Here is a 288358-nt window from a genome sequence, read left to right on the forward strand (position 1 = left end):
GCCATGTGCCACTTTCAGGTCTCCTCACACACTGCTGGTGTGTAGAATTTTTTGACATAGGGTGCTGGCAGATTACGGGCCTCCCATTGCTGCTGCCAGGCCCCTAATCTGCCATGGGCCCCTCTACCGCCTCCTCATGCTGCTGCCAAGTCCAGGGTCTCTCATGGGTCCCTGTACGGCCTCCCATTGCTGCTGTCTCCATCGCCACACTCTGCCATGTGCCACTTTCAGGTCTCCTCACACACTGCTGGTGTGTAGAATTTTTTGACATAGGGTGCTGGCAGATTACGGGCCTCCCATAGCTGCTGCCAGGCCCCTAATCTGCCATAGGCCCCTATATACCGCCTCCTCATGCTGCTGCCAGGTCCAGAGTCTCTCATGGGTTCCTGTACGGCCTCCCATTGCTGCTGTCTCCATCGCCACACTCTGCCATGTGCCACTTTCAGGTCTCCTCACACTGCTGGTGTGTAGAATTTTTTGACATAGGGTGCTGGCAGATTACGGGCCTCCTATAGCTGCTGCCAGGCCCCTAATCTGCCATAGGCCCCTATATACCGCCTCCTCATGCTGCTGCCAGGTCCAGAGTCTCTCATGGGTCCCTGTACGGCCTCCCATTGCTGCTGTCTCCATCGCCACACTCTGCCATGTGCCACTTTCAGGTCTCCTCACACACTGCTGGTGTGTAGAATTTTTTGACATAGGGTGCTGGCAGATTACGGGCCTCCCATTGCTGCTGCCAGGCCCCTAATCTGCCATCGGCCCCTATACCGCCTCCTCATGCTGCTGCCAAGTCCAGAGTCTCTCATGGGTCCCTGTACGGCCTCCCATTGCTGCTGTCTCCATCGCCACACTCTGCCATGTGCCACTTTCAGGTCTCCTCACACACTGCTGGTGTGTAGAATTTTTTGACATAGGGTGCTGGCAGATTACGGGCCTCCCATAGCTGCTGCCAGGCCCCTAATCTGCCATGGGCCCCTATATACCGCCTCCTCATGCTGCTGCCAGGTCCACAGTGTCTCATGCCATGTGCCACTCTCAGGTCTCCTCACACTGCTGGTGTGTTGATTTTTTTGACATAGGGTGCTGGCAGATTATGGGCCTCCTATAGCTGCTGCCAGGCCCCTAATCTGCCATAGGCCCCTATATACCGCCTCCTCATGCTGCTGCCAGGTCCAGAGTCTCTCATGGGTCCCTGTACGGCCTCCCATTGCTGCTGTCTCCATCGCCACACTCTGCCATGTGCCACTTTCAGGTCTCCTCACACTGCTGGTGTGTTGAATTTTTTGACATAGGGTGCTGGCAGATTACGGGCCTCCTATAGCTGCTGCCAGGCCCCTAATCTGCCATAGGCCCCTATATACCGCCTCCTCATGCTGCTGCCAGGTCCAGAGTCTCTCATGGGTCCCTGTACGGCCTCCCATTGCTGCTGTCTCCATCGCCACACTCTGCCATGTGCCACTTTCAGGTCTCCTCACACACTGCTGGTGTGTAGAATTTTTTGACATAGGGTGCTGGCAGATTACGGGCCTCCCATTGCTGCTGCCAGGCCCCTAATCTGCCATGGGCCCCTATACCGCCTCCTCATGCTGCTGCCAAGTCCAGGGTCTCTCATGGGTCCCTGTACGGCCTCCCATTGCTGCTGTCTCTATCGCCACACTCTGCCATGTGCCACTTTCAGGTCTCCTCACACACTGCTGGTGTGTAGAATTTTTTGACATAGGGTGCTGGCAGATTACGGGCCTCCCATAGCTGCTGCCAGGCCTCTAATCTGCCATGGGCCCCTATATACCGCCTCCTCATGCTGCTGCCAGGTCCACAGTGTCTCATGCCATGTGCCACTTTCAGGTCTCCTCACACTGCTGGTGTGTTGAATTTTTTGACATAGGGTGCTGGCAGATTATGGGCCTCCTATAGCTGCTGCCAGGCCCCTAATCTGCCATAGGCCCCTATATACCGCCTCCTCATGCTGCTGCCAGGTCCAGAGTCTCTCATGGGTCCCTGTACGGCCTCCCATTGCTGCTGTCTCCATCGCCACACTCTGCCATGTGCCACTTTCAGGTCTCCTCACACTGCTGGTGGGTTCCATTTTTTGTCATAGGGTGCTGGCAGATTACGGGCCTCCCATTGCTGCTGCCAGGCACGTAATCTGCCATGGGCCCCCGTACCGACTCCTCATGCTGTGACGTTGCAACAAGGTGGAATTCAACCCTACATATGTTAGACCGCCTTTACGAACAGCGAAAGGCCATCACAGATTTCCTGATGTTACAAGCGGATAAAGGTACTCCCTGTGTAACTTAGATGTCAGCCATTGGCAGCTCATGCGTGACACCTGCGCTTGCTCAGGCCCTTTGAGGAGGCCACGCTATTCGTGAGTCGGCAGGACTATGGGATGAACGACGTCATTCCTCTGTTGCACGTCCTGGAACAAATGCTGTTAACAATGGCTGGTCAGGGTGCGGTAGACGTGGCGCACAGATCTCAACGCCACATGACCCCTGTGGGGGCAGGACAGGAAGAAGAGGAGGAGGTAGAGGAGGACATTGGTGCTCAGGAATTATTGAGTGAAATGGGTGGTTTTTCCACTCAGCGGACAGGAGTGGAGGAGCAGGAGCATCTGGTAGAGGAGGAGGAGGAGGAGGAGACAGAGGACCCAGACGCACCGTGGCAGTATGCTGTGGAGATGGAGGCAGGGAGTCCCTCGCATTCCTTGGCACAAATGGCCCATAGCATGCTCGGTTGCTTGCGTAGCGACAGCCGAATAATAACCATCAGACAGAGGGATGACTTTTGGCTGTCCACCTTGTTGGACCCTCGCTACCGTTCAAAAATGGTGGCCTTTTTCACACCTGCTGAGAGGGAGGCCAAAATAACGTACTATAAAAACCACCTATGTAGTCAGCTGGTCTCTGCCTGTCTGCGCCAACGTCCATCCTCAGACACTGTGGGCCCTGTGCGCTCACGTTCCGCTGCCATGGCAGCAGGGGAGGGGTGGGGTGGTAGGAGCAGTGGCAGCTCCACCAGCAGCGGCTGCCTCAGTCTGCAGTCGATGATGAGTAGCTTTCTTCACCAGCGCAGTGAGGAAACTACTAACCAGCCGCAGCAGCAGCAGCAGCATCAGGTGGACCTGGAGCAGGACCTCAAACAACAGGCTTAGGCCTACTTGGACAGCACCCTGCCAACCGAGGTAGACAATCCCCTTGACTACTGGGCAACGAAACTTGACCTTTGGCCCCAACTAGCTGAATTTGCCCTTGAAAGGCTGTCATGCCCGGCCAGTAGCGTGGCATCGGAGCGCGTGTTTAGTGCGGCAGGAGGTATTGCAACTCCGCGGAGGACACGACTGTCCACCCAAAGTGTGGAGAGACTGACGTTTGTGAAAATGAATCAGGCGTGGATTAGTCTGGATTTCAAACCACCAGTTCCTGACACAACTGACTAAATCCGCCATGAATCATGCCCCAAACATGTGCCACTTTCAGGTCTCCTCACACTGCTGGTGTGTTACATGTTTTGTCATAGGGTGCTGGCAGATTACGGGCCTCCCATAGCTGCTGCCAGGCCCCTAATCTGCCATGGGCCCCTATACCGCCTCCTCATGCTGCTGCCAAGTCCAGAGTCTCTCATGGGTCCCTGTACGGCCTCCAATTGCTGCTGTCTCCATCGCCACACTCTGCCATGTGCCACTTTCAGGTCTCCTCACACTGCTGGTGTATTCCATTTTTTGTCATAGGGTGCTGGCAGATTACGGGCCTCCCATAGCTGCTGCCAGGCCCCTAATCTGCCATGGGCCCCTATACCGCCACCTCATGCTGCTGCCAGGTCCAGAGTCTCTCATGGGTCCCTGTACGGCCTCCCATTGCTGCTGTCTCCATCGCCACACTCTGCCATGTGGCACTTTCAGGTCTCCTCACACTGCTGGTGGGTTCCATTTTTTGTCATAGGGTGCTGGCAGATTACGGGCCTCCCATAGCTGCTGCCAGGCCCCTAATCTGCCATGGGCCCCCGTACCGACTCCTCATGCTGCTGCCAGGCCCGTAATCTGTCATGGGCCCCTGTTGTCGCTTGTTGGCATATTCCGCTCGTTCAGATGCTCCTTCTCCTGCTACTCCTCTTCACGGATTCTGTCAGCAGTCTTTCTTGGAATCCGTTTCCAAGAGACAACAGTTTGCGAGCACGCACCAGACGGTGCAGAAGCTGAACGTCCTCCTGTCCAAGTTGCTGCTGCCAGGCTCGTAATCTGTCATGCGCCCCTGTACCGCCTCCTCATGCTGCTGCCAGGTCCAGAGTGTGTCATGGGCCCCCGTACCGACTCCTCATGCTGCTGCCAGGCCCGTAATCTGTCATGGGCCCCTGTACCGCCTCCCCATGCTGCTGCCAGGTCCAGAGTGTGTCATGGGTCCCTGTACGGCCTCCCATTGCTGCTGCCAGGCCCGTAATCTGCCATGGGCCCCCGTACCGACTCCTCATGCTGCTGCCAGGCCCGTAATCTGCCATGGGCCCCTGTACCGCCTCCTCATGCTGCTGCCAGGTCCAGAGTGTGTCATGGGTCCCTGTACGGCCTCCCATTGCTGCTGTCTCTATCGCCACACTCTGCCATGTGCCACTTTCAGGTCTCCTCACACTGCTGGTGGTTTCCATTTTTGTCATAGGGTGCTGTATGGCCTCCCATTGCTGCTGCCTCCACCGCCACACTGTGGCTCCACACTCTGGTTTTGGCCCCGTGACTGCCCAAATGAGTGAAGTGTGCGGTGATTCTAAGATCGACGGCACTCATCTGCATGTCATACTGACTGACAGTATTATTTCTCTTCCCCAGCAGACTCCAAGGGCATTTAAATTAAAGGTACAGTGTTCAGCACTAATATTAAGTCTCTCTGAAGCCTAGAAACACCCTTTTTTAAGTTAAATTCACAGCGAATATATTCGACTCGAATCGAAATTTTTCCACGAATTCGCCGAATCAGTCGAATCGAATTTTTGAATACTTCGCTCATCTCTAATTATAGATATCAAATAGTGATTTAAAAATGTGTAATTCCTGTGATTAATCGCGGCATTATATGTCATTATATTACCCTGAGGTTTTATATGTAGGTATGTTGTTTGCTGAACACTAAGTTTGGACTAGCAGCTGGAAGGTTGCTGTATTTGAATGTCAGCTGCATGGGGACATTGCCTTTACTCTCTGTGACTGGGTTTCGGTCTCCTCTTTCTATCTATCTCTATCACTATCTCTTCATTTGGAACATCCAGTTTATTATTACATTTATGCTTTTTATCTTAGAAGTATCTATTACTAATATTGTTATTCTTATTATTATTCAGGGATTATATAGTGCCAACAATTTGCACAGCACTTTACAACATAAAGGGAGACAGTGGAATTACAATGCAGTTCGGTACAGAAGGATCAGGAGGGCCTTGCTCATGGAGCTTACAATCTAAAGGGAGGGGGAGCTGGTACAAAAGGCAATAGCTGTGGGGGATGATCTGATTAAAGTGGCCTAAGTACAGCTTTAAGTTGGAGGTTGGGTAGGCTTCAAAGAATAAATGAGTTTTCAGGAAAAGCCTAAATGTGAACAGGATATGAAATAACTGAACATACTAGTGTAGGGAGTTCCAGAGGATTGGAGAGGTTCTGAGACGTCCTGGAGGTGAGCATGCATAGAGGTAACGAAGGAGAGAGAGCAAGCAATATGCCGAGATGAGGTTGGTGATGTAGCTGGGAGCAGTGTTGTGGAAGGCTTTGAATGCTGTGGTTAGTATTTTGAATTTTACAAGTTGGGCTAGTGGAAGCCAGTGAAGAGATTGACAGAGAGGGGCAGCAGTCACGGATCAGTTAGTAAGGTGTACAAGTCAAGCAGCAGTATTCATGGGTGAATAGATTGACCTGTGTAAAGCTGGCCAGTGAGACAGAAGTTGCAGTAGTCAAGGCGGGAGATAACCAGGAAGTTTTTTCTGGCTTTGTTAGTTAAGAAAGGGTGAATTCTGGAAATGGTACAGAGGTTATAAGGGTCTCTCCACTTTTGTGGGAAAAAAGCACATTAAAAAAATATATAGCATACACATTTCCTTTTCAATCTGCAGTGCTGTAAGTCTATGTAAAAGGCAATGCAATATGTCAACCTGGTCTACAGAATGCATACCAGAAATGTCATTTCCTGCTCCTGTTATAGGCTTTCTGATTTCCCAGAAGTCTGCACTGCAAGATACAAGTAAGATTTTGGGCATCCCCTGCAACAAAAATTGTGAGATACTGCCAAAGGAATTCACATCTAAAGGGATGCAGACCATGCCACTTTGCTCATTAGATCCCTGCAGGTTCAGCAGCTGATTGATAATTATAAAATCACTCCCATACAGACACACATGGACACAGACAAACCAACAGCTATTTCTTCAGAATAACAAAATTCTTTAAGTGTGCAAGATTTAGCCAGTGATTTGATGTGCCACACAAAGGAGAGTTCAGAGTCTAGCATTATACCTAGCACCCTGGCATGCGTGGGGGACCAGTAATTGTTCTATTGATCTCAATGGTAAAGTCAAGAGGAGGGGAACAGGGAGGAGGAAATATTACAAGCTCAGTTTTAGACAGATTGAGTTTGAAGAAGTGCTGTGACATCCATACTGGTATGTTGCTCAGTAAATTTGTGATTTGTGCAGAGATTAACAGGGTAACCTAGGGAGTAGAGGGATAGATCTGGGTGTCATCGGCACAGAGGAGGTATTGGAAGCTGTGGGAGGTTATTAAGTGGTCCAGGGAAAATGTGTAGAGAGAGAGAAAAGACGCAGGTTGTTGTAGGTGACACTGAATGTACAATGAGATAAGTAAGAGGAGAACCAGGAAAGAGCAGAGTCATAGAGGTCAATGTAGTTGAGTTTATTGAGTGGGTGGTTGAATGTATCAAAGGCATTGGAAAGGTTTATGAGTATGAGGATGGAGTAATGAACATTAGTTTTGGCACTTAGTAAGTCTTAGTAGAGCAGGTCAGTGAAATGTTATTGGCAGAGGCTAGACTGTAGGGGTCAAGAAGGTTGTCATCAGTGAGGTAGCAACTCATACAGTTGTGGACAAGGTGTTCAAGAAGCTTGGAGAGATGTGTTTTAAGTTGCTCAAACGGGTCCACTGAGTGTTTATTAAGTATGGGGTAACCAGTGCATGTTTGGGAGGAGAGAAAAAGGTGTCATTGGAAAGGGAGTGATTGAAGGTGTGAGTTAGAGAGAATAGGATAGAGCAGCAAGGGGGCTGTAGTGAATGTGTGGAGTCAGGGTCCAGGGACAGATGGTAAGGTGGGTCTCAGAAAGGAGTTTGGCAACTTCCTCTGTGGTAAAAGGGTCAAAGGAGGAAAGTATTGTAAATACTTTTTATATTGTAAATGCATTATAAATAAAATATTGATCTCTGCTTTATTTTTTATGTACTATTCTTAACAAAAAATTAGGCTAATATAGTTAGTGGCACCTGTGGGGTGCCTGTATTAATGAGTGAAAGCCAAGATTTTACACTTTACAATGTTCCTTGAGCTACATTCCACACATATTTCTGTTTCATAAAAAATATCCAAGGTCTCTGTGTTTAGCATAGTCATAGAACCTGCCAACCTTCCTCTTTGTGTCGCGTGATTCTGTATGAAAGCAATGATTAAAAATGGTTTCTGGAGGCAGAAAAGATCTTGGAAGGTGAACTAACCTTTGTTAGCCTTTAGACAAAACAGACAATTGCTTAACCTTTTCCAAGGGAAAAATGATTCTTTCTTTCTGCAAAGAATATAAAAAGCATCCTTTTTAGAAATGTACAGTATGTATAGGAAGATACTCTATACTCCTTCCCTTCTGATGCTTTGTTTGAAAGTAAGTGATTGCCCCTGTGGGGGCAATAGCAGAACTTTAGAAGTCACATTTTGCACTCTCCATAGACCATATTAATGGGGGTCTGGAGATCCCCTCCCTCCACAGTGATCTAATTTAAAATATAAGTAGATTTGCACTGGAGAGTTGGAACTCTTGGCCAAGGGTATCTTTGGGAGTCCCAGAAAACATTTGCCAAGAGAGAACCGCACACCGATTAATTCAATCCAGTTTACCTTGACATCATTTTAAAAACCCCATACTGGACTGAATTAAAGCAGAGCTAAATCCATTGATTTAATGGTTTGTACTCCATGTTAAACCATCAAATGACTGGTGTGACAACTGATCACATGTGCAGCATCGTGGCAGTTGCAGATCAAACAGAGGCTAAGATGGTAGCTTCCTTGGCTGTAAAGAATAGGAGGGTTAAGTTCTGCTGTATTTGGTGTGCATTCTTCCAATAGGCACCTGCTTAAAAAGGCACTGGCCTCCCTTAAAAAATAAACTAAAGTGGGGGTACTATGGAGGAAAAGTAGCACTTTCAGTTTTTAGTGAAGATTCACATTTAAATAGGATGTCAACCCAAAATCTGTTTTTTTCAGTTTGTTAGGACCCATACCCCATTGAATACAATTTTCGTAAGCAATTTTTTTGTGAATCTTTTGCAAAGTTCCTTGCAAAGATCCTGTCAATAACAGCATTTTCGGTTGCAGGTTGACAACACTAAGGCTACAATCTGCTGCCCTTTAACAGATGCGTGGTTGTTTCATTAATTTATTTTTCTAATATGTGCCTGGCAAAATGCACGGTAACAAAAAAACATGTAATTTTTAAAAGAGACTTTTTTGCACACTTCTTGTGCATAGGGCAGCCCATGGAAATGAATTGGTTGCTGTAAACATGACTTTTTAAAATGGTTGTAAATGTACATAACGCTCTTTTGCACTTGCATGATGTGAATTGAGTGAATGGAACTTAATCCACTGACAGAAATGTCAGCCTACCATGTACCCTCCTTCAGTTAGTTATTGGGCTGCCTACCTGATAAAAGTAGTAGTGACATGTCACTGTGCTGTACAAAGCTTATGATCCAGAGGAAGCAAAAAAAACCAGCAAAGCATGATCCAATTTGCTCCTGCTGGGAAAAAAAATCCTTCCTGTTCCCCCAAGAGGCAATCGGATATTCCCTGGATCAACTTTACCTATAAATATTAGTATCCATTTATATTCTGTGTATCTATGAAAGAATCCAGGCCTTTTTTGAAGCAATCCACTGAGCTGGCCAGAACCAACTCTTGAGGGAGTCTATTCCACATTTTCACAGCTCTTACTGTGAATAAACTTTTCCGTGTTTGAAGTTACACCTCATCTTTACAGGCATGGTGTGTTGATTCAGTATCTACAAGTCACATGACAAATGACAAAATTTCTTTATTCACCTTGACCAGAATAAAACATAAAAAATCACCACAGCTAATAGGGCAAATAATGGAATCAGAAGGAATAGGAGACCATTTTCTTTACTGTGCTACTTCCCAGAGTGTCACCAGAAAGTTCCCTGTGAGAAATGTCCTGTATGCCCCTGCTCTTGAAACTAATCTTTTTTCAGTGAAGAAGCACACAAAACAAGACAATGTAGTGACCGAAAGGTGACAGTTGTGCCATCACATTCAAACTGCATTCACACATGGCACAGACAACTTGGGCACAGAAGTCCTGACATAATAAATACATTCACTAAGAATGATTATGCAAGTGGAATAAAAATGAGTCCATGTGATCAAACAATGAAATGCACCAGCTGTATAAAAGGAAAAGTGACAAGAAAATCCTTTCAAAAGCAGAGTAACAGCAGAGCTAAAAAACCATCTGGACTTAATTCATTCAGATCTTTCAGGTCCACTGGAAAAATTGACTCCAGGAAAGAGGTATTTTATCACTTTTATAGATTATTAGTCCAGGTGTACTATACTATATCTGTTACACAACAAAAGTGAAGTACTAGAGAAACTTGAACAGTATTTGGCTCAAGTAGGTAACATACTTGACAAAATTCCGAGTGTATTGGGCACAGACAATGGAAATTAATATACAGTGAGGAACAGAAGTATTTGAACACCCTGCAATTTTGCAAGTTCTCCCACTTAGAAATCATGGAGGGGTCTGAAATTCACATTGTAGGTGCATTCCCACTCTGAGAGACAGAATTTTAAAAAAGAATTCAGGAAATCACATTGTATGATTTTTAAAGAATTTATTTGTCTTCCACTGCTGAACATAAGTATTTGAACACCTGAGAAAATCAGTGTTAATATTTGGTACAGAAACCTTTGTTTGCAATTACAGAGGTCAAACGTTTCCTGTAGTTCTTGATCAGGTTTGCACACACTGCAGCAGGGATTTTGGCCCACTCCTCCACACAGATCTCCTCTAGATCTGTCAGGTTTCGGGGCTGTCGCTGAGCAACACGGAGTTTCAGCTCCCTCCAAAGATGTTCTATTGGATTTAGGTCTGGAGACTGGCTAGGCCACTCCAGAACCTTCATATGCTTCTTACAGAGCCACTCCTTGGTTATCCTGGCTGTGTGCTTCGGGTCGTTGTCATGTTGGAAGACCCAGCCACGAGCCATCTTCAATGCTCTGACTGAGGGAAGGAGGTTGTTGCTCAAAATCTCACAATAAATGGCCCCATTCATCCTCTCCTTAATACAGTGCAGTCGTCCTGTCCCCTTCGCAGAAAAGCACCCCCAAAGCATGATGTTACCACCCCCATGCTTCACAGTAGGGATGGTGTTCTTGGGATGCAACTCATCCTTCTTTTCCCTCCAAACACGACAAGGGAAGTTTAGACCAAAAAGTTCTACTTTGGTCTCATCTGACCACATGACTTTCTCCCATGCCTTCTCTGGATCATCCAGATGATCATTGGCAAACTTCAGACGAGCCTGGACATGTGATGACTTGAGCAGGGGAACCTTCCGTGCAATGCATGATTTGAAACCATGACGGCGTAGTGTTCTACCGACAGTGACCTTTGAAACTGTGGTCCCAGCTCTCTTCATGTCATTGACCAGCTCCTCCGTTGTAGTTCCGGGCTGATTCCTCACCTTTCTTATCATCAGTGATACCCCACGAGGTGAGATCTTGCATGGAGCCCCAGTCTGAGGGAGACTGACAGTCGTCTTTAGCCTCTTCCATTTTTTAACAATTGCTCCAACAGTTGATCTATTTTCACCAGGCTGCTTGGCAATTGCCTCGTAGCCCTTTCCAGCCTTGTGGGGGTCCACAATTTTGTCTCTGGTGTCTTTTGACAGCTCTTTGGTCTTGTCCATGGTAGTAGTTGGCATCTCACTGGCTGTGGGGTGGACAGGTGTCTTTCAAGAGCTCAGACAGGTGCTACTAAGTTAGATTAATAAGTGGAGTAGAGGTGGACTTTTTAAAGGCACAGTAACAGGTCTTTGAGAGCCAGAATTCTTGCTGTTTCTTAGGTGTTCAAATACTTATGTTCAGCAGTGCAAGACAAATAAATTCTTTAAAAATCATACAATGTGATTTCCTGAATTTGTTTTTTTAAATTCTGTCTCTCAGAGTGGGAATGCACCTACAATGTGAATTTCAGACCCCTCCATGATTTCTAAGTGGGAGAACTTGCAAAATCGCAGGGTATTCAAATACTTCTGTTCCTCACTGTACAGGTTATAACGCACAGGCAATTCTTAGAAAGCATGGCATAATATTTCAGGCTATTGTACAATAAAACCCAGAACAAAATGGGGTTGCAGAAAGAATGACCTGTACTCTATGTGAAAGTGGAAGAACCATGCTGTTTGATACACATACTGGGGGAAGGCAATTATGCCTGCATGCTATTTCTGGGATCGACTACCAGGAAAATCAACTGAGAACACTCCATATGAACTGAGAGATGGAAAGGTCCCAAATCTGAACCATCTAATATTATTTGGAAGCAAAGACTATCTGCACATTCCAAAAGAAAAATTTATAGAATGGGATGCTTGCGCAAAGGAAGATGTACTTGTGGGGTACAGTGAATCTCTTTCATGGACTAACAGAAAAATTGCACATCAGTATCACATAAGCAACAAAGTGACACAGAAATAGAAATGAATACAGACAACCAAAATATTGTAAAAGAAGAAACCAGGCTACAAGAAGCTTCAGTCAACAAATCCACCAGAAGCAATAAAGGCATCTCAGCCAAACATCTATCCTATGTTTCTTCCGTAGCATTAAAACCAGAGCCAGATTCATGGGATGAGATGCAAAGACTTCCAACCCATGAGAAACAAAAGCGGATCAATGCTGCTGATGAAGAGATGACATCTCTTAGTGAAATGAAACAGATTTATAGCACTTGGAAATGGAACTAATGTAAGGAGTAGTTGTTGAGTAGGGGTGTTGGAATACAGTGTTCATGTATTTCGTGCAACAACTACATCAGTATTCAGTAGAGTTATATTATCCAACCAGTAGATGGCAGTGTTTATAAGTTTATAGCTGCAGATTTGGTTAAACTCTATGTCTTTTCTCTAAACTCTCTGAATTTCCTGTTTCCTTTTTGCAGTGAAGCAGAAAAGCACATGTGGACTGTCTTTTCTGTAGGGTTATATATAGAATTTCCAACAAGAACACACATTCCTTTTGTATTATGCTTTTGCTTATCCTGGAGTTCAGTTTTAATTCAACCTTGACACTTCAATCTAACATTTAACTAAGGTTCCTACAAATTCTGTGATCTGTTAACCTTTTCACTGTCAGAACCTTTTTTTTTGTCTTTTGTACATGTGTTTAAAAATCATTTTAGGTCTGGATATTACCTAAAACCCCCAAAAACATGATATATTTTCTAAAAGCAGAGACCTTGGAGAATAAAATGGTGATAGTTCCAATGTTATGTTACACAATATTAGAGCAATGGATTATCAAGAAGAAAAAACAATCAACATTTTAATATGTAGGAATCCCCAACACCTTTGTTTACTTGGTATTTGTGGATTAATCTTTAGGGGTGGTGAGTTTTAAGTGCTTTACAGTGCCACAGTGACTGGAAAGGGTCACAGCCACACCTGAAAGTGATGTAATTTCTACTGGTTTCTTACTAAGTAGGGGAAATCAGCGAACAGACGTTTGCTGGTCTCCCCCCATCTACCAGGTGATACGTACCATGACAATCCTCAGGTGGGACAGCAGAGCCAGGAACACATAGCAGGGGGCCCGCATAGGTAGGGAGGCGAATATACTGGGGGTGCTGGAAGCAATCACATGGCTGTACAGCCACCTGATCGCTTGACAGCCTATAATCAGCTTTTCAGATACTTCCCCTGTAGTAACACATAATAGCCCCACAGATGCTTATCAGAACTTTAGCTATGAGAAAATAATCAGTATACAATTTATGAATCTGGATCTGGAATTAAGGAGATTTCCTACTAATTTTCATAAATCAGCTGATAATCTGAGTTCTTTATTTGTGTTAATTTGAAGACGAAATAAAAAGCAATAATGTGCAAAAATATATATTTATTAATAATAAAAATCAGTGCCAAATGATAATGAAATATAAGAGGTGATGATAAATAATAAACAATTCAAAATAACAGTACACTGATCTAACCCAAAATAATGGTTAGAAATTCAAACCAGCAATTACTTTCAAATATTAATAAATTAGAACCAACTGTCTGGAAATGCAGTGGAAGAAACTATCAGTAACTCAGCAACATGTGACAACAGCTATGCAAATTGACCACGTGATCTCTCTACAACCAGATATTTAAAGCTCAACAAGTACCTTGGCATGAATTGATTAAAAATACCATACACAGGCCAATCCAATCAGCTTAGAATATAGCTGAGGTCAAGATCAGTTATAACATTAAGTTGCCTACCTTGTCATATATATATATCCAGCCAAGCCATTGGCTAGAAGCTGAAATTAGCTTCAGGGATATTTAAAATAGAATTTCCCCCAGAGAATTGAAATGAATATAATTTATACTGCAGTTAAAATTACTTCACATCAACTCTTGTGCTGACTATAACCGTTATTGGACTAAACAATTTAGCTAGAGGTATAAGGCTAGTACAAGTTAACTGAAGAAAATGGGGGCGTAATACCTGCGTTGACATGCCAAGAGTGGGGAGGAGCTCCGAGGACAAGCCGCTCCTGCAAACTGGACTGGACTTCTCTGTAGAGCAGGCTGAGGGTTCAGAGAGGGCAGCGCACTGCACGGTAGGATAAGGAGCTTCGGAGAGAGTCTGGGTACAGGCCTGCACACTGCAGTGGGATGGGACAGCCAGCGGCGAGAGGGGGCTCCACTTAAGAGCTGTCCTCTGGCTCTAAACCCTAACACGGTGGTGGCGACGGGGGGAGGCGTGGTCAATATTTGCTCCATAAGACGCACAGACATTTTCCCCCATTTTTTTGGGGGGAAAAAAGTGCATCTTATGGAGCGAAAAATACGGTAATATAGATGATACATATATTTATATGTATATGGAAATTGAATATAGTAATATAAAACCTGAACTACTTAAGCAAGCAAGCATTCACTTCATGCAATACTAATAATAATACAACTAACATCTTTGGTTAAAATATTCCTGTTAATTAATAATAACACCATATACAATGTAAAGTTTAATTTGCACACCTCTTCCAGAGGTTCATGGAAAAAAAAATCATTGTGAACAGTTATTTTGTCCTTTGGTCAGTCCAGACCTGGACTCATCCATTTATCTTACAACCTGGTATCATGTCTAGTCTTTACCATGTGGCTGTCTGATACCACCATACCCCTCCCCCCCCCCCCAAATGTATAACCTGGGAATGTTTGCTCTTAAGGTCTGTTTTCAAAAACCATTAAAATAGAATATACAGAACAAAATGGCTTTCAGCATACTCATGTAGAAGTGATAAGTTCAGGCCTTCTTATCTCATTCTGTGAGCTCAGAACAGTTCCGACATGCTGGCATATGTTATATTTGTTGAAAGAAAAAGGGTTAAACAAATCTGTCCTCTCCACATTCAGGGCTATGCAACAGGTTTGATTTAAACCACCAAACGCCTGCATATACTTACTTTTCATTTGCTCTGTTAAGAGTCGAGATCCAAAGGAAATATCTGCTACTTCTGCTTATAGTGGACTATGAGCCTCAGTCCGTGTGGCAGCGCTGGGCCAATCAGCAGTGTCACACAATGGGGTGCAGAGATCTGTGGAAGCTATGACTTCAGCAATATGTATTTTCCACAGGACTTTCGCTCAGTGTGGCTGAAAGGACCAAGGGGGAAGCAATATGAAGGAATATATAAATTGCTGGGGAGGGCTAAGTTAAAGTGAGTCCAATGCTTTGCCCTGCATGAAACTAGCCATTGTTATGTATATTTTTTTAAATATACTGTATTAGACTGGATTTATACCACGTCCATTGCATTGAGTTGACTTGTGTTGACATTGTTTTTTTGTTTTTTTAACACATTGCATTGCCTATGATATATACTTTTTAAATTGCAGTGATTTGAAGTTTTTTGAACTTTGCTGTGCTGTCTTCTCCTGTTTAGTGCACACAGATTCTGGACTTGCAGCCTGCTATTTCAGGTGACAAGGAAAGTAGAAACTGTCAGTTTGTGTGGTGAATGGCTGCAGCTAGGGAATGATCTTTCTCAAAAATACAAGCTGACAATGTCACAAGCCAGGTACTAAACTAGATTGTCTCAGACAAGTATAATGGCAGGTGTGTGCTGTTGTCAGCTTGTGTTTTTGTGAATGAAAGCCATTGTTTGTGGCTGCAATCATTCCGAACAGAAGCTGACAATTTCCACTCTCTGTGCCCAGTATAACAAGCTGCAGATCTGAATTCTTTGTGTACTAAACAAGAGAGATGAGGAGACATAGCACTACAGAATAGAAAGGTGATGGGGGTCAATGCTGGCTGTAATTCCCCCCTATGGGAGCATTCATATTTTTAGGCTTCAGGGGCAATGACAGAAAGGAAATATTTTTTTTATTTAACTTCCACTGCTCAGATATTATTGGGAACAAGTGCTTTGTGCACAGGAAGCCTTGGGAGAATTAAGAATTTTTTTCTTCTAGTGATTGATCTTCTTTAACCACTTATGCTCAGGAAGATTTTACCCCCTTCATGACCAGGCCATTTTTTTGCTATTCAGAACTGCACTACTTTACCTAGCAATTGTGCGGTCATGCAACACTGTACACAAATTAAATTTATATCTTTTTTTTTCACACAAATAGAGCATTCTTCGGTGGTATTTGATTACCGCTGTTTTTTATATTTTTTATTATATAAATAAAAAAGGGCAAAAAATTTGAAAAGAAAACAATATTTTCTTTTTTCTGTTATAAAACATATCCCAAAAAAAATCATGATACATTTAGGCCAAAATGTATTCGGCTATATGTCGTTGGTAAAAAATCCCAATAAGTGTATATTTGGTTTGTGTGAAAGGCATAACATCTACAAACTGTAGTATATACAGTATATTTGAAAATTGATCAGTTCTGATGTACTGATGGCCGATCTCATGTCTTGAAACCCTTAAAATGCCAAGAAAGTACAAATACCCCCAAAGTGACCTCTCTTTTTGAAAGTAGACAGCCTGAGGTATTTAGTAAGAGGCATGGTGAATTTTGTGAAGTTGCAATTTTTTTGTTACAATTTTTTGGAAAATTAGGAAATGAAATAAAACTTGTTTCTTACAATTTTGATTTATGTACAAACTGTCACCTACACAGTACAGCATCATCATATGACTGGTGTGGCGGTTATCAGAGATACTGACTGGTGACAGTATGAAAAAAAAATGTAAAAAGAATTTTAAAATATTTTTTACTCAGTTTTTTAAATATTTTAAAAAACATTTTCATTCATGACAGCTGTCATTACTACTGATCTGTGATTAGCTACAGCTAATCACACTATACAGGGTGCTCTGATTGGCCTTGGTACCATGTGATAGCTGTGGGACAATCACAGCTCACTAGTATAGGAAGTAGAGCTGTTATAAATGAGATTCGTTCATAACAGCTTTGTTGACAATGGGATCATGTGATAGCATAGTGATCACATGATCCCCAGGCCACTCAAAGTGGCCTGGTACCTGGAGCCGCATGGGGTGGGGAAGCGCACAATGCTCTCCTAAGCCCATGCAAGCACAATTGCATATATGTACCTGATTGTGGCTTTACATGCCCCCTGACTACAGTAAATGTACTGTGGGCAGTCAGCAAGTGGTTAACTAATATTCCAGTTGAGGACATACACAGCTTCTTGTTTTTAGACCCTATTGATGTAAGCTCCAGGTCTTGCAGTGCTTTCAGGAACCTATTGGCATAGTCCTTGATTGTTCTGCCTCCAGAAGGGAAATTCAGACTGCAATAATAAATTTGGCCACTAGTCTGAGCTTGGAATAAATTTACTGTTTTGTAGAAGCAAAAGACTGTTCAGCTTTAATGAAGGCTCCCATCATCCTTCAGTCTAGGAAAAGGAGATAGATGCAACCTGGGAGCTCAGACACCATCTTAATAACTGAGAGAAAGGAACCAGCCATAATTCTCTGCAGCATGTGTCATGGACTAAACTTACATTCCTTACAGGAAGCATTGCTGGTGAGCATGGACTGATTGCCATCTACAGCCTAATCATTTAATTGTGTTTGTATACTTTATATATTGATTATATGTACATCCTATTTGTTTTTTCAATAGTTTTACTCACCCTGTTTTGTTAATAAAGCTTTAAGATTACATTCAGTCTGGTTTATTGCAGAATAGGAGAGTTTAGCTGCATGTCGAGATACACAGAAGGAAAAATGTATCAAGGACATGCAGGCTGTAGGCCCATTCACAAATAAATCTTCAACCTGGAAATGCTTCTGCTTCTGCAGCCTACAGATGTTTAATACTGCCATTGTCAGATTCAATTACATCATTTAAAAAATGTAATTGCAACTGCAGTTAAATCATAAAATATCCTACAATGCTGGAAAGTTGTTGTGAATCAAGAACAGGTCTACAAGAAGAAGAAAAGAGAGTGAGTAGCCCAGAATGTAGAATGGCATGACAATATATAACAGTTAAAACCTACGTTTGCAATTTAATTGTCTTAAACTGTATTCTGTTTAGACTTAAAGCCCAGCTTCATCCAAAATGTATTGGGGATTACAAACTCTGTTGGTTTTTCATTGTTCTCTGTGTCCCTACTGGGGAGATTTACTGCCACATTTTGTCCCGACGGGGCAAATGATTGGAGTTGAGTCTTATGCAGCAGTCATATGTTCATTTTAGAAAATATCAGAATATACAGTAAGTCTTAAACATTTCCCTGTGCTGATTAAGAATATGCATTGAATAATCTAAAACTGAATTTTGCAGTGCTAACTGTGTAACTTCCGAAACTTGTTTAAAAGTTCGGTTTTCTCAAATCCAGTATTTCATTTTAGTGCAGACAAGCAAATAGGTAGTTAGATCCCAGCATCATTTACTGTAGGTTGGAGTTGTACAAAAAGAGGAGAGACACCTTTATAAGGGTAGAAGAAGACAAATATGTGTGCATGTAATTAATGCTTACTCTGGGGACTGGTTACTAGAAATTTACTGCAAATAGAGTTCAAATTGGGAACCAAGAGCATAACACATATACATTACAGAGTAATCGCTGAGGGGTTAATATTCATACTCTGGAAACTGGTTAAGGGGTTTATGCACAGACAATAGAGCAGCCTTTTTCAACCAAGGTGCCCAGGCATCCTGGGGTGCCTTGAGGTTTCTTTAGTGGTGCCTAAGAATTGCCCAAATATTGGGTACAAGCCAGAGGTGGATCAAGCCTGGCTTTTAGTTACACAAAGCCACAGGTCTTCATTGTGCACCATTATGACTCTCTAGCCACCGGCATTCCAACAACCAATGACATCATCAGTTGATAAGGAGGATGTTGGTTGTCTGCACAGCATCTTTGTTTGACCCTCACACCCCCCGCCCCTCTCCATCACTGCTGGGGTCACGTTATTTGAGTGAGGGAGAGAAACTGAGGGAGAAGAGAAACATTGGAATACTAGTCAGTACCCGTGTGCAAAATTGTATTTGATTTGGAAGAATGAATCACCTCTAACATTGGGTGTCCTACATGTGTGTATGTTTACACATTATGTAACACTATTAGAATAGTTGTTTACATTTTAGAATGGGGTGCCTCGGGACTCTCCACAATTTTAAAGGGTGCCTTGACTGAAAAAAGGTTGAGAAACACTGCAATAGAGAATGGTCACTAAAGTATTAATTCAGATTTACTAGAGAGTGAACACTGAGGGGTTAATGCACATACTCTGGAAACTGATTACAAAAGGGTTACTGTACATATGGTGGAGAGTGGTTACTATTACTCTAGAGCCCTGGTGCTCAACAAGTGGCCTGCCAGCTCCCAGTGTGAAGCCCTCTGAGTTTTGGCCCCTAGGTAAACAATGGCTCCCATAGCAATGTAAGCAAAAACTGCCAGTGTGCAGACTGCCAATCCTTGCCTGTACATAAGGGACACTTCTCATCTTTGCAGTATGTTGCGGCGTGCACATTAAGGAGCGGTAAAATGCATGCCGTTAGGGCAGCCTATTTGTTCTGAATGGGTTGGCAATGCACCTTAATGCACTAACAATCTCCCATGATTTGTTAAATGTAACACATGTAATGTATGTGTGATGTGGTGTGCCGCAGAGCAGGTACATTGTCCAGTACAGTAACAGTGCATTGCAGTGTCATTTAGAATCAATGCACCACAATGCAAGAACGGCATTACATGCATTACTGTGTATTCGGGTAATGGAAAGTAAAACATGCATTTTACCGTACATTTTTTTTAATACTAAGTTATTGTGCATCCTTCTGTATATGTCAGGGGCCACACTTTATTCCCCTCTATTTATTAAGTTGATCACTGCTGCTCTAGAGACTGGTCTCTGGAGGGTATATGCAACCCAAGAACAAGTTCACATCTTTACTCATTTTTTTGTTGAGTCGTCTATCCAAAGTGATGCCTTCTGTGATTCTCTGATATTGCTTGTGGCAGCAAGGTCTCTATTTTAGAGCATCTGTCTTGTCTACCTGTCATCATTAAATGATACTGTAATGTCAAAAACAAGCAAATGGCGCAAGACAGGCGCTTCCTACTCATCAACGGGTGACCAAGGAAAAAGGGGGGAAGACAGAGACACTCCACAAGCTATAAATGAATGTGTAAATATGTTGTATACAGGCGAGCACTAGTGATGATTATAAAGCAGCTAGCATGCAAGGTATAGGTAACAATCCCCACAAGTATATGTATAAAAAGGTGCAGCGCTAAAAACACAAAATAAATGTATCAAGTGGAAAAATAAAGTTAAATACATAAATATATATAAAATGTCATGTTTCACATGACTGTCATATGCCTTTAAGTGTTTTCTATATTTTGTCTGCTCCTCCCTTTCCTTTGGTTTAGTTAATGCTGTATAGATAGCCCTCCCCCTTTTCCCAGAAATGCATTTCTGCAAGCCTCATGTCTCATGAAGCAGAGCACATTATGATCTTTTGATCTTTTGAACATCTTTCAGATGTTCATTGTTGTAAGATTCTCTCAGTTTATGGAATAAACTTCACAAGATCTAGAAGATATCATCTCGATTGAGTCACTGACTGTGGTATCCAACTGAGATTGGAGTTATCGCTATCTCATCACAACTGTAATGCAGGCCATAGACGGGCCGTTTATTGGCCAAATTGTCGGCCGATAAACGAAAAATCGGTCAGTGCCGTTTCCGAAGCTGCCACCAATGTCCATGAAAAACTGACGTTTTTTGTAGATTTTCCAGCATGACCGATAAAAATAAATTAGAAGATCCACGCAAAACGGCTGATGGGCTGGCCCCACTAACGGCGTGAATATCGGCCGATTTTTCATGCGGATTAAAATTTGGCCGATAAATGACTCGTCTATGGCCTGCATAAGTTACAGAGATCACACTTTCTATGCTTGGATTGGAGAGACAGAACATAAAACTTGTGAATATATAAAAAACAGGAAATCAGCAAACTATAGGAAAATAATGTCCATGAGTAAATGTGATAATAAATGCACTAAAGTGCAATAAAATTAATCAATAGTATTATTAATGATATTCACGGTTGCACTAAATTAATTTCTGCAATAATAGAATCATAGCTCCATCCAACAACTGCGTTCAAATAATGTCCTTATATTCATAAAGTGCAATATGGCAAAGTGCAGGATGTGAACGTGAGATCAATCACACAGGGGAATCCTCCATCTCAGACGGATGTACACTCACCAAGATTCCTTGTTAATCCAAAAAAAGGTCCATGAGTCCATAAAGTCTCTATCCTGCTCCACACAACACCAACGGCTGCTCCTCACTAGGCTGCTTTCACTTTCCATAGCAAAAACATGCCAAAAATGCATATGTATTTTTTTCCATGTTATTGCTGCATTTGTAGTGCACGTTTTGAAGCACATGACTCAAAAACTGCACCAAAAATGCAACACGGGTGAATATTCACTACGTTTTCCATTGACTTCAATGGGGAAGTGCATTTTTGATGCATTTTTTTACTGCACTAAACCTGCACCAAAAATGCAGCAAGCGGGATTTTAGAAACGCACCGAACCCACAACTGATCAGTATGAAGCGTTCCATAGGAATTCATAGCCACATGTTTTTCTTCTGCTTTTTTTTTTTAATGCAAATGGATCAGTGTGAAAGCAGTCAAAGAGTGAAGTGACGTCTGAGAAAATAAAATGGAACAGCAGAGAGTGCCAGATTACATGCAGTAGTATGAGCACACTTTTATTAAAAGACTCACTTTTTGATGTAAAAATAAAGCAGCATCCTGACCGTCCACCTAGCGGACCCATGGAAAGCAGTGATTTATATCATGGAGTAAGTCAAAGAGTCAAGCGCAAGAAGAATCCATCATATGAGGTTACTAATCACTGCCGCTGCATGAGCACTAAATTAGTGAAGAATTAGGAAAAAACAGCGCTGTGAGGGTATAGTAAATAATATTCACCTCCCAAGGAGGTATACCTTTAACCACTTGCCCTCCTGAGGATTTACCCCCCTTAATGACCAGGCCTCTTTTTGCTACTCGGCGCTGCACTAATTCAACTGATAATTGCGCGGTCATGCAATGCTGCACCCAAACGAAATTTATGTCCTTTTTTTCACACAAATAGAGCTTTCTTTTGGTGGTATTTGATCACCTGTGTACTTTTTATTTTTCACGCTATAAACAAAAAAAGACCAAACATTTTGAAGAAAAATGATATTTTTTACTTTCAGCTATAAAAAATATATAGTAAACTCAAAGTTGGTTTTAAATTTAGGCCAAAATGTATTCTGCTACAAGTTTTTGGTAAAAAAAATCCCAATAAGTGTATATTGATTGCTTTGTGTGAAAGTTATAGCGTCTACAAACTATGGTATATATACTGCAATTTACGCCATTTTTTTGCTATACAGCGCTGCGCTAGTTTAACGGACAATTGCGCGGTCATGCAATATGGTACATAAATTTCTTTTGGTGGTATTTGATCGCCTGTGCGTTTTTATTTTTTGCGCTATAAAAAAAAAAGGCTGACAATTTTGAGAAAAAAAAACAATATTTTGGACTTTTTGCTGTAAAATATGTCCAGTAAAAAAAATTTAAAAATCAAATTTCATCATAAATTTCGGCCAAAATGCATTCTGCGACATGTCTTTGCTAAAAAAAAACCCAATACGTGTAAATTAATTGGTTTACGTGAAAGTTATAGCATTTACAAATGGCGGGAAAGATACTCGGATTTAAAAATGTTTTTATACTAATAATGGTGGCGATCAGCGACTTATGGTGGCCATCAGTGACTTATGGCGGCAATCAGCAACCTATGGCAGGACTACGGGACTGCGGCGGACATTCTGACACTGGGGGGAACTGACTTGGGGTCACTGACATCCCCAGTGACACCAATACAGTGATCAGTGCAAAAAAAACCCCACTGACACTGTACTAATGGCACTGGGGAGGAAAGGGTTAACTTTTTTATTCACTGAAAGGGTTAACTGTGTGAGGGGAGTGTTTTACTAGGGGGCGGGGGTGTGTACTGCACGGGACACGCTGAATAAACTCTTCTCTCCCGATCGGCCTGTCAGGAGCTGTCAGGGAACTGACAGAAAGCAGAGCTACTGCAGCCCTGCTCTCTGTCAGTGATTGCCGCTAATTGGCGGGACACAGCCGGTAATGACCGGTCGTGACCCGGCGACTGACACCCGCGGCCGGGATCGGCGTTGCAGGTTGGGTGGCGACGCGCCTCATGCGCGACCCCTACCTATTTTGCAAAAGTGCATTTAAAACGTGCTTTTGCCCAGCCGTGCCACCCTGCCACCGTATTTCTACAGTGGCTTGGCGGAAAGTGGTTAATAGAAGCAATATGTCATGATAAGTACATCAAAGAGTGTGGTAGCCAGGACAAGGTAGGAGAACTGTCCACTCCTCAGGGAACAAGTAGACTTGATAAGGCGCATGCTCGCAAAATGCGTTGTCAAGGGTACCAGCTCGGCTTGTGTTCCAAGGCCAGGATCCGCTTTCCACCCTTTCCGAGGTCACGGTGACGTCACCTCTGGAACACCGCTGTAATCCCCAGCGATTCCAGCCACCTATTACAACAGGGTTTTCTCCAGGCTTGTGTTCCCTGAGGAGCGGACGGTTCTCCTACCTTGTCCTGGCTATCACACTCTGATGTACTTATAATGACATATTGCTTCTATTAAAAGTATAGCTCCTTGGGAGGTAAAAATGATTTACTATACTCTCACAGCGCCTTTTTTTCCTGGACCTAATTTAAATCATGGAGACCTTCTTTGTTTTTACATCAAAAAGTGAGTTGCCAATTGTTTTTTTAAAAACTTTGCACATTATACTGCACTTAGTTCGGCGCCCTCTGGCATTCCATTTTATATACTGTAACGCCGCTGTTTAAAAATTTTGTCCAGCAGGACTTATCTGGGTCCCCCAATCTACACTAAGCCATGATATGGACATATGATTTGGCTGGTTGGACCTCCTAGTATTGTTCTCCTAATGATAAATTAGAGCCATTCTCCATACAACTCACTTGTAAATTTGCTAACATTTTTGCCAGAGCTTGCCCAACAGTCAGTTAGTGCCTGCAGAAATGATTTACTGCTCTGTGATAGCTTTATTAACGCTCATCTTTCCTGCGTACATTTTAATATTATATGGGACAGCCTTGAGCTGGATATTGGAGAAAGTACTGAAAATAATTGCTCCCCATAGATACTGTTACCTGCAATTCATAAGTAAAATCATGACATCTAGTGGTGTTGGTGGAAATTTTAGCATAATGGATTTGGTTAGTTCAATATGTTTAGAAGGCGAATAATGAAGGGAAGAAATGTGAAGAAAAGTGGCAGAAATTTCAGGGAAAAAAAAACATATTTACCAGGTGTTTTAGAGAAATTATGCTTAGCTGTAGATTCATTTTTCAGATGTTTTCTAGTCCATCATTATGAAGCAGTATGCAGTTTAATATTTGTTTTTTAATGTGTGAATTGTTTGAGAACTTTGTAGTTTAAAATACATAAATGAATTCACTAAAAAATGGATAATGTTAGGGACTGCTGCAATCACATTTCTTGAATGAGCTATTAAGATCCATTAGCAAAGTGCAGTAGGCACTGCCAATTTAAAGTGGAACTAAAGACAAAACTTTTTTTTGTTTCATTTTGAATAGTGTATAAGAGCGTTATAACCCGTTAGTTTTATTTTTCCACCTGTGCCCTGGTGGGGATATTTTCATTCACTTCTGGTTCCATTCTCATTGGAAGATTTCCCCTCTATTCTTTTTTTAGTGTCAGCCCAAAGTTTGGGATTTTCTCTTACTTTAACTCTCAATGATAACTGTAAACAGGACAGATAGAGAAGGTAAATATCCCCAATGAGGGCATAGAGAGTAATAAAAACCTGACAAGATTTCTAATCTTCCTCCACTCTATCCGAAACTAAATCTGTTTTTGAATATCAGCCCATCCCAAGGGTTTTTTTGTTCAATGTTAACTTGATACACTACTGGCATTTTTATTTTGTGGTTCCTTCCAAATATTTGGAAATTGGATGCTACAGAGCACTCCAAAATGTCCAATTATTGCTTGTGTCATGTATAGTTGTTCCATGTGTGATCTGGGGGATTGTCATCTCATGCCGTAGATGCATTTTTAGTAAGTTTTGTGTCCGTCCAAACTGTTTTTAAGGGCATGGCAGTTTACTTTTATTGAAAACAAAGTCCAGAAACATAGATTTCCACACAAGGGTTCTTTAACATTTAACATTCATTTGAATGGACTCGTGTGCCCGTGACACGCAGGGAAGAAGTCCTTGCACTTCTTTTGAAAACACAGCCTGCACGGGAACCTCGGTTCCCGGTATGGTTGTGTTTTCCAGTGCAGAACTAATGGTACCCACCCGCGGGTCCGCATTTCTCTGTGCGGATGGTGTGGCTGCACAGATTTTCATGTGGATCCGCAGTGGCACCACCCGCACATATGTGAACCTAGGGTTATGGTTAGCATAGATCTTAGTATCTGAATGACAGATAAAAGTGAAAGCAGATGTCCAGATGAGAACTTTCTAGCACAGCAATTTCCAGTACTGATTATAAAGTACCCAGGTAATTGAAAGGTTCAGAGCCTGCTTCTTCTCTCCATAAGTCCTCTAAAGTGCCCATTTTCTACTGCTGATATATTTAAATCATATTGTTTTGATTATATAAATGGGGGACAGCACCAACAGTTCCTATACAGCAGTACTGCAGAGGCTTCCATTCTCAGGACCACAGAGATTACTAGCTACTTCTACCAAGCTGACATCCACAGTTCTATGGCTAGATGTTGGGCAATCTCTTTTGTGGAGAATGGTCATGATTTGTTTTGCCCCCTCCCCCAGCCCAAAACTTATGAATGGTTATTATTTCAAGTAACATACAGTAAGTAATGTAACTAAAATGATCATATTTGATTTTTTTCAATGGCCTTCCTTACAGTATAAAGTTTGCCACAAGCGGTAAAAAATATAGAAGGCGTACACATGTAGACACAGCTCACAATGAAAAGTTGAAATCATTTTTATTGTAAGTGAATATATTTTTTGAGCACATGATGTACAGCTGGTTAAGTGGAGTTTACTACCAGAAGTTTCTGCATGTATGAGTTGAGCCACTTCTGTCTCTCCATTGCAGTGAGCATTTTGCTCTTCTCTCTGAAAGCAGCATCGTCAGCCACCACAATGCTCCTTTTATCCAGCTCTTCATTTGCAGGCCATGGAGGAAGCCACCTCTGATCAGACATTTCACCGTTGAGCTCAGCGTCATCTGGCATTACCTTTTTGGTTATCTCATTAGAGCCAAACAGTATCTGCCTTGCGATGGGCTGCAGGAGTAACTTTCTGGCTCTCTCATCGGTGGGTTCATTGGGGAGAACATTTGATGTTAACATTTTAAGACTCCAGTTGTGCAATGATATAGAAGGGAGCTGCTGTTTCCAGGAGTCTGGCTCAGACATAAAGGGATTTATCTGTTTATTACTAATCGACTGGTCAGAAAGATCTCTTCTCCAAAGTCTAGAAGAACAGAATAATAAAATGCATTATTCATATTTGTGGTTAACATGCAACAATAATGTACAGTATCTCACAGAAGTGAGTACACCCCTCTCATTTTTGTAAATATTTTATTATAACTTTTCATGTGACAACACTGAAGAAATGACACTTTGCTACAATGCATAGTAGTCAGTGTACAGCTGGTATAACAGTGTACATTTGCTGTCCCCTCAATATAACTCAACACTGCCATTAATGTCTAAACCGCTGGCAACAAAAGTGAGTACACCCCTAAGTAACAATGTCCAAATTGGGCCCAATTAGCCATTTCTCCTCCACAGTTTGCTGAAGACAAGCAGACTAAGGACGTGGATTACAGGAACCATGTCCTGTGGTCTGATGAGACCAAGATAAACTTATTTGGCTCAGATGGTGTCAACCGTGTGTGGCGGCAACTAGGTGAGGAGTACAAAGACAAGTGTGTCTTGCCTTCAGTCAAGCATGATGGTGGGAGTGTCATGGTCTGGGGCTGCACGAGTGCTTCCGGCACTGGGGAGGTACAGTTCATTGAGGGAACCATGAATGCCAACATATACTGTGACATACTGAAGCAGAGCATGAGTCTCTAACATCCACCAGCTCCGTGATGTCGAGGAGTGGAAGAGGACTCCAGTGGCAACCTGTGAAGCTCTGGTGAACTCCCTGCCCAAGAGGGTTAAGGCAGTGCTGGAAAATAATGGTGGCCACACAAAATATTGACACTTTGGGCCCAATTTTGAAATTTTCACTTAGGGGTGTACTCACTTTTGTTGCCAGCGGTTTAGACAGTAATGGCTGTGTGTTGAGTTATTTTGAGGGGACAGCAAATTTACATGTTATACAAGCTGTACACTCACTACTTTACATCGTAGCAAAGTGTCATTTCTTCAGTGTTGTCACATGAAAACATATAATAAAATATTTACAAAAATGGGTGTACTCACTTCTGTGAGATACTGTATGTATGTAAGGTATATTAGATGATATGTCTCCATGTTTTAGATCAATATACCGTTTGCACTTAACTAAACAACACGTAGTCTCAATGTTAAAGGGAATGTATTGTGGTTTTGCACATTTATTTTTTTTTATTCTGGACAATGCTAAAATACTTTAGGCACCGCTGGACAACCACAGAGTAAGCCCCACTGCTGACCATGCTGAGCATGCTAATCACACTGAATGTTACAGTAGCATTGATCAATGCTGCTTCTATACATGTTTGTCAATGCATCTATGTTTTACAAAAAAGAACACAAGGAACAATTACAGTTCACAAGACAAACCAATCAACAAAAAAATCAATGTTTATTTTAATGTAAGAAATTTGTAGATTTTTATTGCATGAGGTTGTTGAACTGCGCTCCTTCTTTTTTTTCTAGTATAAGTATGAAAGATTGCATATTAATATTTTCCATTTTCTTTTGTAGGTTGAATTTTTGGCTCTATTTTACATTTTTATCTCTATTTCCTTACTTGCTTACAGTAATCTTTAGGCATTTAAGTAAACCTTTTTTTGGTTTGGAAAGAGTAGGGAAAAATTAGAACCCCTGTCAATTTTCTGTGGCTTGTTTATTAAACAAATACAAAAAGGTTTAGAGAGTCAAACCTCCAATAAACATATGTAGCACCCTCCTAGGTAGCTAGAGGGAGGTAGATGATTATTTTTAGTTAGAGGCTGAACAGCAGCCCGGTGGTATAGTTAGAGGGAGTCAGATTTCGATTAAGGTTGAGATGCTCTGCAGACCAGCTCTCTGGAACTTAACCCTGATCTAGAGACTTGGAGGAGTCTCTAGAATTCAGTGGAAAGGGGTGAGGAGTGGCTGGTCTGCACTCTCAAGGGATCCTGGCCAATCCCCAAGCAGGAGGCATGGCATGGGGTCAGGACAGCCCTTAAGAGTCACCAAGCATGCTCAGCAGCAGGAGAGTTCAGGTGGAAGATAGAGTGAGCAGGATGGAGAAAGCAGCTTTGGAGGGGGACAAGGAGAGGGGGACTATCTACAGGCAGAGGAGCTAGAAGGGAGGATATCTCAGCCTCACCAACCCCTGAGACAGGACAGCCTGGGAAGCAGGGAAGGAGCAGGCCCAGCTTAAGGCCTGAAAGCAGCCACCAACCCACAAGCTTGCAAGAGAGACTCAGTGAGTAACCCCACACACTCTGGGCCGGATAAGGGGAAAGGGCATTTAGGTGGGAAACCTGACTAGCCCCCATCTGGGACTGCTTTCATTTAATTTGGTGGCTTCTGGGACATCTTGGCCAGGGATTCCCTCAGGCAGCTGGGTGAAGAAGAGATTTATCTGGGGTCTGAAGAGGGACACAAGGAGAGGCTGGCTAGCTCTCCAAGAAAAGAAGAGAAAATACTTCTGACTACTTGTACATAGATCCAGGAAGTTGTCCTCAATTTTACAGTTCCTTGAGCATCCCATGTATCCTTTATCCCCATCCAAGTTATCATCCCCTCCCTAATAAAATTGAAAAAACAAAGTTCAAGGACTGTTTACTGTCTCTGGAATGCAAGCCTGGAAGGAAATGTGTGTTGCCAGGCTGTGCAGGACTATAGGGGGACCCAAATCTTCAGCAATTCCTAAGGGGGTTAATGCTACACATATATAAAAAGTGATAAACTTTTTAGGATCAGCAATAATATCACCGATAGTGCACAATATTCAAGCCCACAATAACCTTTTAAATAGAAGACTCTATTTTAAAACCTTTCACTGGCCCATCAATATAAAAATATATGCTGTATACTGATCACCATGTAGTTGTCTGCATGTGAACTGCAATAAAGAATCATGTGGTTGCTATAAATCTAAAATCCACATTAGAGTAGCAGAAGAGCAAGACAATTGCTTTTATTTCTCTCAATGCTTGCTGAGTTATTAATAACAGCATAAACCAATTGTCCAACAACTATTTTTTGCCACATTCACTAAACTAAAGGAAAATTCCCTTGCAAAGTGAAAAATTCCCCTGCAAAGACAACAGTCTATTTAACTTTAGTAAATCAACCCCACTGTATATTAGTCACCTAGTCTTGTAAACATCAATTTCTTAGGAAGCACCTGCTTACTCTCATGTTGGTCAGTGTTCAATATCCAAAGATTGTGTTGAAATCCTTTAGGTAAGTGTGTGCACTTTTCAACTGTCTGCCTGATGAAATAGTAGTTAAAGCAGTTATAATACCATAGCAAACATGTATTAATATTGCAGTTTACCAGTTCTTAGATGTAGTGGCTGCATTAGTTTTCTTTTTTATTTTCTTTCTTTTATTTTCTTCTGGTGATCCTGCCAGTAAGTCTGTTGTTTTTTAACAGAACAATCTGACCTGTGGATGTACCAGTGAGAAGGTTGAGACAGATCATTTACCACTGACAGAGTTGTGTTTAATGATTAGCTGTTATCTATTTATGTAAAACCTTTATTCCAAAAGGAACAAAACTGTTGCTCTAACTACTTATAAAGTGTTAGCTGGAGTTTAGCGTCAATTTATTTAGTGTATCTAAATCTGCTAGTACATCTAACACTCCCCTCTTCCCAGACTGGCAATACTTCTTTCCAAAGGTGTTTCTGTTGCTCCTTCATACAGAGTGTAAGAACTCTTATACAGGAGGTATGTTACTGGCCAGCTCACCAAATGGAAGGAAAAAAAATCTTAAAATGTCATTAAACCCACATTATTAAAAACTATCAATAAATGCTTTATTATATGTTGTTCATACTCACTCAGATTTGTTTTCTACATTCTGCAAAAAAACTGGTTAAAATTGCTGTTCTCTGTCTCCCTCTTCTGTCCTTGTCCCCACTGCAATTGGGGATTTTACAGAGCAGTTTTGGCAGCTAGTGTATATGCTCAGGTTTCAGTGTATTTTCTTCCCTGAGCATTCCCTCCCACATCTTACTTACTCCCTCCTTCCTCTTCCATGCCCTCTAACCAGCTAAACACAATGGGGGATGGGATATTATATCTTCATTGATGGAGGCTTCACCTCCCTGTTAATCTAAGACACAGGGTGGAAGGATCTGACTTAGCCTGTGACTGACAGAAATTCACCCGCACCATGTTATTGCCAAAAATTAACAAAGATTTTATTTCAAATAGATACTTGTATGTCAATTTAAAACAGTTTATTGATAGTATTTTTGCTCTGTATTCCAAAGGCTTTTTTTCATTTTAAACATGTGACCAGCAGCAGAGGAGTAGAATCTCCTCCTGCCACTTTTTCCCTGCAGACAGATTGGGAAAGAGCTGGGTCATGTGACAGCTGTGTATCAATTAGGAAAATGGTAGTTAGATTTTTTAAATTAAAATCCAGTGCCATCATCCACATAGAGAAAGAGAAGAGTAATTAAAGAAGAGAAGAGGATGTAACTGTAAATTAGTTTCTTAATAAGATTTATTTTTTGAATATTAATTAATTATCTCTTTATTTCTAAAATATGATTTAAGTATATATTGTTAGCAGTAAATTAAATATCTATAAGGTTGTCATTAAGCTTGACAGAGAAGGCTGACTATCAAAAGATGAAAAGTTTTGTAGATAATCTTTGAGTAGTAAAAATTCTAATGCAACTTCTACCTATCAAACCATAAAAGAAACCACAAATATATAATTAGTAATAGCATGGAGAATGGATGGATAATGAAAAAGAAACCAATAGTAAACAGCAATATTAATTAATTTGGGGTATATGTACTGTACATTGATATAATTATGATCTGTGGCTATCATGTCATCATCAGCTCCTTGTGTCCAAAAAAATAATTTCAAATGTTTGTAATGCAGTGGATACCTTTAATGTATATTTTTTAGGTTATGTGTTGCAGGTATGACTTCTAACATTAAATTGTTTCCATTAAAGTGGAAGAAAGGGCTATGCAATAATCCATCTTTTAAATATTGCCTCCACAATGCTTTTATATTAGCTGCATACATGTTGTAATAAATCTGTTATTATCTTTTTTAAATCTTTTTTCAAAGTTCCAGGAAGAGTCTGTCTGTGCAGGGCCAATAATGCAGCTGAATCCTTAAAGTAGTGTCTTCATTTCACCAACATCCATAGCTCTGCCAGTGATTTGCAGTCACGTGACTGCTGTTGCAAAGTCTTTCCTTTCCTTCCTTCTATAGATGTCATCAGGCAGATGAAGCCATACTTTTACAATATCTGTGGTCTCCTCCTGACTCTTAGTCCTTAGGACCACTACACTGCCTCAGCTTGGTGGGTATGTCAACCTCTTAGGATTTGAAAAAACCAGCAGGGTTGGAATTCTCGTTGACTATAGCAGTAGCAAGGTAGTGGTGGGGGTAAGGATTTCAGGTATGGTGTCTCAGAATGATTCATAGTACTAGACCCCATACAGAGCTGAACTGATATCAGTTTTGTGAGGTCTGATCAGCAATACCATGTGTGTCCCCTTCCCTTATTTTCTTCTGCTTCAATGCCTATATAATAACATCTGAACAGGAGCTCAATACAAGTTTTTTCTTGTTGGATCCCACTTTTACTCAGCTTCCTTAATATGAAGTGGAAACCTTATCTACCCAAATTGTAGGAAAAAAGCAATAATTTGCCCGTTACCTGTTTGGATTCCGAATGGTGGTGATTATGGCTGGAGAAGACAACACAATGCAGTACCCCAGAAGGACTGTGATCCGAAAGAAACTTCGCCCAGCAGTTGTTTTTTCCATGCCCTGTGCAATGTCACTACAAAGCATTAAATATTTTCATGTTATATCATGTTATAATGTGATACATATTATACACTGATCTCTGTGTATATTATATGGACATAAGTATCACTCAACCCCCAGAGGAACTCTGCCCAATTATGCACTGTGCTTGAGTGTTTTCTTCTGATGTCTCTTTAATGTGGAATCTGTAAGATAATTATATTTTCTAACTTTTCCTCACAAGTATTACACAGATATAATACTGCATTTAGATGGGGGTGCAGTATATAATAAGTGGTACCTGTATTTTAGGGCTAAATTGACTTTAAAGCAGAACTGCTGTTATGTGTACTTGCCCCAAATGCTGTCTGAATTCAGTAACTCCCAAGAACTTACCTGTGAGCTAAAGAACTCTCTTCCAAAAAGCATAATGATTGCTCCCTCTGGCCTAAAATGCAGCTAAGGAACTGGACATGTGTAAGAGGCATTGATTGGCTGCTCAGGATCCATTGGCATCAATACTTTTTATGTAACTGACCCTGTACAGGAATGCACACCAGCAGCTCCGACTTTGCTTTGACTATATAATATGCCTCCTTGTTCTAGGCAACCTGCATTTTCAAAGAATGACAGCCCACCATTCTTAGCATGGTACAGGTTTAAAATAGTATTGCATTTGTTACATACAACAAAAATCTTAATCTCATTTCTTTTGGAAAAATAAAGTGTTAGCAGTTTGAAGTGTCCACCACTTTACACTTGTAAATTAGACTTGTATTGTCTATGCAATATGAAGTACAGCAAGATAATAGTGTGCAAAGTACATTATCTCATAGCACCAAATCACATAATATTGAATTAATTTAGAGCACAAACAATGAAAGATGCTTACTGATTCGTTGCTGTGGAATAACACACGTCTACAATGCTCCTCAAAAGTAATTTTTTTTTAACCTTAGAACTTTACTTCTTTAGTATGTTTTGTACACCTTTTAGCAGCCAACAATATTTCATGTGAACCACTTTTAAATGTCTAAATTTGCAAAACTGTACATTAATATATTTGCCAAACCTGATAATTATTCTATTATTAAAGAGTCAAAACAATCAAATCTATCAATTAAATTTTTTAGAGCTATTCACCCTGAGGTCATCAAAAAGGACAAGGGGGCACCCTTTACGTCTGGAGGAAAAAAAATTTAATCTCCAAACACGGAAAGGTTTCTTCACAGTGAGAGGTGTGAAAATGTGGAATAGACTCCCTCAAGAGTTGGTTCTGGCCAGCTCAGTGGATTGCTTCAAAAAAGTCCTGGATTCTTTCCTAGATACACAGAATATAACTGGATACTAACATTTATAGGTAAAGTTGATCCAGGGAATATCCGATTGCCTCTCGGGGGATCAGGAAGGAATTTGTTTCCCAGCAGGAGCAAATTGGATCATGCTTTGCAGGGTTTTTATTTGCCTTCCTCTGGATCAACTGTGGGTATAGGATTATAACTTTTTTTTCTATGGTTGAACTGGATGGACTTTTGTCTTTTTTCAGCCAGACTAACTATATGTACATGGTAATGAGTTGAGTCACCCAGCAACAACATTTTATCTTGGATGCTCAAAATGTTCCCACCAAAGTTCTTTGTTCTTCCCTGCCTTGTATTTGTACCTTTTCTGCTGATTTTCCACCTTTTCTAATGGGAGATTCACCCCTCCTCCAAAAACAAATCAAACCCAGTTGAGAGACTGAATCCCATTTGGATCTCAGTCTCCATTTAGAGGATCTTGAAATGCTGAGATATTGTCAATTTAATATCTGAATGATGTTAGGTATTTTGGATAGACTGACGCTTCAACTTTTATTTGTAAAATTAAAATATTTAGAAGGTTTTAAAAGGTTTCAATAACTCATAAGAAGTTTGTCAGTAGTTATTATAAAGGCAAAGAAATACATGGAAATTATTCATTAATTTACACAGCACAGGTTGTCTACTACTGAGTATATAAGCAAACAGGCTTGCTATGGTTGTTTTATAATGTAATACACTTCTATGGGTATGAAAAGGGAGCAGTCAGCATGATGCTATAACTTGTCAGATAAAATTTATATTTACAGTATATTATAGTGTATATACAGTATATATATGTGTGCTGTATATTATAGTATATATCAATATATCACAGCTATTTTCACACAGAATCCTAAACAGATTACAGCAGGTATCTTTTAGGCAATTTTGGCATGAATAATATGGAATGCACACAACATTATAAGCAGCCCAAATATTTGTAATTATGTTAAAATAGACAACTTGTGATTTTTACATTTTATAAAGAGTGAGACCACCTAAAAGTAATATTTTTATTATAAAAAGTTTAGACTGATAGGCTTAACCAATCTCTAGCTTTTTATATGCCTTTTAATACTTTACTTGGGAGATCTCCCTGTCATTGTTCCTGGCTCTGTTCATGTTCACCTGTAGGTTCAAGGTGCTGCCCCCCCCCCCCACTGTTGGTTGTTCCATCATCTGCTGGTGCATTCTCCATATTACAAAACAAGTGGAAAACCCAACAGGGAGAGTGGGAACCTTCCCAATGACCACAGGCATCTACAGAGCCTGAAACTCTTAGCAGAGAGATCCTGCCAATAGAATCCCCAAGGGATATAATATTAAAAAGGATACAAGTCAGTATCTTTGTTCTCCAGTATCTACCAAACACTAACATTTTTAGCAGGTTTATTTTATCATCTGAAAAGCAAATATTCATTAAATAACTTTCAAATGTTTAGCTTCATAACATTAGCATCAGTGTACCATTTTCTTGCAAGAAATTTTAATTGATGTTACATGTACATTTTTTGCACAAGTTTTAATAATAAATGTTGTACCTTTCCTTCTAAGTAATAGAAACATATAAAATTATGTAGTACAAATATACAATAGTATTAAGTATTATTACTTTCGTATTGAAAAATCTGGGTTTACCTGAATAGTCTATCTTTATCTTCTTCACTTTTTGTCTTGAGGAGCCTCTAAGAAGTGCAATGATTTTTTTTCTAACTACACCAGCTCCTGTTTTCATTTATATACACGCAAATATGATGCCGAAATGACGCAAATTTCTTTTTTGTTTCCTTATGTGAAAAATTGACTATGTCACCTCTGCCCATAAAACTCACGGGTCTCTTCGATAGCTCTTCAACATCTATTAGTCTGAGGCCTCGTGTCGAGACATAAAGGAGGAGGCAAGAGGAAGTGGATATAGTTACTTTATTGGTTGCCTTTATATCTTTAGCACAGCATATACTGTAAAATGGTTAAACTGGACACTTTAATGAATTGAATAATGACATGCAAAAATTAGGTGAGTCTTCTCTGCAAAGCCTCAGGATCGAGACTGGTGTCAGGACTGCAAGTGAAGAATCCAATATTGTTGGTTTTAATTCAAAGTCAGCAGAAACAATGGACCTCTTGCTTAACCCACCTCCTCCTTATTCTCTTCCTGTTGTCTTATATTTAATTCTACAATATCAAATGTCCAGGAAACTCTATGACCTGATGTGTTGGGGTTAAGGGTGACCTTGTTAAAAATGTAGCGCCGATGGTCTAATTGTTTATGGAACAAGAGCCATCGTTAGCTTGTTAGCTGCTTGGAGCCTAGACATGAGTCACCAGCCTTTCTGACAGATGATGTGACAACAAGACGTAAAATAATGGCTGCCCTTGTTCTTGAATTTTCCTATCATTAGAGAAGCAAATTTTAAGAATAACGAAGTTTATTTGCATGGCAAAAAGTTTTTCTTATCTACTTGAACATGACTTTGCTCTGAAAGAGAAATTTGGTGCTCATAAACAATTTTGTTAGGATTTATGAAACTTGGGGTAGTTATGTGATAGCTGCAAACCCAGAAAACACCTATAGCAAAGTTTTGTTGAAGAGAGGCTGTCAATTGAGTTTTGTTTTTGTATACTGGCTATTGTTCTCAATATATAATAATATAATACTGTGTCCAATTCTGGAGACCTCACTTACAAAAAGATAGAACGAGTCTAGAGATGGGTAACAAAAATGGTGAAAGGTCTAGGGGCTAAAACTTATCAAGAGCGACTTCAGGAACCTGATATGTACAGTCTGTAGCTAAGAAGGGAAAGGGGAGACATGACTGAAACTTTTAAATACATCAAGGGGGTGAATAAGATTCAGGAGGGCAGTATTTTCAACAAACAAAAATAAAAAACTCGGGGACATGACCTTAAACTAACTGGAGGAAAGTTCAAACCTAATCTCAGAAAGTATTGTTTTACTGAAAGAGTAGTTGATGCTTGGAATAAACTTCTGGCAGAGGTACTGAGCCATTGAACAGTAAATAGATTCAAACATGCCTGGGACATGCATAGATCTATACTCAGACAAAAAAGCTAACAAAAAAAAAACAAAAACAAAAAAATGGGTGGACTCGAAGGACCATTCGGTATTTTTCTGCTGTCACTTTTCTATGTTTCTATAACAGCAGCAGTCAGAGTATTTATAACTGACAGAAATATATATGGACACACAGTTTACATTATTATTTGAAGGGAATCTTCTGCATTTTGAATTATTGTTTCATTATAGCCATTTGATCTTGGTGATTATATATAGACTGCATATGGCCCCACTGGAAAAAAATGTCTTAGACTAGACTACAAAATTCATGTATATTTTACTTAAAGCTGAACAACCTAATACACAGATAAAATACATACAGTGAAGCTATTTTTATCAGCTAAAAGATTTGAATTTCTGTCCATTCAGTCCTGAAACTAAAGCTGGCCATACACAGATCAAAATTCGACTGGTCCAGCAAGAGAATTTTGATCAGTGTTTTAGCTCCCCTGCTCGATGGAAATCAAAAGGACATGTTGGTAAATTTTCCTTTGATCAGCTGCTGTAGCCATTCAGCTGCAGATTAGTATATACAATTTCCTGGCAGAGGGGATTCCTCGATCCATCTTGTTTGTGTGTATGGTCAGTTTTACCCAGCCCTGTCACACAATATCCCCAAGTGAATGACAACACTTTACCTGTTACTATTATAAACTGTATATGGGATCCAGCGATGTCCTCTTTCCACCCCTAGCCTGCTGACTGGACAGCCTAAAAATGATAAGGTATCCTCTTTGCACATTTTCATGCTGCTCAACTAATTGGCTCCCAGTGGTTCCTCTCTCGCTCACAGTCTGAGTAATGAGAAGTTGATATTAAGACAAATTCAGGCACTAAGGCAGGCCATAGATGTTGCAAATTTCTTTCCTTCAACCACAGACAGTGTTGACAGGGGAATCCCTCCTGGTGAGCCATTGTGTTTTCCCACCCTGAGAAGACAGTAATTATTGCTAGTCCTTATAACAGCCGCTAGTGATAATCATATGTAGAAATCTGCAGGCTGTTAGTGCCCAAGTTAATTGATTGGTCAACTTGAGTACATTCAGCCCACTCACACATGGTTTGAATCTCGGCCAGCTCCTGCTGAACACTAGTTGCAAAAAAAAAGATTTATTATTGCCTACAGAGCTGCATGGAGTTTATATCTGAATATAGTTCAGTTTTAAAGCTACTCCTGCACACTGTGGTTCTTTCTGCTGGCCCTATTTGTTACTACTGGACATAATAATGACATTGGGATGAGAGTAAGGCATCACAAGGCCCAGCAGGGAACCAATCATCTGACACCCCTGGAATGTGAAGTTTCTTCAGGTGGCCATGAATTGTGAACAGAGCAAAGACCAGAGGGGTGGGTGAAGGGACGTGTGCGTACAAAATCTCTTCTTTGCTGGTAGTACTTATATAAAAGTATGTATTCTGATAACTGCATGTTGTTACGTGTAAAGGTCATGTGCCAAAAAATATAAAAAAGCATGAAAAATAAGGAAGGAATTTATTGTCCCTGGGCCTTCACAATGAAAATGCTCCCATCATCAGCAGAATGCCCCTGAATGTGCAAAAATACATAGTGAAGAATCATTCCCACTACATCACACACAAGTGCAAATAATATATCAACCAATATTTAAAATAAATACAGTTTATATTACTCACATAGAGCCCATCCAAGAGTACTTGAATACAGTAAGTGCCAGGTGGTCATATGCCAAAAAAGTGCTCTAGTGCTTGTGTGTGTTTCACCAGAAAACATGAGCCTTTTACCAGACCAAAATGATCTCATATCAGAGATCAATAGTGATTAGGATGGCTCAAGAGTTAGTGCTCACAGCCCCTGCGCTTCCTGTCCTCGAGTGACTCCCTTGGCCAGATACAGCAACTATGTCACCTTCACAGGACTATGTGCTCCACTCTGGGCACTCATCGGCAAAGGTGTGTATTAAGTGCAAAGAAGTCTCATAGCGCAATATGTACAGACTTAAGGATTTATTAAAAGGTATTTACACTATTTACAAACATTAGGTATTTTAACAACCATAGAGCGGCCGCGGGACATGCCATCTTTCCTGTACATGCTGATGTCACTGCCTCAACTGTGTTAAGGCAGTGACATCAGCACATAAGGCGTGTACAGATTACTGAAAGAGATGGTAGCAGATTTGTAGCCAAGGTCACAGTGGTCAGCAGGGTTAGGAAGGTACTGTGGGTAGGTCTAGGCTTTGAGAGAGAGTCCCTGTCTCAATCCTCACTGGGAGCCTGCCAACAGTAACGGGGTTAGGTGTTCAGGCCTAACTCAGGCCATATGGTCAATCCACAGCTCCCTGAACTCTCTTCTCATCTTTAATATACTTACATGTATGGAGTGCCTCAGACAAGTTGTGAATGTTATTCACCACTTTCATGCTCTCACTATACTCCAGGTCCTCCTTGGTAATCACACCACTGAAACCGGGAACACTTACTGCACCAGTCCCAATGACTTAAGCATTGTTACAGGGCAGACTTCGTATTTCCCTGTCCACCATCATCCTCTAGCCTGACCAGGTTTGCATACAGTTGGGTACACTGGGTTCCCTCTCCACCAATGGGTGCTTCATCAGGTCAGAGCCATCATCAGGGGGAAACAGCCGAAACACACTTGGAGGGCCTGGTTGTCACAAGGGGCCTAGCTGCATAGCAGTGCCAGGAGAAGGCAAGGGCAGAAGGAGCGTGACTGCATGTCTTTCTCTATGCATTCACTAGTACCACACAAGAGTTGGCAGCTGCTCTGTGCCATTGAGCTCACATCAGCTAATTACTGCCACCTGTGGCTGCTTCCAGCATGTACACTCCTCATGTGTGCTGCCTGTACTGGCTCCACTCTGTGCCTCGGTGACCTGTCAGTTTTGTGGAAACAAAAGCTGGGACTAGGAAGATCTCCTTTACAAGTAGGGGCTGTGTGAGTGCAAGTGAAGGAAGGGGGCTGTTTGTGCATTGGGGGGGCAGAGCTGTGTGTGTGTGTTTGGGGGGGACTGAGTGTGTACAGGTGTGAGGGGAGGGGGTGCTGAGTGTGTACAGATGTGAGGGGGGCTGAGTGTGCAGGTGTGAGGAGGAGCTGCGTGCTTATAGGTGTGGGGGGGGCTGAGTGCTTACAAGTGTGGGGGGGCTGAGTGCATACAGGTGTGGGGGGGCTGAGTGCATACTGGTGTGGGGGGGCTGAATGCGTACAGGTGTGGTGGGGCTGAGTGCGTACAAGTGTGGGGGGGCTGAATGCATACAGGTGTGGTGGGGCTGAGTGCGTACAAGTGTGGGGGGGCTGAATGCGTACAGGTGTGGGGGGGCTGAGTGCGTACAGGTGTGGGGGGGCTGCATGCATGCAGGTGTGAGGAGGAGCTGCGTGCTTATAGGTGTGGTGGGGCTGAGTGCGTACAGGTGTGGTGCGGCTGAGTGCGTACAAGTGTGGGGGGGCTGAGTGCGTACAGGTGTGGGGGGGCTGAGTGCGTACGGGTGTGGGGGGGCTGCATGCATGTAGGTGTGAGGAGGAGCTGCGTGCTTATAGGTGTGGTGGGGCTGAGTGCGTACAGGTGTGGGGGGGCTGAGTGCGAACAGGTATGAGGAAGACTGAGTGCATACAGGTGTGGGGGGGCTGAGTGCATACAGGTGTGAGGAAGGCTGAGTGCGTACAGGTGTGGGGGGGCTGAGTGCGTACAGGTGTGGGGGGGCTGAGTGCATACAGGTGTGGGGGGCTGAGTGCATACAGGTGTGGGGGGGCTGAGTGCATACAGGTGTGGGGGGCTGAGTGCGTACAGGTGTGGGGGGGCTGAGTGCGTACAGGTGTGGGGGGGCTGAGTGCGAACAGGTATGAGGAAGGCTGAGTGCATACAGGCGTGGGGGGGCTGAGTGCATACAGGTGTGAGGAAGGCTGAGTGTGTACAGGTGTGGGGGGGCTGAGTGCGTACAGGTGTGGGGGGGCTGAGTGCGTACAGGTGTGAGGAAGGCTGAGTGTGTACAGGTGTGGGGGGGCTGAGTGTGTACAGGTGTGAGGAAGGCTGAGTGCGTACAGGTGTGGGGGGGGCTGAGTGCGTACAGGTGTGGGGGGGCTGAGTGCGTACAGGTGTGGGGGGGCTGAGTGCATACAGGTGTGGGGGGGCTGCATGCATGCAGGTGTGAGGAGGAGCTGCGTGCTTATAGGTGTGGGGGGGGCTGAGTGCGTACAGGTGTGGGGGGGCTGAGTGCGAACAGGTATGAGGAAGGCTGAGTGCATACAGTTGTGGGGGGGCTGAGTGCATACAGGTGTGAGGAAGGCTGAGTGCATACAGGTGTGGGGGGGCTGAGTGCGTACAGGTGTGGGGGGGCTTAGTGCATACAGGTGTGAGGAAGGCTGAGTGCATACAGGTGTGGGGGGGCTGAGTGCGTACAGGTGTGGGGGGGCTGAGTGCATACAGGTGTGGGGGGGCTGAGTGCGTACAGGTGTGAGGGGGGACTAGTGCATACAGGTGTGAGGGGGCTGCCTGCCAGACTGCTCAGTTCTCACTGTGGATTGGTCTGGAGACAAGTTGCTAGACATCACAATGGTAAATTGATTGACAATGTTGCTGGATGTGAGCCTGTGCTGTGACTGTCTCTTTCTGGGATTGGGCTGTCTCTTTGCTATATCAGGAGTCTCTTTGCTATATGGGGATGTCTCTTTGCTGGATTGGGCTGTCTCTTTTCTGAATATATAGGGATGTCTCTGCTGAATTTGGCTATCTCTTTGCTGTGATTGGCATGTCTTTGCTGAATATATGGGGATGTGTCTTTGCTGCATTGGGCCATCTGTTTGCTGGATTGCGATGTCTCTTTGCTAGATATATGGGGCTTTCTCTTTGCTGGGTTGGGATGTCTTTTGCTGAATATACAGAGGCTATCTCTTTGCTGAATATATGAGGATGTCTCTTTGGTAAATATATGGGGATGTCTCTTTGCTGAATATATTTGCTTTTTCTTTTTGCTTTGGAGTTGTTTTTTTTAGATCTTCTAGGGGAGAATAGACTGGGGGGCATTGAAAAGGTAGCACAGTTAGTGTTAGTGAAGGGTCCTGCTCAAAACAGTCTTCCTCGTCATGGTGGCAGGCTTCATCCCACACCCTTTTCCCATCCCACACCCTTTAATCTAATATACCTCTCTTCCCCCCTCCCCTTCCATTTTTTTTTTTTTCTCTTTCTCTCCTAATCCCCTTGTTCTGCCATTCTTTCTCTTCCTTTTCAATTTATTGATATCTCCATATATAATCAGCAGACATGAAAGACTCGTTTGACTTTTTCCCTGACCATCTACCACTTTATAACCTTGAGTCGGGTACTTCCCCTTGCTTATGACCTAGCAAATACTAGCAATCCATAACGCAACATTAACTTCTCTAATAACTTACTACTCCAGGTTAGGAGTTTGCATTTTTTCATAGGTACCTCTGACATATCAATTTGGTTGGTAAACTGCTCTCCACCGTATCCTATATCTTATGGGAAATGTTTGATGCCATTTGACTGATTGTACACTGATTAAGTCATTGTTTGCTGACTTCCATTTATGTATCCTTTCAAAATTTTAATACATTTCTTGAAAATAAAATATAATTCCTTACCATTAAATCTTGAAAGCATTGATGACTTGTAATACACTTTTAATTTTTCTATATTAAGTTGTAAGAGTGTTAAAATAAAAGTGGGTGCAGTAAAGAACTTGGTGGTATGGTCGGTGGGTGGATTTGGTGGAACAGCCAGTGGGTGGGCCCTAGGAAATGTTGGTGGTCAGGCCCGGGGGGGCCCAGGTCTAAAGCTGTGTAAGGGGCCCCAAATGTTCTGAAGGCTGCCCTGCATGAGGTGCACTTCATAACAGCAAGGTTACTAAGGTTCCACCTCTTCAGACACAAGAAGCAGCAATAGGCTTCGTCCGACTCTCTTTTATTGGCACAGTTCTTAACATAAGTCCATTGATGGCATCCCCCCCATTGTAATAATCACTTCTCAGTTTTTCAGTCAATCAACAGTTCTCTCTCTTATAGTCTGATAGTGGTGTACCTTATTGTGCCCAATAGCAGGGATACCCATTGCTGGGTTAATGGAGAAAAGAAAGTCTCTTAAGACATCCTTCTCCTGTAGCTCTTCTCTTCCCACTAGCTAGACTGGAATGGCCAGAACTACGCTCTACCCAGGGTATATATATGATCCTGCCAGGAGGAAATGAGCTCATTCTCTATCCAGGAAGAATTTTATAGGAGCAACAATTCTAAATGGGCAACAAAGTAATCCCTGCTTACAATACTGCTAAAAGAAAGGCAGAGCATGTTGTTGGCCAAATTGCAATCTACTGTATACACAGCAGAGTAAAGAGCCCATAGGGGAGAAGCAATTGGTGCAGGGGTTGCAGGCATTATCACACATGTGTAAGGGGCCATGGAATGACAGTGATTTTTTTAAGCCAGTTCTCTAATGGCCTTGGCTGGTGCTTTCAGGATCAGTGAGCTAGTGGCCCACACCAGAGAGGGAGGCTTCAGTTTGCAGGTTCTGCGGGATTGTGAGCTCCAAGACCAACCACAAGGACAAAGTGGAATGGGTAGTATTGAGAAGCAGAGACAATGCCTTCTGCCCAGTCAAAGTAATAGAGCAATACTGGTACACTGAAGGCAGAGGGGGTTTTCAGCTTCTGAGGCATAGGGATGGTACTGCCTTATCAGTTTATCAATTCACAGTCATGCTCAGATGCTTAGATTTTGCCTAGAGCCTTCAGGTTGTAAGGTTGCCTTCCCGAGGAAGTCCTAGAGATGAAATGTGTTAATGGCAGGATGTGACATCAGATTCTGTGGGGAACCTGGAATTTCCAGGATTTACTGTATTTGGGGCCTGTTCCAGGCTATTGTATGCCAATAATGATTTTAATATTTATATGAAGGTTGTTTTGCTGCACAATGGCAATCGTTTTCCTATATTTCTCATGATGAGTGAAGAGCTGGATGAGCAAGGAGAACCACTGGAGAGGGAAGGATTGCAATGGAGATCTGGAGGCTTTGTACAGTAAACCTGCCATTATAAGGTATTATATGACCCAAGAGATCATTTGTATCTGGTGAGAAAGCTATTACTAGTAGATGTGGTCCACAGAGGAAAAGGACTGAATAATAAGTAATATTTGGTACGTGGTGGATGTATTCACAGAGAAATTGACTATGAGCGGATATTCACTGTTTATACACTGAGTGTTGGTGTATCACTTAAATTATATGTGCAGTATTTTTAAAAGTATGTTCATTGTTCTTTTATGCATGATGTGACACTTACACACACACAGTATATTATTTACACCGCTTGTTTATTGATACATTTTCACTCACTATTTAATAAGGGGATATATTTAATTTATTAAATAAAAATGTTTGGGTGATTAGGGAATAAAGCACAGGGTTGTGTGGTATTTAAAGGTTGGTGAGGGGGATTAAAGCCGTCATTAGAGGAAGGTCAGGATCATACAAACATACAAACATACAGGCGAATGTGGATGGAGTGATGGACTGCATATTGGATTAAGGGTAGTCCATCAGGGATGACCAAGGAGATTGTTCTGTGAGGCTGGATTTTTAACCATTCTCTCATTTTAGATCCAAAAGGATGCATTTGGATTCTGGGTCACTCATTCGTTCACTGTGCATACCAGAGGGCTAAGGCAAGAAATTACAGAAATCATTTTGGAAACGAGCCCATGCGGGCCAGGAATACATTTTGGAGACACTAGAGCCTAGTGAATAGTGGAGTATGAGAGGACTTAACTGAGTGCGTCCTTAGTTTTCACTGGACTCAAAAGTGTCACAAAATACAACATCTGGGTGATGGGTAGTAGGGTTCAGTATTGTTTATAAATGTGCATTTGTTTAATAAATCTGTGTTTCCCCAAATGTATTCCATAAAGTTGTTATTCTGTCTAATAATAATTTAGGAAAAGGAGAGGAGTGTGCCATCCAGACCTTAAAGGAATCCGTGAACCCATGGCAGGATAAGAGCAGTAAGTGATCATAGCTGTGACAATCTGCGGTCTGCTAATGAGAAGATGACTTAATATGCCCTGAGCCACAAGTCTCAGACATAGTTTTGTAAAGATCTACAGTGTAAGCACATATCAGATATTGTATACGTTTGTAAAGACTTGTCAGAGGCAGCCAAATCATCTTGCTGAGTACATTTAATGTTATACTTTAATCAGTCTTTCCTTCTGGTATACTAAACTGCAATTCAATATGTTTTGTTGGAAGTATTTTGGAAGTATGTTTGTGTTTTTTTAAACGTGCCAAGCCATGACTATCGGCCAAGAACAATATATAGTGGTTGTCTAAATGTAAATATAGTAATGACCTTTGGCAAAACATGCAAGTAATTTTATTCTCTTACATGGTGTGTCATACGTGGTATACCAAATATAGTGTTGTAGTTTTGCATGATGCAACAAGTGTTTTGTCAATTTATGACCACGATTACCAGTGTATTGTACAAATACTATCATGACTGTGTATTGCTACTTTATGCCCTTGTCTAGTACTAAGGTCAGTCTTGTGTGACTGTGGTAACAAGTTACTTCCCTAAAAAACATATATTCTGTTGACACTTATAAATCAACAGTGGTTGTAATGTGAATTAGCAGACACCAACCATGCCATCAAAATAGAGGAGAGCAAGTGCTGCTAATTGGACAGCTGTAGGCTTGGCTCAGGGGGCATATTGGAGCACTGGAGAGAGCTCCTTTTGAGAAGAGTACGCTGTGTACAGAGTGCAAGCTTTAGGAGTGCACTGTGTACTGAGTGCAAGGTTGAGGAGTGCGCTGTGTACAGAGTGCAGGGTTGAGGAGTGCGCTGTGTACAGAATGCAGGGTTGGGGAGTGCGCTGTGTACAAAGCACAGGGTTGAGGAATGCACTGTGTACAGAATGCAAGGTTAAGGAGTGCATTGCGTACAGAATGCAGGGTTGAGGAGTGTGCTGTATACAGAGTGCAGGGTTTAGGAGTGCCCTGCATACAGAATGCAGGGTTGAGGAGTGCGCTGTGTACAGAGTGCAGGGTTGAGGAGTGCACTGTGTACAGAGTGCAGGGTTGAGGAGTGTGCTGTGTACAGAGTGCAGGGTTTAGGAGTGCCCTGCATACAGAATGCAGGGTTGAGGAGTGTGCTGTGTACAGAGTGCAGGGTTGAGGAGTGCATTGTGTACACAGTGCAGGGTTGAGGAGTATGCTGTGTACAGAGTGCAGGGTTTAGGAGTGCCCTGCATACAGAATGCAGGGTTGAGGAGTGCGCTGTGTACAGAGTGCAAGGTTGAGGAGTGCGCTGTGTACAGAGTGCAGGGTTGAGGAGTGTGCTGTGTACAGAGTGCAGGGTTGAGGAGTGCATTGTGTACACAGTGCAGGGTTGAGGTGTGCGCTGTGTACAGAGTGCAAGGTTGAGGAGTGCACTGTGTACAGAGTGCAGAGTTGAGGAGTGTGCTGTGTACAGAGTGCAGGGTTGAGGAGTGCATTGTGTACACAGTGCAGGGTTGAGGTGTGCGCTGTGTACAGAGTGCAAGGTTGAGGAGTGCGCTGTGTACAGAGTGCAATGTTGAGGAGTGCACTGTGTACAGATTGCAGGGTTGAGGAGTGCGCTTGGTACACAGTGCAGGGTTGAGGATTGCACTACGTACGGAATACAGGGTTGAGGAGTGCCCTACATAGAGAATGCAGGGTTGAGGGATGTGCTCTGTAGAGAGTGCAGGGTTGAGGAATGTGTTGTGTACAGAGTGCAGGATTGAGGGCTGTGCTGTGTACCGAGTGCAGGGTTGAGGAGTGTGCTGTGTACATCCCACACCCCCTCCCTGCCCTGTTATCATATAGAGAGTTGCAGTGCAGGGAGATTGTGTGCAGTCATCGGGAAAGCAGCGCTGTCACTTGTAAATATAATTTTTTTTTAGGTATCCAAATGAGTCAAGTTGGTAACTGACACAAGCAGACACTGCTAAATTTGGCCTGGCCATTTAGGTATCAATGACATCTGGCTGCCAAAGGGTTAAAAGACATTTAGAATTCAGTCTTAAAGGCCAGAGAAGAGAGAAATAGTTGCGTGGTAAGTTTTGAAAACCAAAGTAATTTCAAAGCCTGCGATTTGACATCAGAGGGCTTGGCATTTTAGTTCTTGAGGTGTACTACAAATTGACAATAATATTCCAAGCGATTCACTATGGCCCACTGCTTTCTTTATTAGGACAACGTACAAACTCACATTTCATACTATAATATCCATTGGGGTATTTATGGCATGTTATTTATAGCATTGCAGATTAGCAGTGCTGAAAATAGACTAGACATGCAGGATAATCTTTCATGATCTTTCCCCTGTCCTTGATCAGCTGGTCTTGGTACATGACATATTTTGTAACATAGAGGACATTGCTGGGACATTTCATGATGCATTTGGATTAAATAAATGTTAAGAAAAACCTTGCTAAATATTTTTGAAAGCCTTTTCCCTTTATTCATTTTTATATTTCATAAACACACATTTCATCAATAAATAAAGTTTAAGCAAAACTGCTTTGGAATTCTTCACAGATTTGTACTTCCAATTAAAGGCATCAACAGCAATTTTATTTACTGCATTCACACTTAGCATTTCTTGAACATAATAACAAAATTGTGCAATTTCATGGGTGTTTACAAAACGTGAAAAAAAAATGTTTGTTGTACCTGCATTGCCATTCACTGTTAATGAAGCACAGCAAAAAAAAAAAAAGTGCGTTTTTTGCATGACAAAGAGTGCATAAAATGTAGCAAAACGTCTAAAGCTTGACACTAAAAATGATTGATGTATGAGCTACGTTGCTGTGTTTTTGCACATAGGACAGCCCATTGAAAGGAATGAACTTCTCTATGCGGGAGGTGCTAAAATGTGGAAAAAAATGCACATATGCATGGCATGAGTTTGCAAAATGTTAACATTCACAAAATGCTAAAAGTGAATGCAGGTTCAGAGATTTATAATCCCTAAAATAGGGTTAGAATCACTTTCAGGTTTCTTTTTCAGACCATGTCCCCACTGAGGAAATTTCCTGTCCCTGTCTTCAAAGAACATATGATCAACAACAAAAATCTTTCAAAAAATCTTTTTTTCTTATCACGGGCAAAAAGTTAACACTTTAGCTGGGATTTTATAGTCGCTGGATAAGGGAATCTGAGGCTGCAAACATTCCAGGTTAACCACTTGCCTACCCAGGCCAATTTTTAGCTTTCAGTGTTGTCGCACTTTGAATGACAATTGTGCGGTCATGCAACACTGTACCCAAACAAAATTTGTAGCATTGTTTTGAGACAGATAGAGCTTTCTGTGGTGGTATTCATCACGTTTTTGTTTTTTTTGCTAAACAAAGTAAAAAAGTTCTTTGTTTCTTTTATAAAATTTTGCAAACAGGTAATTTTTCTTCTTCACTGATGTGATCTGATGAGGCTGCACTCATGGGCACTGATATGCAACACTGATGGGGCTGCCACATCTTAACCCATCTGGGAGTAGATACTTTGTAGTAGTCTATAATTAATGTTCACCGTGGCCAAAGAGAAAATGACCTGTTTTCTAGAATAGTCATTGAAGAATGTTATATTACAACGATTTTATTTGGAGATCTGCACGACTCATTTCAGTCACTCGTGTGTGTTATTAAAGGTCATTTTGATACAAGAGACTAAACTCTATACATGTTGTGTGCACAGCAGAGGCCATTTTGTTAGAGCCTAATGCAAATTCTTAATGAACTTCACAGTGTGTAACGAGCTTCGCCTGCAGTGCAGACCTACCTCTTTAGCAGCACTTCTCCCTAACAACTATAGTGGGCCATTCATAAATTGAAGCAGCCACTTTAAACCTACACAGCCCTGTGGAGGTGGACTTGTTTAAGCTGATGTCCTGAAGAAATGGCACAGCAGTTATTTTGGATCAGTTTACTCTTCATTTCATGTGCCGAATGTCAGGTTAAACTTCAGCCTCTTCTTTTGGATAGTAAGTCATCTTTTCATTGGTCTCTTTTGTAAATTTGGTGTTGGCCATGGAAGCATTTTTAATGGTCCATTCATGCTCCTTTCTTTTTTTCATTGTGTATTTTATTTGAAGCTGCATGTTTTTTTGTATGAGATCCACATGGTATTGTTGCATAAAGGATTGGCCTAAGTTCACATGGCCACCCGCTGTTTTAAACACCACCTGCATACATTGTATGCGAGTGGCAGCAGCTGTCAGATTTGTACTCTACAAATAAAAGGCTGCCACCACCACTGTTCACATGTAACCGCTCATCGGCGTGGTTATATGTGAATCCAACTGACCACGTGTGTGCAAAGCAGGGTGCTTCCAGGATTTTAGCGTTTCTGCTGAGTTTCTTGTTGCATACAAACTTACTGCAGCTAATCGGCCAGTTTGTATGGGGCCATAGCTCAGAGGGTTGCTGCATCCAGGTGCGGTCTAGCTGACTCTGAACACAGCAAATGATCTGCCCCTGCCCACCTGTGTGAATGTAAACGAAGACTGGCCATACATTATACAATTTGCTTGAGATTTTTGGTTTATATTTACCAAAAACCATATAATAGGAGGTCAAACCTAACAACACTTTCAATTGTATCCAATTAAGCAGGCTCTTGTACTACATAGTGAAAGGTAAATTTAAAGGAAATTGGGCAGAAAATTGTATAGTGTATGGTCGGCCTAAGCCCCTGGTCAGATCAGCTGCAATTTGCATGATAGGCAACTTGAAAATCGTATGCCAGGTTGCATCCTATTGTCCACTATTAGACTTGGTCGAAGCCACACCGATTTCTAAAGTAGTGCGTGGACTACTTTTGTTGCGATTTGCATAGACATCTGTGTCAGATGTCTTGGAAATCGTCAGGTCACCCGATTTTGATGTGACCGGGGTTTGGTGTTTGGAGAAATGGGTAAATGGAACATTTTTAGAGGTAAAATATTAAAGGGCATTTAGGGTTTGGTAGGGGGTTAAGTGAGAAGTAAAGCTAAATGCACATCCTTCAGGGGGTCGTGTTGAGTAGCAGGTTAAATGGCTTTTTGTTGGTTAGTGTATTGGGCTAGGGTGTTCGGTAATATAGCATTTAGTGCGTAAAGCAAATGTTTTATAAAGCATTCATAAACCTTTGGAGACTAAAGTCCTTTATAGGCTTCAACTTGAATAAGAGCAGCTCTTCTAGCAAGCATTTTCAGACCATTTATAAAACTTTCAGTCAACTTTAAGTATAACTTTAATTTATTTGGAGCCTATAGAGCAGCTTTTTAGCTTTAGTTTGTGGGTGTTCAAAAGAGTGCTGACCCATTTTTAAATATGTAGCTAGCAGGCGTTCAGTTTGAAATAGAATGAAGCTTACTGAAAGACTGCTAAAGCCTTTTAGTTTGCACTCTTATGACATGTTTTACCCCCCCCCCCCCATACTTGAACTGATGGGTGCCTTCAAGACTTCATAAAAGCTGTTTGCAGACTGAGGCTTCATGCACACTGGCTTAAAAGCACCAGTGCTCTTGGCAGAAAAAAAAAAGCTGATTTTTGAGCTCACATGAACGCAAAACAGAAGGGTTTTTTTTCTCTGCCTCTAAATGCTGAGCGTTAAACATGCCTCTAGACTGCCTAATGTGCATGGACACATAGGGGTTGATTTACTAAAGGTAAACAGGCTGTGCACTTTGAAGTGCAGTACAAATGCACTGGCAGTGCAATTGCTTTAGATCTGAAGTGAACACGCAAGGAAAATTAAAAAAAAAAAAAAAATTCCTTTTTTCTTGCACATGATTGGATTAAAAAAATCAGCAGAGCTTCACCTCATATCAGAGCTTCCCCTTGGATCTAAAGCAGGGGTCTCCAAACTATGGCCCTCCAGCTGTTGAATTACTACAAGTCTCATCATGCCTCTGCATCTGGGAGTCTTGCCTGTAGCTGTACTCATGGGACTTGCAGTTCCTCAACACCTGGAGGGTCATAGTCTGGAGACCCCTGATCTAAAGCACTTGCATGTAGGACTTATAGTGCACAGCCTATTTGCCTTTTAGTAAAACAACCCCATAAGATAACAGTTGCTTCTACAGGCAGAAGGCTAAAGTCCTCCAGGAGCAGCGTTTTTAGCCAGCATGCATGGAACCTAAAAGCTTTGCAAATGCCCTGTAAAAGCTTGCTGTACATCCTGTTCTTCTACAAGCTGAAACCCATACAAGGCCCTAGGAAGTGCTTTAGTTTAGGTGTCTGTGAATGCGAGAGGGAGATGTGAGTAGATTGCACCTCACCCCTTAGGAGATTTTATTTTGTACTGTTGAAGCTTGTTCACACAGGAAGCAGGCAGTTATTTTCCATTCCCCCAGACACCCACCTAAACACAAATGAAGCCACTCAAGACTGTACTCATGCTGAATGCTTTGTGGCTGTGACAAAAATGAAATAGCATGTTGCGTTCATTGGGTGATACCACCCGCAAACCAAACCCATTCAAATGATTAGGGTGGCACTGCAACCTCATGCATTGCAAGTGGTTGTGATGCAGCGGGTCAGAAATTTGAAGTGTAAAACAGGAGGTGAGGAAGTGACCTCTATCTTTCTCACCACCTATAAACATAGTGGATTGTTGATCTGAGGGGCAGAAACAATGGAAAATCCCAAAACAAAAAATAGGTGAAGGACACACATGATGAGATGAACAGGAGAGACCAGGAGACATAGGGTTAACATCTAGGGGATGGATTGAATGTTAGTAAAGAGGTTACTCGCCATGATTAGGGGGGGGGGGGGGATCGAATCCTAGGAGGCGATCCAAAGGGGGGGCCCAGGTGGGTTGGAGAGGAGTTTGAGCAGTTGGAAGATAATGGACGGACTTCCCTCCCTTCAGGGACTCTTCAGGGGCTGTAGTGGCCAGGCGGTTGTGATCTTTGGAGGTGGTCTACATTTTTAGTAATATCACATACTAGGGACCCATCTAATGTATGGTGTCCTCTGGAGAAGTTAAAGTTAACTGTTGGTTAAAGTCAAAGTTTGATCATGGAGGTATCTGCAGAGCATTGGGATTGTCCCCAAGCTGGCTTCTTGCAGCTGGAGACCTTTTAGGTGGTTCTGCAGATACAAAACGAAGATTCTTTTGGTGCCTTCAAAGATTGGCAACTGTGGTTATCGTTAATGCCAGTATGTTTCTCTAGCCTTTTCACTTCTTCTCAGTACTAGGTGCACTGCATCCAAAGAAACGTTTAATGGTTTACACGCAACAGTACCATGTTTTTCATGCATCTGTTTGTTTATACTTGTTTTTCACTTCCTGCATTTTCGCTTGCAAATTCATACACATCTCACTCTCATATACAGTAGTGTATTTTCCATAGGCTTTAACATCCCTCTGGAAAACTCTCACTTTCTGTAAACTGCAGCTAATCAGAAGCAGACTTTTTTTTTTTAAATCTTTTTATCAGCATGTTAAAACACTTTTTCAAGAATTCTACAACTGACAACTGTATGACAGAATGGCTGGTTAGCTGCGGGTTGCTTGTAGTCTTAAATTACGCAAAACAAGAGGGTCTGAATGGGCTCTAGCTGTATTTTTTTTATTTAATAAAAGGGGTAGAGTATTTTTTCTTTGGAGGATTTATGTCTAGGGCCCATTTACACTTCCATGTCATTGTAATCTGCTACAATGCACATTACATGTGTTGCGGTGCCATTAATTTTAAATGACACCCTAGTGTATTGTGGCAACACAATGCCCTACTGTTAACAAAGGGACACATCTTATTTTTGGCATGTCGGTATGCATTAGAAGTTCACTTATTCCAATAGACTCATTTAACGCAACATGCAGCAAAAATCTAAATTGGCACCTAGATTTGAACCTCCTCTTGCCATTCCATAGAGTGTCCAGGAGAAGAAATTTAGTGGAAATCTTGTCAGTGAGAAATAGAAGGAAAAAATTAAACTGTAGGGACTTTAACCATCCACTACTAGTAAAAAAAAAAAAAACACCTCATTTCAACCCTGCTGTTAATGAGGGTGGACAAAATTTAAAAAAGCAAAAAAAAGTCTCAAATCATCAGCAGTTACTGTACATAAGAACAACCGTCCTGAGATCTGGTCACAGAAATACATACAGGTTGCTACTAAGTAAAAATTGTGGGTATAGGTGAGGCACAAACTCCTGAGTTCTGACAGATTCAGTCACAAGTCTTTACTCTCCAGTGGATTACATGCTAGGTAAGTGCATAGTTTTTTTTATCACCAGTGCAATATGTAATTTTGTAGTACAATGTTACTTTAAACGTTTGTCCAGAAAGTCTTCTAACTGCCATATTTTAGGTGAGTAACTCAAAGTATTTGTTTCGTCAGAATTCGTAATCTCCCTGTTTTCTGAGGAAGGGATTTTATCTAGTGTCCTCTGGCTGCAGCCTGCCTCCTGCCTGTATGAGCAATGGATGATGCAAACTCTAGATCCATCTGTGGCCACAAGGAGCACTTCCTTAATACAGGTTGAAGTCCAGATTCCAGGTAAATAATTTTAGGTTGTGTTATACCTGTACCGGTAGGTAAGTATGAATTACTGAAGACATTACTACTTTCACCAATGTTTATGGTTGGTTTTACCCTGCTTATACCTGGAAACACAATAGATCTAGGGTATGACACTGTCTACAGGAAAACTGCGTTGTCCATAGCAAATAATGAGATGTTGTTTTTGTTTAATTTCTGACCCATACTTGAAATTGACAGCTGGGATATGGTTATCTGCACGTGTATATATGGGAAAATAAAGTTCCTGGATTTTTCTACCCATGAGGGACACTACAAATGTGAAGTTTGTACAATGTCTTTGTAAATTTCAGCAAAGAGGGCCTGCTTTTCTTTCAAAATGCAAAAATGGCTCTATAGTGTCTCTGTGTCTAGGGGTATTACACTGTAGCTTCATAAAAGGAAAATCAAGCTGTAGCTATGAGCAATGCAAATCCTGTGTATTCTCTCAACATGACCAAAAGTGTGAAGAAGCCAAATGTATTTGTTTACCCCCAGTCGGACAAGATGGATACTATGAGCAGTTTTCAAATATTTTATTTTACAAAAAGTATGTACAGTACTTTAATGCTGAAATCTGTTTGCTAGGTTTCTTATTGGGCCCTTGACCAGACTGTCATTATATTGTGACTCCTTATGGAAACGTATAACTGCAGATGAACACAGCAGTAGTATGTGCAGAGTTGGAACAGAATGTGAACCTGTAAAAGGGGATAAAAATAATAGTAAGTGGCAAGGGCCAACTGCAGTATGGTATTTACAAGGTGTATATACAGTATTGGCTAGTAAGATTGCCCTAAACTTTCCCTTTGTATGGATTGGATCCTCTGTAAATCCTTTTGCGTTTTGTGAAGCAGATTGGATCATGTGGTGCCTATGTAGCCAGGTGCAGTCCCAGTTCTCCACTGTAGGTGGAGCTCAGCTAGAACAGTACTGCAGCTGGAGAGTCAGTGGAGAGAATTTTGCGTGCATTCTTGCTAGTGGATAGTGTATGGACAGTTCAGTCTGTCAGGGAGAGAGAACAGTGGTAGGGAAAGATTCTGGACGAGTAGGATATGCCACCCTTCATTGGGCTCAGACTGGCCAGGCCACATTCCACCCTTGGAGCCACACTGTCAGTGCATCAGAACCTGCTTCAATCAACAGGTTTGCACAGAACTGAGTGTTACCGGGGGGGTGCTTTCCCATTGGGCTGTTTGTATCTTTGGTCCATTCTTGCAATAAGCTTTGTTAATTGCAACTGCACTCTGTCTACTGCCGCTGCACCCACCCACGTTGGCACTGTCAATATTGGGGTTGTGTTGGTGGCAGCTAGAAAAATGGTGCTTACAGATACAGTAACGCCATCCTGCTATGTTTTTAGAAGTCCACAAACTTTCTGTAATACTCCCACCACTGTGCCTACTAGTCTTGGTGCCTTTCACACACTGTGCCTGCTGTTTTAGAATAATTGTGAATGAAAACATGGTTCATAATGTCTCTCCACCTGTTCCAATCCAAGAATTTACTGTTTATCCTTTTACATCTAAGTCCAGTTGTGCCTTGTTTTGTAACGAGCGCCTGTCACAATACTGGTGCCAAATGAGCTATTTAAACAGGGCTGCAGTACTGGCACATTGCTGTTTGGTCTACAGTGTTCTGTACCTGACTTCTAATCCTGACCTGGCTTGCCATTAACCACGCTTGTACACTACCTGCCCTGACCCCGGCTTGTTCCTGGAATCTGCTCTTGCCTCCTGCTTTTGACTGATCTGCTTCACCATTGCTGACCTTGGTCTGTGACCTTACTATTCTTCTACCTGCCATTTATGCCTGATCTGTCTGTTAACAACCCGGCATGTCTGACCCTGCATCCTACTTGTGCAGTCTGCTACAGCACTTACAGTTCAGGACTTTCTCTCTTGTCTGGTCTCTGTGTGCTTGACAAGCATCTGCAGCCTGTCAACAGCCAGCCAAGCATTTGCCAGTCTGCTACCAGCCAGCCCTGTGCCCGCTGCAGCTGTCTATCAGCTACCTTGGTCTCCTGGCTCCTTCCTGGGGAAGCATCAGCTACTACCTGCACAGACTACTGGACTTATTACAGGCACTCGTACCTTGCCATGCTCTAGCAGCCAATGTTCCACTCCCAGAGGTTCCTGAGCCAGAGCTGTAAAACAGGCCTACACGTCAGGCTCAATAACCAGGTACTCGACAATATCTGTTTTTTCCTTTAAAGTTTTGGAGCACATGCTCACTGTATCCTTTGGTATCTGTTAAAATCCAACAATAAAGCTGAGATCTGTAACTCTAATGCACATGTGCAGGAATTGCATCATCTTTGGGTGCCCAGTGGTTTAAGAAAGATGCTGGCTGTGAAGAAGATGCCTCCTACAGCAACTATGAATTGGTAATCGCTGGTGCTCGGGTGATGAGGTGCAAATTTATCATAAAATGCAAGTATGCTTTGCATATTTTATTTTTACATGGTGTTTCTCAATGCTACCAAAGTACCTAGGCAAACTTTTATTCTTGAAGCATAAAAAAAAAATGAATTTGTGTTTTTATGTTTGGCAGTTGTAGCCGAGCAGAGCTGCTCCAAATAATTTTTACACTAAAGAGAGCTATTTGAGTCATTATGGAACAGGAGTGATAATTTTTGGAGCAGCCCAGTAGCCAGAACTGGGAGTCCTGAAGCTGCTATGGAGCTGTCACTGAGGTCTCTAAAGTAGGAGCTGGAGGATCGTTTTTGGCTCCAGAGCTGCGTGTCACTGCCTAAGCCACTCCAGAGTCAGAGCTGACAAAGCATGGAGTTCTTTTAATCCTAGTTACAATGAGTACTCACGACCACTGCCAACCACGAGCACATGACCTGCAAGCAAGGCTCTATGAATACCCTCACTATGCTGATAGTTAGTTAATGTGTAACATTGTCAAACTGATTATGGTGCATCTTGGAAATGTTTAACCACTTGCCCATTGGGCACTTTATCCCCCTTCCTGCCCAGGCCAACTTTCAGTGCTCTTGCATTCTGACAATTGCGCGGTCATGCAACACTGTACCCATATGACATTTTTTTCACACAAATAGATATTTCTTTTGGCATTTAATTGCCACTGGGGTTTTTTTTTTATTTTTTGCACTATGAGCAAAAAATGTGAAGGGGGGGGGGGAAGCTTTTCTTTCTATTATAAAATTTGTCAAACGGTAATTTTTCTCCTTTTATTGATGAGCCGGCACTGATGATGCAATGATGGGCACTGACTGGCAGCACTGCTGGGGGGCACTGATTAGTGCCATGATTATCAGTGCAGATCTCCTCTGTCCAATTTGCTGGTTATCAGCAGTACTTTCCTCGTGCTGTGATGACGTGAGGAGAGTGCAGCCAATAACCGGCAACTGTATTTTACTTTTTTGATCTGCTCCGTCATTGGACACAGCTGATCCCTGGTAAAAGGCTGCTGTGATTGGCCTTTTACCTTGTCATGTGATCAGCTGTGTCCATATGACCGCGTCACGTGCATGGCGCTTTCTGGGAGGACATCCATGGATGCCCTCTCCGTCTTTCTGCTACAACGTGGTTGGCAAGCAGTTAATGCTTATGTTTTAATGCTGGGGGGGGGGGGGGTGTAGAGACCTAATTCATGTAAACATGAATGGGGATGACCATGAAATGCTGCAGCTGGTACTGCATAGGTGCAGCGATCAGCTGGGTTGAGATCCATAGGCAAGAAGTGCCATTGATCAGGACTGGAGAACATTATGCATTCTACACTGTTACTGACGTACTCCTAGAACTGTTTTATTGAATTGCGTGGGTTTTTTTTTTTGTTATTTGTTCCCCCAACGCTATCCTACTGTCTGTGCAAAAGTAAAAATAGCCTATGTCATGTTTTATAAACTTGGCAAATTCACCGGCTAATAGGGGCTGCACAGTGTTCATGCCTTAGAATGGTATGTGCTGGTTTTGGGGTGAGCTTAAATGTTGGCCATAAGAGCAATTGGTTCTTGTCAGAAGCTGAACAACCTTATAGAAGTTTTGTTCCGAGGCCCAATAAGATGGACATCATTGAGAGAACCAGCTTCATACTGAGCACTTGATTCAGAGACCTCTCTAATCTGATCCGGTTGGTACACTCCAAAGCATGGGAGGTACCAACATTCCTTTCCTTCATTGAGAGGTGGCGCAGACTCGACATGATCCCTCCAGACCTCTTTCTGCATAAAGTCAACTGTGTTTCTTCACCTCAGGTTTTCTGTTAAGGGTGTGTTGTAGAGAAGTATGTCATGCTGAACATGATTTGGCAGATTTTCAAAATGCCCAAAATGGTAGTGGTGCCACCCAGCTGTCAGAATTGTCCTAAAAATAGAACTCCTTACTCATAGATTTAGCAACTCCTTTTCTTCCATGGCTTCCAGCTTATTTTAGATGTTGCATCAAACACTGCAGTGTTGACATTATCGTCCAAGAAATAAAGGGCCTTGTTTGATGAAATGTTGCTTGCCTTTACTGTTAAGTCTTTCTTTAACATAGTAGTGATGTGGGCCCAAACAGATGTTATGTATAATGACCCAGCTTAGGTCCAGGCATTGGGCATATACAGTGGGGCAAAAAAGTATTTAGTCAGCCAACAATTGTGCAAGTTCTCCCACTTAAAAAGATGAGAGAGGCCTGTAATTGGCATCATAGGTAGACCTCAACTATGAGAGACAAAATCAGAAAAAAAATCCAGACCATCACATTGGCTGATTTGGAAAGAATTTATTTGCAAATTATGGTGGAAAATAAGTATTTTGGTCACCTACAAACAAGCAAGATTTCTGGCTCTCACAGACCTGTACCTTCTTCTTTAAGAGGCTCCTCTGTCCTGCACTCATTACCTGTATTAATGGCACCTGTTTGAACTTGTTATCAGTATAAAAGACACCTGTCCACAACCTCAAACAGTCACACTCCAAACTCCACTATGGTGAAGACCGAAGAGCTGTCAAAGGACACCAGAAACAAAATTGTAGACCTGCACCAGGCTGGTAAGACTGAATCTGCAATAGGTAAGCAGCTTGGTGTGAACAAATCAACTGTGGGAGCAATAATTAGAAAATGGAAGACATACAAGAGATGAGATTTTTTTTTTTTTCTCATTTTGTCTCTCATAGTTGAGGTCTACCTATGATGCCAATTACAGGCCTCTCTCATCTTTTTAAGTGGGAGAACTTGCACAATTGGTGGCTGACTAAATACTTTTTTGCCCCACTGTAGTGTGTAATGTGACCTGCTGACTTGTCGGTGAGCCTTGTGTATCCTTGGTGTCTGTCTTTGTCAACAAGCAGGAGAATATTGGCATTTCTGTCTAGAGCTGGTAAGTTGTCAGCTCTGCCCCTCAAATGAGAGTGATGAAAGGCAGCTCCAGGAGTGGGGTTCTCTTCTCTGTTAAACGGAATCTGGTTGCACTTGATATGAGTGGGCAATGGTATTTATATGCTGCTATTTAGGGGAAACTTCTGTCGGATGCCAGCACAGATACCCAAGGTGTATGGTAAGACCTATCCTGCTTTAATTTTGCAAGAGACCTGTTGTTATGAGACCTGATCTTCTAGAATAGTCTTACACTTTTTTTTTTTTTTTTTTTTTCCTTCAGATTGACACTTGTAGTATATACAAATTAAGCATATTTGGGCACAGGATTTGTCAGTCTTTCTCCGCAAACATCAGTCCATGTGGAAAAAACTGTATGAAGCATTATTTGTGTGCTCTCCCCGCCATGCTTTGCCTCGAGAGAATTACTCGTGGAGTGGGTTTGTCCTAAAATGGATGAAGCTCTCGCACCTGATTATCACTGTCACATTCTATGCACTTTAAAATTAGCCCTACAATCTTAAGCATAGTGTTCTATGAAAACACAGAATTGAAAGCAAACCCTGTATTTCTTTAAAATCTCTCTGCATTCTTGCAAGGGTATCTCTTGGAAGCAGATACACTTAATTTTCTTGTTCTGATCAGTCTTTTCATGGACTGGAGTAAAATATTGGTCCTGTTCAGACCCTGGACCTGTGCAGTTTCTATGTGGAATGCATAAGTCTGCAGGCCTTGGAGAAGGTGGACTGAGAGGGTTTTACTCTCCAAAGGATAAACATGAATCATTCTTCATATCTGCAATTCTAATGAACTCCCAAAAGGAGGAAAGGAAGTTCAATTTTCTTCATTGTGTCTTGATTCAAAGTGATGCCCATTTTTCCTTTATGCCATAAGTTAACTTGAAGACTGTTGGGTTAAACCAGTAGTTTCACAGTAAGCTGTGAAATGTGGAATAGACTCCCTCCAGAGCTGGTTAACAAAGGCCTGGATTCTTTACCTATGAAATATTTTGTGCATTTAGGAAAGTGTATGCTTGGGAATATCTGCCTCTTGGAGGACTGGAAGTGTGTGTGTGTGTGTGTGTGTGTGTGTTAGATTACCCCACAAGTGATATCTAAGTAACTGAGGCCTGGTAGGTGGATATCAGCTTTAGTGAGTTGAAGCTAAAGAGAAGGCCACTGAGCTCCTGAATTTTTAGAATGTGTCCCTGCTAGATGTTTATTGGGAAGGTTTGCAACCTTTTAATTAAAGCATCCCCAATGGCTTCTGGGCAGCTGAAGCTACAGTCAAGTTTGTTCCAAGAAGCGTGAAGGCCTGTGGTGTGGTTGAGTCTTGAAAATGGTCAGCAGATTGAAGAACTAGCCACCTGGTAAGCACATCTAGTTCACTGATGGTGGATTTCCAGTTTCTGTAGTTTTCAGGTTTGTTGACAAACTTGGTGAGACCTGTCTTGATTAACTCTGTGAAGCATGTATTTGGTGAACTGTGACAATGTTTTGTAGGCTTTGAATGCACCGCCTCCTGTGGAACCAAGGCAGTTACATTGGCTGGTGTGCTGAGATTTAGCAAATTTGGGAGGAATGGTGGTGCAAAGGTGTTCATACCTGACACTGGTTTAGAGTTGATTGACATGTTGGGTTGCTGCTATAAAGCAGTATACTTAAAAGGCGGTAATTGACTAGCTTCATAGTAAGATACCTGCATACCAATGTTTAGAGTCTGCTGTGATGCATAGGCCTGATGTACTGAGGGATGAGTAGACAGATTGTCTTGAGAGGTGGTAGGTGTAGTGTATGGGTCTAGGTTGAGAGATGTAGCTGGGAGATGTTTCCTCTTCTGCTAGCAGCTTGCTCTAAAACCATTAACCTTGTTATGGCTGCAGTGTGCACACATTGTTTGTTTCTCCAAAACTTCAATCTCTGCTTTCTTCAGTGCTGTTTCTGCTGCCACCTCTGCTTTCTTTTGGGCAAAGAATGCCTGCCTGGATTTTGGAAGCTCATCACAGGCTTTAATAAGTTTTGGCTGAGAATCTTCTTTGTAGAGACTTGGCGGATCTGTGGAAGTGTCTCGTAGATGTTGAATGATGTGATTTAGATTCATAAAGTTGTGTGATTCTCACCTCTCTGCCTTTTGTAGTACTAAGCCTCCAATTTTAAGCCCCTCAAGTCCCTTGAATTCTTCTTGTGACTCTTCAATGTTGTACCACTTTTTTTAAGAGGTTGGTATATTTAAGGCACCGTCTTTGATAACTCTCTCTCATACGTAGCAATGAATTGTTTGGGAGCTCCGCATCTCATGAAAAGGTTGATACATGCAAGCAATAGGGTTAAACCATAACTGACAATAACCAGCAGTTCATCTTCAACAGAATTATGAAGCCGTTAAACCCTCCAAGTTGGTTTACCAAGAGTTGAGCTTGTCTGCCTACTTCCTGATCTGGAAAATTCTGTCTCTTGCTGTGTTGCAGCCTCCATAGAAAGTGTAATGTATTGCTATGATACTTATGTTGACAATGAAAGGTAAATGGAAGTCTCTGAGAAATGTGTCAGTATTCTGTCCCACTTGTTTTAAAGTGGTTCTAAAGTCATAAGGTTTTGCTGTCAATCACATGCTGAGACAGAGGGGCAGGGCCAAACAACCTGGTCTGTCAATAGATGCAGACAGGGCTCCTCCAGGAGCGAGCCTACATGGGGCAGGGCACTTTCCAAAGAGGAGGGGACTGGAAGGCCGGCAGGAGACCCCAGAAGAGGAGGCTTGGGGTTGCTCTGTACAAAACCATTGCAAACAGAAGATAAGTATAATCTGTCTCTTTCATTGAAAAAAGTGAAGGTTTAAGATATTATAAGCAGAAATCAGAATGGCTTGTAGCAGGGCAGGCAGCTTCTACTTAATACATGTGCAGTATAATGCACCCCTTGACAAAACTGTCCCATTGCAGACATATATAGGCTTGTAGGACAATGGCTGCAATGCCTTAAGGGGCTGTATATCCAGGGCGATGTCACATTTTACAGTGTGTTCCATAGTAGTAATGGGCTGAACACAATGGTGTTCGGTTCGTGGTCGAACATTCGAACCTAATGAATATTCGACCGAACTTTGATCTCCATGCAAGTCCTTGGGACTCAAACTTGTAAATTCAAAAGTGCCTATTTTGAAGGTTTTATATGCAAATTTATTGGCCTTAAAAGGGGTATGGGGACTTGAGTATTGTCCTGAGGATCGTGGAAAAAAAATTCAAAAAGTACAGTTTGTTTTTTTTTGTTTTTTTTTCCTTTAAGTGGTAGTGGGGGTCTATGGGCAGGGGGGCTCTTTAGCATCAGGGTTCCCCTTTAAATGCTGCCCCCCTTGTGAATGAGTAAGGGGTACTTGGACCCCTAACCATTCACTAAATGATTCAAATCAAAATCAAGTAGATTTCAGACTTTTTGAAAAAGATCCTTTATTGAACCAAAAACAAAACCAAGTTTTTGACCAGCCCTTTTATTAAAAAAAAAAAAAAATCAATCAAGCGTTGTCATGACAATGCCAACTTGCTGAAATTAAAAGACGCCCGCCGACCCGTCTGCACTCACAGTAATCTGGCATTTGCCGGTCAGATGTAAACAATTGGGTGGAGGTTTGACCAATCATGGCTCTCACAATGCACTGTGAGAGCGCAGTGCATTGTGGGGTCCAGTGGGTGAATAGCCTGCTGAACGTGCTTATTGTTCAACTTACATTTGACTCGAACATCAAGCCCATCCCTATTCCATAGCTATAGATGGTGTGTGTTTTTGTTTGGTGTGTGGTGTGTTTTTCATATGGTTTTTGTATACTAATTATTTTATCTATTTTCCCTTTTAGAACACAACGAAACATATATTGTCCCAAATATGTTTAGCATACCACAGTGCAGAACTGTGTTCGGTGAGCCACCTCCCAAAGAACCATATGTGTTTCAAGTTGGACCAAACCTCAGTGATAAAAACAACACCGAGATTATACGAATTTTGCCTGGAGCTGCCTATAAGTAAGGAAGTTAATAAAATCCAAAAGGGGGGGGGGGGGTACATCAATGTTGTTGTAATTGGAAAGAGGTATTTTAATACTGCAACTTCCACTTGTTTACCCAATTAGTATAGTTGTACACCTGCATTGTGTCTCTTGCTGAACTGTGAGAGGAAGTGACTGAAAACATGGAGGAGCATCACTGAGAGGACATATGACTAAAACTATATATATATATATATATTCTCTAATATTTATTTATAATTTTTTTTTTTTTTTTAGGATACATTTGTTTAACAAATTAAAACGTGTTAGGATTAAAGTGTAACCACTGATTAATTTTTTTTTTTTTTTTTTTTTTTTTCCCCCCCACTATGTAGCACTCCTTTGGGGAGGGGTGGGGGGGGGAGATACATGAGAAAAAGCTCTCCTCAAACTGGAGGAGAGCTAAATGGAAGTATGGCTTTGATAATAACATTGGCAGTTCCTCCAGGACAGGGTATCTGAACAGAGGAGATTCCCTTCCTGGGAAATTAACCAGTAGTCAAATCAAAGTAGTTGGAAGGAGAGGAACTACTGCAGCTAACGTATAACATTAACCATAAGTATATAGATGTACACTAGCAAATGCATTCAAAGTACAAATGAGGGAGGGGGCGAGAAAGATCGATCTATTTCTTAATAAAGATACCTCCAGATGAATGTTGCAGGGGCCAATCACGATACAGCTTTCGTCTTGTTGTCAGAGACATGAAAACCAGATCAGCAATTAATGGAGAGAGAGCAATACATCATAGTGTTGAGCTGCTTTAAATTAAAAAAAACGGTGCTAATAAAAACAAAATCACATCAATAATAAAACCAAAGAAATTTATATCATGAATATAATGTCATAGTTGTCAAAGTCCCTAAAAATTTTACGGAATTGTTGATGTTTTGTGTTGTGTTTTTTTTTTTTTTTTTTTTATGTCCAGAAAGGTGGTGTGGGCAGAGTATCATTTTCATTGAGGCGGTGCATTCAATTGTGGGTTTTGGCTCAACATTAATTTTGAAAAATGTGTTGTGTGATGATGGCGTCAGCAATCACTGACTGTAAGAAATTGGGTTTAAAACTACAGTTTAATTTCTCACAGTCAGAACAATGCTACATGACAACAGAGATATCATCTTTGTCAGCAAACAGCACTTTTATTCTAAAAGTTTTAGCTAGAAGTATAAAATATCTCCCTTTTTTTTCATGTAGCACTGTCCCGACAGTGAGAAATTGGACAGTGAAATTTTAAACCCAATTTCTCAGTCACTTCTAGTGCTACAAGAAAAAAGGAGAGATATGCTCATTGCAGACTTTTTTCCACTTCTATAATAGCACAGCAGTTTTGGAAATCTCTAGCACCATCAGAGAGCTTGCCTCCACTGCTGACACTTCACTAGTAGAATGAATGGGGGCTGAGGCTGGCTGCACCCCCTCCCTCCAACTCACACTGCCTCGGGGATGCTAGGGATCCTGGAGTCCTCGCTGTCTTTGCGTGGACTGAGCTGCTGGAGGAGGGAGGTAGGGGGAGGGATGGGTCTCCAACACTGTTCTGTGTTGCTTCCTGCCTGGCCCTTTAGGCAATCCAGTGACAGGTGTCCGAGCCTCTTCTACATTGCTCCAGCAGAGTGATACAAAAGTTGCCAGGAGTTTACTTTGATAAGAAACGGCGGCATTGCAGGTTACTCCTCAGCACCCGAAAATGGAAAAATTGTCCCCAGTGTGCCACGTAGAGGGCAGTGTTTATAAGTTTGTAGCTGCATCAGTAGTGTGTATGGTCCCCACATGCTTATATGCATGCCTGACATCGTCTGGGCATGCTCCTAATGAGATGATGGATGGTGTCCTGCCAATTCTGGTGTTTAATGGCAAATATCAAACTCTATGGTGCCAGGTGGTGGGCACTCAGGCCACCCTTCTCTGTTTCTGATTGTTTAGTCAGAGACATTCACATCAGTGACCTGCTGGAGGTAATTTTGTAGGGCTCTGGCAATGCTCATCCTGTTCCTGCTTGCACAAAGGAGCAGATACAGGTTCTGCTGATGGGTTAAGGACCTGTGCAGCTCTCCTAGAGTAACTGCCTGTCTCCTGGAATCTCCTCCATTCTCTTGAGACTGTGCTGGGAGACACGGCAAACCTTCCGGCAATGGCACGTATTGATGTGCCATTCTGGAGGAGTTGGACAGTCTGTCCACCCTCTGCAGGGTCCAGGTATCTCCTCGTGCTACCAGTAGTGACACTGACCCTAGCCAAATGCAGAACTAGTGAAAAAAACAGAAAAGATGAGTAGGGAGAAAACCTTTGTGGCCTCCACCTGTAAAACCGTTCCTGTTTTAGGGGTTGTCTCAGTGTTGCCCATCTAGTGCATCTGTTGAAACTGATTAACAACCCCCTCTGCTACTTAACTGACCAGATCAATATCCCAGGAGTTTAATTGACTTGATGCTATACTCTGATTAAAAGGTGTTTTTTTTATATATATATATATATATATATATATATATATAATATATATTTTTTTTTTTATATTTTTTTTCTTCCTTCTTAAACTGACTTCATAATGTCTGTGATTGTGTTTAAGAATGTAATCCTTAAAACAAACAATCTGCAACTACGGAGGTCTTCCATGAGAAGATAATATATTTGAGTATAATTTTTTTTTGTCACTTTGGGTTGGGGGTATGGAAGGGTACTTTGGATGTAAGTGAAGCCTTGCATCTCTGTCCAGGGCAAACCAAACACATTGAAACACAAGCAGACCAATATTTATGCAAGCTCAGTCTATTTTTGGGAAAGAAAATGTGAACACATAGCTGGCAGTAAACATGTAAAACTTGCATCAATATAAAGTCAAGAAACCTTTCTAACACGTATAATGAGGCCTAAAAAAAAGCAGGATATAATTTAATAAGGCTAACATTTTTATGTCTGCGTGGGATTTTTTTTTTTTTTTGTAAATTTTAATAACTCCAGAAAATGCTAAATTGATTTGTTTCTAGATGTACTGTTGAAACTTTATGATAACCTAGCTTGTCAATTGATTGGTTCATCTTGATACTTTAACCCTCACTCTCTGCTTATTATAGATTGCTCTTCCAATTAGTATGCTGGAGAGTCTCTCTGATCACAAAACTTTCTGCACTTTGTATTCACTTGTTTTACTGAACTGCTTAACTTCCTTTCTAAAAGTATGTGATTTGAGCTACCATTTTGATCTGGTTCATTGCAGAGTACGCTATATATTGTATAACAATGCAACAAAACTCGCTTACACCCAGTGGTCACAGCCATTCAAGACACGTGGTGAGTATTGTAGAGCTTTTATTACATTCAGATTCACTTCTATGTGTCACAATCGCTTTTGATCTCTATGGGATCAAGAGTTGAATTTTTTAAATGTATCCATTAGAGGCCTTCTCATCTGGCATATGGGCATTTTCATGACCATTTTGCTGCATTTCTACAGTGGGTTTAAATGATGCCCATTTACCCAACAACGTCAGTTCTACCCTCCTAGCTTCCACTGATGCAGGATAAAGTATAGCAAAAGGAAGCATTGGATAGAATAGAGCGGGATTAGAACATCTGGTGGGTTTTTATTGCTGTTTGTGCACCTGTTATGGAGATTTACCACCTCTACTTGTTCTGTTTCCAAATTCTGGGTTGTCCCCAGAACAGTAATACAGGGAAGATCTTCCAGTGGGACACTAGTTCTGGTGACAGCTAGGGATTCTCACTTTGGAGAAATTTCTTCTCCCTTCATGTTTTGGCTATAGGTCTGGAAGTAAAGGGGGGGGGGGAACTGACAGGAGTTATAACCCTCTGTTACTCTTACAATAAACCATGCAACCCAGCCTTTTTGTATATTATAAAATGTAAATTTATTATTAAATCAGCCCTGGCATATAAATCCTGATAGCCAGTATGTATGTAAATCTTAATCCAATGGGCTGAAAATATTTGTGTTCGAAGTCATGGCTGCTAATGCTGTTATTGTGGTACCCAGTTGTAGAGGGTTTAGCCATTGAACACAGAATAGCCCTCTGGAATTAAGCCAACTCTTAGGTGTTCTTATATAGGCAAGCATTTCAGGCAAATGCAGAATTGCTAGATTGGCAGTCCAGGGTTTCCCTAACCACGTAAACCAAAAGAGCGTTCTCCCTGATCATACAGATGTGATGTTCGTTCTAATAGTTTAAAAAGGTATAAAAAAAAATGTGTGCGCGCTAAAAGGGAGCCGCTATACACAAAAGGTAACCAAAATAAAACCTCAATAAAATGGTAAATAATGGAGCAGCGCTAAAAAACGGAAATAAATAATCTTCTATGGAAGCAACGTATCAAATGCAATGAATGAAGTTCATGAATAAACAATTGATAAAAAAAGTTGGCTGACTATAATGCTCTGAAGGTGCCTGCTTCAATAGTAATCCGATGCTTGTGCAAATGGTTGTAGAAAAATTGCGCACTCGCCAGATGTGCAATTCAAATGCGCATGTAAATATATATCCAGATGGACCAGGTGGTGGGTTATCCTCTCTGAAGGGCAGGTGGCACATCCGATAATTCCAGTGCTTAATGATGATCCAAATCAGCCAGAGGTCCCCTTAAGGGTTGGGTGGGTGTTGCTTCCGGATATACAGGAGATTCCCTCTCTGGGTACTGGGATGGATCTGTGTTCTTGAGTGGGCATCTGAAAATCAATACTCCACCAGGGAGTTAACCAAGGAGATGCCCATAGTGTAGTAATGTATGAAGTAATTTATTAAGGGATATTATCCCGCAGTATAAAACCGATGCATCAGAAACAGCATAAATGATAGGATAGGACTAACCGTCCACATTCAAAAATGGCCGCCGGACCTCCACGAGGCTCCGGCGGTGTGATGTCACGGCATAACTGGATTTAAAGTGACAGTCTCTCCAAGTACTGAGGTAGCCACTGTATGTCTCATACAGTCTCTCTTGATATCTTACTTGACTGTGATATCTATCTAGACCCCTCTTCCTTATGTCATGCCAGTACTTCAGTAACTTGTGCTGCCAAATTCAGCCCCACTTGCAGGGGTAGGCGGATTGGGACTTTACATACATTCAACATGTACAGGTCTAGTGTATCCACCCACATTTACTACAATTCCCTGTGCTTGATTGGAATTGTTTCCTTTTTACTGCAAAGAGAGGATATGATGTAATCCCTGCTGTTATACCTCCTCCTTGGCAGAGCAGATGCTGTTCTCTTTTGAATGACAGAGATGAAGTCATGAAAATTCTATTTAACTTTTCTCCTAAAATGGTATTAATAGTTTAGTGCTTTGTGTAGGGGTTGTACTAATGGGTGATTTTTTTTATCTATTTTGCTTATCCCAGGGTTCTTCTTTTAAATAATAAATTAGGTTTATGCATACCAATTTAAAGTTAAATGGGTTGGGAACCCTGCCAGAGTTTGTCTGCTTTTTAAAGCCTCTCATCAAAAAAGAAAAAATAAGCAAGCCGACGTATGTTGTATTGTAGTTCAGTAATCTGGGGGCCTCTTTTTCGTAGTCCATCCTAATATACCAGATATTTCAAAGATGCATAAAAAATTGCTCAACTACCCCAGGCTGACCTATTATAGCTTCAATGGACAGTCTTTCTAAAGGACTTTCTCAATGTGTTTTGTTTTTTTTCTTTTTTTTTTTTCCTGGGTTTCACTGAGATGCATGCCAGTCTGGGCATCCTCCCAGGCTCCTGCACTCCAGCCGCACTTCATTTTCCACTCGAACTCTCCTCCAACTCCCCCTTACTGAGCAGGCTTGGTTACCCTTAAAGTCTGTCCTGGGCCCTTGCCAAGCCTCCTCTTGGGGATTGGTCAGGATCCTTTGAGTACAGACTAGCCTCTCTTTAACTCCACCCACTGCTTTTAGAACTTTCTCCAAAGTTCTAGCGCAGGGGACGTTTCAGAGAGCTAGTCTGCAGAGCCTTTCAGCCCCTGGCCTAAATTTTTTATTTTTTTTTTTATTTTTTTATTTTTACACCCAGACTGCTATTCAGCCCTCCTGACTGAAATTTAGAACTAGAGCTCCCCCTAGATGACTAGGAGGGTGATACAGGTAGATTAAAAACTTACTGGATTTTTAAGTTTAAACCCCAACTCTGTGAACTAACTTCTTTTGCAGTGGGGCTGTGAACTAACTTCTTTTGCAGTGGGGTTGTGCTTGCACTGAAAAAGTTAATTGCTTGTTTTTGGTCTTGGAATACAAAAAAGTACTTGCCTGATCCTCCACTGTTCCCTGCTATAATACACCTATTCCCTTTTTAAATGAAGAATTAGAAGTTCATACTGTTCTATAGATACAGATATAGATGTTCCTATTTTGCATAATACATTATGTCCTTTTTAGTTTTGATTTTCGCATTCTGAATGAAAAATTTTTAAAGCTTTCTGTTGACCATTTTTTTCTGCCTAATTAGGGCTGTATTTTTTCTCGGTTTACTAATCTTATGATAGAACAAGGACTGTTCTTTGCTTTATTTGGCTGTACTTCTATAGATTACAGGACTGCAGGTAGTTCTGCACTCCTGTGCCCCATTTTCAGCTGATAGTGGGCTGAAGCCTGCTGTCAGCTGACTTCACTCAGCTGGTCCTTTTATCTGAAAAGATCCCGACCATATGGCTGTTTCATCAGGGATCGGTCATAATTTGATCAGTGTGTGACTGTTTCTGCTTACCAGAAGTTGATAGTTTGTGTATTTGCTAATTAGGATGCTATGGGATACTCTGTAATCTGCATAGAATTGAAATAACATGATACCCAATGGTATAACACAGTTTTCTATTTCTCTGCCTCCCTCCCCCTTTCCCAGTATGAAGGGGAAGAGGGGGGAGAATAGATCTGGTGCTGTTCATGGCTGCATCTCTTCTCCCCTCTCTTCCCCTTAACACGACACTTGGGCAGAAGACCTTGACTTCTGCTGCTGTCAATCAATGCAGTGAGGGGTGGGCTAAGTCCCATTATGTAAGTCTATGGAGCGCGGCTTCATGGATACACAGCTCGGGAGCACAAAGACACACTGTGCCTCCACAGCAAGTGGTTTGCTTTGGGGACACACGCAGAAGAGGAGGAGCCTGGATCACTGCCAGTGGACCAATGAAAATGAGGGTCGGGGCCATTCTGTGCAATACCACTGCACAGAGGAGGTGAGCATAACATGTATGTTCTTTTAATAACAAAAAATATGACTTTAGTAACAATTTTTAAGTTGCTATTTTAGAATGTACAGTAGCTCCTGGCAAACCGCTAGATAGTTGCCATACATATCTGCACAGTTTTTACTTGGCAATGGATTTTTTTTTTCTTTTATACACACATCTGCTATGATGCCGACCCAGGCAGATGACAACTAAGGTTTAGCAATCTAGTTTTCTCTCAGTTTCCAGCCTTCTTATTGGGCAAATATTTGACATGCCTGTTCACAGTAAGGAGTAGATCCAGGTAGAAGTAATGCTAAATTAGAAAGTAGCAGAGTGATCATCCTAAGCAGCAAAAGTATGTATGTATGTATATAAATGACAGTCCAAGACTACAGATCCTTTGGGAAAAATATAAACACAAAACTTGTAGTATTTTAACGGTTTCCCTAAAGTTACATTTTAAAACTGTGCGTGCCTGCAGGTTTGCTTTGAAATGTGTGGGTTTACCAGTTCTTCTTCCTTCTTTTTCTTTTTTTCTTTTCAGTGTTTGTCACAATTTATTTTTATTTATTTTTTTTAGTGTGTATGTGTCTGTATATAAATATTTTTATTTAATTTTTTTGTTCAGATCTACCTCAAAGCCCAAGGGAAATGTATGTTTCTCTGCAAGGACGCTCGGGAGGAATGGTAGTCATCACTGTGATTCTCAGTATCTCCATGTTCATGCTCTTGGTTGGCCTTGCAGTCACATTTGCAACACATAAGTGAGGGTCCTTGTGTTGGAAAGGCCAGGAATATCTATAATGGGAGAAACAAATCTCAAGCAACCATTTAAAAAAAAAAAAAAAAAAAAAAAAAAAAATTGCATTACAAATATTGTATTACGTTTTTTTTATATTTTGAGTAGGTTAATAAAGTCTGATCTGAAACATTGTTTTACATTTTGTGGGTTTATATGTTCTAGAATATATAGAAATAAAGTTTTTTGTATCAAGATTATTGAAATGGTGCTTTTTTTTTTTTTTTTTATTTTTTTTTAATACATTTCATGCAAATAAGTTATATAAATACAGCGCTCAGCCAAACTGCAAAAAAATCCAGCAAATTGAGAGAAAAAAAAAAATATTATTATAGAGTGGTAATTATGTGCTCAATACTATATTCAAAAATGCCCTTCAGTTATACATAAAATCATATGATTACATATGAAACCTCAAATCCATACAAAAAAAATAAAAATGTGAAAGTGCCTTAAGGTCCCATGTGCTTTACAGCCACTCTTGTACTGTTCAATTTGAGCCTTCAATCACCGTGTGCAACCTCCACATTCACAAACCACGCAACAGCTATATAGAGCTACTACTCTTTGGGGTCAAAACACGCTTATGATCACAGAGGGTCCCACCACTCCTCCACCTCACTTATTCAACAGCAACACCTCAATCCTCTTGCTTTGCAGGGTCTGCACCGGTTTTGTCTCTCAAGGGGTTCCACCAATATTACTCTTCTTTACTTCTCAGCCAGACCAGGCCTCCAATACATGAACTGTCTTTGGCCATGTGTTCATGATTTCCATGACCAACATTGTGGCAATGGTGTGTTTGCGATTACAGCTTTGTGCATAAAAGTTCTCTTTCCCTTCTTGAAAAGCTGTGAAGTATTTATCTTGTGGATAGGTGTGATCCTGCATGGCATCGGCACCCTTCTTGGTATTTTACTGCTGCAGTAACACACGGTTTACCACAATGTGAAGTGATCTGCCTACCCCTTTTTATGTCCATACGATTTTAAACACCCTCATAGCAAACAAGCTTTAAGTTCTTCCTAAACGTATAAGCACGGCGAAGCTCACACCTTTCTGTAAAAAGAGGGGAGAGGCTGGAAGTCCTTTTTCTAAGGTTGGCTTATCAAGGAGGTTTTAAGAGATTGTAACAAACTTGCTAACCTTTCTATTTCCCCCAACACAGCTGTAGCCAGTCTCGCCTGCAGGTATCAACTAACTGAGCCTACTTCCAAAATCGTTCAGATTCGATCACTTTCCTGTCAATGGGTACTTTTGACAAGCTCATCTCAAGGGTCCCTCTAGTGAGCTGTTTATGTTGGTGCCCCCTCAGTCACCCGATCCATGTGAGTGCATACAGTTTGTAATGTTTACATCATGACTTTGATAAAACATACTACACGGAGCATTTTCTATTGGGCTTCTCTCTGAGATTTGCTTGATATTGGAGATGGTTTTCTAGTGAGTATTTGAGAGATCATTCTTCTGGGATTCTGCATAAAAAAGTGAACATCCAATTTTGGCCATACACAGGATCTGTTATCGAATGCCTGCTGGCCATATCGGTGGCTGAGGGGATCTAGTGAACAGGGGCGAACTGACAACTCATGGGGCCCCCGGGCAATAGGGGATCATGGGGCCCCTGTGTCCTTGCCCACACCCAAAAAAAAACTATAAAAGGTACCATGGGCATTTCATGGGGCACCCTATTGACCTCAGGCAGTGCTCAAATGGTCAGTCTGCCCCTGCTAGTGAGTGTGCAGTTCATCTGGATAGATTAGCTGAACGCTGTCGAATATAATAAGAATTGATCACCTTTTTTACATCAACAAGAATATAGTGTGGGGACTTTCCTATTAGCATTTGGACTTTTTAACTATTATATACCATTTTGTTTTTGTTCATGGTTTTGCTTTATTGCTGTTAGAGGGAGTGTTGTATATGTGAAGGGCTCACGCCTACTTTTATTAATTGGTTCAGTTGCATGTATCAGTCCAACAAGCCACCAGGAGCAAGTCCATCCACCAGGACACTTGCCTGTGCAGGGGTTAGGGATTGCTGTAGGCGGTAGCAGGTTTAGGAGTACATGACACAATAAGGCAGGGATCAGGTGTACAAAATAAAAAGCGGGCAGGAGTGTGTAATGTACAGTAACAATTCCCTCCCCCCAAAAAAAATAAAATCTAGCACTAATCAGAATGCTTACCCTCCCCAATAACTCATCCCAGCACACCTTCCCCATCCTGACACAAATTCCCTCACCACACAAAATCTTGGCACCAAACTGCCAGTAGCAAGTCCTTTTCAAGTGCTGTAAGTTGCAAGGTGGGGCCTTCATGGATTGGACTTTTGAGTTTTTCAAGCACATCTAACAGATGCACGATGGATTGAGATCTGGAGAATTTGGAGGCCACACGTTGTGTTTCTTAGTGTGACAGTGTGCATTATTCTGCTGAGAGGCCACTGACATCAGGAATACAGTTTCCATGTAAGGGTGTACTTGGTCAGCAACAATGTTTAGGGAGGTGATGTGTCAAGCAACATCCAAATAAATGGCAGGATCCAAGATTTCCCAGCAGAACATTGCCCAAATCATCACACTGCCTCCCTTGGCTTGTCCTCTTCACATACTGCATCCTGGTGCTGTCTCTTTCCCAGGTCAATGATGCGCATGCACCCAGCCATCCACATTATGTAAAAGAAAATATGATTCAAGAGACCAGGCCACCTTCCTCCATTGTTCTGTGGTTAATTTCTGATGCTCATGTGCCTATTGCAAGCAGGCGCTTTTGGATGTGGATAGGAGTCTGCATGGGCACCTTCACCAGTCTTACACAACAAACTGTGATTCTCATTTTTCCTGCTTCCAACACATCAACTTCAGGGACAACATGTGTACTTGCTGCCTAAAATATCGCAGCAACTTTCAGGTGCCATTGTAACAAGATTATTAATGTTACTTACTGGTTAGTGGTCAAGAGATTATGGCTGATCAGTGTCAGCATATTAATGTCCACATTAATCACTTCAATACCAGGCACTTTTACCCCCTTCCTGCCCAGGCCATTTTTCTGATTTCAGCGCTCTCCCACTTTGACGATTGCGCAATCATGCAATGCTGTACCCAAACTAAATTATCATTTTGTTCACACAAATAGAGCTTTCTTTTGGTGGTGTTTAATCACTACTGGGTTTTTTTAATTTTGCTAAATAAACAAAGCCTGAAAAGTTTAAAAAAAACAAAAACATGTTTTTCTTTGTTTCTGCTATAAAATTTTGTAAATAAATAATTGTTCTTCATAAATTTTAAGTCAAAATGTATTCTGGTACATTTTGTTTAAATGAAAATACCCCAAATCAGTGTTTATTATTTAGTCTGTAGGACTATCGCATATATCAAACTATTGCATATATCTGAAAATCGATAAATCCTGTATAGCCAATCTAATTTCTTGAGACCCAAAAATGTCAGCACAGTACAGATCCCCCAAATGACCCCTTTTTGCAAAGTAGACAGTCGAGGGTACTAAGAGGCATGGCAAGTTTTTTTTAAGTTGTAATTTTTTTGGGAAAATGAAATTAAAACATATTTTCATGATTTTTTTTTTTCTCTTTTTGTACATACTGTTACCAGTGCAGGATAGCATCATCATGTAACTGGTGTGGTGGCGATCAGAGACACTGACTGGTGACAGTACAAAAAAAAAAAAAAGTAAAATGTTATTTTTTGAAATTACATCTTATTTCTTTTAATATTTTTTTTTTAATAACACGCTGTGACTAGAGTAGTATAATGTTACCATAGTCACATTGTGCTACTCTGGGGAAGTTATTTTATTTTTTTACACATTGATTGCTTATAGCAAAGAATTTCATTGCTATAAGCAAGTATTTAAATGAATGAAATTGATTAATTACATTTTTTTGTTGTGATTAGCTGTTATTGGCCACAGCTAATCACATGACAGAGATGGGCTGTGATTGGCCCATTCTGTACATGTGATCATTGTGACCATAGCAACACAATTGTGTACAATGGATGGCACGAAAGGCAACCATCCATTGTTTACAATTGTCATGTGACCTGCTCAGCTTGGTCACATGGTACTGACAACGGGCCAATACACAGATCTGTCATTGGCTGTGTCCAATGGTGGCAGATCTTGCCGTGGCGTGATCCCGGAGGACATCATATGATGCCCACCCAGATCACCGAAAGTCCCACTCATCTGTCAATTTGCTATTGGCCAGATGGAAACTAGTTCAGTTCAGGTTTTTTTTACCTTTATGCATTCTATGCATTAAAGTGGAGCTCCAGAGTCCCCCCACATAACTATCTGCTGACTTTTAATATTCTTCAATCGGCTTCAGGTGCAGGTGCCAGTATCTTAGAGTTACTAAATCCAGGACCCTGCATTCACCATATTTGGTTTCCCACAGTACACAGAACATGGAAATGCAATTATTTTAGTAAATATAAACTGCTAAATACCTTTCTCATCAGCAGTTAGAGCAGTCTTGTGACTTCTATCAGTGTTCAGCAGAGCACTGGTTAAAGCTTGTAGGAGGAATTTTCTTTTTGCTCTAGGAGGATGCAGAACCACTGACCTTTGTCTAGACAGTGCTGATTGGCCCTGTGCTGATTACATGCACTCTCCCAGAAAAAAAAAACAACTCTCCAGCAATACCCCTTAGCTGTCACAGTGAGTATAACACGCATGCTTTACCGCATATACAGACTGATTTTACTGTTGTGGATTTAGTAACAGTTTAACCACTTGCCTACTGGGCATGCAACACTGTACCTAAAACAAAATTTGTATTCTTTTTTTTGAGACAGCTTTCTTTTGCTGGTATTTAAACCCCCTGGCGGTATTCCCGAGAGTAGCTCGGGGTTAACTTTCAGTACCAAAAACGGTAATCCCGAGCTACACTCAGGATTATGCTGCAGCATTGCTAAGGGAGTCCCGCACTCCTGCGATGTGTCCCCTGCAGCATCCCCGGCCATCTCCTCCGGCCGATGCCGGCATCTGGGTTCCGTTCCCTGCGAGCGTCGGGATGTTCACTCAATACACTAAAATCTCATAGTATAACATTACTGTATCAAAGCATTTTACATACATTTTGTCCCTAGTGCTTTGTCCTGTGCCCTGCCTGCATTTTTACTGTTCTTTCTATCTGGAAATCGAGAAATGTCCATGGCGTCTAAAACCGATTTGGACCTAAAGGGACGCTTTTTGGACTAGAGAACAACGATAGTAAATTAGAACTACTTGCAGAATTGAGTGATAATGATTTGTGGAGAAATTCGTCATCAGACACTGAAAACGATTTTGCGACTTTGCTCAGCGATGTGCAAACTTGGCGCTATATTTCAAATTTCAGTGTTTTTGGTTTGATTATATTTAGAGATGAGCGAATCGAAGTATCCGAAGTGGAATTCGAGTCGAATATCGGAAAAATTTCGATTCGTGCCGAATCCGAAAAATAGCCCAATTCGGACGCGCGAATCGAAATTTTTCAGAAAATGGCGGCTGACATGTGCGGCGACGGAGCGGGGATGTCTGGGAAGGCGCGCAGACAAGGCGCGCTGACCCATAATGCATTCCTCAACTACATGTGATCGCATCAGCCAATCAGCAGCCAGCCAGCACTGTGTAATGGTCGAGCTATAAATAGCGGCCATTTTGGAATTCTTCATTTGCCTGCAGTTATTGAACAGAGGCAGACCGCTCTGTACTAGGGACAGGGACAGAGTTAGGGCCACAGAAACGATAATTGGGGACAGAGAAAAGTTACTTAGGGACAGAGAACTATTACTCAGGGACACAGACTTGTTAATGAGGGCCACAGAATCATTATTTAGGGACAAAGAAACGCTAGTTAGGGCCACAGAATTCATACTCAGGGACAGACAGAATTGTTACTCAGTGCCAGAGAATTGTTACTTAGGGCCACAGAATTTTTACTCAGGGACAGACAGAATTGTTACTGAGTGCCAGAGAATTGTTACTCAGGGACAGACAGAATTGTTACTGAGTGCCAGAGAATTGTTACTTAGGGCCACAGAAACTTTACTTAGGGCCACAGAATTTTTACTCAGGGACAGACAGAATTGTTACTGAGTGCCAGAGAATTGTTACTCAGGGACAGACAGAATTGTTACTGAGTGCCAGAGAATTGTTACTCAGGGCCCCAGAAACTTTACTTAGGGCCACAGAATTTTTACTCAGGGACAGACAGAATTGTTACTGAGTGCCAGAGAATTGTTACTCAGGGACAGACAGAATTGTTACTGAGTGCCAGAGAATTGTTACTCAGGGACAGACAGAATTGTTACTGAGTGCCAGAGAATTGTTACTTAGGGCCACAGAAACTTTACTTAGGGCCACAGAATTGTTACTCGCACAGACACAGAATTGTTACTGAAGGCCACAGAACTGTTACTTAGGGCCACAGAATTGTTACTCGCACAGACACAGAATTGTTACTCGCACAGACACAGAACTGTTACTGAGGGCCACAGAACTGTTACTTAGGGCCACAGAATTGTTACTCGCACAGACACAGAATTGTTACTCAGGGCCACAGAACTGTTACTTAGGGACAAAGAAACGCTAGTTAGGGCCACAGAATTCATACTCAGGGACAGACAGAATTGTTACTGAGTGCCAGAGAATTGTTACTCAGGGCCACAGAAACTTTACTTAGGGCCACAGAATTTTTACTCAGGGACAGACAGAATTGTTACTGAGTGCCAGAGAATTGTTACTCAGGGACAGACAGAATTGTTACGGAGTGCCAGAGAATTGTTACTCAGGGCCACAGAAACTTTACTTAGGGCCACAGAATTTTTACTCAGGGACAGACAGAATTGTTACTGAGTGCCAGAGAATTGTTACTTAGGGCCACAGAAACTTTACTTAGGGCCACAGAATTGTTACTCGCACAGACACAGAATTGTTACTCGCACAGACACAGAACTGTTACTGAGGGCCACAGAAACTTTACTTAGGGCCACAGAATTGTTACTCGCACAGACACAGAATTGTTACTGAGGGCCACAGAACTGTTACTTAGGGCCACAGAATTGTTACTCGCACAGACACAGAATTGTTACTCAGGGCCACAGAACTGTTACTTAGGGACAAAGAAACGCTAGTTAGGGCCACAGAATTCATACTCAGGGACAGACAGAATTGTTACGGAGTGCCAGAGAATTGTTACTCAGGGCCACAGAAACTTTACTTAGGGCCACAGAATTTTTACTCAGGGACAGACAGAATTGTTACTGAGTGCCAGAGAATTGTTACTCAGGGCCACAGAAACTTTACTTAGGGCCACAGAATTTTTACTCAGGGACAGACAGAATTGTTACTGAGTGCCAGAGAATTGTTACTCAGGGACAGACAGAATTGTTACGGAGTGCCAGAGAATTGTTACTCAGGGACAGACAGAATTGTTACTGAGTGCCAGAGAATTGTTACTTAGGGCCACAGAAACTTTAATTAGGGCCACAGAATTTTTACTCAGGGACAGACAGAATTGTTACTGAGTGCCAGAGAATTGTTACTCAGGGACAGACAGAATTGTTACGGAGTGCCAGAGAATTGTTACTCAGGGCCACAGAAACTTTACTTAGGGCCACAGAATTTTTACTCAGGGACAGACAGAATTGTTACTGAGTGCCAGAGAATTGTTACTCAGGGACAGACAGAATTGTTACTGAGTGCCAGAGAATTGTTACTTAGGGCCACAGAAACTTTACTTAGGGCCACAGAATTGTTACTCGCACAGACACAGAATTGTTACTCGCACAGACACAGAATTGTTACTGAAGGCCACAGAACTGTTACTTAGGGCCACAGAATTGTTACTCGCACAGACACAGAATTGTTACTCGCACAGACACAGAACTGTTACTGAGGGCCACAGAACTGTTACTTAGGGCCACAGAATTGTTACTCGCACAGACACAGAATTGTTACTCAGGGCCACAGAACTGTTACTTAGGGACAAAGAAACGCTAGTTAGGGCCACAGAATTCATACTCAGGGACAGACAGAATTGTTACGGAGTGCCAGAGAATTGTTACTCAGGGCCACAGAAACTTTACTTAGGGCCACAGAATTGTTACTCGCACAGACACAGAATTGTTACTGAAGGCCACAGAACTTTTACTTAGGGCCACAGAATTGTTACTCGCACAGACACAGAATTGTTACTCGCACAGACACAGAACTGTTACTGAGGGCCACAGAACTGTTACTTAGGGCCACAGAATTTTTACTCAGGGACAGACAGAATTGTTACGGAGTGCCAGAGAATTGTTACTCAGGGCCACAGAAACTTTAATTAGGGCCACAGAATTTTTACTCAGGGACAGACAGAATTGTTACTGAGTGCCAGAGAATTGTTACTCAGGGACACATAATCGTTGAATTAAAGAGTATGTCAGACAACATGCAGAGGAGTGGCAGAGGAGGCAATTTTTTAGGAGTGAGCAGACGTGGCAGCAGAGGAAGGGGTCGAGGCAGCACTATTCGCAGCCAGAGGCCAGTGCTCCCGGTGTCATCCAGCGGTCGTGTCTCCACCGACAACCCTGCCGTCATTGATTGGTTGGCTCGGTCGTCTTCCTCTTCCCAGGTCACCTCTGACACCTACAGCCAACGGTCGGTGGGTACGTCAGACACAACCGTTAGTTGGCATGGCCCGGGAGCAAGCCCACTGAAATCACATGTCCTCTACCTGCCCCTGTCCTTTGCTGTTCCCTCACCAAGCGAAGTATCGCATGCTGTGGGCTCAGCTCCACTGTACAGTGAGGAAGAGCTAACAGAGGGCGGTCAGGAACGGGGGGAGACATCGGCCTTTTCAGCAGCCAGGCGAAGAAGTACTGGCGAGGAGAGTGACATAGGGTGCTGGCAGATTACGGGCCTCCCATAGCTGCTGCCAGGCCCCTAATCTGCCATGGGCCCCTATATACCGCCTCCTCATGCTGCTGCCAAGTCCAGAGTCTCTCATGGGTCCCTGTACAGCCTCCCATTGCTGCTGTCTCCATCGCCACACTCTGCCATGTGCCACTTTCAGGTCTCCTCACACACTGCTGTTGTGTTGAATTTTTTGACATAGGGTGCTGGCAGATTACGGGCCTCCCATAGCTGCTGCCAGGCCCCTAATCTGCCATGGGCCCCTATATACCGCCTCCTCATGCTGCTGCCAAGTCCAGAGTCTCTCATGGGTCCCTGTACGGCCTCCCATTGCTGCTGTCTCCATCGCCACACTCTGCCATGTGCCACTTTCAGGTCTCCTCACACACTGCTGTTGTGTTGAATTTTTTGACATAGGGTGCTGGCAGATTACGGGCCTCCCATAGCTGCTGCCAGGCCCCTAATCTGCCATGGGCCCCTATATACCGCCTCCTCATGCTTCTGCCAGTTCCAGAGTCTCTCATGGGTCCCTGTACGGCCTCCCATTGCTGCTGTCTCCATCGCCACACTCTGCCATGTGCCACTTTCAGGTCTCCTCACACACTGCTGTTGTGTTCAATTTTTTGACATAGGGTGCTGGCAGATTACGGGCCTCCCATAGCTGCTGCCAGGCCCCTAATCTGCCATGGGCCCCTATATACCGCCTCCTCATGCTGCTGCCAGTTCCAGAGTCTCTCATGGGTCCCTGTATGGCCTCCCATTACTGCTGTCTCCATCGCCACACTCTGCCATGTGCCACTTTCAGGTCTCCTCACACACTGCTGTTGTGTTGAATTTTTTGACATAGGGTGCTGGCAGATTACGGGCCTCCCATAGCTGCTGCCAGGCCCCTAATCTGCCATGGGCCCCTATATACCGCCTCCTCATGCTGCTGCCAAGTCCAGAGTCTCTCATGGGTCCCTGTACAGCCTCCCATTGCTGCTGTCTCCATCGCCACACTCTGCCATGTGCCACTTTCAGGTCTCCTCACACACTGCTGTTGTGTTGAATTTTTTGACATAGGGTGCTGGCAGATTACGGGCCTCCCATAGCTGCTGCCAGGCCCCTAATCTGCCATGGGCCCCTATATACCGCCTCCTCATGCTGCTGCCAAGTCCAGAGTCTCTCATGGGTCCCTGTACGGCCTCCCATTGCTGCTGTCTCCATCGCCACACTCTGCCATGTGCCACTTTCAGGTCTCCTCACACACTGCTGTTGTGTTGAATTTTTTGACATAGGGTGCTGGCAGATTACGGGCCTCCCATAGCTGCTGCCAGGCCCCTAATCTGCCATGGGCCCCTATATACCGCCTCCTCATGCTTCTGCCAGTTCCAGAGTCTCTCATGGGTCCCTGTACGGCCTCCCATTGCTGCTGTCTCCATCGCCACACTCTGCCATGTGCCACTTTCAGGTCTCCTCACACACTGCTGTTGTGTTCAATTTTTTGACATAGGGTGCTGGCAGATTACGGGCCTCCCATAGCTGCTGCCAGGCCCCTAATCTGCCATGGGCCCCTATATACCGCCTCCTCATGCTGCTGCCAGTTCCAGAGTCTCTCATGGGTCCCTGTATGGCCTCCCATTACTGCTGTCTCCATCGCCACACTCTGCCATGTGCCACTTTCAGGTCTCCTCACACTGCTGGTGTGTTCAATTTTTTGACATAGGGTGCTGCCAGATTACGGGCCTCCCATTGCTGCTGCCAGGCACGTAATCTGCCATGGGCCCCCGTACCGACTCCTCATGCTGTGATGTTGCAACAAGGTGGAATTCAACCCTACATATGTTAGACCGCCTTTACGAACAACGAAAGGCCATCACAGATTTCCTGATGTTAAAAGCGGATAAAGGTACTCCCTGTGTAACTTAGATGTCAGCCATTGGCAGCTCATGCGTGACACCTGCCGCTTGCTCAGGCCCTTTGAGGAGGCCACGCTATTCGTGAGTCGGCAGGACTATGGGATGAACGACGTCATTCCTCTGTTGCACGTCCTGGAACAAATGCTGTTAACAATGGCTGGTCAGGGTGCGGTAGACGTGGCGCACAGATCTCAACGCCACATGACCCCTGTGGGGGCAGGACAGGAAGAAGAGGAGGAGGTAGAGGAGGACATTGGTGCTCAGGAATTATTGAGTGAAATGGGTGGTTTTTCCACTCAGCGGACAGGAGTGGAGGAGCAGGAGCATCTGGTAGAGGAGGAGGAGACAGAGGACCCAGACGCACCGTGGCAGTATGCTGTGGAGATGGAGGCAGGGAGTCCCTCGCATTCCTTGGCACAAATGGCCCATAGCATGCTCGCTTGCTTGCGTAGCGACAGCCGAATAATAACCATCAGACAGAGGGATGACTTTTGGCTGTCCACCTTGTTGGACCCTCGCTACCGGTCCAAAATGGTGGCCTTTTTCACACCTGCTGAGAGGGAGGCCAAAATTACGTACTATAAAAACCACCTATGTAGTCAGTTGGTCTCTGCCTTTGTGCGCCAACGTCCATCCTCAGACACTGTGGGCCCTGTGCGCTCGCGTTCCGCTGGCATGGCAGCAGGGGAGGGGTGGGCTGGTAGGAGCAGTGGCAGCTCCACCAGCAGCGGCTGCCTCAGTCTGCAGTCGATGATGAGTAGCTTTCTTCACCAGCGCAGTGAGGAAACTACTAACCAGCCGCAGCAGCAGCAGCAGCATCAGGTGGACCTGGAGCAGGAGCTCAAACAACAGGCTTGGGCCTACTTGGACAGCACCCTGCCAACCGAGGTAGACAATCCCCTTGACTACTGGGCAACGAAACTTGACCTTTGGCCCCAACTAGCTGAATTTGCCCTTGAAAGGCTGTCATGCCCGGCCAGTAGCGTGGCATCGGAGCGCGTGTTTAGTGCGGCAGGAGGTATTGCAACTCCGCGGAGGACACGACTGTCCACCCAAAGTGTGGAGAGACTCACGTTTGTGAAAATGAATCAGGCGTGGATTAGTCTGGATTTCAAACCACCAGTTCCTGACACAACTGACTAAATCCGCCATGAATCATGCCTCAAACATGTGCCACTTTCAGGTCTCCTCACACCCTGCTGGTGTGTTGAATTTTTTGACATAGGGTGCTGGCAGATTACGGGCCTCCTATAGCTGCTGCCAGGCCCCTAATCTGCCATAGGCCCCTATATACCGCCTCCTCATGCTGCTGCTAGGTCCAGAGTCTCTCATGGGTCCCTGTACGGCCTCCCATTGCTGCTGTTTCCATCGCCACACTCTGCCATGTGCCACATTCAGGTCTCTTCACACTGCTGGTGTGTAGAATTTTTTGACATAGGGTGCTGGCAGATTACGGGCCTCCTATAGCTGCTGCCAGGCCCCTAATCTGCCATAGGCCCCTATATACCGCCTCCTCATGCTGCTGCCAAGTCCAGAGTCTCTCATGGGTCCCTGTACAGCCTCCCATTGCTGCTGTCTCCATCGCCACACTCTGCCATGTGCCACATTCAGGTCTCTTCACACTGCTTGTGTTTTCAATTTTTTGACATAGGGTGCTGGCAGATTACAGGCCTCCCATAGCTGCTGCCAGGCCCCTAATCTGCCATGGGCCCCTATATACCGCCTCCTCATGCTGCTGCCAAGTCCAGAGTCTCTCATGGGTCCCTGTACGGCCTCCCATTGCTGCTGTCTCCATCGCCACACTCTGCCATGTGCCACTTTCAGGTCTCCTCACACACTGCTGGTGTGTAGAATTTTTTGACATAGGGTGCTGGCAGATTACGGGCCCCCTATAGCTGCTGCCAGGCCCCTAATCTGCCATGGGCCCCTATATACCGCCTCCTCATGCTGCTGCCAGTTCCAGAGTCTCTCATGGGTCCCTGTACGGCCTCCCATTGCTGCTGTCTCCATCGCCACACTCTGCCATGTGCCACTTTCAGGTCTCCTCACACACTGCTGGTGTGTTGAATTTTTTGACATAGGGTGCTGGCAGATTACGGGCCTCCTATAGCTGCTGCCAGGCCCCTAATCTGCCATGGGCCCCTATATACCGCCTCCTCATGCTGCTGCCAAGTCCAGAGTCTCTCATGGGTCCCTATACGGCCTCCCATTGCTGCTGTCTCCATCGCCACACTCTGCCATGTGCCACTTTCAGGTCTCCTCACACACTGCTGTTGTGTTGAATTTTTTGACATAGGGTGCTGGCAGATTACGGGCCTCCCATAGCTGCTGCCAGGCCCCTAATCTGCCATGGGCCCCTATATACCGCCTCCTCATGCTGCTGCCAAGTCCAGAGTCTCTCATGGGTCCCTGTACAGCCTCCCATTGCTGCTGTCTCCATCGCCACACTCTGCCATGTGCCACATTCAGGTCTCTTCACACTGCTTGTGTTTTCAATTTTTTGACATAGGGTGCTGGCAGATTACGGGCCTCCCATAGCTGCTGCCAGGCCCCTAATCTGCCATGGGCCCCTATATACCGCCTCCTCATGCTGCTGCCAAGTCCAGAGTCTCTCATGGGTCCCTGTACGGCCTCCCATTGCTGCTGTCTCCATCGCCACACTCTGCCATGTGCCACTTTCAGGTCTCCTCACACACTGCTGTTGTGTTGAATTTTTTGACATAGGGTGCTGGCAGATTACGGGCCTCCTATAGCTGCTGCCAGGCCCCTAATCTGCCATGGGCCCCTATATACCGCCTCCTCATGCTGCTGCCAAGTCCAGAGTCTCTCATGGGTCCCTATACGGCCTCCCATTGCTGCTGTCTCCATCGCCACACTCTGCCATGTGCCACTTTCAGGTCTCCTCACACACTGCTGTTGTGTTGAATTTTTTGACATAGGGTGCTGGCAGATTACGGGCCTCCCATAGCTGCTGCCAGGCCCCTAATCTGCCATGGGCCCCTATATACCGCCTCCTCATGCTGCTGCCAAGTCCAGAGTCTCTCATGGGTCCCTGTACAGCCTCCCATTGCTGCTGTCTCCATCGCCACACTCTGCCATGTGCCACATTCAGGTCTCTTCACACTGCTTGTGTTTTCAATTTTTTGACATAGGGTGCTGGCAGATTACGGGCCTCCCATAGCTGCTGCCAGGCCCCTAATCTGCCATGGGCCCCTATATACCGCCTCCTCATGCTGCTGCCAAGTCCAGAGTCTCTCATGGGTCCCAGTACGGCCTCCCATTGCTGCTGTCTCCATCGCCACACTCTGCCATGTGCCACTTTCAGGTCTCCTCACACATTGCTGTTGTGTTGAATTTTTTGACATAGGGTGCTGGCAGATTACGGGCCTCCCATAGCTGCTGCCAGGCCCCTAATCTGCCATGGGCCCCTATATACCGCCTCCTCATGCTGCTGCCAAGTCCAGAGTCTCTCATGGGTCCCTGTACGGCCTCCCATTGCTGCTGTCTCCATCGCCACACTCTGCCATGTGCCACTTTCAGGTCTCCTCACACACTGCTGGTGTGTTGAATTTTTTGACATAGGGTGCTGGCAGATTACGGGCCTCCCATAGCTGCTGCCAGGCCCCTAATCTGCCATGGGCCCCTATATACCGCCTCCTCATGCTGCTGCCAAGTCCAGAGTCTCTCATGGGTCCCTGTACGGCCTCCCATTGCTGCTGTCTCCATCGCCACACTCTGCCATGTGCCACATTCAGGTCTCTTCACACTGCTTGTGTTTTCAATTTTTTGACATAGGGTGCTGGCAGATTACGGGCCTCCCATAGCTGCTGCCAGGCCCCTAATCTGCCATGGGCCCCTATATACCGCCTCCTCATGCTGCTGCCAAGTCCAGAGTCTCTCATGGGTCCCTGTACGGCCTCCCATTGCTGCTGTCTCCATCGCCACACTCTGCCATGTGCCACTTTCAGGTCTCCTCACACACTGCTGTTGTGTTGAATTTTTTGACATAGGGTGCTGGCAGATTACGGGCCTCCCATAGCTGCTGCCAGGCCCCTAATCTGCCATGGGCCCCTATATACCGCCTCCTCATGCTGCTGCCAAGTCCAGAGTCTCTCATGGGTCCCTGTACAGCCTCCCATTGCTGCTGTCTCCATCGCCACACTCTGCCATGTGCCACATTCAGGTCTCTTCACACTGCTTGTGTTTTCAATTTTTTGACATAGGGTGCTGGCAGATTACGGGCCTCCCATAGCTGCTGCCAGGCCTCTAATCTGCCATGGGCCCCTATATACCGCCTCCTCATGCTGCTGCCAAGTCCAGAGTCTCTCATGGGTCCCTGTACGGCCTCCCATTGCTGCTGTCTCCATCGCCACACTCTGCCATGTGCCACTTTCAGGTCTCCTCACACACTGCTGTTGTGTTGAATTTTTTGACATAGGGTGCTGGCAGATTACGGGCCTCCCATAGCTGCTGCCAGGCCCCTAATCTGCCATGGGCCCCTATATACCGCCTCCTCATGCTGCTGCCAAGTCCAGAGTCTCTCATGGGTCCCTGTACGGCCTCCCATTGCTGCTGTCTCCATCGCCACACTCTGCCATGTGCCACTTTCAGGTCTCCTCACACACTGCTGGTGTGTTGAATTTTTTGACATAGGGTGCTGGCAGATTACGGGCCTCCCATAGCTGCTGCCAGGCCCCTAATCTGCCATGGGCCCCTATATACCGCCTCCTCATGCTGCTGCCAAGTCCAGAGTCTCTCATGGGTCCCTGTACGGCCTCCCATTGCTGCTGTTTCCATCGCCACACTCTGCCATGTGCCACATTCAGGTCTCTTCACACTGCTGGTGTGTTGAATTTTTTGACATAGGGTGCTGGCAGATTACGGGCCTCCCATAGCTGCTGCCAGGCCCCTAAACTGCCATGGGCCCCTATATACCGCCTCCTCATGCTGCTGCCAAGTCCAAAGTCTCTCATGGGTCCCTGTACGGCCTCCCATTGCTGCTGTCTCCATCGCCACACTCTGCCATGTGCCACTTTCAGGTCTCCTCACACACTGCTGTTGTGTTGAATTTTTTGACATAGGGTGCTGGCAGATTACGGGCCTCCCATAGCTGCTGCCAGGCCCCTAATCTGCCATGGGCCCCTATATACCGCCTCCTCATGCTGCTGCCAAGTCCAGAGTCTCTCATGGGTCCCTGTACGGCCTCCCATTGCTGCTGTTTCCATCGCCACACTCTGCCATGTGCCACATTCAGGTCTCTTCACACTGCTGGTGTGTTGAATTTTTTGACATAGGGTGCTGGCAGATTACGGGCCTCCCATAGCTGCTGCCAGGCCCCTAATCTGCCATGGGCCCCTATATACCGCCTCCTCATGCTGCTGCCAAGTCCAGAGTCTCTCATGGGTCCCTGTACGGCCTCCCATTGCTGCTGCCAGGAGGCAGCAGGGTCGCAGCAGTGTCAGTGGAGGCAAACGGCCACGGAGTAGAGCACCAGCTCCACTGCAGCCTACCACCACGGCCAGTAGTGGTGCCGGTGTGCACGGAGGAAGTAGCAGTCAGCCAGTGAGGAGTAGCGGAGGCAAAGTTTCCTACTCTGCGGTGTGGCAATTTTTCGTCAAGCCGCCCGAGGAAGTAAACGTAGCCGTATGTCGACTATGTGGCCAGAAAGTCAAGCGTGGCCAGGGGGCCCATGTTGGGACTACAGCGTTGCGTCAGCATATGCAGCGTCGCCATTCGGTGGCCTGGGAAAACCGTGATAAAGATACGGCGGTTCTGCCTGCCCCAGCCCAGGGTTCCATTTTGTCATAGGGTGCTGGCAGATTACAGGCCTCCCATAGGTGCTGCCAGGCCCCAAATCTGCCATGGGCCCCCGTACCGCCTGGTCACGCTGCTGCTGGGCCCACAGTGTGACCTGGGTCCCTGTACCGCCTCCCATTGCTCCCACTCTGCCATGTGCCACTTTCAGGTCTCCTCACACTCCTGCTGGTTTCCATTTTGTCATAGGTTGCTGTATGGCCTCCCATTGCTGCTGCCTCCACCGCCACACTGTGGCTCCAAACACTGGTTTTGGCCCCGTGACTGGCCAAATGAGTGAAGTGTGCGGTGATTCTAAGATCGACGGCACTCATCTGCATGTCATACTGAGTGACAGTATTATTTCTCTTTCCCAGCAGACTCCAAGGGCATTTAAATTAAAGGTACAGTGTTCTGCACTAATATTAAGTCTCTCTGAAGCCTAGAAACACCCTTTTTTAAGTTAAATTCACAGCGAATTTATTCGACTCGAATCGAATATTGTACACGAATTCGCCGAATCAGTCGAATCGAATTTTTCATTTCTTCGCTCATCTCTAATTATATTATTGAATTAAATTTAATATATTATTATTTTTTATGATTATTATAATTTATGATTTTGTGTTTCAAGTTTTATCATACCCGGGATGTTTACTAGACTCTTGTTCAGACAGATTTCAGTGAGTTATTCCTAAGAATTACAGGCCTACAATAAAAAAACAACATATTTCCATGCAAAACAATTTACTGCTTTGAGCACAGAAATAGTGACATAATCAGACCGCTAGGGAGGTTAATCACTTATGGGTTTTTTAGTTTAAGCTAAACAAACTAAAAAAGACTGAAAATGAAAAAAAAAAAGTTTTGTTTCTTTCTGTTATAAAATTTTGTAAATAAGTAATTGTTTTCCTTTACTGATGTGCACTAATGAGGCTGCAGTGATGGGCACTGATAGGCAGCACTGGTGGGCATTGAAAGGAAGCAACCATCTATAGCACTGATGGGCACTGATAGGCGACACTGACTGGAACTGATAGCAGTGTCCATCAGAGCTGCCTTTCAGTGCCATGTGGCATTGATGGGCACTGAAAGGCAGCACTGATGGGGCTACACTCATAATCAGGACACTGATGATCAGTGTAGATGTCCTTCTGAGGAATGCCACTTACCCGCTCTCCTCTCGCCATGTGCTGTCAGCGTGAGGAGAGAACTGCAGATAACCGACATTTCCTATTTACATGCAATCAGCTGTGATTGGACACAGCTGATCACATGATAGAGCCTGTGTCATCGGCTCTTTACTGCAATTGGTGATCCGCTGTGTCACAGGGATCCTCCACATTATATAAAAAGAATGTTTGATCCTCTCTTTTCTGATCCTCCCCTTCTAATGTCTCCCAAAAATCTCCTGATAGAACAGAGGCTAGGGACAAGCTGAACATGTTCAGTTTGGTGTGTATTGCTAGAGAGTTTTTTTTTTCTTGGGAGAGTGCATATGATCAGCACAGGGCCAATCAGCACTCTCAAGACAGAGGTCAGAGGTCCTGCATCCTGATACAGGAGAATGAAAAATCCTACAAGTTGTAACTGGTGCTCTGCTCTGCTGGAAACTGATAGAAGTCACAAGACTGTTCTAACTGCTGATGAGAAAAGGTATTTAGCAGTTTATATTTACTAAAATAATTGCATTTCCATGTTCTGTGTACTGTGGGAGACCAGATCTAGTGAATGCAGGGTCCTGGGTTTAGTAACACTTTAAGTGCTCCTAGCTGACCTACTTCCGAAGTGGTGATTTCTTAAACTGGTCTTCATGCCATAGTTAGGATCCACTTTAAATAAACAATCAGTGTGATCAAATTTCATAGAAATCCAGGCTAGGTTCATACACTATGAGCGTCAGATTGATCCTGAGGAGCCTGAGGTCTGCGAGACCAGAGATGAGAGCAATTGTGCTGCTGAAGCATGAGCCAGGTGCCTTAGCACCTTCAGCTGTTTTACTGGGTGAAGCTGATACCCCCGTGTGGGCAACTGTGTTTGTGAAGCTTTAATTTAGTTGTTTTAGTAAAAGTGGGCTGGAAAGCTCTTAAAGATCATGTAAACCCAACAGTTCATATTCCTGATATGTGCCTCCTGTAACGTGTATGATAAATATCCTGTTCTCTTTGTATTGCTTCCTTTGTGTGAAATTCCTTTTGTTCCTGTCAGTCCTGCTTTCCTACTAAAAACTAATCACATAAGGCACGAGAGCACACAGTGGTCAGTTATGTTGGGAATTTCATGTGCTCTCTTCCAATGATCAGATTATCAGACTTGACCTGACCCCTCCACCCCCTGCACAGTCTTTCACTGGGAAGATTAGTGTACTGCTGTTTCTTCCCCCACCCCAGCTCTTATACAGCTGAGAACACAGGGTATTTTATCACTTATAAAAAAGGAAAAAAAGGTATTTATATATGAGTGTGTGTATGTATATGTATGTATATATATCTATATCTATATATATATATACACACAAACAAATATATTGTTTTTCATTAATATTTTAGACTGAGTGGGTTGTTTTACAAGGTGAGGGTTTACAAATACTTTAACCGCAGTTCAGATTTGCATGACCCACTGGAATACCGTGGGGCTGAAAATCCTATATATATATATATATATATATATATATATATATATATATATATATATGACACACACACTTCTACAACCTTGCCTTATATCATATGTTCAACTCACAGTAGTAAACTTGCATGTTTCTAAAATGGCTGAGAGACTCTGCTGTCCTCCTTGGTAACCGTGCGTTTCCCGCAGTGGGCTCTGGAGATTCTGACTCTCGGATGTTCAGTATCCATAGCAGGTGAAAATCACCTGGGAGCTTCTTTTGACATATTTCTTTCTGTATAGAAAAAGACACATGGGAAAGGTTCTTGGTAACATTAGCTTTTGTACCTTCACTTCACAGCAACCTGTATACCACCTAGGATCTGTTAGTGGGAAGCAACATTGTGTGCATTGGCCTTGGTAAGTCTAAAATGGATCCCTGTGTCTGTTTTATGTTTTTTTTTTAGGAAGCTGTAAGTCAGTGTTGCTGTTTTTTTTTTCTTTGTAACAATTGATAAATCTGTTATCAGTTTTGTGTTAATATTGCTGTCATAGGTAAATGCATTGTATATTGCAGCTAAATGAACCTTTTAAGTTGTTAAGACATGATATTTTTTTAGGAGTATTTATTACAAATAGTATATATTTTTAATTTTTGCAGTGATAACCTATTGTGTTGTATTAAGGTGGCCCATTCATATGAGTTAGTTTTCTAATGCAGAAAAAAGGTGTATGCACTATTTTTTAGCAACACAGTGCATCACAATGCATTATCATACATTGTGGTGTGCTGCAATGAACACGCAAATTTCTATAACGTGCACTTCTGTAAGACATTGGTATAAATCTAGCCTAAAAGCTAAACTGTTGGCAATATGAGAGCTCCTGTTGTCAACTTGTTTTTGAAGGCTCAAGTACTGAGACTATCGTCCTGAAAAGAAAATGATAAATAGTGAAATTCACACAGGTCAGTGCCAACATCCCTAACAAAAAAACAATTAAATTACTGTGGGACTGTTTAGGCAGGATACAGTATGTTACAATGTTGTCATAAAATAATTTCTCTTTATTTATACTGATTAAAACACATAAAAAGGTATAATGGCTGCTACATAAAAAATGATGCTACGTTCCACATAAATACCAATATATACCCAACTGAGGAAAGCAATTATATCATCAGAATATGTAGCTTTATACAGTAAATCCTCAATACTGGTAAACATCCAATGTGTTTTAATTTTGCTGTTCTTCAGGTGTTGGTGGGTAGATCATATAATATATATTATAAACTATGCAAAAGGATAGGCTGAATAGTAAATAACAAAGTTCAATAGGTCCCCTCATTTTCCACAGCCAGCTGGCTAAAGAGACCCATCCAGCAGGAGAGGCACACAAAACTACACTGACCTAACATCATTGCTGTGAAGATGGTTACATTGATAGATATCTAGTACAAGCTGGGGATATCTTGCTCCTTTGGACTCAGTGCTGTGATGATCAGGGCAAGGGCCTCTTCCCCACAACCCTAGCTCTGGCCTGGTGGTTGTGAGAGTGCGGGGGGTGACTTATCGGAATCTAAGAGCCCCTAGATTCCCCCCATGTGAATGAGTATGGGGTACGTAGTTCTCCTACTCATTCACCAAAAAAATTACAAGTGTAAATGAAAACACATAGTTTTTGACAAGTCCTTTTTTTAAAAAAAAAATTAAAAATGTCTCCCGGTGTACATCCACCGTCAATCACGATGAACGCTGTTAGTTCATACGATCGTTCCGTCGCTTGGCTCCCTCCAACTGACACACCTCTTTCCCCCACCACTACAATAAATGAAGGAGTGGGGTCACCCAGTGACATCATTAACCATACATGGCCATTGCTATGTATGGTCAATGATGTCATAAGGGGTGGGGTTACCCTATGACATAATTCGGCGACCGCAATGCTCTTATGATTTCATTGACCAAATATGGATGTGTTCATGTACGGTCAATGATGTCACTGGATAACCCTGTCCCTTATTTATTTTAGCAGTGGGTGAAGGTGGGAGCAAAGCGACTTTTTTTGTGGGATGCGTCCATTGTGATTGATGATGGATGTACATCTGGGGACATTTTCAATTTATTTAAAATAAAGGTTTCAGTGTGTTTATTTCTAGGGTACATTGTATTCATTTTTTTGGTGAATTAGTAAGGGTAATATGTACCCCTTACTCAGTAACATTGGGGAGGGGGGCAGGATAAGGGGGAAAAGTGCTCGCACATGTTGAGGACATGTGGCCTGGTGTAGTTCAGGAGCCTACCTATCAGGTACATGGTAGCAGAGCCTGATATGATGAAGGCCTCTCTGACACCTCTGATTTAAGGCTCCTGGTAGAGTAGACAGAAGGCCCAGGAGTGCAGAGTGGCACATGCGCCTATAAGTCTTGCTAGCAGCAGAGCCGGTGTCCACACTGGGCAGTCATCAGGGGTCTTCAGTAAGGCAGCCAGCTGGGCAGCAGACTGGTACTGGTGACAGCAGGCAGATGAGACAGTGGCACAGTGGCTGTAGCAGAATGTAGATTGGCAGGAACAGAAGAGTGGTAGGCAAGTACCAGTGGCAGCAGGCAAGTAGCAGAGTCACCTCTAACCATGAACACCTGCGATAAAACCAGTTCCCCACATTACAGCAGCTGTATTTCACACAACCATGTGCTTATATCAATATTACTGAGTAAAATAAGTAGCAGAGTCATATACAGGCATTACAGATCAGGTACAGGGCACAGACAGAACGTGGTCTAGGTATGGTCTGGGTCTGGGTACGAGCTCCAATGTGCGTGCGCGCATATTCGAATGCGTACAATTTCTGTGAGCACAAGAGGGAACATGTATTAGCCTGTGCACAGAAGTCCGTCCAGAAGAGCCATCTTGTCTATTGGCATGCCCTTCCTTACACTGCCAGGCTGCATGCTCGGGTCTGGTATAGATTTTGGGGAGGGACCTCACACTTTTTTTTTTTTTTTTTTGGCATGAGGTACCCACCAAAATTCATTCCAGACCCGAAGGGCCTTGTTTGGACTGTGAGGAGAACCGCACGCCTTTTTAAAAAATATTTGCTCTCAGATCTTTTCTTTTACGTTCTGCTGTCAGTGAGGAATCACTGGTTAAGGACACTGCAGGTGCTGATCCTTAACAAGCAGCTATTCACTGGTTGCTAATTACTTCAATACCAGACACTTTCACCCCTTTCCTGCCCAGGCTAATTTTGTTAGACAGACAGAGCTTTCTTTTGGTGGTATTTATTCACCACTGCGTTTTTTTATTTTTTTGCTATATAAATGAAAAAAGACATAACATTTTGAAAAAAAATGTTTTTCTTTGTTTCTGTTATAAAATTTTGAAAATAAATAATCTTTTTGTATAAATTTAGGGTAAAATGTATTCTGCTACATTTCTTTGGTAAAAATAACCCAAATCAGTGACGCTGTACTGGCTTTGTTCTCTTCTGTGGTGTTTGCCCTGAGAGAGATTTGGTTTACTTCAGATTGGAATCAGGAGAAGTGCTGTACACAAAGCGGACCAATTGATGATTTGCATGCAGTTTGATAATTTTGTGTGGATTTACACCCTTCCAAATCCACTATTGGTGGGCTTTTTTGTTTACATTTTTATGCTTAACATGTTAGCGCTGCATTATTAAGTAAATACCAAGTGACACTGTACTGCTCTGGGGAGTTGATCAGCATTTTTTTTTTCACCATGGTTGCTTATTACATGCTATCGCATGGTACAGGTCTGCTGTGACTGGCCACTGTACCTTATGATCACTACCCACATACTCAAAGTTGCTGTTAAATGCATTTGCACACAAGTGGAGGCAAGTGGGCCACGCTCTGAGCTGCCAAGTGAAAGCAGCGGGCTTGTATATAAAAGAGGAACCTTAGAGGGCTCAGCCTGGGCCTAGCCTGGGGTGGGCAGGCCCTCTGACTTCTAGATTCACATACAAGCCCCCCACTTTCACCTTGCAGCTCAGAATGTGGTCTGGCTGCCCCCACCTTGTGTGCACATTCATGGTTGAGCAGGGCAGGAAAGGGCTGGATAGTGGGGCTGAGCAAAGAGTGAGCCACTGGGGGAAAGGGCTTGCCCTATCACCCTATGTAGGTTACACCAAGATAAGAGGGGTTAAAGTGTCACTGACCACTAATTATGGTGAGATTTTTCTTTTTATGGAATCTATACGGAATCTATAGTGAATGTACTCCATCAGTCACTGACATATCCAAGTAGATGATTGAAGCACTGCCTCCACCCTGCTCTGCACAGTTACAATGCTACAACCTGTGGACTGGGTGATGCAGCCACAGGGGCACACATAGAACAGGATAACCAGCTGTGTCCTCAGATCAGCCCCACTTTCTGTACCTTCACACCTCAGATCAGCCCAATTTCTGTACCTTCACACCTAAAATCAGCTCAAAATCCTGCACCTTCACACCTCAGATCACCCCAATTTATGCACCTTCTGACCTCATATTAGCCCCAATTTCTGCATCATCACATTTCAAATCAGTCCAAATTCCTGTACCTGCAAATTATTAGTTAGCAGGCAGCTCGGGGCGTCTGACTCAACACCAGGACCAGATCTAGCCTGTTTGAAATGAGGGTGCAGTACAGATTATCAGGGGGGCAGAGGAAGGGAAGTCATCAGGGTACAAAAAAGGGTGGAGAACATGGGTCAGCAGGGCAGTCAACAGGGGTTACCAGGGCAGAGTACAGGGGTCAGTAGAGCAGAGGACAGGGGGGATCTGGGTGGAAGACGGGTTAGCAGGGCAGAAAATGGGGTCAGCAGAACATAGGACAGTGGTCAGAAGAGTGGAAGATGGGTTAGCAGGGCATAGGACGAGGTCAGCAAGGCATAGGATGGGTCAATCGGGCAGAGGACAGGGACAGCAGGGTAAAGGATGGGGTCAGTAGGGCAGAGAGTGGGGTAGAATGATATAGGACAATGGCAGTAGGGCAGGTTTTAGGGCAAAGGTTGGGGTCAGCAGGGCATATGACAGAGGTAAGTAGGGCAGAGCATGGGGTCAGTAGGGCAAGCGATGGAGTCATCAGGGCATAGGATGGGGTCAACAAGACAGAAAATGGGGTCAGCAGGACAGAGAATGGGGTCATCAGGTTATATGTCAGGGGTCACTAGGGCGGAGCATGGAGTCAGCAGGGCAGAGGATAGGGGCACTGCTGGTAGGACTCTCAGCAGAGCTGCTCCTTCCTACACTGCACACAGCTTAGGATAGATTCTGGGAAATTATCAAAACTGCAAAGGAAGCACACAGGTGGTACAAACACCTAGCGCATTATCCAAGGTTTATTATAAAAGAAAAAGGCAAAAAAACATCCTCACAAAATGAAGAGAATGTAAAAGCCTAAATGCCACAATGATGGCCTACAATGATGGCAGAGTGTCGGACTGGTGATACGGTCGGCCTGCTGACACGTTTCGGGGACGTGTCCCTTTCCTCAGAGCTGAAGTCGACAAGTGAAGTTGCCCTAATATATATATATATATATATATATACACAACAAGTGCATTCCTAGATTGTAAGCTCAAAAGAGCAGGGCCCTCAATCCCCTCATGTTTTGCATTGTATTGGTATTGTTCTGTCACATGTTCTGTCCCCCTTTGTAATGTACAGCGCTGAGCGAACTATTGGCACTTTATAAATACTGTATAATAATAATAACAATAACTGCCTAAAGCAAAAACCCCTCCCTTCCAGGCCAGAGTGGGAGGAGACGATAAGAATGAATGCGAAAAATAAATAACTTGATAGGTAAATAAATATATACATTGATGACCCCATGCAATGATAAAATAATGAAAACATGATTACACATTAATAAAATGTAATAATAATAAAAAAAAAAACACCAGTCGGACACTCTGCCATCGTTGTAGGCCACCATTGTGGCGTTTAGGCTTTTACAGTCTCTTCATTTTGTGAGTATGTTTTTTGTCCCTTTTAATAAAACTTATATATAATAAACTATGGATAATGCGCTAGGTGTTTGACCACCTGTGTGCTTCCTTTCCAGTTTTGATAATTTCCCAGTCTGAGGAGGCCTGCACCACCAAGAATTTATCCATAGGCTATCAACTCATTGAACTCCCTGGCCTCTTCCTGGCATTCACCCCCCCCCCCGCTTTGAGAAGCTGGAGAGATAGTGCTTTTCATCCAGTTTGGTTTTTCTTTGGGGTCTCCAGCTGCTCAAGGGAACACCATCCATCGGTTGAGCCAACATCATTATTATTATTATTATTATTACTACGAGTTTATATAGCGCCAAAGGGTTTGCTCAGCGCTGTACAATAGGGGGGACAATACATGGCACAGTACAACAACAACAAACAACGTACGAGGGGTAAGAGGGCCCTACTCTTACGAGCTTACAATCTAGGAGGGAGGGGGTAAAGGTACAGTAGGAAGTGGCTGAGGGGGATGAAGTGGTGGGAGGAATGAGGGAGGATGGCCGTTAGGTGAGGGTGGGGTAGGCTTCCCTGAAGAGATGGGTTTTGAGGGAGCGCCTGAATGTGAATAGAGAAGGCGACAGTCTGATGGATTGGGGCAGTGAGTTCCAGAGGATGGGGGAGGACCTGGAGAAGTCCTGTAGTCGTGCATGGGAGGAGGAGACCAGGGAGCAGGATAGAAGGAGGTCCTGTGAGGAGCGAAGGGTACGGGTAGGGTGGTACTTGGTGATCAGGTTGGTGAGGTAGTCAGGGGCAGTGTTGTGAACGGCTTTGTAGGTCAGGGTTAGGAGTTTAAATTTGATGCGTTGGGCAATCGGGAGCCAGTGGAGGGAGAGGCAGAGGGGGGTGGCAGAGGTGGAGCGGGTGGTGAGGTGGATGAGTCTGGCAGCTGAGTTCAGGATGGTCTGGAGCGGGGAGAGCCTGCACTTGGGAAGGCCAGTGAGGAGGGAGTTGCAGTAGTCAAGGCGTGAGATGATGAGGGAGTGTACTAGAAGTTTGGTGGTGTCTGGGGTGAGGAAGGAGCGTATCTTGGCAATGTTGCGAAGATGGAGCCTGCATGTGTTTGTGAGTGATTTGACATGCGGTTGGAGGGAGAGGTTCGCGTCAAGAATGACGCCAAGGACTTTGGCTTGCGGGGCGGGAGTGATAGTGGAGTTGTTAGTGATGATGGATAGGATGGGGGGGGGGGTGTTGGCAGGGGGAAAGATGAGGAGCTCGGTTTTGGAGAGGTTGAGCTTGAGGAAATGTAGCGACATCCAGTCTGAGATGTCATTTAGGAGGTGAGTGATGCGGGCGGAGATAGTGGGGGTGAGGTGAGGGGTGGAGAGGTAGATTTGGGTGTCGTCAGCATAGAGGTGATAATTGAAGCCGTGAGATTGTATGAGTTTGCCCAGGGAGGAGGTGTAGATGGAGAAGAGAAGGGGTCCAAGGACAGAGCCTTGGGGGACCCCAACAGAGAGGGGGAGGTGGCACCATTGTAGGTGACACTGAAGGAGCGTCGGGATAGGTAGGATGAGAACCAAGAGAGAGCAGTATCTCCGATGCCAAGGGAGAGTAGTTTATTAAGGAGGAGGGGGTGGTCAACTGTGTCGAAGGCCGCAGAGAGGTCCAGGAGAAGGAGGACAGAGTAGTCGCCCTTGGCTTTGGCGTTGAGTAGGTCTTTAGTGATTTTGAGGAGGGCAGTTTCAGTGGAGTGTAGGGGACGGAAGCCGGACTGTAGAGGGTCAAGGAGGTTATTGTCTGTAAGGTGGGCGCTTAGGCGATCGTAGACTATGCGTTCAAGGAGCTTGGAGGTGAGTGGCAGCAGAGAGATGGGTCTGAGGTTGTTGGGGTCCGCGGGATCCAGGGAGGGCTTTTTGAGGATTGGGGTGATATGCGCGTGCTTTAGGGGGGAGGGGAATACGCCAGTAGAGAGGGAGAGATTGAAGATGTGGGTGAGGGAGCGGATGAGGGAAGAGGGGGGTGACCGGAGGAGTTGAGAGGGGATAGGGTCCAGGGGGCAGGTAGTGAGGCGGGCTTTTGAGAGGACTTTGGCGACTTCCTCAGTAGTGACAGGGCTGAGGGAGTGCAGTGCGGGGGGGGTTATGGTGGGCGGGGCAGTGCGGTTGTGAGGGCAGAGGAGGGGGGAGATGAAGGGGTGACGGGGGCGAGGAGGCTAGGTGGGGAGGTAGATTGCAAGTTGACGATGTCCTTACGGATAGCGTCAATCTTGTTGTGGAAATGGGTGGCAATCTCGTGGGCGGTGAGAGAGGTACTGAGTGGAGGAGGGGGGGGGAGAGCAGGGAGTTGAAGGTGGAGAAGAGTCGGCGGGGGCAGGAGGAGAGGGTGTTTATTAGGTTAACAAAGTAGGCCTGCTTGGCGGCGTGGAGGGAGGAGGTGTAGATAAGAAATGCAGATTTGTAGAGGGAGAAAGTATGAGGGGACCTGGTTTTGCGCCACAGTCTCTCTAGTGCGCGACTGCGACGTTTGAGGCGTTTAGTGCTGTCGGTCTGCCAGGGTTGGAGCGGTCTAGGTTTGATGATGCGTGTGGTTAGGGGTGCCAGAGAGTCTAGGGCAGCTGACAGCGAGTCATTGTACAAGGTGGTGGCTATGTCAGGACATGACAGTGGGAGGATGCTGTCGTGTAGGCAGTCGGCGGCAGAGTGGAGGGGGGCCGGGTTCAGGTTGCGGAGGTTGCGGCTGGTGATGGTTTGGCATTTTTGAGGGGGGGAGTTGGGGGAAGGGGAGATGGAGAAGGTGAGGAGGTGGTGGTCGGAGAGAGAGAAGGGGGTGTTCGAGAACTGGTTGAGGGTACAGAGGTGGGAGAAGACAAGGTCCAGGGTGTTCCCTCCGAAGTGGGTGGAGGATTGAGTGTGCTGTGTGAGCGAGAAGGAGGAGGTTAGGTGGAGGAATTGGGAAGTAGCCGGGGTGTTGTCGTTAATGGGGATGTTGAAGTCCCCGAGGATGATGGTCGGTAGCTCAGAGGAGAGGAAGAAGGGGAGCCAGGCGGCGAAGTTGTCCAGGAAGTGGGGTATGGACCCAGGAGGCCTGTAGATCACTGCGATCCTTAGGGGGGTGGGTGAGAAGAGTCGGATGCAGTGCGCCTCAAAGGAGGGGAAGGAAAGAGAGGGTGGGTTAGGGAGGACCTGGAAGGTGCTAAGCGGTGATAGGAGCAAGCCGACACCACCACCTCTGCGATCGCTCAGTCTTGGTGAATGGGTCCAGATGAGACCTCCATGGGTGAGTGCCGCAGGGGAAGTGGAGTCAGTGGCCTGTACCCAGGTTTCGGTGACTGCTAGGAGGTTGAGGGAGCGGAAGATGAAGAGGTCATGGATGGCGGTAAGCTTATTGCAAACCGAACGGGCATTCAGGAGTGCAACCGAGAGAGGGGGGATAGATATGGGGAGGAGGGGTACATGTATGAGGTTGAGGGGGTCGCGTCGGCTGGCGTGAGCAGGGGGGGCACTAGGGGGGGTGTGAGGTGGTGAGGGGCCAGGGTTTGGGGAGATGTCCCCAGCTGATATGAGAAGGAGGAGGGTGAGGAAGGTGGCGTGGGAACGGGAGGTGTAGGAGCGCTTGGGTCTGAAAGTGGTGGCAAGTGGGTCAGCGGGGAAGTGGAGTAGCAGGAGGAGGTGGTGCGTGCCATAGTGGGGAGAGGGGAGAAGTGAAGGGGCGATATAGAGCTGCTTAGCGGGGGTGGGTGGGTAGAGGAAGGCGGTTTTAGGGATGGAGGAGAGGAGGACAAGGAGGAGGAGCGCGGGCGGCATGTTGGGGTGAGCGGGGTGCAGGAAGGGGCGGGGTGCTGGTCAGGGATGGCGAAGCAGTGTCCGAAACGCAGTGGGAGGTGGCTGGTAGTCCCAGGTGGGGTGGAGGGCAGGGGATGCCTGGTGGGATGGTGGCCGTGCTATCCCTGGTGGGTTAGTAGCGATCCCTGGAGGGATAGTGGTTAAGGGTCCCTGGAGGGATAGTGGTTAAGGGTCCCTGGTGGTTAGGGTTTCTGGTGGGTGGTGGGATCATGGTCCATTGACAAGAGACTTATGAGAAGGATCTCTTTGGCAAAAGGGTTTAACAACTCTGTAGACTCATTTGAGAGACTTGGTGAGGGTAAATACAATGACAGCACGGATTCTTCACAGTCACTCACCATTCTTGATAAGACTGTAGAACAAGAGAAATGTATGATTTCCAAGGTTTATATGTTGAAACATCTTTTAGAAAATGAGATGGTCCAATGGTGGGATGTAGTGTCTTTGAAAAAATATTTGGAGGTGAATAGAGCACTGAGGGGGCTAAGAATTACAACAAAATGTAACTTTTAAGATGAGAATCTTATGAAAGGTTGGTATGATAGCTCCAGGGAATGTAGTAAAAGATGGACGAATATCATCATTCAACAACGTGAGAGATTGACAATGTTCGTACACGTATTAAACAAATAGAGGAGGAACTGAGGGGTAACACACACATGTGCCCAGCTTCTCCCATTGGGACACCAATATTAATGACTTGACAGTTGAATTTGAAGCCAATCTCATCAGCTCCAAATCCAACAAAAATTTGAGAGAGACAGGGAAAATTTCCTACAAGGTCATGAACATGGGTGGTAAAAATCCAGATCAGCCAAAGATGACAGATCTCATACTTCCCCAAGGGTTGTCAATCACAATCAGAACATTAGCGGTTGAGGAAGACTCGATCGTAGTTGATTACATCTACAGTCAAGTCACAGCTGAATAGGGTCCAGACTACACAACCCAGACGAGATGCTGTTGCACAGTATCATAACCACATCAATAATAACAGAAATCGGACCACCCAAAATTACCATAATAGGGCCACACATGGGATACAATACAGAAATAGAAACTTCTATAATAAATTCAAAAATCCCACAAACATTGGTCCCAGAGGTGACAATGATACTAGTCATGTGGCTGGATCCCATTCCTTGCCACCTACACATAAGTCAGTTTCTAATAACCATATTCGTTCTGACAAGTTGCCTCCTACAGGAGAGAAGAGTTCAGCTCCTGCTGCAGTCCACCCAACATTGGCATCTATACCCCATGGAAACACAACATCTTCATCTCCCTCCCCTTCCATGTCTGTTCCTTTTTTAGAGGAAGCAACAGTCACAGGAGCGTCCAACAGGAGAAAAAGAATTTAAAAACCAGAAGAGGAAAATGAGGAGGAAAGAAACACAAAAAGAGGCAAAGTTTTGATGGACACTGTGATATCATCAAAATTTTCAATCTTACCCAATTAACATTTAGTGAGTTGGAATTATCCCTCCTGAGAAGAGAACTGAATTTTGCTTCACCAGACCCCCCAAACCTGTTTGATATCTTTGTTGACCTTCACAAATTCACACACCATCTCACTCTCAGGAGATATTTTTCTATGAGAGAGAATCCCACCAATACAGATCAGGACAGCATGGATGGAGACTCAGTCACTCGATACTGACACTGCCATTTTACATACATTGGAAGATTTGTGGGAGGACGGCGTCTGTGATCATGAAAACCCCACTCCGATACTCCATGAACACACCCTCGCATATGTCAGCATGGCTGACATTACTCACACCCATTTCAAACCTATATCCATTTTTTTTCCCCATTGGGCCAAGGGTTATTTCATATCTTCTTTCTATGAAGTTGTGTACACAGAACTCAGTAAGTTGTGTATCAATACTAGACAGGATCATACATCAAAAATATTGTGACTTGAAAAAGAAACACTAGAGGGTCTTAAGAACAATCAGATTGTGATCAAACAAGCAGATAAAAGAGGAGGTCTGGTCATTCAGAGCAGACAAGACAATCTCACAGAAGCTTTTAGACTATTGGGAGATTGCGACACCTACGAGAAACTCCCAGGGGATCCCACTGGGTAATACAAATCCACTCTTAAGACCATATTAGAGGAAGCTTTGAGGAAGGGGATGTTGAACAAACAATAATGGCAATTCTTGTTCAAACCATTCCCTGTAACCCCCCATTTTTTTCATATTCCTAAAATACGCAAAGACCCAGTTCATCCCCCAGGAAGACCCATCATATCTGGGATTGATAGTGTCACTAGAAATGTGGGAAATTATATTGATCATTTTTTACAGCAATACGTCACAACACTCCCCTCTTACGTCCGGGATTCAGGTCACATGCTTGACATCCTATCTGATTACCGTTGGCAACCAGGGTATAGTGAGCTTCACTTGATGTGGCCTCCTTATACACCTCCATAGCAAACACATTTGGATTGCAAGTGGTTCAATACTTCCTCACTTTGGATAACTCTTTACATCCTGCTTAGGCGAATGTCATCATTCATTGTATTGAATATTCCCTCACCCACAACTATTTTGTGTTCAAAGACACATTTTTCAGACAAATCAAAAGGTACAGCTACAGGGGGCCAGGTTCGCCCCTAGCTAATCTATTTATGGGTTATTGGGAAAAATTCCATATTTGGAGCTATACCCTTTTGGGGCGAACCTGGTCCTGTTTCGCAAGATACATTGACGACATCCTGATAATTTGGGATGGCACAGATTGTGAGTTGGAGAAATTCTTCTCTCATTGCCAGAACAATCCTTCCAATATTAAATTTACACATGTGGTGGATGATAATAAACTTGTATTTCTTTATTTAGAACTCATGTTTGATAATGATTTTAACATCATTTCCGAAACACATTTTAAACCTTTAGCAGGTAATTCGTATCTGCACGCCACCAGTATCTGAGATGGATCCAAAATGTTCCTTTAGGACAATTTTGCCAGCTAAAAAGAACTTGCACACGCCTTGAGGATTATGATGCACAAAGCACTATTCTTAAAAAGAAGTTCATAGAAAAAGGATATGCGACAGTCGTCATTGATCAAGCATATGAAAAGTACAGGGGCAGTTACCTCACGAGTACTCAATCAGAAACCACCACTGCACTGCATAACAAGAGAGTGCAACAATCAAAACAAGCTTCATTCTGCACGCAGTACAATCCAAAAGCTTTCCACATCAAAAAGATCCTCCAAAAGTATTGTGGCATTTTACTTCAGGGCCCTCACCTTACCAATGTCATCCCTGAAAACCCAGAGGTCATCTTTAAGAAACCCAAAGATTATAGGAGCTTTATAGCCCCTAACAGAATAAAGTGTGCACAAACGAGCCCTGCTCCTGTTTGGAGTTCGTTATTTGATCAAAAGGCAACTACAGATGTGGCATAGGAAACTGTGGTTGTTGCCATTGCATGTAGCATAAGAAAAAAGAAGTAATGTGGAATGATGGCATCACATAAAAGTTTAACAGTTCATCAATTGTGGTTCACAATATGTAGTATATTGTGTCATCTGCCCTTGTGGCCTTCTTTACGTGGGCCGCAGGTCTCACACATTGCGTATTAGATTTGGAGAGCACAAAAGAAATATCAAACATGGGCGTGAGGGACACTCCATCCCCAATCACTTCCAACAGAAACACGACAAGAACCCAACAGGTCTCAGAGTTTTTTGGGTTAGAAAGCATCCCCAGTGACATGACACTGGCAGATGGTTTTGTAAATTATGCCAGAGGGAGACCTTATGGATTCATCGCTTGGACACTCTGTCACCTAGAGGGCTCAATGAACGGTTAGACATCAATATCCTGATATATTGATTTTACATCAGTCCATCATTTTTCATACATGTGTGGTCCCCACCATTATTTATTTGTTCATCCTACCTTTTATTCATCCTATATTATTATTATTATTATTACTACGAGTTTATATAGCGCCAAAGGGTTTGCTCAGCGCTGTACAATAGGGGGGGACAATACATGGCACAGTACAACAAAGACAGACAGCGTACGAGGGGTAAGAGGGCCCTACTCTTACGAGCTTACAATCTAGGAGGGAGGGGGTAAAGGTACAGTAGGAAGTGGCTGGGGGGGATGAAGTGGTAGGAGGAATGAGGGAGGATGGCCGTTAGGTGAGGGTGGGGTAGGCTTCCCTGAAGAGATGGGTTTTGAGGGAGCGCCTGAATGTGAATAGAGAAGGCGACAGTCTGATGGATTGGGGCAGTGAGTTCCAGAGGATGGGGGAGGACCTGGAGAAGTCCTGTAGTCGTGCATGGGAGGAGGAGACCAGGGAGCAGGATAGAAGGAGGTCCTGTGAGGAGCGAAGGGTACGGGTAGGGTGGTACCTGGTGATCAGATTGGTGAGGTAGTCAGGGGCAGTGTTGTGAACGGCTTTGTAGGTCAAGGTAAGGAGTTTAAATTTGATGCGTTGGGCAATCGGGAGCCAGTGGAGGGAGAGGCAGAGGGGGGTGGCAGAGGTGGAGCGGGTGGTAAGGTGGATGAGTCTGGCAGCTGAGTTCAGGATGGTCTGGAGCGGGGAGAGCCTGCACTTGGGTAGGCCAGTGAGGAGGGAGTTGCAGTAGTCAAGGCGTGAGATGATGAGGGAGTGTACTAGAAGTTTGGTGGTGTCTGGGGTGAGGAAGGAGCGGATCTTGGCAATGTTGCGAAGATGGAGCCTGCATGTGTTTGTGAGTGATTTGACATGCGGTTGGAGGGAGAGGTTCGCGTCAAGAATGACGCCAAGGACTTTGGCTTGCGGGGCGGAAGTGATAGTGGAGTTGTTGGTGATGATGGATAGGATGGGGGGGGGGGGTGTGGGCAGGGGGAAAGACGAGAAGCTCGGTTTTGGAGAGGTTAATCTTGAGGAAATGTAGCGACATCCAGTCTGAGATGTCATTTAGGAGGTGAGTGATGCGGGCGGAGATAGTGGGGGTGAGGTGAGGGGTGGAGAGGTAGATTTGGGTGTCGTCAGCATAGAGGTGATAGTTGAAGCCGTGAGATTGTATAAGTTTGCCCAGGGAGGAGGTGTAGATGGAGAAGAGAAGGGGTCCAAGGACAGAGCCTTGGGGGACCCCAACAGAGAGGGGGAGGGAGGGGGAGGTGGCACCATTGTAGGTGACACTGAAGGAGCGTCGGGATAGGTAGGATGAGAACCAAGAGAGAGCAGCATCTCCGATGCCAAGGGAGAGTAGTTTATTAAGAAGGAGGGGGTGGTCAACTGTGTCGAAGGCCGCAGAGAGGTCCAGGAGAAGGAGGACAGAGTAGTCGCCCTTGGCTTTGGCGTTGAGTAGGTCGTTAGTGATTTTGAGGAGGGCAGTTTCAGTGGAGTGTAGGGGACGGAAGCCGGACTGTAGAGGGTCAAGGAGGTTATTGTCAGTAAGGTGGGAGCTTAGGCGATCGTAGACTAAGCGTTCAAGGAGCTTGGAGGTGAGTGGCAGCAGGGAGATGGGTCTGAGGTTGTTGGGGTCCGCGAGATCCAGGGAGGGCTTTTTGAGGATGGGGGTGATATGCGCGTGCTTTAAGGGGGAGGGGAATACGCCAGTAGAGAGGGAGAGATTGAAGATGTGGGTGAGGGAGCTGATGAGGGAAGAGGGGGGTGACCGGAGGAGTTGAGAGGGGATAGGGTCCAGGGGGCAGGTAGTGAGGCGGGCTTTTGAGAGGACTTTGGCGACTTCCTCAGTAGTGACAGGGCTGAGGGAGTGCAGTGCGGGGGGGGTTATGGTGGGCGGGGCATTGGGAGAGGAGGGGGGCAGTGCGGTTGTGAGGGCAGAGGAGGGGGGAGATGAAGGGGTGACGGGAGCGAGGAGGCTAGGTGGGGAGGTAGATTGCAAGTTGACGATGTCCTTACGGATAGCGTCAATCTTGTTGTGGAAATGGGTGGCAATTTCGTGGGCGGTGAGAGAGGTACTGAGTGGAGGAGGGGGGGGGGAGAGCAGGGAGTTGAAGGTGGAGAAGAGTCGGCGGGGGCAGGAGGAGAGGGTGTTTATTAGGTTAACAAAGTAGGCCTGCTTGGCGGCGTGGAGGGAGGAGGTGTAGATAAGAAATGCAGATTTGTAGAGGGAGAAAGTATGAGGGGACCTGGTTTTGCGCCACAGTCTCTCCAGTGCGCGACTGCGACGTTTGAGGCGTTTAGTGCTGTCGGTCTGCCAGGGTTGAAGCGGTCTGGGTTTGATGATGCGTGTGGTAAGGGGTGCCAGAGAGTCTAGGGCAGCTGACAGTGAGTCATTGTACAAGGTGGTGGCTATGTCAGGACATGACAGTGAGAGGATGCTGTCGTGTAGGCAGTCGGCGGCAGAGTGGAGGGGGGCCGGGTTCAGGTTGCGGAGGTTGCGGCTGGTGATGGTTTGGCGTTTTTGAGGGGGGGAGTTGGGGGAAGGGGAGATGGAGAAGGTGATGAGGTGGTGGTCGGAGAGAGGGAAGGGGGTGTTCGCGAACTGGTTGAGGGTACAGAGGTGGGAAAAGACGAGGTCCAGGGTGTTCCCTCCGAGGTGGGTGGAGGATTGAGTGTGCTGTGTGAGCGCGAAAGAGGAGGTTAGGTGGAGGAATTGGGAAGTAGCCGGGGTGTTGTCGTTGATGGGGATGTTGAAGTCCCCGAGGATGATGGTGGGGAGCTCAGAGGAGAGGAAGAAGGGGAGCCAGGCGGCGAAGTCATCCAGGAAGCGGGCTATGGGTCCGGGAGGCCTGTAGATCACTGCGATCCTTAGGGGGGTGGGTGAGAAGAGTCGGATGCAGTGCGCCTCAAAGGAGGGGAAGGAAAGAGAGGGTGGGTTAGGGAGGACCTGGAAGGTGCTAAGCGGAGACAGGAGCAAGCCGACACCACCACCTCTGCGATCGCTCAGTCTTGGTGACTATATATTTTATTACACCTTTTTCCCCCCCTTGTTTTTTTTGTGTTCTCTGGACACCTCCTTATATAATATATTTTATCAGCATCAACTTGTTCATAAATTTTAATACTTAAAAAAATATATCTTTTAAAACACAAATAAAAATAAATAAATTACTATATATTATATTAATTCTCTAATATACACTCATACACCTATTGACATTAAATTGTGAGTTGCCCATTGCATGTTCACACACCAAAACACAAGTGAATTATTAAGCCATATCATCTATACTTAAATATGTATTATATGTGAATTTTTTTATATACGCATGTAGACATCTCATATAATTTATTTTTACTTCTATTTTTATTTTTTCAGTGATTATCTACTCACTTGGCCCTTTTCCCCTTTCAGCCCCCCATCCCCCTTCCTATTTTTCATCAGCATTTGCATTTCCATTATGCAGCATTATGGTTTATCAATTTATTCATCCACTCAATCATCATCACTTTTCACTAGTTTTTCTTTAGTCTCCATTTGTCAGGCTGTGGTTAATTGATAGAAAACTGCCAGGTGCTGCTCTCCCTGGTTATCGGTGCGCTCCAGCGGCCTTCTTCCAATCACACTGGATGTGACTTCACGATGACACCATTTCAGTGAGTCATTTGCGGCCTATGGAGAGTACGACTGACTCAGCGTGCGCTCCAGTGGCCATTTGGCCATCCACAGTCCGGCTCTCCACTACACCCAGGTACAGTTGAGCCATCGCCCTGTATGGCGCGATTCCTTTTCCACATCAAGGTCCTGCACAAGCATGCAATTCTTTAAGACCAGTCACAGTACCATATTGACTCACTAACATCTAATTACTAATCTGTTGGAACTGCTCATTTGCTGCCATCACAAGGGGCCAGGTAGAATCGAATATTAACTATTCCTTATCTTTTATTAATGTGTTATCATGTTTTCATAATTTTATCATTGCATGGGATCATCAGTGTAGATATTTATTTACTTATCAAGTTATTTATATATTTTTCGCATTCATTATTATGGTCCCATCCCACTCTGGCCTGGAGGGGAGGGGAGGGGTTTTCGCTTGAGGCGGTTCTTGTTATGCACTTGTCATACACATATATCTATAACAGGGCAACTTTACTTGTCGACTTCAGCTCTGAGGAAATGCATCAGCAGGCAGACCGTACCACCAACCGAACACTCTTCCATCATTGTAGGCCATCATTGTGGCGTTTAGGCTTTTACATCCTCTTCATTTTGTGAGTACGTTTTTTGTCTTATCTTTCATAATAAACGTTGGATAATGCGCTAGGTGTTTGCGCCACTTGTGTGCTTCCTTTCCTATTCTGACAGGCTGGCTGCTTTCTCTTGGAGAATCACCACCTGATACATAAGGACTGTGGGACTGTTGTTCTTTTTTATGGACATTATGGGTATATGACCCTCTAGCTTTATTCCCTTTATTAGTCTGACTCCCTGAGCGCCACTGTTAATTATTTTACTATAATACAATATAACTTCCTAATAACATAATTATCTTCCTTCATTACAGTATCTGTTTTACACATTTATATCTGGCTCAAACAATCTAGTTATATATTTTAGCAAGTGTTTAACCTCCAGTAATCTAGCTGAGACACGTGTTTCTCTCACGATAGTCCCCATCTTCTTCAGGTTTGTACCTCCTTAACATAACTTATTTTACCAACTCATTTTGTATTTTTGCACACAGTGTACAGCCCCTTTGATGGATGTGGTCATTTTTTAAATTTAAATAGCACCAATTTCATGCGTGATTGGATATTTCTTGCTGTCAGAACTCATAAATAGTGATGTTAAGGTGGACATAGACCTAATGCTCTGCTATACGAAAACACTTGCTGTCAGAAACATGGGGGGGGGGGGCTGTTTTTGCATTTTACAAATGCTAGTTGCTATTCTTGGCATCATTGTTGCTTCTTCTTTTCTATTCTATTTTTTTCCTTTTCTGTGTTACCCCTTATTCAATTCCTATTCAGTCATCAACACAATCCTATTATGTATACTAAACTGCTCATCTTTGAAACCGTGAGAGATGATTAACATATCACCAATTATCCTATTCTTTATTAGGGTAGGAGGATGAAAATTGATAATAGTTTTCTTCTGTACTAACCTTTCTATTTGAGCTGCAAGTGTAATCTACAATGTCTGCGTTATTTTAATAGGTAACTCCTGAATTGTCCCTCTGTACCCAATCGCCGTACATGCTAAGATGATAAGGATGTCGATGATCTGATCTATGATGATATAAATACAGAATTACAAAAAAAAAAAGCTGTCAAGCATGACTCTCCTGCTTACTGGCAGATAATGCAGATGATGACTGACTCTTCTTTGACTTTACTGATCTTACATTACTTGTTCCAGTTCACTGATCCAGATTATGCTGAAACCAGAGGTTCAGTATAACAGTGAGGAAACATGCATTTGCAAAATGAGAAGCTCATAATGGCACCCTTCATTTAGTTAACACCTTTATACTAAGTGTTGGTTCACACTACTGCGACCTGAAAGTCGTACGACTTATGGTGCAACTTTGCCAGGTGACTTCCTGGCAATTTGCTGGTGACTTGATGCAACTTGAGTACTATTTTGATGCGACTTTGAAGCAACGTTCATGCCATGCAACTTTGCCTGTGGCCAATGAGAACATCAGTTGTAATGTTGGATCCAAATCACATCAATATAGAGGAGGATCCAACTTGAAGGTAACTTCCATTAAAGTCTATGGGCACAAGTCGGATAGAAGAGACCTTGAAGTAGTATATTAACCTTTTCTAAAGCCAGTCAATGAGAGCTGTCTGAATTAGCAATACTGAATTTGCTCTAACTGGATTTCACATGTCATGTCATGTCACAAGTTGGATCCCAAGCTGCGTCTGTGTGAACCGAGCCTTAAAGGAAAAAAATGTTTTTGTAGCTGCTTAAAAAATGTCAGCTAGAGTTAGGCTTTTATTATTTAATTAGTCAGATATGTAAAGCCCATCTAGAGTTACCCTTTGCTGCTGTCCAAGGGTGTGTCCATTGCTCCTCAATGCATAGAGGAGACACCCTAAGATGGGAAATGTTAATCACCAGACAACCAGGTGAAAGAAAAAGGACAAAAACTAATGCAGCTACAGAATCTAAGGATTAGTAAGCTATAATATATATATTTTTGTTTTTGTTTTGATATACCTTAAGATATGAATGGATGATACAGGACTTTTTTCTTAACCAGTTGCCACCCGGTCAACAGCACAAAGGCGGCCAGGCGAGCAGCTCGTCCCACCTGGTGGACGCCATATGGCGTCCTTTTAGGCACGCGCACTGCGCCTGCCCACAGAGCCATGCAGCGGTGCGATTTGTCACCGGCCATGTACCTTGGACATGGCTGATGACAGATCTGTGTACCAGCCCCATTGCCAGTACCATGTGACCTGCTGTGACCAATCATAGCAGGTCACATGACAGTTGTATACAATGGATGGCTTCCTTTCATGCCATCCATTGTATACAAGTGTGTCTAGCTGTAAATGGTCACAGCGATCACATGCACAAGCTGGGCCAATCACAGCTTAGCTCTGTCATGTGATTAGCTGTGGCCAAATCACAGTTAAGCACAAAAAAAACCTTGAATGAATCGATTTCATTCAGGTATATGCTTGATTATAGCAAAGAAATTCTTTGCTATAAGAAAATTGTGTAAAATAAAAAAAAAAATACTGATCACTTCCCCAAAGTAGTACAATGTTACTATGGTAACATTATACTATTTTATCATAGTGAAATATGAAAGAAAATCTTAAAAAAAGAGAAAACAATGTAATAAAAATTAAAAATAATAAAAAAATTTAAAAAAATGATAATTTTTTTTTTTCGTACTGTCACCAGTCAGTGTCCCTGATCACCGCCATGCCAGTTAGATGATGACGCTGTACTGCACTGGTGACAGTATGTAAAAAAAAAAATAGTGAAAATCATTTTTTTAATTTCATTTCCGAAAAATTATGACAAAAAAATTACAACTTCAAAAAACTCGCCATGCCTGTTATGAAATACGTCGGACTGTCAACTTTGCAAAAAGGGGTCATTTGGGGGATATCTGTACTGTTCTGACATTCTTGGACCTCAAGAAATTAGATTGGCCGTCAGTACTTCAGGAATGATCAATTTTCAGATACAGTATATCCCATGGTTTGTGAACTCTATAACTTTCCTACAGACTAAATAATACATCCTAATTTGGGTTATTTTCACCAAAGACATGTAGCAGAATACATTTTGGCCTAAATTTATGAAGAACAATTATTTATTTGCAAACTTTTAGAACAGAAACAAAGAAAAACTTTTTTTTTTCACAATTTTTGGTCTTTTTTTTGTTAATTTAGCAAAAATTAAAAACCCAAGTGTTGCTTAAATACCACCAAAAGAAAGCTCTAGTTGTGTGAAGAAAATGATAAAATTTTAGTTTGGGTACAATGTTGTATGACTACGCAATTGTCATTCAAAGTGTGAAAGCACTGAAGCCTGAAAATTGGCCTGGGCAGGAAGGGGGTAAAAGTGCCCAGTATGGAAGCGGTTTTAAAGGATGTGTACATGGGCTTTTGTTTGCATCAGATCTATCTCTATCACCATGCCATCATCAGAAAAACATAAGCCACAAAAGGTTGGTTGATGCAGTTTAGGAGGTCAAATGCAGTCAGAAAGAGGTCAGCTGAGGGTGGAATGCACCTGTGAATAAATACCACATAATTGTAGATTATCTCAAACTGATGTGAGATGCAAGCTACATTTGCCCATTCACACAAGGGCTGCAATGGTGCTTCTAACAAATGTTGCAGCTGTTGCCAGGTCAGACGCCAATCTTGTCAAATTCTCAAGTTTGAGAAAATTGACGTATCAATTATTTTTACTTTTTGTGGATTAAAAGTCTAAGATTTTAAAAAAAATTTATTTTTTGACCTAGGTGGATGCAGCATCGGCTGAGTGATCAGACACCACTGATCGCTCAGTTCTCCCTGCCTCCGCTGTCTTCTCTGTCCCCCCAGTGCTCACTGGAGCACTGGGCTGTGGAAGGGGCGGGCGTGGCTAGCTCAGGCTCTCAGCAGATTGCTGAGAGGCTAAGCCAGGTGCCGGCCCAAGCTCCTGGGTGGATCCCGACCATATGATTGCAATCTTTCCCCAGCTTGGACCAGCTGAGTGACTTTAGCCCACTGCCAGATAAAAACGAATCACAGGAGTTCAGAACGAACTTCAGGCCTGTAACCTACAAGAGAAGTACAGCCAAATGACCTTTGGCTATTCTTCTCCTTTAAGATAATCAACCTTTACAATTAGAATATTTAATTTGTCAACTAAAATATTTGACTTTTATTTCCTCACTTTTTCTCCGTTAACCTCTTGCCGACCGCGCATAGCCGAATGACGGCTTCACCGTGGCCGGCCAGTTCTGAGTGGACGTCATATGACGTCCTCCCAGAACGCGCTCTCCTGCGCGCCCCAGGGGGCGCGCACCCGGCGATCTCCGTGATCGCTGTGTCCTACGGACACAGCTGATCATGTGATGTGGTGAAAGGCCGATCCCACCGGCCTTTTACCACGTGATCAGCGGTGTCCAATGACACGCTGATCACAGGGAAATGCAAGTGCCGGTTCTCGGCTGCACTTTCCTCACGCTGTCAGATCGTGAGGAAAGTACTGCCGAGAACCGGCAGTTGTCAGAGCGGGGATCAGCACCGATCATCAGGGCACTGATGATCAGTGCCCTGATGATCGGTGCCCAGCAGTGACACCCGCAAGTTCCGCCCAGCAGTGCGCCCACTAGCCCCGCCCACCCGTTCCCAGCAGTGCCCCCACCTGTGCCCAGCAGTGCCCCCACCTGTGCCACTCTGCAGTGCCACCTACCTGTGCCCAGAAGTGCCACCTACATGTGCCCAGCAGTGCCACCCACCTGTGCCCACCCACCTGTGCCCACCAGTGCCACCCACCTGTGCCCACCAGTGCCACCCACCTGTGCCCACCCACCAGTGCTGCCCACCAGTGCCACCCACCAGTGCAGCCCAGCAGTGCTGCCAGTCAGTGCCACCAGTCAGTGCCCAGGGGTTGTGCCAGTCAGTGCCGCCAGTCAGTGCCCAGAAGTGATGCCAGTCAGTGCCGTCTATCAGTGCCCATCATCAGTGTCACCTATCAGTGCTGCATATCAGTGCCGCCTATCCGTGACCCCTAATTAGTGCTGTCTATCAGTGCCACCTATCCGTGCCACCTCATTAGTACTGCCTATCAGTGCCCTTTAGTGCTGCCTATCAGTGCCCATCAGTGCCGCCTATCAGTGCCCATCAGTGCCGCCTCATCAATGCAAATCAGTGAAGGAGAAAAAATACCTGTTTGAAAAATTTTATTAAAAAAACAAATAAACTTTTTTTTTTTTTTTCAAATTTTTGCACTTTTTTAATTTATAGCGCAAAAAGTAAAGCGCCCAGTGGCGATTAAATACCACCAAAAGAAAGCTCTATTTGTGAGAAAAAAATGATCAAAATTTCATATGGGTACAATGTTGCATGAATGCGCAATTGTCAATCAAAGTGCGGCAGCGCTGAAAGCTGAAAATTGGCCTGGTAAGGAAGGGGGTATAAGTGCCTGGTAGGCAAGTGGTTAAATATACGGCTGAAAATGTCTTGTTATATCTGTTCACAGAACGTGACCATGTGAGAAATTCAGAGGTGTTCTAGGCACATTTCCTGTGTTATCGCAAGGAGTTTCAATAATCCTCTAAATTCCAATCTGCCTCCACAGAACAATTGAGCATCTATGTTATAGAGATGAGGAAAGTGGGAGGTTTTAAGATCTGAGAGTAAGAGTGGAGGAGTAGTTCAGTAAAAAAACAACTGGGAAGGGCTGACACTACTGTGACAGACCCAACGACGACAGGGGCTTTTGGAGGGGACTAGGGGCTAGCCTTCTACCCACTGATATGACCCATGGAGAGAGTAGATCATTCTCAAATTAAAGACAACTTTATGAACGCTGAGAGCAGGGCTTGTATTAATTCTCTGAATAAAGACAATACAGCTTCCCTTCTGGAGTGGATGGAAAGGTGTAATATTAATCTTGCACAGGTTAATGGTCAGAGGAAATATGGGACCCTGTTGCAGACTGGGTTAGAAAAACTCAACTTGGGACAGAAATATTTATCAACAATCTCCCTCAAGAAATCTATGAAGATAAATTAATGCCACTTTTTCAGACTGTTGGAATATTGCATGAGTTTTGTCTTATGATGGAAAGACTATACAAGTGAAAGAAAACACCTGAAAGACAGCATGTGTATTGTACTTTGCTTATTCAGGGTTGGAGGTGCCAGGCTGTCTGGGGTGGGGCCCTGGCTTGTCTGTTGATTAGCTTACTGTTAGATAGATCACTGTTAGCTGTACTGTTTACCATTTGCACTGTTTAGGATAATGTGATCAATCTCTTACCTAATCAGTGTGGAATGTTTACCACAATGTGTAATATTTGTTTTTATTGTTCATGTGGGGACTGCCCCCATTTCTGAAGGGTATAAAAATGTGTATTTCTGTTCAATAAAGAGTTCCAGTTTTTGCACCTAAGCTAGTGCCTCCTAGTCTTGGGTGTGATGCCCAGCTATAATACACTATATTGCCAAAAGTATTGAGACGCCTCCCTTTACACGCACATGAACTTTAATGGCATCCCAGTCTTAGTCCGTAGGGTTCAATATTGAGTTGGCACACCCTTTCTAATTATAACAGTTTCAACTCTTCTGGGAAGGCTGTCCACAAGGTTTAGGGATGTGTCTACGGGAATGTTTGTTCATTCTTCCCAAAGTGAGTTTGTGGAGCCAGGTACTGATGTCAGACGAGAAGGTCTGGCTCGCACTCTTCACTCAAATTCATGCCAAAGGTGTTCTATCGGGTTGTGTTAAGAACTTCCCACAAAGTTGGGAGCATGAAATTGTCCAAAATGTCTTGGTATGCTGACGCCTTAAGAGTTCCCTTCATTGGAACTAACGGGCCAAGCCCAACCCTTGAAAAACAACCCCACACCATAAGCCCCTCATCCACAAAACTTTACACTTGGCACAATGCAGTCAGGCAAGTACCATTCTCTTGGCAACTGCCAAACCCAAACACATCCATTGGATTGCCAGACAGAGAAGTGTGATAAATCACTCCAGAGAACATGTCTCCACTGCTCTAGAGTCCAGTGGCAGCGTGCTTTACACAACTGCATCCAACGCTTTGCATTGCACTGGAAACCCATTCCATGAAGATCTCTATGCATTGTTGTTGACTTTTGCGGACTGTGCGCTTCAGCATGCACTGACCCTGCGCTATCATTTTATGTCACCTACTACTTTGTGGCTGAGTTGCTGTTGTTCCCTGTTGCTTCCACTTTGTTATAATACCATTAACAGTTGACCGTGGAATATTTAGTAGCAAGGAAATTTCATGGATGGACTTGAATTCACTGAGCTCCTTAGAGCAACCGATTCTATCACAAATGTTTGTAGAAGCAGTCTGCATGCCTAGGTGCTTGATTTTATACACCTGTGGCCATGGAGGTGATTGGAATACCTGAATCCAATATAGTGTACCTTGGTCCTGTGTCCCAGCAGCGTGGAAGCAGTTCTTTGATGGAATCACCCAATTGGCATGACAGAAGGTCCATCACAACCACTTATGCAGGCCATAGACGGGTCGAAAATAAAATCGGCCGTTTTTCAGATCGTTAGTGGGCGATTTGGTCAGCCGTTTTTCGGTATTTTGGCCGTTTTTGTTTTTCGGTAAAGTTGGAAAAAAATCGGCCGATTTTGCCGATCGGCCGATTTTCGTGGCAATTAGTGGGCAAATCGGCCGATTTTTTACCGATAAAAAATCTGCGCATGAGCAGTGACCTGCAAGAGGAAGACAAAAAGAAGAAAAAGAAGAAGAGGATGAAGAAGAGGATGAGGAAGAAGAAGAAGAGGATGAGGAAGAAGAAGAAGAGGATGAAGAAGAGGAAGAAGAGGATGAGGAAGAAGAAGAAGAGGATGAGGATGAAGAGGATGAGGATGAAGAAGAAGAGGATGAGGATGAAGAAGAGGATGAGGATGAAGAAGAGGATGAAGAAGAAGAAGATGAGGATGAAGAAGAAGAAGAAGAGGAGGATGAGGATGAAGAAGAGGATGAGGATGAAGAAGAGGATGAGGATGAAGAAGAAGAAGAGGATGAGGATGAAGAAGAAGAAGATGAGGATGAAGAAGAAGAAAAAGAAGTAGGATGAAAATAAGAAGAATTCCAGTCCAGCAAAAAGTGTCTCTGCAGAGAGCTCCGCTATTTCTGACAGTTCTCTGACAGTTCCTTGACATTTACAGCGGTTGAAACATTGTATCTATTTGTTTCCGAATAAAAACATCTGTATCCTAAATGGAAACAAATAGATACATTGTTGCAACTTTTATAAATGTCAAGGAACTGTCAGAGAACTGTCAAAGAAATAGCAGAGCTCTCTGCAGGGACACTTTTTGCCGGCTCTAGACGGGTAGAAAATCGGCCGATTTTTTTTACCATTGATGGTAACGTCGGCCACTTGAACAACCGATTTTTCGTTTTTTAAAAGAAAAATCTGCAGTTTTTCTCCCCATCTATGGCCTGCATTAGTGGGCAAATCGGCCGATTTTTTACCGATAAAAAATCTGCGCATGAGCAGTGACCTGCAAGAGGAAGACAAAAAGAAGAAAAAGAAGAAGAGGAAGAGGATGAAGAAGAGGATGAAGAAGAAGAAGAAGAAGAAGAAGAAGATGAGGATGAGGATGAAGAAGAAGAAGAGGATGAGGATGATGAAGAAGAAGAGGATGAGGAGGATGAAGAAGAAGAGGATGAGGAAGAAGAAGAGGATGAGGATGAAGAAGAGGATGATGAAGAAGAGGATGATGAAGAAGAAGAAGAGGATGAGGATGATGAAGAAGAAGAAGAGGATGAGGATGATGAAGAAGAAGAGGATGATGATGAAGAAGAAGAGGATGAGGAGGATGAAGAAGAAGAGGATGAGGAAGAAGAAGAGGATGAGGATGAAGAAGAGGATGATGAAGAAGAGGATGATGAAGAAGAAGAGGATGAGGATGATGAAGAAGAAGAAGAGGAGGAGGATGATGAAGAAGAAGAGGATGAGGATGAAGAAGAGGAGGAAGAAGAAGAGGATGAGGATGAAGAAGAAGAGGATGAGGATGAAGAAGAAGAGGATGAGGATGAAGAAGAAGAGGATGAGGATGAAGAAGAAGAAGAAGAAGAAGAAGAAGAAGAAGAAGAAGAGGAGGAGGAGGAGGATGAAGAAGAAGAAGAAGAAGAGGAGGAGGAGGAGGAGGAGGAGGATGAAGAAGAAGAAGAGGAGGATGAGGATGAAGAAGAAGAAGAGGATGAGGATGAAGAAGAGGAAGAAGAAGAAGAGGATGAAGAAGAAGAAGAGGATGAGGATGAAGAAGAAGAAGAGGATGAAGAAGAAGAAGAAGAAGAGGATGAGGATGAAGAAGAAGAAGAAGAAGAAGAAGAAGTAGGATGAAAATAAGAAGAATTCCAGTCCAGCAAAAAGTGTCTCTGCAGAGAGCTCCGCTATTTCTGACAGTTCTCTGACAGTTCCTTGACATTTACAGCGGTTGAAACATTGTATCTATTTGTTTCCGAATAAAAACATCTGTATCCTAAATGGAAACAAATAGATACAATGTTGCAACTTCTATAAATGTCAAGGAACTGTCAGAGAACTGTCAAAGAAATAGCAGAGCTCTCTGCAGGGACACTTTTTGCCGGCTCTAGACGGGTAGAAAATCGGCCGATTTTTTTTTACCATTGATGGTAACGTCGGCCACTTGAACAACCGATTTTTCGTTTTTTAAAAGAAAAATCTGCAGTTTTTCTCCCCATCTATGGCCTGCATAAATCCACAAAAATGCTGCGTTTTCAGCCCACAACAGAATGTAAGAGCTGAGTGAATTTCCTGCAGATCAACTGGTATTTTTTGTGCTAGCAGGGCATTAGAGTGCCATAAGGGAACTGAACCCTTAGGAATACCATACAATGGGCTAGATTCACAAAGCGGTATCTTACCATATCTCAGTATGCAGTAAGATACCGCACAGCATTTTTCAAATTCACTAAAAAAAACTAACTACAACACCACATAATTTATTTTATGAAGTCATGCAGTATTTTAGTATTGAACACATGCAGTAAGTTAATTTTATTTATTTATAATAGTAAGTACCGCATTATTAAGGAGTGGGACAGTAACTGTCATGGTTGTTAAGGAGCGGAATTCCCTGCTGACAGCTGAATGTAAACAAAACAATTTCCGACAATTACAAATTAGAAAAAAAAACCAGCGTCCACACCAAAAAAAAATGGTGTAGGTTGGTATGAATTTTGGGTCTCCCGCAAAATCGATATAAGACCCTCATCTGAACATTCAGCCCAGCAGGTCAGAGAAGGGGGGAATGAGCACCCCCCCCCATTCCTGACCTGCATGCTTGGATAAGGGTCTGGTATAGATTTTGGTTGAATTTTTTTTTGTTCAGCATACGGTTCCCCTTAACATCCGAGGGCTTGATTGGGGGGGACCCCCTAGCTGTTTTTCTAATTTTCAATTGCCAAAAATTGTTTTGTTTACATTCAGCTGGCAGCGGGGAACCCCGCTCCTTAACAACCATGACAGTTACTGGTTGTTAAGGAGATCGGCGGCTGCCTGCTCCTTAACAATGCGGAACCCCACTCATCATTTATTAAGGATGCGGCTGCCCGCTGCTTAAAAATCATGTTGTTTACTGGTTTTTGAAGATGCCGATGTGTGCTGGCTCCTTCGCTATCTTGTGCTGGGACCACTACTTATTTACCACAAGCATTTATTCATTTATTTCTTCTTGTGAATTGACTTTAACTCCCGTTTTAGGCAGTATTTACTGAGCGCTTTTTTCGTAATGTAGTAAATGCATAAAACAATAGTGAATTGACAGGGAAACCACCTAAATACAGCATGCAATCTGCTTTTGTGAATGGAACCCATGGTGGGGAAGTGATCTGATTGGACACTGAATTCTTGAGAGACTTCAGCAACCATCTTCGGTGAGGAACCTTTAAAAAAAGGAATCTATGCCATTTTGACACGTTTCTGACAGGTGTACGGCAAGGGACAGGAACCCACTTATGAGGGATAGTACAAGGTGTAGGGAAAGGTTCCTGTGGAGAAGGGACAGCTCAGGTCAGGCTCCTTGGTCACTGTTGACACTCCGGTGCTATTATTGGAGATATGGAGCAGGTGTGCAGTGCTAATTTCCCTCATATACACCTCCAAAAGGACCACTACTGCTAATGGAAGCCATCATATGCTGCACAGTTGCAAGGACTCATATAAAGGACACACAGAGTATGTGAGTGGTTACTCCTAAATAGAGATACCTCACTTAGGCGACACCTACAAACACTTTAACCACTTGTCCTCTGGAAGGTTTTACCCCCTTCATGATCAGGGCATATTTTGCTACTCAGCACTATGCTACTTTAACTGGCAATTGCTCGGTCATGCAACACTGTATCCAAATTAAATTGATATATTTTTTTCCCACAAATAGAGTTTTCTTTTGGGGGTATTTAATCACCACTGTTTTGGGATTTTTTTTTGCTATATAAATGAAAAAATACACAAAATTAAAAGAGAACAGGTTTTTTTTCTTATTTCTGTTTAAAAATTTTGCAAATAAATGATCTTTCTTCTTAAATTTGGGCCAAAATTTATTTTACTACATTTCTTGGTAAAAATGAACCCGAATCGGTATATATTACTTAGTCTGTGTGAACGTTATAGAGTCTACAGTCTCTGAGATATACAGTTAGGTCCATATATATTTGGACACTGGCACCATTTTAGATTTTTTCAGGTCTTTACCAAAACATATTCAAGCTATAGTTATATAATGGATATGAGCTGAAAGTGCACACTCTCAGGTTTAATTTGAGGGTATGTACATCCAAATTGGAGGAAGGGTTTAGGAATTACAGCTCTTAAGAATAGCCATTCCCCCTTTTTCAAGGGACCAAACGTAACTGGACAATTGAATCAAAAGCTGGTTTATGGCCAGGTGTGGGCTACTCCTTCGTTATTTCTTCATCAATTAAGCAGGTAAAAGGTTTGGAGTTGATTCTATGTGTGGTATTTGCATTTGGAATCTATTGCTGTAAACCTACATCATGCATTCAAAAGAGCTGTCCATGCAAGTAAAACAGGCCACTGTAAAGCTTCAAAAATGAAACAAATCCATCAGAGAGATAGCAGCAACATTAGGAGTGGCCAAATCAGCAGTTTGGTACATTCTGAGGAAAGAACGCGCTGCTGAGCTCAGCAACATAAAAAGGCATGGACGTCCACGGAAGACAACAGTGGTGGATGATCACAGGATCCTCTCTATGGTAAAGAAAAACACATTCACAGCATCCAGACAAGTGAAGGACATTCTCCGGGAGGTGGGCATATCATTGTCAAAGTCTACAATCAAGAGAAGACTTCACAAGAGCAAATACAGAGGGTTCACCACAAGGTGCAAACCATTCATAAGCTTGAAGAATAGAAAAGCCAGATTAGACTTTGCCAAAAACCTCTAAAAAAGCCAGACCAGTTCTGGAAAAGCATTCTTTGGACAGATGAAACTAAGATTAATCTGTACTAGAATGACGGGAAGACAAAATTGTGAAGAAGGCTTGGAACAGCTCATGATCCAAAGCACACAACGTCATCTGTAGAACATGGTGCAGGCAGTGTGATGGCATGAGCATGCATGGCTTCCAGTACCACTGAGTCACTGGTGTTTATTGATGATGTGACAGAAGACAGAAGCAGCCGGATGAATTCTGCAGTGTTTAGAGATATATTGTCGAGTCAGTCAAATGCAACAAAGTTGATTGGACAGCACTTCACAGTACAGATGGACAATGATCCAAAACACACTGCAAAAGCAACCCAGGAGCTTTTGAAGGAAAAGAAGTGGAATATTCGGCAATAGCCAAGTCAATCACCTGATCTCAACCCAATCGAGCATCTATTTCACTTGCTGAAGGCAAAACTAAAGGCAGAAGACCCACAAAGAACAAATAAAGACAGCTACAGTTAGAGCTTGGCAAAGCATCAGAAAGGAGGAAACCCCGTCTTTGGTAATGTCCATGGGTTCCAGACTTCAGGCAGTCATTGCCAGTAAAGGATGCTCAACAAAATATTAAAAATGAACATTTTGTTTATGATTATATTAATTTGTCCAATTACATTTGAGCCCCTGAAAATGGAGGGACTTTGAATAAAAATGGTTGCAGTTCCTAAAATTTTTACTTGATATTTATGTTCAATCCCTTGAAGTAAAGCTGAAAGTCTACACTTCAAATTCATTTGGATTGTTTCCTTTTAATTTATTCTGGTGGCATACAGAGCCAAAAGTATGAAAATTGTGCCTGTGTCCAAATATATATGGACCTAACTGTATCTTTGAAAACCAAACAGTCCTGATGTACGGATGGCCTATCTCATTTCTTGAGGCCCTTAAAATACCAGGACAGTACAAATAAACACCAAATAACCCCTTTTTGGAAAGTAGGCAGTCCAAGGTATTGGTGAGTTTTTTAAAGTTGTCATTTTTTGTTACATTTTTTTAAAAAGAAAAAATTAAATAAAATTAGTTTTTTGTTCACAATTTTTTTACATACTGTTGCCAGTGCAGTACAGCATCATCATATGACTGGTCTGGCAGCGATCAGGGATACAGCTAATCACATGTACAGGTGGCAGGTACCATGTGATAGCTGTGGGCCAATCACAGCTTCACAACAGTAAGCAAGTAGTCATAATAGAAACCTTTGTTTACATTGTAATCATGTGATTGCCATGATTGGTCATAGAGATCATATGATGCCCCAGTCACTCATGGCTAGTGTGCATGTGCCAGGTGACATACCAGTACATTGCTATGTCTGGCTGTGCCACCTTCTTGCAGTAAAAGTATTGCGGGTGAAGACAAGTAGTTAATTCTGCCATTATATAACTTCCTTGTTGATACACAAATGGATACATAACAGAGGTTTTCTTAACCACTTGCCCTCCTGAGGATTTACCCCCCTTAATAACCAGGCCTCTTTTTGCTACTCGGCGCTGCACTAATTCAACTGATGATTGAAAATGTATTCTGCTACATGTTTTTGGTAAAAAAAAAATCCCAATAAGTGTATATTGATTGCTTTGTGTGAAAGTTATAGCGTCTACAAACTATGGTATAGATACTGCAATTTACGCCATTTTTCTGCTATACAGCACTGCGCTAGTTTAACGAACAATTGCGCGGTCATGCAATACGGTACATAAATAAAGTTTATGTCCTTTATTTCACACAGAGCTTTCTTTCGGTGTTATTTGATCGCCTGTGCGTTTTTTATTTTTTGCGCTATAAAAAAAAATCTGACAATTTTGAGAAAAAAAACAATATTTTGGACTTTTTGCTATAAAACATGTCCAGTAAAAAAAATTTAAAAATCAAATTTCGTCATAAATTTTGGCCAAAATACATTCTGCAACATGTCTTTGCTAAAAAAAAAAAAACCCCAATATGTGTAAATTAATTGGTTTACGTGAAAGTTATAGCGTTTACAAATGGCGGTAAAGATACTGGGATTTTTATTTTTTTTTATACTAATAATGGCGGCGATCAGCGACTTAAGGTGGCGATCAGTGACTTATGGCGGCGATCAGCGACTTATGGCAGGACTGCGGCGGACATTCTGACACTGGGAGGGAACTGACTTGGGGTCACTGACATCCCCAGTGACACCAATACAGTGATCAGTGCAAAAAAAACACTGACACTGTACTAATGGCACTGGGGAGGAAGGGGTTAACTTTTTTATTCACTGAAAGGGTTAACTATGTGAGGGGAGTATTTTACTAGGGGGCGGGGGTGTGTGCTGCACTGGGACATGCTGATCCGGAGAGATAAACTCTTCTCTCCAGCTCAGCATGTCAGGAGCTGACAGAAAGCAGAGCTACTGCAGCCCTGCTCTCTGTCAGTGATTGCCGCTAATCAGTGGGACACGGCGACTCACACCTGCGGCCACAGATGGCGGTGCCTTGCGCGCGCCCTCTACCTGTTTTGCAAAAGCACGTTTTAAAACGTGGTTTTGCGCAGCCGTGCCTCCCTGCCACCACATTTCTACATTGACTGGGCGGCAAGTGCTTAATGGTTAAAAGAAATGCCTGAGAGAAAACAGACGAGAACAACAAGGAAATTGTCAGGGGAGATGGCACAGCTGCTGATTTAACTCCTGCACCACTGTACTCATTTTATTATTGCTTTGAACAGGAAGAATACAAAAATTGGATACCTGTTTGTTTATTGGATACCTGTTTGTTTATTGGATACCTGTTCGTTCTTTTATAGCTAGATATGATTAAATGTGTAACCTTGTGCATAATATATTCCATGCAATTTTTCTTGACGTTGTAATGCTGAGTTAACACAGCAGCAACAAAGGAAGAAGTTCCACAACAATTATCAGGTACAGTCCAGGTTACACTGACATTTATGCCTTTAGATCAGAGGTCTCCCCAAATTTTTCAGTATGAGGCCCACATGGTATTTTTTTACAAATACTTGAGGGATGAAAAAAGGCTGGGGGCTATGTGATTGGTTGTGTGGGTGCCACAGTCCTGGCAACCATTGATGGTACAATGACAGCACTGACTGGGGAACCTGCTTCTGAAGACTAGAAGGGTGGTGGGATTGAGGAAGCTGGGGAAAAATATGGACCATACGCTGACCTGAAGACCTCTGCGAGAGGCCACTCGCACTAGCTGTGGGCTATATTTTGCCACTGGGCCATAATTTGGAGACTCCTGCTTTAGACCATCATTCAAGAAATATATATTTTTGATTGATCATTGAAAAGAGATGCATGTGACCCTTTTTCCCATCAACCTCTACACAGGCTGCAGCTAAAAACTGAACCTTTGAGGATGTGTGATCTGCCATTGCTCACCTATTATAAATGTAGATTCTGGGGCTCATCCTAAAATAGATTTCTATGGTTGTTCTGATCTTCATTATGTAATAAGTAACTGAAGTGGGACAAGAATGAAGGAAAGTGATTCAGATTTTTCAAGCAAGCTCACTCTGGGTCACTTAGACCAGTTAGGCTCCATTCACACTTCACAAAGATTTGTAGCTCCAAGATCAAAGCTCCAAAACACTTGAGAAAAAAAATCAGTTGTTCTCAATGGAGATTCACATCTCTGCTTCAAGTCGACTAAAGCCAAACTCCTGAAGCTCAAACAAGGAGCATTTTTTTTGTCACTCAAATTGGGCAGATTTGTGCGTTTTTGAGCTGTTTTATCTCCATAGAAATGAGTAAAAACATGTGATTTGTGCATTCTTGCACATATTTCCTTGTTTTTACATGTGTTTTTGTGCATTTTCTATTCAAATGAAAAAAAAAAGTAATAATACAGTATATGAATGACTAAATTTAAAATAAATACACAAAAAAACTAAAATAATCATAAATAAATAATAAAATAAACTAATATGTAATAATACATAAATATATAAATTATGAAGAATAATAATAAATAGCTTAACACAGAATACATAATATTAATACTATTATTAATAATAATAAAAATACTCTACCACAAAATAAATTATAATTATAATAAAAAATGAATAACAATAAAAATAAAAGCTGATGTAAAGGCTAAAAAAGCTGAAAAACAAATCTAGCTGATATGTTGGCCCATTCCTCCATGCAGATCTCCTCTAGAGCAGTGATGTTTCAGAGCTGTCGCTGGGCAACACGGACTTTCAACTCCCTCCAAACGTTTTCTATGGGGTTGAGATCTGGAGACTGGCTAGGCCACTCCAGGACCTTGAAATGCTTCTTACGAAGCCACTCCTTCGTTGCCCGGGCGGTATGTTTGGGATCATTGTCATGTTGGAAGACTCACCCACATTTCATCTTCAATGCCCTTTCTGATGGAAGGAGGTTTGCACTCAAAATCTCATGATACATGGCCCCATACATGGCGGGGTACCTGATGCAGAGAGAATGGCACACACACAGAAACCAAAGAAAGTTAACAGTCCTTGTATTTGAGAAAGTAGTATGGCAGAAGAGTTACAAGAGTACACAGTTGGTATTAGCACTGGCAGTAACAGGTGCAGTAATACACGCAGTGACAGGTGCAGTAATACATGCATTAACAGGTGCAGTAATACACGCATTAACAGGTGCAGTAATACCCGCAGTGACAGGTGCAGTAATACCCGCAGTGACAGGTGCAGTAATACCCGCAGTGACAGGTGCAGTAATACATGCATTAACAGGTGCAGTAATACCCGCAGTGACAGGTGCAGTAATACCCGCAGTGACAGGTGCAGTAATACCCGCAGTGACAGGTGCAGTAATACCCGCAGTGACAGGTGCAGTAATACCTGCATTAACAGGTGCAGTAATACCCGCAGTGACAGGTGCAGTGTCAGGGATGTGGGTGTGACCAGAAGTGTGTGGACTGACACAGGGAAACGCAAGCTTCAGATATGGTATAAACAAGACAATTTATTAAGACTAACAATACAAACATAAACGCAGTGCACCAAACCCCAAGCTAACACAAATACATACAACAAGGTGAAACAAACCCAAACCTAAACTGGTATAGGTACACAGGTACATACACATATAGAGCACAACGTAATCAGGCAGGCCGGGTCGATAACTATCGGGCAGCTAGGTACAGGAGGAGCAGGCGGAGAGAATGGTCAGGGTCACAAGCCAGGGATCAAAACAGGAGAAGTCAGCAGAGGTCAGGATCAGGCAGGGTCGGCAACAAGTCAAGCAGAACCAGGAACAGGAATGCAGGTTACAAGTTACAGGGGCCAATGGAAAAACACACACCAAGGCACAGACTGCAGGTCTGGCCATCCCTAAATACACCTGCAATCAGCCCCAGGTGATGGCTAATTGCCGAAGTGAACCTCTGGTTGTTGAGAGCACCCGCTGGCCAGCCCTGGTACTGCAGCCCACAAGGCAGGTGAGTCCCACCACTATTGGCAAGTCCATTCCTGACATGCAGTAATACACGCAGTGACAGGTGCAGTAATACACGCAGTGACAGGTGCAGTAATACACACAGTGACAGGTGCAGTAATACACGCAGTGAGAAGTGCAGTAATACACGCAGTGACAGGTGCAGTAATACATGCAGTGAGAAGTGCAGTAATACACGCAGTGACAGGTGCAGTAACAGGTGCAGTAATACATGCAGTAACAGGTGCAGTAATACATGCAGCAACAGGTGCAGTAACAGGTGCAGTAATACACGCAGTGACAGGTGCAGTAATACATGCAGTGAGAAGTGCAGAAATACACGCAGTGACAGGTGCAGTAATACATGCAGTAACAGGTGCAGTAATACACGCAGTGACAGGCGCGGTAATACACGCAGTGACAGGCGCGGTAATACATGCAGTGACAGGCGCGGTAATACACGCAGTGACAGGTGCAGTAATACACGCAGTGACAGGTGCAGTAATACACGCAGTGACAGGTGGACTAATACACACAGTAACAGGTGCAGTAACACTTGCTGTAATCAGTAATATAAATGCTTCCCTTAGCCACAGAACAATCCCCATCAGTGTGCAGGCACTAGTGGTACCGAGGTAGTATAGACAGTAGTGATTTATCGGTAATCTCACATTATCAGCATGGCCTACTTAAATGGGACAGAATCTGAAGAAGGGATGACTGGCAGGGCCCTCTTCATATCGGAACCTTTCTCTGACACTAAATCTCTGTCCCTAACAAGCGTTTCTGTCCCTACTCTATCCACTCCAAAATGAGCACCAAAACCAAGCAGGGTCCCTTATTTATAAGGGCTGTCCCATCCAAGGTTCTTGTGAAAGGTTACTGGGGACTGCAGCATCTATTTGGACAGCTATTGCCCCTGTGATGCCCATGGGGGCTGCAGAAGAACATCACTGCTCTAAGTCTTCATTCCATCTAAACAGCAGACAGACGCCACCTATTGAATAGAATGAGCACTACATGTGCCTACAATCATGTATATTCTGTACAAAGCAATGTCCAGGGTCACTGCTGTTTGCATGTAACCACTCATCTGACTGACCCTGGACACAAACAGTATGCGTCACACAGGCTAATAGTCCAGTTTATATGTAGTTATAGCATAGAATGTTCGCCTTTGAATGCAGCAAACTATCCATCCCTTCCTGCCCATGTCACTGTAGTCTAACTCACTAGGTAATGAAGCTAGAACCAAGATCACAGTACTAGAGCATGTCTATCTAAATTACATTTAGCAATGGCACCTCAGAAATCTCTATTCTCACAGGCTTAACTCAGGAATCTGTTAAAGGTGCTTGAACTGCTTATACCTTCATTTTATCTCACCTGCTACCTGGATAAATCATTAATCTGTCAGACTGGACCGCCTGTCAGGCTTGGATCTAAGGAGGACTGCTCCTGGTCCCTACAACCAATGCATCTGCTAAGCCATGACCTGGTCCTCAATCCCTAGCCTAGCCTTGTTGTTAGAACCACCTGTGGCCCGTGATATAACATGCTTTCTTCACCCCTAACATATACAGGAGGATGGATTTGGAACTTCCTCCATCCAGACCTGTAGCCTGCGCTGCTTCTCAGCTCCACGCATCTAAAAGGTACAGGGGCACTTTGATGGGGATACCTGATGTAAGGAGGGCATTCTGTTGGTGACACTACTCTGATGGGAACATTTCATGTAACAGGGCACTGTGATGGAACAATTGATGCACAGGGGCACTCTATGAGATGAATGTTATTATTCTGGCCAATGAAATGAATTCACGCCAAAGTGCCTAACACCGGTAAATGCATTGGACACTTTTACAAGTGGCAGGTGTTTAATCTGCCAAGAGGAGGAGCGTTTTTAAAATGTCCTGTGTGCACGAGGCCTTATTATTGACTCTTCTCTATCACCTACATAAGATTTAAATCTGACCATTTTCTCTGCTGACGTGTGAATTTTGGAGAAATTATGTTGGCACTGTGTTCAGCATGACTTACCTATTCTCCACAGTTTGGGATTCATCAGACCTCATTATAGACTTGATTTACTAAGCTTTAATGATTGTCATTTGCAGCAATGAGAGCTAAAAATATCTACTGCTATGCCAAATAGTATACACATTATAGCTTAGAAAATAGAACCTTCTGCTAATTTCATATGTGCAATTTTGTTTACACATTAATGTTTATAAGCTTAAAGAACTTCAGGATAGGCAAAAAAAATCACCCATTAGTACACCCCCCTATACAAAACACTAGAGTTCATACATTTGTGAAAATCCTTACCATGGAAGAGAAAAGTCTAACTGGGTTTTGAGCAAGTCATTTCTGTAATTCAAAGGATAACAGCATCCGCACTGCCAAGGAGGAGGTGTAAAAGCAGGGTTTACATCATATCCTCTCCGCTCTCTCTTCAGTGAAAGGAAACTGCAGTTCCCATCAACCTCTGGGAATTGCATTGAATGTGGGCAGGTACACTAGGCCTGTACATGTTGAATGTGTCTCGTTCCGCCCACCACTGCAAGTGGGGCTGAATTACATCTCTGCTTCCTGGAGATAGAACTACAGAAGGGATGTGCCAAGAGCAGTAGCTGTGGGAATAGGAGGTATAGCAGTCATTGGTCTTACAAACAGGAAAATAAAGAGAATTACCGGTTTGATTTGAATATGAATAGGCTTTTTCAGCCCAGCTACTGAGTGAACCAAAAGATGGATAACATATTTAGTGAAGGTAGGTGTGACAGACCGCCTGGCACCCCACCTGGGTGCCTCCATCAGAGAACTGCTTCCTAACCACTAGAACACAGGAACAAGGTATTATAGCTGGACATTGCACCCAAGGATTAGACAACACTAGCTTAGGTGCAACTGGAACTTCATTGTATTGAACAGAAATACAGGTTTTTATACACTACAGAAATAGAGGCAGTCCCCACATGAACAATAAAAACAAATATTACACATCAGGATAAATATCCCACACTGATTAGATAATGAGGACAAGTTGACACCAAACTAATCCCATCATGTGGGAACCTCCAAGGAGGACTAGTCAACAGACAATAGGTGACTCAAAAAACGGGACACATACACAATGGTAAACACATCACACCTGAATACACAGATTACAGCAAGAGACCTCAGTATCAGGTTGTTTTGAGCTGATTAGATTAACATTTGCTTAGAGTCTCTGATTCTAGAAGGGGGTTGAAGCAGTCAATGCTGGATTGGGCACAGAGACCCCAAATCTGTATGTTTTGGGGACACACGGACATGAATCCAAAGTAAAAGGCACCCCCCAGCACACACCTCCCAAAGAAAAAAGACCCTTCAGATGCCAGGGCCTATGGTCAGTAGGTAAGAGGCTAGCCTGCAGTCCCCTCCAAAAGTCCCTGCCTCAGTAGGAAATCAGTGACAAGAATGTGTAAAGAAGTTTGTGCCTGGAGTTCTGCTTTAAAACTATTAAAACATTGTTGCTCAGTGGTTAGCACCACTGCTTTGCAGATTTGAAGCCTAGGTTAAACCATTGTGTTTGTGTTTATTTTTGGATTCTTCAGCTTCCTCGCAAAAAAACAAAAATGGAAATGGAAGGGACTCTTTTAGGTACATTGTATTCTTCACTGGGGCAGTGATTCTTTTAATGGCTCTGTGTAATTTGCTGTGTTGTGGATTAATTTAGCATCACATAGGTAAATGCGGTGTACAGTATAAGTATATAACTGATTTTCTCTTTTTATTATAGAAAATGAAACAGCGATACAAAATGACATCTGGGCTGTCACTTTGTGTAGTATATATTCTCTTACTGTCCTGCTTCACAGAGAAGAACAATGCATTTGACTTTCTACAGCTTTTAAAACTGTCAAAGCATACTGATACAAACAGCATCAGCAAGCCAGAAGGATTTAAATCCCCTCCCGTGTTACGTCTTCTCTGCAATTCAAATCTAAAAGCCAATAAAAACTCTTCTTTACAGTCATCAGTTCAGCAGAACAGTACAGACCAACCTTGCTGCTTTAATTTGGATGCTTCTCAAAAACCGGCCAATGATTGTCTCAACATAACTCAAGACGTCGGTTCAAACCAGACAATACAAGCTGACATTCTAGATGACTATGATGAGGCAACAAACATGACATCTTTTTCTAACCTGACCTCTAGTATGGACATGGACAATGCAACTCACTACATAATATGGAAGCATTTCATCAACTTCACAAACTTTGTTGTTTATCATAATTATATGGAAGAAGATGGTCAGCAAAAAGGTTGGTTATACATTTTTGTGGCAGACCTAGAATGATCAATAACACGCTGAGTGTACTTATGGAGCTATGCACATTGTGATATAATTACACTGACATAGAAACGTTACACTTGCAAAGATGATGTCAAGATGGAGTTATTTTGGAATTGAAACACTTTCGTGTATTTCAAGTTTAAACTAAAACTAAAGACAAAACTTTTTTTTTCATCTTGGATAAAGAAAGGGAGGGTTATAACCCCTGTCAGGTTTTTTTTGCCATCTGTGTCCCATGGAGGAGATTTCACTTCACTTCCTGTCTCATAGCCAAAACAGGAAGTGAGAAAAAATCCCTGATTGTCACAAGAGTCCCCTGAACTAGTGTACCTATTGGAAGATTTCCCCTCTCTCACTGTTTTGCAGACAGCCCAAAATTTGAAGTTTTGTTTACTTTCACTTTCAGTGATAATGGTAAAAAGGGCAAATAGTACAGCGAATCTCCATAACAGGGACACAGGTGACTATAAAAACCTAATAGGTATTCTAATTCTTCTCCATGCTATCCAAAACTAAAAAAAAAGTTTTGCTTCTAATTATATTTTAAAATGAAACTTAATTATGGTGGATAGTCCCTTAGCACATTGTCCAGCATTGGTATGCAGAGGAGCCAAAAAACCTCACAGTGTCTAGTTCTGGAGGCTATAGCCTGGACCCCCTCCAGCTTTGATCCTGGGTATAGCTGTATCCTCCTGGATTTATATTATCAACACAAAATTTACTAGCAGTCAAAAAAATCCGTATCATAATCAGTACTACTATTTTAAAGACAATCGTATGACATAAGCCCTGTAAATGTTTTAAAAAATCCCATTGTGAAAGGTTTACATACACTGTTCCTTACATGTTGCAGCATATGTGGTAATGCATGTGGGTAGGTGCGAATGTACCTCTTATACTAAACTACTAAACTGCACACACAGATGTGAACTAGACACACAGGAAAGACTGTGGTTCTACTTGGAACATTTCTGCAGTAAACTGCTGACAACAGATAAGTGTGAATAGGGCTTTTTATCGGGGCTCTCAAAGTTACAACCAGGGGCGAACTGACAACTCATGGGGCCCTCGGGCAATAAGGGATCATGGGGCCCCTGTGTCCTTGCCTCCAGAATCTTACACCTTGTGGTATATGTCATTTTATCTGCTTAGGCTAAGAGGTGCTGCACTCCTGTTGGGGCATGGCATACCCCTCCCCCCCCTTGGACACAGCGGAGTGCAGATCCAAGGTACTTGGGGCCCAGTGGTCATGGGATCGCTATACGATTTAATTTATTTCATTTTTTTATTTTTAAACAGTCCCTTTAATTTTTTTTTTGTTATCACATTTATTGCTGCTGCACAGAATGTAAACATCCCTTGTGACAACAATACAGCATGACAGGTCCTCTTTATGGAGAGATCTGGGGTTTATAAGACTATAAGACTCTATTCTACCTTTAAAAGCAAGTGATCAAAAATTTTTTTTTTATATTTTGTTTAAACAAAATGGCCTTGTTGAAATTCATCTGGAACTGGAAGTGACGCCATGATGTCGCTCTGCTCCTCCTAGCCCCAGAAATGAGTGGAGGACATCTTTTCTTCACTTATCTCTATACGCTGCTGCTACCAGTGCCGGATCTGTTCCAGGGCCCGGGGGGGGGGGGGGGGAGACCCCTTCCACTGCTTCTAAAAAGAAAGCCAGCAGTGAATCCACTGTTCAGATTACTTTTATCAGAAAGACCAGTGGATAAGGGAAAAATTAATACCAGGGTTATGCCATCTAGCTGCAGCCATAACACTGGTATTAAATGTAAAAAAATGATGTATTTTCCCAGTTAGGCAGTCAGCAAGTACCGGCAGGTAAATGCTATATAGCATAATTTGTAGACGCTGTAATTTCCGCACAAACCAATTAAAATATACTTATTGGGAGTTTTTGTTTTTTTACCACACACTCGTAGCAGAACGCAATTTGGCCTAAATTTATGACAACATTTTATTTTATTGGATATGTTTTATGACAAAGTAGAAAATATTTTTTTTTTTCAAAATTTTTGTTTACATAGCAAAAAATGGGCAACCCCGTGGTGATCAAATACCACCAAAAGAAAGCTCTATTTGTGTGAAAAAATTGTTTAAAATGCTATTTGTGTACAGTATTGCATGACTGCATAATTGCCAGTTAAAGTAGTGCAGTGCGGAATAGCAAATAAATGCCCTGGTCCTGAAGGGGGTAAAGTCTTCTGGAGCCCCAGTGATTAAAAAAAGGAAAATCTTCCATCAGATGTGCTTTTGTCCAGACAGAATATGGAGAGCCAACGGTTTGTTGATCCTACCTAAAAGAACTTTTTTAAATTAGTTGGGAAATACTTTGCAACCAGGAAACTGTTAAGATGATAAGCCCTGGCTGACCGTTCAAATCGCATAACAAATCGCATCCAGTGATCAGCAATTGAACTGTTCTAATCAGTGCGACTCAGTGCGTTGGAATCACAATGGTTAGGAAAGTAGTTCCTGCACTACTTTTGCCGATTTAGGGTGCCACTTGCATAGATATCTGTGCATGAAGTTGCACAGATGTCTATGAAGTCGCACTGCCATCTGACTTTGAAATTGTGTGACTTCAAGTGATGTTGCACAATTTCAAAGTTGGATCTAGTGTGAACCGGGGCTGAACCTCTTGCTAGGAAATACTGTAAGTAACGAGCAACAAAGAGGATAAATTGCAGCAGTCAGGACTGTAACAAACAACACAGTGTAAACAATGCAGTGATCAGTACTACCTAATGTACAACATAGTGTATATAATGCAACTGTCAGAACAATGTAAAGTACAAAATATCATATATGGTGCAGTGGTCAGGACTACATAATGTACAATAGACATACGGAGTAGAGCAGTCAGGATTATGTTATCAGTGTACTCATTGTGTAACATACAACATAGCATGTAGAATGATGAAGTCAGGACTGTGTAGTGTATAGATTGCGGGCATCAGGACAGTATACAATATTAGATGCCCAGTGTGTCCCCTTACATTGGTGGTCAGTTCTTCCTCTTCCATTGGTAGTCAGTGCTCACTTTAACCATGTATATTGGTGGTCAGTACTTAGTGTGCCCCTTTACATTGGTGGTCAGTGCTCAGTGTAACCATGTGCATTGGTGGTCAGTACTTAGTGTGCCCCTTTACATTGGTGGTCAGTGCTCAGTGTAACCATGTGCATTGGTGGTCAGTACCTAGTGTTCCCCTTTACATTGGTGGTCAGTGCTCAGTGTAACCATGTACATTGGTGGTCAGTGCTCAGTGTAACCATGTGCATTGGTGGTCAGTGCTCAGTGTAACCATGTGCATTGGTGGTCAGTACCTAGTGTTCCCCTTTACATTGGTGGTCAGTGCTCAGTGCAACCATATACATTGGTGGTCTTTACTTAGTGCGCCCCTTTACATATCTGGTCAATGCTCCCTCTTATATTGGTGGTCAGTGTGCCCTCTTGGGGCTCACTCACATGGGTAGCCAGGGGACAGGGAAAGCATGCGGTTGATCCATGGTTTTACTGCCCCCTGACTGCCAACCTGAACAAGCAGATAAAGCCACTCTGGGCTGCATACATGCTGCGGCTGCAATCTTTATTTCTCAGCTGTGGCAAAAGTTAAATGGCATGTTGCATTCAGTGGTGGTACTGCAACTGAACGCAACCCATTTAAGTGAAGGGAGCCATACTGCAATCACTTTTCAATTGCCTGCATTCACAGTTTTGGTACAATGGGTGAGCATTGTGCCCCTACCCCCCTTATATTGGTGGCTGAAATGTCCTTTTTTATCTATGGGCAATTTGCTCCGCAAACAAAAAGAAAAGACAGTAGAATGCTCCACCACAAATGTTACAGTATACTCCACCACAAATATTACAGTATGTTACCCTCTGCACAATCCACAGCATACTTACATTGTAATTTGAGTGAACATGTGTACACATAGGGGCAGGCATGAGGGCGAGAGTACAACTCACATCAGGAGCTGGGTCTACCTGCAGTTATCATGGCAGGAAATCCAGGCCACAAAGTGTGAACCTCTTCCCTGGTGCACTCAGGGTGGCTGCTGATAGGCACATTTTTGGGGGTGCTAAAACACACCGAAGCAACCCCTTGGCACCACCCCTGATATTGTCTGAGAGGAGATGTTTCAGGAATCATAGTCAGTACAGAAAAAAACTGTTTGGAGGCAGCGAGGTCCTGTCAGATATCTAGTCCTTAGAAATCTAACGTGAACCAAAGGAATGAGCAGAAGCCGAAAAGCGTACGGGGAATCCAGGACATTGTGGGTGGAAAGAGATGGCCAGCAGAAAGGCAGCAATCACGAAAGAAGATATTTCAAGTACGCCCATAATGGGTTGTCGAAGAACAATTATTGCTATAACAATGCTGGTATTAAAAAGTAAAAGTGTGTGTTGTAACTGTAGATCTCAGTTAAAACGGAAGCTCTGAAGTCACCCAACTCTGTTCCCTCAGCAGCTCAGCTCACCCTACTTACCCCACCCAGAGCAACTGCTCTGTATTTACATTACAGAATAGATGGCTGGAGGGCTAACATTTCAGTGCTGGGAAGGGGTAGTAGTGTGTGAGCTGAGCTGCTTGAGGAGTACTTCACTGTGTTTTCTGAGACAACACATAGGGCTGCAACTAACAATTACTTTCATGATTAGTTGGCCAATTATAGTTTTGAATAATTAATTAATTGGATAAAAACCTCAAAACAAGTTTGGTGTATAATTTAGTAGTTATGTAGTTTAAAAAAAGACAAATTATTCTTGAATATCTATATGCAGTGATAAATAAAAAATAAACAGCTATATGGTTAGGGAGGAAAATATCTAATCCACTCTGAGAATAACAGAGAGGTGAGATTTACTGTATAAACCATTAGGAGGTTAAAACTGCTACATACTGTATCATCAGACTCAGGGATCTAAATAAATAAATAGAATAAAAAAAATAAAAACACTGTTTTGCAGATTTTCAGACAGGATTGTGATATAATATTATGCTTTATACAAGCTACCTGTGCTTGTTGTCAAAATGTTTTGTTTTATGAACGTTCCTTCACTTTTCTAATTATTAGTGGGGTCAAGTCCACATTTGTTTTCGACCACAGTGATGGGAGAATTCGAATTTGGAGAATAGAAAACTTTTCTTGGTCAAACAAATTTTCGGATAGTATATGTGGTTTTTGTTCAGAAATTACATTCATTTTAAAATTGAATGTTAAATGCAAGTGAAATTTTCAAACATTTGTCCATTAATTGAATGTACTAAGAATTTTCATTATGAATATTTGTGCAACTATGGCCAGCATAACACATTGTCATATTTGTGCAAATTTGTATGCCTAGCATAAGACATTTAGTAGCAGCATGATTTCTTTTTTTATCACCTATCATGATGTGATTAAAAAACAAAAATTAGCCCTTTATAATACAAAAACAGCAGATAATCACTACTATAATATATACTGTATATACACATGAAGCTATATGGGTGGGGGGGGACTATAAATCTTTTATGTTAAAGTAGTACTAAGGGCTGAGGCTCCATTAACATCTAAGCATTTTGTATCACAGGCAGAATCCTCATGATTCTGCCTGCAAAATGGACAAATTGCACCACGCTTGTTTTGGTGCCATTCAATTTCAATGGCACCTAAAACGCAGTGCGATTCCACCGTGATTATTGGGCGATGAATAGTGCTGCAATCGTGAAAAGCTCCTTGTTCCGAAAGAAGCTCCTGCTCTTTTTTGGGCAACAAGCTTCGCACAATGCGGTGTGCCACAATTTATCGCAGGACAATTGCTCCAGAATTGCACCAGCATTTTGGTGCCATTGAAAATAAATGGAACCAGAGCAGTTTGTCAGTGTTTTGGAATCGAAGGGCAGAATCGCAGTGATTCTGCCCGCATTACAAAGAGCCTAGCTTTGCAGAGCCTGAGACTTTTTTGCATGGATAGAATCATTTTAAATATAATGCACAATACTGGTAAACTTTTACTTTAAAGTTAATTGTAATGGCTTATATCACCTCCAGTCTGAAACTACTAAGCAACTTATTCACTCCCTGGTTATCTCTCGCCTTGACTATTGTAACTCCCTCCTCATTGGCCTTTTTCATCGCAGGCTATACTCTCTTCAGTCTATCATGAATGCTGCTGCCAGACTCATCCACCTTACTAACCGTTCCATATCTGCCATCCTTCTCTGCCAATCCCTCCACTGGCATCCCATTGTCCACCAAATAAAATTCAGAACATTAACAATAACATATAAAGCCATGTATAACTCTGCCCCAAATTACATCACCAATCTTGTCTCCAAATATCACCCAAATTGTCCTCTCGCTGCTCCCACGACCTCCTTCTCTCTAGCTCCCTTGTCTCCTCCTCCCATGCTCATCTCCAGGACTTCTCCAGAGCCTCCCCCATCCTCTGGAACTCTCTACCCCAATCTATCCGACTATCGCCTACTTTGCCCAGTTTTAAGCGATCTCTGAAAATCTCTTCAGGGAAGCCTATCCTGCCTGCAGCTAATAACGGAATCTTCTGTTCCTCCTATCAGTTCATCCCCCACAGCTATTACCTTTTGTACCACCAGCCCCATTGTAAGCTCCAAGGAGCAGGGCCCTCCTAACCCTCTTGTATTGAACTGTATTGTTGCTGTATTGTCTCCCGTTATATTGTAAAGCATTGAGCAAACTGTTGGTGCTATATAAATCCTGTATAATAATAATAGAACATATGCTCATATTCAATTGCCTTTTTGTCCATTTGTAATTTTCTTCTGATTTGGACATAATTGTCTGGACTGTAAAACACATGAGACATTCTGTTCATCAATATAATTTGAAAGGCATGAGTACATCCACAATATATATCATCTACTAACTTTACACAAAAGTCTTAATATTTTCTATTCCATGTATAGTACAAAAGAGTATTCTAAACACTAGACTCCAAAGGTCAGATGAAACTTCATAAAGTGTCATAATAAACAAAGGAAAGAATAGACTTTCAGTATTCATATAAGAGCAGGCCAAGGCTACTGGACAATGTCCTCTGCTCTCTTATATCACTCTAAAGGTAAGGCAGTCACAGCACCTGAAAATTCAGTAGAGGTTACAACCAAGTGCACAGGATATTGCCAGCAGAAAGTACAGTATGTCAAAAGGGAAAGGGTGTTGGGCTACTATTGTATGCAGGGTGTAAGTTTTCCTCCACTGGCAACACCTGTGCTGTGAATGAAAAATTATTCTGAGCATTCTCATAAGTAATGGGATCTAAGAGAAAAACTGGGAATGGGGGGGGGGGTGGTAAATGCTCCATTTATCTATTTATAATTCCCCTTTGTTGTACAATCATCCTCCTTGTCTCCCAGATATGATCTACCATCTTGATCACTGCTAAATCTTCAGATTTCCCATCATCCACACCATCAGCAGACATTTAGTGGGATGTCTAATTAAGGGCTCGTTCACACTTGGCTGTTTTGCCAACGCTTGCCAAACGCCCCTATAGCATTTGGCAAGCGTTGGTCCGGCGTTTGCTGAGCGTTTTTAACGCTCGGCAAACGCTCCGCAAACGCCGCATGCGCGGTTTAGCGGCGGTTGCTAGGCGTTTGCCGAGCGTTAATAACGCCCCACAAACGCCTATAATGCAGTTTGAGTGGTGTTACCGCTCGGCAAACGCCCCGCAACCGCGTCGCAACCGCACCGCAAACGCCGGCCGGGCGTTTGCGGAGCGGCACCATAGACGAGAATAGGAGGCTTCAAAGCCTCCTGACTCGTCCAGAGGCGTCCGTTTTGCCGCGACGCGACGCAAACGCTCCCGTTAGAACAGCACCATGTGCTGTAATGTGCAGAGTTGGCAGAGGCGTTTGGGAAGCGGTAAAAACGCTTCCCAAACGCCTCTCTGCCGCCTGCACACAAGGCTAGTGTGAACGTAGCCTAAGGAGCATGCCCTATCTTAGCCATGTGCAGATGCAGATGAAGACAGTCTAACAGTGTTGTCCCAGTTGTCCAGAGCTGTAACGGCAAGCAATAAATACAACCTGTCCATAATGTCAGACTGCAGTTCAAGGGCAATAAGCCTGTGCTTCATTAAGTCAACGCAGCCGTCTACCAGGAGATTTTGGAGCACTTCATGCTTCCTTCCGCAGACGAGCTTTATGGGGATGCTGACTTCATTTTCCAACAGGACTTGGCACCTGCCCACACTGCCAAAAGCACCAAAACCTGATTCAATGAACGTGGGATTACTGTGCTTGATTGGCCAGCAAACTCGCCTGACCTGGACCCCATAGAGAATCTAACGGGCATTGCCAGGAGAAAGATGAGAGACATGAGACCGAACAATGCAGAAGAGCTGAAGGCCGCTATTGAAGCATCCTGGTTTTCCATAACACCTCAGCAGTGCCACAGGCTGATAGCTTCCATGCCACGCCTCATTGAGGCAGTAATTGCTGCAAAAGGGGCCCAAATCAAGTACTGAGTACATATGCATGCTTATACTTTTCAGAGGTCCGATATTGTTCTATGTACAATCCTTGTTTTATTGATTGCATGTAATATTCTAATTTTCTGAGATTGTGGATTTGGGGTTTTCATGAGCTGTAAGCCATAATCATCCCAATTATGACAAATCACGGCTTGAACTATCTTGCTTTGCATGTAATGAGTCTATCCCATATATTAGTTTCACCTTTTAAGCTGCATTACTGAAATAAATGAACTTTTGCATGATATTCTAATATTTTGAGTTTCACCTGTATACATTTAATTTCATGCTTTTTTTGGGGGGGGGGGGATAACACAACATACGATATATACACACTGTGTAAAGGTGTTGTACACTAAAAAGGGGTTTTCAGAAAACTGTTTTCTTTTCCATATTGTCAAGGTATACATGACATACTGGGAAAGACAGTAAAGTGTTAAACGTATCCCTGGTGTTTTTTGCAGTAGAGCAAACCCTTTATTGAACAGAACAATTAAAAAATGAAAAAAAAAGATGGTCAGCTTTGCTGGCAGATATGAAATATGCATACAGATTCTGGGTCATTATTGTGAGTCTCAGAAACTGGTGTTTTTTTCTCGGTAGGTTTTAACCTGTACTGCCCCCTTTGTGAGCAGAAATCTTAGTCTCAGATACTGATGCAGATAGCTGAATGCCTTACAGGAGAAGTAGAAATATTAACAGCAGCATCAATCTTTCTCCAAATCTCATGAGGAAATCTCACAGAAAATTCAGCACTTTCTCAATAAGCCTTACATGGAGAAACATTGATCTTTTAAGGCATGTAAACAGGAGAAAAGCTTTGAATACCAGAATGTTGTTCTAGCGGCTGGTGTGAACTTTGCTACCTATCTATAATGTTGCTATCAAGAACACTCTGCTGGGATACCGCTGGGGAATAAGGAGCCTAGTCCCCAGAAATGCATTAGTTGTTTTTTGATAAAGGTTCAAAGACTTATTATCAGGCTCCTGTTTCTGACTTTCAGGCAACCATGTGCAATTAGCTACCCTGAAGTGTGCATTTCAATAATTTTCTTTCTATCCATCAACTTAAATTGAGGGTATCTAATACAGACCATCAAAAATTGAAAATAGCAGCTTGGCTATAACTGAGCTAAGCTCCCTAAGGACTAGTCGATGTAAGCCATCTTCTAAGTTTTATAAACCCCCCCCCCTTTTACCTATAGCCTGCAGCCATTCATATTTAGTCTACAGCTAGCAATAATGCCTTAAGAAGGTTGTATTTTTCCTACACACCAAAAAATGAAAAAACTACTGTTATGGCTATGGTGGCCTTAAATCACTTAAGGTCCGACCTATAGCAGTTTTACTGCTACAAGACGGCTCTCCTGTGCAAAATCACGTATATAATCGAAGGGGGGAGTGAAGGATTGTGTGTCCCTGCAAAGCTGGGAACATGATTCTTTACTTTCCCTAGTAAAAGCACCACCTAATGTACACCAAGCACATAGCTATGCACACAGTTAACCCTTTGATCACCCTAGATGTTCAACCCGTACCCAGCCAGTGTCATTAGTAAGGAGTCAGTGCATATTTTTTGCACTGATCAATGTATTAGTGTCACTGGTCCCCAAATAGTGTCAGTTAGTATAATAATGTCTGCCGCAATATCACAGTCCGACTATAAGTTGCAGATTGCCGCCATTACTAGTATTAAAAAAATAAACAAAAATTCCAGCATATGTCCCATAGTAAACGCTATAACTTTTGCTCAAACTAATCAACTTACGCTTATTGGATCTTTTTTACTAAACATATGTAGCAGAATACATTTTGTTCTAAATTTATGAAGAAAATTTTTATTGGATAAGTTCTACAACAGAAAACAAAAAATATTGTTTTTTTTTTCAAAATTGTCAGGTTTTTTTGTTTATAACGCAAAAAGTAAAAAATGCAGAGGTGATCAAATACCATCAAAAGAAAGCTATATTTGTGGCAAAAAAAAATCATAAATTTAATTTATGTACAGCATGGCATGTCCGCGCAATTGTCTGTTAAAGTAACGCAGTGCCATATCGCTAAAAATGGCTTGGTCGGGGGGGGGGGGGGGGTAAATCTTCTGGAAGTCAAGTGGTTAACAAAGTGCCTTGAGAGGTTCTAAGGGATCACTTATTTTTTCAAAGTTCTGGAATAATCTTTTCCTGATTTGGAGTCAATTAAAGTACATCAAAAACCATTATTTTTAGTTTTGAAAAGAGTGGTGAAGGGCTAGAAACCCTTTCAAGTTTCTATTGCTGTCTGTTTTCTCTGAAATGTATGCTGTTTACCCTGGTGGCAAATATCATCAGGAAAATTATGAGTTGTCACCAGAACAGGAAACACAAAGGTCAAATATTTTTCAATTTCTCAATTCAACTGCCTGGGAGGACATTTCCTGCACTTTGGAAAGTTTTGCTCTCATTTTGTGTTTAGGGTACAGGACAGGAAGTGAAAGGAATTCTCCCCAGTTGGACACAAACGACAAGACAACAATTGACAAAGATTTTAACTATTTCCTATTCTAGGCAAAATGAAAAAATGTTGGCTTTAGATATACTTTGTGTTTGGAGATATTACTAAAGGTGATACTAGTGGATCAACTAGAAAGCAGCCCAAGTATTTTTCACATACTGTGTTCTGTCCTCACTATACGTGAGCTCCCAAGATGCACCTGCCTCTTTTTCTCAGAATGATGGGAATTTTTATTAACTCTTAGCTCTAGTTTCTGTAAAACAGTAATTTTATTCTCCATCTAGTAGCCAAATTTAATTTTTTAATTTTTTAGGGAGGAATGATCAATGTCCCTGCTGCAGGCAGAACATACTGTTATAATAATAATGTTAGATCCTTATGTTTATGGACACATTTGTTGACTCCTGTTTATAATGAGAGGCCACCTCAGAAAGAAAAACAGGTAATAGATGCCTCTAATTGTTACTATTCATTTTATGGGTTTAAATACAGTAATATTCACATTGGTTCAGTTACCACTCACTCTCAGTATTTTGTTTAACCGCTTACCCTCCAGAGGATTTCACCCTTTTCATGACCAGGCCATTTTTTATGCTATTTGGCACTGCTTTACTTTAACTGACAAGTGCATGGTCATGCAATGCTGTACCCAAATTAAATGTATTTTAATTTTTTTCACACAAATAGAGATTTCTTTTGGTGGTATTCGATCACCACTGGGGTTTTTATTATATAACAAAAAACTACCAACAATTTAGAAAAAATATTTTTTACTTTCTGCTATAAAACATATCCAATAAAATAATTGAAAAAAATCAAATTTCTTCATAAATTCAATAAGTGTATATTATTTAGTTTTCGCTATAGTTACAGCATCTACAAACTATGGTATATACATTGGAATCTTTATCTATTTATTTTTTTATACTAGTTATGTCGGTGATCAATGACTTATAGAGCGACTGTGATAGTATGCAATCTGACGCTGACACTTTATGGGAACCAATGACACTAATACAATGATCAGTGCTAACAATATACACTGACACTGTACTAATGACAGTAGCTGGGAAGGGGTTAACATCTAGGGACAAACAAAGGGTTAACTGTGTGCTGTTGTCACCAAGGGATGTGCCAGTTTTTATCCCTTGCTTTTCTCTGTCCTGCCTTCCTCTTCGCCAATCAGCGGGTCCCTGCTGGCAATCATTGATTATTCACAGCACAGCCAGGAAGGTGGGCGCCCCCTACACGGAAGAGCTGGATCTCGCGATCCAGCGCAAGAGAGCCGCTCTGCTGCATTACTCTAACGTGAGGTGGTAGGCAAGTGGTTAATTTAGTTTATATACTGTAGTTGGCAATAATCAAGACAATTCTCTTAGTTGAAGTGATTAGTGTTTTTTAAACATATTTATGCCTCAGTGATATATACTTAATCTAACTCCTTCTTTTGTTTGCTAGTTTCTAGAATTAAAAAGTATCTTGGTGCTCACAAACTTCTTGCGTTGTTTCTTGGCATGGCTGGTGTTCTAGCTTGTCTACTTATTATCATCTATTGTATCTACATTCGACAACATAAAGAAGACATGTTTTCTCACCACAGACTCTATGGAGAAGGATTTGAGGATCCAGGTATGCCAACTGATTTTGTGCTGCATGAACTATTTCTGCTTAATCATCCCCTGTGTATCTTTTATTTTATTTTTGACAAACTATACTAGACACATCTCTGAGCACAGAGTAGCTAATGATTTCTTTGTTCAGCTGTTGAGCTAGCCATAGCCATTAAATGGCAGCATGGCATAAAACACAATCCAATAGATCTTTTGTTTGAATATAGAATTGTTACACATCCTGTCCTTGCAACAGCATATATCTTAGTTTATTGGAAATGATGGAGCAGTAATTCCCAGAGTCAGCCTCATCCCTAGGCAGGGCTGCTGATAAGAGCATAGCATCAGCTCTCCTGTATTGGGCCCAGACCCCATCAGTTTAACAGGGGGGCTTAGGCAGCTTTGTGGTGCGGGCAGTTACAAAAGCTGCTGAACACAGCTCAGCGTCTCCTCCCCCTCCACACACAATGCAGCCAACCTCTACTGCTCTCCCTTCCACCAGCTGTCAACTACTGCAGGAGGAGCCACAGGGGGATCAGTTTTAGCCATTGCCCCACCACCACTTCAATCACCCCTCTTCACTGTCCTCCCCCCACAGCGCTTCCGACTTCTCCCTCCCCCTGGCTGTCAGCTGCTGCGGGCACACAAGGGATTTGGTTTCAGGATGGAGAATGTGGGAATGGTAAAGATGTCATGTTTACTGGTCCATTCCTCTCCTGAATGAACACAGTGAGTGCTCAATACTTATAACTCCTGTGTTCATTCATAGCAGAAGCATAGAAAACTGTGTTTACTATGCTTTAGTTTGTGAATGAACAGGAAGCCTCTGTATGGAGCACTTCATGTTTATTCATTCTTCATTGAAGCTGAGGCTGTAGAGAAAGGATTGGGGAATATGTGTCCCCAATCTCTTTGTCTCAAAAGCGAGACATCAGGGTTCTATTTAAACTCCTGATATTTCAACAAGATGTAAAAAAAAACCATAAACAAAATAAATAAATAATTAAGGGTTCATTTACAAGTACTCTAAATGAGTGGCTTGTTCATGTGGTTGGAGCTGTATTCAAAGGTCATACTCCCACACCAAGGCACCCACTCATGCTGGGGGAGGGTGTTTGTCAGATAGATTGTAAGGGGCCTCATGATTTCTAACAGCAGCCCTATCTCTGGGTATCAACAGTGATCAGCTGGGTGCTCAGTTAATCAGTTGGGTGATACAACATTTTCCTAAAAGTGATTAGCTGGGGTTACTAGCAGTATAATGGCTCTCTTTTGTTTTCTTGTGTCCTGTGTCTTCAAAGTTCAGCCTGGAGAATAATGCACTCACACAGACAGCAATATTTTTTTGCAATAATGAATCACTACTTATTTCATAACTGTTCTGGCTTACACAGAGACCAAACAAGCACTGATTGAAGCACAAATATCCCTTTTCTTCATTCAGCTTCACAACAGTGAGAACAATAGGCCACTTGGAGGACCATTGTTCACTGTTCGAATTTGTTGTGTGTAAAGGCTCTAACCCATTTCTCTCATATTTTTTCACATAAATGTGTGTGTGATTTCTATTCTCTAATAATTACTACAGCCCTGTATATTCTTCTTCCTGAGGAAGACATTTAAAAGTTTTTTTTTAAAAGTTAATCATTCTCTCAGCTAGAACCACTTCCTGAGAGAAGGAGTTTCACATTTTTACTGCTCCAACAGTAGAAAACCCTATCTGCGAAAAAAGAATGTATGCTTCTTTTAATACATTACAGTATTTTGTCAGTTTTGTTAGCTGCAGCTTGGCATTGTATGCTATTGACAAGTCTGCAAGCACCCCCATATAATTTTCTATCACCAATTCTCCCACGGGAGCCCCTGCTAATTTGTAATTTGCATGTGTATTTTTGGCATCCAACTGCATAACAATATGGAACCCCATCTGCCAAGTAGCTGCCCAACTCCCTGTTTTATGAATGTCTTCTTGTAATGATGCTACATTCTGTGCCAAATGTTTTTACCTGTATGATTTGGTATCATCAGCAAACAATAAAATTGAGCTTTTAGTTCCAACCTCTATATCATTCCTAACAATTGACAGATTTTGGCCCCAAGGCAGAGTCCTGGGTCACACCACTCACAACTTTGGACCATTCCATGAATGAGTCATTTGTTAGTACTCCCTGGACCCATTCATGTAACCAGTTTCCTATCCATAAACATACAACTTCAACAGATGTTATATTATAGATGAAACATTCATGAGGTACAGTATCGCATGGCTTAGCAAAATCTAGATAAACTACATCCATTGGACTTCCAACATTCAACTTCTCACTTTCTTCCTCATTGAATAATGGGTTGGTCTTACAAGAACAGTCTTTCATAAATCCATGCTGGTTGTCACCTATGAGTCCCTTGTCATTCCCTCAAATACCTCACATACTATTGATGTTATGTTGACTGGCCTGTGGTTTCCTGGAAGACATCTCGATCCTTTTTTGCAAATTGGTACCACATTTGCTCTATGCTAATACGTTGGTACCATTCCAGTCAGTTAGGTCTCCCATATGTTTATGATGAAACAGAACAAGTTGTTTGAGAAACAATTTAAAGCTACCACTATTCCTCTACAACTGATCCCATTAATAATGCTACAGTCTAGAAGACCAAGCTATGAGGCCATGTCGGACAGCTTTTATTCCATAGAAAAACTACAGATGCACTACTGGGCCCTGGATGGATGGACAGATAGGAAGGACTTTGCAGTGATGATAACCCCACTTACAAGCCACCCCCCCCCCACAAACCTCAGATCCTATAGGAGTGGCATAACTTACTTTGGCAGTAGTTCCACCATTGTGTCCGGCAAACTCAAACTCTCACCTTGCAGTTTTTGTTCAAAAGAAAGCAAAACAACCCACTGGACAACCACCGGTGATTTTGCCACACAGGAGAAAAATACTCCCTGAATCAAAATATTACTATAGTGAAATTTTATTAATTATACCTTTGGTGCTTATAACTGGGAAGACATTGTTTCCTACAGGTTAACCCACATTGACAAAATGCAAAAAATATATTAAATAAAAACTACATACAGGTTCAGAGAAAATCCTTTTAAAAATTACAGGTTATAAGAACAATAAATAGTAACACAAGTTGTGCTCAAAAGTTTACATAACCTGGCAGAAATCATGAAAATTTTGACATGGCTATTGAAAATATGAATGATCACGCCAAAAAACTGTCTATAATTTAAGGATAGTGATCCTATGTGGCCATTTATTATTTCATAGTTGTTTGGCACCTTTTTAAATCATAATGATAATAGAAATGGCTCTGTTTAAAAGTTTACAAACCCTGGAATGCTTGGCTTTGGCACAGACACACAAGGTGACACACACAGGTTAAAATGGCAATTAAAAGTTAATATCCTAGATCTGTAGCTTTTTAAATTGAAGTTAGTGTCTGTGTATAAATAGTCTATGAGTTTGTTAGCTCTCACAAGGATGCACTGAGCGAGCTAGATAGTGAGCCATGGGGAGCAGAAAAGGACATGTCAAAAGACCTGCGTAACAAGGTAATGAAAAAGATGAAAAGATATTATCTTTGTTGATGATGAAAGTACACAAATATGCAGCCTCTCGGCGGCTGGGCCTTGACGCCAAGTGGCCACATATTTGTGTACCAAAAGTAAACAAACATGTGCCAAGAGAGCGCACTCTGTGGTGACCCTAAAACCCACCTTCCCAGCATCACAAACCCCTTAAAGGGTGACGGCGCCAAGGGGTTAAAAGATATCTAAAGCCTGGAATATGCTGTCAGTACTGTTCAGTCACTTATTAAGAAGCGGAAAATTCAGGGATCTCTTGATACTGAGCTAAGGTCAGGTAAACCAATGAAGATTGCAGCCACAACTGCCGTAAGAAATGTTCGGTAACAATAGTGGCTACTCTGGGAAAAAGACGGTGTGGTTGTTTCAAGGAGCACAGTATGACAATACTGGAACAAAAATGAGCTACGTGTCTGAGTTGCCAGAAAGAAACAAATCCCAGTTACAATATGCCCGAAAACACCTTAACACGTTTCACAGCTTCTGGCACACTGTAAATTGAAGAGACAAAATCAAAGTGGAGCTTTATGGTCATAACCATAAGTGCTCTGTTTGGAGAGGGGTCAACAGTGACAAGAATACCATCCCCACTGTGAAGCATGGTGGTGGCTCACTGATGATTTGGTTTGGTGGGAGCTCTACAGAACAGGGAATATTGTGAAAATTGATACAAAGATGAATGCAGTATATTATCAGAAAATACTGGCAGACAATTTGCATTCTTCTGCAAGAAAGCTGTGCATGGGATGCTCCTGGACTTTCCAGCACAACAATAACCCTAAGGCCAAGTTGACCCTCAAGTAGTTACAGCAGAAAAAGCTGAAGGTTGCAGTGGCAATCACAGTCTCCTGATCTTAATATCTTTAGGCCACTTTGGGGAGATCAAACATGCAGTTCATGCAAGACAACCAAAGATTTTGTATGATCTGGAGGCAGTTTGCCAAAACAAATGGGCAGCTATACCACCTGCAAAAATTTGGGGCCTCATAGACAACTATTTCAAAAGACTGCATGCTGCCATTGATGCTAAAGGGAGCAATACTCTAAGAGTATGCAGACTTTTGAACAGTGGTCATTTCATTTGTTTACTTGTTGCCATGTTTTGTTTTATGATTGTGCCATTCTGTTACAGTTGCAAGAAAAAGTATGTGAACCCCTTGGGATTACGTGGAGTTTTGCATGAATTGGGCATAAAATGTGCTCTGAACGTCATCTAAGTCACAACAATAGAAGAACACAGTCTGCTGAACATAATACTACACAAACATTAGATGTTGCCATGGTTTAATTGCACATAACATGTAAACATTTACAGTGCAGGGAGGAAAAAGTATGTGAACCTTTGGACTTAATAACTGGTTGACCCTCCTTTGGCAGCAATAACCTCAACCAAACGTTTCCTGTAGTTGCAGATCAGACCTGCACAATGATCTGGAGTAATTTTGGACCACTCCTCTTCACAAAACTGTTTCAGTGTAGCAGTGTAGCAGTATTCTTGGGATGTCTGGTGTGAATCGCTCTCTTAAGGTCATGCCACAGCATTTCAATCAATCAATGAGGTCAGGACTCTGACTGGGCCACTCCAGAAGGCGTATTCTGTGCTGTTGCAGCCATTGTTTTGTTGAATTACTTGTATGCTTTGGGTCATTGTCCTGTTGCATCACCCATCCTCTGCGGAGCTTCAGTTGGCGGACAGATGGTCGTACGTTTTCCTGCAAAATGTCTTGATAAACTCTGGAATTTATTCTCCCATCAATGACAACAATCCGTCCAGGCCCTGAGGCAGCAAAGCAGCCCCAAACCATGATGCTCCCTCCGCCATGTTTTACAGTGGGGATGAGGTTTTGATGTTGGTGTACTGTGCTTTTTTTCTCCACACATAGTGTTGTGTGTTCTTCCCAAACAACTCAGTCTTGGTTTCATCTGTCCACAGTATATTTTGCCAGTAGTGCTGTAGAACATCCAGGTGCTCTTTTGCAAACTTCAAACGTGCTGCAATATTCTTTTTGGACAGCAATGGCTTCCTCCGTGGTGTCCTCCCATGTACTCCATTCTTGTTTAATGTTTTCCTTATTGTAGATGTGTCAACAAAAATGTTAGCATGTGCCAGAGATTTCTGTAGGTCTTTATCTGACACTCTGGGATTCTTCTTTACCTCATGCAGCATTCTGCGCTAGGCTCTTGCAGTCATTTTTACAGGACGACCTCGCCTAGGGAGAGTAGCAACAGTGCTAAACTTTCCCCATTTGTAGACAGTCTGTCTTACCATGGACACATGAACATCAAGGCTTTTGGAGATACTTTTGTAACCCTTTCCAGCTTCATGCAAGTCAACAATTCTTGATCGTAGGTCTTCTGAGAGCTCTTTTCTGAGAGGCATGGTTCACATCAGACAGTGCTTCTTGAAACCAGTAAACCCAAAACAGGTGTGTGTTTTTTAGGGGCAGGACAGCTGTCAGCAACACATCCAATATCATCACACTGATTGGAGTCAAGGTTGGCTCACTCCTGGCTCCAATTAGCTCTGGGAGAAGTCATTAAGCTAGGGCCTCACATACTTTTTCCTCCCTGCGCTGTAAATGTTTACATGTTATGTGCAATTAAACCATGGCAACATCTAATGTTTGTGTAGTATTATGTTCAGCAAACTGTGTTCTTCTATTGTTGTGACTTAGATGACGTTCAGAGCACATTTTATGCCCAATTCATGCAAAACTCCACATAATCCTAGGGGGTTCACATACTTTTTCTTGCAACTGTATGTCCTACAGTTGAATATGAATCCCATGAGAAATTAAAGAAATGTGTTTTGTCTGCTCACTCGTATTTTTTTTTTAAAATGGTACCTTACATTACAAGGGTACGCAAACTTTTCAGCACAACTGTATGTAGTGTATGTTCAGCAGGATTTTCAGATAGTTGTCCGGTCATTAAAAAGCAATGTTATTGTTGATGCCAAAACACATATTACAACACTAGACACGGGAAAAACAGCTCTAAGAATAGACATTCCTATTTAATAATGGTGAAAAACACTAACCTAAACCTATGCCAAGATCAAAGGTACTCGAATGGCCAACAGACCAAAATAGCAGGCTTTTAATGGGTTTAACAACAATTGGATTCCTGTTGTTCGGATTACTAATTATCACCCTCAAGCAAACATTAAATAAAGGCAACCACAAGGTACCTCCTGCCCTTTAACTCTCTCTAATAAAAACACTGAACTTTAGCCTTTTAAGGATTTAATAAGCTCCACTTAGTACAGTGTGCTGTATTTGCTGGGAGACATATAAGGATAGAGGAGAACATTGTGTTTACAGGATCATATAAAATAATGAATAATTATCAAAAGCACTGTATAGCATGTGCCCTGAGCACTTTAACAGTTTAGTATTATTGAAGCAAACCCCCACCTCAAATAGGCATAACATATTTTTTTTAGTCCTCATGCACACTAGACGTTTTTACAGCTGCTGTTTTTGGCTTTTGACATTTTTTTCTACAGCTAGTAAACTCCCCATCATGTTATCCTATGTGCCCATACACACATAGACTGTAATCAACGCTTTTTGTCAGGGATGTTTTTTGGCTGGAAAAAAAACCCAGAACTTTTTTAGCTGTAAAAATGCTGCGAAACGCAGTAAACCATGATAAATCGCAGCAAACCAGAGTTTTTGGACTTTTTTGGACCAAAACAATTTTGGGAGGGTAAAAAAAAACCTGTAAAAATGCAAATACGAAAAAACTCCGCTAAACTCTAATATAGAAACACTAAATAATGCTAAAAACACACGTTTTTAATGTGACTTTACACAGCTAACGTTACCAGCGTTATTAAAACACCCAGTGAGCATGGAGCCTTAACATAGTGAAGAGTAACTTTTTTTTTAGAAAAAAAAAACCCTTCTGGGTGCAAGGATTTTCACACACTTTGTTGCAGATTCCTACCTTTTGTTATACTGAAGACAAAACTGTTTCTTTGTGTTCAATCCTGTGAATCTGTATGGGAGTGATTCTGTAATTAACAGTCAGCTGCTGCACCTGCAGGGCTCTAATGAGGAAATTGGCAAGGCCTGAATTCCTGTAGACATGATTTCCCTTTGGGAATATCTCTACAAAAATTAAAATTTTTGTTGCAGGGGATGCCAAAAATCTTACTTGTATCTTTGTGCAGACTTCTGGGAAAATCAATAAGCCAATCACACAATCAGGAAATTACATTTTTCAGGAGGTGTTCTGTACACCATCTGTGAACAGAACGCATCCAGGTTACCATATTGCATTGCATTATGTAGAAAATTACAGCACTGCAGATTGAAAAGGAAAGGCAATATTTAATAACATTAATTTACAATATTACTTTAGTCACAATTGTATATATTACATTATTTTTTTTACTTGCTAATTTTTTTTACCACGAAAATGGAGTTACCCTTTAACTGTCTTTTTTTCCCAGTGTTACATCTGGACACACCAGTAGACCATCTTGACTTCTTCTCCTTCAGAGATACGGAGATAACCCCATATCCCACCCCTCAGAACAAATGCCAGAAAACAGAAACAACTGAATCCAAAGGAGACTACATCATAGAAACCTCAAAGAACACTTCACCCAATGACCACCTCCACCACGTCATACAGATGGGGACTATGAAATACCCATAGAAGTCTGTCTTATTTTTGGAAGATGTTTTAGAAACTGTCTTTTTTGAGGAAAGCAATAAGGAGAACTGGACTTACAGAGTCATGAGTGGAATAAAAAGATGGTATTAGACTCAAACTACAAAATGGCAGCCACATTTTGTTCCCAGAATCTGCAGAATCTATTGAATTTACACATATTCTAATTTGTTAGTTAAGTGTTTCACAAGGTTTGGTCAGTCATGTTCTGCTATATGTTTAGTCAGTCATATATCACAATAATTGTAGTATCTGCATGTCTATCACTCAGTTACAATACATCCTACAACACTGATTTAGCTGTAACTAGAGGGTAGGATGGGTTGTTTGCAAAATTAAAGCCTTACAAAGCCTGTATCTTTTTTGTTTAAAAAATTCTAGACAATTTTGTAAACCCAGCAACAGAGCTGAAATCACGCAGGGTATCGAATGAATGCCAAAACCTTGTGAGCTGCTATGTGCAAAAAAAAAACATTAAAATTAAAACATCATTGAATTGCACACAGTAATCATACTCTCATATCCAGTATGTGATGTATCCAAAATTATTTTATGCAGTGCTGTGCTTGTTTTTCCTATTCACTATTATATAAAAATACACAATTGCAAAGAATAAGATACTCCAAAAGTGTAAACAATAAACAGAAATGTTCACTTTCAGTCTTCTTTATGCAAGAAAATCAGTATCCACTTTGCATTATACTTCTGGATGCCACCACCTGTAGAGTGCCATGTATTATCATGTGTTTAAAATGACCTCCACTGGATGTGCTCTCACCTGAAATATATGACTGAACCGCTAAGTAAGGTCATATAAAACTTGTGTGGCTCATATAGGGCTCCTCACACATAGATATGGAAAGAGAAAACACCAAACATAGTGCTTGGTGTTTTCTCTTTCAATAGCTACATTTGAGGAGGATCGCTGAGTGGAGGAATAACGCAGGAGAACGCTACAGATTTTTAATAAGATTTGCATCCATCCATGTGGGATTATCATCTTGAACCTTATATGAGGCACGCAAGCGTTATATGACCTTAACAGTTCGGTCATATATTCCAGGTGAGAGCACATCCGATGGAGGGAGCAAACACATGATTAAACATGGCATTACAGAGGTGGTGGCATCCAGAAGTATAATGTGAAGTGGATACTGATTTTCTTGCATTAAGATTGAAAGTGGGCATTTCTGTTTATTTCACTTTTGGACCATATTCTTTTCAATTTTAAAAGTGAATTGCAACACATGGTGTAGAAGTTACTTATAGAAGGCACTATATTTAGCAACATAGAGCTTCTACCTTTTTCTCTACATCTCGACAGTCAGATATGGGATCCCTATATTTGTACAGCAAATAGCATCCTTGGATAAAAAAACTCTAGTTTTAGGTTCTAAGATTGTGACTATAAATCATGTAATTTGGTTGGTGACAGTGAGAATGGAACATCTATGAAAGGGTACTGCATAGGAGAGCATACAGTCTAAATATGGCTGTCTACGGGCTGGCACTGTATAGTCTTGAAAAACATTCTATTATTACCAATGTGCTAAACCAGTTGGAACCACTGCTTCCTACAACTAATATTCCAGTGCTAATGATAATAGATATTTTCTTTCTCCAGATGCTGTATTTATTTGTCAGATATTCTCATTGATGGGCCACTCTTAATTCACAGCTGTGATTATAACCTCAAAACAATAAACATGTGCATGCTATTCCAATTTGTGATTTACAGATCTGACAGCAGGGTTTCTGTTAGAAATCAAGGGGCCCCATACAGCCAACCTGAAAGCCCCCCCCCCAAAAAATAAATAAATAAATAAAAAAATTATGAATGAACACAGTGAGTGATTGGTACTGATCACTCGTGTTCATTCAGGAAAGGAAGGATCTGGTAAATGTGACATATTTACCAGACCTTTCCCCCACTCTCCATCCTGATTGATCTTATTGTGTGCCTGCAGTCGCCGGTGGGAAGGAGAGGAGGAAAGGTGGCAGTACTGTACGGGTGGGGGCACATGGGGCCTAGGCAGTAGGGGAAATGTATGGTGCACAGGGAGGGTAATATGTGTAGTAGGAGGGGCAATTACTGGGACCAATCCCTTGTCTGACTCTCTCTGCTTCAGCTGAAAGTCAGTATGGGGGAGAGAAGAAGCCAACTTTCAGCTGCAGCAGAGAGAGCCATACAGGGAATCTGTTCCAGTAATTTCTCCCCCTAGACATGGGTGGAACATGTAAAATTCCCAAAAGTGAACTTAGCCTTTAAATTGACTTTTGTTGAACTGGGTGTGCTTGCAGGGTCACCCATGGCTCAAATTTTGACCAATAGCTTAGGAATTGCTCAAAGCTGTCAACAAACAATACCAATTAGTAACTGTAAAATATACTGAACACTTTAAACGAGAAATTGATTTGTGTAATTGATATAAGGATAGTGTAGCGAGAGCAGTCTGCAATGCAAACTGTGATTCTGTAAAGGTTCTGATCAGCACTGAGAGAGAACAGCCAGCTTCAGTATTGTGTTTCTGTAGGGCCTTTATGTGTCGTGTCTAATGAGTGGCTGTTGAATGGAAAGTCCTACAAGACACTGGGAACTTGTTAGAAGGCACTAAAATTGAGAAAAACCAAGAACAAACTTGTAATCCAGAGCTAAACTTTTTCCCGATATTTGTTTTGCTCACCCCTAGTAGTCACCAGCCATTGTGACAGTTACTTTTTAAGATTTATGTGCCCATGTAACCAATAGACAGTGATATAAACAGATTATATAGGTGTTTTTTGTTTGTTTTTTGCTTTACAGATGACTATCTTAACAAATATAAAATATGTGCAGAGTTTTATAAATAATTTAGGGATATAAGCAGTGAAAAATTCATAGCTGTTACCTATAGTATAAATACCAAATATGTTGCGTTGTATATCTTTATGAAATAATAACTATAAATAAATGTATCTGTAATGTCTGCCTTAATTTTGTAAAATTCTGGTCAAACTGCTGGCTCGATGTAAATCCTGTATTATAATAACAATTCAGACAAAAGTTCATGAAATCCAAACAAATATTTCTCATTGAATATGAGTGTCCTCAACCCATCCAGTGAAAATGTGAATCCACCACCACAAAACACAGCCTCTTAGCAGATATACAGACCCCAAATTATAGATGGTCTGATGAAGAGATGAAGAGCATGAAGCTGTGTAAATCATGGCCCATATCATTCACTACAGAAGTATTCCCAGTACTGCAATCTCCTCCTCCTAGCCTTTTACAAGGACTCGGGTATAGAGGAAAACAAATCACCAATAGTGAAGTACCACAGATAAAATGTATTTATTAAAAGCCAAAAAACTATTTACAAAATACTGTATCCTATACAAATGTTGTGTGTAGTATCAAACGCCGCTGGAGACAGGTAAAGCAGGCGAGGGTGACGTCAGCATGGACCTCTCCTCCTCGACGTATGTTTTCTCTTAATAGATGTGGTCAAGGGAACCAGTCTGTCGTGCTGACGTAGTTCTGCATTATATATAGAAGCTCTGCGCTAATGGGAACTAGTTTTCTATCCATGAACACTCCAAATCATTTCAATTACCACCACAATACTCCAATCAATTTTGTACATACATATCCCCCACATATTTCCAATTACCTATAAAAATCGTTCAGGTATATAGAAATTTGAAGATTCCAATTGACATCTCTATCGGAGGTTAGAGCCCCAGAAGCTCCTCTTTTATCTACAAGCTGTCACATCTAGGGATTGGCTGATCCTGCAGGCTTTGGAGCACGGCGCAACACCTTGGCTTCTCTCCATACTGAGGTCGATAGGCATTGATAACTCTTTTATCCTGAAAGTGTTTTTAACTGTAGCTTAATAAACTTCAATTGGATACTGCACTTAGAGGCGCCTTTTCCCTTTTCCTTTTTTTCTTTTTAAAAATAAAATTAGAATTAAGAATATATATATATATATATATATATATATATATATATATATAAAAAAAAGGAAGAAAAAAGAAAATAACATAAAACCCAAAATTATTTATACTTATTTATCCTATTATCCTAATTATTGCTAATTAAGCTATTCACGTCCCATTCCCCATGGTCATAGCGTGGAGTGGGACTTGAATAGCTTCATTAGCAATAATTAGGATAATTTTTTCATGTTATTTTCTTTTTTCCTCCTTTTTATATATATTTTTATATATTTTTTTTTCTTAATTCTTATTTTATTTTCTTCATATTCGTACATGTTTAGAGTTTTTATTAGTATGTATTTAAGTGGGTAAAAGTCTGCTCTCCTGAGATCTGTGTGTTTATTGGTTAAAAAAATAACACATACTGATGGATCTGATCTCCGATAACAAAAAAGCGCAATACATGCAATATACACTAAGAGGCTCTAACCTCCAATTGGAATTTTTAAATTTCTATATATCTGAATGATTTCTATAGTTAATTGTAAATATGTGGGAGATATGTATGTATAAAATGGATTAGAGTATTATGAAGGTAATTGAAATGATTTGGAGTGATCTTGGAGAGAAAACTAGCTCCTATCAGCACAGAGCTTCTATTAATAATGCAGAAGTACATCAGCACGTTAGACTGGTCCCCTTGACAACGTCTGTTACGACGAAACATACGTCGAGGAGGAGGAGTCCGTGCTGACATCACCCTTGCCTGCTGGAGCCGGAACTAGAGGCGTTTGATACTACATGGGACATTTGTATGGGATTGTTTGTAAATAGTTTTTTGGCTTTTAATAAATATACTTTATCTGCGGTACTTCACTATTAGAGATTCATTTTCCTCTATACCCGAGTCCTTGTATAAGGCTAGGAGGAGGAGATCGCAATACTGGGCATACTTCTCTGGTGGGTGATCCGTCATCATTTACACAGCTTCATGCCCTATCAGACCACCTATATTTGGGGTCTGTATATCTGGTAAGAGCATGTGCTTTGTGGTGGGGGATTCACATTTTAACTGAATGCAATAGATTGACAGACACACGTATTCACAGAAGAATTATCTGATTGGATTCTATGGACTTTTAATGCCACATTTATTTATATTTATTGTTTCACAAAGATACACAGCGCAACTTATTTCATTTTAGCCTGTGTTCACACTGATGCGGTGCAGAATTCACACCGGTTTCTGTATGATTTCTGTACTGCATCATAATCGCACCCCATTCATATGAACCACTGCAGGTGTGTATTTTTAGTTAATGACTCCCTGAAATCAGTTCACAAAATGTGGTGTGATGTGCAGAATCGGATCGAATGGGTGTGAACACCTATGTGATCCAATTCTGTTGTGGACTAAAAAAGGGTCCTGCACTTTTCTGGTGCAGATGCGGTGCGATTTGAGCCATACAAAATGTAAGGCTCAAATTACACCGCACAGAAATCGCATGTGATTTGCACAGGAATGTGGGGCAGTTTCTTTGCAAACCACATGCGATGTGCCGTACAACATCAGTGTGAACCTGGGCTTAAAGCGGTTGTAAGGGCTCAAGTTATTTTACCTTCATGCATTCTGTGTGCAGCAGTGCCCCCAATTCCCTCAATACTTAAATGAGCCTCATCAAGATCCAGCGATGTGCATGACAGCCTTGGCTGTCCTGGGTCTCTGCCTCCTCCCTGGTTGAGACAGCAAATGGGAGCCATTGGCTCCCACTGCTGTCAATCACAGACAGCCAGCCAATAAAGAGAGAGAGGGGGCAGGGCCAAGCCACTGCTCCGTGTGTGAATGGACACACAGAGCAGCGGGTGCCCCCACAAAGGAGGAGCCAGGAGAGCCTGCGAGGGACCTGAGAAGAGGAGGATTCAGGCTACTCTGTGTGACACCACTGCACACAGCAGGTAAGTACAGACATGTTTGTTATTTTACAAAAAAAAATAATTGTTAGTATCACTTTAAGAACATTATATTTGATGTTTTGAGTGCAGCTGTGGATTGATTTATTTATCTAGCACTAAGCACAGTGAATAAAGTTTTTTGTTTTGTCACTGTAAACTATAGTACATTGGATCCATGATGTTACAACAAAAGCTGAAGAAAAACGTAATCTCAGTTCCTTGAACTAGTAGAGCATGTTTGAACATTTAAGCCCCACCAGTCCAGAGAGCAGTGCAAATTTCAATTATTTCAATGCTCAGTGCTTGACTGGTTTTCTAACCCCTTGGCATCTCCAGTCTGAGGATTCATCTTCCCAGGCACTGCCCCATGAGAATGTTAGCCTACACTACAGCTGTGAACTAGGAACCTGCAGCTACGTGTGCCCGTCTGTGATTCTGTGACCCCTCTGCTGTCACTGACAACTACATGCCTTGCGTTATTAATCAGAAACTATGAAAGCAGTTCCCGATCATGTGATCACCAAGCCAGCCAATCATTGTGATCACTGGAAGTTTTCTTTAAACACTTACCCTCCTGAGGATTTATCCCCCTTCCTGACCAGGCCATTTTTTGTGATACAGCACTGCCTTACTTTAACTGACAATTGCGCAGTCATGCAACACTGCACCCAAATTAAATTTATGTCTTTTTTTCCTACAAATAGAGCTTTCTTTTGGTGGTATTTGATCGCCTGTGTGTTTTTTATTCTTTGCGCTATAAACAAAAAAAGACTGACAATTTTGAGGAAAAAAAACAATATTTTTGACTTTTTGCTTTTAAACATGTCCAGTAAAAAAATTTTAAAAATCAAATTTCGTCATAAATTTAGGCCAAAATGTATTCTGCTACGTCTTTGCTAAAAAAAATCCCAATACGTGTAAATTAATTTGTTTACATGAAAGTTATACAAATGGTGGTAAATAGTGGTATATACAGTATACTGAAATTTTTTTTTTTTACTAGTAATGGTGGTGATCAGCAGGCACTGGGGGGAACTGACATGGTGTCACTGAAATCCCCAGTGACACCAATACAGTGATCAGGGCTAATAAAAAGCACTGACACTGTACTAATGGCACTGGGCAGGAAGGGGTTAACATCTGGGGCAATCAAAGGGTTAACTGTGAACTGTGTGTTGTGTGCTGTTTCACTATGGGGCCGTGTGTGTGTGCTTCGCTGTAAGCACACTGCTTTGTATACAAAGCAGTGTGCAGGAGTTGACAGGGGAGAGATCTGTATTGTTTATACACAGGTCTCACCCCCGTCAGAGATAATCGGCATTCACTGGGTGCCAGCGAGTAATAATCTGCCGGGACCCGGTGATTGACAGCTGAGGCCGCGAATGGCGGCGTGGGTAGGGTGCACGCGCACCCCCTACCCAGAACTGTAAAATCACATATATATATCCATGATTTTGCGCACCTGTGCTGCCCTGTAGCAGTATTTCTGCTATAGGGCACCGCTTATACCTCTGATGGTCAGCTGAGTAAGATATGACGGTCAACAACTCCACTTTTCCATTCATATGCACAGTATATACTGTATATCAGCTTCATTGTGCATAATATATTACACATAAATGTACACAGTTACTTTTAGGAACTGATTGATTTTAGAATAGTCCATATTCACCAAAAGTTTGTAAAGTAAATATAATTACTGACCTAATTTCAATACATATTTGATTGAAATATGTATCAGATGATCCCACATTGGATGTCTATTCTTTAAACTAAGTACTGTAAAGTTATATTGGTTATATGGAAAATCACCATTGCCATCTAGTGCAGAGACTCTGTAATTTCATCTAAAAGTTGGTAATATTGCTGTGCAGAACATAGGCATCATTTATTCATCTGGCAAAAACACTTGGAACAGTAAAAAGGATCACTGATTAGATTACTTAACTGTAGTGCTACCCCTGCAGGAACCGCTGATTGTATTGGGTCCTCTCTTCCTACGTTGACCTCCACAAACACCTCTGTATCTCTGACACCTCGAATATGCAGGGTAATAGACACAGATTGATAACATTTGACCTGAAATGAGACTCAAGACCTTGGAGTATGATGACAAGATATATTGAGAACATAAAAAAGTACTCAAAAATGACAGAAAATCACAATGTGAAACACTTTTTGACATCTACAGTTTCAAATATAACGTAGTAGGAGCGCCTCCTTAAATTCTGGTGAGGTTTTACAAACTATAGCTGGAAATGAGCAACAATAACCGATGGTGAAACTGGTGTCAATAGGATAATGGCTAAGTCACCTAGAGTCACTTAAGGTGATTAGGCTAGGGCCTAGGCTATGATGCAATAACTGCAAGGCAACTGTAAATTCCTTTAAATATAAAAAACAATGCCGTGCTCCATTTTAATCTAAAGAAATGCAACTGAATATACAAATCTTCCAACAAATAATTCAAGTGTCCACATCAAATCCGTGATTCTCTATAATCACTGTAGTGTAGCAATCGAGTAATCCTCGGTTCACCTCTTGTGATTTTATCAAACCAACACTTGGGTACCTCCACCAGTTGTGCTCTCACCTTATATATGTGACCAAGCCGTTAAATGAGGTCATATAAAGCATGTGTCCCTTTAATTTGACCGTGATGAGATGGGATTACTATCCAAAGGGTCTGGGTCCTCTTCACTCCTCTAGTTGTTCCCCTCCATTGGTTCAAATGTGAAGAAAAATAATCAAAACATAGTGCTTTATCCTTATAAAAAGCATTTATTTAATATAAGCTGTATTCCACTCAGTAACATAATAAAGCGCTTTATACAAAGATCAATTGCTCCAAATAGTCGCTTGCGATTCTAGCCTGCACATCCTTTTTTATACCTTTTCCTCTGTTAGTTGAGTGTCGTGATGTCAAAGCCCCTAACCCACGCGTTACGCCACCGGGTCATGTGGTCTCATCAGGGTGAAAATTATTTTCAATGATACACATGCTTTATATGACCTCACTTAACGGTTTGGTGACATATATAAGGTGAGAGCACAACTGGTGAAGGTGCACAAAAGTTGGTTTGATAAAATCACAAGAGATGAACCGAGGATTACTCGATTGCTACACTACAGTGATTATAGAGAATCACGGATTTGATGTGGACACTTGAATTATTTGTTGGAAGATCTGTATATTTAGTTGTTTGTTTTTCCTTAAAGTGGAGAGCGGCACTGTTTTTTGTTATTTACTGTAAAAGTATTGCCACATTTGTATGGGTATGTGTATGGTGTGAGCGATTTGCTAATATTTACACAGTATAATTATTATTATTATACAGTATTTCTATAGCGCCAAAGGGTATGCTCAGCGCTGTACAGTAGTAAGGGGGACAGAACATGAGACAAGACAGTAACAATACAATACACGAGGGGTTTGAGGACCCTGCTCTTTCGAGCTTACAATCTAGGAGATATCTATATTTGTTTTGGTACTTTATATCTGAAGTAGCAGCTCACAAGATTTTATTATAACTGTAAATCCTTGACTATGCAGGATATCAGGTACTCTATTACAGTCCTCAAAGTAAGTCTTCCACCAGCCACAGTGGAGCTTTTGAAAAAGTTTAAAGCATTATTTCACCTGTTAGTTAAAAATAATAAATGAACTTTTTTTGCAAAAAAATGTGCATTTATTATTTTTGTCTGCAGGAGCCTGGAACGCATTGCACTAGCAATCAGCAGATCCCTGGTGCCATGCAGGTCTCCTGCAGATCTGTAAGAATATCTGGTTGCTCGCACGGGATGTAGGAGCAAGCAGATATACTGACAGGAAGAATCAATAAGCACTAGACTGAACAAGAAAATGGTTATAGAAAACTGATTTTTTAAGAGTGCTAAGTGGTGAAGTGTCCAGCAAGGGGTTATCAGAGCTATAATATTAAATATCCACTTATGAGTGTAAAGTCCGTAATAAATCCTCAAAACATTTTTATGTGCAAAATCCCAACTGATGTGTGCTTGCATCAACTCCAAGAGATGGAGTTGATGCAAGCACACTTCATTTGGGGCTTTGCACATGAAATTGTTTTGAGAATTTATTATGGTTTTTGCACTCATAAGTGGATATTAGGAATGTGGTTTTTAGAGCACATTTATGTTATAAGTTTTTCATATTATGTTGAGTATTTTTTAGCAAGCACTTTCGGCTGTATACGGTAACTAAGATCTTCTAAGATAAGGGATAGCGGCCGCAGTCACAAATGTATTTGTCATTATTTGCAATTATTTGCTACTATTAGGCATGGGTGGTTTTTGTGTATATAACTCTCCAGACTTAAGGCATTCTGGCTTCTGTACTTTAATGGGTTTGGTTAGTAATGGAATTCCTTCTGGCTGGGATCACAACTCTCAGAGCACAACGCTCTTGACTGAAGATAAATCAGACTTCACAAAGCTCCATCTTGCAGCAGAAAAGGGGAATTTCTTGTGGGAAAGATTAACTATAACAATGCATTAATAAACCTGCATATTTAGTTACAATGAATCTTGTTACATACTCCCGCCACTGAATCTCTTTGGTCCCCAGAGAGCTGTAATTCAAACCAATAGTGCTTGAAGAGTTAATGTAAATGCAAGTATAACATTTATATACATGTGAAACAAGCAACATTTCTTTAACTAGAACATAGGCTTAAACAGTTCATACTATGACAAAGAGTTGACAGAGGAACCTCCCACCAATTGCTGTGGGACGTGAGGTTATCCTGTCCAAAAGTTGCTGATTCAAGGGTGACCCACCCAGAGGTGCCACGGAGTGAGGTAATTTTGTCCCTCACACAATTAGCAGTACAGGGGACTGGCTCATCAAAAATCCTTTGACTTGAGTGGACGACTTTCTCTGAGCTCTTGCCCAGCACAGCATATGTCAGTCATATTGTTGGTCTGATGGACAGTTTTCCTTTTGGCTCTGGTAACTGTGCAGGCTGACTGTCAACTTCTTCTGTGGGTAAAGATAAACGTAACAACTGCAAGTGATCTCCGTCAGCATATTATAAGCACTTATTACAATAAAAATGTAGCACACTGACATCTTAAAACTCTGGTCATCAGCACAAGGGTGACATGAAGACATCATCAGCTGGTGGTGTACAGCCGCAAAACCAGAAACCTCTCAAGCTGGCAAGGAGAATGTGAGTTCTGACAGCAGTCAGAGTCCCGACAGAGCCGGCATTCTGGAGCACTATGCACTCCCTTGTGGTGTTCCCCGTGTGATACTGGGAAAGGTGGGTGGTGAGAGGGGAGTGATATTGCATTTCAAAGGGAAATCCTCCTGTTGTTATTTTTATTTTTGAGCTTCCTTGTCTTCCAGGATCTGTGTTGGCAGCTGCAGGATTCCACAGTGCATGGTTGTTTTACCCCCTACAAAAATCCCTGATAAGACATTTTGGAAAGCTGGAACGTAGTGCACTGAATTGGTTTGAATTTTCTTCTTCTGTAGGTAAGGGCTCAGTTTCTATAGCTTCAGGAGCCTGCAGCTCATCAGGGTCCCCTCTAGTCTCCGGAGGTGGCCCCACTGGAATGGATTCAGATGGTTCTGGGTTAAAGGTCTCTAAATCCCTATCTGAATCAGGTACATCCACTGTAGGTTCTGGGTTAACAGTCTTTAAGCTATTATTGAATCAGGTACATCCACTCTTGTGGGAAAAGAGGGATGTTGTCATTTAATGTCCATTCCCTCTTCATCGTCACTCCCCTCCTCCTCAGTTTATAAAGCAGAACCCTGGGATGGGCTCAGAGGCTGTGGCCTACAGGAAGTTTGTGTAGAAGAAGTGGATTGAGTGGGTGTAGGGACTCAAACTGGGCAGCAAATGGTTACATTGCCATGTTTTTAGAGGACCCATCCTCCCTTTTAGGATGGATTTTATAGACTGGCAGTCCCAGCAGTTGTTTACAAATTATGAAGGGCTCAGATTTCGATCGATCAGCTAGCTTGTGTTTTCCTGGGACTCCCAAATTTCTCAATAGCACTCAATCCCCTGACTGCTTTATCCTGAGGTCATAGTTTCTCTTTCTCAGTAGATCTTATGTACTGAAGTTTTCTCATAAGCAATTTCTAAGTTCTTTTTTAGACATTCTACATATCCTTGGTAAGTCAATGTACATCTGCAGGGTCCCATTTTTCTTCCTCACCACTACTACAGGAGAAGCATAAGGGCTCCAGGATTCTCTAAGGACCCCCAATTTCTTCAGTGCATCACGTTGCTCTCTGAGGTCTTCTAGATCATCAAGGGTATACTCCTTGCTCTCTCCCTAAATGTCAGTCTTCCTGCAGCCAAATTTCATGCTGGGCACTCTTAGCACAGCCCACATCACAGTTGTTCTTTGAAAACATCTCTTTAAATTGTAAGAGTCTCTCATTGACCCTCTCCTTCCATTCTTTGGACAGTGGGGAGTCATGAGGGTAAAAGCTGTCTTCACCCTCTCCTTTCAGGTCTCCCCTCTCTAAACTGGCTGCCCCCACTGAAATTGCTGCATTCACCTGCCCGAGTAGTTTACCTGCCCGGTTTGGTGATGCTTCTCACACTGATAGGTACCCTCCCATGACTTTGGTTTAGAACCTTTGTCGAGATTAATTCCTGGATCACCCCAGCACCCCTGCCTTGAGAATCGGCTTCACAGAAGTTGGTGTCTGAAAACGTTCAACCACCCTCTGCCTCTTTACTGTATCAGTCACTTCCCACTCTTTGCAGCTTGGATTGCTTGATCAATCCAGGTATTGAAATCATCTTCCCCTGAGGGTGTAGGAACTTCCCTACATAAAAACTTTGGCTTGTGATAACCATAATTGACTGCCAAGACTGGATTTTTAAGCAGTCCTACTAATCTCGTAAATTCAGCCACTAGGAAGCTGTTTCCTTGTACAGCGTCAATAATTTATTTCTTCCACTCTGTCAAGACATAGTGCAAGTGGAGCTAGAAGTTGTCTTCACATCAAGAAAAAATATTCCTTGGCCTAGGCCTAAAGCAACCTCTGCGTGACAATGCTGGTCTTCAGTCCATTTGCCCCCAGGGACATTGAACACTACACACAGCTCCACTTGGCCGTTCTCGGCACCAGTCTACAACAGCAGTGGGCTCCATGACTACTTCTGGCTCACTAACTAGGTCTTCAGAACTCAGTTCAGAGATATTCCAAACGAGTCCCTACATGTAGCACTACCCCCGCAGGAGCTGCTGGTTGTATTGGGTCCTCTGTTCTTACCATGACGTCCACAAACAGCTCTGTACCTCTGACACCTTGGGTATACACATCAGTAGACACAGATAGATAACTTCTGGCTAATGCCTCAGTGTCACCCCGAAATGAGACTCGAGACCTTGACAAGATACAGTATATTGATAATATGAGCACTCATAAATGACAGAAAATCACAATACAGAACACTTTTTGACATAAACAATTTCAAATATAATGTAGTAGGAGTGCCTCTAGTAAGGTTGCATAAACTGTAGCTTTCCCCTCTGGAAATGAGCAACATAAGGCGACAGTGAAATTGGTATCAATAGCATAATGGCTAAGCCACATAGAGTCACTTAGGAGGCTAGGGCTTAGGCTATAATGCAATAATTGCAAGGCAACTGTAAATTCTTGATTATGCAGGATATCATGTACTCTATTACAGTCCTCAAAGTAAGTCTTCGACCGGCCACATTGGAGCTCTTGAAGAAGCACTACAGGGAACAGTTTCTGCAACAAGGAAACAGTTGTAGATCACTGACTCCTTAAGAGTACTAAGTGGTGAAGTGTCTAGCAATGGGTTAGCTATCAGAGGTATGATAGTAAATACCTCTTAGATGTTCAGAGACACAGTTCAGAGCAGCCGGACTGGTGCAGAAAGTTAGTGGATAATAGGTGGTGCCCTTTAAGGGTAAAAGTGCAGTATGGTTTCTACTAGATTTACTACAGAGTCAGTCGATATGCCACAAAGGTTTAATATCCCACTCACCAACCCCACAGTAGTCATAGTAGCAGGTCTCCTTCAAGAGATGTACAGGGGCGCCCTTTAAGATGAGAATGATTCCAGGTGGACTTCTGCAGCAACTCTTCAATACAACAGCAACTTTTTAGCTAGATTGGTCAGCTTCACAGCAAAAATCAGTGAATCTGGATCTTGGGCAGCTCTAGTACTAGGCCTCAGGATGATCTCCAGATCCAGTGGACAGCAGCATTGAGAGAGACTGGACTTTGTAGACTGCAGCACCTTTCACAGTTCTCCAGAGCTCATGTAATGCATAGTCTTTCCCTTAACATTCTTCCCTTCTCTCTCTAGGAAAGGACCCTCCTTTCTCACACACCCGTGGCTCCCACCCAGACTGATCTGTGATCTCCCTGGGCATTTGGAAACTCAGGCACAGTAGGGGGCCCCATGAGATGCCCCTGGTACCTTTTTCATAGGCTTTTTTGAGTTTGGGCAAGGGCACAGGGGCCCCATGATCCCCTATTGCCCGGGGGCCCCATGAGTTGTCAGTCCGCCCCTGTTCCTGGGCCTTTCAATCCACATGGCCCCTCCAGACTTAAGGCACGCTGACTTCTGTAGTTTAACCGCTTCTCGACCGCCCTATAGCAGAAATATTACTACAGGGTGGCATGGGTGTGCAAAATCACGTATATATATGTGACTTTGCATTTCCGGGTAGGGGGTGCATATGGCTGTCAATCACCGGGTCCTGGCCGGTGATTACTTGCCAACGCCAGTTGATTACTGAGGATCTCAGATTGGGAGGAGAACTGTTTTGTTTACTAACTGTTCTCCTCCCTTTCAGCTCCGGCACACTGCTTTGGATGGTGTGCTTACACAGACACCGCCCCCTAGTAAAACACGCCCTGCACACAGTTAACCCTTTGATCGCCTCTCATGTTAACTCCTTCCTACCCAGTGCCATTAGTACAGTGTCAGTGCTTTTTTTTAGCTCTGATCGCTGTATTGTGTCACAGGGAATGTCAGTGACACCAAGTCAGTTCTCCCCAGTGTCAGAATGTTCGCCGCAGTCCCGCTATAAGTGGCTGATGGCCGCCATGAATAGTAAAAATAAAAATAAAAAACCCCCCAGTATATATACTGCCATTTGTAAATGCTATACCTTTCACATAAACAAATTAATTTACACATATTGGGATTTTTTTGTAGCAAAGACATGTAGCAGAATACATTTTGGCCTAAATTTATGATGCAATTTGATTTTTTACTAGACACGTTTAATAGCAAACAGTCAAAAATATAGCTCTTATCGACAAAGTTGTTGGATTTTTTTTTATTTTATTTTTTTATTTTATTTTTATTTTATTTTTTTTTATAGCGTAAATACTAAAAATGTACAGGCAATCAAATACCACCATAAGAAATCTCAATTTGTGAGGAAAAAACAATGTAAATTTCATGTCAGTTAAATTAACGCACCACCATAACTCAAAAAATGGCCTTGTCAGGAAGGGGGGTAAATCCTCAGGAGGTCAAGTGATTACTGGGTCTGGTTAGTAATGGAGTTCCTTCTGGCTGGGACTACGACTCCCAGAGTGCAATGCTTTGACTGAAGATGAGCCAGTTCAGACTCTTAACAACAGTGATGCACTCAGAAAGTGCCCAAACCACCAATTTTCATTGATAATTACTTTGTAATAACAACAAGACCACTGATAAGGTAGTACAGCCCACACTCCTGTACCAGGCCCAGGCCACATCAGTTCAAAAGGGGGGCCGGGGCACCTGCCAACAGGAGGGCTGTCTGTGTTGCTGACATTTCTAACTTGTGGCTGACACTTGCTGACACTTCTAACTCTTGTGGCTCCTCTGCAGAGCTTCTAGTTCTACTCCTCTTTCTCCCTCTGGCTGTGCTGCAGGAGGATCAGTTTTAACATCTAAGCCTGCTTTAATCACCCCCACCCCCCTGATATTCAGTCCCCCATGTTCCCCTTTAACCTGCAGTGCTGCCAGGACCTCCTGCCATATTTATTGGCCCTTCCTTTCCTGAATGATTGGTACAGATTGCTCCTGTGTCTATTCATCACCGAAGCATAGTAAACTGTGTTTACTATCCTTCAGTTTGTGAAAGCACAGGAAGCTCTAAACACTTCCTATTCATTCATCTGTGCAACTGAGGCTGCAGAGAAAGGGACTGGTGACTCTATGGGGGAGATTTACTAAAGCTGGTTCACTCAGAATCTCGTGCGCCGTTGCATGGTAACCAATCAGCTTCTAACATCAGCCTGTTCAATTAAACTTTAGAAATAAAACCTGAGGTGATTGTAGCCGTATTCTCTATCTCCTTGTCTTCTAACTCCTACCCCTCCAAATGTCATACAACTACCAGCCGTAACCTCCGCAACCTGAACCCTGCCCCCCTCCACTTTGCAGCTGATCAACTCCATGACAGCATCCTCCCCCTGTCTTGCCCTGACCTGGCTATGACTGCCTATAACTACGCGCTGTCAACAGCCCTTGACTCACTAGCGCCGTTAACCACATGAAACATCAGACCCCAACCGCTCCAGCCCTGGCAGACTGATCAAACCAAAACATCTGACCACCTATAGTGAGAGAGTGTCTGTGGTGATGGACCTGTCATCAGGCAGATTGCAGCTAAAGTGTACCCATAAGAAAGGGGCCTAAAAGAGTGGTTCTAGAGGCAGAAGGTTTTTTACTATAATGCATTTTTTGTATTAATGTAAAAAACCTTCTGTATGCACTCCCCCCCCAACCCTGGTTATACTCAGCTGAGCCCACTCTCGATCAATCGATGTGCACAAGAGCAGAGACTCTCTCTGTTCTCTGCCTACTCATTGGCTCAGAGACAGCAGCGGGAGTCATTGGCTCCTGCTGCTATCAATCACAGCCAGTGATGAAAGAGCAGGGGGCGTGGCCGAGCCCTGCTGTCTGTGTCAATATCAAGTGGCTTGATTCATGGGGGGACCTGCTGATCGGCTGTGTTCAATCACTGCCCAGAGCCCTGTGTTGGCAATCAACAGAGGGCTCTGTACAGAGGGAACAATCTCTCTCTTTCTTCTCCCTGCGAAGCAGCACATATTACACAAATTAACACTTGTTAGGCACACATTTAACCCCTTGAGTACCCGAGATGTTAGCCCCTTCCCAGCCAGTGTCATCAGGAAAGGGACGGTGTATATTATCACTGATCACTGTATTACTTTCACTGATGATATATCAGTGGCAGTTAGTGAATTCCCATGTCCCTGTACAGTACTATGCCTTTAAATTGTACTTTATAAAGTGATTTGAACAGATAAGACTTTTTTCTGACCTCCGGAATGGATTAATTGGTTTTCAATGCATTTACAAATTTTTATCGCAATACGAATGGATTCATTGGTTTTCAATGCATTTACTGATTCATTTTTAATCATGTCCCTGTGCAGTATTTATGCCTTTAAAGTGCACTTTATAAAGAGTTTTGAACACATAAAAGACTTTTTTTTACTTTTTCTGACCTTTCGGAACAGATTAATTGGTGTTCGATGCATTCCTATGGGAAACTGCGTTTCGGTTTACAAATTGTTCACAATATGAAAAGTGCCGCAGAACGAATTAAATTAGTAAACTGAGATACGCCTGTATATACCATCGTTTATATATGCTATAACTTTCATGCAAACCAGTCAATATAGACATATTGGATATTTTTTTAACCAAAGACACGTAGTGGAATACATCTTGGCCTAAATTTATGTGTATTTTTAATTTTTTTTTATTGGATTTTTTTTATAGCAGTGAATAAAAAATATATATTTTTTTAAATTCCAGCTGTTTTTAGTTTATATAATAAAAAATAAATACCACCAAAAGAAAGCTCTATTTGTGTGAAAAAAAATTATATAAATTTTATTTGAGTACAGCATTGCATGACTGTGCAATTACCAGTTAAATTAGGTAGCAGTGCTAAATAGCAAAACATTTCCTGGTCATGAAGGGGGTAAAATTTGCTGGAGCTGAAGTGGTCAAAATAAATGTTTTGATCTCTATATCTGGGAAATGAAAGCAAAAAAAAAATCTAATAACAGTAAAGGGAGTACTTGTGTACGCAAGGTTTTTCTACTTTGAAAACAGAACAAAGACAAAACGGCTAATATCCCAATACAAACAAGACCTCGAGGAAAGATTCCGGAAGCCTTTTTTTGCTTTCAAAACCTCAAGCCGACGAGTGCATCGTGAGTTAAACGTACTGTTGCATGAATTCATTACCTGCAGCAGCATTATTTTCCAAATCTTTTGGATTCAAATCCACCATTTGCAATAGCCAATTTAAAACGTATTTGCAGAGACTCCAGGATAACATGGATTGGATAAATCTGTGTTATTGCACACTTTAATTTGTGACTTTGCTCTAACAGATTGCAGGATTTAAATGCAAAAAAAGTCTCACAAGGAGCAAGTCAAGATAAATATTGGTTGCTCAGCAACTGTACGTGGTAATGTCAGTTAACTCCTTTACAAAAAAGCAATAAATTCCTTTTTTTTTTTTGTAAAATATAAAAGATGAGGTTGCAGCGAGTAAATAAATCTCCAACTTGTCAAACCTTAAATTTGTGTGAGCTCGTGAAATGGCGACGAACTTCAGTACCCTATATTTTCTATAGGTCAACACTTTTAAAGCTCCTTATAGGTCATCAATTTAGCGTTACAAAGGAGGTCTCATTTGCTCTCATTTTGGCGTGCGCGATGATATGTGACATGTGTATCGCAATCGACAGTTTCATGTGTAGGCTCCCAGCATGTGCTTTTTCATTTGTACGTGTGTATGTGTGGGGGCCTCAATATTGTTTTTGGGGGGATGGTATAACTTTCTTTTTTTACAAATAAAAAAACCCAAAAAAAACGTTTTAAATATCAATCACATAGGAGACAAAGTGATGATTTTTGGTGACCGGTTCTCTTTGAGACATCCAAGGTCTAAAAGACCCTGGGTGTCTCCCCTTTGCTCCACTGAATGTAATGTAGTGCACATCGCACCGCATTACATTTTTTCCTGGGGATTGCATTACAATCGCTCAGCGGGGACCCGGGTCAGCAGTAGCAGCAATGCAAAACAGCGTGCAGGAGCTGACAGGGGAGAGAACCTTTTTGTTTATAAACCATTCTTGCCCCCCCCCCCCCCCCCCCCGGAGATGTTCAACAATCACTGGGTGCCGGTGAGTAATTACCGACCGGGACCCGGTGACTGATAGCCGTGAATGATGGTGTGGGTAAGGTACACGTGCGCCCCCTACCTGGCAATGCAAAATCAGGTATATACACGTGATTATGTGCACCGGTGCCGCCCTGTAGCAGTACTTCTGCTATAGGGCGGACAGGAAGCGGTTAATACAATACTGATGTTTACCTTCTTGGTGACACCTCTGGCACCTCTAACGAATATTCTAGAATGCTGGGATGTGAAGAGACCTTTGCTCTAATGACATGATCACAGATCTCCAGTATAGGTTCTCATTCTCACAAGCCTTCCTCTGAAACACCATGTGACAAGCAACATCACAGGGGCTGTGTCATCACTTAGGCTACTTTCACGCTGACCAGCGACAAAAACACAAATGCATATTTCACACGTTTATACCACGGTTGCTGTGCGTTTTGTGGTGTGTGTTAAATGTGTTGCATTACAAAGCATATTGGTAAATAGCTGGTTGTTAAGGACGTCATCAGGTACTGGCTTCTTAACCACTTGACAACCAGCCTATAGCCGAATGAAGGCTACAGCGTGGTTGTCCAGTTCTGGGAGGGCGTCATACGACATCCTCCTAGAACGCGCCCTCCCACATTCCCACAGCGGCGCGCATCCGGTGCTCTCCGTGATTGCTCTGTCCTATGGACACAGCTGATCACGTGATGTGGTAAAAGGGCAATCATATCAGCCTTTTACCACATGATCAGCTGTGTCCAATCACACAGCAGATGCAGTTGCTGGTCGTTGGCTTCTCTTTCCTCACGCTGTCACAGTGTGAGGAAAGTCCTGCTGATAACCAGCAATTGTCTGAAAACAGATTGGCACTGATGATTACTGCCATTCAGATGTGCCCAGCCGTGCTTCCCATCTGTGCTGCCCAGCAGTGTCGCCAGTCAGTGCCGAGCAGTGCTGCTCGTTAGTGTAGCATCATCAGTGCCGACTCCTCAGTGACGCCTCATCAATGCACATCAGTGAAGGAGAACAATTACCTGTTTGCAAAATGTTATAATAGAAACAAAGAAAAACTTTTTATTTTGATTTTTTGCTATTTTTCTGTTTATAGCGCAAAAGATAAAACACCCAGTGGTGATTAAATACCACCAAAGAAAATCTGTGTGAAAAAAATGATGAAAATGTCATATGGGTACAATGTTGCATGACCGCGCAATTATCATTCAAACTGCGCCAGCGCTGAAAGCTGAAAACTGTCCTGGGCAGGAAGGGAGTATAAGTCCCCGGTAGGCAAGGGGTTAAAGGATAAGTTCACCTATCATAACATGTTACACCCATAATCAGAGTGTAGCATGTATTGAATGGACCGGCACCCGCAACCCCCTGATCTCCGTTGGGACAGCAAGTGGGGGATTTTCTCCTCCCTGCTGACACAATTTAAGAAAAAAAATTGTGGCCGTTCAGGGGCTCCGCCCGCGTCACTCAACCACAGTATTCTGTGAATGGGACAACTACAAGTTCCTGCAGTCTTTGTGACGGTCAGCTTGGAGTTTTCAATGAACGACCACGGCGCACCGCAGGGCTGTGGTAGTTCATCGAGCCTTCCTGTCAGTAGTATACTGACAGGTCAGAGGGAGACCTCCATGACACCAGCGATCTGCTGATTGCTGGTACAAAGCTTTACAGGCTCCAGAACAAAAAAATAATAAATGCACATTTTTTTTCACCAAAAAATAAAAAAAAAATTGATTTTATTCATAAAAAGTGAACTTATCCTTTAACTAGCAGCTATTCATTGGCTGTAAAGGATGCCGGTGGGCGGCCACTTCTTAACAACCGGCACGTTTCTGCCACATGACCTAAAAAAAACGCACCCTGGGTGAGGATTGGTTAAACTCTGAGGGCCGGATGACACCAGGACAGCCCAGGAATGCGGCACTGAAAGACTTGTGGAAGAAGTGGGAGGACTGGAGAACTCAGACACTCAGGACATTGTTGGCCACAACTTGGGGACCATTCACACAGTTTTATTGTTTTTCTTTTATTTTGATTGCAGTGAGCTGTACCCTGTGCAGGTTCTGGGGGAACACTGGGGGAGGCAGGTGGGGGGGATAACGCTAAGGGGGCAAGGGGGGATAACGCTAAGGGGGCAAGGGGGGATAACGCTAAGGGGGCAGGGGGGGATAACGCTAAGGGGGCAGGGGGGGATAACGCTAAGGGGGCAGATATCGCTAAGTGGGCGGGGGGGATAACGCTAAGTGGGCGGGGGGGATATTGCTAAGGGGGCGGGGGGGATAACGCTAAGGGGGCAGGGGGGGATAGCGCTAAGGGGGCAGGGGGGGATAGCGCTAAGGGGGCAGGGGGGGATAGCGCTAAGGGGGCAGGGGGGGATAACGCTAAGGGGGCAGGGGGGGGATAACGCTAAGGGGGCAGGGGGGATAACGCTAAGGGGGCAGGGGGGGATAACGCTAAGGGGGCAGGGGGGAATGACGCTGAGAGGGCAGGTAGGGGGAACGCTGAGGATGCAGGTGAACGCTGACGGGCAGATGGTAGGGGGACGCTGAGGGGGCAGATAGGAGGGGGACGCTGAGGGGGCAGGTGGGGGGGGGACGCCGAGGGGGCAGATGGGAGGGGGACGCTGAGGGGGCAGATGGGAGGGGGACGCTGAGGGGGCAGATGGGGGGGGGGGACACTGAGGGAGCAGATGGGAGGGAGACACTGAGGGGGCAGGTGAACACTGAGGGGGCAGGTGGGGGGGGGGACGACGCTGAGGGGGCAGATGGGAGGGGGACACTAAGGGGGCAGATGGGGGACGCTGAGGGGGCAGATGGGAGAGGGACACTGAGAAGGCAGGTGGGGGGGATGCTGAGGGGGCAGATGGGAGAGGGACACTGAGGGGGCAGGTGGGGGGGACGCTGAGGGGGCAGATGGGAGAGGGACACTGAAGGGGCAGATGGGAGGGGACGCTGAGGGGGCAGGTGGGGGGGATGCTGAGAGGGCAGATGGGAGGGGGACACTGAGGGGGCAGGTGGGGGGGACACTGGAGGAGCCCCAGCTATGTCGGTCCCTCTTACCCCCCTACCTTCTGCAGACATGACCTCCTATCAGACTTTCTATACAGGCAATCCCCCCAGCCTTCTCCACAAAGCCCCCCGGCCTCCTTTATGCACCCCCCGGCATCCTCCATCCAGCTCCCTGGCTCTCCTCCCCCCCAGAGGCCATCATCCCCGCCCCGGCCGTTCGTTTCCTGTTCCCCTCTCAGCTGCTTCTCTCCTCCGCCTCCCATAGACGTTACATAGCTAAAGATGGCCGCCAGATGACAGATAGGGAGACATCTATGGCGAGGAGCAGTATTACATCTGAGACTGCCATCTTGGGGCGGAATTCAAGAATAACTATTAAATACCACCAATCCTGTGTAATTCTATGTAAAATCTATAAAATGATAGAACATGGATTTGGTTGTAGTATTACATGAGCGCCATATTGCCAGTCAGAGTGACAAGGCTGGAGAAGTGACAGTTGGTATGAGGTGCTGAGTCAGCCTGAGGCCTGCGCTGGTAACCGAGGCGATCGCATCCTCAGACTGTGTCTCCTGCCACTGACTGCGATTCTTCTCATTTTTATCAAAATACATTGCGATTACCATACTAGTGTTCTTTATAACATTATTATTATTAATATTAGATATTTTTAAGCTGTTTTCAGGTATTCCGGCATCAATTACTACCAGGATGCCGCGATCTTCATGATGCCCATCTCATGGAAGGCCATCATGTCAGGAGGGCGGAGAGTCTCCCATAGCCCATCGGACGAGGTCCAGAGCGCAACAACGGCAAAGATGGAAGGACGCCGCCATCAGCCGGAGCCGATCTCCAAGAGACTGCAACAGGGCTGCTGAGCACCACCCAGAGCCACAGGGAGCACCGGCCATGGAGCCACAGGGAGCACCGGCCATGGAGCCAAGCGGCGAGGAGCAGTTAAACTGTACCATTTGTCTGGCAGATTGTGAAGATGGAGACGACAATACTACCCTACCCTGTGCTCACCAATTCCACACCCGCTGCATCCAACAATGGGTTCAAGAGAGTGCTACCTGTCCCATCTACCGGGAGGACATTTCTGTCCTGCAAGGTTACCAAGATTTCAACAGTCTGAGAGAGTTTATAGATGACAATGGAATCGACTACGTGATTGATCAAGAGTATGGTATTGTACTTGTATTTATTGTGTTATATATTTTAAGAGCTTTCCTGTCTTGTAGAAGTTATAGTATTTAATGCTTTGAAAAAAAAATAAATAAATATAGTTATTGAATATTATTATTAGTATTATATATTTTAAAATATGTTCTTTATTGTAGTAGTCTAATAGTTTATGCTTAAAAATTACTTTTATTGTTATTATATTTATTATTATTATTATTATTATATAATTTAAGATATTTTCTGCTTATAGTAGTTAATGATTTATTGTATATTAATGTTATTATGATTATATATTTTAAGATGTGTTCTGGCTTGAAGTAGTTATAATAGTTTATGCTTTAAAAAAAAAAAAAATATATATATATATATAATATATATAGTTATTGAATATTATTATTAGTATTATATATTTTAAAATATGTTCTTTATTGTAGTAGTCTAATAGTTTATGCTTAAAAGTTACTTTTATTGTTATTATATTTATTATCATTATTATTAACCACTAGCCTGCCAGGCACTTCTACCCCCTTCCTGTCCAGGCCAATTTCCAGCTTTAAGCGCTGTCACACTTTGAGTGACAATTGCGCGGTCATGCAACACTGTACCCATATGAAATGTTTGTAATTTTTTTGCGACAGATAAAGCTTTATTTTGGTGGTATTTAATCACCACTGGGTTTTTTATTTTTTCTTACACAAACCAAAAACCACTGAAAATTTAGAAAAAAAAGGTTTTCTTCGTTTTTGTTATAAAATGTTGTAGACAAGTGATTTTTCACATCTATGGTAGTGAGCGCTATAAAACACAGCTTGGGGTTCCCCAGGGTGCAGAGTCTAAGTCCCAGCCTGCTTGTTCACCGGGGCCCCTGATGGTGGTGATGGACTTGGAGCAGGCTGGAACCAGGTCACACCCCCTCGGTACACCCAGCTGAGGTAGCAGAGACCGCTAGCGGGAGCAGAGTGCAATGGGAGTAGAGACAGGATATCCAGTAGGCAAGCCGAGGTCAGGACAGACAGAACACTAGCAATGTCAGGAACAAGCCAGGGGACAGTACACAGCTATACTAAACAGATTCAACAACCCACTGGGGAGGTCTAACAATAAACATTACTCATACAATGAGGCCCAGTCTGAGCACATCTTAAATAGACAGGCAGACAAGGAGGTGGGACAGGAAGTGATGGAAGGGAAGAACACAAAACCCAGGGAAAAGCAGGTGACACCCATAGGTGAACACAGAACAACACACAAGTGATGGAATCAAGAGCAGCATGGAGGTAAGAGTAAACACACAAAAGGCTGCAAGCTGACTTGTGACAGCACGAGTACTATGTGACATAACAAATTGCAGCACCCACCATTTTATTCTCTAGGGTGTCTGCTTTAAAAAATATATAATGTTTGGGGGTTCAAAGTAATTTTCTAGAAAAAACTGATATTTTTTTCATGTGAGCAAAAAGTGTCAGAAAAGGCTTGGTCTTCAGGTGGTTAGAAGAGTGAATGATGTGTGACAAACTTCTAATGCTGGGCATAAAATGCCCCCACCCCTCAGAATGACCCCTTTTTGGAAAGTAGACACCCCAAACTATTTGCCAAGAGGCATGTTGAGTCAATAGAAGAATAATTGTTTTTGGAAAAATGACAAAAAAAAGGTATAATGCTGGGCATAAAATGCCCCCACCCCCCAGAATGACCCCTTTTTGGAAAGCAAATACCGCAGACTATCTTCTGAGACATGAGTCCATTAAAGATTTATTATTTTCTCCTCAAGTTTTTATTTTTTTTTTTTTACACAAAGTTGTCACTTACATGATATATTGCTCACACAAGCCATGGGTATATATGGAATTACATATACAAAATACATTCTGCTACTTCTCCCGAGTATGGGGGTACCACATGTGAGAGACTTTAGCAGTCTAGCCAAGTACAGGATCCCAAAATCCAATATGCTCCTTAAGGCATTTAAAGGACTTTATTTACTCATTACACTTCCTGACTACCTATCAAAATTTAGGAGGCTCTGAAATGCCAGGATAGCACCAATTCCCCCCCCCCCATGATCCCTTTTTGGAAAGTAGACACCCTAAGAAATTTGCTAAGAAGCATGGTTAGTATTTTGCAGATCTCATTTGTTTTTGGAAAATGAAGAAAGAAAACAAAAACATATTTTTTTGTTTTTTTTTATATTTCAAAACCTTGTGAGAAAAAATTAGATAGTCAAAATACTCACCATACCTCTTTTTAAATTCCTTGGGGTGTCTACTTTCCAAAGGTTTTATTTGGGGGGGGTGCTATCCTGGCATTTCAGGGCCTCCGAAACTGTTAGGTAGTGAGGAAGTGAAATGAGGAAGTTACACACCATCAAGCTTTCAAAGTGGTCATTGGATTTCAGGCTCCTGTATGTGGCTAGGCTCCCAAAAAGTCTCACACGTGTGGTATCCCCATACTCGGTAGAAGTAGCAGAATGTATTTTGGGTTGTAATTCCACAAATACCCATGGCTTGTGTGAGCAATATATCATTTAAGTGACTAGTGACTGGTATTTTAGAACTTCAAGAAATGTGATGGGCAGTCAGAAAGTAAAAGCTGTGTAAATTCCATTCTCTACCATAGTTTGTAGATACTATGACTTTCACACATGGCAATCAATATTCACTTACTGGGATTTTTTTTTACCAATAACGTAGCAGAAAAATAGCACAAAACAATAAAAAGCGCACAGGTGATCAAATACCCCGAAAGAAAGCTCTATTTGTGGGAATAAAAGGAAGGAAATTTTGTTTGGGTACAGCTATTTTCTTCTTGTAGTAGTTAATAATTTGAAAAACAAAAACAAATTAAAAAACAAAAAAATTATACCGTTATTGTTTATATTAATATTATACACTTTTTTTGCTTTGAATCTAGGAGCCAGCTAAAAAAGTTATGAGACATTTTTTTTTTTTTTTAGCTTAGTGTGGGTTACCAGCACCTGGGACTTCACGCAATGGGATTTGCCATGCGTCAATCATTGCAAAACAGCACCATGTTTTTAGGCGCCATTGAAAATGGAACCTGAACCTGCATTTTGCGATCAGTGATTCTACTGCAATCCCAAACGCCCAGATGTGAATGGAGCCACCTTAATCACATATGCAATTCTAGATTAATTTTGAAACTCACAGATTTGCATGACAGGCTAGATATTTTGTGTTCCCATTGAAGTCCGCGGGAGACGTTTTCCCTCTGAAGTCCGCGGGGCGCGATTTCCCTCTGAAGTCCGCGGGGCGCGATTTCCCTCTGAAGTCCGCGGGGCGCGATTTCCCTCTGAAGTCCGCGGGGCGCGATTTCCCTCTGAAGTCCGCGGGGCGCGATTTCCCCTTTGAAGTCAATGCAAAGCAGTGTGTGAACCCAGGTGCCAGGAAGCAACTTCTAATCCTGGGCCTGGGATGTGTAGAGCCCTGTGCAAATGTAAATCTTATATCTCCAGGGCTTTTTTTTTCTCAGAGAATAGGTGCAGGAACTCAAATCCGGAGTGGGGGGGGGGGGGTGGAGGGGTGAAAGAAGTAGTGATGTGGTCTGCATCATTGAGCGGGTGTGGCCTAATTTTCAGTGGGAGTTAGAGACATCGTTACACCAATGATCTCTGTATGCTATTCTGTATTTATGCTGTCCCTGCCTACCAAGTAAAAATCTTCCCCAGTGAAAACTTTACAACTTTTATTCCCTAATAAACCAACACCCATCACTCACCTATGCACCTCCTATCCACTGCTCACCTCTCCCCCATATCCAAAGCTCTCTTCTGTACCACTGTTCAAAGCTCACCCCTGTAATCATCTCCAAAGCTCACCTCTATATCTTTGTCCACAGCTCACCCCTGTATCCCCCTCCAAAGCTCACCTCTAGATCTCTGTCCAAAGCTCACCCCTGTACCCCAGCCCACAGCTCACTTCTGTACCCTTCTCCAAAGCTTACCTCTGTACCCCTGCCCACAGCTCACCCCTGTACCATGACCACAGTTCAATTTTGTACTCCTCTCCAAAGCTCACCTCTGTACCCCTGCCAAAGCTCACCCCCATACCCTGTCCACAGTTCACCCCTGTACCCTGGCCGCAGCTCACCCCTGTACCCCTGTCCACTGCTCACCCCTGTACCCCTGCCCATAGACCACCTCTGTAACCTGCCCTCAGCTCACCTAGACTACCGTGAGTTGAACAATATTTTGGTTAACCAATAGCCGCCCAGCCAATAGCCGTTTGGCGGCCGGGAAAAGGCTGTAGATTTCCAGGTGGACGCCATATGGCGTCCTCCCGCACATGCAGTTTTCGCGCTTGCAGGGCCACGCGGCGGCGCGATCTGCCAATCACAGCAGGTCATATGACAGTTGTATACAATGGATGGCTTCATTCATGCCATCCATTGTATACTAGTGTCTAGCTGTGAATGGTCACAGCGATCACATGCACATGTCATGTGATTAGCTGTGGCTAAATCACAGCTAAGCACAAGAAAAACCCTGAATGAATCAATGTCATTCAGGTAAATGCTTACTTATAGCAAAGTAATTCTTTGCTATAAGCAAATTGTGTAAAAAAAAAAAAAACACCAAAAACAAATACTGATCACTTCCCCAAAGTAGTACAATGTTACTATGGTAACATTGTACTACTTTGGACATAGTGAAATATGAAAAAAAAACTTAAAAAAAAGAAAAAAGTAATAAAAAATTAAAAATAATAAAAAAATTAAAAAATATATATTTTTTTTTCATACTGTCACCAGTCAGTATCCCTGATCACCGCCATGTCAGTTATATGATGACACTGTACTGCACTGGTGACAATATGTAAAAAAAAAAAAAGTGAAAATAATTTTTTTTTTTCATTTTCTGAAAAATTATGACAAAACAAATACAACTTCAAAAAACTTGCCATGCCTCTTATGAAGTACGTCGGACTATCTACTTTGCAAAAAGGGGTCATTTGGGGGATATCTGTACTTTTCTGACATTCTGGGACCTCAAGATATTAGATTGGCTGTCAGTACTTCAGGATTGATCAATATTCAGATCTATACCATAGTTTGTGAACTCTATAACTTTCCTACAAACTAAAAAATACATCCTAATTTGGGTTATTTTCACCAAAGATGTAGTAGAATGCATCTTGGCCTAAATTTATGAAGAACAATTATTTATTTGCAATTTTTATAATAGAAACAAAGAAACGTTTTTTTTTTTTCTCAAAATGTTCGGTCTTTTTTTGTTATTTAGCAAAAAATAAAAACCCCGGCGGTGATAAAATACCACCAAAAGAAAGCTCTAGTTGTGTGATGAAAATGATAAAATTTTAGTTTGGGTACAGTGTATGACCGTGCAATTGTCATTCAAAGTGTGAGCGCTGAAACCTGAAAAATGGCCTGGGCAGGAAGGGGTAAAAGTGCCCGGTATGGAAATAGTTAAAAACAACAGATATCCACTGCCATTAGTCCCAGAACTAATCCAAAGACTCAGGTCTGCAACTGTACAAGTTGGACTTAAGAGGGGCATACAATCTCATACAAATCCAGGAGGGAGATAAGTGGAAGACGGCCTTCCGTACCAGATTTGGGCATTTTGAGTATCTAGTCATGCCCTTTGGACTATGTAATGCCCCTGAAACCTTTCAGCATCTGGTAAATGACATTTTCAGAGACTTCTTAGATATTTTTGTGATAGTCTACCTTGATGACATTCCACATCTATGGAACTTCACCAAGGACATGTGCAGATGGTCCTCGGTTGCCTCAGACTACACGGACTATATGCAAAGCATGAAAAATGCGCGTTTGAACACCAGAGCATTCAATTCCTAGGATTAATTATAGCCACTGAAGGCTTTAGGATGGATCCCCAGAAAGTCTCTGCCATCCTGGAATGGCACCATCTGATAAAGGAATACAACGTTTCATAGGTTTCACAAACTTTTCTAGGAGATATCAAAGGATTCTCAGCTATCATCGCTCCTATCAACCAACTGATCAAACAAGGGGTCCGATTCTGTTGGACACCAGAAGCTCAAAGCGTTTTTGACTCATTAAAAGGACTATTTACTTCAGCACCCATACTAAGCCATCCAGATCCAGCACTACCCTTTGTGGTAGAGGTAGATGCCTCGGAAAATGATGTTGGGGCCATCCTATAACAGCAGCAAGACATGGAACTCTTACTTCATCCAGTCACCTTTTTTTTCCCGTAAGCTATTCCCTGCGAAGAGAAACTATGAGAATTACTTGCCATCATGACAGCCTTGGAGGAATGGAGGTACCTTGTACAAGGAAATAAATAAATTATTGTGCTGCGCTCCCTAAAAACAAAAACAGCATGTGCATATATATCAATTTTCAGAAACATGCAATAACCCTCTTAATTGTGTTCCACTAAAAATCCACCCATGTAGCAAAAACATCCCAATATAATACACAAAAAATCCTCATAAAAAAATCACCCATGCATCAAAAAACATCCTAGTGTAATAAACAAAAGTCCTCTTTCCCATAAATCAGCTTCAATCAAATGGATTAATTCCAGGTTTCCAGGTTCCTTATAGCAACACTGCTGCTCTATTATGTGCTCACCTATGTTCACAGCCTATCAGGCTAATAAACGCAGTTTATCCCACCCATGCATCAAAAATCATCACAGTATAATAAACACAAGTCCTCTTTCCAATAAATCAGCTTCAATCAAATGGATTAATTCCTGGTTTCCAAGTTCCTTATAGCAACACTGCTGCTCTATTATGCGCTCACCTCAATTCATAGCCTGTCAGGCTAATAAACGCAGTTTATCCCACATGAGGATGAAGGATCCCTTTGATGACCACCACCTTGTTTGGATCTCCACACTTCAGTGTTCCTGATTAACCACCTGGACACTTAATCCTCTTCTATGGACATACAGATAAATGGATATAGTATGCCTCTTCCACCCCTCCTGGGGAATGAACCTCCTGAAGATTACTCCAGCAATCTCCACATGTATGGAAATAAAGGGAAACAAAGTATAGTGCTTTATCCTTTTAAAACACTTTATTGCAAAACTAAGTTTGCCACACTCACATTGTAACAGATAAAAACAAGCCCATCAGTAAAAATAGCCATCAGTGTGTATCACACTTTCTCTCAGTACTCGCCGTATCACAGCAAAGCCGATCGAATGCGGTGACGCCAGAGCCCCTCCTCTGACGTCACCGCGTTCGATCGGCTTTGCTGTGATACGGCGAGTACTGAGAGAGAGTGTGATACACACTGATGGCTATTTTTACTGATGGGCTTGTTTTTATCTGTTACAATGTGAGTGTGGCAAACTTAGTTTTGCAATAAAGTGTTTTAAAAGGATAAAGCACTATACTTTGTTTCCCTTTATTTCCATACATGTGGAGATTGCTGGAGTAATCTTCAGGAGGTTCATTCCCCAGGAGGGGTGGAAGAGGCATACTATATCCATTTATCTGTATGTCCATAGAAGAGGATTAAGTGTCCAGGTGGTTAATCAGGAACACTGAAGTGTGGAGATCCAAACAAGGTGGTGGTCATCAAAGGGATCCTTCATCCTCATGTGGGATAAACTGCTTTTATTAGCCTGACAGGCTATGAATTGAGGTGAGCGCATAATAGAGCAGCAGTGTTGCTATAAGGAACTTGGAAACCAGGAATTAATCCATTTGATTGAAGCTGATTTATGGGAAAGAGGACTTTTGTTTATTACACTGGGATGTTTTTTGATGCATGGGTGATTTTTTTTTTATGAGGATTTTTTGTGTATTATATTGGGATGTTTTTGCTACATGGGTGGATTTTTAGTGGAACACAATTAAGAGGGTTATTGCATGTTTCTGAAAATTGATATATATGCACATGCTGTTTTTGTTTTTAGGGAGCGCAGCACAATAATTTATTTATTTACTATTATATACACTATTATATGAGTTGGGTGTGAAGTGTTTGCGAACCACATTGTTTTTATTTTTGGTTTACTTTGTTTTTATTCAATTTTAAAAAATAGTATTTTGTTACACATTCTGAAGGTGAAAGTCACTATATTGGCTCACGAGTTTTTTTTTTTTAATTTTTTTACCTTATACAAGGAGCAGCACACCCCATTTTGATCTATACCAATCACAAGAATCTGGAGTACCTGAAGACTGCAAGACGTCTAAAACCCCCGACAAGCCAGGTGGGCACTTTTTTTTTCTCTCTCCAGGTTTATATTTCACATTACCTACAGACCAGACTCTAAGAATATCAAGCTCGATGCCCTGTCTAGGATGCTTAATGATCTTAAGCATAATCCTATCCCTGATACAGTGTTCTCAACAGGCAACTTCTGTCTTTTACAAACAGACCTTTTTTTTTTTTTTTTTACAAATCCAGCAGGCATCTTTAGAGGCTCCTTCCCCACCAGGAGTAACTCTATCCTTTAGAGAAGGTTTACTATGGTCAGGAGACAAGATCTTTGCACCAGAAAGTATCCGATTGGTAATTTTGGGGCTATGTCATGACCATCCCCTGGCAGGGGTCTACAAGACTTTAGACCTAGTGCAGTGTCTGTTCTGGTGGCCTGAGTGGGAGAAGGACTGCAAGGATTATGTAAATTCCTGCCCCACATGTATACGTAACCAGGGCAATAGAAGCAAGACCAGGGGATTACTGAGGCCCCTACCAGTCCCTGATCGACCTTGGAAAATTATCTCAATGGATTTCATTGTAGAACTGCCACCATCAGAGGGATGTTCGGCCATTTTTGTCATAGTGGATTGTTTTTCTAAAATGGCCCATTTTTATTGCCATGAAGGGAATACCTTCTGCAGCTGAGACTGCCCAAATCTTCATGAGAGGTGGTGAGGCTCCATGGTGTTCCAGGGAACATTGTCTTGGATCGGGGGTACAAGTCACTTCAAAATTCTGGGAAGCACTCTGTGAGAAGCTGAAAATGGGACTCTCATTCTTTTCCGCTTGTCACCCTCAGACCAACGGGCAAACGGAAAGAACCACCCAGACCTTGGAACAATACATTCGCTGTTTTACGTCATTTTCCCAAGATGACTGGGTATCACTTTTACCCTTGGCCGAGTTTGCATATAACAATTCAAAACACTCGGCCATGAAACAGTCCCCCTTTTTCTCTAATTATGGATTTCAACCTGTTTCTATCCAATATAGTGCCTGAATCATCAATTCCAGCGGTCCAAAACACTTTTATTCCTTCAGCAAAACAAAAAGGTGCTACAGGAGACAATCACAAAAGCTCAACTGGACAACAAAAGATTCTTTGACAGGAAAAGGGACCTGGTCCTGGAACTTGGCAAGGAAGTATGGTTGTCAACAGCCAATTTAAAATTGACTTGTCCCTCAAAGAAGCTAGGTCCCAAGTTCGTGGGACCCTTCCCAGTAAAAAAGATTAATGAGTAGCATATGAGCCTACATTACCGGAATCACTAAGGATTCACTCTGTATTCCATGTATCACTGCTCAATACCTAGGTCTCTAAACCCTTTCCTAGCCGGGAATCGGGGCCACCTGAGCCAGTAATCGTCAATGTGAGGTAAAGACAATTATTGACTGTAGAAAGAGGAACTAGCTTCAATATTTAATTAAATGAAAAGAATATGGACCTGAAGACAATTCATGGGAACCGGAATCCAACATCCACGCTAAAGACTTAATCTTGGCATTCAGATGCAGGCATCCAAAGAAAATGGCCCAGTTGGGCATCTGGAGGCTGCTCTTAGGGGGGGTCACTGTCAGGGATCGTCCCCTCGCCGATGCACATCTATGCGCCTGCGCTGGATCCCTGTCAGCCGTTTCAGTGCGCATGTGTGGGAGCGTGCAGTTACGCGCATGCGTACCGGCGTGCACGTCATCACAAAGCGGGCTATTTAAATCACCAACACACTTTAGCCTATGCCTTCTGGTCTACAACGCCCTGTACTCCATAACCTGATTCTGTTGCCTGTATCTGATATGACCCTAAGAAAGAACTCCGCCTGCACCAACCCGGCTTATCCCTGACTATCCGCTTGCCTGCTCTTTTGTACCTGATCTGCCCGATTGATCCTGACTTGGCTTGTCTGACGCTGCTGAACCTACGTTCCTGTATCTGTACCTGGCCTGTATCCTGGTTACCGCCATACCTACCTGCTGTTGAAACTACGTTCCTGAATCCACACCTGGCCTGTATCCTGGTTGCCGCCATAGCTACCTGCTGCTGAAACTACGTTCCTGCATCCGCACCTGGCCTGTATCCTGGTTGCCACCATACCTACCTGCTGCTGCACCTACATTCCTGCATCAGCACCTGGCCTGTATTCTGGTTGCTGCCAGACCTACCTTCTGCTGCACTTACGCTCCTGCACCTGGCCTGCACTCGGATCTTCTGAGTCATCATCTGCCTACAGTCATTTCAAGACCCACCAGGCACTCGTGCCACTCCTGGCTCGGTGCCCTCTGTCCCCACTATCAGGGGCTCCGAGCGGGAGTAGCAAGAGGACACCCACCTCTCCACATCGGGCTCCCCATCCAGGTACGTGACAGTTACCAAATAAACTTGGGTTTATATATAGAAAGGCATCGAATCTACGGACTGAAGGTGGTTAAAAATATAATTTCCCCTCCAAGGAAAAATCCAATTAAGATGTTTGATCTCAAAGGGTTTTTCCAATGTAAAAAGTGTAATATTTGTAAAACGGGGATGAAAACTAGGAAAATATAGAGCTTTATGTCACAGGTTACGACAAAAGAATTTAAGATTGATTAGTTCATAACATGCACTACCCCTTATGTGACCTATTTATTGGAAAGTTCATATAAATGTCAATATGTAGGCAGAATGACTAGGCCACTGTATAAAAGACTCAGAGAACGTGTCTCTAATATAAAGGGGAAGAAGGACCATAATTTGTCCAGGCATTTGAGACGTCCACAAATGTGATCCAACACAATAATGATTTTGTGGAATAGATAAAGTGGAGGGACACTGGAGAGGAAGTAACAAAATTATAGAAATCTCTAGAAATGAAACATTTTGGATTTGCCAACTGGACACTTTGAAACCTAAAGGTCTAAATGTTGATCTGGACCTTAATTGTTTTATTTCAGACACATAAATAGTTTTATTATCAATTCTATTAAATAGGGATTTAAGTCTAAATGTTATAGTTGTCCACATCCCATCTCCCATACCCAGCTCTGGGATATTAGCATACTGGTGGAGTGTAATGGTAATTACTATTTATATTCTAGATGGGCTTTTAGCTCACTACAGAGATACCGTTTGGGTGACAAGTTCTATTAGTTTCTAGTCTATTTTAGTTATTTTAGAATAGATATTTAGGGGATTAGGAGTATTTGCCTTTCCACTGGATTATAGGTATTTTAGATGAACTTTTGGTATTTTAATACATGGTAATTGGGTTTTATTATAACTGTCTAGGTGCCTTATTTGTATTTTTAAACTCAATCTTTAACAAATTGTGTAGTTTTATATAGGGGTAAAATATTCCCATTTTGTCCACTAATAGATAGATTTACGAGGTATAATATGCTATGGGGATTATTTATAGGATTAATTTGCGTATAGTGTTATGGATATTGTATATTAATTCATTTATTCATATTTATTTATGAGATAGTTGGGAGATTTTTTAAAAATTGTGTATTTATTATTTATCTATTTATCCAATATATTTGAATAGTGGATGGATAGTGCATATACAATTTATACCACTAGATGGCGTTGGGTATAATATTATGCATTGCTGCTATTGTATGTAAGAAGTATATATGTGCGGGTATAGTGTTAAGCCAGTTATGCCCCCATGATATGTATATAGAGCATTATACATACTTGCATTTATATACTGGCCCATTTGAGTTGGTGGTTTTCATTTATTTTATCAGTGGGCTAATGCCCTATTTCAAGATGGCGCTATTGGTCTGTGTTAAGGGGAGGAGTGAGAGTATATAAGTGGCCGCCGGTCCGACGTATTCACCGTTTGTGAAGTCGGAAGTGACGAAATGCATCAAGGACGTGACGTCGGACATAGACGTAGACCGGATGTTGCGGAGTGGCCATCTTGATTGAGGTTTATTCACTGATTGACGTGCCCCACAATGGAGAATAATGTGTTTTATGACTGTTTTAATTGTAAGCATAACTTTAATAAACTAGACCCTTTTTCTAAGACTTACTACACTATAAGGATCTTATTTTTTGACCCATGTCATGATGCCATATGGAGATTGAAGAGGACAGGGATTATCAGATGAGGAGAGCCATTTATACTTGTGGAAATGTTTAGTCTGGTAAATTGCATGGTGTGTAAGGTGACGGGAAGTGGATTCACATTACACTAATGCTGTGAAAATTAAGGGGAGCACTTTTTGGTATCCCAAAGGATATTGCACTATTATGTTTTTTGTCGGAGGTAATACCGATGGGAGAAAAGGACGGCGTGGAGCACCAGTTTTTGTGGATTATTATGAGATTGAAAGTCGTTTACAAGTTTTGATAGGGTAAGGGTGTTTAACACAGCCGCTTAGAAGTGGACACTGAGTGGCGTGACACTTTATTAGCACCGGGTGGTTATTATATTCCCTAATGTTTTGTGGGGTAATGCACTATGTAGAATTTTCTTTTTGAGGAACACATGGATATAAAAAATGCCTTTATGAAGGTGAACTAATTTTAGGAGCACACATTCACATTGATTTGAGGATATCACAGACGTCGAGAGACTGTTATCTTAAATACTATCTCCACCATCAGGAGCTCTGGTGAAGATGGGTTGGTACTTAAACCCTGCACCTCGGGTAAGCCTGCATCATCCATTAGGATGACCTGCCAGTGTACTTATCCTGCTGGTCTGTGGGAACCTCTCTACTGCTATAGCTACTGGTCTTCGAGCCTGACCCCAGGCCATGACCTATTCACTGATCTACCTCCCCTCTACCCAGCAGCATCCATCATTCTGGTCCTGAGTTTCAGATGGGCACAAAAAGTCTGGAATAAATGAGGGTGCATGGGGTTAACAGGTATTCTTGGGAGCATGTGGAAGAAATGCAGCAGAAGTGCTTGGATATAACTTTAATTTTTTACACAATTTTTTTAAGTCTTTTTTTCCCCATCACATAGGGGACATAAAGTCCCTCGTGAGGCATTTTTGGTGACTGACTCTTGGGCCCTGATTCACTATTGGGCGTGGGCGCATATTTATGGGCTTAAGCCCAATTTTCATGGGCGTCGGTCATTTTTTACCCTGCAACCTAATTCACTATTGAGCAGAGCCCATAAGCAGATGCCCAATCTAATTCACAAAGAGACACACGCCCGAAATCAGACTCACAAAACAGACTTGCTAAGAAGCAAGTCTAAAACCATGAAAAATCACTGCAGAGACATGTTCACTTAGAAATTTGCTTTGCCAAATATCAGGACTTCACTTTAAACAATATCTGCTATTTCCAAAAAAATTAAAAATGTGTTAAAAATCGTTTTTTTCAAGGAAATCGACACAGTAAAAATCTAGAAGCCCGTGTAGTGTCTTTGGCAGATACAACTGAGCATGTGCAGAACACATTTTAGACTTCTGCCATGGGCGTTTGCTTTTTAGCCACTGACTAATAGTGAATCTGATTGTGGATTCCTCTGAGAGCCGGCACTCGCTCGCGACTATTGTGTTTAATAAACAGCACTCGGCATATCTTCATGTAATCTAACTAGATTTCCTTAGTTCTAGTGATTCTATTTTTGTTTCTTATCCTTTATAATTATTTCTGTAATGATTTTACTTATTTCAAAGGTCTAGATAATATATATTTTGACAGCTGAATGTAAAAATAAAGGTCCACAATAAAAAAAAAAAAAAAAAAAACAGCGTGGGTCCCCCCTCTCATCCATACCAAGCCCTTCAGGTCTGGTATGGATATTAAGGGGGAACTCCACGCTGAAATTTAAAAAAAAAAACAGCGTGGGTCCCCCTCAATATCCATACCAGACCCTTATCCGAGCATGCAGCCCGGCAGGTCAGGAAAGGGGGGGGACGAGCGAGCGCCCCCCCCCCCTCCTGAACCATACCAGGCCACATGCCCTCAACATGGGGGGGTGCTTTGAGGCAGGGGGGCTCCCCCCCCCAAAGCACCTTGTCCCCATGTTGATGAGGACAAGGGCCTCTTCCCCACAACCCTGGCCGGTGGTTGTGGGGGTCTGCGGGCGGGGGGCTTATCAGAATCTGGAAGCCCCCTTTAACAAGGGGGCCCCCAGATCCCGGCCCCCCCCCTACGTGAACGAGTCTGCGGTAGATGCTCCCGCAGACTCCTTCACAAAAAAAAAAAGTGTGGTGTAAAAAAAACACAGTACAGGGTCTTTGACAAGTCCTTTATTAAAACAATGTCCCCCGAAGTAGATCCAACGTCAATCACGGCGGCGGCGGCAGGGACCCGAAAAAAGAAAAAAAAAAAAAAGGTTCCGCTCCCGTCGGAGGCTTCCAGCCATGTGAAGAAGAGGCTAGCTGACAGTTCTTATATAGGTATGGGGCGGGGCCAGCCGGGCACATCATCCCCGCCCCTTACCTATTTGAGAAATGTCACCCTGTCTCTCCGCTGAGGCTAACTAGCTGAATGCAGGAGACAGTCTGACATTTCTTATATAGCTATGGGGCGGGGCCAGCCGGGGACATCATCCGAGTGACCCGCCCCATGTCACATGCTTGCTGTTCCAGGCTGGCCCCGCCCCATAGCTATATAAGAAATGTCAGACTGTCTCCTGCATTCAGCTAGTTAGCCTCAGCGGAGAGACAGGGTGACATTTCTCAAATAGGTAAGGGGCGGGGATGATGTGCCCGGCTGGCCCCGCCCCATACCTATATAAGAACTGTCAGCTAGCCTCTTCTTCACAAGGCTGGGAGCCTCCGACGGGAGCGGAACCTTTTTTTTTTTTTTCTTTTTTCGGGTCCCTGCCGCCGCCGCCGTGATTGACGTTGGATCTACTTCGGGGGACATTGTTTTAATAAAGGACTTGTCAAAGACCCTGTACTGTGTTTTTTTTACACCACACTTAGTTTTTTTGTGAAGGAGTCTGCGGGACCATGTACCGCAGACTCGTTCACGTAGGGGGGGGGGCCGGGATCTGGGGGCCCCCTTGTTAAAGGGGGCTTCCAGATTCTGATAAGCCCCCCGCCCGCAGACCCCCACAACCACCGGCCAGGGTTGTGGGGAAGAGGCCCTTGTCCTCATCAACATGGGGACAAGGTGCTTTGGGAGGGGGAGCCCCCCCTGCCCCAAAGCACCCCCCCATGTTGAGGGCATGTGGCCTGGTATGGTTCAGGAGGGGGGGGGGCGCTCGCTCGTCCCCCCCCTTTCCTGACCTGCCAGGCTGCATGCTCGGATAAGGGTCTGGTATGGATATTGAGGGGGACCCACGCTGTTTTTTTTTTAAATTTCAGCGTGGAGTTCCCCCTTAATACCCATACCAGACCTGAAGGGCTTGGTAAGGATGAGAGGGGGGACCCACGCTGTTTTTTTTATTATTTATTTAATTCACGGAAATAATTTAAAATTCAGCTGTCAGTGGGAAACCCCGATGACAGCTGAAACATTCCTTCTGTCCCTGCAGAGAGCTCCACTATTATATTTGACATTAAAAAGTATAGAGACTGCAACATTGTATCCATTTGTATCCATTCCGGATATAGATGTTTTTATTCGGATACAAATAGATACAATGTTGCAACCTTTATACTTTTTAATGTCAAATATAATAGCGCAGCTCTCTGCAGGGACAGAAGTAATTACTTCGCTATTATATTTGCAGGCCGTAGATGGGGCGAAAATCGAACAATTTTTTTGCCATTGGTGGTAACGTCGGCCCATTGAACAACCGATTTTTTTTTTTTTTAACACGGTCAGTTTTCGCCCCATCTAAGGCCTGCATTTTTCTTTTTCTTATTCTTTTTTTTTTATTCTTTTTCTTGCAGGCCATGGCTCATGTGCAGATTATTTATCTGTTAAAAGATCAGCCAATTTGCCGATCATTGCAGCTAAAATCGGCCGATCTGCAAAATCGGCCAATTTTTATCCAAATTTACCAATTAAAAAAAGTTGCAAAATCCCCAAAAATGGCTGACCAATTAACCCACTAACGGGCTGAAAATCAGCCGATTTTTTTTGCGGACGATTTTAGACCCATGTAAAGCAGGCCATAGATGGGTCTAAAATCGGCCGATTTTTCTGCCGAAAAGAAAATCGAACGATTTTCGGGCCGTTAGTGGGTTAATTGGTCAGCTGTTTTTCGGGATTTTGGCACATTTTTTTTATCAGTAAATTTGGAACAAAAAATTTTCAACTTTACTGGTAAACAAAATATGCTAAAATCCCAAAAAATGGCTGACCAATTATCCCAATAACGGAAGAGGCCCTTGTCCCCATTAACATGGGGACAAGGTGCTTTGGGGGGGAGCCCCCCTTCCCCAAAGCACCCCCCCATGTTGAGGGCAGGTGGCCTGGTATAGTTCAGGAGGGGGGGCACTCGCTCGCCCCCCCCTTTCCTGACCTGCCGGGCTGCATGCTCGGATAAGGGTCTGGTATGGATTTTGGGGGGATCCCCAAGCTGTTTTTTTTTATTTCAGCGTGGAGTTCCCCCTTAATATCCATACCAGATCCGAAGGGCTTGGTATGGATGGGAGGGGGGACCCCACGCTTTTTTTTTTTTTTTTTACATTCAGCTGTCAGTGGGGAACCCCGCTGACAGTTGAAACATTAACACATGGCTGTCGCTCCTACAATCCCGCATGAGTTATGTTATCAACTCATGCAGCATTTTAGTAGCGAAAACCAATGCAGCGCTCATGTTTCAGCTGTCGGCGGAGTTCCCCACTGACAGTTGATGTAAAAGTATTGCAGGGAATTATAAACAATTTGTAAAAAACCCGGCATGGGGTCCCCCCTCCCATCCATACTAAGCCCTTCGGGTCTCGTATGGATGTTAAGGGGTAACTCCACGCTGAAATTAAATAAAAAACAGCATGGGGTACCCCCCAAAATCCATAACAGATACTTACCTGAGCATGCAGCCCAGCAGGTCAGGAAAGGGGGGGGGGGGACAAGCGAGTGCCTCCCCCCCTCCTGAACCATACCAGGCCACATGCCCATACCAAATTATTCAAACATTTGTAAACAGACCAATTAACTGAAATGGTTTGGCATTTGTACCCCAAATATGACGTTCCCTGAGGCATTGGTAAACCGAGGTACGCCTGTATTAGTATTGCAATCCTTTGTATTGGGATACATAGAACCATCATACATGTGAATTGGCAACATAGCACAACATTTGTGTCACATTGGAGATATCTGGTAGTTACACTGAACTTGCCCAGGGACCTAAGATTGATTCACAGCACAGAAATACAGGCTGGATTAGCAATGTAGCTCCGTGGATTAGTGGTTAGCACTACTGCCTCACAACTCTAGAGTTGTCGGTTTGAATCCCAACCACGGCAAGGAAGTAGTATGATCTCCGTGTGTGGCTGTCTTCAAATAGATGTCCTGGCAACATCTTTGCTTTCTGTCTAAGTGATCCCTAAAATGTGAATTAGAATGAGGCCTTGTCTGTTGAAACACCTTCAAAGCTGCACCTTATGTGAATGTCATACAATGGGGTAAGATAAGAGCCTGGAGCACTAATAGATTTGATAATGATGGTTTACACTCAACCCACTTTTGTGAAGGATTTGGCAAGCAAAGAGCTGACAGAGAGAGAGAAGAGCGAGCCAGTGAGATGAAGAAGAGGGAGCGAGAAAAACATACTGAAGAGTGATAAAGAGAGACATACAGAAGAGTGAGCGAGAGAGAAGAGCGAGCCAGTGAGACAAAGAAGAGTGAGCGAGAGAGAAAAGACTTGGTTGGTGAATCCACACATCAAACTTGTCACAAATACTGGTATGGATTTTTCCACCAAATGCAAAGCAGACCGCACGCCTTCAAAGATTTATTTCCTTTGTTAATTCTCCTGCTTCGTTCACACTATATGCAAATGAAAATTACTGTTTAAGTTGCCAATTTTACTGTGTTTTCTAGAGAATTACTAACTAGTGTTTTCAATTGTGTGTAGCATTGCGATTTCTATTTGAGTCTAGATGTTAAATTGCTAATAAATGGCCAAAATCTTCAAATACCTTTGAACTCTCACTGCAACAAATGGCGTATGTTAATACACTCACATTCACATTCATTATATCCAATATCAGGTACCATGTCAATTCACAAATTGCACCTGAAATTGCACACCCTGGATGTGACTTGTCATGTGATTGGCATGGCCAGCAGCTTGCTCTTTGCATGGCAAATTGCACCCAATGTTACTGGGGGCTAACACCACTGTCACATCTAATCCGATGCGGCAATTGCCCAACTTACAGTGAAGTTGCACGAGTTCACAATCCAATTGGATGTGAACAGAGCCTACAGTGGCCAATAGGGTGCGACTTGGTCTACGATTTGCAAGTCGCCTGTAATGCCAATTGCATGGCAATCGCAAACAATGTTACTGGGGGCTTCCCGGTCACATTAAAGCAGATTTCTAAGTGGTGTTATTGACACCACAGTCACATCATGTGACTTGCATAGAAGTTGCATGATTTCAAAGTTAGGGTACATGGTGATTTCAAGTGCAATTTGCAAGACAATCGACACCGATCTCTCAGCAAATTGCATGAAAAGTAGTGTATTCATTACTCTATTATTACTTGCGGCTCCAACCAAGTTTGAACCACAACAATATGAACGCTCCAATAGTGTGCACATTGAGTGGGACTTGGCATGTGATTTGCACAACATGCAAGTTGTAAATCGTCTGCAAAGTCGCACCCTATTGTCTGCTATTAGAGTGACCACATGGGTGCGTTTCAAACACTGATTTCTATAGTAGTACATGTACTACTTTAGTGGCAATTTGCATAGAGATCTGTGTCAGATGTCTTGAAAATTGCATTAAAATGGTCAACTTTACTGTAAGTCGCAGGATTTGTAAATCAGCTTTGCCCAGAGTGTAATGTTTGGTGATGTTTGATTTCTGGAGTGTTTTGCCAATTGATGGGAAATTCACCATACTAGTCAAATCGATTTGTCATTTTCAGTATTGCATACAAGATGTGGTCATGTGACTGTCTTAACTCATGCGAGAATCTGGAGGGAATTGTGACCATAGTAGCAATAAAGGTTCCAATTGGGGTTCCCTTTCACATCCCTGCTCAATGTTCTGTTGTATGCTGCACACGTACATTTCACTGTATATTTCTTTCTGATTTGTGGGGCCTGTATACCAAGGGTTAATGCAGGTAGGAAGCGGATTCATCAGGTGAAAACACTTTCACTGACCAAACTAAGGTCAGTGGTGGGTGTGGCTTCATTGGGTGTGGGGCCTTGTTTGGCGCGCTCCAAATACAACCTAGCTTATATAAAGATGTGCAGTAGGGAGTGATTTGGCCTGTTACTAGGCCGGGTGGTTTGTGACTAAGTCCTTGCTTGTAGTGGTTTGGGGGAAGAAGAGATTTTGTGCTGAATTGCCCCAGACACCACTCAGGCTGTGTTTGGAAGTGGGCTGGAAATGTTTGCATAATTTTGGCCTTGTAAAGTGTGTTTGTGTGTTATTGCACAATGATTGTGTTTTTTCTCTTTGCATTGAAAGCCTCACACATGTCAATCGTTTTGTTTAAAATCTGCCCTTGTTTTAATTTTGCTTGCTTATTTAGACTCCAATGCATTTTTCTGACAAACCTGCTGACAAATGTATGTGTAGGGGATTTGTAGAGGTGGGAGGGGATTTGTAGAGGTGGGAGGGTTTTTTTTTCACATGCTTTGTTTTCTTGATATTTTGATCTGAAGACTTTTTTTTTGTGAATGGATCTTCATACTAAGTGATTGATTGTGTAAGTAAATCCTATGTGCATGAAAATGTTACTTGATTCATCTTCCCCTTTGTTTCCTGCTATAACCTGAGCACACACAGTTCACTAGAAGTATCTTTAGATTGTAAGCTCTTATGAGCAGGAGTGTTTTATTTTTGCCACATCAATCCTATTTTTGTGACTCACCAAGATATTGACTGTACCTACTTGTTCCTGCTGACCAAATAAATGACGATATATTTGATCAATAAATATTTGACCGATGTTTTTGTGTTTATTTTATGTTCAATATATGAACAACCTTAATAGTTACTTTGTATACTTATATAATCTGCTCAAATGTAGCTTGTAAGAGCGTGAATATGCAAGTGGGTGCAAACTGGCTTTTTCAAAACCAAAAAAAAACCCACTTGCACCGCAATATTGTTATGTACTAATGAATGTCACATTCACTGTGCAGCCAGCTACAGGTTTTCTACAATTTGATTTACAGTAATAAAATAGTCCACACTTTGTTGATTTTTGGCCTTTGGCAACAAATATTAGCCAAGGTTAAAAAAAACAAATCAATAAGAAACACACATTTGCGAAAGCTATCATAGCCGCACATAAAAATGCGCGATTGCAAACAAATAAGCACCAAACAGGTGTCCGCATGGAGCATGAACGGCTATCCTGGAAGTCCGTCATCACGTGCGCGCGCACCAGGAAGTGGTTGTGGGGAGTGTAAGTGGATGAGAAGTGGTTGGAGGTTTTGTGTTGGTTGAAAATTTTGATAACCTTATTGGCATTTGGACATGGCGAGAGCACAGTTCTCAACTGAGGAGATGATCCTTATATGTACAGTAAGTGTGGCCATTGCAAACATGTTTATAACATGTGAAGGACAGGTAATTGCAATTTTGTGGGTGGAGCCTAGCAGAATCTCACTTGGTGCACATGCTACTTATCTGTACATTAGCTCCTGGGTATTGATGGGTCAATGATATTAACCACTTGCCTACTGGGTACTCCTACCCCCTTCCTGTCCTGGCCAATTTTCATCTTTCTGCACTGTTACCCTTTGAATGACAATTGTGCGGTCATGCCACATTGTACCCATCTTAAATTTATATCAGTTTTTTCAGACAAATAGAGCTTTCTTTGGGTGGTATTGACTTGCTGCTGTGTGTTTTACTTTTTGCTCGATAAACCACAAAATAGCTCATAATGAATAAAAGTCTGTTTATATTATAACATTTGGTAAACTGGTAATTTAGCAACACTGATGTGCGTTGATGAGGCAGCACTGGTGGGTGGCACTGCTGGCCACAGGTGGGCGTAACTGTTGGGTGGCACTGGTGGGCACTGATCATCGGGGCCGACCCCTGCTTTGATAACTGCTGGTTCTCGGCAGTACTTTCCACACATTCTGATAGCGTGATGAAAGTGCAGCCAAGACCCGGCAAATGCATTTCCCGGTGATCAGCGTGTCATTGGACATGGCTGATCACATGGTAAAAAGCCGCTGTGATTGGCCTTTACCACATCACGTGATCAGCTGTGTCCTTAGGACACAGCAATCACGGAGAGCGCGTTCTGCCAGGATGTCATATGACACCCTCCCAGAGCTGCCTGGATGCAGTGTAGCGTTATTCGGCTATCTGCGGTCGCCCAATAGGTAACCAGCTAGGCCTTCATGGCTAATCTTTGAATATCTGGACATGTATACTGCGTATAATGCATTACATTCTACAATGTGTTGGTGTACATGGTATTACAGTGTGCAATGCGTTGCTGGATTCTGCATGACAGTGGACAGCGTATCACAGTGTGCAATGCGTAGCTCCATCCTGCATGACAGTGTACAGTGCATTACAGTCTACAATGTGTGGGTGTACACGGTATTACAGTGTATTACAGTGTGCAATGCGTTGTACACTGCAGTGTGCACTAAAGCATTTTACACTCATGCACTGTACACACTAAAGCATTTTACACTCATGCACTGTACACACTAACGTATTTGACATTTTTAGTGTGCAATGCGTTAGTGTGCAATGCATGTGCATACCCTGAAAAAGGGTCCTGCACATTTTTGGCCCGGATGCGGTGCAATTTGAGGTGTGCAAAATGTTTGTCTCTAATTACAACGCACACAAATTGCATGTGATTTGCCCAGGAGTGCGGTGTTAGACCACAATGCATGTATGTGAAGCCAGAATAAAAGGATGTGGATTTTGTCTATTTTTACTTGCGTATGTTAACATTATGGAAGTGCATTATTCTTCTGTTTAACATGCTATAGAAATGCAACATGCATTTGGATGGAGTGTTTTTGTATGTGCATTTTGGAAGTATTCTAAACACACATTGACCCTAGGGCCACACCATATCTTATGCAGGCCATAGATGGGTCGAAAATTGGCCGATTTTTCATCCGGAAATAAAATCCGCCGATTTTCGGATCGTTAGTGGGCTATTTGTTCGGCCGTTTTTCGGTATTTTGGCAGATTTTTTTTTTCGGTAAAGTTGGAAAAAAAAACGGCCGAATTTGCCGATCGGCCGATTTTCGCGGCAATGATGGGCAAATTGGCCGATTTTTTACTGATAAAAAATCTGCACATGAGCAGTGACCTGCAAGAGGAAGACAAAAAGAAGAAAAAGAAGAAGAGGATGAAGAAGAGGATGAAGAAGAGGAAGAGGAAGAGGAAGAGGAAGAGGAAGAGGAAGAGGAAGAGGAAGAAGAAGAAGAAGAAGAAGAATTCCAGTATGGCAAAAAGTGTCCCTGCAGAGAGCTCCGCTATTTCTTTGACAGTTCCTTGACATTTACAGCGGTTGCAACATTGTATCTATTTGTTTCCGAATAAAAACATCTGTATCCGAAATGGATACAAATAGATACATTGTTGCAACCGCTGTAAATGTCAAGGAACTGTCAAAGAAATAGCGGAGCTCTCTGCAGAGACACTTTTTGCCGGCTGTAGACGGGATGAAAATCGGCCGATTTTTTTTTTTTACCATTGCTGGCAACGTCGGCCGCTTGAACAACCAATTTTTCATTTTTTAAAAGAAAAATCGGCCGTTTTTCTCCCCGTCTATGGCCTGCATAATCATTAGTGTGCCTGGGGGAGGGGGGGACCTTTGGCCTTTCCAAACACAGTAGATGCTCCAAGAATGTTTCCTTGAACTCTTGAAATGGTTAAAAAGGAAAGACACTCTAGATAGCCTGCACTGAGAATTGACTGTCATGATGACGTGTCAATGATTATTTGCTCTCATTTTTCAGGAGTGGTACTGCTTGCGGTTGAAGCTGGTAGAAATCCACCTTCACGTCCTCCACTCACCTTCACTTGTGGCCAGTGGATATTTTGTGGCCGCAGGCAAGAACTGGCATCGAGGACCTGCATAATGACCCTGGCATGCCAGAGGTGGTTTGGAAGCAGCACAGCAATTTGACCATCCCTTTCCTCTATGTTGGTTTTAGGGGTGCAGAATTGCTTCTCGTTCGTGAACGGACTGTCGCCGGATATCAGAGTCCCCATATTTTCAAGATATGTTTTAGCCATGTTGGCTTATTTTTATGTTATTTTCCAAGTGTGTCGCACCTAACCGCACAGTAGTGTGGTGCCATGCGTATTTGTGGCTGTGAATGGGGCTGTTTTTAATAGACGTGTGTAGGTGCAACAACGTTTTCATCATGGTACCTGCGCACATCTACATAGGGCATTGCATTTCTTTGCTGTGCTGGAAAATGTGTGTTCTTGCATGCGTTTCTGCACCACCAATGGTGTGAACAAGTCCTAAGGGCTGGTTCACACTATAGAAACAGTCTAGATGTGTTCCTGATGGGTTTTTTTCATGCCCTTTTGGCATGCATGTTTAGTGTGTTCCAGTACATTTTGAATGCGTTTTGGACATATTTACATTGCATTTTTATATCCCTTCCACTTATTTTTTTCTATTTTCTTTGTATTCAATGTAGTTAGGGACATGTGCGTTTTAGTACATTCAAGGACGTTTCAATGTGTTCCAGTACAGTTCTGTGCAGAAACAATGCAGCGTGGTCAACTTTGTTTACAGCACCTGCAATGCACTGAAAATGTGCTGATGTGAACTATGACATTGACAACCACATAACCTTCTTTCTGTGCGTTTGTGATGCCGAAAAAGCAACTGAAACACATGTAGTGTGAACTGGCCCTAAAGTTTATTAGAGGTCAGGGAACGGGACTGACCAGGAATTGTGAATTCAATCAGACTAGTGGTGAGATACAATCAGCAATTGTATAATAATGTGAGATCTGAGCTGTAGCTGATAGAAAATGAGACACATTCACTTGATCAGTAAATAGATAGTTAAAGAGTGGGGCGGTGATCCATAGATTTGCATATGGGACAGGTGATGGCGGGGTGGGGGAGGGGGTCAAGTTATATAAGGAGACAGATTTAAAAGAGAAAAATGTTACAATGAAATATACACGGCATGAAAATGGCACATTTCCTAATTGGCAGAAGAGTACATTCATCCACTTTCTAGTCATTAGGCAAAATCATAATTGTTTGATCAATATTCCTGGCACTGAAAATTGATCTCCATTTTTTAGGATGTAGCCATGACCGGGATTAGAACCCATGACCCAAGTGCTGTAAGTTCTGAGCTCTAACCACTAAACCACTGTGGGAGACACAGTTTGAGCTATAATGTAGAATAGTTACATTGTTTGAAAATGATAGAGCGAGCGCTGGTCAAATGATATAGACTAGTAAAATGGTATTACACAAGATAAATATAACCACGAACAGTAGTGCATGAACTCGTGAAAGGTCATCCACCCCTGTGACAGTGTACTACACTATTGAGCACCTTTCTGGCTCCTGTGGCTGAGCTAATTCCTCCCCAGGACCATTTGGGCACCCACCCTGATGGATGGATGGATGGAGCTGGATGACTAACCCATAACTGCCAGCATACCGCTGCACCCCCAGATGTGTGGAGTGTATAACCCATACACATTAATACTTTTGTTCTGGTGAGTGTAGACCAGTCCCAAGGGTGGTTTACCTTTCACGAGTTCATGCACTACTGTCCGTCACGGAGAGACCACACGTGCCATTCATAGGCACTCTCTGAGTTGGTACTCTCACACGAAGGACATTCCATTATTCAGGAATGATTCTATGAACTTATTTTAGCACCATTTACAATATTACATCATTGTTGCAATTCTTTGCACTTTTTGGTTTTTACATGCGTTCATTATTGATCACATGCATTTATAGCGCTGCACTTGTCTTTACCATAGAATAGTTACGTGATTAAAGAGAATGAAGATATATAATTATATTGGGAAATTAGAAGTATATAAATTATTTGAGATATAAGTGTGTAAATGTTTAACATTTGAGTACAGAATGTATGACATTCATTAGTAAATGCATTAGTTTCCTGATCATTTTGGAGACACAGCAAGAAAATAAATAGAAGAAAATAGAAAATTCTAATACAGGTGTACAGGTGTATTTATAACATTCTAAGAATTCTTTTGCCATCATGAAAACGCCAATGTAAATAAAGCCCGCGCTTGTGCGCCATCTAGCGAACATATCCGGTATTGCACCTAAAAATGTGCCAGTGATAGCAAAGTAGTCAATAGACGCTCGTCAATGAGCTTGCTAGACGCTGGTCAGACGACTGATTGATTGACCGGAGTCTGCCTGAATGGTCAGTCTCTGCTATTACACTCACATCTTAGTGAATCAGGGCCTTGATGTCTCGCCTGCTCTGCAATGAAACTAAGTGCAGTTCCTGTACTGGCTGGAAAAAGGGACACCACCACTCAGAAGTAACTCTTATATGTCCCTTCTGAGTCATTAACGGGAAGGGGAGATCAGCAAATGGACATTCACAGATCTCCCTAACATCTACATGGTGGCATCTGCCATGCTCATCCCAGGATAACCGGGATCAGGCACGAAGCCTGGAAATCTGGTGGAGGAGGAACCAAGATTGCCAGTGGGGGACACCAGAAGAGGAAGTTTGGGTCCACTCTGTGCAATACCATTACACAGAGAAGGAAAGAATGACATGTTTGTTATTTTAATTTAAAAAAAAAAAAACAAAATTTACAACTGCTTTAACAGGAAAGGGAGAACTCCCTCCCTTCTACCCGCTATGCTGGGGTTGGGTTTGCTAATAAGCGCAGTGCCTGGAAATACAGGTGTAACATGGTGCAAAAGGAACTTAGACTTTAGTGGGTTAGTTCCTTTCCCTAAAATCTGCCAATGCATTTTAAGTGCCTTGCAAAGAAGAGAAAGGAGTGTGATTGGCTGGCTATAAGGGAAGCAGGAGGCCGGATTTTTTTTTTTTTTTTAAGCATCTTGCAAAAAAACAAAGGAGCATGATTGGTTGGCTATAAGGGGAGGAGGAGGCTGCAATTTTCTTTTTTTTAAGCATCTTGCAAAAAGAGCGTGATTGGCTGGCTATAAGGGGAGGAGAGCGGATTTTTTTTTTTAAGAATCTTGCAAAAAAGACTTTCAGTGATGGAGAAGGCCAGATTTTTTGTCATTTAGGGCTTGTTCACACCCTGTTCATTTAGCTGCATGATTGGCTGGCTATAAGGAGAGGAGGAGGCCGGATTTTTTTTAATTTTATTTTCTAGCATCTAGCAAAAAAAAGAGAGGAGTGTGATTGGCCAGCTATAAGAGGAGGTCGCCAGATTTTTTTTTTTTTTTTTTTTTTTAAGCATCTTGCAAAAAAGAGGAGCGGGCTTGGCAGGCTATAAGGGGAGGAGGAGGCTGGATTTTTCTTTTAAAAACATCTTGCAAAAAAGAGGAGCTTGACTGACTAGCTATAAGGGGAGGAGGCAGGATTTTGTTTTCTAAAATAGGTCTGGCAAAAAAAGAAAGGAATGTGATTAGCAGACTTTCAGTAATGGAGAAGGCCAGATTTTTTTTTTTGTCATTTAGGGCTTGTTCACACCATGTTCATTTAGCTGCATTTTACTGCACACCATCATACATGTATGGAGATGTACAGTAAAATGCAACTCAACAGACATGTTATGAACAAGCCTTTATTTAGAATTACTGCACCGGATGGTGCTAACGTGAGACCCCTTCGGTATAATGTAGTAATCACCCAGCCCAGAGAATGAGTATATGCAACTTTCTGAAAACAGAGCTAAGCTTCCATTGCCATAATCAGTCAGCAGGCAGGCTTTTTATTGCTAAAGAGACATGCAGTGTTTTTGCAGTAAAATACAGCTACCTGCCTGCCCACGGTCTTCTCTGGCTATGTAAACTGAGCTGCACAAGCGTATGGTCACTGTGTGCTGGGATGATGGCCTCCTGAGCATGTGCAGAAATGGCTTCATCCTGCATCAGCCAACGAAGATGGCTGATAACTAACACTGCCAGGGGAATCATATGCATGGTCGTCTGTGAAGATATGCGCATGTGTATAACACAACTAGAGATGAGCGAATCGAAGTATCCGAAGTGGAATTCGAGTCGAATATCGGAAAAATTTCGATTCGTGCCGAATCCGAAAAACAGCCTAATTCGGACGCGCGAATCGAAATTTTTCAGAAAATGGCGGCTGACATGTGCGGCGACGGAGCGGGGATGTCGGGGAAGGCGCGCAGACAAGGCGCGCTGCCCCATAATGCATTCCTCAACGACATGTGATCGCATCAGCCAATCAGCAGCCAGCCAGCCAGCACTGTGTAATGGTCGAGGTATATATAGCGGCCATTTTGGAAATCTTCATTTGCCTGCAGTCATTGAACAGAGGCAGACCGCTCTGTACTAGGGACAGGGACAGAGTTAGGGCCACAGAAACGAGAATTGGGGACAGAGAGAAGTTACTTAGGGACAGAGAACCATTACTCAGGGACACAGACTTGTTAATGAGGGCCACAGAATCGTTATTTAGGGACAAAGAAACGCTAGTTAGGGCCACAGAATTCATACTCAGGGACAGACAGAATTGTTACTCAGTGCCAGAGAATTGTTACTTAGGGCCACAGAAACGTTATTAGGGCCACAGAATTTTTACTCAGGGACAGACAGAATTGTTACTGAGTGCCAGAGAATTGTTACTCAGGGACAGACAGAATTGTTACTGAGTGCCAGAGAATTCTTACTCAGGGCCACAGAATTCATTCTCAGGGACAGACAGAATTGTTACTCAGGGACAGACAGAATTGTTACTGAGTGCCAGAGAATTGTTACTCAGGGACAGACAGAATTGTTACTGAGTGCCAGAGAATTGTTACTCAGGGACAGACAGAATTGTTACTGAGTGCCAGAGAATTGTTACTCAGGGACAGACAGAATTGTTACTGAGTGCCAGAGAATTGTTACTCAGGGACAGACAGAATTGTTACTGAGTGCCAGAGAATTGTTACTCAGGGACAGACAGAATTGTTACTGAGTGCCAGAGAATTGTTACTCAGGGACAGACAGAATTGTTACTGAGTGCCAGAGAATTGTTACTTGCACAGACACAAAATTGTTACTTGCACAGACACAGAATTGTTACTCGCGCAGACACAGAATTGTTACTCAGGGCCACAGAATTCATACTCAGGGACAGACAGAATTGTTACTGAGTGCCAGAGAATTGTTACTCAGGGACAGACAGAATTGTTACTGAGTGCCAGAGAATTGTTACTCAGGGACAGACAGAATTGTTACTGAGTGCCAGAGAATTGTTACTCGCACAGACACAAAATTGTTACTTGCACAGACACAGAATTGTTACTCGCACAGACACAGAATTGTTACTCAGGGCCACAGAATTCATACTCAGGGACAGACAGAATTGTTACTGAGCGCCAGAGAATTGTTACTCAGGGACAGACAGAATTGTTACTGAGTGCCAGAGAATTGTTACTCAGGGACAGACAGAATTGTTACTGAGTGCCAGAGAATTGTTACTCAGGGACAGACAGAATTGTTACTGAGTGCCAGAGAATTGTTACTCGCACAGACACAAAATTGTTACTTGCACAGACACAGAATTGTTACTCGCACAGACACAGAATTGTTACTCAGGGCCACAGAATTCATACTCAGGGACAGACAGAATTGTTACTGAGTGCCAGAGAATTGTTACTCAGGGACAGACAGAATTGTTACTGAGTGCCAGAGAATTGTTACTCGCACAGACACAAAATTGTTACTTGCACAGACACAGAATTGTTACTCGCACAGACACAGAATTGTTACTCAGGGCCACAGAATTCATACTCAGGGACAGACAGAATTGTTACTGAGTGCCAGAGAATTGTTACTCAGGGACAGACAGAATTGTTACTGAGTGCCAGAGAATTCTTACTCAGGGACAGACAGAATTGTTACTGAGTGCCAGAGAATTGTTACTCTCACAGACACAAAATTGTTACTTGCACAGACACAGAATTGTTACTCGCACAGAGACAGAATTGTTACTCAGGGCCACAGAATTCATACTCAGGGACAGACAGAATTGTTACTGAGTGCCAGAGAATTGTTACTCAGGGACAGACAGAATTGTTACTGAGTGCCAGAGAATTGTTACTCTCACAGACACAAAATTGTTACTTGCACAGACACAGAATTGTTACTTGCACAGACACACAATTGTTACTCAGGGCCACAGAATTCATACTCAGGGACAGACAGAATTGTTACTGAGTGCCAGAGAATTCTTACTCAGGGCCACAGAATTCATACTCAGGGACAGACAGAATTGTTACTCAGGGACAGACAGAATTGTTACTGAGTGCCAGAGAATTGTTACTCAGGGACAGACAGAATTGTTACTGAGTGCCAGAGAATTCTTACTCAGGGACAGACAGAATTGTTACTGAGTGCCAGAGAATTGTTACTCTCACAGACACAAAATTGTTACTTGCACAGACACAGAATTGTTACTCGCACAGAGACAGAATTGTTACTCAGGGCCACAGAATTCATACTCAGGGACAGACAGAATTGTTACTGAGTGCCAGAGAATTGTTACTCAGGGACAGACAGAATTGTTACTGAGTGCCAGAGAATTGTTACTCTCACAGACACAAAATTGTTACTTGCACAGACACAGAATTGTTACTTGCACAGACACACAATTGTTACTCAGGGCCACAGAATTCATACTCAGGGACAGACAGAATTGTTACTGAGTGCCAGAGAATTCTTACTCAGGGCCACAGAATTCATACTCAGGGACAGACAGAATTGTTACTCAGGGACAGACAGAATTGTTACTGAGTGCCAGAGAATTGTTACTCAGGGACAGACAGAATTGTTACTGAGTGCCAGAGAATTCTTACTCAGGGACAGACAGAATTGTTACTGAGTGCCAGAGAATTGTTACTCTCACAGACACAAAATTGTTACTTGCACAGACACAGAATTGTTACTCGCACAGAGACAGAATTGTTACTCAGGGCCACAGAATTCATACTCAGGGACAGACAGAATTGTTACTGAGTGCCAGAGAATTGTTACTCAGGGACAGACAGAATTGTTACTGAGTGCCAGAGAATTGTTACTCTCACAGACACAAAATTGTTACTTGCACAGACACAGAATTGTTACTTGCACAGACACACAATTGTTACTCAGGGCCACAGAATTCATACTCAGGGACAGACAGAATTGTTACTGAGTGCCAGAGAATTCTTACTCAGGGCCACAGAATTCATACTCAGGGACAGACAGAATTGTTACTCAGGGACAGACAGAATTGTTACTGAGTGCCAGAGAATTGTTACTCAGGGACAGACAGAATTGTTACTGAGTGCCAGAGAATTGTTACTCTCACAGACACAAAATTGTTACTTGCACAGACACAGAATTGTTACTTGCACAGACACACAATTGTTACTCAGGGCCACAGAATTCATACTCAGGGACAGACAGAATTGTTACTGAGTGCCAGAGAATTGTTACTCAGGGACAGACAGAATTGTTACTGAGTGCCAGAGAATTGTTACTCTCACAGACACAAAATTGTTACTTGCACAGACACAGAATTGTTACTCGCACAGAGACAGAATTGTTACTCAGGGCCACAGAATTCATACTCAGGGACAGACAGAATTGTTACTGAGTGCCAGAGAATTGTTACTCGCACAGACACAAAATTGTTACTTGCACAGACACAGAATTGTTACTCGCGCAGACACAGAATTGTTACTCAGGGCCACAGAATTCATACTCAGGGACAGACAGAATTGTTACTGAGTGCCAGAGAATTGTTACTCAGGGACAGACAGAATTGTTACTGAGTGCCAGAGAATTGTTACTCAGGGACAGACAGAATTGTTACTGAGTGCCAGAGAATTGTTACTCAGGGACAGACAGAATTGTTACTGAGTGCCAGAGAATTGTTACTCAGGGACAGACAGAATTGTTACTGAGTGCCAGAGAATTGTTACTCAGGGACAGACAGAATTGTTACTGAGTGCCAGAGAATTGTTACTCAGGGACAGACAGAATTGTTACTGAGTGCCAGAGAATTGTTACTCGCACAGACACAAAATTGTTACTTGCACAGACACAGAATTGTTACTCGCACAGACACAGAATTGTTACTCGCACAGACACAGAATTGTTACTCAGGGCCACAGAATTCATACTCAGGGACAGACAGAATTGTTACTGAGTGCCAGAGAATTGTTACTCAGGGACACCTAATCGTTGAATTAAATAGTATGTCAGACAACATGCAGAGGAGTGGCAGAGGAGGCAATGTTTTAGGAGCGAGCAGACGTGGCAGCAGAGGAAGGGGTCGAGGCAGCAGTATTCGCAGCCAGAGGCCAGTGCTCCCGGTGTCATCCAGCGGTCGTGTCTCCACCGACAACCCTGCCGTCATTGATTGGTTGGCTCGGTCGTCTTCCTCTTCCCAGGTCACCTCTGACACCTACAGCCAACGGTCGGTGGGTACGTCAGACACAACCGTTAGTTGGCATGGCCCGGGACCAAGCCCACTGAAATCACGTGTCCTCTACCTGCCCCTGTCCTTTGCTGTTCCCTCACCAAGCGAAGTATCGCATGCTGTGGGCTCAGCCCCACTGTACAGTGAGGAAGAGCTAACAGAGGGCGGTCAGGAACGGGGGGAGACATCGGCCTTTTCAGCAGCCAAGCGAACAAGTACTGGCGAGGAGAGTGGCTCGGTAGCCGGTCTAGAGACAGGTCTGTCTCCTGACCCAGACGCAGCCGAGGGGGCTAGTAGTGAGGCGGAGACCCTACTTGATGATGAGGAGGTTGATCGCACTTGGCAGCCTCGTCGTCATCAGGCAATTTCTTCCGCATCATCAGGAGAAGAGGGTGGCAGCTTGGCAGCGAGCAAAACAGTCGGTGGGTTGCCCAGGAGACAGCAGCAGGGTCGCATCAGTGTCAGTGGAGCCAAACGTCCACGGAGTAGAGCACCAGCTCCACTGCAGCCTACCACCACGGCCAGTAGTGGTGCCGGTGCGCACGGAGGAAGTAGCAGTCAGCCAGTGAAGAGTAGCGGGGGCAAAGTTTCCTACTCGGTGGTGTGGCAATTTTTCCTCAAGCCGCCCGAGGAAGTAAACGTAGCCGTATGTCGACTATGTGGCCAGAAATGCAAGCGTGGCCAGGGGGCCCATGTTGGGACTACAGCGTTGCGTCAGCATATGCAGCGTCACCATTCGGTGGCCTGGGAAAACCGTGATAAACATACGGCGGTTCTGCCTGCCCCAGCCCCCGCTCCATCACCCGCTCCGTTACTTGCTCCGTCACCCGACGTCGTCAATCGCCCTCTATCAGCCAGTCAAGGCTCCAACACCTCTGCTGAGGGGAGTTGTCGCTCATTGGCATCTTCCGCTCGTTCAGATGCTCCTTCTCCTGCTACTCCTCTTCTCGGATTCCGTCAACAGTCTTTCTTGGAATCCGTATCCAAGAGACAACAGTTTGCGAGCACGCACCCGACGGTGCAAAAGCTGAACGTCCTCCTGTCCAAGTTGCTGGTGCTGCAGTCCCTCCCTTTCCAACTGGTGGACTCAGCACCTTTCCGAGAAATGATGGCTTGTGCCGCGCCGCGGTGGAGAGTGCCAAGCCGTCATTTCTTTGCCCAAAAGGCAGTGCCAGCCCTGCATTCACATGTAGAAGAGATGGTGGGCCAGTCTTTGAGCATGTCGGTCTCTGCCAAAGTGCACGGCAGCGCCGACGTGTGGAGCTGTAACTACGGTCAGGGACAGTACATGTCATTTACGGCCCACTGGGTGAACGTGGTGCCGGCACAGCCGCACCAGCAACTTGGACAGGTCACGACGCTTTTGCCTCCACGTTTGCACGTCCTTGGTCCAGCAAGCATGTCCGCCTCTACCACCTCTTTTTCCGCCGTGTCCTCAGCCGCCACCCCCGTGCCAAGTCCCATTACCCGACCGGCATATCACATGTGCAGGGCGCAACGGTGTCACGCTGTGCTGCACCTGGTATGCCTTGGCGAACGTAGTCACACAGGGGAGGAACTGCTGAGTGTAATGAACAGAGAAATCGACAGATGGCTGTCTCCGCGCAAACTAAAAATCGGAACCATGTTGACTGACAACGGAAAGAACATGGTGTCTGCTCTGCGTCAAGGAAGGTTGTGCCATGCGCCATGCATGGCTCACGTGTTCAATCTGGTTGTCAAGCGGTTCCTAAAATCCACCATCCCACTGCAAGACATCCTTAAAATGTCACGTAAACTGTGCATGCATTTCAGCCATTCCTACACCGCAAAGAACACCCTCATTGAGCTGCAGCGGCAGAACGGAATTCCACAGCATCGCCTGATCTGCGACGTTGCAACAAGGTGGAATTCAACCCTACACATGTTAGACCGCCTTTACGAGCAGCGAAAGGCCATCACCGATTTCCTGATGTTACAAGCGGATAAAGGTACTCCCCTGTGTAACTTAGATGTCAGCCATTGGCAGCTCATGCGTGACACCTGCCGCTTGCTCAGGCCCTTTGAGGAGGCCACGCTATTCGTGAGTCGGCAGGACTATGGGATGAACGACGTCATTCCTCTGTTGCACGTCCTGGAACAAATGCTGTTAACAATGGCTGGTCAGGGTGCGGTAGACGTGGCGCACAGATCTCAACGCCACATGACCCCTGTGGGGGCAGGACAGGAAGAAGAGGAGGAGGTAGAGGAGGACATTTGTGCTCAGGAATTATTGAGTGAAATGGGTGGTTTTTCCACTCAGCGGACAGGAGTGGAGGAGCAGGAGCATCTGGTAGAGGAGGAGGAGGAGGAGACAGAGGACCCAGACGCACCGTGGCAGTATGCTGTGGAGATGGAGGCAGGGAGTCCCTCGCATTCCTTGGCACAAATGGCCCATAGCATGCTCGGTTGCTTGCGTAGCGACAGCCGAATAATAACCATCAGACAGAGGGATGACTTTTGGCTGTCCACCTTGTTGGACCCTCGCTACCGGTCCAAAATGGTGGCCTTTTTCACACCTGCTGAGAGGGAGGCCAAAATTACGTACTATAAAAACCACCTATGTAGTCAGTTGGTCTCTGCCTTTGTGCGCCATCGTCCATCCTCAGACACTGTGGGCCCTGTGCGCTCGCGTTCCGCTGGCATGGCAGCAGGGGAGGGGTGGGGTGGTAGGAGCAGTGGCAGCTCCACCAGCAGCGGCTGCCTCAGTCTGCAGTCGATGATGAGTAGCTTTCTTCACCAGCGCAGTGAGGAAACTACTAACCAGCCGCAGCAGCAGCAGCAGCATCAGGTGGACCTGGAGCAGGAGCTCAAACAACAGGCTTGGGCCTACTTGGACAGCACCCTGCCAACCGAGGTAGACAATCCCCTTGACTACTGGGCAACGAAACTTGACCTTTGGCCCCAACTAGCTGAATTTGCCCTTGAAAGGCTGTCATGCCCGGCCAGTAGCGTGGCATCGGAGCGCGTGTTTAGTGCGGCAGGAGGTATTGTAACTCCGCGGAGGACACGACTGTCCACCCAAAGTGTGGAGAGACTCACGTTTGTGAAAATGAATCAGGCGTGGATTAGTCTGGATTTCAAACCACCAGTTCCTGACACAACTGACTAAATCCGCCATGAATCATGCCTCAAACATGTGCCACTTTCAGGTCTCCTCACACTGCTGGTGTGTTGAATTTTTTGACATAGGGTGCTGGCAGATTACGGGCCTCCTATAGCTGCTGCCAGGCCCCTAATCTGCCATAGGCCCCTATATACCACCTCCTCCTGCTGCTGCCAGGTCCAGAGTCTCTCATGGGTCCCTGTACGGCCTCCCATTGCTGCTGTCTCCATCGCCACACTCTGCTGCCATGTGCCACTTTCAGGTCTCTTCACACTGCTGGTGTGTTAAATTTTTTGACATAGGGTGCAGGCAGATTACGGGCCTCACATAGCTGCTGCCAGGCCCCTAATCTGCCATGGGCCCCTATATACCACCTCCTCCTGCTGCTGCCAGGTCCAGAGTCTCTCATGGGTCCCTGTACGGCCTCCCATTGCTGCTGTCTCCATCGCCACACTCTGCTGCCATGTGCCACTTTCAGGTCTCTTCACACTGCTGGTGTGTTAAATTTTTTGACATAGGGTGCTGCAAGATAACGGGCCTCACATAGCTGCTGCCAGGCCCCTAATCAGCCATGGGCCCCTATACCGCCTCCTCCTGCTGCTGCCAGGTCCAGAGTCTCTCATGCCATGTGCCACTTTCAGGTCTCTTCACACTGCTGGTGTATTAAATTTTTTGACATAGGGTGCTGGCAGATTACGGGCCTCCCATAGCTGCTGCCAGGCCCCTAATCTGCCATGGGCCCCTATATACCGCCTCCTCATGCTGCTGCCAAGTCCAGAGTCTGTCATGGTCCCTGTACGGCCTCCCATTGCTGCTGTCTCCATCGCCACACTCTGCTGCCATGTGCCACTTTCAGGTCTCTTCACACTGCTGGTGTGTTAAATTTTTTGACATAGGGTGCAGGCAGATTACGGGCCTCACATAGCTGCTGCCAGGCCCCTAATCTGCCATGGGCCCCTATATACCGCCTCCTCATGCTGCTGCCAAGTCCAGAGTCTGTCATGGTCCCTGTACGGCCTCCCATTGCTGCTGTCTCCATCGCCACACTCTGCTGCCATGTGCCACTTTCAGGTCTCTTCACACTGCTGGTGTGTTAAATTTTTTGACATAGGGTGCAGGCAGATTACGGGCCTCACATAGCTGCTGCCAGGCCCCTAATCTGCCATGGGCCCCTATATACCGCCTCCTCATGCTGCTGCCAAGTCCAGAGTCTGTCATGGTCCCTGTACGGCCTCCCATTGCTGCTGTCTCCATCGCCACACTCTGCTGCCATGTGCCACTTTCAGGTCTCTTCACACTGCTGGTGTGTTAAATTTTTTGACATAGGGTGCAGGCAGATTACGGGCCTCACATAGCTGCTGCCAGGCCCCTAATCTGCCATGGGCCCCTATATACCGCCTCCTCATGCTGCTGCCAAGTCCAGAGTCTGTCATGGTCCCTGTACGGCCTCCCATTGCTGCTGTCTCCATCGCCACACTCTGCTGCCATGTGCCACTTTCAGGTCTCTTCACACTGCTGGTGTGTTTAATTTTTTGACATAGGGTGCAGGCAGATTACGGGCCTCACATAGCTGCTGCCAGGCCCCTAATCTGCCATGGGCCCCTATATACCGCCTCCTCATGCTGCTGCCAAGTCTAGAGTCTCTCATGGGTCCCTGTACGGCCTCCCATTGCTGCTGTCTCCATCGCCACACTCTGCTGCCATGTGCCACTTTCAGGTCTCTTCACACTGCTGGTGTGTTTAATTTTTTGACATAGGGTGCAGGCAGATTACGGGCCTCACATAGCTGCTGCCAGGCCCCTAATCTGCCATGGGCCCCTATATACCGCCTCCTCATGCTGCTGCCAAGTCTAGAGTCTCTCATGGGTCCCTGTACGGCCTCCCATTGCTGCTGTCTCCATCGCCACACTCTGCTGCCATGTGCCACTTTCAGGTCTCTTCACACTGCTGGTGTGTTAAATTTTTTGACATAGGGTGCAGGCAGATTACGGGCCTCACATAGCTGCTGCCAGGCCCCTAATCTGCCATGGGCCCCTATATACCGCCTCCTCATGCTGCTGCCAAGTCCAGAGTCTGTCATGGTCCCTGTACGGCCTCCCATTGCTGCTGTCTCCATCGCCACACTCTGCTGCCATGTGCCACTTTCAGGTCTCTTCACACTGCTGGTGTGTTAAATTTTTTGACATAGGGTGCAGGCAGATTACGGGCCTCACATAGCTGCTGCCAGGCCCCTAATCTGCCATGGGCCCCTATATACCGCCTCCTCATGCTGCTGCCAAGTCCAGAGTCTGTCATGGTCCCTGTACGGCCTCCCATTGCTGCTGTCTCCATCGCCACACTCTGCTGCCATGTGCCACTTTCAGGTCTCTTCACACTGCTGGTGTGTTAAATTTTTTGACATAGGGTGCAGGCAGATTACGGGCCTCACATAGCTGCTGCCAGGCCCCTAATCTGCCATGGGCCCCTATATACCGCCTCCTCATGCTGCTGCCAAGTCCAGAGTCTGTCATGGTCCCTGTACGGCCTCCCATTGCTGCTGTCTCCATCGCCACACTCTGCTGCCATGTGCCACTTTCAGGTCTCTTCACACTGCTGGTGTGTTAAATTTTTTGACATAGGGTGCAGGCAGATTACGGGCCTCACATAGCTGCTGCCAGGCCCCTAATCTGCCATGGGCCCCTATATACCGCCTCCTCATGCTGCTGCCAAGTCTAGAGTCTCTCATGGGTCCCTGTACGGCCTCCCATTGCTGCTGTCTCCATCGCCACACTCTGCTGCCATGTGCCACTTTCAGGTCTCTTCACACTGCTGGTGTGTTTAATTTTTTGACATAGGGTGCAGGCAGATTACGGGCCTCACATAGCTGCTGCCAGGCCCCTAATCTGCCATGGGCCCCCTATATACCGCCTCCTCATGCTGCTGCCAAGTCTAGAGTCTCTCATGGGTCCCTGTACGGCCTCCCATTGCTGCTGTCTCCATCGCCACACTCTGCTGCCATGTGCCACTTTCAGGTCTCTTCACACTGCTGGTGTGTTAAATTTTTTGACATAGGGTGCAGGCAGATTACGGGCCTCACATAGCTGCTGCCAGGCCCCTAATCTGCCATGGGCCCCTATATACCGCCTCCTCATGCTGCTGCCAAGTCCAGAGTCTGTCATGGTCCCTGTACGGCCTCCCATTGCTGCTGTCTCCATCGCCACACTCTGCCATGTGCCACTTTCAGGTCTCTTCACACTGCTGGTGTGTTTAATTTTTTGACATAGGGTGCAGGCAGATTACGGGCCTCACATAGCTGCTGCCAGGCCCCTAATCTGCCATAGGCCCCTATATACCGCCTCCTCATGCTGCTGCCAGGTCCAGAGTCTCTCATGGGTCCCTGTACGGCCTCCCATTGCTGCTTTCTCCATCGCCACACTCTGCCATGTGCCACTTTCAGGTCTCCTCACACACTGCTGGTGTGTTGAATTTTTTGACATAGGGTGCTGGCAGATTACGGGCCTCCCATAGCTGCTGCCAGGCCCCTAATCTGCCATGGGCCCCTATATACCGCCTCCTCATGCTGCTGCCAAGTCCAGAGTCTGTCATGGGTCCCTGTACGGCCTCCCATTGCTGCTGTCTCCATCGCCACACTCTGCCATGTGCCACTTTCAGGTCTCCTCACACACTGCTGGTGTGTAGAATTTTTTGACATAGGGTGCTGGCAGATTACGGGCCTCCCATAGCTGCTGCCAGGCCCCTAATCTGCCATGGGCCCCTATATACCGCCTCCTCATGCTGCTGCCAAGTCCAGAGTCTGTCATGGGTCCCTGTACGGCCTCCCATTGCTGCTGTCTCCATCGCCACACTCTGCCATGTGCCACTTTCAGGTCTCCTCACACTGCTGGTGTGTTGAATTTTTTGACATAGGGTGCTGGCAGATTACGGGCCTCCTATAGCTGCTGCCAGGCCCCTAATCTGCCATGGGCCCCTATATACCGCCTCCTCATGCTGCTGCCAAGTTCAGAGTCTGTCATGGGTCCCTGTACGGCCTCCCATTGCTGCTGTCTCCATCGCCACACTCTGCCATGTGCCACTTTCAGGTCTCCTCACACTGCTGGTGTGTTGAATTTTTTGACATAGGGTGCTGGCAGATTACGGGCCTCCTATAGCTGCTGCCAGGCCCCTAATCTGCCATAAGCCCCTATATACCGCCTCCTCATGCTGCTGCCAAGTCCAGAGTCTGTCATGGGTCCCTGTACGGCCTCCCATTGCTGCTGTCTCCATCGCCACACTCTGCCATGTGCCACTTTCAGGTCTCCTCACACACTGCTGGTGTGTTGAATTTTTTGACATAGGGTGCTGGCAGATTACGGGCCTCCTATAGCTGCTGCCAGGCCCCTAATCTGCCGTAGGCCCCTATATACCGCCTCCTCATGCTGCTGCCAGGTCCAGAGTCTCTCATGGGTCCCTGTACGGCCTCCCATTGCTGCTGTCTCCATCGCCACACTCTGCCATGTGCCACTTTCAGGTCTCCTCACACTGCTGGTGTGTTCCATTTTTTGTCATAGGGTGCTGGCAGATTATGGGCCTCCCATAACTGCTGCCAGGCCCCTAATCTGCCATGGGCCCCTATACCGACTCCTCATGCTGTGACGTTGCAACAAGGTGGAATTCAACCCTACATATGTTAGACCGCCTTTACGAACAGCAAAAGGCCATCACAGATTTCCTGATGTTAAAAGCAGATAAAGGTACTCCCTGTGTAACTTAGATGTCAGCCATTGGCAGCTCATGCGTGACACCTGCGCTTGCTCAGGCCCTTTGAGGAGGCCACGCTATTCGTGAGTCGGCAGGACTATGGGATGAACGACGTCATTCCTCTGTTGCACGTCCTGGAACAAATGCTGTTAACAATGGCTGGTCAGGGTGCGGTAGACGTGGCGCACAGATCTCAACGCCACATGGCCCCTGTGGGGGCAGGACTGGAAGAAGAGGAGGAGGTAGAGGAGGACATTGGTGCTCAGGAATTATTGAGTGAAATGGGTGGTTTTTCCACTCAGCGGACAGGAGTGGAGGAGCAGGAGCATCTGGTAGAGGAGGAGGAAGAGGAGACAGAGGACCTAGACGCACCATGGCAGTATGCTGTGGAGATGGAGGCAGGGAGTCCCTCGCATTCCTTGGCACAAATGGCCCATAGCATGCTCGGTTGCTTGCGTAGCGACAGCCGAATAATAACCATCAGACAGAGGGATGACTTTTGGCTGTCCACCTTGTTGGACCCTCGCTACCGTTCAAAAATGGTGGCCTTTTTCACACCTGCTGAGAGGGAGGCCAAAATAACGTACTATAAAAAACACCTATGTAGTCAGCTGGTCTCTGCCTGTCTGCGCCAACGTCCATCCTCAGACACTGTGGGCCCTGTGCGCTCGTGTTCCGCTGCCATGGCAGCAGGGGAGGGGTGGGGTGGTAGGAGCAGTGGCAGCTCCACCAGCAGCGGCTGCCTCAGTCTGCAGTCGATGATGAGTAGCTTTCTTCACCAGCGCAGTGAGGAAACTACTAACCAGCCGCAGCAGCAGCAGCAGCATCAGGTGGACCTGGAGCAGGACCTCAAACAACAGGCTTAGGCCTACTTGGACAGCACCCTGCCAACCGAGGTAGACAATCCCCTTGACTACTGGGCAACGAAACTTGACCTTTGGCCCCAACTAGCTGAATTTGCCCTTGAAAGGCTGTCATGCCCGGCCAGTAGCGTGGCATCGGAGCGCGTGTTTAGTGCGGCAGGAGGTATTGCAACTCCGCGGAGGACACGACTGTCCACCCAAAGTGTGGAGAGACTCACGTTTGTGAAAATGAATCAGGCGTGGATTAGTCTGGATTTCAAACCACCAGTTCCTGACACAACTGACTAAATCCGCCATGAATCATGCCCCAAACATGTGCCACTTTCAGGTCTCCTCACACTGCTGGTGTGTTCCATTTTTTGTCATAGGGTGCTGGCAGATTACGGGCCTCCCATAGCTGCTGCCAGGCCCCTAATCTGCCATGGGCCCCTATACCGCCTCCTCATGCTGCTGCCAAGTCCAGAGTCTCTCATGGGTCCCTGTACGGCCTCCCATTGCTGCTGCCTCCATCGCCACACTCTGCCATGTGCCACTTTCAGGTCTCCTCACACTGCTGGTGTGTTCCATTTTTTGTCATAGGGTGCTGGCAGATTACGGGCCTCCCATAGCTGCTGCCAGGCCCCTAATCTGCCATGGGCCCCTATACCGCCTCCTCATGCTGCTGCCAGGTCCAGAGTCTCTCATGGGTCCCTGTACGGCCTCCCATTGCTGCTGTCTCCATCGCCACACTCTGCCATGTGCCACTTTCAGGTCTCCTCACACTGCTGGTGGGTTCCATTTTTTGTCATAGGGTGCTGGCAGATTACGGGCCTCCCATAGCTGCTGCCAGGCCCGTAATCTGCCATGGGCCCCCGTACCGACTCCTCATGCTGCTGCCAGGCCCGTAATCTGTCATGGGCCACTGTTGTCGCTTGTTGGCATATTCCGCTCGTTCAGATGCTCCTTCTCCTGCTACTCCTCTTCACGGATTCCGTCAGCAGTCTTTCTTGGAATCCGTTTCCAAGAGACAACAGTTTGCGAGCACGCACCCGACGGTGCAGAAGCTGAACGTCCTCCTGTCCAAGTTGCTGCTGCCAGGCTCGTAATCTGTCATGCGCCCCTGTACCGCCTCCTCATGCTGCTGCCAGGTCCAGAGTGTGTCATGGGCCCCCGTACCGACTCCTCATGCTGCTGCCAGGCCCGTAATCTGTCATGGGCCCCTGTACCGCCTCCCCATGCTGCTGCCAGGTCCAGAGTGTGTCATGGGTCCCTGTACGGCCTCCCATTGCTGCTGCCAGGCCCGTAATCTGCCATGGGCCCCTGTACCGACTCCTCATGCTGCTGCCAGGCCCGTAATCTGTCATGGGCCCCTGTACCGCCTCCTCATGCTGCTGCCAGGTCCAGAGTGTGTCATGGGTCCCTGTACGGCCTCCCATTGCTGCTGTCTCTATCGCCACACTCTGCCATGTGCCACTTTCAGGTCTCCTCACACTGCTGGTGGTTTCCATTTTTGTCATAGGGTGCTGTATGGCCTCCCATTGCTGCTGCCTCCACCGCCACACTGTGGCTCCACACTCTGGTTTTGGCCCCGTGACTGCCCAAATGAGTGAAGTGTGCGGTGATTCTAAGATCGACGGCACTCATCTGCATGTCATACTGACTGACAGTATTATTTCTCTTCCCCAGCAGACTCCAAGGGCATTTAAATTAAAGGTACAGTGTTCTGCACTAATATTAAGTCTCTCTGAAGCCTAGAAACACCCTTTTTTAAGTTAAATTCACAGCGAATTTATTCGACTCGAATCGAATATTGTCCACGAATTCGCCGAATCAGTCGAATCGAATTTTTCATTTCTTCGCTCATCTCTAAACACAACTCTCAAAAACAAGAACTGGACATGCCCTAACTCATGCACATGCGTAAGCACATTAGCATGGTCAGTACACTCACGCACATTAGGCACCCACTTGCCTATTTAAAGCTGCTGTAGAAACCAGAGGATTGCTGAGTGGTCGTCAGCTCCTACTGCCTGTGACCTGATTCTGTGCTCACTCCTGTGTTTGGCCCGACCTGTTTGACTCCGTTTGTTCCTGATACTCTGTTGTTGACTCCGGCTTGTGACCTGACTCTGCTTCCTGCCAGCTGTTCCCATACCTTCTCTGCTAAACTTTACTTTCCCTGGCCTGGCTCTGACTATGCTCTGGTTCTCGATTCTGTACCTCGGCTACCTGGCTACTACCGACTTCTGCCCACCTGAGATCCTGCATCCACCTGCTCACCAGCTTGACTACTGCCTGCTCTTCTGCACCTGCTACAGTGCCTTCTGTATCTGTAACTTCACCAGTCTGCCTGCTGTCCGGCATCTTCTCCAGCCAGGATATAAGCGCTGAGCGAACTATTGGCGCTTTATAAATACTGTATAATAATAATAATCTCCAGCAAAACACCCATGCCCCTCCATGCCCTGTCATCAACCCCAGGTGAAACAGGACAGGAGGTGTAAGGGAAAGCCCTCTCGTCAGCTTGGCCTCAACCAGGTACGTGACAGTCACCTAGGAGGAGATGCCATTGAGAGACGAGACCATTGAAGGAACAGTAAGGTTAGCTCCATTTTAAGTGCAAAAACAGGAAAATGTTTCTTAAAAAAAAACAAACAAACACTGCTTTAATAGTGATTTTTATTCTAGGGTCTCATATTCTATCATGTTGAGGGCTGTTTTTTTAGAAAATATTATTTTTATTATTATTATACAGGATTTATATAGCGCCAACAGTTTGCGCAGCGCTGTACAATATAAGGGAGACAGTACAATTACAATACATTTCAGTACAGAAGGAATAGTAGGGCCCTGCTCCTGGAGCTTACAATCTAAAGGAAGGGGGAGGTGATACAAAAGGTGATAGATGAGGGGGATGATCTGGTGGAGGTGATTCAAGTACACTTCTTAGGTGGAGGTGGGGTAGGCCTCCCTGAAGAAGTGAGTTTTCAAAAATCGCCTAAAGGCAGAAAGGGTGGGGGCTGATAACAAAGCTATATATTTTCTATAGATCTTGTCAGGTGATTCATTTAGATATTTAAGCCTAATTATACACTCAACGGCCACTTTTAGGTAAACCTGTTCAATTGCTTGGTAACACAAATTGCTAATCAGCCAATCACATGGCAACAGCTCAATACATTTAGGCATCTAGACATGGTCAAGACGACTTACTGAAGTTAAAACCGAGCATCAGAATGGGGTAAAAAAGAGAATTAAGTGACTTGAACGTGGCTTGGTTGTTGGTGCCAGATGGGCTGGTCTGAGTATTTCAGAAACTGCTGACATACTGGGATTTTCAGGCACAACCATCTCTAGGGTTTACAGAGAACGGTCTGAAAAAGAGAAAATATCTAGTGCGCGGAAGTTGTGTGGGCGAAAATACCTTGATGTCAGAGGAGAATGGGCACACTGGTTGCGGCAACATTCAGATGGTAGGGTTAGAATTTGGCGTAAAAAACATGAAAGCATGAATCCATCCTGCCTTGTATCTGTGGTTCAGGCGGGTAGTGGTGGTATACACACACACACACACACACACACACCAATTCAGAGAAGTCAACCCTCTTGCTCTATATGTTGAATTTATTCCAGGTAACAACTGCACAACAATGGTTGAGCTTACCTGCACCTGGTGAAGAGTGGGGACACTTGAAACGGTTGTGCAACTGTTAAACCTGAAATGAATTAAACATATTGACTGAGACATTTTGGAATGCAACAACTTTCCTGGGTTGATAGGTCTATGTGACAGTTTGGAGCCTGTCAGTTACCGGCTATATTTATATATACTGTATCTCTAATCTTACAAATGTATCAGGCTACATTGGATCCAGACAAGCTCTGTATATATATTTCCAAGGGCCAATTATACATGACAGAAGCAGAGCACACTGGAGAGTGCAGATAAAACCACTTTAATAAAGAAAACATTTACATTGTACCTGCATACAAGGGAGTTGATCAGTGCCTATCGCCAGAATCAGCTCATCCAGAGGTATACCGTATTCAAGTTAACTATGGAAACTTCCCCCAATTGTTTGAGATTTTTACAGGCAGAAATACTCAAATATGTATAAAAGTACAACAATTTTTAGTAGTTTCACAATAAATAAAACAATGCTTATAAAATACAGTCATGGCAAAAAATACTAGCACACCTACATTTCTGTCAGACAATGCACCACTTCACCCCAGAAAATTGTTGCAATTATAAATGTTTAGGCATTCTCATATTTATTTCTTTTGTTTGTATTGGTATGAGGCAAAAAAGTGGAGAAACAAAAAAGCCAAATCTGACGTTCCATACAAAATGCCAAAAATGGACTGGACAAAATTATTGGTACCTTCAACCCACCAATTATAGTACATAGAGAAATGTACAATTTGTCATGCAATACCCCAAGTGTTTCAGAGTCATAATGCTCCTTCTTCAGGGATATTTCTGCATGAAAGATAGTGTAATCTATGGAACTGAAATTGCAATTTTTGAATACATACACTATCAATATACAGATATATGTAAGTATGCAATACTCACACTAGATTGAATCAAAAGTTCAAACATCAGCCGTAGCATAAAAACAAACCACATGGCCACCACTTCCCCACTTGCGTCCCCTTAGGGACCCAGCTACCTGTGGCTCATCAGTCACTGGGGCCATCTAAGTGATAGGTACGTAAGGTAGGCTGCATTAATGTCAGTCAATGCAATCAAAAAAAGATGTAAAAAGGAAGTAACTGCCAAACACCCACCAATTGCTCTTTATGATAGATGTCTGCACAGATAAGGGCAAAAAGCACCCATCTAAGATAATTAGTATTGGATGTTGGAAGAGAAGACAAATTTCTACAAGAGAAACAAATATATATATATATATATATATATATATATATATATAAATAAATATATATATAAATATATATGTCACCACAGAGCACCTTCTGAGTCCTCCCAAACCCCCCCTCTCTATCCTTCTCCTTCGAGGCCCACTGCATCCGACTATTCTCCCCAACCCCCCTGAAGGTTGCCGTAATCTACCAGCCTCCTAGACCCGTATCCAGCTTCCTTGATGACTTTTCCACCTGGTTACCCTTCTTTTTCTCCTCCGAGCTACCCACCATCATCCTTGGGGATTTCAACATCCCTGTCAACATCAACAACCCGGCCTCATCCTAACTCCTCCACTTAACCTCCTCCTTTGCACTCACACAGTGCATACAATCCACCACCCACTCCGACGGAAATATCCTGGACCTTGTCTTCTCCCACCTCTGCGCTCCCCACAACCTCACTAACACCCCCTTCCCTCTCTCGGACCACAACCTTATTACCTTCTCTGTCTCCTCGTCCTCTAACGCCTACCCCTCCAAATGCCATACTACTACCAGCTGTAACCTCCGCAACCTAAACCCTGCCCCTCTCCACTCTGCAGCTGATCAACTCCACGACAGCATCCTCCCCGTCCTGCCCCGACCTGGCTATGACTGACCAATAACAACTCGCTGTCAGTCGCCCTTGACTCATTAGCGCCTTTAGCCACACGAAACATCAGACCCTGACCGCTCCAGCCTTGGCAGACTGATCACACCAAAACTCTCAAACGACAGTCGTGCCCTGGAGCGACTATGGCGCAAAACCAGATCCCAACAAGCCTTCACCTGCTATAAATCAGCCATCCACACATACACCTCCGCCCTCCACGCTGCCAAACAAGCCTACTTCCTGACCCTCATCAAGACCCTCTCCTCCAATCCTTGCCGACTTTTCTCCACCTTTAACTCTCTACTCTCTCCGCCCCACCTCCACCCAGCACCTCACTCACTGCCCATGAGATTGCCAATCACTTTAAAAACAAGATTGACACAATACGCAAGGACATCACCGCTCCTCAAACTCCCTCCAAACTCGTCCCCTCTCACACAGCTACCCCCTCATCACCCATCTCCCTCACCACTGCTCTGACCTCCTCCCCACCTAACATTCCTCACACTGTAGCCCCCTCCACACCATTGACCTTACTACCATCGAGGAGGTCACCAAGGTCTTTTCTGATGCCCGCCTCACCACCTGCCCCCTCGACCCTATCCCCTCACAACTCCTATGACCTCCCTCCCCCTCCATCCTACGCTCCCTCACCCACATCTTTAATCTCTCTTCCGGCGCATTCCCCTCCCCTCTGAAGCACGCGCACATCACTCCCATACTTAAAAAGCCCTCTCTGGACCCCAACGACCCGAACAACCTCAGACCCATCTCCCTGCTCCCATTCTCATCCAAACTCCTCGAGCGCTTAATCTACAATCGCCTAAGCTCTCACCTCAACGACAACTACCTCCTCGATCCCCTACAGTCCGGCTTCCGTCCCCTACACTCCACCAAAACTGCCTTACTCAAACTCTCCAACGACTTGCTAACCGCCAAAGCTAATGGCCACTATTCAGTGCTCCTACTCCTCAACCTCTCTGCTGCCTTTGACACAGTTGACCACCCATCCTCAAAAAACTACACTCCTCGGCCTCAGAGATTCTGCTCTCTCCTGGTTCTCGTCCTACCTATCAACGCTCCTTCAGCGTTATCTATAACGCTACCACCTCCCCCTCGCTCCCCCTCTCTGTTGGGGTCCCTCAAGGCTCCGTCCTTGGGCCCCTTCTCTTCTCCATCTACACCTCCTCCCTTGGCCAACTCATACACTCTCACGGCTTCAACTACCACCTCTATGCCGACGACACACATCTATCTCTCTACCCCCACCTCACCCCCTCTGTCTCCGCCCGAATCAAAAAAACCTACTAAACGACATAGACTGGATGTCACTCCACTTCCTTAAACTGAACCTCTCCAAAACTGAGCTCCTAGTCTTCCCCCCCCCCCCAGCTCGCACACCACCCCCCAACAATGCCACTATCAGGCCCGCCCCGCAGGCCAGAGTACTTGATGTCATTCTGGACTCTAACCTATCCTTCCAAGTCCAATCACTAACAAACTCATGCAGACTCCACCTCCGCAACATCGCCAAAATCTGCACGTTCCTAACCGCAGAAACCACTAAACAGCTCATCCACTCCCTCATCATATCATGACTCGATTACTGCAACTCCCTCCTCACTGGCCTGCCTCGCCACAGGCTATCCCCGCTTCAGTCGATCCTGAACATGGCAGCCAGACTCATTCACCTCACCAACCACTCCGTTTCCGCCACCCCCCTCTGCCAATCCCTCCACTGGCTTCCGATTGCACAACGGATCAAATTCAAAATCCTAACACTGACATACAAAGCTGTCCATCATACTGCCCCAAACTACATCACCGACCTAATATCTAAGTACCACCCAACACGCACACTCTGCTCCTCTCAAGACCTCCTTCTCTCTAGTTCCCTGGTCTCCTCCTCCCATGCCCACCTCCAGGATTTCTCCAGGACATCACCTATCCTCTGGAACTCCCTACCCCAATCCATCAGACTATCACCTACCAGGGGCGGACTGACCATTTGGCAACTCGGGCACTGCCCGAGGGCCCGAGGTCAGTAGGGGGCCCATGAGATGCCCCTGGTACCTTTTTCATAGGCTTTTTTTAGTTTGGGCAAGGACACGGGCCCCATGATCCCTTATTGCCCGAGGGCCCCATGAGTTGTCACTCCGCCCTGTCACCTACTCTCCTCTCATTTAGGCGCACCCTGAAAACCCACCTCTTCAGGGAAGCCTACCCCACCCCCTGCTAATTGCCGACCTCTACTCTTCCTACCACTCCATTCCCCACAGCTATCTCCTCCTGTACCACTATCCCCTCCCTCCTAGATTGTAAGCTCAAAATAGCAGGGCCCTCGAACCCCTCGTGTATCACATTGTATTGTTTTCGTACTGTCGCATGTTCTGTCTCCCTTTGTAATGTACAGCGCTGACCGAACTGTTGGCGCTTTATAAATACTGTATAATAATAATATATATAATATATATATATATCTCAAAACATGCCTTTTGAAGTATATTAAAGTAGAGGCATATATTTCAGTGGGGGGGCATTAAACAGAGGCTCCCAAGTCACCAAAACAAACATATCCACCAAGTCAATCAATATACTCACCAAAATGTAATCGATCTTATTTACTTTGGTGATTTGGGTGCCTCTGTTTAATGACCCCACTGAAATATATGCCTTTACTTTAATATACTTTCAAAAGAAAATCTTTGATTGAGATATATATATATATATGTATATATATATATATATACATATATATATACAGGTATATATCCTGTAGAGATTTCTCTTCTGTTCCACCATCCCAATACTATTTATCATTCTATATGGATGCTTTTGCAATTATCTGTGCATACATCTATCATAAACAGCAATTGGTGGGGGGTGTTTTGCAGTTACTTCCCTTTTTGACATCTTTTTTGATTGTATTGACTGATCTTAATGCAGCCTTCCTTACTTACCCTATCACTTAGGCGGCCCCAGTGACTGTTTTTAACTTTTCACTCACTATAGTGTATTTCATTCCTATATAGATATATTGATTTGATGCATCGTATATATATTGATATTCTAAAATTGCAATTTCAGTTCCATAGATTACACCACTCTCTATTCAGAAATACCCCGAAGAAGGAGCTTTGACTCTGAAACTCTCGGGATCTTGTATGACAAATTCTACATTTCAAGTTTTCCCTATGTACTATAATTGATGGTGTATTTGTATCTATATGAAATAGCAACAGCCGAGAGACATATTTTATATGTTTTGCTTTATTTACTGTGAAACTACTAAAAATGGTTGTATTTTTTACATATTTGAGTATTTGCTCTGGTCACAGTGTGTTAAAAATTGTAATAAAATAAATAAGAAAAAAAAAAGAAAATTGACTTAATGAAAAAAAATTTTGGTACTGTCACCAGTTTTCCTGATCACCACCACTCCAGTTATATGATGATGCTGTACTGTCATGGTTCTTCATTTCTACAAATATCAGGACAAAAAAATTACAACTTCAAAAAACTCACCATGCCTCTTACTAAATACCTTGAACTGTCTACTTTCCAAAAAGGGGTCATTTGGGGAATATTTGTACTGTCCTGGCATGTTAAGGCCTTAAGAATGAGGCAGGCTATCAGTACATTAGGAATTATTGATTTTGAGATACAGTGCCTTAAAGTATTCATACCCCTTGACATTTTCCACATTGTCATGTTACAACCAAAAAGGGAAATGTATTTTATCAGGATTTCATGTGATAGACCAACACAAAGTGGCACATAATTATGTAATTATGAAGTGGAAGGAAAATGAGAAATGGTTTTCAAAATTTTTTTACAAATATGTGAAAAGTGTGGCGTGCATTTGTATTCAGTCCCCTGGAGTCAATACTTTGTAGAACCACCTTTCGCTGCAATCATAGTTGCAAGTCTTTTTGGGGATGTTTTTACCAGGTTTGCACATCTAGAGTGAAATTTTTGCCCATTCTTCTGTGAAAAATAGCTCAAGCTCTGTCAGATTGAATGGAGAGCTCATTCTGTGAACAGCAATTTTCAAGTCTTGCCACAGATTCTCAATTGGATTTAGGTCTGGACTTTGACTGAGCCATTCTAACACATGAATATGCTTTGATCTAAACCATTCCATTGTAGCTCTGACTGTATGTTTAGGGTCGTAGTCCTGCTGGAAAGTAAACCTCCACCCCAGTCTCAAGTCTTCTGAAGACTTTAACAGGTTTTCTTTTAACCACTTCAAGTCCAGACACTTTCACCCCCTTCCTGTCCAGGCCAATTTTCAGCTTTCAGCGCTATCACACTTTGAATGACAATTGTGTGGTCATGCAACACTGTACCCATATGAATTTTTTAGCATTTTTTGAGACAGATAAAGCTTTATTTTGGTGGTATTTATTCACCACTGGGATTTTTTTTATTTTTTTTCGCTATATAAATGAAAGTGCCAAAATTTTGAAAAAAAGTGTTGTTCTGATAAAATTTTGCAAATAAATAATATTTCATCATAAATCTTGGCCAACATTTATTCAGTTATCTTTAGTAAAAAAAAATAACCCAAATTAGTTTATAAACAAAAATTATAATTTAAAAAAAAATAATTATTTTTTAATTATTTTTTAGATTTAGTTTTTTTGTACTACTTGTGGGCGGTGATGATTTTATTTTTTTTTTTTACACTGAAAGCTTTTATACCTATAAAGGCTGTAAAAGCAATCATTTCTCCTTATCTCTGGCTGCGTTCTTGTAGCCATTGAGAAATACTGTGTGAGCTGTGATTGGTCACAGCTTGTCACATGGTACAAGGCTGTTGTGAATAGTCTTGTACCATGTGATTTCTGTGATCATTCACAGATTTCACACGTAGTAAGTAATGATGTCAGAAGTGACATCTTGCTTACTACTCTGCATGTGATCACTGATTGGCTAATCAGTGATCACATGATTGGGACCTCACAGGACGATCTGTGTTCCACTGTGTCTGGAGGATACTCCCAGGGAGCGTGCACACCCAGGGAGAGGGCCATCCGCCCCTGCACTGCCATCGTCCGGCCGTTTATATACAAGGGCCGGATGGGAGGTGGTTAAGATTGCCCTGTATTTAGCTCCATCCATCTTCCCATCAACTCTGACCAGCTTCCCTGTTGCTGAAGAAAAGCATACCCACAACATGATGCTGCCACCACCATGTTTCACGGTGGGGATGGTGTGTTCAGGCTGATGTGATTTGAAATGTTAGTTTTCTACCACACATAGCGTTTTGCTCTTAGGACAAAAAGGTAAATTTTGGTCTCATCTGACCAGAGCAATTTCTTCCACGTGTTTGCGGTGTTCCCCACATGGCTTCTCGCAAACTGGACTTCTTATGGCTTTCTTTCAACAATGGCTTTATTCTTGCCACTCTTTCATAAAGGCCAGATTTGTGGAGTGCATGACTAATAGTTCTCCTGTGGACAGATTCTCACACCTGAGCTATGGATCTCTGCAGCTCCTCCAGAGTTACCATGGGCCTCTTGGCTGCTTCTCTGATTAATGCTCTCCTTGCCCTGCCTGTCAGTTTAGGTGGACAGCCATGTCTTGGTAGGTTTGCAGTTGTGCCACTCTTTACATTTTCAAATGATGGATTGAACAGTGCTCTGTGAGATGTTCAAAGCTTGGGACGCTTTTATATAACATAAGCCTGCATTAAACCTCTCCACAATTTTATCCCTGACCTGTCTGTTGTGTTCCTTGGCCTTCATGATGCTGTTTGTTCACTAATGTTCTCTAACAAACCTCTGAGGGCTTCACAGAACAGCTGTATTTATACTGAGATTAAATTATGCATAGATGGACTGATTAGATGATTTCTGAAGGCAGTTGGTTCCACTAGATTTTACATAGAGGTATCAGACTAAAGGGTCTGAATACAAATGCACACCACACTTTTTGAAAACCATTTCTCATTTTCCTTCCACTTCACAATTATGTGCCACTTTGTGTTGGTCTATCACATAAAATCCCAATAAAATACATTTACGATTTTGGTTGTAACATGACAAAATGTGGACAATTTCATGGGGTATGAATACTTTTTCAAGGCAGTGTATATACCATAGTTTGTGGATTCTATAACTTTCCTACAGACTAAATAATAAACACTGATTTGAGTTATTTTAACCAAAGAAATGTAGCAGAATACATGTTGGCCTAAATTTAGGAAGAACAATTATTTATTTGCTAAATTTTATAACAGAAACTAAGAAAAATGTGTCCTTTTTTTCAAAATTTTTCTTTTTTTTTAAATTTAGCAAAAAATAAAAAACTGAGTGGTGATTAACCACTTGCCTACTGGACACTTTCACCCCAATTCTGCCCAGGCCAATTTTCAGCTGTTAGTGCTGTCGCACTTTCAACAACAATTGCATGGTCATGCAGCACTGTACCCATATGAAGTTTTTTTTCACACAAATAGAGCTTTCTTTTGGTGGTATTTAACTGCTTCCCATTTGCCCTATAGCAGAAATACTACTATAGGTTGGCACGGGTGCGCAAAATATGGGTAAGGGTTGCGCGCTCACTACGTGCGGCGTCATTAGCGGCTGCGGCCATCAATCACTAAGTTCCAGCCGGTGATTACTCGTGATTATTTGCCATGCTCGGTGATTGCTGACCATCTCCGAAAACAGTTCTCCTCCCTGTCAGCTCCTGCACACTGCTTTGCATGGCTGTGCAGCGAAGCGCAAACACACAGCCCCTAGTGAAACAGCACACAGCTAATCCTTTGATTGCCCCACATGTTAACCTTTCCTGTCCAGTGCCATTAGTACAGTGTCAGTGGTTTTTACTGGGGATATCAGTGACACCAAGTCAGTTCCCCCAGTGTCTGAATGCCCGTTGCAGTCCCGCAGTCCTAAAAGTCGCTGATCGCCGACACGTAGACATGGAGCAGAATACATTTTGGCCTAAATTTATGACGAAATTTGATTTTTAAATTTTTTATTACTGGACATGTTTAATAGCAAAAATATTGTTTTTTTTTCTCAAAATTGTCGATCTTATTTTTTTTTTTTATAGAGCAAAAAATAAAAAAACGCACAGGCAATCAAATACCACTGAAATAAAGCTCAATTCATGAGGAACAAAAGGACGTAAATTTCATTTGGGTGCAGCGTTGTGTGAACGCGCAATTGTCAGTTAAAGTAATGCAGCGCTGCAATGCCAAAAAATGGCCTGGTCAGGAAGGGGGGTAAATCCTCAGGAGAACAAGTGGTTAAAGTCAAGATCTTTCCTGGACAGGCTGAGTGATGTAAGCTGACAGGGGGTTTTAGAAAACGGGTCACAGGAGTGCTGAACGAACTGCACTACTGTGATTCCCAGGAGAAGTAGAGCCAGACGAGCTTTGACTTTACTCCTCCTTTAATGAACCCTTAAAAAGAACAAAATATGGCCCTCACCTCAGTGACAATGTAGACCAAATAGGGGAGAGCTTTGTTCACTTTGGCGTTCTGTCTTTCCATTTTCTCCACTGATTGTACCTCAAGTGCGACTTACAAATCGTTGCTCTTCATCTGAAATGCAATCAAATAATTCATTACTTGGATAACTCAGTAAAACATGTCATCTGTACAACAGAAGACCCCATTTCTGTGTGGAAGAGGGATACAAATTAAATTAAATCTGCAGCCTATTGGTTTCTTTCCCCCCTGCAATGGTGGTCAAAGTAGTGAAAGTTACCCCCCTGCATTGGGGATCAACTACCAGATTACAAGACTTTATTTACATAGTTATATCGTTAGTCTGGCTGAAAAAAAGACAAAAGTCCATCCAGTTAACCATTCATAAAGAAAACAAAAGTTAAAATCCTATACCCACAGTTGATCCAAAAAAACTCAGCAAAGCATGATCCAATTTTCTCCTGCAGGGAAAAAAAATCCTTCCTGATCCCCCAAGAGGCAATCAGATATTCCCTGGATCAACGTTACTTATAAATGTTAGATACACAGAATATAACTGGATACTAAGAAAGAATCCAGGACTTTTTTTTTTAAAGCAATCCACTGAGCTGGCCAGAACCAACTCTTGAGGGAGTCTATTCCACATTCTCACAGCTTTCACTGTGAAGAAATCTTTCCGTGTTTTGGAGATTACATTTCTTTTCCTCCAAAAGTAAAGTGTGCCCCCTTGTCCTCTGTGATGACCTCAGGGTGAATAGCTCTACACCGAGTTCACTATATGAACCACTGATGTATTTATACATGTTGATCATATCCCCCCTTAATCTCCTCTTCTCCAGAGAAAATAAATTCAGTTCCTCTAATCTTTCCTCATAGCTGAGCTCCTCCATGCCTCTTATCAGCTTGGTTGCCCTTCTCTGTACTTTCTCCAGTTCCCCAATGTTCTTTTTGTGAATTAGTGACCAAAACTGAACTGCATATTCCAGATGAGGTATTACTAATGATTTGTACAGGGGTAAAATGATATCGCTTCCCCACCATTGATTCCCCTAGTTGTACCCCCCCTAGTATGTATGATGCATGCATATTCTTAACCCCCAAGTGCATAACCTTACAATTATCAACATTAAACCTCAATTGCCACATAGTTGCCCAATTAAACAGTGCATTGAGGTTGGCTTGTAAATTAGAGACATCCTGTAAGGACATTATTCCACTGCACAGCTTGGTGTCATCTGCAAAGACTGAAATGGGATTTTTAATCCCAGACCCTATATCGTTTATAAATATATTAAAAAGTAAGGGTCCCAACACTGAAACCTGGGGTACACCACTGATGACCCCAGACCATTCAGAGTATGAATCATTAACAATTACTCCAATATACGCTGGTGGTAAACTGATGTATGTAACAATGGCTTTGTTACCATGGTAACCAAATGTAAAAAATGGCTTGGATACCATGATAACAAAATTTAAACAGTGGCTTGCTTACCATGGTAACAAAATGTAAACAATGTCTTGGTTACCATGGTAACAAAATGTAAACAATGTCTTGGTTACCATGCTAACCAATTGTAAACAATGGCTTGGTTAAAGTGCATGTTATGGCAAAACTAGCTATTACTGATTTCTTATTGTTGTCTGTGTCTTCAATGGGGAGATTCAACATCTATCATCAAGACAAAATCAAACATTTATGGACAAATCTTCACTGCCAGCTATTGTATCCTGACAGCCATCTCCAGCAACTGTCAGAATACCTGATCAGCGGCTACATCCAACTGACTGAAGGGGCTGTTCAGCTGATAGTTTTCCACCGAGCTCCTTTAACAAAAGTCAATTGAACAATCAATTTTTGTCAAGCTGGAAGATGTGGACGGGGCAGCATGAATCAGCTGAAACTCAATCCATGGATAGCAGCAAAAAGACACCAATTATCCTGATAGCGTAAGGAAGGCTAAACTATATAAAACTTTTGGCTATACAAATACTTCTAATCAATGACTCTCTATTTCATATTTGTCAAAACTCCCTGCGCCATCATTTTCTGATTTCCGAGTGATGAGTGACAAAGACAATTAGAAAACACCAACAAAAATAGGGATCCTCACATATGTACAATAAAGACTGCCATCAACGGACAACTTGCAGGAGTTTCCTCGGCCTGCTCACACAGGGAAAAAAACAAAACAAAAAAATGAATATTAGCAGCTAGTTAAAATAAACAAACTAATAAATCAAAAACCTTGTTTCCCTTTACACGGGTGAGTCAATCAGGTCCCCCTGTCAGTTTTTCAGTTGGAACTAAACCAGAAATTCTATACAAGTCTATGGGCACTAGGGTTGCCACCTCATCCCCTTAAACCTAAACACATATTAATTACACAGGTTCTGTGGCTGATTAAGGTGGTCATTAAACTCACCTAGTGCCTTATCTGTATTAACTCAGCCTCAGAACCTGGGTGTATATTATGTGTTCGGTTTTAAAGGGATGAGGTGGCAACCCTAATGGGCACATGAATGTAAATGGTCGTGTGTCCATTTACATTCGCTTACTTCTGAGTCCAACCATTTCTGGGGGGGGGGGGGGGGGAGGAAAAGTCTGAGTCCTTTCCCATTTTTTCCCAACAGGACGGAACAGAGGACATCTAAAGTATATGGCTGATAACAGATCTAATATGGATCCTGAAAACTCAGTATTTAAATGGAGCTAAACACTGAACAAAAACATAGCATCCATCCTGTTCTGCTCAGTTCAGTGGGGGATCTATTTAAGGCGCCGTGTGAAAGGGGCCTTTGGCTGTACGTATATTGTACGGTTATTATTTTTTTTTTTTTAGGCTTCCCAAATGCCCTTATTACTCATTAAGGCTGGATTCACACCTACATGTTTTACTACACATGAATTTCCACTGAAATAGAAGATCAGCATAGAACTTCAGCTGCTATAACTCTGTATCGGCTAATCTTGACAAAGGTATCCTCTCTGCTTATGCTTTTTTTCGCTCATCGCATGCTCAGATTGAATTGTCCAGGTTTGTAAAAGTTTTCCATTAGCGCAACAAATTAGGCATCAACCGCTTGTATACTTTACACTGTATTTTAGGAGCTGCACCTTAAAGTTGAGCTCAAGACCCATCAATTAAAGTAGTTTTCTATACATAAAGAAAAAAAGTCATTACATTTACCAAGCTTAAGAACTAGAGTGGCAGAATAAAAAAAAAATATCATTGAGGGCATCACTGACCTTCATAAAATATATTTAAGTAAAACAGAATTTCATTCAGCTAAAGGGAAGTATGTGCAGTAACTTCTACTGATTACAAGACTGCTGTTTACACAGCCATCAGAGAAGAGGAACACATCAGACTGGAGAGAAGAGGGACATCCCAACACAGCCTGGGAAATGGTTTAAATTAGCAAAATAAGATGTCAGAAAAGTGTATGTAAGAAAACCAGAAAAATACATTTCTTCAGTATATATCGTCAATACATGCACACTTCCCCGTGGTTTATCCCTATTGTTTTCCATGTGCCCTGGTCACACCAGATCGCTGGTGTGATGTGCAGTGAGGAAATATACAGACATGCTGCATTTTCATGCAGTGGAACAAATAGGAACTGCATGTCCCCACACAGCACTGCAGTGCAGAGATATGGATAAAGTGGGACTATGAAACAATTCACCAGGGGTGTTGAAATTTTTGAAAAAACTACTTGTCCAGGGGCTAAATCGGGGCCCCAATCTACTTGTCCCTCATGACAATCTACTTGTCCAGATTTAAAAAAAAAAAAAAAATTAACCAAAACCATATTTAGGAATCGCTGGGGCTTTTAAAATCAAAAGAGGCTTTATGGCGACTTAAACGTGTAATATTTTTAACATTGTGCTGTATATCTCCTCCTCCCCTCCCTGCCTGTCTTCAGCACCACACCCGGGGACTAGCAAGGCGGAGAGACACCTTGCAGTGTGATGAACAACGATTGGCTGCTCGTCAGGAAAGGGGGGGGGGAATCAGGGCTTTTATTATTATTATTATTATTATTATACAGTATTTATATAGCGCTAAAAGGTTTGCTCAGCACTGTACATTATATTGGGGGACAGAACATGAGACAATACAGTAACAAAACATGAGGGATTCAAGGGCCCTGCTCTTTCAAGCTTACAATCTAGGAGGGAGGGGATAGTGGTACAGGAGGAAGTGGCTGTGGGGGATGGAGTGGTAGGGGGAGTGGAGGAGATTGGCTGTTAGGTGAGGGCGGGGTAGGCTTCCCTGAAGAGATGGGTTTTCAGGGTGCGCCTAAAGGTGAGGAGGGTAGGTGACAGTCTGATGGATTAGGGTAGTGAGTTCCAGAGGATGGGGGAAGTCCTGGAGAAGTCCTGCAGTCGGGCGTGGGAGGTGGAGACCAGGGAGCTAGAAAGTAGGAGGTCTTATGAGGAGCGAAGATTACAGGTAGGGTGGTATTTGGGTATAAGGTCGGTGAGGTAGTTTGGGGCAGCATTATGAATGGCTTTGTATGTCTGTGTTAGTAGTTTGAATTTAATGCATTGGGCAATCGGAAGCCAATGGAGGGAATGACAGAGCGGTTGGTAAGGTGGATGAGTCTGGCCGCTGAGTTCAGGATAGAGTGAAGCAGGGATAGTCTGCGATGAGGTAGGCCGGTGAGAAGGGAGTTGCAGTAGTCCAGACGTGAGATAAAAAGGGAGTGAACGAGTTGTTTAGTAGTGTATGTGGGTGAGGGAGCGTAGGATGGAGGAGGAGGGTGACCGGAGGAGTTGTGTGGGGACAGGGTCAAGGGGGCAAGTGGTGAGGCGGGCTTCTGAGAATACCTTAGTGACCTCCTCAGTGGTAGCAAGGCTGAAGGAGCGGAGTGTTGGGGAGGTTATAGTGTGCGGGACGTTAGGTATGGTGGGGGGTAGGGCAGTTGCGAGGTCAGAGGAGGGAAGAGTTGGTGGGGTTATGGTGGAAGGGAGGCTAGGTGGGGAGGTAGGTTGAGCATTGGCGATGTCCTTACGGATTGCGTCGACCTTATTTTGGAAGTGATTGGTAATCTCGTGGGCGGTGAGTGAGGTACTGGGTGGAGGTGGGGGGGAGAGAGTATAGATTTGAAAGTGGAGAAGAGCCGGTGAGGACAGGTGGAGAGGGTGTTGATGAGGGTTACAAAGTAGGCTTGTTTGCCAGCGTGGAGGGAGGAGTTACTTTATCCCTTTTGCTGCCAGAGTAGTTTTTGAGTTCTTTGCACGTTTCAAAAATCATTTTAGGCCTGAAGATTACATAAAACCGCAAAACATTATATATTTTCTGAAAGCAGAGACCCTAGAGAATAAAATAGTAGTAGTTCCAATTATATATCTCATTATTTTACTGCAAAATTTTAGTACAAAAAACAAGTTAATTTTAGGGCACAAAAAAGCAATAAATTACCCTATTTTTTTTGTAAAATATATAAAAGATGAAGTTGCAGCGAGTAAATAAATATCCAACTTGTCAAACCTTAAATTTGTGTGCGCTCGTAAAATGGCGACGAACTTCAGTACCCTATATTTTCTACAGGTCAACACTTTTTTAAAGCTCCTTATAGGTCATCAATTTAGCGTTACAAAGGAGGTCTGGTGCTACAATTATTGCTCTCATTTTGGTGTGCGCGATGATATGTGACATGTGTATCGCAATCGACAGTTTCATGCGTAGGCGCCCCAGCGTGTGCTTTTACGTTTGTACGTGTATATGTGTGGGGGCCTCAATATTGTTTTTGGGGGATGGTATAACTTTCTTTTACAAATAAAATAAAAAAAAAATGTTTTAATATCAATCACATAGGAGACAAAGTGATGATTTTTGGTGACAGGTTCTCTTTGAGACAACCAAGGTCTAAAAGACCCTGGATGTCTCCCCTTTGCTCCACTGAATGTAATGTAGTGCACATCGCACCACATTACATTTTTTCCTGGGGATTGCATTACAATCGCTCAGCGGGGACCCATGTCAGCACAAGAAGGGGAGGCAAGCTCTTCTCCCTCCCCTCTAGCCAATGGCGAGCCAGGCCCGCAGATGGCCAAGAAGAGCCCGGGAGACCTCACGGGGTGGGGGGGGTGCAGGGGCACAGAGAGGCTGGCACTGTGTGGAGGCAATCGGCAGCGCTGCTGCCCTAATGCTTCCACCTGACAGGTGAGCCAATGGCTGGTGTTCGTGTCACTGGGAGCAACGGCGCCCCATCGTTCGTGTCACTGGGAGCAACGGCGCCCCATCGTTCGTGTCACTGGGAGCAACGGCGCCCCATCGTTCGTGTCACTGAGAGCAACGGCGCCCCATCGTTCGTGTCACTGAGAGCAACGGCGCCCCATCGTTCGTGTCACTGGGAGCAACGGCGCCTCATTGTTTGTCACTGGGAAGGAGGAAACCAACATTATAGATAATGTGGAGGACCAGTCTAGGTGAGTGCATGAACACACAGCCCCTCCACACATCAATTGGTGCCGGCCCAATCCGTGATTGTAGCTCTGGAGGAACATAAAAGTAAGTTGGCAGCACTTCAACGATTTTGCAGATAATCATTTATTGGTATGTAATACAAACATGACAGCGCCCTGAATGGACAGAGAACAGTAAATGTGTCTTGATACAGACGTGTGCTTTGTCATTACTGACTAAGTGATGACTAAGCACATGCCTGTGTGAAACGCGTTTACTGCTCTGTGTATTATGGGAGCCGTCATGTTTGTATTGCATTTTTCTTGAAGATTCCAATAAAAGATGTTTTATCTGCAACATCGTTGACGTGCGCCCAACCTACTTTCCTGTTCTTCAAATCGTTGGAAGGAATTGTGCCCCATCGTTGGTGTCATTGGGAGAGTTTAGGGTTAACTTTTTCATGTTCTATAGTTTGAATGCCATGCCATAGATATATTAATTATCTTTGTAAAAGAGCATATTCCACGCTCTCCTTTTTTTCCAACTTTTCCAGGAAAAAAAAAAACAGAAAAAAAACTTTTTGCCAGGCCTTCCCATCTCTAGATGTGGACACGATTCACTGCAATATTTATATTCTTCACCTTACTAGGTTGCTGATTGCATCATGCTCAGAAGCTGTAAAGTGCAAGACACTAAAACAGATTCCCTCTCCCACTTAATGACTGGAGGGACCTGTCATTGCAAAAATGAAAATTACATTCACCATAAAGAACTGGCAACTGGATGCTGGGACATGTAGTCCCAAAGAGGGTCATCTTGTGATGTGCTCAGTTTGCACCTCCTGATCAGAGATTTGGGGAAGCCCTGCTAAACATCTACAGCCAACAACAGTGATAACCTCAGTGCAATAAGTGTTTCCTCATATTTGTAAATTAAATGATTTACTGAGGAGTGTTTTATTTGTGGATTTTGATATATTAAAAAGGCAAACAAAATGGAGACTTTATTACCGCTTTAACCATTCGGCGCCTGGCCAATGGCCGTTTGGCAGCCGGCAAAATCCTTCAGCGTTCTGGGTGGACGCCATATGGCGTCTTCCTGGGCATGTGCAGTTTGCACGCCTGCAGAGCCGTGCAGCGGCAGGATCTGTCACTGGCCGTGTACCTTGGACATGGCCGATGACAGATCTGAGTACCGGCCCTTTACCGGTACCATGTGACCTGCTGTGACCAATCACAGCAGGTCACATGACAGTTGTATACAATGGATGGCTTCATTCATGCCATCCATTGTAGACTAGTGTCTAGCTGTGAATGGTCACAGCGATCACATGCACATGTCATGTGATTAGCTGTGGCCAAATCACAGCTAAGCACAAAAAAAAAAAAAACCCTGAATAAATCGATGTCATTCAGGTAAATGCTTGCTTGGAATGAAAGATTGCTATTTGGTGTGGACTGCCAGGGACGGTTTACAGAGATTAGTGCATAGGAAATGGGAATATATTGAAGAAACTAGACCTTTAGGGCCTTAGATCCTCAGTAACGCCGATCAAAGTATATTTAAAGAACCAATGCTTATGAGGTTCAAATTGTGCCTGAAGTGCATGCCGGAGCTGTAAGTATCTGTAAAATACAGTGCAAGGTAACTGATACTGTGCCCAAAGTCCTCTAGTGGGCCCTGTGCTCAAAGCCTGGCACCATAGAGCTTGATTGGCATTTGCCATTGAACACCAGAATTGACAGGTCCGCCATTGGCACCCTGTGCTTTTCACAGATGACAGCAGGTTCAACCTGAGCACATGTGACAGACATGAAAGGGTCTGGAGAAGCCATTGGGAATGTTTATGCTGCTTGTAACATCATTCAGCATGACTGTTTTGGTGGTGGGTAAGTGATGGTCTGGGGAGACATATCCATGGAGGGATAGACAGACCTCTACAGGCTAGACAATGGCACCCTCACTGCCATTACTTATTAGGATGATATCCTTGGACCCATTGTCAGACCCTAAGCTGGTGCAATGGGCCCTGGGTTCTTCCTGGTGCACGACAATGCTTGGTCTCATGTGGCGAGAGCAGGGGTGGACTGACCATTTGGAAACTCAGGCACTGCCCAAGGGCCTGGGGTCAGTAGGGGGCCCAATGAGATGCCCCTGGTAGCTTTTTTGAGTTTGGGCAAGGACACAGGGGCCCCATGATCCCCTATTGCCCGGGGGCCCCATGAGTTGTCAGTCCGCCCCTGGGCGAGAGTATGCAGGCAGTTCCTGGAGGATGAAGGAATTGATACCATTGAATGGCCCCCACACTCACCTGACCTAAATCCAATAGAACACCTCTGAGATACCATGTTTTCTGATGCTGCCAGGTTGCACCTCAGACTGTCCAGTAGCTCAGTGATGCCCTGGTCCAGATCTAGGAGAAAATACCCCAAGACACCATCTGTCGTCTCATTAGGAACATGCCCCAATGTTGTCAGGCATGTATACAAGCACGAGGGGGTCATACAAACTACTGAGTATCATTTTGAGTTGCTGCTATGAAATTTCAGCAAAATGGACTAGCGTGCTGCATCATTTTTTAACTTTAATTTTCGGGGTGTCTTTGAATTTAGTCCTCTGTATGTTGATGATTTTCATTTCCATCAAATGATGGGGCATTGTTACATTCCTAACACATTACCCAGTCCATATCAGTATAGATATCCAGCATGATATTTTTACCCATTGAGATCTGATGTGTTTTCAAAGTGTTCCTTTAATTTTAGTGTAGTATAAAGTCATCCACATAAAGGCCTATAATGTCAGTTCTGTCTCCAATAGTGGTACCTAGAAGGAACAGAGACTGTCTAATGTGTAAGGTTAAGGTTTCAATAGCAATCGCAAATAATAATGGAGACAATGGACATCTTTGCCTAGTGCAGCATTCTAGAAATAATGGAGGTGAAATGATCCTATAGACTAACAGCTGCAAAGTAGGACAGGAGGAGATATGTTTTGTCCACAACAAAATGAAATGAAAACATTTCCAAACTTATTGTCCAGTGTAAATCTATTTCGGGTTTCTAAAAATATCACATTTAGGTTATTGTCATATGGTATTTTTTTTAGCCTGAAGGAAAAATAAATCTGTTGCCCAACAAATTGCCACAAGGTGGCAGCTCTACACCACAAAAATAAACTGATACCTAAACCTATCCACACTATGGGTTCAAAAGACTCATTTTAATAAAATATGTTGTAGGGGTTTTTTTATCTATTTATTTATTTATTTATCGAGTTTATATAGCGCCAAAGGGTTTGCTCAGCGCTGTACAATAGAGGGGGACAATACATGAAACAGAACAGTAACATCAAGCAGTACACAAGGGGTAAGAGGGCCCTACTCTTTCGAGCTTACAATCTAGGAGGGAGGGGGTAGAGGCACAGGAGGAAACGGCTATGGGGGATGGAGTGGTAGGAGGAGGGAAGGGCAGCGGCTGTTAGGTGAGGGTGGGGTAGGCTTCCCTGAAGAGGTGGGTTTTCAGGGAGCGCCTGAAGGTGAGGAGGGAAGGTGACAGTCTGATGGATTGGGGTAGTGAGTTCCAGAGGATGGGGGAGGACCTGGAGAAGTCTTGCAGTCGTGCGTGGGAGGAGGAGACCAGGGAGCAAGATAGAAGGAGGTTCTGTGAAGAGCGAAGGGTACGGGTAGGGTGGTACCTGGTAATCAGGTCGGTGAGGTAGTTAGGGGCAGTGTTGTGAATGGCCTTATAGGTCAGGGTGAGCAATTTGAATTTAATGCGTTGGGCAATGGGGAGCCAGTGGAGGGAGAGGCAGAGGGGGGTGGCAGAGGTGGAGCGGCTGGTGAGGTGGATGAGTCTGGCCGCTGAGTTCAGGATGGTCTGAAGCGGGGAGAGCCTGCACTGGGGTAGGCCGGTGAGGAGGGAGTTGCAGTAGTCAAGGCGTGAGATAATCAGGGAGTGTACGAGTAGTTTAGTGGTGTCTGGGGTAAGGAAGGAGCGTATCTTGGCGATGTTTTGGAGGTGGAGCCTGCGAGAGATTTGATATGAGGTTGAAAGGAAAGGTTTGAGTGCAGGTGAAAGGTTTGAGTTTGAGTCCAGAATGACGCCAAGGACCTTGGCTTGCTGGGCGGGATTGATGGTGGTGTTGTTGGTAGTGATGGAAAGGATGGGGGGGTGGCGCGGGCTGGGGGGAAGACAAGAAGCTCGGTTTTGGAGAGGTTGAGCTTGAGGAAATGGAGCGACATCCAGTCAGAGATGTCGTTTAGGAGGTGAGTGATGCGGGCGGAGAATGTGGGGGTGAGGTGAGGGGTGGAGAGGTAGATTTGAGTATCATCAGCGTAGAGGTGGTAATTGAAGCCGTTAGAGTGTATGAGTTTGCCAATCGAGGAGGTGTAGATGGAGAAGAGAAGGGGTCCAAGGACAGAGCCCTGGGGGACCCCAACAGAGAGGGGGAGGGAAGAGGAGGTGGTATCGTTGTAGGAAACGCTGAAGGAGCGTTGGGATAGATAGGACGAGAACCAAGAGAGAGCGGTGTCTCTGATGCCAAGGGAGAATAGTTTATTAAGGAGGAGGGGATGGTCGACTGTGTCAAAGGCCGCGGAGAGGTCTAGGAGGAGGAGGACAGAGTAGTCGCCTTTGGCTTTGGCGGTTAGTAGATCGTTGGTGATTTTGAGGAGGGCAGTTTCGGTGGAGTGTAGGGGACGGAAGCCGGACTGTAGTGGGTCAAGGAGGTTACTGTCAGTCAGGTGGGCGCTTAGGCGATCGAAGACCAAGCGCTCAAGGAGCTTGGAAGTGAGTGGCAGCAGGGAAATTGGTCTGAGGTTGTTGAGGTCAGTGGGGTCCAGGGAGGGCTTTTTGAGTATGGGGGTGATGTGCGCATGTTTTAGGGGGTAGGGGAAGACGCCAGTAGAGAGGGAGAGATTGAAGATGTGGGTAAGGGAGCGGATGAGGGAAGAGGGGGGTGACCGGAGGAGTTGAGAGGGGATAGGGTCCAGGGGGCAGCTTCTGAGAAGACTCTGCTGACTTTCTCAGTGGTAGTAGGGCTGAAGGAGTGCAGTGATGGGGGGGTTACGGTAGGCAGGGCCATGGGTGTGGTGGGGGGCAGTGCCGTTGCGAGGTCAGAGGAGGGGAGAGATGAGGGGGTGATGGAAGGGGGGAGGCTAGATGGGGAGGTAGATTGCAAGTTGACTATGTCCTTGCGGATTGCGTCAATCTTGTTGTGGAGATGAGTGGCAATCTCGTGGGCGGTAAGTGAGGTACTGAGTGGAGGAGGGGGGGGAGAGAGCAGGGAGTTGAAGGTGGAGAAGAGTCGGCGAGGGCAGGTGGAGAGGGTGTTCATCAGGTTAACGAAGTAGGCCTGCTTGGCGGCGTGGAGGGAGGAGGTGTAGGTGAGGAAGGGAGATTTGTAGAGGGAGAAAGCATGAGGGGACCTGGTTTTGCGCCATAGTCTCTCCAGCGCACGACTGCGAATTGACAGTTAATATATAAAAATACATGTTTGTAATTCGCTCCTGTCTAAAATGGCCTTAGTATGTGTATGTACACATGTTAGGGGCCTTGGATTGTTAGCTTATATATGAAAAATGCTGCATAAACTGGTGCTATATAAATACTTGTGCAAAATAAGCTATAGCAGTACAATACAATACAAATATGTGTATGTACAATATAACGTTACTTCTGTGTTTACTTTCTTTTTTTAATTTAGGGCCTTATCAGATGGGCTATGCTTCACTTTATAGCTTTAAGCAGAACTAAACTCACCAGTGCTGCTATCCTCTGGAAGTCCCTGCTGGCTGCTGACATCTTCAACCCGGAGGCGTCTGTGTATCGATCTCCAACTGTTTCATTTGGGTGGGCCAAGATAATGCATGCCCAGGAGTGATGTCATTTGAGCATTACCAAAATTCATACACTGAGCTGCACATGCACATCTTAATGCAGAAGAAACATAGCATGTCTCTTCTGCATAAAAAAAAATCCTGCCTGTTCCCAATTTTTTGTTAAGTTCTACCTTCTTTATAGTTTTGTGAAACTTGCTGAAAAGGGAACAGCGACTGGTAGGACTTTAGTGATTCTTTAGTGACAAAGTTCCACCAGAATCAGCAGTCTCGGCATTAGTTGTAGTTGCCCTGAATTTGAGAGGTTAGTGTAATCAAATCCCTAAAAGAATTGATGGAGGCCTCATTCACACCTGTAATAGTGATGCTGGGTGCAATTACTAAAAACAAGTCATATACATGCACAAAATCAACATACAGTCGTGTAGGTACTTTTAATCAGCATTTAAACCATTACATGTTCTATGCATTGTGAAAGACCAACTACCCAATGAATACCTGCCCTGGCACATCATAGCATTCATCCGGCACTCCAAGAAATAACAGAATCCAACTGCAATATTCATGCACTGTCAAAACCTCCACTTTTATTATCACACGATACACAGGAGGATATATCTTATAGTCATTACAATCTGCATAATAACACACACCAATAATAATGTGAGCATTACAGCATGAAATAGACACATCATTTGACAGCATCACAGCATAGAATTAATACTTTACCAAAGCGATGTGGAAGCTGGGAGGAACAAATCCCATCGGAACCAAACTGCCCAGGGGGTCACGGAGAAGCCATAGGCGCGACCAGTTGATGAGCCCATATAGCCTTGGTAAAAATCCCTGTGTCAGAGCGTCCTCTGGCCACTAGGGGAGCTTCCACTGGTCTTGCTCAGACCTTCGCCTTATAACCCCTTTTTCTGGAAGCAGTCCAATAGTCGGCTGTGCCACACCCACTATGGGAGGGGCTAGCAGAAGGGTTCCGCTAGGATAACAGTCATGTTCAACCACCATATTCGTTATCTGAAAAGTAACACTTTTTGCTTATCTACCCCAAAACTTCTTGTCATCTCCCCCAGACTTAAGGATTTCTAACTTAGATGCCCTTAAACAGGTTTTTATCTCCTAATGTGAGGTTACTAGATGTCATAAAGACTGTTCATTCCATAAACAAGGTTTTATCTTGCTCTCAGCAGAATATCTTGTGACTCTGTTCCTTTGGCTAAAGAAATGACATTAAGTCACCTCTCATGCCCCTGGCATTTGCGCAACAATGCTTTATTGTAAAAATTACCCAAGAAACAAAGGGTCGAAGGCCAAAACGCTTCATAGGCATTACAACACCATATGTGCATAAAGAATGATAGACACAATGCACGGAGTTGATTTGCATAGAATATTCTGGGCTTGTTCACACCATGTGCAGAGTTGTGTGTTTTTCTAATGTAGGTCTCTGTAAGAACACAAAGAAAACAATTGTGTTCTATTTGCACTGTTCACACCACATTGCTGGTGCCATATGAGTTTTTTCTGTACAGAAAAAATATTCACATGACACTAATGATTCTTTGTGTTCTTGCAGAGACAGGTACATAGTTACATAGTCTGGCTGAAGAAAGACAAAAGTCTATCCAGTTCAACCATTAACAAAAAAAAAGTTATAATCCTATACCCACAGTTGATCCAGAGGAAGGCAAAAAAAACCCCCAGCAAAGCATGATCCAATTTGCTCCTGCAGGGGAAAACAAATTCCTTCCTGATCCCCCGAGAGGTAATCAGATATTCCCTGGATTAACTTTACCTATAAATGTTGGTATCCAGTTATATTCTGTGTATCTAAGAAAGAATCCAGGCCTTTTTTAAAGCAATCCACTGAGCTGGCCAGAACCAATTCTTGAGGTAGTCTATTCCATATTTTCTCAGCTCTCACTGTGAAGAAACATTTCTGTGTTTTGGAGATTAAATTTATTTTACTCCAGACATAGAGTGCCCCCTTGTCGTCGGTGATGACCTCAGGTGCCTAGGCTTGCACCACTCTACACCGAGTTCACTATATGAACCAATGATGTATTTATACATGTTGATCATATCCCCCTTAATCTCTTTTTCTCAAGAGAGAATAAATTCAGTTCCTCTAATCTTTATAGCTTAGCTCCTCCATGCCTCTTATCAGTTTGGTTGCCCTTCTCTGTACTTTCTCTAGTTTCCCAGTGTTCTTTTTGTGAATTAGTGCCCAAAACTGAACTGCATATTCAGAAAACACATGTCTTGGAGCATAGTGTGAATGAGCCATAAAAGAAATGGGTGTTAGCTGCATTTTGTGGCTGGGCACAGTGGTTAAGGAGTAGGGGTTGAAGCAGGTGCATGGGCTCCAGCTGTGCTCTGGAGAGGCTCAGTAGATTCCCTGCAGAGCTCAGCAGTGAAGCTACATTAGAAGAATATTACTGCCATCAAGCTTCAAGGCATTTAGATGTTGTATCACCCACCACCAACACCACCCCTTCCCAGGCATAGATAAGGACCCCCAATGGTTGGGCAGACTGACATTTTATCTCAGGGTAGAGTCCTTGACTTTTAAGCTACTTCCACATGGGCAATGCTGCTGACTCATGATCTGTGTTGGATCACATTGGTAGTAGATGGCTTCTGGTTATCAGGCAACCAGGAGGCAATATGTCACCTCACACACCTGTTACACATTGAAATTCTTTTTTACTGTGCTGCAAATTCATCCATCAGATGAGGTTGTGACTTGGCCCTACTCACTGCTATGGGACACATTGGCAGAATAATCACCTGCCAAACAAGACCTTGCAGCTGCAGCTATGTATATGGGGCCCTCCTGGAGCCATTACTGGGTTTTGATAGGTGGCAGTGACACCATAAACTATCTTATTTTGCCACACAAAAAATGCCCATGAGTCCTTAGTGGAGTTGAAAACAGATGGATGTGAGCCACCTCAAAGTCTAGCGTTTATTCACCATAAACTTAGGGAGAGAGGGTTAGGGGACAGGACACCCTTGGATCATGGCATACCACAGTAAAAATCATACTCACAGCCTTCTCCGGTAAAACAACCTTTAAGCTAGACCAACATCCTTTGATTCTAGAGCACTCAACTGTAGAACAAATGCAGCACACACTCCCTACAGGAGATACCAGACTGTTGTTGAAGTAGAATCCAAATTCCAGCTTCTCGTGTATTTCGAGCTGAAGTTCTTCCCTGGTATTCCTTCCCAGGATTTTCTTTACTCCCCCTTTAAAACCACTTCCACCAAGTGGAGATACAGGAGATACCAGACTGTTTTTGAGGTAGAATCCAAATTCCAGCTTCTCATGCATCTCCAGCTGATGTTCTTCTCTGGTATTCCTTCGCAGGATTTTCTTTACTCCTCTTGGGAAACCACTTCCACCAAGTGGTGCAAGCCTAGGCACCAGGCGCAGGCTTTGTCTCGTGAACACACAGGTGCCCTCCCCAGGTAGCAGGCCTAGGAGAATGAGACTTCCAGCATACACCCTCCCCCAGGCAAGCGCTCATGGGGGATGGGGGAGGAGAGCTCAAAAGCTCTCACACAAATATTTTAAATCGTCTTCCAACCTGCACTACTGGCAATAACCCTTTTAGTGGTTGGCCTCAGGACATGAATACTCATAATTCAGCCTTATTGAATCTTTCTGTACTATTGCCAGGGACACACCTTAACAGCAGGCAACAGCAAACAATACCACTGGCCTTAGTGGAGACCAAGTGAATAAAGAATTATCAATTCAGCTTAGGCTGATTGCAGCCTAGCAGTACTAAATTTAAGGGCTTATACTGTGATTTGAGGGTAATTAGCTCAGTGGCAGAAGCAACTGAAGTGAGTCCAAGCTAGTCCAAACTGTGGTTTAGGGCTTGTTGGCCCTATTTTGTTAAACAAAATTAAAGTTCCACAAAAACAGTTGCCCATGCAGGGGATTTTTACCATCATAAATAAGGAAAACACCAAGCCACCTGGTTCTCTTTTTATCAGTGCCGTTGCCTAGGCCTTAACCTTGGCTTTTGGCTGGTCTCTCAGACCATCTTAGTAACAGTATCACCATATTTATTCAGCTTTCCCAGCTCTCCTGGCTCTCTTAGCCTGCTCAATTTCCCTGGATTTCTCAGCCTTCTCAATTGCAGCACCCTGCTGCACAGGTCCACTCCCTGTCCTCTCGATAGGGGATCACCTGACACCCCCAGGCACTCTCACTCTTCTGAGACTTCCAGATTCTTGTAGTCCCCTGAAATCACATAGTCATCTTGGCCCTTTTGTTCTCCCAGACACACTAAGCCATCTTGGCCCTCTCAGCCCTATGGACATGGAATATTTCCTCCAACATGGGGTACTGACTCTTTAGCAGAGGACACCTGTCTCCTAATGAGAGCTCTGAACTATGCACAAGCTCTTCATCTTCTGATCTTCTGCAAGATATAGCGGCTAGGTTAGAGATGTCTTCCTTACCAAATCTCTTTGAAATCTAAAAACTCTGGAACTCAATCTCAGAATACCAAAATCTGGAGAAAGTTGAAAAACTACCTTTCTCCATTCAGAATCAATATCCGGAGTCCCACATGCTGCATATGTGTGCACCTTGTGCCATATCTACTTCCCTTTTTCATAGTGGCAGGGCCTTACACTGTCACAATATAATAAAAAATAAAGGCACCCACCAATAGGCTCAATGCTCCAAATTTCTTTGTCGTTTGTGCAAACTCTTAACAAAAAAAAAATATCTGGAAAAAACCTTTTATTGAAACCAAGACCTTATGAATAAAGTCTCTGTGGTAAAATTCCTGTGATGAGGTTTATTAAATTATTCAAACTGTGTAACCACTTTCAAAGTGTCATAATCTTAGAGAAAATGCAATATTGTATCTTCCTTTTCCTTTGCCTCCATGAACAGCTGCAAACAAATAGCCAGTGCTCTCCCCACTCCAGTGTCAAAATGAACTCACCAGAACATTATACCTTGCTCAAATTTCAGGTAAAAAAACTCTTTTTACAAATGACATCCCATTGTCTCTCTCCAGCTTCTCCTTAAATGCTGCCCTTTTCCCTTTGTTTTACAAGTGATGAAAAAATAAAAATATAAAGCATTGTATAAAACTGATACATTTATTTGTATTTAATAGAAAAAAAGTCAACAGCTGCTACACCGCTCTCGCTTGGATTTAGGTCTGGTGAGTGTGGGGTCCATTCAATGGCATCAACTCCTTCATGCTCCAGGAACTGCCTGCATACTCTCAGCATTGTTGTGCACCAGAATGAACCCAAGACCCAATGCACCAGCTTAGGGTCTGACAATGGGTCCAAGGATTTCATCAGAATACCTAATGGCAGTCAGGGTGCCATTGTCTAACCTGTAGAGGTCTGTGTGTCCCTCCATGGATATGCCTCCCCAGACCATCACTGACCCACCACCAAAATGGTCATGCAGAATAATGTTACAGGCAGCATACCATTCTCCACGGCTTCTCCAGACCCTTTCCCGTCTGTCACATATGCTCGGGGTGAACCTGCTCTCATCTGTGAAAAGCACAGGGTGCCAATGGCGGACCTGCCAATTCTGGTGTTCAATGGCAAATGCCAATCGAGCTCTATGAGCACAGGGCCCACTAGAGGACATCGGGTCCTCAGGCCACCCTCATGAAGTTTGTTTCTGATTGTTTGGTCAGTGGAATGCTGGAGGTCATTTTTTAGGGCTCTGGCAAGTGCTCATCCTGTTCCTCCTTGCACAAAGGATCAGATACCGGTACAATGCTGATTGGTCCTGTGCTGATCACATGCACCCTCCCATGAAAAAAAAACCTCTCTAGCAATACACACCAAACTGAACATGTGCATGTGACTACAGATTCAGTGTGTATCAGGTGGTCATTTCAACAAGAGGAGGGTAGAGAAGACCGGATCAAACAGCCTTTTTACACAATGCAGGGGATTAACCCCTTAGGTTCCACAGTGAGTATAACAAGCATGCTTTACTGCATATACAGACTGATTTTACTGTTGTGGGTTTAGCAACACTTTAAAGGTGGCCTGTTATTAATATGGTAGTCATTTGCATATTTAATATATTTTTTTTTCTATATTTCAGCAAAAACAGCACTTAAACAATAAGCCCATGCCTCATCAATGTTCCTTTCTCTTACCATCTGCTCATGTGTTTTTCATTGTTTACCTTGTCATCAACCATTTGTCTAGTGCTTCTGTTTTATCTGTTTATTACCCATCTGCATGTATATGATGTGTTTACGTCTGGGTAGGTCACATCAGTGTTCTTCCAACAATATAGTACATGCAAATATGAATTGAGGAATCATATTATACTGTACACCTTTGAATGTAAAAGTTGTCAATATTTGAAAAATCTTGCCAACTAGTAAAATAAATCAGTTACTGATGATGTTATCCATAGATCATTACAGCTGATGATGGTGATTAATGTGGTTGTAATATATATATATACCTTATTTTTTGCTCCATAAGACATACTTTTTTCTCCCCCAAAAAATGGGGGGAAGTGCCTGTGCTTCTTATGGAGCGCATATTGACCAGGCCTCCCCCCATTGCCACTGCCGCATTAGAATACCGGGCCAGCCAGCAGGGAGGGGGCGTGGTCAGGTCTGGAAGTTCCGCTGATCCCACCCTATGCAGCCTGTATGCTCGAGAGGGAGCTGTTGTAGTAGAAGTGATGTGAGTGGGAGCCCCGCCCCTGGACCTCAGAGAGGATGCTGAGCATGGCTGGCCAGGTATGTCCTTCCCCCCCATAGACTGCCTGTGGACTGTTATACCAAACCCTCAGCTGTTCTTCACAAACTGTACACCTGTGCATTGCTGAAATAACTCTGTTCATCCCCTGTAATATGTCTGCAGTCATCTCCTGTACCGTGTCCGCAGTCTCTGGTCATCTCCTGTACCGTGTCCGCAGTCTCTGGTCATCTCCTGTACCGTGTCCGCAGTCTCTGGTCATCTCCTGTACCGTGTCCGCAGTCTCTGGTCATCTCCTGTACCGTGTCCGCAGTCTCTGGTCATCTACTGTACCGTGTCCGCAGTCTCTGGTCATCTCCTGTACCGTGTCCGCAGTCTCTGGTCATCCCCTGTACCGTGTCCGCAGTCTCTGGTCATCCCCTGTACCGTGTCCGCAGTCTCTGGTCATCCCCTGTACCGTGTCCGCAGTCTCTGGTCATCCCCTGTACCGTGTCCGCAGTCTCTGGTCATCCCCTGTACCGTGTCCGCAGTCTCTGGTCATCCCCTGTACCGTGTCCGCAGTCTCTGGTCATCCCCTGTACCGTGTCCGCAGTCTCTGGTCATCCCCTGTACCGTGTCCGCAGTCTCTGGTCATCCCCTGTACCGTGTCCGCAGTCTCTGGTCATCCCCTGTACCGTGTCCGCAGTCTCTGGTCCATCTCCTGTACCGTGTCCGCAGTCTCTGGTCCATCTCCTGTACCGTGTCCGCAGTCTCTGGTCATCCCCTGTACTGTCTGCAGTCTCTGGTCATCCCCTGTACTGTCCGCAGTCTCTGGTCATCCCCTGTACTGTCCGCAGTCTCTGGTCATCCCCTGTACTGTCCGCAGTCTCTGGTCATCCCCTGTACTGTCCGCAGTCTCTGGTCATCTCCTGTACCGTGTCCGCAGTCTCTGGTCATCCCCTGTACTGTCCGCAGTCTCTGGTCATCTCCTGTACCGTGTCCGCAGTCTCTGGTCATCCCCTGTACTGTTCGCAGTCTCTGGTCATCCCCTGTACTGTAGTCCACTGGTTCAGAATAATTTTTTTCTTGTTTTCCTAAACCTAGGTGCATCTTATGGTCAGGTGTGTCTTATTTAGCGAAAAATATGGTATATATACACACATATAGTGAGAGAAAGAGATAATTTTTTTACTAAAAATAATAAACACCTCTTCGTTCCTACCGCTTTGTCAAGCCTCTTGAGGGGAGTCAGGAGCACCTTGAAACACATAGCCACACAGTTGTGTTTAACATACAAAAAATGTTTTAATGCTACACTTGGATGGCACCCTTCTCTGTGTGTGTTTTGATTCAGAGATTTCTTCCATTTTCCTGGAGGCGCTGCATGGAAGCTTACCAGAGCCTGCCCCTGACACACCCGATAAAGACTGGTTTATTGGATTCATGGTTTGCATCCCAATTTTTTTTCTATGCAATGAGGAGGTTACCCCAGGGCCATCCCACTTGCCCTCCAGAGGACTTACCCCCCTTCCTGACCAGGCCATTTTTAATGATACGTCGCTGCGTTACATTAACTGACAATTGTGCGGTCATGCAGCACTGTACATAAATGAAATTTATGTTCTTTTTCACGTGGTATTTGATCACCTCTGTGTTTATTATTTTTTGCGCTATAAACAAACATGGACCGACAATTTTGAAAAAAAAAACAAGGTTTTTGACTTTTTGCTATAAAACATATGCAGTAAAAACAATTATTAAATTTCTTCATAAATTTAGGCCAAAATGTATTCTGCTACATGTCTTTGCTAAAAAAAAATCCCTTGTAAATTAATTGGTTTGTATGAAAGTTATAGCGTCTATAAATGGCAGTGCATATATATACTGGAATTTTTTTCTTTTTTAATACTAGTAATGATGGCGATCAGCAACTTACAGCAGGACTGCAGCATGCATTCTGACACTGGGCGGGAACTGACTAGCTGCCACAGACATCCCAATGACACTAATAAAAAGCACAGACACTCTACCAATGATACTGGGCAGGAAGCGGTTAACATCTGGGGAAATCAAAGGGTTAACTGTGTGCTGTTTTACTTGATGTGCTGTGTGTGTTTTACATGGGAGACATGCTGCTGTGTATTTCTCTGCTGTGCAGAGAAGTACACAGCAGCATGTCCTTGCTGGCAGGAGAGAGACCTGTGTTGTTTACATACAGGTCTCTCCTTTGTCAGCTTTACTTGGCAATCACCGGCAGCCAGCAGGTAATCTCCTTCTGGGACCTGGTGATTGACATCACTAGCCGCCAATGACGGTGCGGGTAGCGTGGCGTGTGCATGCCCCCTACGCAGAAATGCAAATCAGGTGCATATGTGTATATATATGTGTATGTGTGTGTGTGTATATATATATATATATATGTGTGTGTGTGTGTGTGTGTGATTTTGTGTAGCCCTGCAGCCCTGTAACAGTAGTTCTACTATAGGGCAGCGGGAAAATGGGTAATGCATGGGCCAACCTGGGCATTGCCCAGGGGTCCCAGGTGCATGGGGGGACTATACAGTCCCCCCCCCTCCCCCTGAGCTCTCCTCTGATACTTTGCAGGAATTAAGAACCCCCCAAGGGGGAGAATTTGCTGCTTGTGTGGGCGGTAAGTGCACTGTTCTGATCACATGGGATTATTAGGCGAGGATCTGAGCAGAAAACATCCCGGCCACACAAGCAGCAGCACTGATAAGATCATGAGTAGGTCTAGGGTGCTGCTGGACTGTGTTGGACCCCAGATTTAGGGGTGAGTTGGGCCCCCCCAGATTTAAGTTGTACCCCCCAAAACTCCTCCTCTGCTCCTGAAGCTGTGCTGGCAGTTTACCATCCCTGCACAGTACACAGCACTTAGAGCTCCTCCTTCCCATCCATGGCTACGATCTGCACAGTGTACAGCAGGCTACTGCAACTGAGCTGCCATTCTGACCATGGAATTTCACAGGTCAGAGCAGGGGCGGACTGACCATTTGGAAACTCGGGCACTGCCCGAGGGCCCAGGGTCAGTAGGGGGCCCCATGAGATGCCCCTGGTATCTTTTTCATAGGCTTTTTTGAGTTTGGGCAAGGACACAGGGGCCCCATGATCCCCTATTGCCCGGGGGCCCCATGAGTTGTCAGTCCGCCCCTGGGTCAGAGCTACACACAGTAGCCAGCTTTACACTTTGCAGATCGTGGCTATGTATAATTGGATTGCAGCTCCAGTGTGTGCTGTGTGGGAGAACAGGAGATATTAGTGCCTGTGTTCAAGATGTGTACAGTGCAGGGGCGGGTGACAGAGCTGAGCTCTGCTTAGTGCACTGTTAGTAGTGACCCCTTTCCCCTATCCTGCCAGCAGAGACCCCCATACTGTACCCTCCTCCCTGCCATGTCCTCTGCCCTCCTGGTTGCCCTTTACTGTGCCCTCCTGCCTGCCCTGTACTGTGCCCTCCTGCCCACTGTACTGTGTCCTCCTGCTCCCAATACTATGCCCTCCTGTCCCCCAATACTGTGCCCTCTTGCCCAACCTGTACTGTGCCCTCCTGCCCACCCTCCTGCCTGCCCTGTACAGTGCCCTCCTGGCCATTCTGTACTGTGCCCTCCTTCCCCCAATACTGTTCCCTCCTGCCCAACCTGTACTGTGCCCTCCTGCCTGCCCTGTACAGTTCCATCCTGCCCATTCTGTACTGTGCCCTCCTGCTCTCCCTGTTCTGTGCTCTCTTGCTCACCCTTGCAGGGAGTAGGTCACAGGAACAGGTCTCAGGGTCAGGTATGGGTACAGGAACAAAGATCATGCAGGGATACGGATTGCAAGAGGAATACTGAAGCACTGAACCTCAGTTATGAGCAGTATTATATACCTCCCAGCAGTCCACATCAAGTGCAGTCTAATTACTCAGACAGCCCAGCTGCTGGAAGACACCTGCTGGTGATCACCGGAACTGCGCCCTTTGACTCTGGGAACCACAGTGTCACCAGCAGGTGATCCAGGTGATAACACAATCCCTGACATACTAGGTGCTTGCACCCTCCTGTTTGTTCTTTTTGTAGTTGCTACCAGATTCCCCATCCAAGGAGGGCTGCATCGGCTATGCATTTTCTTGTGGAGTTCATGGGTTGTCATCCTTAGCCACATTCAACAGCACTGGGAGTGCTTTTGTGGTTGTATAATTCTAGGACAGTTCAAACACCCCCAAATTACCCCTTTTTGGAAAGTAAACACCCCAAGCTATTTGCTGAGAGGCATGTTGAGTCCATGGAAGATTTTATTTTTTGCCACGAGGTTTTGGAAAATGACAAAAAATTTTTTTTTTTTTTTTTAAACACAGTTGTCACTTTAATAAGAAATTTCTCACATGTGCTATAGGTATATGTGGAATTATACCCTAAAACACTAGCCACATACAGGCCCCCAATATCCAATGGCTACCTTCAGGCTTTCAAAGGGCCTATTTTCTCATGTTGCATCCTCACTACCTATCACAATTTTAAAAAAAGAGGCATAGTGAGTATTTTGCAGATCTAATTTTTCAGCACAAGGTTTTTAAAACTGAAAAGAGAAAAAAAATAAATTTTCCAAAAACTTATGGTAAGAATTCTAATCTGCATAATAATCAACATGCCTCTTAGCAACTGGCTACTTTGCAAAAAGTGGTCATGGGGGGGGGGGGAGAGTATTTTTACTATCCTGGCATTTCAGGGCCTCCAAAACTGTGATATGTAGTGAGGAAGCAACATGAAGAAATGATGTCCTTTGAAAGCCTAAAGGTGGCCATTGGATTTTCGACCACTGTATTTGCCCAGGCTGACAAAAAGTCTCTCACATGTGATACTTAAGAAAAATGGAAGAATGTGTTTTGTGCTGTAATTCCACATATACCCATGCCATGTGTGAGAAATATCTCATTAAAGTGACAACTTTGTGTAAAAGTTTTTTTTGTCATTTTCCAAAATCTTGTGGCAAAAGATAAAATCTTACATGGACTCATCATGCCTCTTAGCAAATAGCTTGGGGTTTCTACTTTTCGAAAGGGGTAATTTGGGGAAATTGAGGGGGTGGTTGTGTTATCCTGGCATTTCAGGTCCTCTGAAATTGTGATAGGTATTCAGAAAGTGAAATGAGGAAACTATGCCCTATAAAAGCTGGAAAGGTATGCTCCCATAAAAATCTCACACGTGGTATCCCCGTACTCATTAGAAGTAGCAGAATGTGTTTTAGGGTGTAATTCCAAATATACCCATGGCATGTGTGAGAAAAATCTCATTAACAACATTGTGTAAAAAAGGGAGACTTTTTTGTCATATTTAAAAACTCGTGACAAAAAAATAAAATCTAACATGGGCTCCATATGCCTCTCAGCACACCTTTTGGCATACATTTATAAAGAATTTTGAGTTTATTAGATCTGTTTTACAACAGAAAGTAGAAAATATAATTTTTCTTTCAAAATGTTCAGTCTTTTTTCATTTATATAATAATAATTAAAAAAAACAGTGGTGATCAAATACCACCAAAAGAAAGCTCTATTTGTGTGAATAAAATGATATTCTCAGGAATGGACTCGCCAATGGTGGTGGGACTCACCTGCCTTGTGGGCTGCAGTACCAGGGCTAGCCAGCGGGTGCTCTCAGCAACCAGAAGCTCACTCCTGCAGTCAGCCATCACCTGAGGCTGATTGCAGGAGGTGTATTTAAGGAATGGCCAGACCTGCAGTCAGTGCCTTGTTGTACTGTTTCGCTTGGCCCCAGTATCCTGATCCTGCTTGCTTCTACCCTGATTCTGCACGAACTCTGCCTGTACGGACCTCGGCTAGTCCTGACCACTCTCCCGCCTGCTCCTGGTACCTTGTTTGCCCGTTTGTTACCGACCCGGCCTGCCTGACTACGTTTAGTATTGTATGTATGATTGTTTGTTGAAGGTTTGGTTTGTTGCACTGTGTTGTTTTGCACTGCGTTTATGTATTGTTAGGCTTTAATAAATTGTATTGTTATACTATACCTGAAGCCTGCGTTTCCCTGTGTCAGTCCACACACTTCTGGTCATACCCAGATTCCTGACAGATATAAATTTAATTTTGGTAAAGAATTGCATGACTGGGCAATTACCAGTTAAAGTAGTGCAGTGCTGAAAAGCAAAAAAAAGCTCTGGTCATGAAAGGGTTAAAACCTTCTGGCGTTAGAGTGGATATACTATCTATATATTCACTGGGATTATTTACTGGAAATGATCAGCATGTTGTAACTTTTTTTTTCATTCACTTTTTTTAGATTGTATCTTGGATATACATATAAAAGTGATAAGTGTAATGTAAATAACTCTGTCAATATGTGTTAATGCAAGTTAAAGCTTTGTAAGTACTGTACATATGAACATGAAGAAAGCTAGATATGCAGGTTCTGCTTCCTACATTGCAGTAAACAATAGCTGTGCAGTACAACTTCTTCTAACAATGGAAATGAGATGCCCAATTTGTTGAAAACAATGTTCATATCATGTAAAATTCTCATACACCAGCAGCTGTTAATAGAATAAGTGGTTTAGTGAGATCACTCTATGTTCCCTCTAGTTGCTAATCTACAATCTCTTTGTATTCCCAGACTGAGGCACTCCCTGGACTACAGCTGTATGGACCAGGCTTTCAGTGTCACACATGCTGTTGCAGCTCACACGTAGCCAGTGCTGCAGCTTTTCTCCTTCTCTTGGGCTGCCAGTGAAGACAGAGAGAGCATGGGACACTTGTAAGGATGTGTTGCAGGGCTGTGTGCAGCCAGGGGAAATCCATAAAATAAACTTATATATAAAATCTATATATAAAATCGAGCGCAGTGTATAGGTGTAAGTACGGTAGCTGCTTGCACAAAAAGGCACCTCGGGAACCTCCAAAGTAATTGATAAAGAATGAGAGTGCAGCGCTAACCCAAATAGCGATTAAACATATGATAGACCACATATGATAGTGGATCAGTAAAATGTCAGTGTAAGTTCATCAGATGTGCTGAAAATGCATACAGTCTCCAATATGTAAAAAACCAAAAGTAGTGACTTTCAGAAATGATAATAGCCAAATAATGCACTAACCAGATAGCGCATATTAAAGCGCATGGAGCATTTAAGACCTGCCCCTGGTGCTCAGCCACTGTATCACTGGAGCCAGGAGATGTCATCTATAGGGTGACCACTAGATGTCATCTATCCGGATGGAAGCTGAGTCCAGCCACTGTATTAGAGGATCAGGCGGATGTCATCTATAGGGCGACCACTAGATGTCATCCGTTCCAGGAGGAGCTGTGTCATGGATCCAGGGATGTCACTTGCAGATGTGTCCTTTGCTCAGCACAGCCCCAGGACCTTCAGAATTACAGGCTCCCCAGAAATAAAGAGCCCGTGGAAAAAGGTCTCAAATAGTGTGATATCGTTTATTAAAGTAGGTAAATAATCAGAAAAGAACTTACTAACAACGGTTCAGCTGCTCATAAACGGCCAGACCAGAGGTACATGTACACAGGATATAAATAGCTTGGCACTTCCCTAACGCGTATCGTGTGAGTACACATCATCAGAGGTCCCTCTGATGATGTGTACTCACACGATACGCGTTAGGGAAGTGCCAAGCTATTTATATCCTGTGTACATGTACCTCTGGTCTGGCCGTTTATGAGCAGCTGAACCGTTGTTAGTAAGTTCTTTTCTGATTATTTACCTACTTTAATAAACGATATCACACTATTTGAGACCTTTTTCCACGGGCTCTTTATTTCTGGGGAGCCTGTAATTCTGAAGGTCCTGGGGCTGTGCTGAGCAAAGGACACATCTGCAAGTGACATCCCTGGATCCATGACACAGCTCCTCCTGGAACGGATGACATCTAGTGGTCGCCCTATAGATGACATCCGCCTGATCCTCTAATACAGTGGCTGGACTCAGCTTCCATCCGGATAGATGACATCTAGTGGTCACCCTATAGATGACATCTCCTGGCTCCAGTGATACAGTGGCTGAGCACCAGGGGCAGGTCTTAAATGCTCCATGCGCTTTAATATGCGCTATCTGGTTAGTGCATTATTTGGCTATTATCATTTCTGAAAGTCACTACTTTTGGTTTTTTACATATTGGAGACTGTATGCATTTTCAGCACATCTGATGAACTTACACTGACATTTTACTGATCCACTATCATATGTGGTCTATCATATGTTTAATCGCTATTTGGGTTAGCGCTGCACTCTCATTCTTTATCAATTACTTTAGGGGAAATCCATGCCCACCACCTGGGAAAACAAAGGAAGCAGTAATGCTTTAGCTGTGCAGCCTGGGAAAGGACTGAGCCTGCTGGGAGGAACTAGGCCTTTTGGGGGAAGTAGTCCGTAGGGAGACTGAGTCTGTGCTGCAGATTAGCTCTGGACTACAGATTCCAGCATTACCAGAGCTTTGCAGAAGTGGAAAAGGAAGGTTTGTTCTTAGGCTCAAGGCAGTTGTTGGGAGGACATTGGAGAGCACACACAGTGTAGCAGGCAGCTGACAGGACAGCTTTGGGTCAGGGATGCAAAGAGGCAGAGTCACAGACATCACCTGATTTGTTAAGCTTGATCTGATCATAGAAAGGACGTCAATGCAGCTGCTATCACTGAGCCTAGGATGGAGAACAGGAGGAGACAATTTGTCATCCTAGGAATCTGTGAGAGGCTGCTAGCCATACTCTACTGCTTCCTATTTAAATGATCATTATTGCTCACTAAGGGACACAGTTCAAGGCCACTAACCTGGGTTCGGAGGGAAAACATTGAGCGCTGGAACACCACATTTTGGGCCCCAACGTACTGGCCAGTAGAGGGTGGTTTGCCGGAGACTGTCAGGCCATTGCCCTTGCATTGTGTCTTAGACAGGACCTCCCATAGTAAAGGGATAAGGGGACTGTTACTGGTCATCTTGTTTATTACCAAGTGTAAACTCTTTCACATACATGTTGAAGTATGTATTTTTTCCATCATTTAATTGTTGTGCATTGCTTCAATAAATATCCACCCTGCAGCCCTGGTAATGACAGAGAGTGTGCTGCTGCTTAGAGAGTTGTGAGGACACTGGGAACAGGGGACCGGAGAAAACAGCGGGGTAAGAGCCATCTCTATACTGTATGTATCAGACCAGCAAATATTTAGAAGAGAAAGCTTTTAAATTGTGAAAGTCAGCTGAAAAAAATATTAAAAAGAAACACTGCAATTATGAATCAAAACTTGTGCGTACAAAAGGTACTGTATACACCTCTCAAAAAAATTAAAGAAACACTTTGAAAACACATCAGATCTCAATGGGGAGAAATATCATGCTGGATATCTATACTGATATGGACGGGGTAATGTGTTAGGAATGTAAGGATGCCCCATCACTTGATGGAAATGAAAATGATCAACCTACAAAGGACTGAATTCAAAGACACCCCCCCGAAAATCAAAGTGAAAAAATGATACAACAGGTTAGTCCATTTTGCTGAAATTTCATTGCAACAACTCAAAATGGCATTCAGTAGTTTGTATGGCCCCCACATGCTTGTATGTATGCATGCCTGAAAACATTGGGCATGCTCCTAATGAGATGACGGATGGTGTCCTTATTTCCTCCCAGATCTGGACCAGGTGTCAAGGTCCTACCTTTTCCCTGAGGTTTTGTTACTCCATGTGCTGGCGTCCATCTTGGATTCTGCTGTGCATGGTGGGAATCCTTTTATGCCTTCAGGTCTCTGAGGTCCATCCCCCAGAGGGGTGTGGCTGATGACATATAAGCCTGTGGCCCGCACATGCTCTTTGCACTTGTGTCTTGTGTCTTTGTCTTCCTACAGCTCTGTGTATACGCTCGTGACTCTTCTGGTATCTGACTCTGCTTGTGATTAAGACCATTCTCTGTGTTTTCCTTCGATCTGACTTTCCGTTGCTGAACCCGGCCCGTGACATGTGATTCTCTGTCTACTGTTCTGTACCGTTTAGTCCCGTTGTTGTCGACCCAGCTTGCCTGACTACGCTATTGTCATTTTCACCAGCTACACACCATTGGCGGCAGCCATTACCGCAGCTGGGGTATCTCGGGGGCCGCGACCTGGTTCCTGGCTGCATCAAGTCCATCCCCACCATCAGGGGCCCTAGTGAAGGGCAGCCTGGGACTTAGACTCCGCGCCCTGAGGGACTTTGGTCTGTTGGTGGTGGTTGTCGTCAGCCAGTGCGTTACCCTGCCACTAGGCCTACCTGTTCGTTCCACAGCCCCGCCCTGACATTACACAAGTGCCATGAACCCTGACGGTGCAGGTACGTCTTCGCTTCCAATGTTGGTTGCCAGACTGGATCAACAGGATCTCCTCTTGGATCAGTTTGCTCAGGCGTTGCAAACCCTGCTTGCACGCACCGCGCACCTTACTCCTGGTGTTATTAGGCCGGTGGTCGCTCCCGCTGCTGTTCCGCTTGTTGCGCCTACCGCCGCGGCTGCTGCGGTACCCGTGGCGCCCAGAGGTATGACTGGTTCAGCCCCTCTTCCACAGCGCTTTGGGGGTGAGCCGAGTCAGTGTCGTGGGTTCCTCAACCAGTTGGGGATTTACTTTGAATTAATACCCCACGCTTTTCCGACTGAGAGGTCAAAGGTGGGGTTCCTAACATCGCTACTCTCAGACAAGGCCTTGGCCTGGGCGAATCCCTTATGGGAGAGGAATGACCCAGTGATTCACGAGTTTTCCGGTTTTGTCGATGCCTTCCGTAGGGTATTCGACGTACCGGCTCGCTCCGCCTCGGCTGCCAAGCTGCTCATGTCCATGCATCAGGGTTCACGGACCGTTGCCGAGTACGCCATAGAGTTTCGTACCCTGGCAGCAGAGGTGGGTTGGAACAATGAGGCTCTGGTGGCTGCGTTTTCTCAGGGTCTTTCTGATGCATTGAAGGACGAGATCGCAGCCAAGGAATTGCCTGTGGAGCTGGAGGCACTAATTTCCTTCCTGATCCTGGTTGATACCAGGCTCAGGGAGAGGCCTTCACTCAAGGAATGCCTGCGGAGGCCTTCCAATCGACTGGCACCTGCGTTTTCTGTCCCACCCGTTCGTCCCTCTCCTCCCACGCCTCCTGGGGATAGATTGTCTGGTGGTGAGCCCATGCAGCTGGGGTTTGCTCGCCTTTCCGAGAGAGAGCGGGCCGCTCGGCATCGGGAGGGTCGCTGCCTGTACTGTGGTCTTGGTGGGCACTTTCGGCAGTCCTGTCCGGTCCGTCCGGGAAACGCTTGCACCTGAGATCCTGTCGGGGACAGATCTTGGGTGGAGTCTCCTCGTCCCCGGCGTTCCGCAGAGATAAGCCACTGATCACCATTGTCCTCTCTTGGGCGGAGGGCTCGGTGACGGCCCAGGCGTTGGTAGATTCTGGGGCCGGCGGGTTGTTTATGGACAGCTCGTTTGCTGCCCAGCACTCCATTCCCCTGCAGTCTCGAGTTACCCCATTGGTTCTCGAGGCGATAGATGGCAGGCCCCTGCAACCACCGCAGGTTTCCAGGTGATTTCTTCTCCGCACTATTCGGTGGTTTTGGGGTATCCCTGGCTCCAGATGCACAATCCAACCTTCAATTGGCAAACAGCCGAGATTCTCTCGTGGTCTCCACAGTGTGGGGCCGGGTGCATCCGTGGGCCGGTTAAGGTGTTGTGTGCCTCCTCGGACTCTGCTTTGCCCACTTATTATGGGGAGTACCAGGACGTGTTTGATAAGGTACGCGCTGGTGCCTTACCTGCTCATCGTCCTTACGACTGCGCCATATCCTTGCAACCCGGTGCCACTCCTCCACGTGGCAGGGTGTATCCTCTCTCGGTTGCGGAGAATAAGGCCATGGAGGAGTACGTTGTGGATGCGCTTTCCTGGGGGCACATTTGTAAGTCTACTTCCCCAGCAGGAGCGGGCTTTTTCTTTGTTAAGAAGAAGGGTGGTGAATTGGAGGCCTTGCATCGATTATAGGGGTCTTAATCGAATCACCACTAAGAATGCCTACCCGATTCCCTTGATTACTGAGTTGTTTGACCGCCTTAAGGGGGCAACAGTCTTTACCAAACTTGACCTTAGGGCGGCGTACAACCTCGTACGGATCAAACAGGGGGATGAGTGGAAGACCACGTTTAACACCAGAACCGGTCACTACGAATACCTGGTGATGCCCTTTGGGTTGTGTAACGCGCCCGCAGTTTTTCAGGAATTCATAAATGATGTCCTTCGTGACTTGTTGCAGCAGTGCGTGGTAGTTTACTTGGATGACATCCTGGTTTACTCTGCCTCCATGGAGTCCCATATCCAGGATGTCAAGCAGGTGCTGCAACGATTACGTGAGAACAAACTTTTTTGTAAACTTGAGAAGTGCGAATTCCATCGATCCCAAGTTGCCTTTTTAGGCTACATCATTTTTGCGGAGGGATTCTCTATGGACCCTCAGAAGGTTTCAGCGGTTCTGCAGTGGCCTCGTCCCAATGGTCTTCGGCCCATTCAGCGCTTTTTGGGTTTTGCCAACTACTATCGGAAGTTCATCAGGAACTTCTCCACGCTGGCAAAGCCTCTCTCAGACCTAACCAAGAAGGGCAGTAATCCTGACGAGTGGCCATCCGAGGCCATCGTAGCTTTTGAGGCTCTGAAATCCACCTTCGCTTCGGCTCCGATACTGTCTCATCCCAATCCTGGATTGCCCTTCGTCCTTGAGGTTGATGCATCCGAGACGGGAGTAGGCGCTCTCCTGTCTCAACGTCGGTCGTCCGATGGACCCCTACTTCCCTGTGGGTTCTACTCCAGGAAGCTTTCCTCTGCAGAGTGCAACTACCAGATTGGAGATAGGGAGTTGTTGGCAATCATTCTGGCTCTCAAGGAATGGAGGCACCTGCTCGAGGGCTCCGCGGTTCCGGTCCTCATTCTTACCGATCATAAGAACCTGACTTATCTTTCAGAGGCCAAAAGATTGACACCCCGTCAGGCCAGATGGGCCATTTTCTTGTCGCGGTTCAACTATGTGGTCTCCTATTTGCCTGGTTCCAAGAATGTCAGGGCTGATGCATTATCGCGGCAATACTCTGAGTTGTCCAGGGAGGATTCTGAGCCAACCTCGGTCATGGGGAGCAGATTTTGGCGGCTCAAACTAACGCTCCTCCCGCGAGAGACCGGAGGGTAGATGTTTTGTACCCGAGGGGTTGCGCACCCGTCTGCTGCGTACCTACCATAACTCCAAAACTGCCGGGCATCCGGGGAGGAACCAGTTGTCTTGGGTCGTCTCTCGGTTGTTCTGGTGGCCAACTCTCCGTGCCGACATTGCCTCTTATGTAGCGGCATGTTCGATCTGTGCCCAGAATAAATCTCCACGGCATCTTCCAATGGGTCTTCTGCAACCCATTCCCAATGGGGAGCGTCCTTGGTCACACCTGGGCATGGACTTTATTGTAGACCTCCCTGTGTCTCGGGGTTATACGGTCATCTTCATGGTCATCGATCGTTTTTCCAAAATGTGCCATTGTATTCCACTCAGGAAATTACCAACAGCACAAGAACTGGCCACTGTCTTTTCCAGGGAGATTTTTCGCCTGCATGGGTTGCCCAAGGTGATTGTCTCGGACCGCGGGAGTCAGTTCGTGTCCAGATTCTGCTGCGCCTTCTGCTCCCAGTTGGGTATTAGTCTCTCCTTTTCTTCAGCCTACCACCCGCAGTCCAATGGGGCTGCGGAGCATTCCAATCAGGCCTTAGAACAATTCCTTCGGTGTTATATCTCGGACCATCAGGACGATTGGGCCGATCTCCTGCCTTAGGCAGAGTTTGCCAGGAACTCAGCGGTCAACTCCTCCTCCAGGATGTCTCCCTTCATGGCCAACTATGGGTACCAACCCGCGGTATTACCTGAGAGGTTCTCACCACAGGACATTCCGGCTGCGGAGAACCATCTTGCTGCCCTGTGTTCTTCATGGGGGCAGATCCAGAGGGCTTTGAGGGACTCTGCTCAGCGTCAGAAGTTCCAGGCTGATCGCAGACGGTTGCCTGCTCCTTCATACCAGGTCGGCGATCGGGTGTGGTTGTCTACTCGTAACCTCAATCTTCAGGTGCCCACACCCAAACTAGCTCCCCGTTTTGTCGGTCCTTTTCGCATTCTCCGCAAGGTGAATCCAGTGGCCTATGCCCTTGCCCTTCCACCTGGGATGCGGATCTCCAATATCTTTCATGTATCACTGTTGAAACCTCTGATCTGCAATCGCTTCACTACCTCTCTGCCTCGGCCCTGTCCCATTCGGGTTGACGGTCATGAGGAGTATGAGGTGAGCCGGATCCTGGACTCTCGATTGGTGCACGGCCGGTTACAGTTCCTGGTTCATTGGCGCGGTTATGGTCCCGAGGAGCGTTCCTGGGTTCCCTCCGCGGATGTTAATGCTCCTGCCCTCCTCCGCGCTTTTCATACCCACTTTCCTCAGAAACCTTTTGTTGAGCCGCGGAGGGGGAGGGGCCCTTGAGGAGTAGGTACTGTCAAGGTCCTACCTTTTCCCTGAGGTTTTGTTACTCCATGTGCTGGCGTCCATCTTGGATTCTGCTGTGCATGGTGGGAATCCTTTTATGCCTTCAGGTCTCTGAGGTCCATCCCCCAGAGGGGTGTGGCTGATGACATATAAGCCTGTGGCCTGCACATGCTCTTTGCACTTGTGTCTTGTGTCTTTGTCTTCCTACAGCTCTGTGTATACGCTCGTGACTCTTCTGGTATCTGACTCGGCTTGTGATTAAGACCATTCTCTGTGTTTTCCTTCGATCTGACCTTCCGTTGCTGAACCCGGCCCATGACCTGTGATTCTCTGTCTACTGTTCTGTACCATTTAGTCCCGTTGTTGTCGACCCAGCTTGCCTGACTACGCTATTGTCATTTTCACCAGCTACACGCCATTGGCGGCGGCCATTACCGCAGCCGGGGTGTCTTGTGGGCCGCGACCTGGTTCCTGGCTGCATCAAGTTCATCCCCACCATCAGGGGCCTGGTGAAGGGCATCCTGGGACTTAGACTCCGCGCCCTGAGGGACTTCGGTCTGTTGGTGGTGGTTGTTGTCAGCCAGTGCGTTACCCTGCCACTAGGCCTACCTGTCCGTTCCACAGCCCCACCCTGACACCAGGGCATCACTGAGCTCCTGGACAGTTTGAGGTGCAACCTGAAGGAGTTGGATGGATCAAAACATGATATCCCAGAGGTGTTCTATTGGATTTAGGTCAGGCGTGCGTGGAGGCCATTCAATGGTATTAGTTCCTTCATCCTCCAGGAACTGCCTGCATACTCTCGCCACATGAGGTTGGGCATTGTCATGCACCAGGAGGAACCCAGGTCCCACTGCACCAGCGTGGGGTCTGACAATGGGTCCAAGGATTTCATCATGATACCCAATGGCAGTCAGGGTGCCAATGTCTAGTCTGTAGAGGTCTGTGCGTCCCTCCATGGATATGCCTCCCCAGCCCATCACTGACCCAACACCAAAACGGTCATGCTGAACAATGTTACAGACAGCATAACGTTCTCCATGGCTTCTCCAGACACTTTCAAGTCTGTCACGTGCTCAGCGTGAACATGCTCTCATCTGTGAAAAGCATCTGTGAAAAGCACAGGGCGCCAGTGGCGCTGGGCAGTGAGCACAGGGCCCACTAGAGGACTTGGGGCCGTTAGGCAACCCTCATGAAGTCTGTTTCTGATTGTTTGGTCAGAGACATTCACACAAGTGGCCTGATGGAGCTCATTTTGTAGGCCTCTGTTAGTGCTCATACTGTTCCTCCTTACACAAAGGAGCAGATACCAGTCCTACTGCTTGGTTAACAACCTTCTACGACCCTGTCCAGCTTTCCTAGAGTATCTGCCTGTCTCCTGGAATCTCCTCCATGCTCTTGAGACTGTGCTGGGAGACACATCAAACCTTATAGCAATGGCACGTATTGATTTGCCATCCTGGAGGAGTTGGACTGCCTGTGCAACCTCTGTAGGGTCCAGCTATCACTTCATGCTACCAGTAGTGACAATGACCCTAGCCAAATGAAAAACGAGTGAAAAAATGTTAGAAAAGAAGAATAGGGAAAAAATGTCAGTGGCCTCCACCTGTAAAATCATTCCTGTTTTGGGGGTCATCTCATTGTTGCACATCTACTGCACCTGTTGTTAATTTCATTAACACCAAGTCAGCTGAAACCGATTAACAACCCCCACTGCTACTTAACTGGCCAGATCAATATCCCAGGAGTTTAACTGACTTGATGCTGTACTCTGATTAAAAAGTGTTACTTTAAATTTTTTTAGCAGTGTACTTTTCCTTTAAGAAACCCACTTCAATAGCAGTGGATTCAAGAATGTCATGTCATCTATTTTCTTCCTTAATAGCTGGCCTCCATTTTATGATTTTATGATGGCATTAACAGTCTTTCATTTCCTCTGAACCTCTCTAACACATTTATTACTTACCTTTTGCTGCTAAATCTGTCAGATAATCCTTATTCATCCTCTAACAAGTCCATATGTCTTGTTTTTACACTTCCCTTCTCTCACACTTCCCACCTTTTCACAACTCTGTTTCCATACTTTAAAAGGTACACTAACATATTTGTCTTCCTGCAGTGCATCCATGATAGCTCCTGTCAGCTGTGTTCACATTAATCTTGCATAGAGCAAATGCTGCCAAATCTTTTCACAACAGAGTAGGGCTATTTTACAAGACCTGGTACAAAGAAAACATGGAACTGGTGCCCAGAACAACCTATCAAGCTCCACCTTTCAATTTCTAGGATTTACTGCTAAGAGTGACAGGTGATAAATTGTGATTGTCCATTAAAGTGTAACTATAGGCATATTTTTAGTTTTGGATAGATTAGAGAGGGATTAGAACACCTGCCAGTTTTGAGACAGGAACTGAAGGGAAATGTCCCCTATAGGACACAGATGGCAAAAAACTGAAAGAAGTTATAACTCTCCCTTACTTCATCCAAAATAAAAAAAGAAGTTTTGCTTATAGTTACATTTTAAAATAAGACAATATGAGGTTGTAAGGTCAGTATTTTTATGTCTGTGAGGAAATCCTGATCTTCATCTTGGGTGAATTAGGCATCAGACACAGTGTATGATTTATTTCAAGAGATCTGTCCAGTGGTGGGCAGGAAGAGATGGGAGCAAGAACTGTTCTAGTCTGGACACACCAGAGCACCTCATGCAGCTGGTTAGTCAATTCAACCTAGTCCACAAGTTGTCAAGTAGTTCTCTGTTAATTCTGACCTTCGAATGGTGCCAACCCTCTCATACACCAACAAAATATTGGGACATCAACACAATTCTAACATTTTTGGCTCTATACACCACCACAATGGATTTAAAATGAAACAAACAAGATGTGCTTTAACTGCAGACTGTCAGCTTTAATTTGAGGGTATTTACATCCAAATCAGGTGAACGGTGTAGGAATTACAACATTTTGCATATGTGCCTCCCACTTGTTAAGGGACCAAAAGTAATGGGACAATTGGCTTCTCAGCTGTTCCATGGCCAGGTGTGTGTTTTTCCCCTATTATTCCAATTTCAATGAGCAGATAAAAGGTCCAGAGTTCATTTCAAGTGTGCTATTTGCATTTGGAATCTGTTGCTCTCAACTCTCAAGATGAGATCCAAAGAGCTGTCACTATCAGTGAAGCAAGCCATCATTAGGCTGAAAAAACAAAACAAAAAAAACAAAACAAACCCATCAGAGGGATAGCAAAAACATTAGGCGTGGCCAAACCAACTGTTTGGAACATTCTTAAAAATAAGGAACGCACAGGTGAGCTCAGCAACACCGAAAGACCCGGTAGACCACGGAAAACAACTGTGGTGGATGACCGGAGATTTTTTTCCCTGGTGAAGAAAACACCCTTCACAACAGTTGGCCAGATCAAGAACACTCTCCAGGAGGTAGGTGTATGTGTGTCAAAGTCAACAATCAAGAGAAGACTTCACCAGAGTGAATACAGAGGGTTCACCACAAGATGTAAACCATTGGTGAGCCTCAAAAACAGGAAGGCCAAATTAGAGTTTGCCAAACGACATCTAAAAAAGCCTTCATAGTTCTGGAACAACATCCTATGGACAGATGAGACCAAGATCAACTTGTACCAGAGTGATGGGAAGAGAAGAGTATGGAGAAGGAAAGGAACTGCTCATGATCCTAAGCATACCACCTCATCAGTGAAGCATGGTGGTGGTAGTGTCATGGCGTGGGCATGTATGGCTGCCAATGGAACTGGTTCTCTTGTATTTATGATGATGTGACTGCTGACAAAAGCAGCAGGATGAATTCTGAAGTGTTTCGGGCAATATTATCTGCTCATATTCAGCCAAATGCTTCAGAACTCATTGGACGCCGCTTCACAGTGCAGATGGACAATAACCCAAAGCATACTGCAAGAGCAACCACAGAGTTTTTTAAGGGAAAGAAGTGGAATGTTATGCAATGGCCAAGTCAATCACCTGACCTGACTCCGATTGAGCATGCATTTCACTTGCTGAAGACATAACTGAAGGGAAAATGCCCCAAGAACAAGCAGGAACTGAAGACAGTTGCAGTAGAGGCCTGGCAGAGCATCACCAGGGATGAAACCCAGCGTCTGGTGATGTCTATGCGTTCCAGACTTCAGGCTGTAATTGACTGCAAAGGATTTGCAACCAAATATTAAAAAGTGAAAGTTTGATTTATGATTATTATTCTGTCCCATTACTTTTGGTCCCTTAACAAGTGGGAGGCACATATGCAAACTGTTGTAATTCCTACACCGTTCACCTGATTTGGATGTAAATACCCTCAAATTAAAGCTGACAGTCTGCAGTTAAAGCACATCTTGTTAGTTTCATTTCAAAACCATTGTGGTGGTATATAGAGCCAAAAATGTTAGAATTGTGTTGATGTCCCAATATTTATGGACCTGACTGTATATACAGTTACCTATGGAAATTTAAGGGATGTCATATAATCATATATTCAGAGAAAGATGAAGTCAACAATTTTATTAGACTAATAGTCCATATACAGCTGGCTTGGCCTCTTCCTTCTGACTGGTGTTACTGGTGAAGAGCTTAACCTGGCCATACTCGGACTGAATTTCAGGCTGCTTCCTGTGTGAATGGCTATCTTAAATCTGACAGTCTCTACACTGGCCTACTATGGCCATCTTAAATCTGACATGCTCTGTTTGTGTGAAACACATCAGTGGTAGGAGCCCAGATGGGTTGTCTATGGCCTAATAAACTTTTTCCAGGGGACTGAACTCCAGTTTGGCCTCTGTCTTTCTGTTGGTAAGCTTTGTTGTACGAGGCTGGAGTGGGGCCATGGAGGGAACTTGCTTCTGGGACCAGGGAATACTAAATGCCTAGAGAAGAGCTTTACCATTCATTTTGTTACTGAACATTCAGAATGTAATATGTGTGATAAGCTTGAGATTGTCACTCGTGAGAGATAGATGTGCCAATAAGTTCGCTATACTTTTATCCACAAGTGATGTGCTGAGTAGTTGTGAAACTGTCAAATACTGGAGATGGGTTCTGTACAGTGACAGGTTTGTTGCATTATGATTAGGAGCTGGAAATCATGAGTGTTAGAGGCCTGGTCCAATATTCAAATTGATTTGTGTGTCCCTACATTGCTACTGTGCACTATATTAATGTAGGGTATAGCAGGAGGAACCACAGAGTGCAGAGGGGTAGCAGGAATTGTAAGTGCTGAAAGTTCTTCAAGCAATTGTATCTCTGCAATACCAAACAGATCATTGGCATGTACAGCTCGAGAGGTATGAAGTATGAATATGTTTGTTTTTCTTTTACTATATTTTTATTAAATAAAAAGGAGTATACATACATGGAAAGAAAGATGGTGTGTATATGTCACATCCATAACACCAACAATGGCCTAACCTTCAGTGTTCGAATAGGACACATGACATCCAACAAAATGAAACAGACTCTGTACTTTAATGCAAACAGACCCATAAAAACAGGTGATAGGGGTATGGCATAGACATCCTACGGACGTCAATCAGCTACAAAATGATATCCTATTGAGTGATTGAAGCAGTGTCACTAAAAAACCCCCACACAGCCATAGTTATCTGTAGATTGGGTAGTCTCTGCTTGGTTGGAATATACACTACACTGAAAAAAAAGGAAGGAAAAAGGTCTCCCTTCCACCTGCAAGATCAAAAAGAGGAAAATCCTGGCCAACCATGGTGGGTTTTCCAAGAAGGAAGGGTTAGCATATTTAAAAAAGAGGTAGAGTAAGGGAAAAAGAGAGGCGAGCCAGACGAAAGAGCATAGGCTTGTGTAGGGGGTCTTCCCAGGTGTTTTTACAAAGATTTTGTTTGTTTTTCATATATATTTTAGAGACACAGTCAATGGAATATGGACATTGCTAGCACCAAGCTATATCTTGAGCCCCACCACACGAGGAGACTATGCCTCTGGAGAACCTGACCAAAAACTAGCGTCAGCGGGTGATTATACTAGTAGGCCATATTTTTTTCTAACAACTCTTGCTATCTACCAGACCTCCAAAGAACATCACCAATGCAGTGGTGGGACAAGGTCAGTCGGTGCCCAGGGCGAAGGTGCCAAATTGCGTCCCCTGCACCACCTTCCCAGAAGCAAGATTTACCTCCAGCATTGATGTCAGTGGACTCATTAATAACCCCCAGATTTGATGTCAGTGGACACCATAATAACACCCAGCATTGTTGCCAGTGGATGCATTAATAACCCCCAGCATTGATGTCAGAGGACACATTAATAACCCCCCAGCATTGATGTCAGTTGATGCATCAATGGGGGATGGGGGGGTTAACCTTCACTGCCATGAAGAGCAATGCAGGTGGGGGATGGGGGATCAACCTTCACTGCCACTGACCATCCCATCCCTCACCTGCATTGGTGTTCATGGCAATGTTGACCCCTTCCTCAATCCCAGCTTTCTCCAGTTCCGTTCCCTACTTCATGTGCTCTGGTATTGGACAGGGAGCAGGAGCAATGAGACCAAATAGACCCAGCTGAGCTTACCTCAGCACACACTCACTCCTGGTCAGATCAAATCTCCCTCTTCCAGGTGGGCGAGTGACAGGCTGGCAGCTCAGGGAGGAGGGCAGGCAGGAGGGCAGGCAGGCGGGCAAGCTGGTGAGCAGGTTGGCAGGCAGGTGGGCAGACAATCGGGCAGGATCTCTAAAGCTAGCCACATCCTCATCTCGCCCACACAACAAGCAGTAAAGCCTAAAACAATGAAGCCTAAAACTGCAGAGGAGGTAGGGAGGAGAGATCCAGCCCCACAGCTGGAGGGAAAGGGGAGCAAAATCCTCCCTCTAGTAGTTATCGCAGCCTGCACTGTACTCTGCTCAGTGTCACTCTTGTCATTCAGGTAGCTGGAGAGCTCTCTACATAGCACCTCTATGCCCAGGGCACGTGCTCCTTTCGCCCATCCCTTGTCCTCATCCTGCCCCCATGCACATCCACTTAAACAAGGGAATCAAGCAGGGGGACAGATACATTTCCTTTTGCCAACAAACTTTCTAAAATGCCTGTTAAGCAGCTCAGAGATTCTACTACTCCCAACTCACCTGACCACCACCCATTAATGTGGCAAGGCCTTTCCTGTCATTCTTCACGACTCTATACATTTGCTTTTTCATGGTTTATGCCTTACCCTAGTCACACAGTCTATACAGTTTTCTTCTCTAGTTCTAATAATTTTATAGCCAATGTTGATCAACCTTGAGGTAATTGGAGCTTACCTATTGTGTTGTTAGTAAGACTAATATATTGGAGAGTCTGGATAAGAACACATTTTTGGCAGACAATAAACTGCATATTAGGTGCTCTTTGGCTAGAAGAAAAATAGATAAAAATTTTAACTGGTTAAAGTTAGGTTTTTCAAGAGCTTTGCGTTTTAAAACCTTACCCTTGTTTTCAGTTACCTTGGAGTTCCTCTTTAAGGGTATGTTCACACTTTTACATGTAATCTGCAGGACAAAAAGATCTGAAGCTTCAAAGTACAGCTTCAGATACTATATCCAAATTTTTGGATGAAGGAACTCAACATTTCTCATGCAACTGCACAATAAATGCAATGGCGGAGTACAAATGCGGCAGTTAACGTGTCAAAAAACCTTGTGCTTCATGCCAGAGGTACTTATTCAGTGAGCTATCTACTCCTCCCCCCCCCCCCCTTCCCATCTTACTACAATTCATTAAACAGTCAAAAAAATGCCTTTTTGGGGAAAAAAGATTTTTAGTTAATTTAGTTTTAATTATTTTAATCCTGACTTACATGCTGCAGGAATTAAAATCATCATTCTTCTAACAAGATCCTGGGGAAGGCTGAGTACCCCAAATCTCACATTTTGACTATAGAGCACAATGCAGTAGCATCTTCCTGAGGATATTTCTCCCTTTGTGTTTTTTCTTTTTTACAGTTTAGAACAGTAAATCAAGATGGTGGAGTGGCCATCACTGAATAAATAGTTTTATTTAGGTGCCGGGTCTGCTTTAATATTGCAAGAGAAATAAAGGAAATCTCTATTTGACCCCTTTTATTAAAAGTATCGGGTAAACTTCACAGCAGGCAACCTTGACAGGATGAACACACTTTTCTTGCTGGGGTCTCAAAAAACAGCAGACAGTTCTGGTTATTGGGGAGCGTATAACAGTGCCTTCATAACACTTTGCTGCATGCCCTAGGACAATTGCCAGTGGTATCACATGGAGGAGCTTTCTGGGCGTTGTGCAGGTTTTGATTTAAAGATTTAGAACACTCTGGTGGTAGACCAGGCTGGTGGAAAAGCACAGTAAAGATGAGTGCAGCCCACATATGGAGTCCCCCATCAAGTAAACCTGTTAGTTTGCCTGGTATAAGCAAAGTACATGTTTACTTTAACTAACACTTTATTAAGTTATATATTAAATGACATAGCATGTATTGTATAATCTACAACCTTGGAATTGTTCCTGGCTATTGCCATTCAGATCTCACATATGTGGTGTTTTCTATGTGCTTACGTTGTAAATGTTATTTCCATTTATTATTCATTGGCCTGTGTGAGCTCGCTGGCCAGTAGCCAAGCTGGTGTATATTTTTTTTTCAAGATTGTTGTATTAGAAAACATTTGGAACTACAACTCGGCCATAATCTATAAACTGCTTGAGAACTGATGGATAAAAAGGCAAACAAAATGATAGGTAAACCTTACAGAAGAATAGAAACCTTTATAATTTAAACATAAAGGTTTAAGGCCAGAACTGAACCAATCTATCTATAAAGTAAAACAGCTCTTTAAGACAAAATTAACCATCATAAGGTCTGGTAAGTCTTATGTAGATGTTCCCCAGTGACTCACCTGATGACATCATGATCTGCTTAGTGTTCTGATGTTAGTATTCTCACAAGCCCCCGCTGCGTGGGCAGCGCTGGAGGAGTGGAGAGGAATTGCCAAATCCCAGCTAACATGTCTTTACAGAAGCTGTCTACTCCTGTCACCCCTTCTCCCTCTCCCCGCTCACAACATTTGCTGCTCTGAAAGGATTAGCAATGGCTACTTCCAGTGACAGATTGCAGAGCTTTGAGGACAAATAAAAAAAACTAATGGAAGGGATTATGAGAAGCCTCATATAAGACTTCTCTTCTTTTATATATTTATTTTAAGAGGACTGAAATCATTGTGACACATGAAAAACTACATTTTAATAAGCAGCTAACAGAACTAGTGCAACAAATATAGGATTTGGGATTTCCCTTTGTTAGCCAATATGTATATACACAGTATAGTACTGATTCAAACATTATATATATATATATATATATATATATATATATCAGGGGCGGACTGACCATTTGGAAACTCGGGCACTGTCAGTAGGGGGCCCCATGAGATGCCCATGGTACCTTTTTCATAGGCTTTTTTGAGTTTGGGCAAGGACACAGGGGCCCGATGATCCCCTATTGCCCGGGGGCCCCATGAGTTGTCAGTCCGCCCTTGATATATATATATATATGTGTGTGTGTGTATTTATTTATTTACAAAAAAATATAAAATCATATACTACACTACTGTATATACTTACATGAATTATTGCTCCAGTCTAAATACAAAGCAGAATGTAATTTTAGGTGTTCATTAACAATGGTGATCTGGGGATCTAAGAAAAATGTGTGATTGAATATTTGCACAGTAATGGTCTCCCTTTAGTTCTGCTTTAGGCACAGAAAAATATAGGAACATTCCCTGTAATGTTTCGCCCTTCAGGTTCAGCTAGGGAGGTTAGTTAGGTTTTTTTTAGATAGAGACTCTGGGAGTTCTGGTAGATCACAAGCTTAATAATGGCATGCAATGCCAAGCTGCGGTTTCTAAAGCGAGCAAAATCCTCTCTTGTATTAAGAGGTATAGACTCCAGAGAGAGATATCTCATTTCCCCCAGTACAAATCATTAGTAAGACCTCATCTGGAATATGCAATTCAGTTTTGGGCACCAATTCACAAAAAGAACATTGGGGAACTGGAGAAAGTACAGAGAAGGACAACCAAACTGATAAGAGGCATGGAGGAGCTCAGCTACAAGGAAAGATTAAAGGAACTAAATTTATTCTTTCTTGAGAAGAGGAGATTAAGGGGGGATATGATCAACATGTATAAATACATCAGTGGTTCATATAGTGAACTTGGTGTAGAGCTATTCACCCTGAGGTCATCACAGAGGACAAGGGGGCACTCTTTACGTCTGGAGGAAAATAAATTTAATCTCCAAACACGGAAAGGTTTCTTCACAGTAAGAGCTGTGAGAATGTGGAATAGACTTCCTCAAGACTTGGTTCTGGCCAGCTCAGTGGATTGCTTTAACCTCTTCCCGCTGGCCCTTTAAGACTTTCAGAAGCCGGGAAGCTGGACGGGTGGGGCGGGGTTTAGGGATCATGTGACCGCGTCGTCACGGCGGTCACATGATCGGGAAAGGTCCCAATCGAAAGAGAAGACCAGGACCTTTCCATGAGTACCAGACGTGTGCTGATGCTCTCTCAGCACATATTTTTTCTTACCTGAACGCAAATGTGTGGCCGCTCAGCGTCAAGGCCCAGACACCAGGAGGCCACACATTTGTGTGCAGCCGGCGTAAAGGGGTTAAAAAAGGCCTGGATTATTTCCTAGTTACACACAATATAACTGGATACTAACATTTATGGATAAAGTTGATCCAGGGAATATCCAATTGCCTCTCGGGGGATCAGGAAGGAATTTTTTTCCCAGCAGGAGTAAATTGTATCATGCTTTGATGGGGTTTTTTTTTGTTTTTTTGCCTTCCTCTGGGTCAACTGTGGGTATAGGACTATAACTTTTTTTTTTAACCACTTGACCTCCAGAGGATTTACCCCCCTTAATGACCAGGCCTCTTTTTGCTACTCGGCGCTGCACTAATTCAACTGATAATTCATGGTCATGCAATGCTGTACCCAAACGAAATTTACGTCCTTTTTTTCACACAAATAGAGCTTTCTTTTGGTGGTATTTGATCACCTGTGCGCTGTTTATTTTTCACGCTATAAACAAAAAAAGGAGAATTATATTTTTTACTTTCAGCTATAAAAAATATATAGTAAACTCAAAGTTAGTTATAAATTTAGGCCAAAATGTATTCTGCTACGTTTTTGGTAAAAAAATCCCAATAAGTGTATATTGATTGTTTTGTGTGAAAGTTATAGCGTCTACAAACTATGGTATAGATACTGCAATTTACGCCATTTTTTTTGCTATACAGCGCTGGGCTAGTTTAACGGACAATTGCGCGGTCATGCAAAACGGTACATAAATGAAATTTACATCCTTTTTTTCCCACAAATTGAGCTTTCTTTTGGTGGTATTTGATCGCCTGTGCGGTTTTTATTTTTTGCGCTATAAAAAAAAAGACTGACAATTTTGAGGAAAAAAAACAATATTTTGGGCTTTTTGCTATAAAACATGTCCAGCAAAAAAAAATGTAAAAATCAAATTTAGTCATAAATTTCTGCCAAAATGCATTCTTCGACATGTCTTTGCTAAAAAAAAACCCAATACGTGTAAATTAATTGGTTTACGTGAAAGTTATAGCGTTTACAAATGGCGGGAAAGATACTGGGATTTTTATTTTTTTTTATACTAATAATGGCGGCGATCAGTGACTTATGGCGGCAATCAGTGACTTATAGCGGCGATCGGCGACTTATGGCGGGACTGTGGGACTGCGGCGGACATTCTGACATTGGGGGGTACTGACTTGGGGTCACTGACATCCCCAGTGACACCAATACAATGATCAGTGCAAAAAAAAAAACACTGACACTGTACTAATGGAACTGGGGAGGAAGGGGTTAAGTTTATTATTCAGGGAAAGGGTTAACTGTGTGAGGGGAGTGTTTTACTAGGGGGCGGGGGTGTGTACTGCAGGGAACACCGCTGATCGGGAGAGAGAAACTCTTCTGTCCTGATCAGCATGTCCGGGAGCTGTCAGGGAACTGACAGAAAGCACAGCTACTGCAGCTGTGCTCTCTGTCAGCGATTGCCGCCGATCGCCGGGACATAGCCGGTAATGACCGGCTGTGACCCGGCGACTGACATCCGCGGCTGTGATCGGCGGGACAGATAGGGCGGCGGCGCGCCTCACGTGAACCCCTATCTGTTTTAAAAACACACGTTTTAAAACGTGATTTTGCCCAGCCGTGCCACCCTGCCGCCGTATTTCTACAGTGGCTGGGCAGCATGTGGTTAATGGTTGAACTGGATAGACTTTTGTCTTTTTTCAGCCAGACTAACTATGTAACTATGTGACTTGTTAGAAGCCTAGGTGTGAGTCAGCCAGGTTACTTTAGGTCAGGACTGAGGACTCTGCAGGTCAATTCTCTGATCTTCCCCCTGCTCTAGAAGCCAGAGAAGTTCCTAGAAGTCAGTGGGTAGGGGTGAGAAGGAGCTGGCCTGCATAATTGAGGGACCCTGGCCAATCCCCAAGCAGGAGACTTGACATGGGGCCAGGACAGCCCATAAATATGATTGAGCATGATCAGCAGGGGAGTCAGTGTTGGGTGGAAGATGGAATGAAGGCTGGCGTGTGGAACCAGGGAGGGGGCCCAGGGGAGGGGCCTACCTACTAGCAGGGTGCTTTCTGCCTCAACATTTCCTGAGAGAGGACAGTCTGTGGAGCAGGGAAAGAGTCAGCCCAGCATAAGGCCTGAAGGCAGCCACCAACCCACTAAGCTTGCAGGAGAGACAGAGTGAGTAATCCTACACACCCTGGGCTGGATAAGGGGAGAGGGCAGTCAGGGGGAGAACCCAACTAGCTCCTCATCTGGGACTGTTTCAAGTTGACATCTTCTGGGTCCCCTTGCCCAGGGAATACCCTCAGACAGCTTGGTGAAGAAGAGGATTCATCTAGGGTCTGAGGAAGTACACAAGAGATGCTCCTAAAGGAGAGACTATTTTTGGTTCACATTTTTTGTACATAGTTGTCCTCAAGTTTGCAGTTTCCTTGTGCATCCCCTACACCCCTCAACCCTATCCAAGTTATTTACCTCTTAATAAAATCACAACCTGTCAAATTCGAGTACCCGCTCCCCAAAGGTCTGAAGTCTCTGGTCATCATCTCCTGTACTATGTCCGCAGTCTCTGGCCATCTCCTGTAGTACATCTGCAGTCTCTGGTCATCTGCTGTAGTATGTCTGCAGTCTCTAGCCATCTCCTGTAGTACATCCGCAGTCTCTGGTTATTTCCTGTACTATGTCTGCAGTCCATTGGTTCGGAATATTTTTTTTCTTGTTTTCCTTCTCTAAAAACTAGGTGCGTCCAGGGGCGGACTGACCATTTGCGAACTTGGGCACTGCCCGAGGGCCTGGGGTCAGTAGGGGGCCCCATGAGATGCCCCTGGTACCTTTCATAGGCTTTATTGGGTGTGGTTTGAGTGTGGGTGAGGACACAGGGGCCCCATGATCCCCTATTGCCCGGGGGCCTCATGAGTTGTCAGTCCGCCCCTGGGTGCGTCTTATGGCCAGGTGCGTCTTAAGGAGCAAAAAATACGGTACTCATAACAATTGTGCCCAGGCTTTGCTACTTGTTTTCAGTTCTAGATGATTGAGGTGCTTTACTGCTCCTTTTCCCGTTGCAAGACTTATGTGACTGATATGTAACTGAAGGCAGTTTTTGAGAATGTACTCAGGTCTCCCACAATAGTACAGAGACTACCAATCAGTCAGAGACCCACACACACCGACAATTCAGGCTTAGTTTATGGCAGTGGTGGCGAACCTATTGCACGCAGAGCCCTCTCTGTCAGCAAGCAAGCCATTTCACCCCAGCATCACCCCAGCATTTAAGCATTGGATAACAGCGCACATAGGGATCAATGCGCATACTCGGAAAGGAGCAGCAGCGCCAAGTGATGACGTCACAAGCCGTGACTCATTCGCCGCAACTCGTCCGAGCTTTTGCATGGCCATTCAGTGTGCTGCCAAGGATATATATACTGTATTGGACTGGCTGTGAGTTTTAATACATTTATTTTTATTAACACAGGATTTTAGCTTTTGCTGGTGGTCAGTGGAACTTTGCCCCCTTGTGCTGGTGGTCAGTGGAACTTTCACCCTTGTGCTGGTGGTCAGTGGAACTTTGCCCCCTTGTGCTTGTGGTCAGTGGAACTTTGCCCCCTGGGTTTGGTTTACAATCTGGACACTTGGTCTCCAAAAGGTTTGCCATCACTGGCCTAGGGGATGGCTTTTTAGTATTTATTGCTGAAGAACTTTAAAAGGAGAGGTATCTGTGGTCTCAACATATCAGTAGCAAAAATAGGAGGACAAACTAGGAGGACAAACTTCTCTCTAATCTTCAAATAGCAGCTTTTCTGGAGGTAGCAGGGAATGGAAAGTATATCAATGCCCTATTACAGCAGACAATATAGCAACCTCTGGTACCTAGTTCCCCCTGGCACTTTGCACAAATAACAGTGCCCATCAAGGTCTTTACTCACAGTGTTTCAGGAGCTGTCTTCCACCCAGCATCCACAGGTAGAACCTTAGTAAGGGAGATAACAAGAACCTTCCCCAGACTCGAGACTTCAGTGCAGTAACCTCCAGCAAATGTGATCATCAGGCAATCTTCCCCAGGCCCTCACCCCCTGCAGATTCTGAGGCCCAGAGTGCAGCTTCTTGTCTGTAGTGGAGCTGCCTCCAGGGACAGCAGCCTCAAGAGAATCTGGAACCTTCTCTTGAGGGAGAAAAGAACAATCTGTGCACATTTATTACCTTCCCAGCCACTTTCTTGATGCCTCCTTCCAGGGATTGGTTATTGCATGATAAATATTCAACTGACCGTTTCCATCTCCCAGTCCTATGCTCTGGGAACTTCTTTCAGAGGCAGGTGGGAGTAATCAAACTCTCAAATCATGTAACCCTGAACAAACCAATGCAAACAACTACTGCTTCACTCACTACAGTGGAGCCAAAAAAAAGCTAAATTTACCTAGCAGCTTAACTACAGGAGGGCACTACAATTCATTTCTGAGATTTACACAGCTGTGCCATACAAGACAGTCCATCTGAAGGTGTTGTCTTTGCCCCCAGCCTGTGACTGGATAGTGAATAGAAGCAGATTGATAAATTCATATCTCCTTTACTCGGCTCCCTACTCCTATCAGCATGATCATTGTTATCATATTAGCATTAACATGTTAATGTAACATCACAAATAATAATTAATATTTTTAAAAATACAGCTTTGATTAAAATAATACCTGTTGATCTGGCCATGAAGGTCCTTGTTCGGGTACTTCCTGTAGGGTGACAATAGGGTCTACTAATAGGGTGACAACCCCATCTCCCAGTTACTCTCTTGCCTTGTCAGCTTGCCACACATGCTTCCAATGGAGATTACAGGTGACTGTTTCTACTTATTTCACAGGATCAAGAAACCTGTCTTGAAAATGCCATACAGCCAATGCCAGCATACAGTCAGGTCCATAAATATTGGGACATCAACTCAATTCTAACAGTTTTGGCTCTATATACCACCACAATGGATTTGAAATGAAACGAACAAGATGTGCTTTAACTGCAGACTGTCAGCTTTAATTTGAGGGTATTTACATCCAAATCAGGTGAACGGTGTAGGAATTACAACAGTTTGCATATGTGCCTCCCACTTGTTAAGGGACCAAAAGTAATGGGACAGAATAATAATCATAAGTCAAACTTTCACTTTTTAATACTTGGTTGCAAATTCTTTGCAGTCAATTACAGCCTGAAGTCTGGAACGCATAGACATCACCAGGCGCTGGGTTTCATCCCTGGTGATACTCTGCCAGGCCTCTACTGCAACTGTCTTCAGTTCCTGCTTGTTCTTGGGGCATTTTCCCTTCAGTTATGTCTTCAGCAAGTGAAATGCATGCTCAATCGGAGTCAGGTCAGGTGATTGACTTGGCCATTGCATAACATTCCACTTCTTTCCCTTAAAAAACTCTTTGCTTTTGCAGTATGCTTTGGGTCATTGTCCATCTGCACTGTGAAGCGGCGTCCAATGAGTTCTGAAGCATTTGGCTGAATATGAGTAGATAATATTACCCGAAACACTTCAGAATTCATCCTGCTGCTTTTGTCAGCAGTCACATCATCATAAATACAAGAGAACCAGTTCCATTGGCAGCCATACATGCCCATGCCATGACACTACCACCACCATGCTTCACTGATGAGGTGGTATGCTTAGGATCATGAGCAGTTCCTTTCCTTCTCCATACTCTTCTCTTCCCATCACTCAGGTACAAGTTGATCTTGGTCTCATCTGTCCATAGGATGTTGTTCCAGAACTGTGAAGGCTTTTTTAGATGTCGTTTGGCAAACTCTAATCTGGCCTTCCTGTTTTTGAGGCTCACCAATGGTTTACATCTTGTGGTGAACCCTCTGTATTCATCGTGGTGAAGTCTTCTTTTGATTGTTGACTTTGACACACATACACCTACCTCCTGGAGGGTGTTCTTGATCTGGCCAACGTTTGTGAAGGGTGTTTTCTTCACCAGGGAAATAATTCTTTGGTCATCTACCACAGTTTTCCGTGGTCTTCCTGGTCTTCTGGTGTTGCTGAGCTCACCAATGCGTTCCTTCTTTTTAAGAATGTTCCGAACAGTTGTTTTGGCCACGCCTAATGTTTTTGCTATCTCTCTGATGGGTTTGTTTTGTTTTTTTCAGCCTAATGATGGCCTGCTTCACTGATAGTGACAGCTCTTTGGATCTCATCTTGAGAGTTGACAACACATTCCAAATGCAAATAGCACACTTGAAATGAACTCTGGACTTTTTATCTGCTCATTGTAATTGGGATAATGAGGGAATAACACACACCTGGCCATGGAACAGCTGAGAAGCCAATTGTCCCATTACTTTTGGTCCCTTAACAAGTGGGAGGCACATATGCAAACTCTTGTAATTCCTACACCTTTCACCTGATTTGGATGTAAATACCCTCAAATTAAAGCTGACAGTCTGCAGTTAAAGCACATCTTGTTCATTTCAAATCCATTGTGGTGGTGTATAGAGCCAAAAATGTTAGAACTGTGTCGATGTCCCAATATTTATGGACCTGACTTTATATAAAGAAAATGTCTACAACAATGCTGCAGGGGATTAGCAGCATCGAGATGCAACAAAGAATGAAAAAAAGTAAAGAATAAGCATTTTATTTAAAAGGCAATTATTTATGAAGTGCTTTAACAAATTTATTTTCACTCACGAGATAATTTTAGAAGTTTTAAAAGCGAACTACAGAATGTAAGCTTTCCTTTCATCTGAAGCTGTTTGCTAGTTCAGTCCACTTTTGCTGCAGGAAAACAGAAAAGAGTGATCATGGAGATGGAGAGCAGCTCTAAAGATCTTTCCCCTGACCCTGTAGGGGAGAAGAGGTGTTTAATAATGCAGCAACAGCAGAGAAATGTCTTGCTGCAGCAGTCACGGGGGTCAGATGAAGAATACAGTGATCTGGACAAAAATAGTAACCCACATTCAGTGTACAGAGCAAGCATAGCTTTTACAGATGGACAATCAATCCTACTTTAAGGGCACAGCTATTCTATAGCTGATGGACACCAAAGATTAAATTGTTTGTCAACCCTGAGCCAAAAAATAAGCTTCTACCAAAGGCATTATTACATTGTCTGTTTTGGCGTACTCTGTAGATTCTGTATTTCTAGTTTAGAGGAAAGAATCTTTATTCCTTTTGTCCTGGTAATGTAATGATGTTAGCAAACAATTCCCTGTGCATTCTATGTAGGGCTTACTGGATAAATATTGGTAAAGGGAAAGCCCATGTGCAAGATTTTACTAAAGGGGCCTGTCATGACCAGGCCTTGCCTTTCGTACTTATCCCCCGACCTTTCTATGTAGAGGAAAAACCTTAATCAGAATGCACAGTTTTTTAAATTCATGTTAGGTTTCTACTGTGGTCTTTTGCTCTAGGGGAGAAATTTCCCTTTATTTTTTGTTGGGACTGGAAGTACTTATCATTCAATCCAAATAGGACTTATATTGCAAGAAAACCCTTATTTCTTTGGAAAATAGGTAATGGTTGTGGTTGTCAGGTTAATATTACTGTATGTAACTTGCTGTCCCTGGGACAACAGTTTATCTCATTTCTTGTTCTATTGTCACAAGGAAATCCCTCACAAGTAGTGTATGTCTTACTACAGCATAGCTCCCAACTCTCCCTGATTTCAAGGGACTGTATCTAATTTGACATCTTGCTCTTCCTCACATCCCCACTGACTTCCTCTCCTTCCCTACTCCGGCTTCTCGAGGCGTTTGGCTTGCTCTCTGGTTTAATAATAAACCCCAATAAATCAACTGCTCTTAACATCTCTCCCCCCCTACAGAGCTGGCACATCTGAAGCAGATCTTACCATTCCCTTGGTCACAGCGTCATATTCCCTTCTTAGGAATCAAGCTGACACCTAAGTTATCAGACCTTTACACAGCTAATTACCTTCCGATGCTAAACCATCTTTCTGCTCTTCTGACTAAATGGTCTTCCCTTCCCCTCGCATGGCTAGGCAGAATAACAGTTATTAAGATGTCAATTCTCCCAAAAATCCTATACCTATTTAGAGTCCTCCCAGTCCCCCCTCACTACCTCCGCACATTGCAGCGTTGCATCTTTTCCTACGTATGGGGCAATACTCGCCTTCATATACCTCGCTCCACCCTATGTCGCCCAAAGCTTAATGGAGGTCTAGGCCTACCTGATATTAGCAAGTACTATCAAGCAGCACATTTAGCTCAGTTACCTAAGTATCATGCAACCTCTGAAATCCCTCAATGGGTTGCCCTCAAATCGATAGAGTGCGACCCCCTATCTACAGCTAACTTGCTCTGGTTGAGGCCAATAGACCGCCGTTCTATAACCAACCCCATCACCTCCCACTTCTTATCCTTATGGGACAAACTGAAAGCCGTTATCTCCTCCAATCGCCACATAATCCCATGCTCTCGTTTCTCCAAAACCCAGCTTTTCCCCCGGCCTGGCAGACACCCCTATTATTCAAAGCCTGGACCTCTGCTAACCTTCTCCGTACACATCATTTCCTACAGAGAAATAAGTTTAAATCCTTTGCCTCGCTGCGGGAAACGCATAGTCTTCCAGCTTCTGAGATATTCAGATACTTACAACTACAACATTTCTACGCCCCTTACGCAACAGTAACCAATCAACCAGATGCCATGTCTTTCTTTGAATGGGCGTGTTGTAAAGACCCCCACAGACGTGGTCTTATTTCATGCCTATACTCACTCTTCACTACTTCGGTTACTGCGCCCCCCCCTCCCCACACCCATAGGTGGGAAAAGGATTTAGGTAAGGGACTCGACTCATCAGATTGCGACCACATTTGGACCAATACAAAATCATCTTTGCAGAACATCATAGCATTAGAAACGAACTATAAAGTCTTAACTTGCTGGTACTTAGAATTGCAAAATTTACCCCTAGCTATTCACCCAACTGTTTCAGAGGCTGTGTGGACCCAGGAACACATTACCACATTTGGTGGGACTGCCCAGTAGCCCAGATCTTTTGGGCTAAAATTTTCACCCTACTATCCACACTCAGTACTATCACTCTACGACCTGATCCAACAACAGCCCTACTCAATCAACGCCCCCATGGCATCTCCAATTCGCAATTCAAGCTCCTTATGCTAGTCACGACGGCGGCTAAGCAGGTTATAGCGAAATCTTGGAAATCCCCCACTCTAAGTGTTGCGGCTGTCAAAACCAAATTAACACAAGCCATGATACATGCAAAGGTGGAAGCCACAATTCTTGACACGATCCCTAAATTCTTGTGCATATGGACTCCTTGGTTAGAGCGCTTCCTTCCACCTAACTTTGACGAATCACTCCTCCTCCCTTGATTTGTGTGCTATGCCCCATGGGTATTGTTAATAGCCCTTCATACGTAGCTCATAGGGGATGTCGTACACTCGATAAAGTTCATGGAGTCATTGTTGCTATTCCTTCTCCCCTGCCCCCCCTCCCCTGTTTGTCCCCCCTCTAAATTTCCCTCTCTCTTTAATGCCCTTGTGAGCCATTACCCTGATTGACCAAAGATATAACGTTATTTGTCATAAATTCTTAACTACCTGTTTTTGTCGGAAATATATAGACATTTGTACCGTGATCTTCACTTCTTCTGTTTTACTATCACTACAATGTCCAATGTATAATGGTAATGTCTCCCAGTTTATGTTACTCTGGTTTACTATTAATAAAAATTGTTTGAACAAGAAATGAATAGTAATGGTAAAAAAGCACTTGAGGGTTTCACCAATCATTATTTGTGTATTAATTTTCCTTGTAAGGGGGTGTGGTAGGGTGTGTGTCCTGTGAATACATACTTTTGCTTATAGGTGTCCCTCATTCCCATCTCAGAAAGTTGGGAGGTATGCTATAGGCATGATGAAATCACTAGACTGTAAGTAAAAACCTACAGAAAAACCTTTTTTTCATATTTGATAGAGAGAGTTATTATTGCTTTCAGTTTTTCCTTTTTTTGCCATCTGTGTTGCATTGGGGATATTTTTCTTCACCTTCTGTCCTATAGCCAAAACAGGAAGTGGGAGGAAATCCTTCCAAAGTGAGGGAATCCTGGGGTGTCACCAAGGTCCAAAGAACAAGTGTCCCCATTGGAAGATTTCCCCTGTATTACTGTTCTGGTGTCAACCCAAAACATGGAATTTTCTTTCACTTTCACTTTTGAGAATAGCAGTAAACAGGATATATGGAGAGGGTGAATCTTCTTAATGAGGACACAGACGGAAATAAAAATTGACAGGTGTTCTAATCCCTCTCCACTCTATCCAAAACAAAAAGAAAAAGATTTTCCGTTACACTTTGAAAATGTCTCACACGTTCACTGAGATCTTGTTATTTTAAAGAAGAGGCTTCTGGTGACCATGCTCAACATTGGCAACAGTCAAGCCAGGACTATTATTTTTCCTTCCTGGTGATCAAAACTGCAGACTCTGTGAACTTGACAGACAACAAGCCAGAAAACTAATGCTAAGACCTAAAAAATAAAACAATTTATCCAGAAAATGCCAACTCTATTACATAGTTTGACACTAGTACTTCTTCATTACCAGAAGGCTAGTATGAGCACAAAACCTTTTGATAACTGAGAAAACATAAAGGGCTACCCTGAGTGCTAGGAGAGGGTACAATACATACAGTCAGGTCCATAAATATTGGGACACGGACACAATTTAACATTTTTGGCTCTATACACCACCACAATGGATTTGAAATGAAACGAACAAGATGTGCTTTAACTGCAGACTGTCAGCTTTAATTGAAAGGGTATTTACATCGAAATCAGGTGACCGGTGTAGGAATTACAACAGTTTGCATATGTGCCTCCCACTTGCTAAGGGACCAAAAGTAATGGAACAATTGGCTTCTCAGCTGTTCCATAGCCAGGGGTGTGTTATTCCCTCATTATCCCAATTACAATGAGCAGATAAAAAGTCCAGAGTTAATTTCAAGTGTGCTATTTGCATTTGGAATCTGTTGTTGTCAATTCTCAAGATGAGATCCATAGAGCTGTCACTATCTGTGAAGCCATCATTAGGCTGAAAAAACAAAACAAACCCATCAGAGAGATAGCAAAAACATTAGGCGTGGCCAAAGAAACTGTTTGGAACATTCTTAAAAAGAAGGAACGCACCGGTGAGCTCAGCAACACCAAAAGACCCGGAAGACCATGGAAAACAACTGTGGTGGATGACCGAAAAATTGTTTCCCTGGTGAAGAAAACACCCTTCACAACAGTTGGCCAGATCAAGAACACTCTCCAGGAGGTAGGTGTATGTGTGTCAAAGTCAACAATCAAGAGAAGACTTCACCAGAGTGAATACAGAAGATTCACCACAAGATGTAAACCATTGGTGAGCCTCAAAAACAGGAAGGCCAGATTAGAGTTTGCCAAACGACATCTAAAAAAGCCTTCACAGTTCTGGAACAACATCCTATGGACAGATGAGACCAAGATCAACTTGTACCAGAGTGATGGGAAGAGAAGAGTATGGAGAAGGAAAGGAACTGCTCATGATCCTAAGCATACCACCTCACCAGTGAAGCATGGTGGTGGTAGTGTCATGGTGTGGGCATGTATGGCTGCCAATGGAACTGGTTCTCTTGTATTTACTGATGATGTGACTGCTGACAAAAGCAGCAGGATGAATTCTGAAGTGTTTCGGGCAATATCTGCTCATATTCAGCCAAATGCTTCAGAACTCATTGGACGCCGCTTCACAGTGCAGGTGGACAATGACCCAAAGCAGACTGCAAAAGCAACCAAAGAGTTTTTTAAGGGAAAGAAGTGGAATGTTATGCAATGGCCAAGTCAATCACCTGACCTGAATCTGATTGAGCATGCATTTCACTTGCTGAAGACAAAACTGAAGAGAAAATGCCCCAAGAACAAGCAGGAACTGTAGACAGTTGCAGTAGAGGCCTGGCAGAGCATCACCAGGGATGAAACCCAGCGTCTAGTGATGTCTATGCGTTCCAGACTTCAGGCTGTAATTGACTGCAAAGGATTTGCAACCAAGTATTAAAAAGTGAAAGTTTGATTTATGATTATTATTCTGTCCCATTACTTTTGGTCCCTTAATAAGTGGGAGGCACATATGCAAACTGTTGTAATTCCTACACCGTTCACCTGATTTGGATGTAAATACCCTCAAATTAAAGCTGATAGTTTGCAGTTAAAGCACATCTTGTTCGTTTCATTTCAAATCCATTGTGGTGGTGTATAGAGCCAAAAATGTTAGAATTGTGTTGATGTCCCAATATTTATGGACCTGACTGTAGTGGGCTTAAAGGTAGATTAAGGTTTAGGAATGGGTGGTGAGGGTTTACGGGTGTAGCACCCTCCCAAGTAGGTGCTAGGGTTAGATAGATAGAATTAGTTGTGCTTTTGATAGGTAAATCTAGCCGTCACTCTGTATTTAAAGTGGCTGTAAATATTTGTTAGGAAAAAGCATAGTTAGCTCACTGTACTTGGTGAGCTGTGATCATTTAGTTAGGTCTGCTCTGTGTGATCAGGTAATGCTAGTTTGTCTATAGCTTCCTCTGTATCCAGGAAACTTTAGTAGTTTCTATATGATAGGTGTGAGTTATGCAGATGGCAGCATGAATATTTATACAGCCTTAGCCTATCCCATAGAGATGGGCTCTAAGGCATGCTGGGTAACTGTATATATTCAATGAGCACATGAGGTTCTGGGTTCTTTCCTGTCACGGACTGATCCCGCCTGGGAGAGGACATGTTGCACTCCCAGGTAACTACTGCCATGTCGCATGATGGCTATGAATATGTTTTTTTACCGAAACACCTAAGCTGCTGTAACTTGCACACTGTACCCATTATCAATAAAGTACTTTTATTGGGAGAACAAGTTGCCAGCTCTTCACCTTATGCTCTCATGCTTTTTAAAGTGCCAGTAAGACACTGTGAGCTTTGGAGCACTATTGATCTAGATCCAGGGGGAACTAACCTAGGCATACATCTTCACTTGTGAACTACTGCCATGTGGCCGCAGGTGGGCAACCTGAGGGCCTGAATGCTGAGAACTGGTTTCTGCTATGCTGACTGAAGGGCTGTCTACTGAAGATCTGGTCTGGTATCATGGAGGAAGGCATCCAGCTGCTTTTGGGCTTTGTGAGTACAGAAAACCCTAAAGGATCTTAGAGACTGTGTGCTGTTTAGCCCCCTCTGATGCTAGGAAGTCAGCTGCGGGTCTAGCAAAAGGGATACCGGCTGGTGTATCGAAGAACTTTGTCTACCTGGCCTACTTTTAAAGGGGCACTGCTCTGGGGCTCTAAAAATGTTACTGCTACTACTACTATCATTATTACTACTACTACCACTACTTTTTACTACGGACTGTACCCATATGGAAGAAAAATATATTTGAAATATATTTCAAAAATATTATTTCCAAATATATTGCCATATATTTGAAATGCTACAATTTTGGCCATACTCAATATATTTCAGAATATGCCTGCAGCTCCTACGTGAGTATTGCTACATGGGGAAGGTGTAATTTGATTCAGGAAGTAAGAAGAAAGTGCCTAAAGACTAGGTAGACCCTGAGAAGAAACAGACAGTGAGGTGAACAATTAGGCAGGGGCATAGATACATTTTATCCTGAGGAGATTAAAAAGGAAAATGTGGTTGCATGCTTGTGGAGGTGGGCAAAAATGTTGTGATCAATAAGGTGGGTGTTGATTCCCAGTGTACAGCTTGTAGTATGCCACCTTTCCCCCTTTCTTTGCTTTGGTATGGGCCAGGCACTGGGCGTACACTGAATAGATTGTGGGAGTATTGCTGGTGTCAGTGGCAACAATAATAACCCCCAGCATGTGTCAGGGCTAGCAAGGACCCCTCACAAACACAAATCTACACAGCACAAATCTTTTTCCTTCTTCCCCTCTTTTTTACTCTTCCTTGTTAAAAGGTATAAATCTTACTCCAGCACAACCCCCCCACTACTAAAAGCACAGATCTCTGTCTGCATGAAATATACCTCCTCAGTACATACCTCTCCCATGCAGACCACTGAGACTTCAGATACTGAACAGTACCCTGTATACAGTGAGGTGGAGCTCTGGGCATCCCTCAGCCCTGCCACATGACACAGCCTAGGGACCTTTCTCCGCTTTGAGCCGCACAGATCTGAATTTCAGAGGTGACAGGATCTGCAGCATTACAAGGATTCCTATGTACTATCACAGTGCAGGCATCGCTAAAGTACCTGAAGTCTGCAGGAGTTCATTAAGATCCCAGCTCAGTGGGACCTGGGGGGTCTACTTTCTGAGAGGAGCTGGAGCCAATTAAAAGAGGGTTCACTGAAGATCTGGTCTAGGTGCTCACAAGAGTAGTGGACAGAGGTAACTAGTGTAAGGGGACATTGTTAGTATAGTATATAGTCTATAGTATATAGCAGTATAGCAGGCACCCTTTAAAATTATAGACTGTCTTGAGGCACCGCAATGTAAAATGTGAAAAACTATTCTAGTTTTATATAACACAGCAACATCCACACATGTAGGACACCCAACATTAGAGGTGATTTATTCTTCAAAAGCAAATACACTTTTGCACACTGGTACTAAGTAGTATTCCAGCGTTTCTCCTCTCCCTCAGTTTTTCTCTATCACTGAGCTGATGTGACCCCAGCACTGATGGAGAGGGGCAGGGGAGGGTCAAACTAGGATGCTGTGCAGGCAGCTGACATCCTCCTTATCAACTGATGATGACATTGGTTGTCAGGACTCCGGCTGCTAGAAGGTCATAATGTTGCACAATGAAAACCTGTGGCTTTGTTTACCTAAAAGGCAGGCATGTTCCACCCACTGGTTTGTATACAAGTTTTGGGCAGTTTTTAGACATTTTGCCAAGGCACCCCTGAAGAAGCCTCAAGGCACCCTGGTTGAGAAAGGCTGGTATATAGAGTGTGGGATCCTAGTGACTGGTGCTGCTTTAACCCTTTGAGTGTCTGCTCCAGTGTTGCTGAATGGGACGGTTCCTGTGCTTGCAGTCCCTGAGTTGTTGGTTCTCCTATTGTCAGTCAACAGAGGAATTATCCTGAAGAGTATAGTCAAGGCAGAGAGCATCCCTTGCTATGTTGTGCACTAAATTTGGAATATCCTAAAGCTCACACTGTACCCCAACCAAGTTCAACGAGTATTACTTCTTAAAAAGACATTCCTTGCCTGGTTATTGAGTTGTGAGATTGCCCATGCTGCTGTGTGTCTGGCTGCTTTTACACACACTTGGCTTCTAAACAAGCCATGTCAACCACAAGAAGAACAAGCAATAGCAACTGCAAGCCAGGTCTGAACTGGGAGAGCAGGGAGCTACTGTATATACACACAAGATTGCAAAATGGTATTTTACCACTGGAATATAAGCCATGGAACTATATAGATTGTGGTGCATGATATGGCATCTCAGTACAGATAGATATATGTTCTCTGGATAGCTACCCAGATTTTTTTCATGCACATGCTATGTTCCAGAGATTCAATGCATCATCTAAATTTATCATAGTTTTTTAACATCCAAACACATGTGCATGTGTTTTGCTGTTTTTAAAGTGATGTTCTGTTTTCAGCTTTTTTGCTATGCAAACAGACAAGGAAATGAAATGTACTTCTTTCTGAAGATACAGTTGCAGTTTTTCTAAACTAATAATGGAGTTTTGTTATATGCCCATTTTAGACACAGATAGTTAGTGAAGTTCTCCCTTTATTGTCTTTGGAATGATAAATGTATAATAAGGGACCTTGTTCATGCAGCAAATGCATACAGGCAAACCACTGGCCAGGGACTTCTCTACTGAATCTGTGTTTTTCCCGGGATTGTTAGCAACCTCAAAGTTCTTGTGTGCTGCCAACGCTTCATCTGTTCGCAGCCTTCGTGCCAGAACTGGAACAGTACAGATTGTAGTTAGTGCAAATCAATACTCAGACTTTCCAATGACAGGACCCAGTCTGTGCATTCATTTTCAACCTGGTTTAATGAGTCATTCATTTATGGATTTTTGTGGTTTTCAGGAAAAAAAAGCACCACCTAGAAAATTAAAGGTATGCACTAGTGAAAATTGAAAGTCAAACATTGTGGTCCATACAAAAAACATAGGGTTATTACTGTTGTGCAACCGTCTATCACAGTTCTTGTCAGTAATCAAGTGATCCTACATCACCTATTAGTAATGCTTGAACTGCAGGCCCCTTGCTTCTGCTCACAAAGAGAAGGCATGCTAAAAAGTGGCAGTACTAAGTGTTTTTTTTTCAGCCACCAGTCAGATTCAATGCTGTATTGTACTCAAACAATTTTAAATATTTCTTGCATTTTAGAAGATTTTCCGGAGGAGGTATCATGACTGACTGCAAGGTTTTTAAACAATGTTAGAGTGAGCCTGTCCCAAGTCTGTTCTCATTAACATGCAAGAAGCCCAGTATGCTACATCTTTAACCCCTTGTTAGGACAAATTTCAAATCTAGCTAATTATGCCACACACAGTTACCCAGCCCCCTCATAAACAAATAATTACCTAGGTTTTTTCCTTGCTGGAAGGTCCAGAATAGAGCATCTAAACAAGGTAAGCTGCAAATTTAAATATTCTGCTATGTTAATTAGGGCACCCCCTGACAAGACCCCCACCCAGTGTTGAGGGCATGTGGCCTG

General features: G+C 43.7%; 3 protein-coding genes and 1 long non-coding RNA gene across 7 annotated transcripts; 3 read left to right on the forward strand and 1 right to left on the reverse strand.

Moving 5' to 3' along the window:
- Positions 1-26050: 26050 nt before the first annotated feature.
- PTH2 (parathyroid hormone 2) lies at positions 26051-35384 on the reverse strand. 3 transcript variants are annotated; one of them, XM_089688994.1, is made up of 3 exons: positions 35236-35384; positions 32163-32288; positions 26051-26560 (listed from the first exon to the last, which is right to left on the reverse strand). In XM_089688994.1, the coding sequence occupies exons 2-3, from the start codon at positions 32270-32272 to the stop codon at positions 26113-26115; spliced, it is 558 nt and encodes a 185-aa protein (XP_089545120.1). In that variant the 5' UTR covers positions 32273-32288; positions 35236-35384; the 3' UTR covers positions 26051-26112. The 3 variants fall into 3 exon arrangements, with proteins under 3 accessions (XP_089545120.1, XP_089545121.1, XP_089545119.1); XM_089688995.1 differs by having other exon boundaries at positions 32163-32275; positions 35236-35304; XM_089688993.1 differs by lacking the exon at positions 35236-35384 and adding an exon at positions 32651-32756.
- Positions 35385-39502: 4118 nt separating this feature from the next.
- On the forward strand, positions 39503-44685 carry LOC149452768 (uncharacterized). Of its 2 annotated transcripts, none has more exons than XR_016314847.1 (3): positions 39503-39600; positions 43583-43723; positions 44621-44685. It is a non-coding gene; the product is annotated as an uncharacterized LOC149452768 (long non-coding RNA). The 2 variants fall into 2 exon arrangements; XR_016314846.1 differs by lacking the exon at positions 44621-44685 and adding an exon at positions 44286-44543.
- An 8353-nt stretch (positions 44686-53038) lies between these two features.
- LOC149452769 (uroplakin-2-like) lies at positions 53039-70744 on the forward strand. The gene is made up of 4 exons (XM_089689001.1): positions 53039-53199; positions 62400-62565; positions 65804-65877; positions 70377-70744. The coding sequence occupies exons 1-4, from the start codon at positions 53127-53129 to the stop codon at positions 70514-70516; spliced, it is 453 nt and encodes a 150-aa protein (XP_089545127.1). The 5' UTR covers positions 53039-53126; the 3' UTR covers positions 70517-70744.
- A 19211-nt stretch (positions 70745-89955) lies between these two features.
- On the forward strand, positions 89956-151316 carry GFY (golgi associated olfactory signaling regulator). Its single transcript, XM_089689000.1, has 4 exons — positions 89956-90174; positions 129342-129867; positions 142372-142542; positions 150584-151316. Exons 2-4 carry the CDS (start codon positions 129345-129347, stop codon positions 150790-150792), a joined length of 903 nt encoding a protein of 300 aa, XP_089545126.1. The 5' UTR covers positions 89956-90174; positions 129342-129344; the 3' UTR covers positions 150793-151316.
- The last annotated feature ends 137042 nt before the right edge of the window (positions 151317-288358 follow it).

The sequence above is a fragment of the Staurois parvus genome, unplaced genomic scaffold, assembly GCF_062004578.1.
Source record: "Staurois parvus isolate SC_StPar_1 unplaced genomic scaffold, SC_StPar_1.0 ptg000465l, whole genome shotgun sequence".
Classification (NCBI taxonomy): Eukaryota; Metazoa; Chordata; class Amphibia; order Anura; family Ranidae; genus Staurois; species Staurois parvus.

Excerpts from the sequence above, each read along its gene's own strand:
- PTH2 (XM_089688993.1), bottom strand. The coding sequence starts at position 32,742 with ATGCCTCTTACACATGTCCAGTTCCTTAGCTGCATTTTAGGCCAGAGG. Across the intron at positions 32,289-32,650 it reads GAGAGTTCTTTAGCTCACAG|TGACATTGCACAGGGCATGG; the intron begins GTAAGTTCTTGG and ends AATGCTTTGTAG. Across the intron at positions 26,561-32,162 it reads ACCATTCGGAATCCAAACAG|ACTTTGGAGAAGAGATCTTT; the intron begins GTAACGGGCAAA and ends CTGTTCTTCTAG.
- LOC149452769 (XM_089689001.1), top strand. The coding sequence starts at position 53,127 with ATGATGCAAACTCTAGATCCATCTGTGGCCACAAGGAGCACTTCCTTA. Across the intron at positions 53,200-62,399 it reads GGTTGAAGTCCAGATTCCAG|AACACAACGAAACATATATT; the intron begins GTAAATAATTTT and ends TTTCCCTTTTAG. Across the intron at positions 62,566-65,803 it reads TTGCCTGGAGCTGCCTATAA|AGTACGCTATATATTGTATA; the intron begins GTAAGGAAGTTA and ends GGTTCATTGCAG.
- GFY (XM_089689000.1), top strand. The coding sequence starts at position 129,345 with ATGAAACAGCGATACAAAATGACATCTGGGCTGTCACTTTGTGTAGTA. Across the intron at positions 129,868-142,371 it reads AGAAGATGGTCAGCAAAAAG|TTTCTAGAATTAAAAAGTAT; the intron begins GTTGGTTATACA and ends TTTGTTTGCTAG. Across the intron at positions 142,543-150,583 it reads AGAAGGATTTGAGGATCCAG|TGTTACATCTGGACACACCA; the intron begins GTATGCCAACTG and ends TTTTTTTCCCAG.